This window comes from Prunus dulcis, chromosome 4, assembly GCF_902201215.1.
Source record: "Prunus dulcis chromosome 4, ALMONDv2, whole genome shotgun sequence".
In the NCBI taxonomy this organism is placed as follows: Eukaryota; Viridiplantae; Streptophyta; class Magnoliopsida; order Rosales; family Rosaceae; genus Prunus; species Prunus dulcis.
The window spans coordinates 6,529,582-6,790,541 of NC_047653.1; the positions used below are offsets into that span (position 1 = coordinate 6,529,582).

The 260,960-nt window shown below is 36.4% G+C and overlaps 30 protein-coding genes, 2 long non-coding RNA genes and 1 pseudogene across 56 annotated transcripts; 14 read left to right on the forward strand and 19 right to left on the reverse strand.

Moving 5' to 3' along the window:
* Positions 1–4,472: 4,472 nt before the first annotated feature.
* On the reverse strand, positions 4,473–6,010 carry LOC117626680. Its single transcript, XM_034358484.1, has one exon. The coding sequence runs from the start codon at positions 5,761–5,763 to the stop codon at positions 4,801–4,803; it is 963 nt and encodes a 320-aa protein (XP_034214375.1). The 5' UTR covers positions 5,764–6,010; the 3' UTR covers positions 4,473–4,800.
* Positions 6,011–12,914: 6,904 nt separating this feature from the next.
* LOC117626211 (protein ROOT HAIR DEFECTIVE 3 homolog 2-like) lies at positions 12,915–20,538 on the reverse strand. Of its 3 annotated transcripts, XM_034357868.1 has the most exons (23): positions 20,054–20,538; positions 19,900–19,966; positions 19,711–19,813; positions 19,462–19,532; positions 18,881–18,944; positions 18,731–18,796; positions 18,572–18,619; positions 18,429–18,491; positions 18,264–18,320; positions 17,822–17,980; positions 17,661–17,729; positions 17,476–17,567; positions 16,127–16,205; positions 15,466–15,631; positions 15,279–15,403; positions 14,900–15,162; positions 14,725–14,821; positions 14,464–14,634; positions 14,275–14,379; positions 13,798–13,892; positions 13,594–13,690; positions 13,225–13,512; positions 12,915–13,128 (listed from the first exon to the last, which is right to left on the reverse strand). In XM_034357868.1, exons 1-23 carry the CDS (start codon positions 20,199–20,201, stop codon positions 13,117–13,119), a joined length of 2,505 nt encoding a protein of 834 aa, XP_034213759.1. In that variant the 5' UTR covers positions 20,202–20,538; the 3' UTR covers positions 12,915–13,116. The 3 variants fall into 3 exon arrangements, with proteins under 3 accessions (XP_034213759.1, XP_034213757.1, XP_034213758.1); XM_034357866.1 differs by having other exon boundaries at positions 12,915–13,512; positions 20,054–20,537; XM_034357867.1 differs by having other exon boundaries at positions 12,915–13,509; positions 20,054–20,535.
* Positions 20,539–29,940: 9,402 nt separating this feature from the next.
* LOC117626717 (peroxisomal 2,4-dienoyl-CoA reductase-like) lies at positions 29,941–32,849 on the reverse strand. The gene is made up of 5 exons (XM_034358531.1): positions 32,522–32,849; positions 31,667–31,826; positions 31,336–31,505; positions 30,871–31,093; positions 29,941–30,339 (listed from the first exon to the last, which is right to left on the reverse strand). The coding sequence occupies exons 1-5, from the start codon at positions 32,705–32,707 to the stop codon at positions 30,185–30,187; spliced, it is 894 nt and encodes a 297-aa protein (XP_034214422.1). The 5' UTR covers positions 32,708–32,849; the 3' UTR covers positions 29,941–30,184.
* Positions 32,850–41,674: 8,825 nt separating this feature from the next.
* LOC117626025 (potassium transporter 11-like) lies at positions 41,675–48,025 on the forward strand. Of its 3 annotated transcripts, none has more exons than XM_034357651.1 (9): positions 41,675–42,019; positions 42,370–42,664; positions 43,052–43,277; positions 43,992–44,237; positions 44,700–44,750; positions 44,876–45,136; positions 45,243–45,416; positions 46,013–46,267; positions 46,786–48,025. In XM_034357651.1, exons 2-9 carry the CDS (start codon positions 42,506–42,508, stop codon positions 47,826–47,828), a joined length of 2,415 nt encoding a protein of 804 aa, XP_034213542.1. In that variant the 5' UTR covers positions 41,675–42,019; positions 42,370–42,505; the 3' UTR covers positions 47,829–48,025. The 3 variants fall into 3 exon arrangements, with proteins under 3 accessions (XP_034213542.1, XP_034213544.1, XP_034213543.1); XM_034357653.1 differs by having other exon boundaries at positions 43,055–43,277; XM_034357652.1 differs by having other exon boundaries at positions 42,502–42,664.
* Positions 48,026–49,399: 1,374 nt separating this feature from the next.
* LOC117626028 lies at positions 49,400–50,681 on the reverse strand. The gene is made up of 2 exons (XR_004585481.1): positions 50,343–50,681; positions 49,400–49,877 (listed from the first exon to the last, which is right to left on the reverse strand). It is a non-coding gene; the product is annotated as an uncharacterized LOC117626028 (long non-coding RNA).
* Positions 50,682–51,203: 522 nt separating this feature from the next.
* On the forward strand, positions 51,204–58,138 carry LOC117626027 (potassium transporter 10-like). 2 transcript variants are annotated; one of them, XM_034357654.1, is made up of 8 exons: positions 51,204–51,464; positions 51,853–52,078; positions 53,334–53,579; positions 55,027–55,077; positions 55,190–55,450; positions 55,553–55,720; positions 56,493–56,744; positions 57,009–58,138. In XM_034357654.1, the coding sequence occupies exons 1-8, from the start codon at positions 51,351–51,353 to the stop codon at positions 58,058–58,060; spliced, it is 2,370 nt and encodes a 789-aa protein (XP_034213545.1). In that variant the 5' UTR covers positions 51,204–51,350; the 3' UTR covers positions 58,061–58,138. The 2 variants fall into 2 exon arrangements, with proteins under 2 accessions (XP_034213545.1, XP_034213546.1); XM_034357655.1 differs by lacking the exon at positions 55,027–55,077.
* A 1,494-nt stretch (positions 58,139–59,632) lies between these two features.
* Positions 59,633–65,053, forward strand: LOC117624407 (potassium transporter 10-like). 5 transcript variants are annotated; one of them, XM_034355618.1, is made up of 9 exons: positions 59,633–59,944; positions 60,198–60,455; positions 60,858–61,083; positions 61,886–62,131; positions 62,573–62,623; positions 62,734–62,994; positions 63,104–63,271; positions 63,453–63,707; positions 63,822–65,053. In XM_034355618.1, the coding sequence occupies exons 2-9, from the start codon at positions 60,324–60,326 to the stop codon at positions 64,859–64,861; spliced, it is 2,379 nt and encodes a 792-aa protein (XP_034211509.1). In that variant the 5' UTR covers positions 59,633–59,944; positions 60,198–60,323; the 3' UTR covers positions 64,862–65,053. The 5 variants fall into 5 exon arrangements, with proteins under 5 accessions (XP_034211509.1, XP_034211512.1, XP_034211511.1 ...); XM_034355621.1 differs by having other exon boundaries at positions 60,202–60,455; XM_034355620.1 differs by having other exon boundaries at positions 59,633–59,783.
* Positions 65,054–66,867: 1,814 nt separating this feature from the next.
* Positions 66,868–70,137, forward strand: LOC117625193 (annotated as a pseudogene).
* An 865-nt stretch (positions 70,138–71,002) lies between these two features.
* Positions 71,003–74,734, reverse strand: LOC117626319 (APO protein 1, chloroplastic). Of its 2 annotated transcripts, none has more exons than XM_034357986.1 (5): positions 74,556–74,734; positions 73,886–73,973; positions 73,721–73,794; positions 72,205–72,569; positions 71,003–72,073 (listed from the first exon to the last, which is right to left on the reverse strand). In XM_034357986.1, exons 2-5 carry the CDS (start codon positions 73,938–73,940, stop codon positions 71,236–71,238), a joined length of 1,332 nt encoding a protein of 443 aa, XP_034213877.1. In that variant the 5' UTR covers positions 73,941–73,973; positions 74,556–74,734; the 3' UTR covers positions 71,003–71,235. The 2 variants fall into 2 exon arrangements, with proteins under 2 accessions (XP_034213877.1, XP_034213878.1); XM_034357987.1 differs by lacking the exon at positions 74,556–74,734 and adding an exon at positions 74,227–74,352.
* A 2,163-nt stretch (positions 74,735–76,897) lies between these two features.
* Positions 76,898–85,432, reverse strand: LOC117623895. Its single transcript, XM_034354914.1, has 9 exons — positions 85,276–85,432; positions 80,959–84,147; positions 80,791–80,868; positions 79,892–80,044; positions 79,387–79,550; positions 79,140–79,287; positions 78,848–78,970; positions 78,381–78,468; positions 76,898–77,419 (listed from the first exon to the last, which is right to left on the reverse strand). Exons 2-9 carry the CDS (start codon positions 84,070–84,072, stop codon positions 77,220–77,222), a joined length of 4,068 nt encoding a protein of 1,355 aa, XP_034210805.1. The 5' UTR covers positions 84,073–84,147; positions 85,276–85,432; the 3' UTR covers positions 76,898–77,219.
* A 1,224-nt stretch (positions 85,433–86,656) lies between these two features.
* Positions 86,657–94,708, reverse strand: LOC117626425. 3 transcript variants are annotated; one of them, XM_034358114.1, is made up of 10 exons: positions 94,186–94,673; positions 93,981–94,101; positions 93,705–93,793; positions 93,193–93,607; positions 92,996–93,096; positions 92,379–92,445; positions 91,869–92,096; positions 91,467–91,686; positions 87,169–87,388; positions 86,657–87,071 (listed from the first exon to the last, which is right to left on the reverse strand). In XM_034358114.1, exons 1-10 carry the CDS (start codon positions 94,590–94,592, stop codon positions 86,891–86,893), a joined length of 2,049 nt encoding a protein of 682 aa, XP_034214005.1. In that variant the 5' UTR covers positions 94,593–94,673; the 3' UTR covers positions 86,657–86,890. The 3 variants fall into 3 exon arrangements, with proteins under 3 accessions (XP_034214005.1, XP_034214004.1, XP_034214006.1); XM_034358113.1 differs by lacking the exons at positions 86,657–87,071; positions 87,169–87,388 and adding exons at positions 90,154–90,643; positions 91,055–91,127 and having other exon boundaries at positions 91,225–91,686; positions 94,186–94,708; XM_034358115.1 differs by lacking the exons at positions 86,657–87,071; positions 87,169–87,388 and adding an exon at positions 91,055–91,146 and having other exon boundaries at positions 91,225–91,686.
* Positions 94,709–97,024: 2,316 nt separating this feature from the next.
* On the forward strand, positions 97,025–109,684 carry LOC117623894 (protein CHROMATIN REMODELING 4). 2 transcript variants are annotated; one of them, XM_034354912.1, is made up of 11 exons: positions 97,025–97,358; positions 98,162–98,480; positions 100,252–100,353; positions 100,487–101,293; positions 101,518–101,625; positions 101,773–104,541; positions 105,256–105,410; positions 105,643–105,757; positions 106,127–106,209; positions 106,652–107,273; positions 107,359–109,684. In XM_034354912.1, exons 2-11 carry the CDS (start codon positions 98,259–98,261, stop codon positions 109,387–109,389), a joined length of 7,014 nt encoding a protein of 2,337 aa, XP_034210803.1. In that variant the 5' UTR covers positions 97,025–97,358; positions 98,162–98,258; the 3' UTR covers positions 109,390–109,684. The 2 variants fall into 2 exon arrangements, with proteins under 2 accessions (XP_034210803.1, XP_034210804.1); XM_034354913.1 differs by having other exon boundaries at positions 97,056–97,358; positions 98,243–98,480.
* Positions 109,685–117,735: 8,051 nt separating this feature from the next.
* Positions 117,736–122,785, forward strand: LOC117624855 (protein FAR-RED IMPAIRED RESPONSE 1-like). 5 transcript variants are annotated; one of them, XM_034356336.1, is made up of 9 exons: positions 117,736–117,844; positions 118,594–120,884; positions 120,985–121,041; positions 121,339–121,407; positions 121,527–121,592; positions 121,719–121,787; positions 122,010–122,078; positions 122,159–122,255; positions 122,467–122,785. In XM_034356336.1, the coding sequence occupies exons 2-8, from the start codon at positions 118,623–118,625 to the stop codon at positions 122,237–122,239; spliced, it is 2,673 nt and encodes an 890-aa protein (XP_034212227.1). In that variant the 5' UTR covers positions 117,736–117,844; positions 118,594–118,622; the 3' UTR covers positions 122,240–122,255; positions 122,467–122,785. The 5 variants fall into 5 exon arrangements, 4 of the variants coding, with proteins under 4 accessions (XP_034212227.1, XP_034212230.1, XP_034212229.1 ...); XM_034356339.1 differs by having other exon boundaries at positions 122,016–122,078; XM_034356338.1 differs by having other exon boundaries at positions 117,755–117,844; positions 118,589–120,884.
* LOC117624858 (50S ribosomal protein L7/L12) lies at positions 121,388–124,893 on the reverse strand. 3 transcript variants are annotated; one of them, XR_004585382.1, is made up of 2 exons: positions 124,678–124,893; positions 121,388–122,429 (listed from the first exon to the last, which is right to left on the reverse strand). XR_004585382.1 is itself a non-coding variant. In XM_034356345.1 (2 exons), exon 2 carries the CDS (start codon positions 123,821–123,823, stop codon positions 123,179–123,181), a length of 645 nt encoding a protein of 214 aa, XP_034212236.1. In that variant the 5' UTR covers positions 123,824–123,934; positions 124,678–124,804; the 3' UTR covers positions 122,905–123,178. The 3 variants fall into 3 exon arrangements, 2 of the variants coding, with proteins under 2 accessions (XP_034212236.1, XP_034212237.1); XM_034356345.1 differs by lacking the exon at positions 121,388–122,429 and adding an exon at positions 122,905–123,934 and having other exon boundaries at positions 124,678–124,804; XM_034356346.1 differs by lacking the exon at positions 121,388–122,429 and adding an exon at positions 122,905–123,872 and having other exon boundaries at positions 124,678–124,769.
* Positions 124,894–124,915: 22 nt separating this feature from the next.
* LOC117624857 (urease accessory protein D) lies at positions 124,916–127,884 on the forward strand. 4 transcript variants are annotated; one of them, XR_004585381.1, is made up of 9 exons: positions 124,916–125,051; positions 125,196–125,261; positions 125,430–125,504; positions 125,638–125,682; positions 125,843–126,076; positions 126,485–126,567; positions 126,712–126,880; positions 127,307–127,486; positions 127,643–127,884. XR_004585381.1 is itself a non-coding variant. In XM_034356342.1 (8 exons), the coding sequence occupies exons 1-8, from the start codon at positions 124,950–124,952 to the stop codon at positions 127,418–127,420; spliced, it is 888 nt and encodes a 295-aa protein (XP_034212233.1). In that variant the 5' UTR covers positions 124,916–124,949; the 3' UTR covers positions 127,421–127,612. The 4 variants fall into 4 exon arrangements, 3 of the variants coding, with proteins under 3 accessions (XP_034212233.1, XP_034212235.1, XP_034212234.1); XM_034356342.1 differs by lacking the exon at positions 127,643–127,884 and having other exon boundaries at positions 127,307–127,612; XM_034356344.1 differs by lacking the exons at positions 125,843–126,076; positions 127,643–127,884 and having other exon boundaries at positions 127,307–127,612.
* Positions 127,885–128,341: 457 nt separating this feature from the next.
* Positions 128,342–135,434, reverse strand: LOC117624856 (UDP-N-acetylglucosamine diphosphorylase 1). The gene is made up of 15 exons (XM_034356341.1): positions 135,113–135,434; positions 134,801–134,855; positions 134,575–134,726; positions 133,037–133,076; positions 132,750–132,842; positions 132,398–132,510; positions 132,231–132,305; positions 131,722–131,761; positions 131,535–131,617; positions 131,104–131,181; positions 130,710–130,853; positions 130,436–130,503; positions 129,502–129,616; positions 129,239–129,395; positions 128,342–128,658 (listed from the first exon to the last, which is right to left on the reverse strand). Exons 1-15 carry the CDS (start codon positions 135,260–135,262, stop codon positions 128,561–128,563), a joined length of 1,461 nt encoding a protein of 486 aa, XP_034212232.1. The 5' UTR covers positions 135,263–135,434; the 3' UTR covers positions 128,342–128,560.
* Positions 135,435–138,648: 3,214 nt separating this feature from the next.
* LOC117626461 (phenylalanine--tRNA ligase, chloroplastic/mitochondrial) lies at positions 138,649–144,864 on the forward strand. The gene is made up of 10 exons (XM_034358171.1): positions 138,649–138,969; positions 139,813–140,003; positions 141,366–141,572; positions 141,667–141,784; positions 142,017–142,093; positions 142,998–143,177; positions 143,341–143,385; positions 143,866–143,970; positions 144,470–144,583; positions 144,671–144,864. Exons 1-10 carry the CDS (start codon positions 138,759–138,761, stop codon positions 144,719–144,721), a joined length of 1,299 nt encoding a protein of 432 aa, XP_034214062.1. The 5' UTR covers positions 138,649–138,758; the 3' UTR covers positions 144,722–144,864.
* A 7,887-nt stretch (positions 144,865–152,751) lies between these two features.
* Positions 152,752–156,536, reverse strand: LOC117625055. Its single transcript, XM_034356624.1, has 4 exons — positions 155,852–156,536; positions 154,204–154,278; positions 153,890–154,033; positions 152,752–153,456 (listed from the first exon to the last, which is right to left on the reverse strand). The coding sequence occupies exons 1-4, from the start codon at positions 156,107–156,109 to the stop codon at positions 153,121–153,123; spliced, it is 813 nt and encodes a 270-aa protein (XP_034212515.1). The 5' UTR covers positions 156,110–156,536; the 3' UTR covers positions 152,752–153,120.
* Positions 156,537–160,380: 3,844 nt separating this feature from the next.
* Positions 160,381–161,515, reverse strand: LOC117623961. Its single transcript, XR_004585259.1, has 3 exons — positions 161,468–161,515; positions 160,843–160,914; positions 160,381–160,449 (listed from the first exon to the last, which is right to left on the reverse strand). It is a non-coding gene; the product is annotated as an uncharacterized LOC117623961 (long non-coding RNA).
* Positions 161,516–165,916: 4,401 nt separating this feature from the next.
* Positions 165,917–168,363, reverse strand: LOC117624767 (thioredoxin O2, mitochondrial-like). The gene is made up of 7 exons (XM_034356207.1): positions 168,010–168,363; positions 167,824–167,889; positions 167,677–167,727; positions 167,484–167,563; positions 167,245–167,289; positions 166,848–166,942; positions 165,917–166,130 (listed from the first exon to the last, which is right to left on the reverse strand). Exons 1-7 carry the CDS (start codon positions 168,248–168,250, stop codon positions 166,121–166,123), a joined length of 588 nt encoding a protein of 195 aa, XP_034212098.1. The 5' UTR covers positions 168,251–168,363; the 3' UTR covers positions 165,917–166,120.
* A 3,551-nt stretch (positions 168,364–171,914) lies between these two features.
* Positions 171,915–179,103, forward strand: LOC117624053 (copper-transporting ATPase RAN1). Its single transcript, XM_034355175.1, has 9 exons — positions 171,915–172,413; positions 173,843–174,457; positions 174,934–175,363; positions 175,555–175,880; positions 176,770–176,828; positions 176,939–177,281; positions 177,497–177,697; positions 177,784–178,041; positions 178,414–179,103. Exons 1-9 carry the CDS (start codon positions 172,108–172,110, stop codon positions 178,888–178,890), a joined length of 3,015 nt encoding a protein of 1,004 aa, XP_034211066.1. The 5' UTR covers positions 171,915–172,107; the 3' UTR covers positions 178,891–179,103.
* A 2,566-nt stretch (positions 179,104–181,669) lies between these two features.
* Positions 181,670–182,658, forward strand: LOC117625974 (VQ motif-containing protein 22-like). Its single transcript, XM_034357581.1, has one exon. The coding sequence runs from the start codon at positions 181,907–181,909 to the stop codon at positions 182,600–182,602; it is 696 nt and encodes a 231-aa protein (XP_034213472.1). The 5' UTR covers positions 181,670–181,906; the 3' UTR covers positions 182,603–182,658.
* A 5,534-nt stretch (positions 182,659–188,192) lies between these two features.
* LOC117624514 (organelle RRM domain-containing protein 6, chloroplastic) lies at positions 188,193–195,083 on the forward strand. Its single transcript, XM_034355807.1, has 4 exons — positions 188,193–188,433; positions 194,278–194,346; positions 194,473–194,579; positions 194,666–195,083. The coding sequence occupies exons 1-4, from the start codon at positions 188,274–188,276 to the stop codon at positions 194,801–194,803; spliced, it is 474 nt and encodes a 157-aa protein (XP_034211698.1). The 5' UTR covers positions 188,193–188,273; the 3' UTR covers positions 194,804–195,083.
* A 332-nt stretch (positions 195,084–195,415) lies between these two features.
* LOC117624512 (choline-phosphate cytidylyltransferase 1-like) lies at positions 195,416–199,849 on the forward strand. Its single transcript, XM_034355805.1, has 8 exons — positions 195,416–195,819; positions 196,202–196,315; positions 196,773–196,868; positions 197,324–197,366; positions 197,835–197,990; positions 198,088–198,168; positions 199,288–199,398; positions 199,521–199,849. The coding sequence occupies exons 1-8, from the start codon at positions 195,707–195,709 to the stop codon at positions 199,653–199,655; spliced, it is 849 nt and encodes a 282-aa protein (XP_034211696.1). The 5' UTR covers positions 195,416–195,706; the 3' UTR covers positions 199,656–199,849.
* Positions 199,850–200,964: 1,115 nt separating this feature from the next.
* Positions 200,965–201,775, reverse strand: LOC117624513 (RING-H2 finger protein ATL74-like). Its single transcript, XM_034355806.1, has one exon. The coding sequence runs from the start codon at positions 201,616–201,618 to the stop codon at positions 201,073–201,075; it is 546 nt and encodes a 181-aa protein (XP_034211697.1). The 5' UTR covers positions 201,619–201,775; the 3' UTR covers positions 200,965–201,072.
* A 1,295-nt stretch (positions 201,776–203,070) lies between these two features.
* LOC117625027 (polygalacturonase QRT3) lies at positions 203,071–205,352 on the reverse strand. The gene is given in 4 exon segments (XM_034356589.1): positions 203,071–203,241; positions 203,243–204,274; positions 204,764–204,988; positions 205,105–205,352. Coding segments are annotated over 4 exon segments (1,479 nt in total). The 5' UTR covers positions 205,258–205,352; the 3' UTR covers positions 203,071–203,172.
* Positions 205,353–220,233: 14,881 nt separating this feature from the next.
* Positions 220,234–222,750, reverse strand: LOC117623967 (polygalacturonase QRT3). The gene is made up of 3 exons (XM_034355036.1): positions 222,238–222,750; positions 221,842–222,078; positions 220,234–221,500 (listed from the first exon to the last, which is right to left on the reverse strand). Exons 1-3 carry the CDS (start codon positions 222,487–222,489, stop codon positions 220,442–220,444), a joined length of 1,548 nt encoding a protein of 515 aa, XP_034210927.1. The 5' UTR covers positions 222,490–222,750; the 3' UTR covers positions 220,234–220,441.
* A 5,337-nt stretch (positions 222,751–228,087) lies between these two features.
* LOC117623968 (allantoate deiminase 2) lies at positions 228,088–231,921 on the forward strand. Of its 3 annotated transcripts, XM_034355037.1 has the most exons (12): positions 228,088–228,587; positions 228,681–228,772; positions 229,076–229,179; positions 229,254–229,338; positions 229,476–229,592; positions 230,048–230,157; positions 230,238–230,343; positions 230,473–230,559; positions 230,923–231,165; positions 231,274–231,399; positions 231,472–231,636; positions 231,729–231,921. In XM_034355037.1, the coding sequence occupies exons 1-12, from the start codon at positions 228,425–228,427 to the stop codon at positions 231,849–231,851; spliced, it is 1,521 nt and encodes a 506-aa protein (XP_034210928.1). In that variant the 5' UTR covers positions 228,088–228,424; the 3' UTR covers positions 231,852–231,921. The 3 variants fall into 3 exon arrangements, with proteins under 3 accessions (XP_034210928.1, XP_034210929.1, XP_034210931.1); XM_034355038.1 differs by lacking the exon at positions 231,274–231,399; XM_034355040.1 differs by lacking the exon at positions 228,088–228,587 and having other exon boundaries at positions 228,850–229,179.
* Positions 231,922–232,885: 964 nt separating this feature from the next.
* On the reverse strand, positions 232,886–235,990 carry LOC117625194 (receptor-like protein EIX2). The gene has a single exon (XM_034356800.1). It carries the CDS (start codon positions 235,988–235,990, stop codon positions 232,886–232,888), a length of 3,105 nt encoding a protein of 1,034 aa, XP_034212691.1.
* A 2,588-nt stretch (positions 235,991–238,578) lies between these two features.
* Positions 238,579–240,618, forward strand: LOC117625195 (allantoate deiminase 2-like). Its single transcript, XM_034356801.1, has 7 exons — positions 238,579–238,608; positions 238,696–238,805; positions 238,886–238,991; positions 239,121–239,207; positions 239,574–239,924; positions 240,127–240,291; positions 240,384–240,618. The coding sequence occupies exons 1-5, from the start codon at positions 238,579–238,581 to the stop codon at positions 239,898–239,900; spliced, it is 660 nt and encodes a 219-aa protein (XP_034212692.1). The 3' UTR covers positions 239,901–239,924; positions 240,127–240,291; positions 240,384–240,618.
* Positions 240,619–242,651: 2,033 nt separating this feature from the next.
* LOC117625196 (receptor-like protein EIX2) lies at positions 242,652–245,213 on the reverse strand. Its single transcript, XM_034356802.1, has one exon. The coding sequence runs from the start codon at positions 245,211–245,213 to the stop codon at positions 242,652–242,654; it is 2,562 nt and encodes an 853-aa protein (XP_034212693.1).
* A 2,060-nt stretch (positions 245,214–247,273) lies between these two features.
* On the reverse strand, positions 247,274–250,336 carry LOC117625197 (receptor-like protein EIX2). Its single transcript, XM_034356804.1, has one exon. It carries the CDS (start codon positions 250,319–250,321, stop codon positions 247,274–247,276), a length of 3,048 nt encoding a protein of 1,015 aa, XP_034212695.1. The 5' UTR covers positions 250,322–250,336.
* Positions 250,337–260,012: 9,676 nt separating this feature from the next.
* On the reverse strand, positions 260,013–260,803 carry LOC117625198. Its single transcript, XM_034356805.1, has 2 exons — positions 260,530–260,803; positions 260,013–260,467 (listed from the first exon to the last, which is right to left on the reverse strand). The coding sequence occupies exons 1-2, from the start codon at positions 260,801–260,803 to the stop codon at positions 260,013–260,015; spliced, it is 729 nt and encodes a 242-aa protein (XP_034212696.1).
* Between the last annotated feature and the right edge of the window lie 157 nt (positions 260,804–260,960).

Below are 260,960 nucleotides of genomic sequence, written 5' to 3' on the forward strand. Positions count from 1 at the left end.
TGTGATGGTATGGTAAAGTTCCCCATAGCTTGACAACCATTGGTGGTCAACAACTCAACTTTCTTTTGTGTGTGAGCGTGCCACTGCTAACAGTTAAAAACCCTAGCAGACTTCTAAAAGATAGATAACTTGTGCTCCAATTTACTGATGCTTAAACAAGCAATTGTGAATTTAGGTGATGAATATTTCCCAAGTAAGGGTATGTTTATGTATCAATAATGAGTATGGGAGAAAAGTGAATGATTTCCATTCCTGACTTCCTTTGCGTTTACTTGCAATTAGGAATGAAAAAATAAGTGGGCCCTACCTAAAAATCCGTAATCACATCCCCTCAGAACTAGGTATTAGATCAACTAGATGGGAGTAGTTGATACGATTCTCTTTCCTGTTTTCTCTTAGTAACTTCCAAAAATATCATTACCACTTTATCATAATTTCAAAACACCCCAAACCCTAAATAAAAATAAAAACTCACGCCAAAAAGTTCCAAGATGCTCCAACCCTAAAAATAATAATAACTCATTTCCAAGAAGTTCCATGCATTTAATGTATGAAGGTTATGCAGGTTATTATTATTTGATTGTTTACTAGTTACGTAGGTGAAAGATATATATTTATTGGAGTTTATTTTTTCATTTGAAATTGGCTCTGGACAAAGATGTTATTAACATTATCATTGAACTGGGCTCTTGTTGTTCATCTTGTTCAGCATATTGATTCCTCGTGTTTGCATCGCCTTACTAGTTTGCTGCAGGATTAGTTTGGTCTCCTCAGCCAATTTGAGAATTATATATGTGTTGTGGTGAAAATGTGCAGGGCATTTTAGTAATCAAATTAATTTGGATTCTGATTCATGAAAATTAGTAAACAATAACAATAGGAATCAACCTCATTCATTTGTTAACTCCATATGTTTAGTAAACAGCTTAATGGGAATGATTCTTCCTAGTTCTCAGATTCCTAAATTCTCTAATTCCTTACTTTCTCCATTACTGATACGTAAACATGCCCTAAGTTCTTTTCTTTGCCTCCGACTGGTGAAGTCTTCATAATTTTTCACAGTACAAAATTGGTAGTTCTGACTAAAATAGATAAAAGAAGACAAACTGTTTTAGGCAAAACTGCCTATTACAGGACTCAAAAAGCAAAATGACAACTTCGAAAAAGACAATAGAACGTTGTACTTTGATTTCTGCCTGGGTAGCTGCTTGAACTGGGCTGGATTGGCTGTGTCTATACTGGATTGGGTTTTCAACACCTTCAACTGATAAGTTTTAGCTGGAAATCGATATCAACGCTTAAGTTTGGCAGAGCTTCAATTTATTTCGAGCCATGGAAGGTGTTGAACAGGTAGAATTGAGGCCCCTTTAGTCTGCAGAGGGCAGAAGTGGCTGGATTGATGGTCACTAAGCTGGAGCTGCGCTATGGTGCCTGTTCTCCTTGACCAAGGCTTTTTGTAAATTTGTTAAGGTTTTCATATTTGTAAAAACCCGGACTCTACTTGATTTGGCGTTGTGCTGAACCCAATTTGTAACGAGAGAAGTCTCGCTTTGTAAAACTGTTTCTCTGAACTTAGTTGAAACTAGATATTTGAATTCTAGCTGATTTGTTTCTTGTGGATCAAAGAGCTTTTGATTGGCCTAGGGCTGAAAGCTTTTGAGATCAGTTGATCTTTTTGAGTTTGTCAGTTGTGACTTTGATAGTTTTTTGTCTTGTTTGATTTTTTGGCTGTCTTTTTTATCTGTTCACCTCTTCTCATATTTATAGGAAATGCTAGAGTTGAGGTTTTTTAATCTTTAATAATGGGCGGCAAATCTTAAAAAAGATCTTTTCTTTTTTCAATGTCATAAAAGAAAGAAGCTACTATTTTGGCAAAGAAGGGCCATCAACCATCAGCTTTCATGGAGGTCTTTTCCTTGTATTTCCTGAAAGAAAACCAACTCTCTTTGTTTTCTTTTGTTCCTTGTAAAGAGAAAAAACATAATCTGCCATGATGGTCAGTTTGCTTTTCCTGTTGAACAACTCCCTTGCTCCCTACTTATCTCTTGAAATCGTAGTCTGCTTATCATTTGGTAAGGCCACCTGCTTTGGTGCAGAGTTTCTCTGTATATAAAAAAGGAATTTGATCTTCTTTCTTTGGCTGCAAAAATGGAAAAGTCCTCTTGTAGGATCTGCCTTTATTAACTTCCCTATCAACTCCTCTGTGATAGTTGAAATTTTTGACTTTTCAAAGTCAGGAAGTCACGTGGAGCCTTTTCAAGAAAACACATTTTCTTAGTAAGAAAATATATGTTTTACTTGCTTTTTGGAGTTGAGAGCAAGTGATAAGAATCTTTTAGAAGCTGGGTTTAATCTAATTTTTTATTTATCCATATTTCATAGAAGGATGTCTCATTAGTGAGGAAATCCATGTTCATATTGTTGATGCTTACATTACTGGTCCAACTTCCACTGGACACACTGGATTATTGGTTAATTGGAAAGTATCTGGTTGCCAATAATTTTTTTACAGATTGATGTGGATTACTTGGAAGCACTGTATCAAGTTGCAGACACCAAGTTAAGAGAAACTAAGAACAACTTTGTAATTCTATGCTTAAAAGGTTCCACTTCCCTTGCATTCTTATCAACTAAATCTTGATAAGCATTTGACATTGATTTTCTCAGTGGCAGCAAGTGATTCTCAAGTATATAGAACATCCACTACAAAGAAAATAAGTTTAGATACAAAACTTTGACCTGCCAGCAACAGTTCAAAACCAAATAATCACAGCGCTAAATGGACAATATTGCAGATCTCAAACACAAACTATGAAAGCCATTATAAAATTTTCAAATGAAATCAAAATCCACCTGATGATCCTATGGTTTTTAACCACCCTGGTTTAAGGCCAAGCTTGGACAGTGATGTCTTATCTCCAGGAGATGTGCCTTTTACCTAGACAATACTCCTCCCCTCAGCCCACAACTACCTTTTGGCAAATAATCAGATAACATAGGCCATTCAGAATCACTTGCACACAATGAGTTTCTTCCATCTAGAAGCTTAAGTTATGGCAATAAGACCAATGCATAACAAGCATAATGATCAGTACTTCTAATTCTGAGATTCACTACATGCAAGCCTGTAAAACAAATCTATATCAACCCTTCAGATATGCAAGGTTTTATGAACTGAACGAGCAATCCATCTTGAGCTCACCTAGAATAATATTTATGCACAAAACATCTTCTGAAAATCCAAATGTACTCAAACTCAGTAAGCACATGTGCCTGGGGCATTAGCTTTATGAAACAGTCCATAACACACCCTGTATAGAATATTCTTTAAACATGTGGTCCTGATCATTTTGAGACCATATCCAATTGTTACAAGTCATTTTGGTCAAAATGAAGCATATCATTTTTATACTATTTTAGACTTCCTTCACTCAGAACCCCAAAAATACAATGTCTTTCATTTCACATTAGTGTAACAGATAATAGTCAATGCGGTCACACACTCTTATAGGGTGTAATCTATAGTCTAGTGGCAATAGAGATGTTATCAGTTTAACTGTCTATACCCAGAGAATATTACTTCCCTGAGCCCACTACCTTTTGAAAAATAATCACAAAACATAGGCCATTCAGAATCACTTGCACAGAATGAGTTTCTTCCAGCTAGAAGCTTAAGTTAACAAGACTGATGCATCATAAGCATGCATGATGAATACCTAACTCTAAAAGATTTGGAGGTTCACTACATGCAAGCCTGTAAGACACCCTTACATGAACCCTTCAGACATGCAAGGTTTTATGAGCAATCCATCCTGCGTTAACATAGAAGGATATTTATGCACAAACCAACTTCTGAAAAACCAAATGTACAGAAACTCTTAAGCACATACGCATGGGGCATTAGCTTTGTGAAACAGTCCATGACACACCCTGTACAGAACATGTTCCAAACTTGCAGTCCTGATCATTTTTAGACCATATTCAATACGTTACAAGTCAGTTTTGTCATGAAGCATTCCATTTTTACTTTTAGTCAATCTGTTTGTTCCAGTACTATATGTACGTGTTTATTTATTTAGAAGTCCCACCAATTGACCTGGATTATTCGATTTTTTTTTAATTTATAGTCTAGTGACAATAAACTACTAAGACAACCGTCTATGTCCATACAATAAACAAAGAGATACAAAAGGAATTCAAACTACTAAGACAACTGGATTATTCGATTTTTTTTTTTTTTTTTTTTTTTTTGGTCAACAGAAGGTTTTTCAATCAGGTAAACCAACCTGACCCCAAGAATATGGCAAAGACCAAATACAAGATAAATAACATGACAATATGTTGATCCCAGGGACGACAAAAGAAAGACAATATTATAGCCATATGCATCCTTTTGTAAGCAAATTTCAGAATTGGAGACAACCTTGAAAAATGAAAATTTTAAACAGAGAATAAATTGACCAGTAACAGGCTTGGCTTTAACAACTGATTTTACTAATGGATGTTCATACTACTTTGAAACATTGAAGGTTGTAGAGTTATTACGATAAACACATGTACATTTCTTCGGTTGACAACTTGACAGTTAACAGTAATTCCCAGCAACGTAAATCAATTAGAAGCAACAGCTAGCTTAAATGTTTATTAGGAAAGAAACAAGGATCATGTATAGGTACAACCAAAAACTAAACTCAAAATCCACAAGCCTTTCCCAAAGTTTTGATTTTCCTTTTTTTCTCTTTCTTTTTTACAGCAAGTACACAGAAACTTACACATAAATCCAAGTATCTTCTTCCTTCCTCAGACATCCAAGTTTTCCATCTGAATGCTGCTTTTGAGAGGCACATATTCTCCAAGATATCCGCCAAGGTGATCATGCAAAGCACTCTTGTCAATCCCCTGATGATGGTAACTCTTGCAAACATAGTAAAACACACTCTGCAACAACAACCCAACCAAATTCACAATCACCAAAACACCCACCAAGAACCCACCCACCACAATCCTCACAAAAACCCCATAATCTTCCCCGCCATGGACCACCACCGTCCCAAAAACGCCTCCGATAACTCCACAAATGGACAAATACCCGAACACCAGCAAAAAAGCCATCCCAATCTTCCCCTTCAGCAGCTCATAGCTCTTCTTCATCGCAGCGAACCCGTAAACGGGCTCAAGCACAGAAACAACGCTGGCCAAATGCCAGACCACGGTTATATAAACATGTACAACCAAGAATAGAAGAAATAGTACAACGCCGGAGAAAAGAAGCAAAAGTGGGTTCTGGGTATCAATGGCGAGAATGAGAAGGATCAAAAAAGCCACGAAGACGAAATTGTAACAGACCATTAGGAGAGAGACCCAGAGGAAAGTGATGAAGAGGCGCTTGAAGACTTTGGGGATAGCGGAGAGGGTTGAGGAGAAAGAGACGGGCTTTGAGGTGTAGAGGGAAGCGACAGTGAAGACCACTGCGGCTGTGGAAAGGAGAGAGAAGGCGAAGAGGAAGATGAGGTAGCAGAACTGGAAGAGGAGGAGGACGGTCCATTTGTGGTGGAGTTGGGCCGGGTCGGTGGACGGGCCTTGAAGCTGGTTAAGGAGAGGGTGGGTGAAGAGGGAATGGGCTAGGATTGCGAAGGAGAGGGGGAAAATTAGGGTTAGGGTTATGAAGTAGAAGGTCTTAGGGGACTGTTTGGGGATGGAGGTTGATTCTCTGAGGATGTCTGGGATGGTGAGAAATTGAAGCTCCTCTGGGGCCAGATCCATGGGTCTGGTTGGAGGAAAAGAAAAGATAACAAAAATTAAATGGAAATTGTGAAGATCTGGTAAATGGGTTGTTTGAGTTTGAAAGAGATGGTGAGCTGGGAGGTATCAAGATCTTATTTTTAGGAGAGAGAGAGAGAGAGAGAGAGAGGGGATGAGGAGATTGGGGAAGAAAGGAATGAACGAAGAAGAAGGTGGCAAAAAAGCATTGATTTTTTATTTTTATTTTATTTTATAAATTATGATGCCTACGTGTAATGCAAAGAGCTTTAACACATGTGTTATTTACCGACAAAAATAAGGGCCCGTTCAGTACCTTAGAGTCGTTTGGTAACGTTTTCATTTTTTCCCAAAAATACGTTCGGTTTGTCGTTTTTATTTTCACTAGAATTGTTTTCTGAAAAGAGTTTAAACTCATGTACAAAAACTAAAAACACCAAATTACCGTTTTCATTTTCTACCCAATGTATTGGTCTAATTGCTTCTTCTTTTTTCATATTATTTAAACTAAAGAAAATATTATTTTATAATCTAAGTTTTTCTAAAATTAGAATTGTTTGTAATGATATTGGTCTTTAAAATATCATAATATTTTATAAAAAAAATTAGGACAAAAATTAGCAAAAAATATACTTAAAAAATAACTCTCAAATTATTATCTCAAATTGTCCTACTAGATATGTTTTCACTATTTTTATTTTCTGAATATGTTTTCCAATTAATCTACCATATGCATTTTTGAATCTTGAAAATGCAAATTCATTTTCTCATTTTCATTCGCATAAAATATTCTCAGAAAACATTTTCCGAAAATGTTAGGACCCGTTCAAACACTCATAATTATTTATTTATGTCTCCATATTTATGCGTCCATTTTTTTTCTTTCCTCATAACTTTATAGTTCTCTTTTTTGTTACTATGGCGGTTGTATAACTATATCTTTATATTTATGGAAGACATAAATATATAGACAAATGTAAAAAAAAAGAACTATGAAAAAAAGGAAACATAAAAACAAAGCAAAACATATAAGAAAAAAAAAAGAATTGACAGAAACAATCCATATAAATAAATAAAAGAAGACAAAAAGGCTCATTTAGGCTCGATGGATTTTCTAAGGCCTAGCCACAGGCCGACATGGGCTTTGAATTTTCTGAAAAAGCCCGACCGGCCCAGCCCATTATTTTCTCTTTCTTTCTTGAAGCCCGGCTTGGCGCGACCTAAGCCTATTAGATTTAGGTCAAGCTAGCCAGACCTAGCCTATTGATGAGGCCTACTCGACGATGAGGAGGTAGGAGCAAAGTTGAAGCTAAGGGACTTGAGTTCTCTTCGAATGAATATTCAAATGCCAATTGGTGTAACGTGGTGGGGAGTCTTAGCACAAGTTGTTGATAACATTCTTTATCTGTAGGGACTTGATCAAGATACAACCCCAACTTATGATTCTGTTCACTAGGGGTATCAATTGGTTTACAATACAATATTCCAGACTCTGCAAGTAAATCCAAATTATACTTTCTTTGGGATAGAAAGATACTATGTTTTGATATGGCAAATTCAATCTCAAGAAAGTACTTCAAATCACCCAATGACTTCTTCTCAAACTCGGAAGCTAGATGCTTCTGAAGACTTTGCGTTTCTGCCCGATCATCTCCAGTCACAATTATATCATCAACATAAATAAGCCGTCAATTTGCTTTTATGATGCTTTAGGAACAAAGTATGGTATGAATTACTCTGCACATACCTAAACTTCTTCATAGATGCTGCAAATCTTTTAAATCACGCTCTTAGAGACTGCTTTAATGATGGTCAGTCAGTAAGCAGTAAGCAGGAGTATATCAAGTAATTGATGTTGATTATTAGTAATTGGCTTCTTTTGTTTCTTTTTTGCAGGTTCAGTATTTTTCTGAATTTTTTAGTGTTTTCTTTGTGTTGACTATAAACCAAAGCTCCCTTTACAAAAACAGAAGAAGCAAAGTTTTACGGTTTGGGTTAACCTTGCTAAACTACGATAGAGCCCAATGCTAGCTCCTCAATGTAGTCCTTGCCTAATTCCCTTATTTGGTTGGGCATAACCCTTTTTCTTTTTTTCTTTTTTTTCTTCCCATCAACCCTTTAAAAAAAAAAAAAAAATCTTTTTATCACAAAACATCCCTGACATTTACAAAACTATCAGATTGCATCCTTAAAGTTTTTTTGTATCACTCATGGTCCCTAACGTTAATATAGGTGCTCTTAAATAGTACTTCTGTCAAAAAAACTGTTAAATCTAGAGAGGGAAAAACTGTTAATATGGGTGGAGAAAAAAAATGTTAACAAACTTTTCTAGCAGGTGCTCAAGCTCCACCGGATCCTTAAAGCGCACACGGCTCAGGTCCTCACCAGTGTAGCATTCATATATTCCTATACAGGTTTTGAACTTTTGAGTGCGCAACAATTAATTAATCCTGAGATTAAGTTTAAATTAAAATTCAGTACACAATGATTAATGAGGTGATGAGCTAAACTTATTCCGTGTCATTGCCTTGTGCTATTCTAGTCCCTCTAGCAACCTGCTACCTTTGAATCAGCTCCTCCATGCTAAACCATACAAAACATATGCAAGGAATAAGTTTATTTGGTGAAAAACCATGGAGTAGAATAATTAGAAAAATCCTATAAATTGGAGGGATGGTATTTAGAGTACTCATCCAATGGTCACATTTGAGTCTGCATGCCAAGTACATATATAGTGCATTGGTACTATTATGATATAGAATGTAATTTGCTAGGGTTTTGAAAATGATTCGAGTGTTAAATATTAGTAGTGAAAATGAAGGGTATGGTGTGACAGAAGGAAAGGTTTGAAAAAAAATTCAAGGGGAGGGTGGGGACAAATCAACAATAACATCAAAAGTTCTCTCTCTCTCTCTCTCGTGAGAGAGCCACAAAGTGACTGCAAACCGACTGTACATATATGTAGAGGTTGAAATAATTACAGTCAAGCCAAGCGGCGCATAAAGAGAAAATTGATCGTTGAAATTGAGTCTGCAAAGTCCATGTGATGATGTGATTGTGTGATTGATATATTCAATGAAGGAACTTAAAACTGAGTTCCAGCTTAGGCAAAACAAGCATATTCTTATTTTTCTCTTTTCTATTTATAGTCCTCATGCATTTGGAGGCTGCATGCGAAGAAGTAGTCCATGGCACTATTATAATATATAATATATATAGAATGTATGGCACTATAATAATATAGACAACATAATCATAGAATATAGTAATATGTTTAGCTGAAATTTGAAGGCTTAATGACCATAATCCAGTTCTCTTACAAAGACAACGTACTCATGAATATAGTAATAACTAAGTACATGGCGTCTTTCATTAATCATATATCAAAGATTACTCGGATCAGTTGAAGGGTGCAGATGCCGAACATGAGGCTGCCCACGATGAAGAAAGGTAAATATGACAGATACCCTCTCATGAATGCAACTGCAAGAGCAAGAACCATTACTGCTTCCACGAAGTTCCTCCTTGGATGGTTAAGTAGAATATACATCTGGGTAATGATGAGAAAGAAACCACATCCAAAAGATATTGCATCAATTGCGGTGGTATCAATACCTACAATAAACAAAGCACACTGTGATCAGACGATAGAGATTGTGGCGGGTAGACATCAGCCGGGGAGGTGGTGGATCATGAAAATGTAATAATTAATCAGGAATTTTTATTTTCTTTGTTTTAATCTGACATTGTAATCATGAAGTTGCCTCAGTCAGAGATTAACTTGCTATAGGAAAACCTTAGGTATGCAGATCTGGGAAGCTAGCAAGTAGATATAGTAATCTGCTCAGATCGTTTGAATTTGATGAGGCTAATGAGCCAAAACTCAAAACCAAACCATAGCACTGAAAAAAGTATGTTACTCAACAAAGGGTTTCTTATTTTAACATACTATTTTTGTTGGATGAAAATAAATGATGAGAGACTTATACCCAATAAAAATCTTAAATGAAGGAGTGCTCACTACAATATGTAAATATGTTAACATTTTGATAAACAAAACGTCAATTTCTTTATTAATAATTTCAATTCTGATAAATTACAGTTATGAAGAATGTAAAATCATTAATTAAAACTAAACCACACACTAGATAATCTAAAAAAAAATTACCAATTCAAGAAAATAAAGACAATGAATAACAATTAACATTCTTCAAAGTGTTATTGCCTATTCGCTATATTAATTAATTTACAGTGCTTACAACTAATTACAATATGAACATCCCAGACACATATATCAACCAATAATCCAATTAGCAAGAGCATATATATATAAAATATGGTCTGTGAAAATATGAGAGAGAGAGAGAGAGAGAGAGTAGAGTTTTGAAGCAAAATACCTAGAGGCATTGCTGCTTTACCTAGAGAGTGAGATATATATATATATATACACACACTAACAATTAGCTAAGTTAAACAAGAAGAAAATTCCTGATTCAGATCAAGACCCAAAAACCCAACAATTAGCTAAGTTCAAAAATAAATATACTTTGAACAACAAAGAGATATATATATATATATATATATATATACACACACACACATAATATGGTCTGTGAAAATATGAGAGAGAGAGAGAGAGAGAGAGAGAGAGAGAGAGAGAGAGAGAGAGTTGGAAAGCAAAATACCTAAAGGCATGGCTGCTTTCTCCCTTTGTTCGGTTTCAAGTTTGGAGTGCTACAATAAACAAAGAACTGTGATCAGAAGTACGTAGTTTTCTAAAAACCCTAATGATGACATATGTAAATATGTTAACATTTTGGTATATATGGTCTGTGAAAATATGAGAGAGAGAGAGAGAGAGAGAGAGAGAGAGAGAGAGAGAGAGAGAGAGAAGAGGTTGGAAGCAAAATACCTTGAAGGATTGCTGCTTTACCTCTGCTTTCTCAAGTTTGGAATGCTGAATGAACTTGAGCAACACTCTCTGTATTTATATAAACATAGCAGTAGAAAACTACAGATACATGGGGGTATTAGGTTAGCTGACTTCATTTGCAGCTGGCAACCAAGCTTTCCCTGAAGAGCAAAAAAATTCAACCTTCCAAATCCAAATGTAACAAGGCCAGAGCACATGGAGGGTTATATATGTAACTTCCGCGAGAGAGCCACAAAAGGGTTGCTGCAAGTGACTGCTAGCCTATGTCTACGTATACTACTTACGATAAACAGAAGAAATGAATTTCGCAGGTACAACTCTGTCTTTCTCTTTCTCTCTTTCCCTCTTTCCCTATCACACTGTAGAAACCGACATCGTAGTAGGCAGAAGAGATGTAGTTATACATACCCACCATTTTAAAACCGTAGCAGATTACATATATTCTCATGGAGGCTCAAAATGTGACCGTTGGATGAGTGCTATAAATACCCACCAATTATATTCCTGGCCAAATTTTGATAAGGAAAAAAACAAGAGAGGTAAATTAAGCAAATCAATACATATATGCATTGCCTGGTTTTGATGAGAGTAATTATATGTAGTTTATGTTAATTAGTGCAACAAATTACTAAAGATTTCAAGAAAATTTAATTAGAAAATTTGGCATAAGTCTAATTCTTAAGGGAGGTTTTGAGTGCAATCCACGTAGACGTTGTTGTTGATCCAAGTCCTTTAACTTTTGTGTCACATAAAATTACATATCTTTTTTTATTTATTTATGTTTATATTATATTATATTTATTTATTTATTATTTTGTTGTTCTAATTATGCCCCTAAAACATAAATAAGGTAAATTATGGATTTGTAGGACATTAAATATCATATTTGTTTTGAATTTAATTGCAAATCTATTTATTGAATTTTGAAATTTTGCCAAGGTATACCGACCTCAAAATTTATAATAAGAGTTCCTGAAAATTTCATACCTTAACAATAGGTAAGGTCAGGGCGGACCTTCGGGGTGGCGGGAAGGGCCATGACCATGGGCCTCCAATTAAGGGGCCCTAAATTTTCATATATATATATATACTAGTGTCCAACTTTAAAACAAAAAAGAAACTAGCCCCTTGTCAATTGGTTTCTTTTTTTATTTTTTATTTTAGAATTAAAAAAGGATAATATGAGTATATTCCATAAAAATATGACCTATTATCTTATTTTGTTTTTATTTTTATTTTTATTTTTACAATTAAGAAAAGATAACATGGAGACTTTGGAAAAACCCAAAGGAGAGAGAAATTTCTTAAAAGAAGTCAAAATGGACAAAATTGCCCATATTTATTTTTGGATTTCCTAAGGACTCCTTTATATTTACATGTCTTTAATTTGAAAGTTGAGAGTCAAAAGTGAAAGTTTTTTTGTGACTAAAACTTAAATTTACTAAGATAGAATATAGGCCGTTTTCTCTAAATTTAACCCAGGTGGCAATATGTGAGTTTCTTTATCTAAATTTTATGACACAAGGACAAAAAAGGAATTTCATGTATAAAATATTAATAAATACATAACAGGTGGCTAATTTTGATTTTTTTTTTCTTCTCCAGATTGGATTAATCAAGGTATCTTTATAATATTGATAGTAGAATTGGGTAATATTTATAAAAATATCCGAAAGAAAATGAATTTCGGCCACCATATATCCGTCTTGTTCCTTTCCCCACTATCATTTCCCACCATTTATCGGATGTGCTCTCACTCTGCAACTCGAATTTAAATATCTTTTTTCGTAGTTTAAATTAGATTGAAGTATGGTATCATATGAATAAAATAATATAAAGCCCTTTTGAAAATAATTTATATTTTTTTCCAAGAAATTTGGTTTATTTGTGTTACTCCAGCTTTTGGCCCAATTTTTCAACTGCATTTTATGTGCCTCAATTCAACTTGCCAAAGAAAAGAATATTATTTAAATCGAAAACCATTTAACAACACTTACTTGAAACATTGAGCTCGTCTACTTCATTTTATCACATAAAGATGTTCCAATGATTTTTGGAAACTTAATTACATTGGTAGCATGGGTAATGCAAACCTCAAACCTGTTTTCATTTCTCAAGTGCCGAGCTCGTTTGATAATCATTTCATTTTTCATTTTTTTACTATAATTTAGAGGCAAATGAGAATACGAATGGAGTGAAGATGAGATTTGAGAAGAGAATGTAGTAACAAAAGTGAACAATTTCAAATAGATTTCAGTTTTCTAGTTTTTGTTTTCAATTTTGTTACTCCTCCCTCACATCATCCCCTCTTATCTTCCCTCTTAATCTCATCTCCACCGTCATCTAATTTCTACCTTCACCTAGAAACAAAAATAACAGCTAAACTATTTTGTAAGACCACGGTATTTTCAGCAAGCCCCCATTTATTTCATCAACTGCGAACAAGAAAAAAAAAAATCAAAAAGAAAGAAAACTAACGCCACAACAGCTTTGTAATTCTAATCTGATACACACGGCACAAACACATTTACATCAACTTCTTGAACGTTTGTAGGTCGCCTTTGTCTCAAGGGAGGGCTTGAGTATTCGACGCCACCATCCGACGACGACATATTAGATGACACACTTGACTCAGGAATTGAGCTTGATATTGTGTTTGGCAGAGGTGTTTCATTTCTATCACTCTGGGAAGCAACAGAAATTGGTCGCCTGGGTGCTTCAGGTGCTGGATTACCCTGAGATTTTTCTGCAAGTTTTCTTAGAAGATCCATAACAGTTGGAAGAAACCTCGATACGATATGTAGTATTCCTGACAGCTGCTAGCACCAAACAAAGGAAACTAAAATTTGAACCCTGATTAAAATAAGGAAAATTCCAGTAAAACTCAATTTTATACTCACGATGCCATGTTGGAACACTCGCCCAATGTCCATCTGTACCCATAAGGCCGTTGAAATTAAATATCCAACAAATAGAACCACGAGGTAGGGAGGGTTCCTGTTTTATTTGAAGGGAAAAGCCACGTGATTAACAGATGGGACAGACTTTAGGGACATCCAAACAATTAACAAATGTGGAGAACCTAGTACTCTTAATAAACTTACTTTAAAAGGAAAACAATTTCGTCAAAACCAAGAATAAACATCGCCAAAATAGCCCATAGAGGAGGCCACCAGTTGTTACTCTGCTTGTGAGCCTCCTGAAAATACAAAAACAAACAGCAGCAAAAATAAAATTGCACGATTAGATTGAGCAAGCCTAAGCCGTTAAAAAGTCAAGATTAGGATTTCCATATGTTCTGGAACTTCATATATAAAATGTTTTGAATTAGGATAAATAAGAAAAAAGAAATGTCATCTGAAGACGATGCACATATCCTAATTCCAAGTTCCTACTACCAGTTGCCCATTACTTTAGCAAGAGCATACTCCAATTATCCAGATCTTCCTAATTCAAAATTTTGCAGAACATTTCATGAAAAAACAAAATCCATTTATTCTTCATGCAACACCGTTTAAATGATAATTAGAACAATTAAACTACTGAAGTTAGAGTTAAGATAAAAGAAACTAAAACTATACCTGGGCTGAAATAGCTTGAGTGACACTATACTCAGTCTCTGCCTTGAACTGTCTCCACAACGACTTGCACTGTACTGGAGTAATTAAAGTATCCTTTGATGAAACCTGGTTCAAAGTAACCTTAAATAAGAAACCAGTTTGATCATACAAACATTATACAGATAAACCAAAACACATTAAATGGTGTACCTCTTCCCAAGTGCTTGAGGCAAGAGGATATGTAGAAGCTGCTACTCTCCTATCTTGCGAAGATGAAACAGTAACAGTTCCATCCATCAAAGAAGAAAAGAGAAGTTTTTCAATATTATCTGGCTTCGACTCCATGCGGATGGCAGCCATGACCGACAAAAGCTTTAGAGACTGCAAGAAAGAGATCATAAAATACAATAATATCACTTTAACACAAATAGACAGATAAACTATACTTCCATAAAAGTTCCCAATGATTACCGCGGAGCGGGCATCCTTGGTAATACTTCTAATGTCTTCTTTCTCAGTCCAAACCCTAGGCATTGAATCACTGTCATAATTGAAGACTGTCGAGAACCTGAGAAATGTTAACAAAGGTGATAAGCAACCAATCTGACAATGAAAAAAGGAGAAAATTTGTTGATTAGTTCTCTACCGATCCTTCATGTGGATCATAATGTTTCCAGCCTCTTCTCGTGCTTTTTTCTCAACCACATTTCTTGCATAATCCCTTAAATTTTGAGTCATTTTGGTAGATGTATGTTTGTCCAACTCAAAACCAGCAACTGCAGCTGAGAACTCCAATACTGCAACTTCAGTTTCATGATTAAGAAGTTTTCTCATTGAAGTCCAAGTGTCTTTTCCACCAGTTTCAAGTAGTGCCTCTACAGGTCCAGTTAAAGATGCAGAAAGTTGTTTCTGCAAAATTAAAGGGTATTTGCATTGAGTATTTTGAATAACAAATAATATGAGCATAACTTTAATGGTATCATCCGGCGTATAACCAAGACTTTACTCCATCATCAGAAAACTACCTCATAATTGATTTTCAGTTCTGACAACTTTGCACTACGAATGGATGATGCATGAGCATCTATATCACGTTTAAGTTTTTCCCTGACTCTCGAACCATCCCAATCAGCTTGTTGTATGGCAGTATCTGAAAAGACATAAAAGATAAGTAATAACAAAGATTTTTTGGTTGACAAGCATGTTAATTACCTGCACATCCTTTGTCAAACTCAAGCATGGAAGACTGACTAGAGGTACGAACAGATGAAGCAAATTCTCCTCCTTTGTTTAACGATTGCTCCAGCCTCACTTTAAAATCTTCAAGTGCTTTAGAACGCAGGTGTCCCAGCATGGTCGTGTATGCAGGGTAAACAAACTGGAAAATTCATAGGAAAACAAGATTTAAGCTGAAATAAGCATGATAATTGGAATGAATTCTCAAAATTGACAATATGAAATCCATCCTGCACATTAATTAGTCTGGGTTTGAAGAGAATCTGAACTATAAAGATCGGGCAATGTTACTGTTTGAGTATTAATAACAAGCAAGCTCTATAGTCACTTTAAACTTCTCGTATGTAATTAGATGGAGTCAAGCTTCAGTAATGATGTTTGGCAGCTTATTTTAAACATAATTATTTGACAGGACTACCAGAAGGAGAAAATTTATGTTGCCAACACGCTTCATTATCATGCCCTTCATTTTGAGATTAGGGTCAACAGTAATGTGGTATTCAAATTAATTTGGAGGCTTCGAAAAATGAAAAAAAACACTACTAATCACGACTTCCCTATTTTCCAAGAATTGTCTAAGAAACTGAAAACCTAACTAAAATCTCTGTTAAATTAGAGAGACAGAGAGTAGCCATACATCCAATGCTTTTGACTCCAACAATTGTCGTTTTGAGTTCCTTACACCTTCATCAAAGTAGACGGCCTCCATGTCATATCTGTCATTCATAAGCAAGATCAAGACAGAAATAAAGCCAGTACTAAAAACAGTACAAGCCATACAACACCAACAATTAAACTTCCTATGCATAGTAAAAACACAAAATAAGCACACATATACACGTTAAGAATCCCTCAACACTGAGATGCTACTCGCTAGTTTTAGTAGTCAAGCCAAAACCAGTGGACAGAGTAACGTGTGAAAAATGCATCCAAATTTTTTTGAATAAGTGATCAATCCAATGACAACGTAAAACTACTGCAAATATAAGGTAATAGCAGGTACTCAGGCTCAAATAGGATCTGATTGATATTTACAGCATAAAATGGAGAAACACTATACTACCCAAAACTACACAGACAAAAAGAATTATTCTCTGAAAAGCAGTACGGCTACAGTGGTTGCTTTGTTATTATAGTGTGAAATAACCAACAGATTAATGTCTGGCCTATCAAATATTAAGAACTTTACATCATACTCATAGCATTTGGTTGCTTCCTTGCAAGCAGTTGAGGGATAATAAAAAATTTACTTATTGTCGTGCCATAAGTACTATCACCTAGGAGAAGTTTTATCTTTTTCAACGAACTTTAGGAGAAGTTTTATTTTTTGACAAAATTAACTTTCAGCTGGTGGAAATACAGAAGATGGAGCTCTTAAATAAGGCACATAAGCTTGGTTCTTCAGAACAAACAATCTAATATATACGGTTGGGAGTCAGAGTGTTGCAAGTCCAGCAATATAAACAGCCTGGCAGACTACTTTGTAGAGAGAGAAGGGGGATGACTGAAAACAAGCAAATATAATCAGATCACGTGAAGCTACTACAACCAGAGAAAATGATCTTAAGCATCTAACAGTGTATGTACTTCCTCATATCTTTCTCCACCAAAATATATTCAATTTTAACACATGTTTTTGAATAATAAGAAATTTTTAAATTAAGAGAGTAAAGGTAACAACACTTAAATGGTATTAGGTTTTCCAAGTCTCTATTTTTTTTCCAATGAAACAAATGAAGAACAATGCTTTATAAGTTAGAAACGAAATGGGTGCAGGGTATAAATGCTGTCTAAATGGAAAAGAAAGGAAACATAGTGTTTCTTCTCCTAATTAGATGTTCCACTAAATCCCTCTCCTTTCATCATTGAATTAAAAGAAAATCACAAACATAGACAGTTGCAACAAAATCACAAACATAGACAGTTGCAACCCCTTGTTCACCTTGGAATTTTAAACTAACATATTTAAACAAGAGTGAAACTTACTCAGAAAGATAGGTGCCTAGGATGGAGCTGAGCCTTATACCAAAACCTTGTACGGGACCAATTTGGACAGCTTCTTTCAATGCCAACCAATCCTAAATCATATTCATCCAATGAATGACCAATAAAACCTTATAGATCATATTAGAAGGCTAAGCTCTCAAAAATGGAGATAAATGAGTACATACCTCATCATAGACTAACTGATTAGATTTCTGGTTGGCAATCTCTTCACACCGAACAGTAGCAACCATAACCTAATTTAATCATTTACATGCACATGTCATAGGCATATGAGAAGTGAAGACCACAAATAATTTTCTAATGGGAAGAAAAGAAACTAAGAAACCTTGTGAGCGGGAAGATCCAGGTCCTTGTTCTCTTTGATTACTTTCCAAATCTGTTGTGCGCTAAAGGAAAATCCTGTGGCAGGGACAACACCCCGTCTATCACCAGCAAGCCCTCCTGGAGAAATAGAATGGAAAAAGCGCTGCCTCAGTTGAGCAACCTGCATGATACAGGCCATAACCAGTAAGGATCACAGTAAATTTACAATGAACTAATTTACTTAGGAACATAAGAAATGTTTCCCCTGACGTGAAGGAATTCAAAGGATTATGTTTCCCCTGATATGAAGGACATCAAGCAATTCTTCATATTTATAAATATACATATTCAACCAATAAGTAGATGATACAACATGCCCCAGAAATCAGAAACCAAAAAAAGAAAATATAATGGCCAATATGATTTTGGACATAATGAATTGCTCCTGATAGTAGAGGGGTTACCTCCTCCTTAAACTTCTCCTCCTTCTCTTCATAACTGGACAAAGCAACTACTTCTACCTTCACGTCAAAGAATGTTGTAATCAGCAACAATAAGCTTTGACTAATGAGGACATTAAATAGAACACAAGGCTGTCTGAGAGTAGAGAAGGATATAAGAGATCTCACACTAAAGAAATCACTGAAGGGGGTACTTTTATGGGCTTGGGGCTTCGGGACTCCATCCCATATCTGCAGAATTTAAAATATCTGAGGGATACAAAGAAAACAACTGAGGTATAAAAACAACATAACGTTGAAGACAAAATTACCTTCTGTATATCTTCCCTCAAAACCGGCTCCAGATATTCAAACGGGGTCTAAACAAACAGCCACAAACAAGAAAAAATTAATATGGAACATGAAAATATTTCACGAGGGCAACATAATTGAATAGATCCTGTTAATAAGCTGAAAAAGTATGCCCAAACCTTTGTTTTATCACGTATAACAAACAGTAACGTCGTTTTACGGGGGCTGAATAAGCGCATCATGACCTATATACATTCAAACCCAGAATTTCATTAACCGACATTAAATGCTGAATAGACAGTAGAGATATAGACATGGTTCAAGGGTACCTGAAAAACTGTTTTCAGTAAAGGTTTGTTTGCAGCTTGCTCGCGACCTATATCATGACACCACCTATATATTATCCAATCTCCAATTAATTTTAAATTACATGTATATGTGCAATCAAAAAATATGTATTGACATGACTTTCCAGATAAGAAGTCATGTAGACGGTATATGGTTGTCACTATGAGCCTACGTATATACTGTTATCTTCAAATGTCAAACAACTTCAGGACTCTGAATTAAAAGTTCCTAATGTGAATAACCCCTGTTTTCATGAAGGGCAAAGTCCTAATTAAACACTCACTGAGAATGAAATGATATCAGAAGCTTCTTTCCTAGGAATATAGATGTTCAAAACCAATTTGAAAATAACTTTGTCTTGCTAAAACAAACTGACACGAGATACCAATGCATGTGACAATCTTAAATAGACACGTCTGCTCATTTGACATAACACTTACCAGAACAAGTTACAACCCACTTACAAATTGGAGGTAACCACTACATATATGCCCATCAACTATGCAAAGTAATGTGCGTTATCAGCCAGGTAGTTCCAAGATAAACTAAAAAACAAGCTTACATATTTATCAGCACAATGTCTGAAACTGCCAGGGCAAATAGGGCGCTTTGCTTCTCGAATGTAGTATCATCCTGGAAAATAACAGAATTTCTGAGGAAGCATGAAGGGCGATTTAATCTGAGAACAACTACATTTTACATATAGAAGTTATGAGAAGTTTAAAATGTGAATAGAACTAGGCATTAATAGCTCTTATTATATCCCTCGCCAAAAAAAGAACAAATGGGGTTTTAACAGAAAGCTGATTACCTCGCCTCTCTCCCTACCATCGGTACCCTCCAAATCCATGGCAATCGTGCAAGGCTCAATGCCAACACACTTGGCTATCCAAATACCCTTAGTTGTTTGGCTCCTGAAGTAAATACATACATGTATACATTTGGCATCTATTCTAAAGCAAATTGAGTATATTACCAACTGAAAACCTCAGAAACTAACCTTCCACTGTATGCATCCATCTCTCTAAACTTAGTGTGGAACAGATGGTTCAATAAAGTGCTCTTCCCTGTGATTTCATAGGCAATTAATTACCCCAATGTTGCTCAAGCTCAATCAATTAAATTAAATAAAGTAAAAAAGCTTTTTTTTTTACCGCTGCTCTGAGGACCCATGATGGCAACAACAGCATAGGAGAGTCCACACTCAGCAAGCTTCACTTCCTTGACGAACCTGTCGAGCCCAGAAGAGTTAAACTCACCATCTCCGTAGATGAGTTGTGTGGCGCAGCAATCTTCCTCCATGAATACAATACTCTCAAAATCTCCAACTCTGAGAGCCCAAACCAGCCTTCGAGGCTCCAACTTTCAAGTGCCGACTTATATATACTTGGAGACCTTAGTAGGGTTATAGTAGGAAATACATGAACTCCCTTATTACACAAGATTCGTCCTAAAATATAAAGAAATAAAATCCTAATAAAATAGAAAATAAATCTCCTAATAGAATTAGGATCTCGAGTCTCTTCTTCTTTTTATTTCTTTTATTTCTTTTTCTTTTTTCTGGTTTCAAGAAAATTGGCGATGTGTCATTGAATTCGTTTGTATTATCGCTGGTGGCAGAATTGGATTCGCCACCTAACTCCTCTATCTCTCTCTCTCCCTCTCTCTCTCTCTCTCTCTCTCTCTACAATGAAAACTTCATGTTTATCGGTCACTTGTCAAATAAATTTACTTCGGTGACTTTTACCGCCATATAATTTATATTATTTGTTCAAAAAAATATAATTACATATTTTCACATTATTTTTGTTCATCCAAAATATAATTTATATTATTTTTTCAAAAAATAATAATTACTTTTGTGAAAAGGTACTGTATGCATGATTAAAAGAATTTAATAAATAAAGGTTTTGACATGCTAATATTAATGTAGCTACATTTTCTATTCTATGTTACCTAATTTAATATGTCAAGTCTGCTTAAGTAAATATGGGAAAAAATAAATTTGAATTTTAAAATTCAAAGTATATGTGACAAAAAAGGAAAAAGAATTTAAAGGCACGTTTGGTATCCTATCTAAGTAAGGAACTCAGAAATTATGATTTTTCTTAAAAACAAGGAGTTTTCTAATTCATTTTTAAAGATCCAAAAAGTTGTTTGGTATGCAACTTGAAAAATATTTTTGAATCTCTAAAATTTGAAAACTTGGTTGGTTGAATTCTTGAAAACAATTTTTTTTATAATTAATATATTTTAATAAAAATTATTAAATTTATTTTAACATCCATATTTTAGTACCATGCATATATGATGACGAAGAAGGCACATAAGAAAAGGCACCTAAAAATGAGCAATAAATCAAGAGGTACTGTGTGCTTCCAAATATTTCTTAGTAAGCAAGAGAAAGAGAGCATATCCACAAGATTTTCATGCATAATCATTGAACCTATTTAAAAGTTTTCACAACTCCAATCCAATCTCTCATTAATTACAAACCACAAGTTGAAAATCAGGACAAAGGGGTGTATTCAATTAAGATTTTAATAGATTGTAATTACAAAATTACAATGTAATGGATTTCAGTAGGATTTGTATTTACAAGATTTTAATAGATTGAAATTACATGATTTTATTTATGATTTTAATAGATGCAATTTCATTTACAGTGCATTTGGATGAGGAAATTTAAAAGTACAAAGGATTTCATAAATGACGGAATTTAAAATGATAGAAATTAATGTTCCAGAATTTGTAAAGTTTCTTGTTTGGGTGACTAATTTAAAACATGGAATTTAACCTTTATTTGTAAAGTTATCTTTTTTTTTTTAAACTCAATCTCTCTTGAGATTTAGAAATGACGACTTTTAGATAGAATTTAAACTTGGGATTTATGATCTCCAAATTCCATTTTTTTTCCACATATAATTTCTAAATTTCTATGTTTTTTTTATCCAAACACCGGAATTGGTTCATGTCAATTTAGAAATTATGAGTTTTGTTAAAATCCCAAGTTTATTTCCCTCATCTAAACGCACCATTAGAATTTTTTTTGCTGCTTGTGGCATAATCTCATATTTGGTTTGCTTGTAAATTTTTGGGCAACTGATACTTTCGGATCTGTACTCCTCCTTTATACTTCACCCTCATCTTTTCTCATATTTTTCCTTTTTCTCTCTTTCTTCCTCGTTTTCTATATTCTTTTCTTTCCTTTTTCCTTCTCTTCTTTTTCCATCATTTGTGTTTTTTTTTCCTTATTTGGCTTTGGTCAATTATTGACGTGCCCTTCACTGAAGGTAATGTGTTATACATATAGTGGCTGATTCTTCTTTCAATATTGTCATCTCTGCTAACTCTCTGACTCTCTCTCCTCCCTTGGCTTTCTTCTCCATCCATCAATTTCTCTATGGCCTCCTTCACCCTTTCCTTTCTCACCACCACCATAATCTTCTCATCGTCTACCCACTTCACTTGAAATTCCACACAAACTCTCACTGCAATATTTAGAATATGTTCAACAAGTTTTTCATTCATAACTTGGAGGTCTGAGCAGCTAGATGCCCAATTTTGTGGGTCTTTGTCCTTCAAAACAATGACTCCCATGCCCCCTAAGGAGTCAGTTTGCTGGGCTAGGTGATTTGACGTGCTTCCAATCTAAAGACATCCATTTGTTTTTTATGCCTAGTCTGGTGTAGGTTTTTTTTTTCTGTTATCTGCTCTGGTGTGTTGGTGGTTCTTTTCATTAGTTCTTGTTGAGGGCAGTGCGTGGGTTATAAGAATCAGGCATGTAAGCGTGAGGTTTGTTATGAGATTTGGTATTTATATACCCACTTAAAAGTCTCACACAATACACCACTTAATGAAATACTTTAAAATCGATAAGTTTTTGTATACTTTAGTAGGCTATTGAGCTCACACTATTCTTCATGGATCCGACATCTTCAAGAACACAGCTTCCTCCAATCCAAATAGTAAACTTATCCAAAGCTTTCACATGAGCATCATCATTCACTCCCTCCATGGCCTCTAATAATATATCCATACAATCCTCAATGGTGCTCAATTCTCTATATGGAGAGGATACTTCCTTCTCACTCTTATGCTTAAGCCTCGCCAATGAAACTTCAGTCTTGGCATTAGAAAATGCACACACATTGAAGGAAAACAAAAATAAAACAAAAACAGCAAATAAAAGAAACTCATTACCACTACTAAGAAAACATAACTAAACAAACACTATTGAGTTTATAAAATTGAGGAACTAAACAAAAGATCCAGCTCCTTAAGAATCCTACTTAGAAGAAACGATCGAGGAAGTTAAGCACGTATGAAATTCAGGAAAAACTCAGACCATTCATCTAACATAATTTTATCTTCTCGCTTTCACAAGCCTGTTATATTATCCTTTGTTTGATCATGATTAATATTCTAATCAGCATATAAGCTCCAGACAGATAAGTTTTCCTCTGTTCGGTTTAATTATTTTTCATTGACAACATTGGATCATGGTTAGAATTTCAAGATAAACAGACGAGATAAGAAAGATCAATGACATGCATCGTAACCATCTATATTTAAAAAAAAGAATACGTGTTAAGGTGAAAATAGAAAACCGAATTGTTCCATTGACCATTTACGTTACAAAATGAATTATGCAAAAATGTACAAAGCAATGATTTTGAAATCATAGACAGCTGACAGAGTAGATGCAAGATACTACTGCAAAATAAAAGAAAATTGGTAAAAACTACAAACAAGCCCATCACAGAATCTATAGCAATTAAACTAAACTTTTAGATTAAAAATACAAAAGCGACAACATCAAATAAAGAGTGACCCCTGCAGCAAGAAGTTGATGCCTTATTTTAGGAAAACCGAAAAGATTAATTGAATGATTAGTCTTAAAATCAATTAACAGGATAATAATCTATGTCATAACATCGTTGTGGTTGGTTGTTGAGAAACTTTGGTTTAACCCCTAATTAATAAATGAAAAACGCAAATGCAGTTGAATTCTGAATATAAAGGGGCATGATTAATTGACACAAATACAGTTGAATTTTAAATGATAAAGGGGAAGGACTAACTGACACTAACTCTTTGTACGATTTCTTTTTGGATCTTTGGATCCTCTAGAGTCTCCCCTCTTAGCTTCAACCCAAAGATTTATTTGTCTTTGTTCCTCTCAACCATGAAAGCCTTTGGTATCCGGAAGCGAGGCAACGTGGTTCTAAACAAAAGAAACCCATTGTCAAATTTAAACAAAAACTCACATTACCAACAAACAAGAGAGCTTCAAGTTTCTGCCCTGGAAGCTTGAAACTTGAGCCAGCTCGAGCGAACCAGCAATAGCAAACGGTGAGAGAAAAAGAATTCAAGAAAAACGCATTTGTTTTGTTTTCAATATATAATAGGGATCTTTTTGAGTTTGTTTTGGGTTTTGGTTTTTAAAAATGAGCCTACCAAACGAGTTTTTGGGCCTTTGAATTTAAAATATGTTTTTGAGTTTATAAAATTGGACTCAAGTCAAATACCAACATGCCCCTAATTTTATTAAAATCTCTAACAGTCTACAAGCTTCGATCTCAATTTCTTGATGTGCCTTGAGATCGAAATCAACAATGCGGTCTGTGCATTATTTCTATAAGGGACATGGGCATGGCTTATTTGATTTGGAACAAATACCATAATGGTCCAAAATTCTTATTATACGTATTCATGGAGGCAGCTTTCAGCCAAGCATGACATACGTAACCCTCAAGGAACCCATGAACCTAACCATAACATACGTTTTACAGCAATGAAGAACTAACATCTGAAACATCAGAATCAACCCTATTCGGTGTTGGAACAAGGCGTAGAAGCCCTTCTTCTTCTCTTCCTTCCTCAAAAAAGATGACATGGCCTTCACTATTTGAACCACCTCTAACGATACCACACGAAACAGAAACCGTGTTAACACTAATATCATTTTTTTTCAAACAAATGCAAACAAACAAGGACGACGATCAAGATTGGTGTCTTTAGTTTAGTTTAGGAAAAGAGGAAGGCTTGTAGCAAACTAATTTAGTTATATTATCTAAAATGCTAGATTTTGGGTATCTTCCTATCAATAATGGTAGATTTTCCGGTTTAGTTTCTCGTGTGATTATTTTTCCAACCCCTAATAGAAGAAGATGAAAAGGGTTAGTAAATTTTGGCAATGCTTAATTAAATCAAGCGTGTATGCTTAATTAAGCCGATGCACGCTTGCTTGTCATATATACATATATACACACGTGCATATATATATATATATATATATATATATCTTATAATTGAAAGACATTGATTTCTTCATCCTCTCCTTTCCTTGATTATTAAAATTGTTCAACCTTCTTTTCAACTTGAAAAAACATAATGTCGTTATCGTCGACAATAATTGTGTGCTACTGGATTCTGATAATATTGTTAGAGTCTGTTCTCATATACGCAGTCAATAAGTTTGCTGATCGGTCATCCTTACCTTGGATTAAGGTGGTGATGAGTGTCTTGGATGTCTTCTTTCATTCACAATTTTGGCCCGTTGTGGTGAAGATCCTTTTGCCACTCGAAGGCTTGGGGCAGTTGTTTACCATGATTGTGAAGACTATTCAGCATGGCTCTTACTCGGTGGTCTGTGGCAACGACACTATTATCTTATCTTCCATAGGTAACTTTAAAAATCAAATCAAATGAATTTACATACAATTTTAAATGAAGTTAATTCGAAGTCTTTATACTTACATACATGCCCCAATTTACCGTCTATAATTATTCAGAGTCAAAATTACTATAATTTAGTGGCATTATGGTTAGATTTTGTGTCTTGATTTTCATTACCCCTTACGTTTTCTTGACTTGTAGTAATTGTGTGGCTCCTGTATTTTGTGTTGGAGGCAAAATATTTGCACTTGTACGGCGATCGAAACGTAACCCAAGTCCTGGAAGATGACTAGGGGTGGGATCAATTCGGCCGAAATTGGTCGATCCAAATGGTAATTATCAGTTTAGTTTGGCTTTGATCAAGAAAAAGTCAAATGGTTTAAAAATCGAACCAGACCGTATATGTTTTGATTTGGTTTGGTTTTGAATTTTTGTAAACCGACTTAAACTAAACTGGACCGTTTGTGTGTACATCTATTTATATTATATTATACATATTTAGTACTCTAATTAGGTGATGACTATATACTTGAATTGAATTATATTAGTTATTGAAATTTGAAGTTTTGAGCTTTAAGATGGTTTCATACTCTAGCAAATGGTTTTCTAGCCTTTAGGTGATAGTCCAGCCACCCCAACTGAGGAGTGGGGTGCTCACAAATGAGTTTTGGAATTTGAAGATATATGGGAGGGTTGCTGGGTTGGGGAGGGGGACTCAACCAATTTTGGCATGTCAATAAATAAGTCCTTTGTTTGACAAAATTTGGAGGTGAATGAAAATTTAGTGGATCAGTCACTTGTGAAAGTTGAATCGTTCAAAATGTTGGGTTAAAACAAATTTGAATCATTATTATCTTGAATACAATGACTAATGACCAACACAAAAAATACAATATATCAGTTTTCAAACAAAATGAAATTGTGAACAGTGTAAATTAGGAAAAAAATGTATTTAGAATAATTAAGTAGAGAAATGGAACTTTCTTTTTGGTTAAGAACTTAAAAGGGAGCCAACCAAACCATGGCCCGAACACCAATACACAAAGAAACCCACAAAATCCTGAATAGGAACTGAGAAGCCTAAATCAAGAATAATCGTATCAATGTATGGATGAAATATATTAGCTAATAAAGTATTAATGTACGGATAATGAACGTCTACATTTATACACGATGTATTTATCTATATTTCGCAACATTTAAATAATTTCAATAATCTAACACACATTTCATTTTGAAAAGTATATGAACTTTTGAGTCAAAATTCAAAGCACTAAATATCTCATGCAATGCAAGCGCGTAAAAGATAGTTAATTAACATTGATTGTTGAATTTGAGTCTACCAAGTCCATGTGATTCTGTGTAAGACTGAAGCAATATATCAATGAAGGAGACGTAAAACTGACTTCCATTTTAGGCAGGCAAACAATCTTTTTTTTTCCCCTTCTCTTTTCATAGCACTCATCCAACGGTCACATTTCATGAGAATGTATGTAATATGCTAGGGTTTTGAAATGGTTGGAGTGTTGAGTATTGGTAGTGGTCCGATGAAATGAAGGTTTGGGGCCCCATAACTGAAGATAAATCATTATATTCTCATTGCAGTGTTGAAAAAATTTTAGGAGGAGGGTGGGGACCAATCAACAACAATTTTTCAACCTTTGTTCTTTATCCAATTTGGTTGTTCTTGGGGTAAATAATTAACTAGGGTTAATTTGCTACCATACAAGATGCAATAATTCAGTAATTCACTAAGAGAAAAAGCCTCACACACACAATTGAATTTACATGAAATCTTTAGTACTTTGTTGCCCTAATTAACATAATCTACATATAATTAGTCTCATCAAAACCAGGCAATGCATATGTATTGATTTGCTTAATTTACCCCTCTTGTTTTTTTCCTTATCAAAATTTGGCCAGGCATATAATTGGTGTACAAATAGTAGAAGTTGATGATGTAAATCAAAGTTTATGAGTCATTTGGACGTGCCTAAAAAAGTTGTGACTCATAAAGATCGTCAATTGCAGACTAATGACACTTTAACTAATTAGCAGAAATTCCACGATCATGCTTAATGACTAAGCCATGTTTACATAGATGATTAACACTTAATAATACACTTATCTAACGCCAACCCATAAGCCAACCCAAGTCGTCGTACATATATACATCAACCCAAGTCTTCGATTTGTTTGACATTTGGGGAAAGCCTAGTTGGCTCACTGCCTTAAAAAGTGTCTATAAATGGCAAAATCCATAAGGCTGGGTTTGCAGACGAAAGGGCAAAAGGGCAGGGGTGGTTAACAGTCGCTGCATGCAATAAGACACCAAAGTTTTGTAGTTCTCGACTGAAATTACCTATATACCCCATGTATCTGTAGCATGCATGAATGTGATCTTCTTCTGCGCACTAATTAGGGCATTGAGATTATTGACCATGGATGGACCACTTTGATACAACTGCAATTCCATGTGCTCCTTCTAGCTGCATTTTTAATTTACCATAATACAGAACTAGATGCAATCAAGTACTTCTACACCTGCTAGGATCCATCCTCACAAAAAATATGCACATGAATTTCACCGTTTTTAATTATTTTTCTCAAGAAAAAAAACATGTGAATAGGTATTAACGATATAGAAGATGAATATTTATACTTAGTGCATAATTAACTTTAGCTCAATTATATATTTTGTACATGGTGTGACGAAGCTGTATTAGCACTGTCTCTCTCTCTTTCTCTTCACTCATTAATCCGAAATCAAATGGTAGAGAGGCATTTTGGTAAATAGTGGGAAAATGATGGGCAATATTTGCCTACCTAAGTTTATCTAAATATAGAGAGTTGCTCAGTTCATTCAGCATTCCAAACTTGAAACCCAACAAGGCAAAGGGAGAAAGCAGAGGTAAAGCGCATAGAAATCTTGTTGGCTATAATTCTTCCACGACCGGGTTGGGTGTTTTGCTTCGCTATGGCTGCAAGGTACCAGTCACATAGTCATTTATTCAATACAAAAAATTGGTGTGTTATATGTTTAACATTTAATATTAATGCTATTTAATTATTACTAATCATGATTAATATTTAATGGTGCTTTAATTTTTGCGCATGTTTGTGGGTTATTTGTGAAATTGCAGGTGCAATTTTGGATCACCTTGTTGCTGACGCTGTTGGGTTATATACCAGGAATTATATTTGCAATTTATGTCTTAGTGAAAAAAAAAATTAACTAACAAGCTCGCTGCGAGCTATATAATTACTTTTGTCCGACTCAGTATGTAAATTAATTTTAATGTGTCTCATCCCTAACGCTAAACTACTACGTACACTAGGCCTAGCTAGACCTAGAACCAATCACCACAACCCTAGCCAACGGTTAAGGGACCCGAGCAAGAGCAAAACGGCGCCTCTTACTATGACCCTCACCTTTATCCTTGCGACCCACGCCTCAAACATCCTCTTGGCATAGTCCATGCCACAGTAGAGCACCAGAAAGCTAGCTAGGTGAGTCAAACCGTGCTGAGGGTTTCAAATCCTAGGCCCAAGTCGTACCAAATTCAAGAGCGGGCCAAGCAAAGCAGGCCTAAAGAACAGGTGGGGTAGAGCTTTGGCCCAGCGGACATCGGGCTACCCACTTCGACCCATGGGCTTAGGGGCAAATGAAGGTACAAGTGTCAAACAAACTAGGCCGATCCGAGTCATATCTTTGTGTAGGCCGGGATTATGTAATTTGGCCCAATGGGATCATTTAAAGCCCATTTATTAAATTATATTTGTTTTAGAGAAAGAAAAAATACATAATATTATTATATTTATATCTTAGTTCATTTTATTTCTCTAATAATATATATTAAAAATTAAATTTTTTAACTAAAATAATAATTTTGTTTCTCAAATTTCAATTTTTAAAATCCGAACAATAATCTAGTTATTTTCTATTTAAATGTACTTGAAATAAATTTTGTGGCCTCTTTTCCCAACAAATAATAATAAATCTTGTATATAAATCATTGTAAAAAATATCGAAATGAAGTTGTTAAAAAAATTACAACAACAACAACAAAAAAAAAAATGCAATACATAAGTCAAGCTTAGCGTGAGTCTATATCAGCTCGTTTAGTGGCCTGGCAAAAAATCCCCTTTAGTGGCCCATACAAAATTAACTTACTTGTGCCGGAAGCAAAGAAACATATTGCTAATAGAAAACTATACCAACCTTCCCTCCTAAATATACATCCATCTCCTTGAAAGATGGTGTGGAAAAGAGGGTTCATTAAAGTGCTCTTTCCTGTGATTGATCCATCAATTTCAAAGGCAATTAACCGACTCAAAATTAAACATAATCATAACCAAATTGAGTGATTGAAGTAATTAATACTAATTGATTTATTTGTCAAGATGGATATTACATATCCAATATCATCTCTTTGATCCGTTTGACTGGTTCTAGTAATCAATAATTTTACATTTAGAAGTTGAAGCTATGGATCTTTCCCAAAGTGGTCCGGAAGGAATTTACACTGGCAATGCATTCAATTTGATGTGGAACGAAAGAAAATACTTGAGTTGGTCATGATCATGATCATCAAATGGAATTATTAAAGCTTACTCTTAGGAATCCCAACTGGTTTATCTTTAGACCTTCGCTCTATGGCTCGGGACAGTTTCTTCACCGCCTCTTTTGGAAGATGGGAGGGTTTGCTCAGCCAGTCTCCCCCATCGACAACCAATGTTGTTCCGTTGATGTATTTTCCTAAAAGCACCATACGGATGAGAAATGAGGTATGGAAATCTTTAAAGCAATGTGGAAGTTTTAAGTTGCAAAGTGTTATCAATACTGTACTATCTCTCAAGTAGTAGTTGCAATTTGCGAAAGATCAGAAATCCATAAGATATTGCATAATTTGCATACAATAACAAAGCAGACATGAACCATTTCTACTATTCATATCATAAGAGAAAATTAATGGACTCATCTACAACTACTAGCACATATAGTCACTTGGTGACATTGCAATGACTGGTTAAAGAACTCGTTGCCTCACTGAATTTATAACATGAAAAAGAAAAAAAGATGAAGAAAAAGGCTGCTAGTAAATATTCCATTAGTGTTTTTATCAAAACTTAAGGTAATAAGGTGTTTAACTAAAAAAAAAAAAAAGAGTGAAAAAAACAGAAACTTTCTTGCAAGTCAAGGGACTGTCAAAACTATTTTGCAAATAGAAGGTAAGATGGTGGGCAATTTGGAATACTCATACTTCAAGGAGTGAATTAGATTGATAACCTGCATTGGATGCAAGATATAGTGCAGCCATAGCAATATCCCATTTCTGACCTACTTTAGATACAAGAGTCTGCTCTTTAAGTTTGCTCAAAATCTCCTGAGGTAAAAGTTTACTGAAGCCAGCAGTGTCTTCAATAGGTCCTGGTGCAATACCATTGACTCTAATATCATAGTCTGTGCCCCACTCCAATGCCAAGCTTCTTGTAAGGCTATCAACAGCAGCCTGGTATAAAGGACAGAATATAGATGAATTCGGTTCAGTCAGTATCATCAGTCCTTGTAGTCAAGTGCTACTTGCTACCTTTCCCAAGTTCAGGAGAGACTAGGCTGCATTTCATACGTTGTCCATAATTTTTTTTTTTTTTTTTTTTTGGGTTTTTAAAAAAAGGAAAAACAAAGAAAATAATGCATAATCGCACACGTACGAGCAAAGTTGTTTCAAAAGTTTCTACGAATTTAACAAACCTTTGCTGCAGATACATGAATTTGATACCAAGTAGCTGTATAATGCAAAGTTGCACTTATGTTTATGATTGTTCCACCAACAGACGAGTCTTTTCCTGACGCTCCTTTCTTGAGATACTTGAGTGCTTCGCGACACATTGTAAAAGTGCCAACAGCGTCTATATCTATAACTGCAGGAAACAATTACTTCAAAGAATTAGAATTCATTTTAAGAGTCTAAGAGCAATTTATCAAATTAAAGGCAATATGAAGAGATTAATAATGTGGGAGATCCTTCTATGAAATATGGATAAAACTGGCTATGCTTAGGTTGATACTTGTAAAGATAAACCTGTTCGAAATCCGTTGGGGGATAGATCCTCAGATGGCACAAGGAAGTTGCCAGCTGCAGCATTCACAAGGATGTCAAGCCTCCCAAAATGCTTCACAGTTGATTCCAGAACTCTAGCTGCATCATCTCTTTTTCTAACATCGCCCTCAAGTCCAATAGCCTGCAACAAATACAACAATCTAATTTCCATGATTTTTATTTTTCTTATGGACATTAAACTGGACTTCAATGCTTAAACTTAAACCATCAAACCAAATACTTCAACAATTGCATAGATCAGTCTAATGTAAGAATGTTAAATTCAGCACTGGCAGATAATATAAAAAAGGCAAATAGTTAGAACTTTTGAAGTAAAACAAATAAATTCAGCATTTTGGAAAACTCTCTGACAAGAGATTCCTGAAAATTTGGACAGGTACGTACAAGTTCTTTTAACTTGAAATTTGATAGACATAATCATCAAACATTCATTTATACATCAAATTTCTTGTTTAATGATGCATGTTCTCCCACAATGATGCATTTTTTTGGTCAGACTGGCAAAATAACTCGCAGCTGAACTTAATTATGCTTTTTTCATAAATTTCTCAGGAACCAAACACAAAACGAGCATAATTGAAAACCCATAAAATGAAATCAACTATAAATAAAAAAACACAAAAATAAGATACTGAAAGATACCCAGATGATCATATGACAATTAGAAAGCATAGAAATGACATTGAACATAAAAGAATGAAAAACACAAAAAAAAAAAAAAAAAAGAGAGGCACCCAGGTAACAATTTGACTAGAAAAGACCCGTAAACAACACAGAACACATCAACAAGATGGAATTAAAGCTTGAGAGAAGTACATGAATGCCTTGGGACTGAAAGACTTCAACAGCAGAGTCAATGACATGTTTGCGACGACCCATAACAGCAATGGAGGCTCCATGCTGGCCCAACTGAAGCGATATCTCATACCCGATTCCTGAGGCTCCTCCTGTCAACAGAGCCACCTTCCCCTTAAGTATATCCGCCTTGAATGGAGACTCCATTGCTCTCTCTCTCTCTCTCTCTCTCTCTCTCTCTCTTTCTAACTCTCCTAGTTTGGAGTTTTAACGGACAACGCCAGGATCGCATTCGACAAAAGAGAAGTACCAAATTACCAATCAGCCGTTCGTGTTTGTCTCTTCAACAGGCTGAGTAAGGTCGGCCCATAAACTCATATACTAATGTACCTTTTATTTTCAGCCCAATAAACGTTGAGAAATAAATACTTGGGAGAAATAGTTTCGCTTTCCATTACATCTTACTCATCTTTATAGTATGAGGCAAATCACAATTAGACACGTGTTTATGTTACATTGACAAAAATAAAAATAAAAACAAAAAGGTTTATTGACAAAAATATATCAATGTTGTGAGTTGTGAATGTTTCACACAAAACAAATTCTGCATGTCAATTCCAAGCCTACGTCAAATTACAGTTTGATTAAGTTAACCTCAGGATTACATTAGTTTATTAGTTTACTAAAACCTACTCATACTTAGTATAATATTGTATTAGTTCCCAAATAGTTAACGATGTATTGACAATGATCCTTATCCATCTTAGTATAATATTGTATTAGTTCCCAAATAGTTAACGATGTATTGACAATGATCCTTCTCCAACTTTGGTTGAAATGAAATCTCATTATTCTAATTATTAAAATAATTACAAATTCTAAATTGCAAAATTCAGTAGCCGTCAAATGTTTTTTCCCTAAAAATAATGTTACTCTTATCAAATTTGTATACTATATTCTCGTACCACCTTATGTAGAAGATGAGGTGGACAACGACATTAATTAAAATTAATTTAACATTTTCTTTTCTTTTATGATTTATTGAAACTTTTTAATCAATGTGAATGTGTACCTCACAATAAGAGTCTACTTTTTCCGTAATCTTGTACGGTTCAATTTAATAAATAAATAAAAACCTTTATTTAGAGAATGGGGGATGAATGGAACACTTTGATAAAGTCAAAGCCATCCAATAATTAGAAATATTTGTAAAAAAAGTGTTTTTTATCGGATCATTGATCTAAGATTCATAATTATGTCTAAATTAATTGTCCACGGTTTTCCCTCTACTATTAATTAAAAATATCTTAGTCTTCAAGCTCACAATTCTCAGATGAGAAATGATGTCAGCCCACCACATAAATCTGAAATCGAATGTGCTTATGGCATATTCGAACGTGTATTGGTCAACCTCCACCCATTGACCATGGGGTTTTTTTTTTTTCCCTTTTTTTCTGTATTTTTTATGAGGACCAAAAAGAGTGCTAACCAACCACGGAACCGTTGATAAATAAAGAGATATTTAGTGATATACCCATTTCTAGCACTAATATTATAAATAAACCCTACACAATTGAATTCTTATAAACAAACCCAAAAAAAACCCAAAAAATGATAGCTAGCCTTATTGAATTTAATATTGATTATTAAATTACTTTGATGCCTATTGAGTGCTTTGGGTATTTTTATGAGATTTTGGGGTTGGGTTTGTTTTAAGAAATTGATGGCAGTTTTGTAATTTATAAGAAGTTAAAAACTTTTTTGTTATATTGTAAATGGGCTTTGGGTGTGTTTCTAAAGTCCATTTTATATAGGGTATTTTTATAATTTGGGCCCTCATATTGGGTATAATAGTGAATCTCCCATAAATAAATCCAGCGGGAGAAGAAAATTGTGGTTTTTCTTTTCTTTTTTTTTCTTCCTCAGATGAATTCATCGTACCCTGGCTTAAATATAATAAATCATGTTATCATGCGTGATTATTTTAATCACCAATAATAGTGTTAAACATATTTTAAAGCATTTATTACTGTACTAATCTTCTTCTTAAAATATTTTCATTGTACTAATATCTTTTCAATTCGTATATACGTGTATAACTTTAGAGAGCATTCAAAGGTTTCATAGGATGTGTGTTTGTATTTCTAATTACGTATGGCCGTACGTATTTCTTTTTCTTCGAGAATCGTACATATGAATGTATTTCCAAGCTTGAATGAGAAGGATTTGTGCAAATATATGGTCCCCATATCTCCCGTGAAAAATGAGTTGATGATGGACCACAAAAATTCTCAAAACCCAGATCGCCATGGCTTTCTTGTCTTTGGTTTTGAATTGGTGCCATCTATATCTCATCATCCAACTCACAAGAATTGACCATAAAACAGCAGAAGATACTACTAGACAACAACAAAACGAAGGCAAAGGCAACTTTGCTATCTGAATGTTTTGATAAATGTAGCAATATTATTAGTTTATTTATGGCAATGTTAATTTAATACCTAAATTAGTTTGTATAAATTTAAAGCAAAATATGGTTTTTCATCCATTATGACTTGTTAATCTTTTGGCATATCCAATCCAACTGACATTGCGAGCATCCACAATCATGTTCATGCTCTCTATTTTTTAGTTAAATTTTAGCTAAAAACATATAAAAGTTATTTTAGAAGGTCTTTATAAAATTTAAACTCCAATCATACTCTCTAGTTTAGGGAGTCAAAAATGTTATAACTCTTTTTTAATTGATCTATCTCTATTTAAAAATAATATAAAAAATAGTTAGCGTTAATTAAAGGTTTGAAATACTCATTAAATAAAACAGCATTAAATTATAGGTAGCCTCTAGGAGTCCTTTCTCTCTCCTCATATTTAGGAGCTCTTAGATGTCTCCTTATTTTAAGAGGTGGATAGATAGCATGGTTGGAGTTGTATTTTTCTAAATCATCCTTGCAAAAAATCTGAAAAATTAAAAATTATTAAGGCATCTAATTGATTCAACAAAATAGATGAACATGATGCTTCAAGAAAAAACTATAATAACAATAATCTAATTGAGTTTTCAAATGGTTTCGGATTCAAATGATTTTTTGCAAATATGATCTTAGAGGAAATATCAAAAAATTAGACGGTTCGAATCATTGAAAAATAATGTCCCTCAAATAAGCTTATATATGTGTTATTTAACTTTTAAAATGTTCACTGATTTCTTACTAAATGAGTCCTAAACGTCGAAGCAAATAATTGTAGTTTAGATTAATACTGTTTGACTTTAAACTCGATGGAGTGTCATGTGAAGTTACCTAAGCCCAAATAATACAACCAATTATATTGAAACCAAAAATATAAATCCACATAGGCCAAAAAATGTCCAATAAAAACACGATACAAAGAAGAAACACTTAAAATTAGTAACACCATAAACTGCTTAACTAGAATTTGGTCTAATGCTATTTGTATCTAGTTCGTTAGAAGAGGTCTCAAATTCGATTTATATAGATAATGAGAATGATGTATATATATATATATATATATATATATATATATTTATGATGAGTTCAACACCTAGTTGTGGTGTAGCTTTGTTGTGGGTGTAATAACCCGTTATAAAAATATCTTGTATATATCATATGGTTAATTAACACAACATATTTTAGTCACTAACATGTCAATCCTCAGTGATCTGACCCAATCATACCAACCGGCCTAACAATTAAAATTGATTGACTTGTGACCTAAAACTAATATAGCATAAACCACTATTGATTACACTTGGAAAAGAGAATCAGTCTCATAAGCAAAAACGTGGGAGTTTTTCTAGTTACCAAAAAGGATCTTAAATTCCAGAAATGGCATGATTAATGCATGGTGAAATGTGAAGCATGTCAACGAACTTTCTTTAACTCATGCTGCTCTATAAAGTACAAATATGTTGATTCACATGAAAGATATGTAAGTATTAGTATATTTCATGCGTATATGACCGGGAAGAAAGCGTTATTCATATTTTATTAAGTTGATTTTTGTTTGAAGCGTTTGTTTGAAGCGTTGATTTTTGATTTTTGATTTTTTTTTTTGGTGAGGGATGTGTGTGTTAAACATAGGTAAATATGTATCATGTGTATCTAGATGGGTGTACACGTATAGAGTATTACAAGTTTTTATGAAACAAATCACAAAAATTTAGGAAATATTGATGTGGAGAAATGTATAGTAGCTTATATTTTAAAATAATTCATTTCCAAACACAGACAAAAACAGCGAAGAGAAAAGATGGAGTTTATCCCTAGTTTATTGTGGGACCAGGGCAATGCATAATTTTTAAAATATTGGTAGTTGGATAAACATATAGTTCTGGCAAAAAAAAAAAAAAAAAAAGATAAACATATAGTTAATAATAATGAAATAATTTTAATAGAAAATAATAATAGTGAAATAATATATATATATATAAAGCTTCTATTGAGGGATTTCTCAAATAAGTTTATTTAAAGGACATCCTTGTAGGGTCTACTCCACATCGTATTTTACTAATCCAAACCATCTATTTTTTAGATAATAATTCAAAAATCATCTATACAAAAAATTACTTGAATCCAATATTATTTGACCACTCATTTGAAATATTGAAATTTTAGTACTTTCTTGAAGTATCGTGTTCATTGATTTTGTAGGACACAATTAAATGTTGAAACAGTTTTCGATTTGTCTAAGTTTTTGCAAAGTTGATTTATGAATGTAGACTTAAAAAATAGATAATTTTGAATCATTAAAAGGTATCTTTCAAATAAAATTATTTAAAAGATCCCTCGATAAAAAGGAGTGATATACATATAATGTGCAAATCATAATATTGTGGTAATGATGAAGACACGCAGATGTAGGGACAATGATGAAACATGATTCATGATTGGAGTATGTATTGTGTATATATGCCAAAAACATGATAATTAGATTAGATTTTATATTCCTTTGATTAGATTGATGGTGGGTCAACATGCATGTTGTATTTTGTTTCCATTCAAATGCACATTTTTGTTTTATTTATTCTAATACATATAGGTTGATCAAAGACCAACTACCAGTTGTTTATAATCGGATATATATGGGAAGGATGAGTAGCCTAACTTTTTTTATAAGTTTAATACGAATTTCCTCAAATTTTCAATGTGTTATAAATACTATGAACAACTTCATTATGAGGAAATTGAAATTCGGGGGACAAATGTAAACAATCATATAGTTCAATCAATCAAAAGAAAATGGAAGAGAAAACCCATAATGAAGTTGTGAGGCCATGCTAATTTAATATATGATGAAAACACCTTACAAAATAATATAACTTCAAGCATAAAAACATAATCAACACATAATTGGTTTTAGAGTATGCTATTCATTTGGAAGGCCCAGTAGTCTCATGTCTTTCTATATCACTCAATATGAATTGTACACGTGTTAAGCACAAAAAAATATCGCACGTGAGAAGACATATTAAAAGATCTTAAAACTCTCCATTCATTATCTATTTTTTTTATTAAAAAAATTCAACCTTGCATTACGTCTCAACAATCATAATGGGACTCAATTGATATTGAAATTGAAACATCAAATTCCTCCACATAATATTTACACACTAAAGAAGAATTGATTGAAATATCTTGATTCAACAATTACCTTCTGACAATAAAATAATAATTCCAATTTGACTCTCTATCACTTCTTTTGTCCAACACGTCATTACAAACCATATAGGATTAATACAACAGATATACATAAGTTTAGTGATCTTATGTTTAGGATAATCTTGTTTAAGGAATTTTAACCATTTCTACTTCATTTGAGAAACCAAATATATGATAGCGATTGATAGATAGCTATGTGTGCTTATGTTAGGTATGACGCCATAACTCCACAACATTTGGCATGTGTAAAATGCCAAAAGCTGACGCGGACCGCACTCCAGTCCAGATACAAGTAACTGAAATAAATAGACCAAGTGAATAGCAACCTCCACGTATTAAAAATAAAATAAAAAATCAATCAAAAGAATACATTCTTCTTGCACTCATAATTAAGGAAGGTAAAACAAGAAGAATTTTTCGTATGCGCCATCATCGCATCCTTTGATAACATGATTCCTCATTTCACCATATAAATAAGTCATACAGCTTTTGAGTGGATTTGCTTTTTGTTTGTACTTTTTTTTTTAAAATTTTATCATTTCATAAATTTTTTCTCGTAAAGTTTAGATTTATTAACGAAGCGTTTAACGAAATTTGCTTTGTTAGTGTGTGAAATAGCATTTCGTTTTAAACCATATTGTATCCACATGGAAGAATCCCAAAATGATGCAGAAACAAAATTGACTTATCCAGTATAATTTGTTACATTCTGAAATATCAAGTTCCAAATTTGGTTGAACGTAAAAGGCCTAATGACATGAAAGTTTCCCAAATCGCATGGTTTGGATAAGTAAGTTTGCCCCTACAAGGATTAATGTGGAACCTTCAAAGAGATTTTAAATGGTTAACAAAACACCATGCTTAATTATATAATGCATCTGCGGGCATCTATCCTAATTACATATAAATAATTTCTTCTAGAATAAGTGATTGTAGGAATTTGTGCTTATCTCCAAAGTTGGAGGCTGCTTGGATCTGTCAACCCTTTAGTGTAACACGTTTCCTTTCTTCTTGGAATTTTTTGGAGGAAACACACGAGTCATGTCAGTCGTGTCAAATAATTTTAATTCGATTTATTTATTAAAATTGTAAAATTAATAAAATCCCTTGTTCTAAAACCAAATGTATCAAATATATGCTTCTCATAAAATAAAATAATTTATTGTGATAACATCTAAAAAAACCAACTTATAAATCAAACAAAAAAATAAACATGTAGGACTTGTATTTTCTTAATTAATCTTTTGTTTTAGCTAGAACGAGACATGGAGAGAAAGAAAAAGAAAGTTGACCACCTGTTCATGAGTTAAACATTGTTGGCACTTAATACTACCTTCGGAGCTACTGTTAGGGTTCACACACACTTAGAATTCTGAGAAATTTAGGGTTTCACTTTAAAGTCGAGTCTTGGTGAGTTTAGTACGTAGGCAAACAGTGTTACCATGCAAGAAGCCAAACCTGCAAGTCATCACAAGACATACTCAAATGCTTATTTTTCCCAACAGATTAATGAATTTTGTATAATTTTATCCGAATAAGTCCATAACACTAACACATAAGAGTTTGCATTAATTTGATCGATAGTCAAGTGATACGTTTTGTACTTATAATAAAAGCCAAAGCTACCAACTGGCCAAAGGCACACCTTTAAACTAGTTGATTATTTAGTTAATTGGTAGATTTAGATTATATATAATTTAATTGGTAGATTTAGGATTATATATAATATAATGGTCATTATTTAAATATACACGTGAGGGAGATAAATGTGTGTGTTACCATGGTAAACATGACTTTCTAAAGTAGTTTGTGGTTTACCAAAATTAAGGGCCTATTTAATAACCATTTTATTTTTTATTTTTTTGTTTTTGATTTTTGTGCTTGAGTATATAGGAAAATGAGAGGGGAGGGTCGGTGGAATGAAAGAGGAAGATTGGAGAGATGAGTAAAAAAAGTGAAAACAATTTCAAATATATTTCAGTTTTTAGTTTTTGTTCTCACTTTTGTTACTCATTCCCTCTCATTTTCCCTCTCAATTTCATATCCACTCACTTTCATCCTCTCTCTTTTCCTTCTATACTTGAGCATAAAAAATAAAAAATAAAAACTGAAACTGAAATGTTTATCAAACAGGGCCTAACTAAATGTATTACTTAATTTCATTCAAAGTTAAAGAAAAGAGAATGTGAGGCATGTGAGATGAAAATGCTAAAATGATGGGTTTGGAAGAAAGTAAGTTGACCCTAGCAATCTTTAGTTTCAAATTTAGTAATTAAACTAAGGCTTTGACTTTCCGTATGTACATGATTGACAACAAAAGATTCTTAATAATTTTATAAGACGATTAACACTCCTACCAAAGAAAAAAAAGAGAAGACAATTAGCAAAGAATCTTACCAATTTTGTTCTATTATTATTAATTCAAATTGGTACCTAAATTTCAACTCTAGGTTTTAGTAATTAAAAACTTTCACTGTTAAAAAAAATTTACATGCATGCATTAATAAAATAAAATAAACAGCCTTGAATGCAATTAATTCTTCATAAGTTAGAAAGAAATAAAACACTCAACTGATAATAGAAGAAATACCACTACATCAAATAAATAACTTTTTCTTACGACGAAAAAATATTTTATGATTCATTCTTTCATCGAGTACAAAATATTAAAATAAATATTGGATACATATACTATAACATTTCCAAGTACATTTAGATGTTTTTGCTTTTGTATTGTGACATCTGAATATTCACAGTCCATCATCCCATGTTCATTATTTTCTTCACTGGACCATTTATTTTCTTTTCCGGAAAATTGGTTTGATATTTCCTATTTACTTTTTATGATGATACATTAATTGGCTATAAATATATTGCTGGAAGAAAGGTGGCTCAAATTATTGCATACAATAGTATCCACACAAAGATGGAAGAAGTTCCATCGGATTTGACACTCCCATTCAACCAATCAGTTTTGGGGGCCCACTGCTAACATTAAAAAAAACTTTACACAATCGAATTTTACTGACAAGTGACAACCTGCCCACATCAGAAATTCATATTTGCATTGCATCTGAAAATAAATTCATATTATTAATTTTGTTTCACCCTTCTTAATATTTTCTTAAATTCTTCGTTATTTTGCTTTTTATTTAATAGCAGTAGATTATATACAAATTAACTGCTTAAAGTCTCAGACATCAGCTGATTAATTACCAAATGTGTTTGTGTCTCTTGGAAATGAATAACAAAATACAGTCCCGATCTCTTGAATCACAAGAGTTCAAGAGATTGTGGTCACCCACCGTTGGATATTAATTCAATAGTTCAAAATGATATATATAAATGCAATATGACATAAATGATTATTACTCGATTCAAGTCAACCGTTGAATTTACATTCAACGGTGAGTGACCATAAATCTCTTGGACTACAGGAATCCAAGAGATCAGGACTGTAACAAAATATATACATAAAAACCAAACAACTTCTCCTCTCTCTCTTCCTCCTCTGTCCGCCTCTTTCTATATTCTCTCTCATTGATTGGCAGAGAGATGCTTTATGTGTAAACTCTTTCATTAAAGCAGCTGAGAAAGTCCTTGTGTTTTTTTCTGTTATTTGTCTGAAACTTTGTGCTTTGAACAGATAAACAGCCAAAACGCCCTGTGAACCTGCACACAACTCTCTCTTTCTGTTACAGCCTTCGTTTTTTTCCCTGAAAACCGACTTGGGCTTCTGCTTATCTCTCTGCTTTAGTACAAAGGGATGCTTATTGATCATGTGGCTGAGCCTCAGCCTCTTCTCCAGTTGACCCCACTTGGGAATTCCAGTGACAAAGTAATAATTCTCACTTCTTTGTCTGTTCTGTCATTTCATTTTCTGTGTGAGGTGCTTTTGAGCTCTTCTGCCCTCAATTGGGTCTCTGTGTTTTAATGCTTTTTGTTCAATTCCTGTAATTGCTGGCACTGAGTTGAAGTATCAAGTTTTTAGCTTTAATTCATTTTCAGCTTGTACCAAGATTGAACTTTAGGTGGTGTCAATTTTTTAGCTCTGCCTGGCCACAGGACTGATGTCAATTTCTTGTTACTGTCTGTTAATTGTCTATTGTTGCTTTAAAAAGAGTTATTTTTGAACTGAACATATCACCCTAATCATGGGTTTGTGTTTTTTCCTTATTTGGTCTTCAGATTGTATTGCTGGGTTTCAATTCATAGTTCTATTGGGAATAGATTTCAAGTGAAGATCAAATTTTGAAGATCTGGTTCCAATCACTTTTAGTGATAGTTCATATTGGTTTTCTTTGAGTTTTTCTATTATAGCTTTATGAAAGCTGCAGAATCATTTGAAATTTCAATGGCTTCAAGAGTGGAGATTGATGAAGATAGTGATACCAACAAAGGCAGTATGTGGGTTTTGGATCAGAAGCTTGACCAACCCATGGATGAGGAGGCTGGCAGGCTTAGAAATATGTACAGGGAAAAGGTACCTCTCTCTCTCTCTCTCTCTCTCTCTCTCTCTCTCCTGTATATACAATGAAGTGAAACGGTATTTACTCCTTGTCAATGAATTTAAACCTTCTGGGGTTTAACTGTTTTTAAGTCAACAAGTTCCAATTTATATTTCCAATTCCCAAAGATTTTCAACTGGTAAAATGACTTCAGTCTGATAATAATGTTGTGCATATTTTAGGATGTTGGAAATGAATATATGGATTTCTTGTGTAGTTATTGTTGGAAATATTTCAATTGCTATGAAAACGACTGAAAAAGTGATATGCTATATGGTTTAAGTAATTGCCTGATATTAGTGGATTCTGAGGATAATGTATATTCTTGATTGTGTGTGCTGATCCAATTTTCAAATCTCCAGAAGTTCTCTGCACTATTGCTTATGCGGCTTGCATTCCAAAGTCTTGGAGTGGTTTTTGGAGATTTGGGTACTTCTCCCTTGTATGTTTTCTACAATACGTTTCCTCATGGAATTTCAGACCCGGAGGATGTGGTTGGAGCTCTTTCATTGATTATATACTCTCTTACTCTTATTCCGCTCCTCAAGTATGTGTTCGTTGTTTGTAGGGCGAATGACAGTGGTCAAGGTAAACCAAACTCTATATGTAGATTTGCTTCATCAATTGTTTGGTGTTTTATGGGATGATAAAAGGGATAAAGTACATATGTTCACTGTTACAGCTTACCATATGCAATGGTGATTATTCACATGTGTCTACCTGTAATGATAAACATAAGTGCAATATACTTGGTCAAATATGTGAATTGTTATGCATTTTTATTAGAACATTCTAGCCATACTTTCCCATCAGTAATTGTTATGAAAAATGTTAAAGAACAAATTAGCTTGTGTTTCCTTTTTCTTGTTTATCTTTAATAAAGTAGTCTCTGGCAGGAAAGTAATTAGCTTGACAGAATTATTTTGTAAAAGAAGTAGCATATACAAGTGTCTAGTGTTCGGCTTACATGCCCATATTATTTTTACTTACCAATTTGACCCCGAACTCATGTCATTGGTTATGATTTTACCGTATCACTCGTAGCAGTGTGAGTGAAGCCACATTTGTAAACGAACTGATTATTTAGGTAACACATTGGTACATATACTTCTTGATTTAGAACAGAGGAGGTGTTTAACAAATTTCCTTTATTAGTTATTTTCCTGAAATTAATTTAAACATGACATCGTGTATCTTGTGCTCATTGTTCTCAAACTGCATGCGTCCAAGAGTTGTATGGTACTGTTTGTTGCTCATGAGTCACCATAAAGTTCTACGGAATAAGTGGTTTCTGCGTTGCAGGTGGAACATTTGCTCTTTATTCATTGCTCTGCCGACATGCAAATGTAAAAACTATTCCTAACCAACACCGGACTGATGAAGAGCTAACAACGTATAGTCGTTCTACTTTCCATGAACAATCATATGCTGCAAAAACCAAGAAGTGGTTGGAGGGGCATGCATCAAGGAAGAATGCCCTTCTTCTTCTGGTCCTCGTTGGCACTTGTATGGTGATTGGTGATGGGATTCTTACTCCAGCTATATCTGGTACACATTTCTTGATACTAGAAGTCATATATCTTTTCCTAATAATCCATCTGTTTATCCTTTTTGTCTCTCTGCCATTATTTGTTCTTTGATAAGCAAAAGTTGTTTATTAGAAAGGGCCCAATGGGGGCACAACCCAGGTACACAAGAAGCGTAAGGAACTTTTTATTAAAAGGCCTAAATAGGTAAGTAAACAATATATATATATATAGAAAAAGATAATGGGATGTGGGGGTGAGTGTGGTTATCGACATGGATAACAATCTCTTCCCAGCTTACAATCCTAGAGTTTCATTCCAAAACAAAAGAAATATACTTTAATAGGGGCTGTAGAGTACTAAAGTTTCTTCCAAGAAAGGAATTAAAATGGGGAAAAATCAACGCTTGAAATGAGTGTGGTTAAAATTGTTTTGTTTCTCTCCATATCATTAGAAGATATCAACTATGCTTTGCTTTTGGCAGTTTTATCAGCTGCTGGTGGGATCAAAGTAAGCAGCCCTGGCATGAAAAATGGTACCGTCATATTCCTTGGAACTAAATGTTTTTATTTTTTAAATGTGGTTCCTTGCCTCTGTACCTTTCTCAGTCACTACTCCTGAATTATGTCTTTAACTGATACTTTGTTTGTTGTGGTGCAGATTATGTCATACTTGTTGCTGTTGTAATATTAGTAGGCTTGTTTAGCGTACAGCACTATGGTACAGATAAAGTTGGTTGGCTCTTTGCTCCCATTGTGCTTCTTTGGTTTCTCTTAATTGGAGGTATTGGCATATTCAACATCTGGAAACATGACAGTAGTGTTTTGAGAGCTTTTTCGCCCGTCTATATATATCGGTATTTTAAAAGGAATGGGAGAGATGGTTGGACTTCCCTTGGAGGTATCATGCTTAGTATAACAGGTAAAGTTTCTGTATCCTAATTTCACTTTTCAGCTCTTTAAGTTTCTGTATCCTAATACCACATCTGCTATTTTGGATTCTGATGACAAGTTAGTAATGATTACAGGGACTGAAGCACTCTTTGCCGACCTTGCCCATTTTCCAGTTTCAGCTGTACAGATTGCTTTCACTACGGTTGTGTTTCCTTGCCTTCTTTTAGCCTATTCTGGTCAAGCTGCGTACCTTATGAAAAATCATGACAACAAAACTGTGCTTCAAGCATTTTATCTTTCCATTCCAGGTTTGCCCTAATCTTTATTTTGCATACATGGGAGAACACATAAACGGGTTTCTCATAATTAAGCACACTAAAATTTTTAGTAATAGTATTTGATAGAATTTTAAAAATATAAAAATATTTACTCAAGTCTTTTTATTCTTTTAAATCTTAACTAATGTAGATTACTGGGTCTTTTTTTGGGTACGAAGGAGGTCAAAGGGGGATGGGTAGCTTCAAACTTTGACTTTGGTTGTGAGGGTAAAACTCTCTACAAAAATCCAAAGTTGGCTGAACTTTAATTTACTAAAACCTGCATTCAAATTCATGTAGAAAGTTGAGAGATTATAAAGGATAATTTCTAATTCATGGATTAAAATGATAAATTGTGAGATGAAACAGATACAAATTCCATAAAGTTCTTTTATGCTATGAGAATTAAGAAATCTTTCATCTCTATGAGCCCATACAATTTGGATTCTCTCAATTTTTTCACTGTGCCATTCTCTATTGAATCTCTAACGTAAACTACGATTATACAGGAAACGAGTAACATAATCTCTTAAACAATAAGTAGCATATTGTTGTTCCAAAGATGCTTATTGCTTCTCATACTGCAGAGAAAATATATTGGCCAGTCTTCATTGTTGCGACTCTAGCTGCAGTAGTTGCAAGTCAAGCAACTATATCGGCGACTTTTTCAATAATTAAGCAGGCTCTTGCACTTGGCTGTTTTCCTAGAGTCAAAGTTGTACACACATCAAAGAAGTTCCTCGGCCAAATATATATTCCAGATATTAATTGGATTCTTATGATTCTTTGCATTGCTGTGACTGCTGGATTCAAAAATCAAAGCCAAATTGGAAATGCGTATGGTAAGTTCATCCTTTGCTAAATGTCTTGAAGCTTATGTAAGCCATATTCTCTACTTTGTTGAACTAGGCTCAAATGCAATTGTGAAAAATTCTTGGAAAGAATGTTTGGAACTTCTTTAAATAAAGAAATATGAGAGGAAGAAGTGTTTGAGATAAATTAGGAGGTGAAGATGTATTTGGGATAAATTAGGAGGTGAAGAAGTAGGGAGGTGGTGAACTTTTTAAGGTGACAATACAGACCAATAGTTAACTGACTTGCTGCTGTGAGAAATCGTATAAAAACCTGTTCTGGTACCATGATAACAATCCAAAACAAAGAGAAGATAGAAGCTCTTACTTTATTGAATGATTAACAACCCAAACATTAATAAGAGATACAAGAGTATGTGTATACCTTTAATAATATTCAATTAGAATTTTGGTCATTGATTTTAAATAAGTTAATATTTATGGTAGCTCAGGGTCTTTCTTCCAAATCAAGCTTGCACTCAATTGCATTATGTTTTATGTTATAACAGGGACGGCAGTTGTCGTGGTCATGCTAGCAACCACACTGCTCATGACTCTAATCATGATATTAGTGTGGCGCTGTCATTGGATTCTTGTCCTGATATTCACTGGTTTGTCACTGGTTGTGGAATGCACTTACTTTTCCGCTGTCCTCTTCAAGGTTGATCAAGGTGGATGGGTTCCTCTTGTGATTGCAGCTGCCTTTCTTCTCATCATGTATGTTTGGCATTATGGTACATTGAAACGTTATGAGTTTGAGATGCACAGTAAGGTTTCAATGGCATGGCTTCTTGGACTTGGCCCCAGTTTAGGACTGGTTCGGGTCCCTGGGATAGGACTTGTGTACACCGAGCTTGCAAGTGGAGTGCCTCACATCTTTTCCCACTTCATCACCAACCTGCCTGCGATCCATTCGGTTGTCGTCTTTGTTTGTGTGAAGTATCTTCCTGTATACACTGTCCCAGAAGAAGAAAGATTCCTTGTAAAGCGGATTGGCCCCAAGAGTTTCCACATGTTCCGTTGTGTTGCAAGATACGGTTACAAAGACCTCCACAAGAAAGATGATGACTTTGAGAAAAAACTCTTCGACAACCTTTTCATGTTTGTCCGGCTTGAGTCCATGATGGAGGGGTGTTCAGACTCGGATGAGTACAGTATATATGGCCAGCAAACTGAGAGGTCAATGGAAGGCCTAATAAATAATAATGGCAACACAATTGGATCGACTGCAGACCTTACTATCTCATCAGTGGACTCAATTGTGCCTGCTAAATCTCCATTGCATGCAAACAATACTATGAGTTCATCCAGTCAACTGAGCATGCAGAATGAGATTGATGAGCTAGAATTTCTGAATAATTGTAGAGATGCTGGGGTGGTGCATATACTTGGGAACACGGTTGTGAGAGCAAGGAGGGATTCCAGGTTCTACAAAAAGATAGCTGTTGATTACATTTATGCATTTCTTAGAAAAGTTTGCAGGGAGCACAGTGTGATCTTCAATGTTCCTCATGAGAGTCTTTTGAATGTTGGACAGATTTTCTATGTGTAAATTTTCTGTCTATCGTCAATGAAACTTATATCATACTGTAAATGCCGATTGTTTCACTTTTGTTGCATTTTAAATCATATTGGGAATGCAATTAAAAAGTAAAGAAATGTTGAGAAAATCTTGACAAATGGGATATCTGTTTGTGCTACTCCTGTTGAACATGGGGAAATATATACGTTGTGGTAAATTTTCAATAATAATTTTGTTATTTACTTTATTATTATGAAATTTCCACCAAAAAACAAAAAAGAGACATTAATATAGTTTTCAATTATTCTTTAGCGACATGGGCTGCTAAAGCCTAAAGAACTACACTCCACTAGGGCTACTCATCTGGGCCTTCACCCTGTTGCAGGTCAGGCCCAATTTGGGTAAAAATCCGTAGCCATATTTTGGGAGAGTATTTACTTATTTATTCTTTTGCTTTAATTTGTTTTTTCTTGATTGAGAGATTTTATTGGCTCTCCATTATTTACTCTTTGCATCCCATACTAATTTTAAATATGAATAATTTATTTTACCCTTACACATAATTACCGTTAAGGACAAAAAAATTTAAAATTAAAATTAAAATTGCTCACTACACCCCACATATGTTCATGCAACCATAGTTTGACTTTTTTCTCAAATCATCATGTTCCTACGACTCTAACGAGATTTATACGTGTATATTGGTGAAAAAATATCTTGTATTTATTCATGAAGGGTGAGATTGAAGTTAGAAAGGCTTCGAATGAGGTATGAATTTATTTTTTGGCGTTTTGCAAGTTTGGTATTTCATGATGGGCGCTGGTTGCATTTAGCACATCAGTACCAAACGCTATAAGTAAATTCGGTGGGATGCCACCGAAACATTGCACCTATTTCGGTTGTGTTTGACCTTTCATGAAATTAATATGTGATAGAGATTCACCGTAACATGGAACGTTGTTTAGTGGTTTATTTCCGAAAATTTACCTGCGTTTTAGTGGCAACGAAAGGAAATTTATTTATTTTTCATTAACTTATTGTTGACCACAAATTTAATGCAAGCTATTTTGATCTTACTTCCATTGAAGGAACAAAAACAAGGTGACGCCCTACTGAAGGCAATAATGTGGGAACAGAATGTGTAATGGACTATAGTGATCAATTCACAACTTATTCGGTAATTATTTTGAATTTTTTTTGTCTGAAATCCTTTTAAGTATCATTAACGTGGCATTAATGTTTCAAATTTTATCTTTAAATAACACGAGTTTTATGTGTAGATATTCAAATGGTAGAGATGCATTACTTAGATGGGCTCGTGCACAAGAAAAAATGATAATTGTCTTCTTGGTGTTATTGTCACCGATCGAGAGTTATCACTCATGAATTCTATTACGTCTATATTTCCGAAAGCACGACATTTATTATGCAGATGACATATTAACAAAGGAGTGTTGGCAAACTGCAAGAAGTTATTTGAGACCTTAAAAAATTGGAAGCAATTTAATGAGGATTGGAATACTTTGGTTGGTTCATAAACGGAGGAGGAATAGATTGTTTGCGACAGATTGAGTCTAAGTTCAGTGAATTTCAAAAAGCTCTTGAATGCATACATGACAGTTGGTTAAATTCATTTAAGGATAGGTTTGTGGCTGCATGGACAGACACATATGCATCTTGGTTCGCCTCTCTTAACATGTGGGTCTCCAGATTGTCCCACATTTCCCCGACTTATATTATACCTTCTATTGTCACAATAAAACGACTTATTTGGTTATTCCAAATTGTAGCTACTATGTGAGTTTTAAAACTCGTAAGTAAAGATGGATCAATGGGACCTACTCGAGATGCTCAGTAGGCTCGGCATGTACTTCAACATTACTATCATGAGTAGCAGCTATATCTTCAACCTCTGCATCAACATTACTATCATGAGTAAGAGCTACATCTTCAACCTCTGTAGTATCCTCAAAGTCATCTTGGGGAGCCGTTCTTTGTCTCCTCGTTGAGGCTGTGGGACGCTGTTTATCAAGTTGAGATGATGAAGCCTCAATAGTACCTATGCGAGTCATCTTATATCTAAAAAAACAATATTAAGTACACACTAAGTAACAGATTCGGTAGATGATCACTGAAAAATGGAACAAATTCGGTGGACTATCATTGAAAAAGGAAAACATATTCGGTGAAGTACCATTGAAAAACCGAAATACATTTGGTAGGAATCTCCTGAAAAATGGAAATAAATTCGGTGAACTACTACCGAAACAAGGTAACGATTTCGGTGGTAACCCACCGAAACTAAAATTAATTTTAGTACAGATCAGGTTCAAATTTGGTGGACTACTACTGAAGCAATGTAACCATTTCGATGGTAATCCACCGAAACTAAAATTCAGTTTCGTAAAACAAGGTTCGAACCATACACCCACAAAGTTGAAATTAATAATTAAAATCAGACTTTGGCTTTTCAAAAGTGAAATCAAACATAGGCTTAATCAACACTTAGAAACGTAAATATAGAAATCAAAATTGAAATCAAACCATGGCTCTTCGAAGGATTTGTGAAAACTTGACAGATCGGTGATGGATGTTTGCGATGGCTGAGGCGATGGTGGTTTGCGACGGGGTGAGGCGTTTGGGGTTAGCTGTGGGGTGTGATGACTCTGTTTTAGAGATAGGTTCGGGTTTGCAAAGATGGGTTGTGAGATGGCTCTGTTTCAAAGAGGATGAGGTGTGCGGTGGAGCTTGTTGTAAATCTGATGGAGTGTGCGATGGGGTGTGTCTACATGAGGAGGGAATTTTCGATGGGGATGAGGCTTGATATGGCATGGGGTGAGGTTTGATATCAGATGGGGTATGTCTGAAAAGGAAGAGGGTTTTCGATGGGTGACATATGATATGAGATGAGATGTACACAGTAAGTTAGGGAATAGGGTTCATGAGAGCAATTTAGGAAGAAAAATTGGATATAGTAAGTAATTTGAAATTTTATTAAAGTTCAATGGGGTGTAAAGGGATTATGGAGTGCAAAGAGCAAATAGAATTTCCCTTCTTGATATCAAAACATTTCTATAGTACTTTTTTTTATTACACGTAAATCACAAGTTGGGCGGCGTTGGGGTGTACGGGTTCAATGGAGTTCTGGGTTGTTCTTCAGTTTTGGTGTAGCAGTCTGTTTCCACTGATTTGAGATTTGGCACAAAGTTACACACAAACAAGAGAAGACAAGCAAACGAGAGAGAAGCAACACTATGAAAATCTATAAATGGCACATGATATGCGCACCATAAATAGGCAAGGCATCAACCACCTTACTATTGCCCTCCCGAAAAACATGAGACTTACAAAAATTCCTGCCCCTCATCCTCCACAAACTGTTGTCCCAACCCACCAGCAAACACCAAGGAAAATCTGGGGTAAGAGAAGAAAGCTAAGAAGAAGAAGAAGAAAAAAACCCAACTGAGAAATTGGAAAAATGTTGCCAGAAAGGTGAATTCTTGCAGGGGAAGAAGAACCATTTGAATTATTGAGTTGCAAATTGCCACCAGAATGACAGAAAATGAAGACCCTGAGAAAAAAGGTGGTGTCTGGGCTTTGGATCAACAGCTGGACCAGCCCATGGATGAGGAGGCTAATAAGTTCAGTAACGTGTCCGAGGACAAGGTTCTCTGTCTCTCTCTGTCTCTCTGTCTCTCATCCCCTTCTCATTTTGCAGTAAACTGCTTCAAAGCCCAGTTCACCAAAATTGGGAATGTCATTTTTGAAGTCTTTAATTTTTGTATCTCGTACCCAATTGTTTTTTTTCCCTCTCTCTTTTGTTTTGCTAAGTTAAGATAGAGATAAGTGAATTGAAATTGTGAAAATGAATGCATTCAATTAGATGAAGTCAGACTTTTGTTATTGATTGTGACACTTTTATGCTATATGGTTGCACTGAATGTAGCCTGCCCATTCCAGGCATGACCTGAATGCAATTAACAGATATTTAAGATACTGTGGTATTTTAGGACTAACTTTTCTCCTGTTTCTGATTGCTTTTTGTTTCCTCCAGAAATGTTCATCAATAACGGTTCTGCAGCTTGCATTTCAAAGCCTTGGTGTGGTCTATGGAGATTTGGGCACATCTCCTTTGTATGTTTTCTATAATACATTTCCTTATGGAATTGACGAGCCAGATGATTTACTTGGAGCTTTATCGGTTGTTATATATTCCCTCACTCTTATTGCACTCGTGAAGTATGTTCTTATTGTCTGTAGAGCAAATGACAATGGTCAAGGTAATTGATCTTAGCCAATAAAGTTACTTTATTCTAATCATATAGGCTCCCCCTGCCCATCTTTCTACTAGTAATGCAGTTCCCAGATAATTAATTTTAGTTTATCTATATTGATTGTTTTCTAGCAGGTAGGATTACATTATGGATGGTTTTTTGAGCCTTTTGTTTCACGTATCGCCAACAGTGCAGTTCATTTATTTATCTCCCTCATTCTCTTAATTGATTGGTGGTTCTTATTTCGCTTTCCCTTTGGAAGAATTGATGGAAGGTTTTCTTCCTGATGATTCCATGAATTAGAAAAGGGGGAAGAATAAATTTTGTGAGGGAGAGGGGAACAGATGAAAATTTGGTGTAGAAACATTATGTAAACATGTACAAGACACCCACATCACAGATTTTTTTAAATTAAGTTCTCGCTTCTTTGAGAAGGTAAACATAATTTTGATTTATTATAGTCACCTTGGAAGCGACAAAGGTCTGTAACACTTTGTGTGGATCAATCATGAAGATGTACAGAATGAGTCTATGGTTGATAAAAACTTATGGAAAATTGTAAAGTGAGTGCAAGAATAAGTATTCTGAAATTAATTGATGCCAGAATTCTTTTAAAAATATTGGAGGGTTGTCTTAATGATTTACCATAAGACTGCATAAAATACAACTAGAGGGAGGGAAATACATGTTTGAAAGTATGAAGTCACACAAAAAGTGAATCTTTATTTAAAGGGAGTTTCATATAAACTGTAAAGTGTGAAAAATTGGGGTGAGTCATGATTGAACCGCAACATCTTGGGATGGCAGCGCACAAGTTTGAGCCTTGGAGGATTCCTTTATCAGAGTAGCTGTTTCTTGTGAAACTCTGGAAACCCACTTCCAGTTTTCAGGTCCTTAAAATACCTGGTCAATGTGGAAATAACACTGGGTGATGGCCTCGTATATATCAATATTGCTGCTTTACGCCACAATTTTTCCTGATTTATTTTCATCTCAGGTATAGCCTCAAAAAAAAAATCGTTGCTAAAGCAAATATTTACGTTAACATAAAAACTCATGAGATCAGATGCAAGGGGTGATTCAGACTCTTTTATGTATTCTTTTTTTAACTAATATCATGCATCCTTTGCTATATGTACTTCTGATGCTAGTATACCATGAGATACAGTATCCCAATATGTTCCCTCTGAATGAGGCAAATTTCCATGTTTGATTCCTCTGACACTTGGTTCCTGTAAGCTTATCCTCCTCATGGTTTCAGGTGGAACATTTGCTCTTTATTCATTACTCTGTCGACATGCAAAAATAAAGACTGTTCCTAACCAAGACCAAAGTGATGAGGAGCTAACAACATATAGCCGTTCTACATTTGGTGAGCAATCATTTGCTGCAAGCACTAAGAGATGGTTGGAGGGACATGTATTGATTCAGAACGTACTTCTTATTCTTGTCCTGATTGGCTCTTGCATGGTGATAGGGGATGGGATTCTGACGCCAGCCATATCAGGTATATATGTTCATGTCATAGGATCATTTTTCTGTCTATATGTTCATAAATAATCTTCTTACAGATGCTATTTCAACATATTGTATGTGAGTAGGTTACACAAAAAGGTAAATGAGATCAGCCAAATAGTATATGAGTTTAAACAAGTGCCTGGATAAGCCAGGTTTAGCAGTTACCTTTGTTAAATGAGAAAACCTTTAAACAAGAAAAGTTGTTAAACAGATTTCAGCATCTAGTACAATAATGTTGCACTGCCACTGTTGGAGATTGGGCAAGGTGATAGGGTCAAAGGAACCAACTGGTGACAATTATGGAGATGCTGCAAGGATTATAAAAATTATTTTTCGATATATTGGTTACTTCTTGGAATAGCTTTCTTACTTTTGGAATAGAAACATAATAACACTTGAAAAATAATATCTTTAGTAATTACACGACAAAAAGGAAGAGAACTTGTTGTCTCCAATGGTACTCATGTTGCCATTATATTGAGCATATGGATGCTATACTCTTAAGTTGAATATGTAGTCCACTTTCTGAACTATCTGCATGCATGCTGCTGTCACGTTTTCTTTACACGCGAGTTATTCATAACTCCAGAAATGTTACAAATTGATGCATTGATGCCTAAGGTTAAACCATGTCAAATGATTTACATCTCTTGGATAGGATCTTGTAATTTATGAAGTGAAATGTCTTTGGGTGGTGAGCTTTGAAAATTTTCTTCGGGCTTCGTTTGACCAAGAATGTATGTTTTTGACTTTCTGTCAGTTAGTGAAGAATTGTATAGTGGATAGAAACGTACATACGATCATGAAAATGCTTGGTGCAAGTGGGAGTGGAAGAGTGGTAATAAATTTTAACATTGCCCTTTGACAATGCAAATATGGGTTAATATTCGAATGTGTCTGGGGTGGTGTGGCTTTGCCTACGAACTGTTACTTGTCATTGGTGGAAGGTTATTCGGGTATTGGGGCCGATAAAAAGGACATTACCCTTTTGCAGTGTGTGGTATTGACTTCTTTGAGGATTATTTGGTTGGAAAAAAATAATAGGTCGTTTGATGGGATGCGGGTATACTTTGAGATAGAATTAGATTTCTAACTTCTCTATTGACATCTTCAGGGGTTTTTCTTTTAGTCTAATCCATCTTATATTATGATGTTCCTTTTGAAGCCTCCAATTAGGGGCTTGATTTTGGCTGTTCAGTTTGAACTGATTGTATAGTTTGGACTTATGTAATAGAGGACATTATTCTAGAAGGAAAATTGCCTATGATTCAAAGGATTTTACATACACCACATCTGAGAGCTCCTTTTGAAAATAATTAATGTTTCTTTAATGCTGATGCGGTGACAATGATTCTTTCTCAGTTCCATTGGAAGCTGCTTAGCCATGTTCTTTTCGATAAGTATAAGTAATACTTTAACCATACTATCTTTCGCAGTTCTGTCAGCAGTTGGTGGGATCAATTGTTGCCGGTTTCATACTAGTAATGGTATCTCCATGCTCCTGGATGTGAAGTTCTTTTATTTGCTTTGTCATTTCTGCAACTGAATCTATCAATTTTCTAAATCTTATCTAATTGTAGTTACACATTCTTTATACAGACATAGTCGTGGTTGTTGCTGTTGTTATACTGGTAATTTTGTTTATCATGCAACAATTTGGTACACAGAAATTCGGTTGGCTGTTTGCACCAATTGTGCTCCTTTGGTTTCTCTTAATTGGAGGAATTGGCATCTTCAACATTTGGAAATATGATACTAGCATTTTGAGAGCTTTTTCACCTGTGTATGTGGTAGCATTTTTTCGAAAGGGTGGTACACATGGGTGGGCATCTCTCGGAGGTATCATGCTTTGTATAAACGGTAAAATTTCTGTATGCTATTATTGAATTTGATCTCTTCTCTTGTTTCTGATCTGAATTTTGTGACTTTACTCTCTGAATACTGGTTGTGCACCATTTACAGGAACAGAAACTCTTTTTGCTGACGTATCCCATTTCCCAGTCCTGTCCGTACAGATTGCTTTCACATTAGTTGCATTTCCTTGCCTTCTTTTAGCCTACTCTGGTCAAGCTGCCTACCTTATGAAATATCCACATCATGTGTTCGGGGCGTTTTATTACTCTATTCCAGGTTTGTTTGATCTCTCAACTTTAAAATATAGCATAAACGTTTGGTAGTGCCAAAACTAATACAAAGTAAAATTTTAAATTAAAATACTTGTCGTCATCTGGGCATAATGCTGGTGTGTGTGTGTGCGCGCGCGCGCGCCATATGTGTGTGTGTGTGTGTGTGTGTGTGCGAAAACTAATACAAAGTAAAATTTTAAATTAAAATACTTATCGTCATCTGGTCATAATGCTGATATGTGTGTGTGTGTGTGTGTGTGTGTGTGTGTGTGTGTGTGTATTGTGAGGAATGTCCCTGTAAGGTATTTTCCCTGCAACATGTGTGGAACTTGTCAACAAGATATGAACATAACACATTTCTTGTCTGAGCATTAACTCAATATTTATGAGAGATATCATGATACTGAAACTGAAGCAGTTCAAAAATAAAATACTAGTACTTGGAAGGGTGATTTAATTATGGGTATAATGATCATCGTTAGCACTTTCCTAACAATGGAGTTGCTCTCATTCTTGAAGACCAGTTTGGACATCAAAAAGAAAAAAATGGCTTTTAGGAGTTGGTCTGTTACGTGAGTAAGAGTGTTGTAGGAACTAGGAATTTACACTTCAAGAAGAATTTCATAAATAACTAGGAAATTATACATGGCAATTTTCATTTGAATTCTGTTATTCAAGAAAATTCTCTTAAACTTTCATACATTTTCAGAGTAGAGTGAATGCCCCATGTTGATGGTAATTTGTTGCTGAAAGATGCCGATTAATCATTTTTGCAGAAAGCATATATTGGCCTGTGTTCAGTGTTGCAACTGCAGCTGCTATTGTTGCAAGTCAGGCCACCATAACTGCAACTTTTTCATTAATCAAGCAGGCCCTTGCACTTGGCTGTTTCCCAAGAGTCAAAGTTGTATATACATCAAGGAGCCATCACCAGATATATATTCCAGACATTAATTGGATTCTTATGATTCTATGCATTTCCGTGACAGCTGGATTTAAAAATCAAAGCCAAATTGGGAACGCTGCTGGTGAGTTTATCCTCCTGTTCCCCTCATATCACACCACCTGATTCTGCATAATATCCCTATAGTAACATGTCATGGAATAAGCTATAAACTTTTGAATGAGCCAATGAATTTCATCCCGAGTAGTGATTACTGGGTGAAATTTTAGACAAATCTTGTTCGCATTTCTCTTCTTAAACTTGCGCTCTGACTATTACTTATCGTATCCCTTTCCAAGCTCGCTGGTTGAACTTGCAACAACTAACACAATCGTACATGTTGCAACAGGGACGGCTGTTGTCATAGTCATGTTGGTAACCACATTTCTTATGATTTTAGTCATGATATTAGTGTGGCGCTGCCATTGGACTCTTGTACTCTTTTTCGCTTGCTTAACATTGGTAGTGGAGGGCACTTACTTTTCTGCTGTACTCCTTAAGGTCAATCAAGGTGGGTGGGTTCCTCTTGTGATTGCAGTAGCCTTCTTTATCGTTATGTATGGCTGGCATTACGGTACAGTAATACGCTTTGACATTGAGATGCACAGTAAGGTATCGATGGCATGGATTCTTGGACTCGGTCCCAGTTTAGGACTGGTTCGGGTACCTGGGATAGGACTTGTGTACTCTGAGATAGCCACTGGAGTGCCCCACATCTTCTCTCACTTTATCACCAACCTTCCCGCCATCCATTCTGTTGTAGTCTTTGTCTGCGTGAAGTACCTTCCTGTCTGCACAGTCCCAGAAGAAGAACGGTTCCTGGTAAAGCGGATTGGACCCAATAACTTCCACATGTTCCGTTGTGTTGTAAGATATGGCTACAAAGACGACCACAAAAAGGATGATGACTTTGAGGAGAAGCTCTTTGACAACCTTTTCACGTTTGTCCGGCTTGAGTCCCTGATGGAAGGATCTCCAGGCTCTGATGTATCCAGTATACTTAACCAGCAAACAATCCAATCAAAAGATGCCATGTGGAACAATAACAACAACAGAAGTATACCTTACTCCAGTGCAGACGTGTCAATTACATCAGTGGACTCAATTGAGCTTGCTGATTCTCCAATATACGTGAGCCAGCCTCTGACTTGCTCCATTCCTACAAGCAGCCAGCTGGTGGAGATCGACGAAATAGAATTCTTGAACAGGTGTAGAGATGCAGGGGTGGTGCACATACTGGGAAATACTGTAGTGAGAGCTAGGAGGGACTCAAATTGTTTTAAAAAGATGGCTGTTGATTACCTTTATGCATTTCTTAGGAAGATATGTAGAGGAAACAGTGTACTCTTCAATGTTCCTCATGAGAGTCTCTTGAGTGTTGGACAGATTTTCTATGTATAAACACTTTTTGGTAGCATAAACCAGCAATTGACTCAAATTACCAAAAAAGAAATTGTGACTCGGTTGGATCCAACAAAACTCCATGTTTTGACTTAACGTCCACCTATTGTTGGTATGCAGTCTTGTCCAAATCATAATGTCTCAGCTTGTGATATTTTCAAGCACTACTTTTCATTGGATTTTTTTCCTTCTATTTTTGGGTAAAGTGAGGGCCAAAAACCCAAAAACAAATATCACAAATGAGTCCTTTCATTCTTTTAGTTATTCATTTAAAAAATTAATTTAATCATTTATAACTATGTACCGGTACCACGGGTACGTTGAATGTACCACAGAATTACTGATCACAAAATATAGATTATTAATATAATTAGGACCTCCTCACATTCACAGTCGCCTTTTATTTTTGTTTTCCCAAACATGTGTGCTTGTCTTCACTCGATGCTTAATGAAAAGAATGTGCTTGCCCTTCATTTTGTATTAATTTTCTTCTACAAATATTCCCTTAACTATGTGGACGCAACGCAAATCCTTATCGGATTTCGTACCTAAGAAACGCGAGCTCTAAATCTTAGAGCAACTCCAGCGGTTTCACCGAGTCTCGAGTTGGGCGAAAATTTTGCCAAAATCTGTTTCCAGTGAGGAGCCCAAGCCCGAGCTGGGAGTGGGTCCCAGCAACTTGGGCTGGTCGGAGGGCAAGGTTGGCCCGAGCTCTAGCCCTCGTTTTGGTGATGATGTCAGCGCTACAATGCTCACGTGCTACAGTGCCGCTAAAGTCCACGTGTTGCGCTCTGGGCTTTCCGATCAGATTTTTTTTCTCCAATCCAACGGCAGCCAATTTTTGTGCAATAAAAAAATGAAAAAAAAATCAATTTTTTTTAAACAAAAACCAAAAAATTAATGATTTTTTTTCTTCTATAAATACCAAAATTTTATACGATTGAGATATGAATTTTATAATAAATATTGACACATACGAACCAAAAAATCTTATCCGAAAATATTATCCAAATTAATTGTTTCGGTAAACAAATTTTTGGAAAAAACAAAAAAATGAATAGTAATTGCCTTTTGCCATGACAACAGGTGGTAACACACAATACTATTTGCAAAGGCAACCACTATTCACATGAATAGTGGCCGCCCTAGCTTCCCCCCTTGCCATGGCAATGGGCAAATGGGTGAAGTTGTTTTTAGGCAATGGGTATTTTTTGGTATTTTCTACATTAAGAACCTTGCATATTAACACAAAGAAACCCATAAACATTACTTGCTAACAGCAAGACGCATTTTTACCAAATCAGAAAGGAAAAAAAAAACACAATTTAAATTTCTTCCAGTTTTTAAAGCAATATACTTTTTTGTCCAATTTTTATTCAACTGTTTTACTTTTCATCTTTTCAAGCTAGATTGTTTGCTTTTACAGTTGTAGTTTTAACAAAGATCGTATTTGGGTTGTCGCCAAAACACAAGCTTACTGATAAGTACGTGGATATTTAACCAGAAAAGGTTGGGGGGAAACAATATTTATTATTTACCGTGTACTATAATTTAACTAGGATAAGGAATGGCTAAATGAACTAGGAGCACCGCCCTCTCTCTGTTACTCCTTTTGCTCTGAAGAATGGCGTTTGTTCATCTCTGTCACTCTTGTGGTATGCTTTGATGGGTACCTGAAGTCTTCAAGGCTAAACCCACGTGGGAATATCACTCTTACAACTGAGTAAAGACACTGAAAGTTTTGATTTTGTTTTGTTTTTCCTTTTTCCTTTTACATTCTTCTATGTAAATCATTTGCTGGTGTGTTGTTGGATTGTCACGGCTTCAATGGAGTGCCCTGGTTTTGTTCATTTTTTGTTAGCAGTTTATCTCCGTTCAATTGAGGTACTAAAATGCATGCTCTGGGTTTTGTTGACCGTTCAACTTGTTCATTTTCTGTGTTGGATTTCTGGGTAGTGGATTTGATTCACTTGAATGATCTTTTAATGTTTCATACTTGAGAAAGCTTCTTAATTGGGGAAGTAATGTTGATTTTTAGTTGTTGCTGAGATTTTTTTTCTTGGTAATTTGCTAGCAATTCAAAAGCAGAAGAATTTTCAGATTGTAAACACTGATATCTGTTTTGGTTTTGGTTCAGTCAGGACTAAAGCATATGGGGTTGCAGCTTTCAATTTAGAGGGAGAGTAAGAAAGAACAACTGGGGGATTGAAAAAATTATACTGGAGAGGTGAATTGGTGAAGGAGAATCATTTGAATTATTGAGATGCAGATGGCTAGAAGAATGTCTGCTGATGAAAACACTGATAACAAAGGTAGCGTCTGGGCTTTGGATCAGCAGCTTGATCAGCCCATGGATGAGGAGGCTAAGAGGCTTAGAAATATGTACAAGGAAAAGGTATTATTTTTCTACCCTCTCTCTCTCTCTCTCTCTCTCCCCTCCATTCTGTAGTGAACTGTTTCAAAGCCTAAAATACCCATATAATTAGTAATGGCAATGCTGAAGGCTTTGAGTTTTTAAAATCTGGCAGTCATTTGAAGTTTTGCTTTTGTTTTTTTATGATCAGTTTATTTGGAGAAAAGAGAAGGAAAATGAATTGTGCAAAGGAATGCATTCCTTTGGATGTAGTCTGGCATTGTTTATTGATTGCAACTCTTTATACTATATGGTTGAAATAATTGCATGATATATATATACAACGAATGTAGCCTGCCTATACCTGGCATGGATTTGACACATATTTTCAGATATTGTGCTATTTCTAAAATAGCTTTGCTCTTGTTGCTGATTTCCTTGCAGAAATATTCGACATTAATGCTTCTGCAGCTTGCATTTCAAAGCCTTGGTGTGGTGTATGGAGATTTAGGCACATCTCCTTTGTATGTTTTCTACAATACATTTCCTGATGGAATTGGTGACCCAGAGGATTTAATTGGAGCTTTATCTGTTATTATATATTCCCTCACTCTTATTCCACTCCTCAAGTACGTTTTTATTGTCTGTAGAGCAAATGACAATGGTCAAGGTAATTGATCTTAACCAATGATGTTACTTTATTCTAGTTCTATATGATCCGTATATAAGCTTCTTTTTCTCTCTCTCCACCTTTGTAATATTAGGCATTACCTTGAATTCTGTGCTCAGATAATTAATCTAATGTATCTGTGTTTTATTTCTCAATAAGAGACAATTACATCGAAAATATGGACGCTGTTATGGCCTTTTTCTGATGTAGTTCCAGTAGTGCAATTCATTTGTTCTTCCCTTTTCATTCTTTTAAGGTTGATTGATGACTGTCCTTATTTCTGCTTTGCTATGGGAAAGTTGATGACAGAGTTTCTTCCTGATGATTCCGTCTGATGATAGAAAACTATTAAAGGGGAAAGAACAAAATTGGTAAGGGACAGGACACATATGAAATGATAGTGGATAACAATAGGTGAACATGTACAAGGTATCCACATAATAAAAACAGTTTGGATTAGCTTCCAGCTTTGTTGAGAAGGTAAACACGATTGTGATCTTACACACACCCCTTCAAAGCGAGAGGTTTGTAGTGCTTTATACTCATCAATCATGCAGATGTACACAATGAGTTTATGGTTGATAGTGATTTATGGAAGATCGTAAATTAAGTGAAAGAGTGACATTTTAAAAGTAATGAATGTCAGAATTCTTTGCTATATATTAAATGATTTTCGTTATGTATTCTAATGCTAGTATACAGTAGCATGCATTATGGCTGTATCTTCCCTCTCAATGAGGCAAATTTCCCTATCTGATTTTGTCCACACGTTCCTGCAAACTTATCCTCCTAATGGCTGCAGGTGGAACATTTGCTCTTTATTCACTACTCTGTCGACATGCAAAGATAAAGGCTATTCCTAACCAAGACCAAACAGATGAGGCACTAACAACATATAGTCGTTCTACTTTTGGTGAGCAATCATTTGCTGCAAGAACCAAGAGATGGTTGGAGGGACATGCATTAATGCAGAGCACACTTCTTATTCTTGTCCTCGTTGGCTCTTGCATGGTGATTGGGGATGGGATTCTGACTCCAGCCATATCAGGTACGCATCTTCATGGTTGATATTGTAGAATAGTTCTTCTGTCTGCTATCTTCATAACTAATCTGCTTATTGTGTAACTTTGTATTACACATACCCACAAACGCTCTTTTCCACTATCTCCTCTTTCTTCTCCATCTATTACCGAAACCCTAACACATTCAACATGTGTAAATTGTTCCTATGGAAGTAAATAATAAGGGAAGCTATTGAATGCCCTTGCACCCAGACCAATCTTTATGAAATCCATTCTTTTTTTCATTTCTAAATGCTAAAGGTACTTCCTTGAAACATTTTACTAAGTGAGTGTTGTAATTTTCTACAAATATTCTCTGATAACTCCTGCTGAGGTGAGTATGATCCTTTATCAGTTTTATTGGAAGCTGCCTAGCCATATTCTATTCAATACATATACGCAATACCTAACGATACTATATTTTGCAGTTCTGTCAGCAGTTGGTGGGATCAATGTGGGCCACCCTAAGATTAGTAATGGTATCTCCATGCTTTTGATATAAAGATATCGTTTCATTTGCTTTGTCAAGTTTGTGACTCAATGTATCAATCTTTCCAAATCTAATTATAACCACACTTTGGGTATACAGGGGTAGTCGTGCTTGTTGCTGTTGTTATACTGGTACTTTTGTTTACCATGCAACGCCATGGTACAGATAAAGTGGGTTGGCTGTTTGCACCAGTTGTACTCCTTTGGTTTCTCGTAATTGGAGGAATTGGCATGTTTAACATTTGGAAGTATGATCGTAGCATTTTAAAAGCTTTTTCACCTGTATATGTATATCGATTTTTTAAGAGGGGAGGAAAAGATGGGTGGGCATCTCTCGGAGGTATTATGCTTAGTATAACAGGTAAAGTTCTATGCATGTCTAATCTTTTTTTATGATCTTAACTTTTCATTTATGAAAGTCAAGTGATTTTGTGACTTGCTCCCTGAAGATTGGGTGTGAACATTTCCAGGAACAGAAGCACTTTTTGCTGACCTATCCCATTTCCCAGTCCCGTCAATACAGATTGCTTTCACGTCAGTTGTATTTCCATGCCTTCTATTAGCCTACTGTGGTCAAGCTGCATACCTCATGAAAAATTCAAATAACGTGATTGGTGCTTTTTATCATTCCATTCCAGGTTTGTTTGATCTCTTAAATACAACATAAACATTTATGCTTAGGTGTTTTTTGTTTATGTAAGTAGAAGCCTGTTATTCAAGAAAACTCTTTAAACTTTACATATCTTTTCAGATTGGCATGAATACCCCACATTTATGGTAATTTATTGCTGAAATATACCAATTAATCTTTTTTTGCAGACAGCATATATTGGCCTGTGTTTATTGTTGCTACTGCAGCTGCTGTTGTTGCAAGTCAGGCCACCATAACTGCAACTTTTTCATTAATCAAGCAGGCCCTTGCATTAGGCTGTTTCCCAAGAGTCAAAGTCGTGCATACATCAAGGAAGTACCGTCACCAGATATATATTCCAGAAATTAATTGGATTGTTATGATTCTCTGCATTGCCGTGACAGCTGGGTTTAAAAATCAAAACCAAATTGGCAATGCCTCTGGTAAGTTTAACCAATGTAGCTTATCTTATTTAAACACATATCTTCCTGTGTTAATATGTGTCTAGGTTGAAATAGTTATTTCACCAACTAACATAATCTTACGTGTTGCAACAGGGACGGCAGTTTGTATAGTAATGTTGGTAACCACATTGCTTATGATTTTAGTCATGATATTAGTGTGGCGCTGCCACTGGATTCTGGTCCTGATTTTCACTGGCTTATCATTGGTTGTGGAGGGCACTTACTTTTCTGCTGTGCTGCTCAAGGTCAATCAAGGTGGCTGGGTTCCTCTTGTGATCGCAGCAGCCTTTTTTGTCATCATGTATGTTTGGCATTACGGAACAGTAAAACGCTTTGAGATTGAGATGCATAGTAAGGTTTCAATGGCATGGATTCTCGGACTTGGTCCCAGTTTAGGACTGGTTCGTGTACCTGGGATAGGCCTTGTGTACAGTGAGCTAGCAAACGGAGTGCCCCGTATCTTCTCTCACTTTATCACCAACCTGCCCGCCATCCATTCTGTTGTCATCTTTGTCTGCGTGAAGTACCTTCCTGTCTGCACAGTCCCGGAAGAAGAGAGGTTCCTTGTAAAGCGAATCGGACCCAAGAATTTCCACATGTTCCGTTGTGTTGCAAGGTATGGCTATAAAGACGACCATAAAAAGGATGATGATTTTGAGAAAAAGCTCTTTCAAAGCCTTTTCATGTTTGTCCGGCTTGAGTCCTTGATGGAAGCGTCTTCAGACTCTGATGTATCTAGCTTGCTTGAGCAACAAACTAAGGAATCAGAAGATGGCCTGTTTTGTAATAGCAGCAATATACTTCACTCTGATGTAGACCTGTCAATTGCGTCAGTGGACGCGATTGTGCCTGATGATTCTCCCTTGCATTCAAACAACATGACCTCCTTCGTTCCGGCAAGCAGCAAGGTGGAGACTGATGAGATAGAATTCCTGAACAACTGTAGAGATGCAGGGGTGGTGCACATGTTGGGAAATACCGTAGTAAAAGCTAGGAGAGAATCAAAGTTTTGGAAGAAGATAGCTATTGATTACCTATATGCATTTCTTAGGAAGATATGTAGGGAAAATAGTGTAATGTTCAACGTTCCTCATGAGAGCCTCTTGAATGTTGGACAAGTTTTCTATGTATAGCATTCACATCTTGTAATGACTGAGGTATGTTTTATCATGTTCTTAGCAAGGAGAGATTATTAGGTAGCACTGTATTATCAGGTGGCATTTTCCGGATTGCAGTACAGACGAATAATGGGACGACATTTGGGCATCAAGAACTTTTTCAACCATGTTTCTTTAATTTTGTTTATGTATCAGTATTCATTACTCCCTGCCTTTGTCATCTAGGATTTCATTGAAAAAGCACCCAAAAAAACCGTATTTCAAAGCAACAATTCAGCAATGCTAGTTTTGCTCAAGCGAAAATTCAAGGGGTAGTTTATGCCAAGTTTTGCTCAAGAATCACTATGATTGAGACCAGAAGAACATAAAGTTAACTTGATCGAGACAAGTTACCACAAGTGTGGAAACATTCAAGATGATCACAAGTCACGACCACAAGTGTGGTTGGGTATGTTGTGAGGATGTAAAGAATTGTCACATTAAGTTAAGAAAGCTTATAAGAGCGTAAAAGAAGATTAGTCTCGTAATTGCTGATTTGTTTTGCGAATGTCAACTTCCACATTTAACTTTCACATAATATTAAATAAAAATACTACTTTATAATGGCTGAATTTTTCACCCTTAAATTTATTAAATTATACACGCGCATATTTTTCACCGTATTTCATTTGTACTTCTATCGTAATCTATTTTACTAAGGTTAGTATGCAGTCTTGTCCAAATCATATTGCGTCAGCTTTAATATATTTTCAAGCGCATGGATTTTTTTTCTTTTCTTTTTTGTCCTTTTTTTGTGTGAAGTGGGGACCAAAAGCCCAGAAACAAAAAAAACTTAAGCTAAATCATGGGATTCATAATTTAAAGAGATTGAAAATCACAGAAATATTATTATAATTAAGACCCCCTCACTGTCAAAGATACCTTAAATTTTCCCAAACATGTCTTGTCTTCGGACTATAATAAAAAAGAATGACTTCCCCTTCTTTTTAAAATTATCTTCTACTTGCTCTGACTATTCTATTTTATGCTCGTTTGATCTATTTGTACAAATTCTCACGTGAATTTTTTGAGGAATTGGAAATGACTAAATCCCCTCAGAAACCAAAACTTAATAAACATATGTGTCTGTCATGTTTTTATATTCTGATAATTCTGTGAACAGTCCCTGTTTTTAACTATGCGGGCGCCAATCCTTATTGGAATCCGTGTACAAAAAAAATGCGCGCTCTAAATCTTATGCATATTTGCTGTGTATATTTGGCATTTTCTTGTACATTTAGAATCTTTGCATGCATAACCGTTACTTGCTAAGAGTAAGAGGCACTTTTACCAAATGGAAAAAAATAAAAACAATTGCAACTGAAATTTCTTTCAGGATTGAAATGAATAAATATATATTTATATAATAACCTTCAACGAGTTATATCACGGTGATCATACTCTAACGTCACACTATAATTTAAAAAAAGGAAAGAAACAATATTTGCACTGTATTATATATAACGAGAAGGGCCCCAACTGGAATAAAGAATTACTCTTTGCTCTAAAGAATGGCCTCTGTTCATCGTTGTCACCCTTGTGGTATGCTTGATGGGTACTTGGAAGTCTTCAAGACTAAACCCACCTTGGGAATATCACTTACAGCAAAGTAAGAAAGCCACTAAAGGTTTCGTCTTTTCTTCTTTTCCTTTCATATTTTACATTTTTTTTTTAATGTGGATTGTATATGCTGGGTGTTCTTGAGTTGTCATGGCTTCAAGGGAGTTCTGGATTTTTGTTCATTTTTTGTGTACTGCTTAGATGTTTTGCATTAGGTTACCGCTGAGATGTTTTCCTGGTAATTTGGTAGCAATTCAAAAGCAGAAGAATCTTCAAATTTTCAACACTGATATCTGTTTTGCATTAGGTTCAGTCAGCTTTCAATATAGAGGGAGGCCAAAAGAGCAACTGGGGCATTGAAAAAACTTGGAGAGGTGAATTGGTGGAAGGGAGAGAGAATCATTTGAATTATGGAGATGCAAATGGCTAGAAGAACGCCTGCTGATGAAAACACTGATAATAATAATAATAAAGGTAGCGTCTGGGTTTTGGATCAGCAGCTTGATCAGCCCATGGATGAGGAGGCTAAAAGGCTTAGAAATATGTACACGGAAAAGGTATTATCTTTCTCTCTCTCCCCCATTCTGCAGTGAACTGTTTCAAAGCCTAACTTGCCCATATCATTAGAAATGTCAAATCTGAAGGCTTTGAATTTTAAAAATCTGGCAGTCAATTGAAGTTTGTGTGTTTAGGATCAGTTAAGTAGCTTTTCCCTTGTTGCTGATTTCCTTGCAGAAATATTCGACATTAATGCTTCTGCAGCTTGCATTTTAAAGCCTTGGTGTGGTGTATGGAGATTTAGGCACATCTCCTTTGTATGTTTTCTACAATACATTTCCTGATGGAATTGGTGACCCAGAGGATTTAATTAGAGCTTTATCTGTTATTATCTATACTCGCCAAATATATTAGAATATTTTAAACGTATAGCCGGTTGGCTATACTTTCTAAATACATTCGAATATTTTAAAAGTATAGCCATTCGGCTATACGCTTGAAATGTTAATATATTCGAATATTTTAAGAGTATAGCCGAATATATTCGAATATTTTAAGAGTATAGCCGCGCGGCTATACTCTTTAAATATATTCGAAACGAACATGAAGCTTGCACTCGCAGAGGACGGAGGTTGCAGTCGAAGTTTCGCTTCTCTATCAACTCAAGCTTCGTCCTCGGGGTTTGGCACCGAAAAAAGACCCAACCTGCCTAGGAGGCCTGCCCAGCCGCCTAGCACCCGCCTAGCCGTAGAGGACGGAGGTTGCAGTCGAAGTTTCGCTTCTCTATCAACTCAAACTTCGATTTGTTTTCTTCGGTTTTGGCTGTTTCGTCCTCGGGGTTCGACAACGAAAAAAGACCCAACTCGCCTAGGAGGCCCTCCCAGCCGCCTAGCGCCCGCCTAGCCACAGAGGACGGAGGTTGCAGTCGAAGTTTCGCTTCTCTATCAACTCAAGCTTCGATTTGTTTTCTTCGGTTTCGGCTGCTTCGTCCTCCGGGTTCGGCACCCAAAAAAGACCCAACCCGCCTAGGACGCCCGCCCAGCTGCGTAGCGCCCGCCTAGCCCCCTAGCGCTTGCCTAGGCCGATTTTTTAGACTCTAAAGCACAAGATGCCGAGGATAGACTCAGAACGGTTACCTCTCAGTCTCAAAAGGTCATGCACTGATGTACTCAATCCATCTTTGGTCTATGGCTATGAGTGTGTGATGTTGCTAGTGTGGTGTTCATTTTTCCATTGGCTTCTTTCTCTTTGCTTTCAGATGGCTGACATTGTTACAGAACAATGGATTCAAATTCAGCGGCTTGAGCAGGCTCTTCATATTACACAAGTAAGTTTTTTCTGCTTGAAACTGACTTCAGGTTCTTTATTTGCTAAATTCATAAGTTTTGCTGTTCACTAATATTTGCTAGTTTCTTTTTGGTTGGACTGCTTTTCATTCTTTGGATATTGCATTTCTGTTATAGATTTTGACATTTGATCATGCCCTCTTGTTTGCTGAGAGGAAAAAAAAAAAAGAAAAAAAAAGAAATATTACACCACCTCAAGTGAAAAATCTAATTCATTTAAGCTTTTATATTTGTTCTTGTATCAGCATCTGTGTTTCTGTTGTGTGAACTCCACCTCAACTCCAAAGAAAACAAATATTAAAAAAATTAGAGGGTGCATTTGCTAACGCATGGGTTGGAATCTCTTCATTATATTTAACTTTTCAAACTAACTTCAAAAGCACCAGATTAACATACCAACATGATATATCGTTTATCGAGCCTCCCTTAGTGTAAAAGGACTGTGATTTGCTTATTTATGTTATTTTGTTTTACACAGTACCCACATAAGGTTGAACGCTTTTTTCCCCTCTGTCCTCTATCTTCTCCGTCTGTTACAGAAACCCGAACACATTCAACCTGCGTAATGTTCTTAGAGAATTAAATCATAAGGGAAGTTATTGCAATACCCTTGCACATGGAGTAATCTTTATCGTGATTTCTGAAAAATAAAAGGTACTTCCTTGATCATATTCTATTCGGTAAGCATGCATAATACTTAATCGATTCATACTATCTTTTGCAGTTCTGTCAGCAGTTAGTGGGATCAACGTGGGCCACTCTTAAGATTAGTAATGGTATCTCCATGCTTTTGGATATGAAGATTTCTTTTCATTTATTTTGTCAAGTTTGTGACTCAATGTATCATTTTTTTCCAAATCTAGTTATAACTACACTCTGGTGTACAGAGGTGGTTGTGCTTGTTGCTGTTGTTATACTGGTACTTTTGTTTAGCATGCAACACCATGGCACAGATAAAGTTGGTTGGCTGTTTGCACTCATTGTACTCCTTTGGTTTCTCTTAATTGGAGGAATTGGCATGTTCAACATTTGGAAGTATGAAAGTAGCATTTTAAAAGCTTTTTCACCTGTATATATGTATATCGATTTTTTAAGAGGGGAGGAAAAGGTGGGTGGACATCTCTCGGAGGTATTATGCTTCGTATAACAGGTAAATATTCTATAGGCATGCATTGTCCTTTTTTATGATCTTTCATTTTCATTTATGAAATCCAAGTGAGTCTGTGACTTTTCCCTGAAGACTGGTTGTGAACATTTACAGGAACAGAAGCACTTTTTGTTGACCTATCCCATTTCCCAGTCTCGTCCCTACAGATTGCTTTCACGTTAGTTGTATTTCCATGCCTTATATTGGCCTACTGTGGTCAAGCTGCATACCTCGTGAAAAATTCAAATAACGTGATCGGTGCTTTTTATCATTCCATTCCAGGTTTGTTTGATCTCTTAAATCTAACATAAACATTTACGCTTAGGTGTTTATTGTTTATGTAAGTAGAAGCCTGTTATTCAAGAAAACTCTTTAAACTTTACATATATTTTCAGAGTGGCATGAATACTCCATGTTTATCGTAATCTATTGCTGAAAGATGCTGATTAATCTTTTTTGCAGACAACATATATTGGCCTGTGTTTATTGTTGCAACTGCAGCTGCTGTTGTTGCAAGTCAGGCCACCATAACTGCAACTTTTTCATTAATCAAGCAGGGCCTTGCACTAGGCTGTTTCCCAAGAGTCAAAGTCGTACATACATCTAGGAAGTACCGTCACCAGATTTGTATTCCAATAGCAGCAATATGCTTCATTCCAATGTGAACCGGTCAATTGCGTCAGGGGACTCGATCGTGCCTGACGATTCTCCATTGCATGCAAACAACATTACCTCCTCCATTCCGGCAAGCAACCAGGTTGGGACCGATGATGAGGTAGAATTCTTGAACAACTGTAGAGATGCAGGGATGGCGCACATACTGGGAAACACTGTAATTGAAGCTAGGAGGGAATCAAAGTTTTGGAAGAAGATAGCTATTGATTACCTATATGCATTTCTTAGGAAGATGTGTAGGGAAAACAGTGTAATGTTCAACGTTCCTCACGAGAGCCTCTTGAATGTCGGGCAGGTATTCTAAGTGTAGCATTCGCATCCACCTTGTAAACAGTGAAGGCATGCTAGCAATGCAAATTTGATTATGCACTTTAAATTTAACATGTCATCCATTTCAATGAAGTTCAGTTCATCATTGCCATTGGGTTTATGTGTTATCATGTTCTTAGCAAGGAGAGGGAGATTATTATGTTGTACCGTATTACCACGTGGCATTTGCCAGGTGGGTGGTAATACGCACGAATGATAGGACACCACCTTTCCTAGACATCAACTACTAAGGAGAGAAGAATTTCTCCAACCATGTTTCTAAAAATTAATCTCCCCTCTGGCAATAACTTGTAACTAATCAAGAAATGAAAATGAAGATCATCTTTTTTTTAATTACCCAAAGAAACATGGAAAATAAGATCATCAACCTATCAGCTACTTCAATTTGTGATAAATAAATAAAAAATTGGTGGAAAACGAACTAAAGAACCAATTCATTATTTGGTCAAAATCAAGGAAGTCCAACTCCAATTTCAAAATTCATTAGTTGACACGCCTTGATCAGGGTTTGACAGTCGGAATTTAACACAATTTCTTCAAAATTCTCATTTCTCTACAAGGTGATTAAATTGGAGGTCATGATTAATTCATGGGCACGCTTGAGCTAAAATGTTTGGAATGGCAGCTATTAACCTGACTTAGTAGTGGCCAGAGTGCCATTTTCTTCTGATGAAGTGATGATGATGATGCCACAGTTTGCACACAAGCCTCAAAGATTTACAGTAAAGATTCAGAGTTTGCACAAAATAATATACAATCTTCACAGTATGCTGCACAAAAACAAAGTCATATCGTCAAGCAACTAACTGTGCCTCCTCACTGTCAGGGACTACAATGTCAAGCCTCATCATGGGTTTGTATTTCTCAGGGATCTGTGCACCTGCCTGCAAGCATACCTCTACCACGGCAGGAGCCTTCCCATAGAACTTCTTGAGTGCACCCCCTTTCATTGGAGGCCCTTTAGGGTCTTTGACATGCCATACATAGTTTGGTGGGAAAACTTCATCCACGGTAGCGTCCTGCCAACCATGCTTCCCATCCCTCCATTGGTGCTTGAATTCCCCACAAAGCTTTGCGTTGTGACCCCAAGGTCCAACATGAACCTCTGTGCAATACCCACATGCCTTCACAGTGTATTTCTTCATCAGCTTCGTGACCCCGAACCTCACAGTTTCATATGCATCCATTGTCTCCTGTGCAATCTTGGGAATGTCTGATGGCAGGGGAGGTGGAAACCGCTCACAAGCCCCATGTGTATCGAGATCAACAAGTGAAGATGGATTCGCAGCGCGCCATGGCTGTGGCTCCTCAACCAATCCACCACGATCAATTACTTTCCTTCCAATCATTCGGATGGGTTTGGTTCTTCGACGTGAAGGGTACTCCGGTATTTCCACACCAGCTTGGATGCACAGCTCCACGATAGCTGGAATCCTGTCATATTGAAATCTAGTTTCATGTTTAATGCGCCGACCAAAAGGATCATACAGATGATATGCCTCGATGGGTACAAGTATGTCATTGATAGAACCCTTAATCCAGGAATGGAAGCTTCGGCGCTTGGAATTGGTTGGGCCAAGACAGTCCTGCATGTGATGACCAGAGTGGCTCACATGAACCTCAGAGCATTCACTGCAAAAGAGCTAAAACAATTCAACGTTCCAATTTTTAACCTAGATTGTTAAAAGATTAGTACATAACTATATAAAGCCGCATCAGAAGTTTTGAAAAATGGATACAGAACATAAAAAAAACATACTTACTTGCAGCTGTATACAGGAATAACATACAACAGCTGGCCAAGGCCTTTAATTAAAACTTTCCACGCATCTAGTACTTTGTAAGCAACAGGAATTAAATCAGGGGCAAGTAATCCATTTTTCGGAGGGTCGAGGGGCTTCTCTATACCCATTTCTGCAAGTTTTTTGTCCTCCTTTGCAACCTGCTTGATCTTCTTGAAGGGAATAGGATAGGGTTTCTTCTTTTGCTTAGGTAGTACGGGTGGAAGATCCACATTTTGGGGATATGCTTCTCGCTTCCTTAAGGTTGGTTCTACCCTGGGCTTCCTACTGGCAGAAAAAATAGTTCCCAAAATACTTCCTCCTTTATGAAGCTTTCCATGCTCAAACTGCATTTTGAATAAAACTTGAGCGTCCAGTTCCAGGATGAAAGTCAAACTCACAACTACATGCATGAATATACAAATTAAGGAGGAAGATATTCTCAAAGCACCAGTACTGTCACAAATCACAATAACAGTAGCCTCAGGGTGCAACACCGCTAGGAACACATGTAAGAAACTAATTAAATAGTTGTGAGAAGCACAGTGCTTCTCAACCAGCTACTCCACGAGGAATTTTTTTTATACTTTTTCATCCCTTATTTCTTGTATTTTTTTTTATTGTCAATTTCATTTGCAGACTCACATGGAAACAATCAACTCTGCCTTAGATTTGAGGAACCAATTTTGTTTTTTAGAAAAGGAAACAAATTTTATTGCAAGGTGGCCACACAAAAACAGAAACAAAGAAAGAGCAGCTAGACTGAACAAAACCCTAAGCTACTAGCAAAAGAACCCCAGTAGCACACACACAACCTATAGCTAGGAAATGGCTGCTTTCCAATCCAACCAAATAACCCCAAAGGGCATATCTCTAAATTTGAGGAACCAATTATTATGGATGAAAATAAAAAAGTTGGAGCACTTGTCAAAACCAACGCACTGTTCTCATTAAAACCAGAAGAAAATTTCCATAACAAGTTTAGGGTACTCAGATATTTCTAACCATTTCTGGAGACAGACATCTACCACGACTCCAGGTATTGATGCAATGCACCACATCATGGTGGATGATATATGGTAAATACCTTTGATGCTCAAATCCTATGTCAAGGCATTTCCATAGCCCCATATGATATCAAGTCCTCAAAGAAATTAAAAGATCTTATAGATGAATTTACTCAATGAAATCCTGCAGATGGAAACTGACAGGTGCTCACTACCTCTTAACAGCCCAGAAATTGGAACCAACATTGGTTGGGTCTGGTAATGGATATTAGCATTCAATATTCCATGATATACTTAGGAATTATTTGGCTCTAATATGAGCTTGTATGCTACAAGCTCTGCTAAAAAGGCAACAGCAACTGCTGAGAAAATGGATAGGGTGCTTGTAAAAATAATTAACCAAATCAATCAACTACGATGCATGTTTGTAATATACAAATAGTTAACAAACAATAAGGATAGAAGGGATAATGAAAGGGAGAGAATAAAACCTTGAACCCGACACTATATGAACTCGCAGCTGATAGTTGAGTTCGCTTGAACTCAATGGTACAGAGGCAAGCACCTGCAGAATTAAGCAAAATCAATACATGTTCATTGTAAAATTGCTTCTAAAAGTACAAGCTTGAAGATAGAAAATGAAAGGACTAGATCACCTTTCTGATATGGTTCCCACAAAGCAGAGGATACTGTTGGAGGCTTATGGAACATCTATCTATGTTTTTATCCCCAGAGCCCAGTCTCCTGGTTATAAAAATAAATTTAAAAAATTAAAATTAAAATTTTAAAAAACAAGTACAACAAACAACATAGTGTGAAAAGAAAACCAATGAATAAAATGTTTCAATCCTTTGGCTAATGGTGTATCTTTTATGTGCAGAACCAGTCAGTGAATAACCATGATGTCATTTCAAAGCCAATATGTAATAGCTGAGCAGTATTGCGAATGAATGAACAATAATATAAATCAGAAATAGAAAGAACATGGGTATTCAACCAAAAAGGAAATCTTTTCCAGCACGGCACATCATCCCCACCCAAATGCAATACTTTTTCTTTTCTTTGTTAGAGGCCAAAGCTAATGTAAAATGTTGTTGCTTTGCTTCCACACCCAAATGGCCAAATTCAGGTGAAGCTCACTTAATGGTAGATTGCTTTTGAACTGTTTTTAGAGGAACCATCAAATTAATATTGGATGGGTCCTGTGAGGCTTTTCCTCAAACATATTGTATACCCTACGAAAACGAGGGCTGCCTAACCACAACCCAGTTCCCAATTATCAATTATGGTAGACAGTTTTATGCATACTTGAGAAAAAGAGCTTACCTTTGAGAGTTGAGAGTTCGTTAACACCGATTGAAGAGCACCGTTATATAATACGCAACTGGTACTGTAAGAGACTGAGACTATTATCAGAGCAAACAGCTTCCTCATCATCTCTTATGGAAGGACATGGTTGTCAATATCAATTTATAAGAGGGCATAATATCTATAAGTAGCCGAAGCACATGGTTGGCAATATCAATTTATAAGAGGCCATATCACATGCCACATAGGTTGGTAAATAAAAGATGGTAATCAAGTCGCCACAGAAACCGAATTTCATAATAAATAAATAAGGAAAATGTTAGGCTTATCAAATTTTTCGTACCACATTATGTACCACCTCTCTAATAGAAGTGGGCTCTACTTTTATTAGAAATGTGGTATACAATATAGTATAAAAATATAGTAAGCCTACGCAAATAATAGGTATCATTTTATCTAATTATTTGTAGTATCTAACTTCCAATAAATCCTTCTCACATCAATTTAATAAGCCTAAGTTATAACACAGGTTATTATCATTTTATCTACTTATTTGGTCGTCTTAATTTGTCAAGTTGGTTCGGTTACTGGAGTTTTCAATCATTTTTCCTATTATTATTAGGGGTGGGCATGGTAAGGGATGACACGGGATGGAGGTCATTTCAGTGTCAATTTCTTATAGGAGAATTGGGATGGGATGACACGGGATGAGAGTTTTTGAGAACACGTTCAAACTATACCGGACCCAAACAGAACCTGTATGATTCGGTATCAATGTTGATATCGTAAAAAATCCTGTAAAAATTCAGAAATCTTGCAATTTTTATAAATCAATCCTGATACAAAGTTAACAAACAATCAAGATTCAAGAGTCTTGTTCAAGACCTGCCGAATTATATGATACATAGAATACATTTATATTTGCTTTCACGAATCAAGCCTAATACAACAAAACAAACAATCAAGTCTTCATTCAAGACCAACCAAGAATACGATCTTCGTCCCCTGATTTTTCTACACAAAAACTCGAAGAGACTTTGGGAATTTCCTTTTCCACCAATTTTATACACTTTGGAGAAGAACAGAGAGAGAGAGAGAGAGAGAGAGAGAGAGAGAGAGAGAGAGAGAGGAGGAGGAGGAGGAGAAGAAGAAAATAGAAGAAAAGAGGGAAGGAAAGGAGAAGAGAAGGGAGACGGAGGAAACAAAGCTGGAAGAGTCGAAAGATTCTTGGGAGAGGAGGAATATGAAATTGGGATTTATTATTTACCTGGTACTGTTCATTACGGTATGGCACCAAACGGGATCACAAATTTGGAACCGGTGTCGTGCCAAACAGTAGCAGGATGACACGGTATCATCCCGTTTACACTTTAATTCCAAATGGGATGGCACGAGATTGGCATGGTTTGGCACGATTTCGATATATTCCGATTTTGATGCCCACCCCTAATTATTATTGTTATTATGGAAACATGTTTTTACACATTATTATTACTAGTCTCTGCATACGTGCCTCCGCGCGTGTGAGAGGCTTTTTTTTTTTTTTTTTGAATTTATTTTAGAATTAAAAAAGATAATGGGTTGTTGTATTCCATAAAAATAGGATCCATTATCTGATTTTTCTTTTAATTTTAATTTTTTTAATATGAAAAATTGTGAATTTACCATATTATTCTCATTTCATTAATAATTTCAATTCTTAATGTTTGCATTAATTAAGGCCATTTTGAATGTTTCACCATTATCTGCCTTTTGCTTTATATATATATATATATATATATTATTGTTACTAGCCTCTTCGCACGTGCTTCCACACTTACGAGAGGTTTTTTTTTAATAAAATTTTTAAATTTTCTTTAGAATTAAAAAAAGATAATGGGTAATTGTGTTCCATAAAAATAGGATCCATTATCTGATTTTTCTTTTCATTTAAATTTTTTTTAATATGAAAAAGTGTGAATTTACTATATTATCTTCATTTAATTAATAATTTCAATTCTTAATGTTTGTATAAACCAAATGCATTTTCTGACATTTTGAATATTTCCCCATTCTCTGCATTTTGCTATATATATATATATTATTACACATTATTAACTAACTAGCATGCAAAATGTAGTAAGCATAAGGTATATGCTTTGACCTCCCCTCTAGTTTAGACTATCGTTTGTACTTCAAAAAAAAAATAGATATATGCTTTAGCACCATGTTTCTACTCTTCTTCTTTTCTTTTCTTTTTTCTTTTTTATAAATTTCTTGAAGTAGATAAAACTCCTTTCAGTTGATTGGATAATGCATGGCGTCAAATGAATCAAGAGACCATTTCTGAATGGGAAATGCGGCGTATGGCTTCAAACGAATAATTAGCAAGGCCTTTAAACCAAAGCCACTTCTCTTTCAACGAAGAGTAAAATTTGTATTTACTATGAACACAGAAATAAGATTTACATATAAACCAATTCTTACCATTTATGCACCAATACACAACACAATCATTCCGTCGTCCAGTAAGGTTTTAGACCCAAACCCTATAGTTCCACCCAAACCCTATAGTTCCACCATTACAACGGAAGCCCTTCTCCCTTCTCATATAATACACACAACCTATATGGAGTATAAAGAAATTCTTATGCTCAACTCATGCTAAGCTAAGATTGCATGAGTGAATCATATCAAACCCTGCTACTTGGGTACCTGGCTGTGTCCTTGAACTTGTGGTTTAGTTCGGCAAGCTGCAGACATCACCCGCAGGCGTCTGGTTATTTCTGTAAATGATGGGCGAGCAATGGGATCAGCAGCCCAGCATTGCTCCATTAGCAACTTCCACTCGGAATCACAATAGCCTGGCACAAGTGGCCTCAATGTGTTATTCACAATGCCTCCTGCAAACAAAGAAGGGGCATCCAAGTTAAGTACAATTTCTAGCCTTTCTTTCTCTCTGTTCTCTTGACTCTCCATACATGAAAAATCAGCAGGTGAGCAATGAACATGTGCAAAACCAGTAGGACTAATCAATGTCATAGTTAAGAACGGGACAAATGCTCTTTGTTGATCAATAAGTTTTAACTCCCTGTGCAATCAGATTGTCTAATGGTCCCAGTGAGGAGCAGCCCTCAGTGCACATAAAGTCCAAAACCAATTTCAGTCAAGGATGAACTTGAGAAAAGAAAGATAAATCCTACACTACATTTGTTGGTGAAACACATTGTTTCATATTTTATGTTTTATTACTTAAATTGAAGTATAATCAGTAAAATTCTAAATATATTATTCCTTAAAAGGAATCTAACTAATGTAATGTAAACACTGGTTAAAGTTGCTTTCAACATCATTCCATTAATTATATAAAGGCTAAATGATAGCTCCTTTTTAGCCGTCCAATAGATCATAAAGTTTAAAATTAATCTACAATACCTTTTACTTCATTCATGATTCATCAGCCTATTCTAGTTCAATGGTTAGATTCCTTTTGTTCTATGCAAAACCAGACCATATAGAATTTCAAGATCCAACTTTATCATTAATGACTGGTTTTGTAGTGCTTAAGGTTAGCAATCTATGACAAAATTGAATATCTGTTTTCTGAAAAGATTCATTACATGAATGAACTGAAATCCCTAAACTCAACCAAATCTGACAATATGCTACTTAAAAGTAACTTTAAATAAAATAAGTAAATAAATGAAATCAACAAGGGAAGGACTTGAGCATCAACTTCTTGAGAGAGTTAATTTTACGGATGCTGGTTCATTATGTTATGCAAAAATTAACAAGATACTAAATGTGCTTGAACATTGGACTGAAGCCGAGTGAGACATCATGAAGAGAGAGCCTAGTACTCACCTATGATTGCTCCATAATGCATATTGGCATAAGGCTCCTCACCAGTTAGTATCTCCCATAAGACAATACCAAAGGAGAATACATCAACCTGCCAACAGGCAAAAAGTGGCTCAATGACATGCATCAATGTACGGAAAAAGAAATTGGCTGAATGACATCAGGAATGAAAACCACAAGAATCTCTAACTTTCATGTATTCGAATACTGAATAATTTTTTTCTCCTTTTGGCCTCAGTTATTTTTATTGCTTAAACTATTTTGAACAAACACGCACACAAGTACTGTATCTGCCTAAAAGGCAGACAAGAACAGATTTAAGTCATCCTCCATTGGATTTTAAACTGCATATTATCCACTTAAGTTAGTGTTTCCCGTAGAGTATATAAGTTCAACAAATAGCTGAACTATGCATTAGTAATATTCTTTTTCTACCAGTAAGCATTTAGAAATGAACTGCAGTATCCTACCTTTTCAGAAACCTTACTACTGCTACCATTAAGAAGCTCTGGAGCCATCCAGGGTAGGGTTCCCCTCACACCACCAGTAACTAAGGTGTTTCTTTTGATTTTTGACAAGCCAAAATCTCCAACCTGCAAAATTCAAGAATTTTCTGCTAAATACTTGTTTGATTTAGAACATAATTACTGTTCGGAAAAGAAGAAAAAACGACGATAATCACCCATTTAATAAGCAAGATTCCATCTTGAATTCCTAATCAACTACAGAATCTTACAAAGACAGCAAGAATTGTACAAATACCTTGCAAATGGGTCGTAAAGGGTCTTTCAAGTTCACAAGCAAATTGTCACATTTCAAATCAAAGTGTACTATGTTTTTTGAATGCAGATATTCCATTCCAAATGCTGCATCCATAGCAATGATGAGCCGCTTACGACGATCAAGATGTCTGGACATTCACAAAACCAAAGTAAGATTAAGAAGATTGGAGAGTCTGGTACACTGCAAAGGATTGCATCTTTGACATAACTAAAGAAATAAATATTACCTCTCCTTGCTAAGTAAAACATGCCTCAGTGAGCCATTCACCATGAACTCAGTCACGGTGGCTAGTGTTCCTCCTGGTCCATTCTGGACAACGCCATAAAAGGCAACCACATTTGGATGGTGAAGCTTCGAAAGAATTTCGGCTTCACGCCAGAACTCAACAGTCTGGAAACAAAGAAAAAATAGAAGAAAGAAAAAGAGGATCAACAGTTATTGTTATTGGTATGTCACATGATTACTGGTTAATGAGCACAACGCTGTAGGGGAAGGCTGCCCTCCAACAGCCAGCACCCAGAGGTTATCATAAATATCTGAAACAAGGACAACTCTCAGACTAGACAATGGGGCGATCACAGCCAACTAGAATTAAATTTATGGATTCTTTATTGCCTTCATTATGCATAAGATGATATTGGAGATATTCATCACCATAGACTGAAAAAATGACTCACTCCAACTCTAGCTTAGTGAATTACTGAACAAGAAAACTATCTGTTCCGACTCACCAGTCTTTCTTGCTCTGATGAGCGCCCTGTGAAACAGCTCTTTTTTATACGCTTAATGGCAACATCTGTTCCCCTCCATTTTCCATGATAAACCGTCCCAAATGTGCCAGAACCCAATTCCTTAAGCTCTTCAAGATCTTCATTCTCTATGATCTGCTTGGAAATTCATAGATGACCAACAAGATAATTAACAGATTTCACAATTTCCATTTGCATCAACTGAACAGAGGACAGATGATAATCAGAAGGAAAAAAATGTATGTCTGATGCAATATGATGAATGCATTGCAAAGATGTTTCATCAATCACTTCTGATGTGCAAAAGTTTAGATCATTTCGAGACTAGTATGACAATGAAACTTGTAATGGACAAAACAAAGCCAAAATATATGACAAAGGGCACAAGTTATATTTGATATATTCTTTTAGACAGCGATTTAGATTCAAACAATTGTTAACCTAGATTTGGCAGGGTGCAAACAACGGTATGAAGAAGTTCAAAGCTAAGTTAGTAATGGCAGTGCCATTGTAGTAGAGGAATATTATACAATACATGTGATGTTTGAGGGATTGGTGGTTTCCAGATTGGGGGTTCCTATGACAACAGAACCACTAAAGAGGAACATGGGGGGACTGTCAACACGTCTAATAGGCAATCCGAAGCGGCATAATTCTATGGTGGAAAGGCAAAAAAATTGCTCCCAAATGCAACCCAAGTACTACTAAGCTTTAGTCAAACATTGCCTTGGCTTTAATTGAACAAGGATATGGGAAAAATTTATACCCAGGAAAAGAAAATAAATGAAAAATGAATCTGTATAGTTCATGGATAGGTTCCAGAGAAGAGCATTACTTTTAACTTTCCCATATTGCAAATAGAAAAAAACTGACTGTCATACCTGCAAGGTACTAATATCAAATTCTCCCCGAGAAAGATCAACAAGAGAACCTGTGTTCTGAGTATTTAGCTCGCCATCCTATAAGAAAGTGCAAATGAAAATTGGTCAGAGGCAATCAAGATGGTAATAGTGTGATTTACTAGTAAAATATGGAGCAGATAGAGATACCTCATACTCTGATTCTCGTATTCCATGATTTACCCCATCCAGCTGCTCACTCTCAATTCCCTTGGGTGGAGAGGGATTGTATTCTGAAGCTAAATTCATGGTGTTGGGACTGGCTATACCAGATGATTCTTGACGAATATCCTCATCAAAATTTATATGGGAGTCAGTGTGACCGAAAACAACTCCATCAGGCTTCAAAGGTGGATAGCTGTAGTCTACTGCAACTCCTTCTCGAAGATTGGTCAGTGGGGATGGGAAACCCAGATGGTCCTGATCCATAAGGGAAACATCTTTTCTAACAAATTCATTCTGAGCCAAATTTCGGAAATATGACCAATGCTTAGGCTCATGATTCTCCATGTTCAAGCTCAAGCCAGTTCCATCCCCAGGAAGTGGACTCATGCCAGAAAGGTCCCCTGAGATTCTAGCCTTGGAAAATATATCAGACAGGAAATCACGAGGAAATCGGTCATTAATATCAATGAGAATATCTCCCTGCTCTGGGTTGCCAACCCCAGCAGTAGACTGAACATGAGCAACACCTTTAGCTGGGTTCTCTGTCCAAGACAATGGATGCGCATGACCCTCGGCATTATTCCCTTGGTCCTTATTGGCGGCAACCTCAGTCCATTCAAATTCTGATGGAACTGAAGCAGAATCTTTAAGCTTACCAGAAGTTTCTTGACCAGCAGTTAGTTGAGTCCGCGCAGCCACTTCTTTATCATTGATAGTTGGGTCTTTGTAGTTATCTTTTAGCCGGCCCATTTCATGGCCATCCACAGAATTAACAGCTACATGTCTCAAGTCAGGAGTTTGTACCTTTGGCTCAAGCCCCTCAGGATAAGCATCAGAATTCATTTTGTTAATATTTTCAGCAAATTCCTTATACTTTTCAAATTGTGCCAGTCCATCTTCAACATGCAGTAGTTTTGAAGGTAAGCCAGACTGCTCAGACTGCAAAGGAACATTTTCATCACGCAATTTATCAACAGAGTCTGCAATTGGTTGTGAGTGATCAGAACGTGCCTGACCTATCATAAACTGAGAACCAAAAGAATCACCAGATTTTGACAAACGGTTCAATTCTGCTTGTTCCCTGGGGATCCGCTCAGAATGATAGACACGCTGGGGAGCCACAGGCGGTTCAAGGTAGCTAAAGTCCATAGAATCAACCTCAGAGCCACCATATCTGGAATCAACCTCAGAGCCACCATATCCAGGATTAGACGGTCCACTCGATGTGTGGAATTGGTCATCTTCATTGTTCCTTTTCCCGTCATTTACATCTTCAGAGGTAATTGGATTTTGTCGAGGTTCCTGGAGCTTTTTGTTGCTTCTTGTAGCCATCAGAGATGATCCTGTCTCTGCCGCTGAATTGGCAACTGAAACTTCATCCCTAGAAATATAATTTGGAATTGAACCATCATATGGAGGTAGAGAAACAGCGTTCTCATTTTCTAAATTCCTAAGTTTATCACTTTCATTTATCTTATGGAGAGAGCTCTCTCTCTTCATTCTTGCTTCCTTTAGTGGAGCTTCCTTCTCTAAAGATTGAATTTTCTCAGGTTCATTTATCTTTTGTGCTGAGCTATCTCTTTTCAATTTCACCTCTTTTCTGGGCAATTCTGAATCTTGCCCGTGTATGCCACCATATAGCTGCTCTTCAATCAAACCCCCTTGTTGAGTGGATTGTCCATATATAGCCATTGAATCTATGTTCCCTCCAGGCGTTGCATAGTGAGAAGGGTGAGAACCAAAATCATATTGCAATGGGGCAGAAGAGGGCACAGTAGTCTGTCCATCTTTCCCAGGGAAGCTCTCCACAGCGTGGAAAGTTGTCAGTGGATGCTGTCTCGCTTCTCCACTGTGCATCTTCTGTCCCTGGTATGGGTGTGAATTGGATTCATAAGCACCTGAAGATCCTGGAAGTACTGATTGAGAAGATTGATTAGTTGAGGAAGGCACATTTGCTGCTGACGGTGCTGTGCTCACACCAGCTGTATCAGGCACTGCTCGAGTGTTCTCCCTTGCAACATTTAGACTGAGTAACTCTTCCAAATTGTTACCAGATGAACTTGCCAAAGCAATAGAATTTTTTCTTGAACCTAGGTCCATACCATTTACAGCAACTACATATTGAATCTCAGGATCACCATCTATGCTTTCTACACCAAACTGAGAATCCTCCAAATCAAGACTAGAAAACAGGAACATCCTAGGTTTCTGTGATCCCCCATCTTGTAGCACAGTGCATTCCTCCATCATGTTTTGCAGATCTTCATCACAAGAAACAGAAACAAGTGCATCAAGATCCTCACCGGGAAGCTGATACTTTATTGCACGAGTTTGTTCATAAATTGCCAACATTTTCTGCATAAGATCCTGCCAAAAGATATCCCTGTTTACCCGGATAATACGTGTTTCACCTCCAACATATCTAAGCCTTCCATCACTAGGACGAGGCAAAATTTTACCACCAAAGCTACAGAGAAACTTCAGTTTTCTCACTGAGCTATCAGATAGTCCTGAAGAGACATGACTGAGTCCTCGATTGATGTCATTCCTTGATGAGGTTTGTGGTAACCGTACCGAATCATAGTAACTCTTATCTTCATGTGCATAAGATGCCTTTCTTTCAAATTCCTGGCCACGACTTTTTTCTACTGAGTTCAGCAAAGAAATATCAGACCCACTTTCTGAACCTGTATGGCTAATTCCCAGTATGCCTTTTAGATCCATAAAGTTAGGAGAGCTATTAGGATCCCCTGAAGCATGTGGAACTAAATGCTGCCTTGGGTTCACCCTCTCCCGCATAAATTCAAGAGCAAATTCCTCGCCGGTCTGAATGGAGTAATTCAACACAGGCCTGGCTCCAACAGCAACATTGTAATCTGGAGGTCGCATGTTAGTGTTAATATTACTTGATGGATCCGGGAAAAACCTTTGATTGGCAGACCCATGTCCCTCATTTCTAGTTTCAACAGTACTGTATCGAACTTGCTCGTAGTTTTTCTGTTGATCCATTGTACCTTTACCCAAATTTCTATCCATATGGTCTAACTTCACCTGGATAAACAGCCACGCCACAAAGCAGTAAATATGATACATGAGCATGCTCCCATGGGTAGCCAACTGCAATCTTTGCTATCAGAATACATTCTTCCAATGAAGCAGTCCTTAATTAGGAACCTAAGGGAGTAAATGAGGTATCACTAGATCAGTCAACCAGAAGGATAATCTCTAAGCATGAGCAATGTATAAGAAAACAACCTTCTCCAACAAGACAGAAGCCAAAAGACTTGAAGCACCTTGAACAAATTATTCAATTTGAGTTCAAAACTCATCAATGATTTGAGAAACAAACCAGTGAATCCATATATAGATAATCAAGTCTAAAGAACAAACTACAGACTCAAACATTTTAACCTAACAACCTCTCATAATTATCTAATTTCAGAAATGCACTGATATTCACATATATACTTGAAGCACCTTGATAAACTTTGAAACAGGCTTGTCTAAACAATGAAAATGTTGTAAAAAAGAGTCACTTTAGAGGAGATTTCAACTTTTTCGAGATGATTTAAAGCAATACAGATACAAGCTTTGAAATATCATGTCCTTTTTCCTTCTTTATTTTCAGTGACCAAACAGACGATAAATCAACCCAATTGGAATCCAAAAGATATTCCACAATTCACATTGTTTGGATCAACTTACGACTGCATCAACAACTATAAATATGACTTCCATTGTACCCATTTGTATCCATATCATCTTTTTCATTCATTTTCTCAGCATGCAAACCGTTTCAACGAGTATACAGCTCGGTTTCCCCATAATAATATTGAAGAATAATAATAACTGCTAGTAACACTGTCTCAATAAAATTGGAGAATTTCATGAATTTACTTGTGAAATTGACTCAATCAAAAAATCGGTAGACTAGAAAGACTAAGAAGACTTGAGCTAGATTTTGAGTCACCGACATGCAACTCAGAATCAAGATCCAAAACCCACAGAATCAAACCCAAAAAAAATATAAAAAATATAAAAAAAACCCCTTTCGAGTTGACATAAACATAAAAACAAAAAAAATTCACAGCAATCAGGCAAGATTTTCAGCATATGAACTCCGACCCATTCAAATTCACACAAAATCAGCTCAAAATTGAACATCAAAATCCCAAAGTAACAAAAAAGACCATAGCTTGTAAGAGATCCAGCTGAAATTAGTACAATAATACAATAATGGGTGAAACGAACACAAAACTGATCGCAAAAAACAATAATGAAGAAGATTAACATAATAATTACCTTCGAAGACAATAACATAGATCAGTGAAGAACACAAACACTGACTGTGAATACCCCCACCCTCTCTCTCTCTGTTGCTCTCTGTTTATGCGTCTTATAGTTGAAACTTTCTGTGAGCTCAAAGACTCTTTTTTTTTTTACATTTCTTTTCTTTGTTTTTTAAAGAAGATTTTGGAGATTTACGGCTTTCTCAGAACTGTAACGATTTTTTTTTATTTTCCACAGCTAAAAAAGATAAAATTGATCTTGTTAATTTTCTATTTTTGTTTATGGAGAGCCCACGCGCTGTAGGGGTTCGTGCACAACACTGTCCACTTGGAGGGGGATATTCCTTGGCAGGCTTTGGATGTGCTGTAACAGTACTTGGTTACTGTGTGAAGAACTTAGAATGAATATGTGTACATATGACCCAAGGTCTAGTTGGATTTTCTAATAGAATTGGGTGTGCTTTTTCTACTAGATGCACCTGCTGAAGTGTTATACGCACCTCATTTTACCCTAATTGGAAATTTTGTACAACTTATATGTTAATCTTGTAAATTTAACACTCACCAAGTTTGTGGGAGTTTTAGCTCTTTGGGGTAAGAATATCTGTCTCTATCAAAAAGAAGTTGATAATCTAACTAAAAGCTTGCATGCCAATTATTGAATCATATATATATATATATATATCAACGATTGAGATGCACTTTAGTCACTCTCACACGCATCTCAGCCGTCCATAAGAGATTTTTTCTTTTCTTTGTTGAGACTATCTATATTGTGATAATGTAAAAAAATAGAATAGCACTGGGTTTTTTCAAATTTTTTTCAAAAGAAATCGTATAGCCGAGTGGTTATACTTGGTTTTTTCTAAGTTTTTTTAAAAGAAAGCTATACTGAGTTTTTTCAGTTTTATTTTTTTTAAAATAGTATAGCCGGGCGGCTATACTCGATTTTTTAATTTTTTATGAAGAAATCGTATAGCCGCGCGGCTATACTCGGTGTTTTCTGATTTTTTTTTTAACAAAAAGCTATACTGGTTTTGTACATGTCTTAAAAACTCGATAAAATTCACTTTTTTTAAAAAAGTAAATATACAATACTCATATTGAACATATACGTACATATTTTTCATGTTTAATACACGTATTATCACATAATTATCACATATTATTGAATACAAATAACATATATTAAAAAATTTAAATATATTATATTAAAATATTATATAGTGGCCGTCGATTAGGGTGCCGCACCTTGAGCGATAGTAGATGTGAAACCTCATGAAGGCCTCCCCACTTTTCTAATGCACGCGCAATGTCGTAGCGCCCTGTAAAATGTTGAAAACAGAATTGGTTTTATAGGAAGATAGAAAGAATAGTATTTACTTAGTAAGGTGAAACAACCTAGGTTCCTAGTAAACAAATTGTAGCAGAAACAAAAAGACAAGGAAAAACTAGGTCTGGCTGGCTGCGGACTGTTATGTCCCTCTCAAACATGCAATGGCTATGCCACAGTAAACCATCTAACCAAATATGAGATCATAATCTCCTTCTATCAAGTCCTAGGCCTTGCCTCAAGGGTAAAGTGACTTGGTGGTTTGAGGTAAGTCTTAGGTTCAAATCTTGTCCAGTTACATGAAATTTAAAAAAAAAATAAGAATAAGGAAATCAAACAAAAGGAGTAACAAATCAGTAGTATATACAATACAATAATCTTCATGTTGTTGGTCATTTCTTACCTGCACGCTCAAATGACTTTCTACTGGGCATGAATGAAGGGTCCATTCCCCAGCTCCTCTGAAATCGATTAATCTGTATGTAAAATGGAATTCTGTTAAACCAGGGAGTTTGAGCTCTTTTCCTTTTTTCTATAACAAGAGATTTAGCACACGTTATGATTACAGCCTACCTCTTCCTGTAGCCCTTTGGTTTTCGATGTTTATAAGCAAGAGAGAGGCTCATCAATGTTGCAATCCTCCGGAATCCACCCATGTGTGTGATTGCTTTCTCGATATCTACCCTCCCATGTAAACGAAGTTGCTTTCTCATGGGCATAAATCCTTCCTGCCCATGCTCTGAAATAAATTTCAGGAGCTCACTTTTCAACACTTCAATATCCCTCTGCAAGCCTGGTACTCCCTATATATACTGTCATCGCATGCTTTCATTGAGTGTGCCGCCTCCCTCTGTGCTAGAAAGAGATGGTTAATGATTGCACAAATAACACAAACCTCTTCCATGATGGCTTCAGAAAGAAAAGTATCCTTGCGCATTTTCGATTCCACAGAGTACTTGATGACTTACATTGCAGGAAAAGTAAGTTAACTTGTGTATGACTTTAAGATGATTGGCACTCTCACATCACTTAAGAGTATTACAATGACATATCTTTAGCACCAGGAAAAGTAAGCCATACTATTTTTTAAATGCAAAAAAGGAGTATAGCCCACGGCTATACTATTTTTTTAAAATTCAAATAAATAGTATAGCCGTGCGGCTATAATATTATATGTATAAAAAGGCCGGCCCAAGGCCTAAGCCCACGTGTCAAAGAGGCCTAAGCCCACTTTTTTAAAATGCATAAAAGGAATATAGCCGAACGGCTATACTATTTTTTTTAAATTCAAATAAATAGTATAGCCGTGCGGCTATACTATTATATGTATAAAAACTCCGGCCCAAGGCCTAAGCCCACGTGTCAAAGAGGCCTAAGCCATACTATTTTTTTAAATGCGAAAAAGGAGTATAGCCGAACGGCTATACTATTTTTTTAAAATTCAAGTAAATAGTATAGTCGTGCGGCTATACTATTATATATATAAAAAGGCCGGCCCAAGGCCTAAGCCCACGTGTCAAAGAGTCCTAAGCCCACGTGTCAAAGAGGGCTCAGCCATACTATTTTTTAAATGCAAAAAAGGGGTATAGCCGAACGGCTATACTATTGAAAGGTAGCATAATATGTTTTCTCATACTAATCATAGTTCTACAAGCACTCCAGAAAGGTCATCATATGCTCTTCCCTTGCGAGGTGCAAGATGATTTTTATTTGAATTTTAAAAAAATAGTATAGCCGTTCGGCTATACTCCTTTTTTGCATTTAAAAAATAGTATGGCAGAGGCCTCTTTGACACGTGGGCTTAGGCCTTGGCATTTAAAATATAGTATTTCTTAGGCCTCTTTGACACGTGGGCTTAGACCTCTTTGACACGTGCGCTTAGGCCTTGGGCCGGCCTTTTTATATATATAATAGTATAGCCGCACGGCTATACTATTTGTTTCAATTTAAAAAAACATAGTTTAGCCGTTCGGCTATACTCCTTTTTAGCATTTAAAAAATAGTATGGCTTAGGCCTCTTTGACACGTGGCCGCACGGCTGTACTTCGTCTTTTTAATTTATTCAAGAAATAAAATTGTGTTGACACGTGGCGACAAATAGGCGGGGTTCCTTTTTTTAATATTAATACTAGTATAGCCGAACGGCTATACTCCTCTTTTAAAATTCTTTTGAACTGCTCTGTTTTATTCTTTGGCAAATAGTATAGCCGCGCGGCTATACCCAATTTTTGTCTAGTTTTTTAAAAGATAGTGTAGCCGGACGGATTTACCCTTTTTTTAATAATTATTTTAAAAAATTATCTTTAATAAATAGTATAGACGAGCGGCTATACTCTTTTGCATATACACAAACACACACACACACACACATATAGATATATACATATATATATATATGTACGTACGTATTTAAACAGTAAAGCCAGGAGGCTATACTACGAATTTTTTTAATTCAAAACAGTATTGCCGGGCGACTATACTTATTTTATGTCACGTGGTGCATTAGAGAAAGAAGGTCGTCCATTTTTTAATTTTTTTTAAAAATATTACAGCCGCACGGCTGTACTCCGTCCTTTTAATTTATTAAAAAATAAAAATGTGTTGACACGTGCCGACAAATGGGTGGGTTTCTTTTTTTAATATTAAAAAAAGTATAGCCACACGGCTATACTCATTTTGTAAAATTCTTTTTAACAGCTCTGTTTTATTCTTTAGTAAATAGTATAGCCGCCCGGCTATACTCAATTTTTGTCTAATTTCTTTTAAAAATTGTATAGCTGGGCGGATTTACTGTTTTTTTTTTTTAAAAAAAAATTGTCTTTAATAAAAAGTATAGACGAGCGGCTATAGTCTTTTACATATGTACACACACATATATATACAGATATATATATATATGTACGTACTACGTATTTTTCAATAATGCATTCGTGTTCTATACACATCTCACGTTTTTTAAAAAGCAAACATACAATAGTCGTGCTGTACTTGTACGTATGTATTTGTAATGTTTTATACACATTATTTTCAAATAATTCTCACATATGTTATAAAAATTACATTAAAATATCATATAGTGGAAGATTAATATCTACTTTGGATATGTTGAAACTAGCAAATTAAAATTTATAAGGGACAAACTAATGCCGGGCGGTTTTACCATTTTTTTTAAAAATTTTAAATTGTCTTTAATAAATTGTTTTTTAAAAAAAAAACAAACAAACAAACATAGAATACTCATATTGAACATGTACGTACATATTTTTCATGTTTAATACACGTATTATCACATATTATTGAATACGAATAATATATATTAAAAAAATTAAATATATTATATAAAAATATTATATTGATAAGGTATTTCTCTTAGGTAGCTGATAGCATGAGGGAGAAGAAGGAAAAATTTTCCTTCAAAACATGTAGTTTTAATTAATATGAAATTATGAACTTTTAATTTAGACTTCTTTATATAATTTTTTTTTAAAACATTAATGAGGATGAGCTCCCCATCAACCAAGCAACTAGAATTAGATAAATGCTTGAAGGACAGCTAGATGTATCATCCCTCAAATTTGTTACATCTTTTTTCCACAACTTTCCGCAGAATTTGTACCCAACAGATGCATGAATATCCTGCTCCTAGTGAAACTAGAACTTTACTGGTAAAGTCCAGGATGAATAGAAAGAACATGCTCAGTTGACTCATCCACTGAATACTGGAGGATCTACATTCTTTCATCTGATGAATGACAAATCAAAGGTTTTGTGAACAAGAGAGACAGAAAAATGAAATGCTTTTTCTATTCAACCCAATTAATATCCAAATGTTTTAGTTCTGAGATCCACTTTTGTGTATCTTGAGATACACAGGGATTAGATGGTGCCACTTTCTCTCCCTCTACATCAGTTGATACTACATAATCAAGTTTTACATCCCTGGCAAGGTTCGGCTGTCGATTAGGGTGCCGCACCTTGAGCGACAGTAGACGTGAAACCTCATGAAGGCCTCCCCACTTTTCTAATGCACGTGCAATGTCGTAGCGCCCTGTAAAATGTTGAAAACAGAATTGGTTTTATAGGAAGATACAAAGAATAGTATTTACTTAGTAAGGTGAAACAACCTAGGTTCCTAGTAAACAAATTGTAGCAGAAACAAAAAGACAAGGAAAAACTAGGTCTGGCTGGCTGCGGACTGTTATGTCCCTCTCAAACATGCAATGGCTATGCCACAGTAAACCATCTAACCAAATATGAGATCATAATCTCCTTCTATCAAGTCCTAGGCCTTGCCTCAAGGGTAAAGTGACTTGGTGGTTTGAGGTAAGTCTTAGGTTCAAATCTTGTCCAGTTACATGAAATTTAAAAAAAAAATAAGAATAAGGAAATCAAACAAAAGGAGTAACAAATCAGTAGTATATACAATACAATAATCTTCATGTTGTTGGTCATTTCTTACCTGCACGCTCAAATGACTTTCTACTGGGCATGAATGAAGGGTCCATTCCCCAGCTCCTCTGAAATCGATTAATCTGTATGTAAAATGGAATTCTGTTAAACCAGGGAGTTTGAGCTCTTTTCCCTTTTTCTATAACAAGAGATTTAGCACACGTTATGATTACAGACTACCTCTTCCTGCAAATTATCAAGGTTGTCCCAATAGCCCTTTGGTTTTCGATGTTTATAAGCAAGAGAGAGGTTCATCAATGTTGCAATCCTCCGGAATCCACCCATGTGTGTGATTGCTTTCTCGATATCTACCCTCCCATGTAAACGAAGTTGCTTTCTCATGGGCATAAATCCTTCCTGCCCATGCTCTGAAATAAATTTCAGGAGCTCACTTTTCAACACTTCAATATCCCTCTGCAAGCCTGGTACTCTCGGCCTTTGCCTAGATGAACTTTGAGCATTGGTATCAGAAAGCCGATCAACTGTTATACAACTTTCATCATCACGGTCTGTACTAGATGAAGCGGTTTGTTCCTCCCTATATATACTTTCATCGCATGCTTTCATTGAGTGTGCCGCCTCCCTCTTTTCTACGTAATCTCGTATGGTACATAAATTTGAAGGGAGATCTTCATATATAACCTACGATGACATGACATGACAAATAGATATCAATAGATTGTCCTTTTCAAGGCTCAACATGTAATTTTAGATCAAACATGGAATGCGGACTGATTTCGTATTTACAAGTTGGGTTTAATGTGGATAAATTATTAAAGTTAATATAGAAAGAGATGGTTAATGATTGCACAAATAACACAAACCTCTTCCATGATGGCTTCAGAAAGAAAAGTATCCCTGCGCATTTTCGATTCCACAGAGTACTTTAACAGTGTGTGATGACTTCCTAGCTGCTCAAAAACCCATTTACCTCTAAATGAGTCAAAGTCCCCTTCAACCTGTTCAAAACTTATCTCCTGTTCAAGCTGTTCACACAAGTCTAGGACAACACGCGCATGAAGCACCATATAAAGTAAGCCCTTGCATCCTTCCTGCACATTACAGGAAAAGTGAGTTAGCTTGTGTATGACTTTTAAAATGATTGGCACTCTCAGATCACTTAAGAGTATTACAATGACATATCTTTGGCACCATTTTTTAAGGATCAGAGAGTGCCTATTTATACAGCTAGAGCTATAGATTGTCCTCTTTATTAACTAATAAGATCCACAAAATGTACATTTAGAGATGAGACACATTATCTGATCCCAAAATTAAAAAAGACTGTAGAAAAAGTATGGTCAGTTTACAGTTAATGGAAAGACTGCTAGTACCTGAAGAATGCGGACTTTGTTGTTTTCTCTTGACAATATCCTACTGATTGCCAAATTTGGGACTATCCTGAAAAAGTTTAATTTCACATGCAAAAAGAATCAGGTAGATGAAAGCAATCGTAAAACAAACTTGCAGAAACTAATAGAATACCTTTGTTTCATTACTTCTCATTTATGTTATATATGAATACTTTTTCAATGAACATATGATTTTACTACAGGAGACAAGACACGAAGCAAAGGCAAAGTACAATCTTATAATCAACTTACCACTATGGTTGGGGAACTACAGCCTATCATTGGTATATAAGCATATCAGAGACAATTCTAACTAATATCCCATTAACTCCAACAAACTTGAACACCCTTGTACCCTATGCTAAGTCGCTGCTTAGCTGATTAAAGCTTGTGATATATCTACACATTTCTCTAAATCATTTTAATTCCTTTTTTATTTACTTATGATTTGATCTTTCTACCAACCTCTTCATTTGGCTTTCCAAAAGATTACCTGTCTAACTATAAGCAGTCTAGAAACTAGACAGAGTGGGAACTGCTTATATCAACTATGTATATAGATGCATAACTCAACACAAAAACGAGTTGATATTACTTACTCAGGAAGACTTTCATAAGCAGTCAAAACATTCCATACTTCACGAACAGGAGCTTTTACTGTTATGCTAGCAACAACACAGCGATGAACACCTCCATTTTCCTTCAGCCAAAATCATTTTATCATTAATGGCTACACAGAAGAGACTCTCTCTAGGACAAAAAGGCTAGGTTGAATAGTCCAGGGTCAATTTTTTACCAATAGACCATCAAATCTACGAAGATGAACCTCATCCACCAAGCAAGGCCTATCAAGTCTGCATACTTTTCCAAAAACACCCCAGTTACTGTTCAACTCAGTAGAAGATGGGGGCAATGAACCAGAATTGGAGCCAGCAACATTTTCTTTAAACTCATTAAGTGGATAATCCTTTTCACACAAAGAACCATCGATGTTTTTGGGGGGTGAACTAGTAACAGCCATGGATGTGCTAGGCAGGGAACTTTCTGTTATTGTTATCTTCTGATCCCCTAAAAAAGTCTTTTCAGATCTACAGGCCAAGGCCCGAAGATTCACAGGAAGATCTGATCTGATTATTCTCTCCAAGAAAATGGCTGGGAAGTTGAATCGTGGTATCACATTAAGTTCATATGATAAAATTGCTGATGATGACCTGCAATCATCAGTGAGAAATGAGAAAATGAGAAAATACAACACAACTTCAATAGCCGATACAACGTTATCTTACAAACTGAGTACTTCTATCCCACCTTGTCCCGCATCTAACAGACCATTTGCCTTCAAACTTCTTGAAGTCCCCATCAACCATGGAAAAGTGGAGCTCACGATCATTATCACTCTAAAAAAATCAACAACGGCAAATTACAAAGAAGCAAGCATAAGAACTTCAAAGTAACCCACTTGCATATTAGACAATAGCATCAAACCCACATACATATAGGAAATGAATTTGTTCCCTATCCACCATATTTAACTAAATTTTAAGCATTAAGAAACAACAATTGGGTTTTAATTTAGACACTCACTAAGTTAGGAAATTCTTGAAGGTCCAAAACAACCCGAGCTTCAATATGCCAATACAGTGCCCTCTGCAACCCTCTCTGCTCCAACCATATACGCCCTGGATGTGGACATGGAATTCTCCCACTACAACCACAAGCATTAAACAAAAGGATCACTTGATAAACTGATAAAAATTAAACCTTTACATAAAAGCACTGAAGGCAGTACCTGGAAACAAGATTGGGAATGAAGTCAGCGAGACGCTCATAATCAGTGAGAGCGTTCCAAACCGAATCGATATCGGCATTCACCGAAATTTCGGCCTTGATTCGGCGCTCCCTCCATGAAATCATGTCCACTTCACAATCGACCTTTCTCTCTCCTTCTGCCTCTGCCTCTTCTGGGTTTCTGGGTTTCTTGTAAACAGTGCTGCTGCCATTCTTATTGTTGTTGCCTGTGAAATGGCGGTACTGATTCCATCTGGGTCCATCTGCTAAGGAAGAAAAGACCATGCACTTCTTGTTGTGCGGAGTGTGGCATGTCCTGTAAAATTGTACATGTTTAAGGCCTCTTTTGAAAGTGTAGAGTGGAGAGGGAGCTCCATGGTTGAACTTTGAAGCTTTGCAGGTGATCATGGAGGTGTGAGAGGAAGGGGGTTTGTGACTGAAGAGCCAGAGAGTGAGAGATAGTGATGAAGACTGAAGTGTTTTTGGAATTTCGACCGTTAATTGGTAACCACCAGTTTTGTTTGGGTGTTGTGGCTCAAGTGGACTTGAAATTGTGTGGTGGGAAATGGGGCAGACTTTGCCTGCACTTTCCAAGCATTGGCGGGTTGGGCTTTATAGCGCCAACTACAAAACCCACACGGCTTTGATGCATTTTGTTTATTTGTTGTTTTTATTTCGAAGTACGAAAAATAATAACAAAATTGCAAACACTTGTCTTCTGGTTTTAATTTTTGGTTAAATTTTTTTCATTAAAAAAGAAGAAGTTATAAGTATGTGGATATTACCAGACAAGTAGAAAAAGATAAAAACGAAAATAAAATGAAAAATTAAGTGAAAGAAATAAAATGATGTTGTTAAAGAGGATTCCCACAAGGCCTTTTTATAGTTACATTGAAACGGATTAAACATTTTACTTATTCTTATTCTCATCTCTGGCTAGGACTAACCTTAAAGAATAAATGCACAAGTTTCTTCAAATCGCATAAACTTAAACTTACAACTGAAATGAAGATAGATTTCGTTGTTTTTCCTTGCTTGGTGGTGTAAACATGAACACAACTTTAGTGACAACTGGGGGGTGGGCATCGAGACCGGGAAATCGGAATATCAAGCCGCACTGGATGAAAAAACCGAAAAAAAAAAAAAAACCGTGTTGACTACAAAGTTAACAAAGTGGCACCTAAATGGATCTGACAAGTTCAAACCAGTTCTTGTGCCGATTTTACACCTTACAAAATCGGAACGGACTGGATTGACGGTATATTTAAGTCTAATGTTAAATTTCTAATCCCATAACTAATATTTCCCCAAGCCCAACTTTAAAACACCTTCTTTTCTATGGCCAATAATCTCTCTTGGCATGAATTTGAATCATTTATAAATTTTCAAGCCCAAAAAATAAAATTTTAGTTGGGATTTATGAAAAAAAAATGAAAAATATATATTAAAAAATATATCCGGTCCTAAACCAGAAAAATTGAAAACCGCACCGAAATTGGTTTAAACCGGATTGGTTGATTTCATAAAAAAAAAAAAAAAAATCACCAAAATAAGACTGAATCGCATTTATTGAATAGTCCTAGTTCTGATGTGAGTTGAAAATCGTCATTGAATTTTCCTGTAATGAATTGGAACAGTTAAAATTTAGAAAATGAGAGGGAAAATGTTTTAAGAGGTAAGATAAATTGGCTGTGGTTTAAGAAAAGGTAGAGAAATGCAAATTTAGTAAGTACTTGTTCTACATGTCACGTGTGTCATTTACGTAGTAACGACAACTCTCGTTATTATAGAAAAGAAAAAAAGAAAAAAAACTCTCGTTGGATAACAATAATGACAAGTCTCGTTTACTTTAAGTTTTGGATCATCTGTGTTCCATTAGTACTCCAGCACTTTGAGATAGAGCATAGACGCAGTTCGTCACGGTCAACGCATATTTTAAACACCACATCCACATCGAAACTCGGAAAACTATTAACAAGTGTATCGTGCACATTTTATTTGTTGGCTATAATTAAAAAGAACAAAAAAAAAAGGGAAAGAATCTATAATTAAATTTGTATCCAAATACAGCAAACAACCACCTGCATATTGCATGTATATTTGAAATTCCAATTCCATGCTCAAAATATTCAACCCTAAAACAAAAACTTGTCCTTTTTTTGGGTTGACATACTTAAACTTGTTTTTACCTCCTCAAACAAATAAAGCCAAATCCTAATTATAAAGATTCGTGATCTATTCCCCCACATAATTAACTATTTCTGAACTGTTTATCTGTCTCACGATGGGATTTCATACCCTTTTTGAGGATTTCCTCCAAAACTATATACTAACAAGTCAGTCCTCATTAGATCTCATTCTTTTTTTCCTTTTTATTTATTTATAATTTTTATAAAATAGTAAGTAAAAGCTGAGCAAAAAAGAAAAAAGCAAGAAAGAGAAGGCTGCAAGTGAAGATAAAAGTTCGAGAAACAAAAAAAAAACAGACACTCCATTCGAAAACCAGCTAGCAATTGAGTGATCGTGAGAATATAGAAAGAGGGAAAGACGTCCTTCTCCCTCCTTCCATCTCTCTAAGCACCTTCTCTCTCTAAATGTGTACATCTATAGCAGAAGAGTTTTGTGGCGGAAGAGAGAAAAAGCAAAGCAAAGCAAAGAGACACAGAACGAGGAAAAGAAAGAAAAAGGGAGAATATGGGCAGTGAGAGAAAGTGAGGAAGAGTCTCTGGGGTTGCCACGTGGCAAGTTTTGAATGGTGTTGAGCTTCAACTACAAGAACAACAACAACATCAACCAAAACAAGAACAAGAGCACCACTTCCTCTCTCCTCTCTCTCTCTCTCTCTCTCCTGCCATGTCAGAGTGTAACCCCGTCCCTATGACCCCGGCGAATCCGTATTTGTATGCTTCTCTCTCTAAAAGTCTCACACTTTCTCTCTCTAAAAAAATTAAAAAGGAAAATTAATTAGATTGGAAAAACAAAAACTATCTCTTTCCTCTCTATTTATTTCATTTGTCTCCCTTCGCTTTCTCTCTCTTTCTCGTATCTCTCACAGCCTGCCTTCCATGCCCTAAACCTCTCCCACCTCCCCCCTACCTCTTCAGCTCTTTATCTCAATCTAGCTATCTTGCTCTTTTGCTCCGTATATTGGGTTTTTGATCCATTACTTGATTGGTAAGCTTCTTAATTCATCTGGGCACTCTTTGTTTCTTTGGTTCTTGCTCATTTCCTGGTTGGTATATTTTGGGTTTGTGAATTCGTGTGACTTCGAACTCACCCATGTGTGCTTTCTTGCTCATTCTGATGTGGGTTTTGTTTGATTCTTGAAAGATTGTGTTTTTAAGCTTTGATTGATGTGGAATGGTTGGTGTTCTTGTATAGTGGCGTATTGGTTTTCGAAATTGCGTTAGAAGTCATGAATAGGTGGTGAAATGGGGTTTTGTGTTTGGCAGTAGTTGAATGTGTTTGCATGATTAAGTTCTTTTGTTTGATTGTTAATTCTATCACTACTTTGGTAGATTGCATTGGGCATTTGATAAGTGATAGTTTGGAAAAGATGGTTCAATCGTTCAATTGTTGGGTCCATAATATGTCGGATTTAGCACTAATGTTACAGTACATAAACTAGTTCTGTTTGCCGTTTGTAGGTTACTAGATTGTCTTGTTAGCTGATGATGCTCCAAAGTTGGCATTCGGCAATGTACCTTATAACTGTTAATCTCATCTGAGATTTGAGTGATTAGCACTTTTGTAGCAGATCTTAAGGCTGAGTTAGTGAGGAGCCTTCACTGTGACCCTTGGTAGCAGTTAAATAATTCGTTTTTATTTGTCCCAAAATATTGATCGAATTTGCTTAGCCCTACTGAATCTAAATATTAGTCCGCTCAGTCACCTGCATTTCCTTGACAAACTTGCTGTAGTTTGTATAAAGTTGTTCTCTTTATGTTAACATTAACTGTTAATGTAAAAATTTGCAGTGGCTGAATATGTGTGTGGAAGCTCTGATGCCTTGACTAATTCATCGACGTGCTTGCTGTCACTGTTGACCACATATGTAGGACCGAAGACTAAAAGATGAAGGAAGGCAGTTCTTCACCGAGTAAAATGATTAACAGAAATTGGGTCTTGAAACGAAAACGTAGAAAGCTTCCTCATGGACCTGATATATCTAATGGCAAAGAAGACGGTTCAGCAGCCTCAGAATCTCCAAGGAAGACTTCCTCTTCAGCTAAGCGCAGGCTGAATAATGAAATAGTTTCTGATCGATTTTCATCCAAGAAGAAAGGAAATGACGGGGTTAGTTTTTATATACTTGATTAATTGGTCGACCGTTTTTATTTAACCTGAAGAATTCATAAAGCAAATCCTCACTGGAATAACTTTATCATAGGGTGGTAATTTGCTTTCCAGTTAGTTTTTTGATATTATTCTTCAGTCACTCTAGTATGATCTTTGTTTATGGTGGTGGTGTTTTAATTCAAACATTTACAACATGTGGTTTCCAATTCTCCATAGGAAAGTTATTCAGCAGCCTACCTACTTAAGTCATCTCTCAGGCGCATGCATGTTTTTGTGATTTGAAATACTATACAAAGCTCTTTAAGGAACAGCAGCTCAGTGTTTTGAATAGCCATGAAAATGGAACCAATCTAGTTTGCCTAAAGTTAAATTTATTCCTGGGTCACGTGATATGTGGATGATAAACGTCAGAGGTTTGATCAATGGAAGGCGAAGACACCTCCGAAAATTCAATTTTTCATGTAGCTGGCAGCAAATGGCAAGAGTAATACTTGCGATAGCATTCAAAGGAGGCAACCAATGATGTGCTTATCCCCTTCTTGGTGTGTTCTTTGCAAAGAGAATGCAGAAAACATTGATCACTTGTTCATTCATTGTTTGTATTCCCTAAAATTATGGTGGAGGATGTTGGGTGCTCTCGGACCGGAGTGGGTGATTCTTAAAGGATGTTTTGAGCTCCTTAGTATCAATTTGAGGGTTTCGGGGAAGGGGAAGAGAGCTGGAATCCTTCGAGATTGTCCAGTGCATGCGATATTCTGGAATATCTGGATGGAGTGCAATCGAAGAATTTTTCAGGGTCATATAGGAGTAAGGGTTGAGGAATTATGGGATAGAATTAAATTTTGGACATCTCTTTGGGCTTCGGTTTCGAGGCAGTTCAAGGATTATCACTACTCTATCATCATGAGAGACACGATGGCAGTCCTAAGATGATTCTACTGAAGTTTTTGTTTTTTGTGTTTATTAAAGAATTTTTTTCAATCTTAGTAGGTCAGACACTCTTTTTTTAGGTTTTGTTGTTTGATCGAGGATTTTTTCCTCTTGATTATCAATACAATGTTTCTCTTAAAAAAAATTAATAATGGAAGAGTCCAAGTGACAGAAATGGGAACTATTATTTTAGAACATGTTATTGAGAATACAATTTAGTTTCGAACTGAGGGTTTCTGGTCTGCTGAAGGTTTAGAGAAACACAAAAGTGGGCTCGTGATTTTTTAGGTTTTGCATTTCTGTTGAGTCTTTTGACACAATACGTGGTGGTAATACATATTAGTTTATAAGACTGACGGCAAGGTCTCCCAAATACAGTAACATCATATGTAGTGCAGCTTACACTGCCTACGGGGTACAAAATATTATGCGTATTAGCAGTCACATGTTTGCTTTAGGGTGATGATTGTTCTATGCTTTTTAAGTTGGACTTTAGGTCAGGTTGTGACATTATTTTTCTATTTACTTTTTGGTCTTTGGTTGTAATCAAACTTCTTTACAATTTTTTGAAGTTGTGTTCCAATTTGGCCAGCACTGAACTCTATATGCCACATTCCACCTTGTTACATTTAGGTTTATGCAAATTTTGGCAGTACTCTTCCCTGCTAATTCAGCGGGATAGTTGTGCATGTAATCTTTTTATGAGGGCACTGCAGTTTGAGAACAAGTGAAAACATTCATCCTGTTAAATATCTTATTTTGCTCGTTTTGTCTCTTCTGTAACATTAATTCTTCTTAAACATGCTCTGACTTCATGCAATATTTTGTCTAATCCCAGTATTTCTATGAATGCGTGATCTGTGACCTTGGTGGTAACTTGTTGTGTTGTGATAGCTGCCCCCGAACCTATCATCTCCAGTGTCTTAATCCACCTCTAAAGGTATATTTATTTTAACTGCACTGTGCTAGCTTGTTTTTTCATGATCCATTTTCTTTGGTTTAGCTGTACTAATATCCCATTCTTGTTTTTCTCTTTGTTGTAAATTCTTTATTGTGAAATTCATCACCTGAAGCGCATTCCGAATGGGAAGTGGCAATGCCCAACTTGCTGTCAGAAAAGTGATCTGCTTGAGCCCATAAACTATTTAGCGGATACCATTTCAAAACGAGCAAGAACAAAGAGTGTCACTGCTAAGTCCAAAACTGGAGTTACGTCATCTGAAAGGGAAAAAGTATCACAGATTTTCGGAAACTCCATTGTTGCAAAGAAAAGATCCTCAAGCAAAGGAAAAACTATTTTAACTCATGGAATCAAATTCTTTGAAAAGAAACCATTTTCCCAGATAGATATACCTTGTAGCACCAAGCCGAGTCATTCAACAGTTGGTGGTTCTGTGGACGGTATTTCATCATGTGAGAATGTTGACGATAAAAAAAGATCTAACTTTTCCCCAGAAGATGATTCCGCAGACAGAAAGTTGAGCTCTCCTGCTAAAGAAGTTTCATCTCATTCTAAAGTTACAGCTTCGGAGACAAATGAAGAAGCTCCTGAGGAATTTGCCTCTCCTGAGGTGAAGCCTGTCCTGTCTTGTACTGATGCATCTCCACGTAAGACCATAGTTCTTGCGATCAGTGCTACCACTGGCAAGGCCAGAAAAAGGAAACACAAAGGCAATAACGATAAGAGTAAAAAGAAGAAGAAGACCGATAAGGGAAAATCTGTTAGTACTTCTAAACAGTCTGGATCTAAAGCAAGTACTGCAAGCCTGAGGATTGGTAAAGCACTTCGTAAGCATAAATCTGTCAACCACGGGGTTTCTGCAACCTTGTCAAGAGAGGATGTTGAAATCAAGAATTCAGATGTCCAAAACAAAGACGAGGTATCTTTCAATTTTCTGATTCTATATTGAACCCTTGTTTATATGTAGGGATCATCATTGGTTGTTGATGACTTCTTAGTAGTTTTCATAATCATGCTGGCTTATTGTTATTGTTTATTATGGTTAATTTAGGAAATGTATGTTCCTGCTGTAGTTGTTAATGCTGGGATTTTGTCCTTCTTTATAGTTATATGTAGTAAATATCATTGTTTTTTTTTTTTCAGGAGCTTCCTGAGGGAGAAAAGGTCCCGTCACATAATGTAGATAAAGCTGGAAGTCATGTAGTCGAAACACTAATTTGTAATGATAGTTTTCCTGCTGAACCTCTGCAGGTAAATGTGTTTCCTAGAATGTTGTGTAAAAAAATGAATTTTATTGAATGTTTTTATTCTGGTTTATATATAGACAATATGCTCCTTGTTTTGGTTACTTAATATCACCATACAGATTATTTTGTTTCTTGCATGCCCGTGTCACAGGTTGATCGAGTTTTGGGATGTCGAGTTCAAGGTGATAATGCTGACTCTCGTCACTTATCTGTGGCAGCTGCTCATGATCTGTGTTCTGCTGATTTGCAAGTCTCAGATACTCAAACCAGATTATCAGATGGGAATTCTGCTTGTGATAATGACATGGAAGTCGGAGCTGCTGAAAATCTTACTGAGGGTTGTGAAAATGTTGTCAAGGGTGCTGATGGGGATGAAAGCATGAAGGATGATGTTAGAGTGGACAAAATGAATGTGTACAGAAGATCCATGAACAAGGAAGGTAAAAAAGCTAACTCCATGGATGCGCCGAGGATGGGTAATAAGGATTTGGGTAACATAAATGGTAAGGATCAAGATGAATCTGCTGTAACTGCAGATGATTCGGGAAAAATACATGAAAGAATAGTGACTGCGGAGACTACCAAAGTTAGTTTGAAAAGTCATGATGAGGATGAGGTTCCAGAAATTGAAACACATGTCTCTCCTGACGCCAAAGACAAAAAAGATGTAGATACAGAAACTGGAATTAATAGCAGCGCTCAAAACAAAAGTCAGGGGCCATCCTCACTGGCTGAACCTTCAGGTGGTAGCTGTGAGACGGTATTGTATGAATTTTTAGTTAAGTGGGCGGGTAAGTCTAACATTCATAATAGTTGGGTTTCTGAATCTGAGCTAAAAGTCTTGGCCAAGAGAAAACTAGAAAATTACAAGGCCAAGTATGGAACTGCTGTTCTAAATATCTGTGAGGAACGATGGAAGCAACCACAGCGGGTGATTGGTCTCCGTGGTTTAAAAGATGGCTCAGGTGAAGCTTTCGTAAAATGGAATGGTCTTTCTTACATCGAATGCACTTGGGAAAGATTGGATGAACCTGTCATTCAAAATTCTCAGAATCTGGTCGATCTATTTAATCAATTTGAGCACCAAACACTGGAAAAAGATGCTTCTAAGGATGATTCAAGAGGGAGGGATAGTTGTCAGCAAAATGAAATAGTTACTCTGACAGAGCAGCCTAAGGAACTGAAGGGAGGGTCATTGTTTCCCCATCAGCTTGAAGCACTCAATTGGTTGCGGAAGTGCTGGCATAAATCCAAGAATGTAATACTAGCTGATGAGATGGGGCTTGGTAAAACTGTGTCAGCTTGTGCTTTTCTTTCGTCATTATATTATGAGTTCAAAGCCACTCTGCCTTGTTTAGTCTTGGTTCCACTTTCCACAATGCCTAATTGGCTTTCTGAGTTCGCATTATGGGCTCCTGAGTTGAACGTCGTGGAATATCATGGGTGTGCTAAAGCAAGAGCCATTATTCGCCAGTATGAATGGCATGCTAGTGATCTGAACGCGTTGAATAAAAAAACATCTGCTTATAAATTTAATGTTCTTTTAACTACATATGAAATGGTTCTTGCTGATTCCTCACATCTCCGTGGGGTTCCCTGGGAAGTTCTCATAGTTGACGAGGGTCATCGTTTGAAAAATTCAGGAAGTAAGCTTTTCAGCTTGCTTAATTCCTTGTCTTTCCAACATCGTGTACTGTTGACTGGTACCCCTCTTCAGAACAACATTGGTGAAATGTATAACTTGCTTAATTTCTTGCAGCCGGCTTCATTCCCTTCGCTATCTTCATTTGAGGATAGGTTTAATGATCTTACAACTGCAGAAAAAGTGGATGAATTGAAAAAACTTGTTGCTCCACATATGCTTCGGAGGCTTAAAAAGGATGCTATGCAGAATATCCCTCCCAAGACTGAACGGATGGTTCCTGTTGAGCTGTCCTCTATCCAAGCTGAATACTACCGCGCAATGCTCACAAAGAATTATCAGATATTACGGAATATTGGGAAAGGGGTGGCACAGCAGTCAATGTTGAACATTGTAATGCAATTAAGGAAAGTCTGCAATCATCCGTATCTCATACCAGGCACTGAACCTGACTCTGGGTCTGTAGAGTTCCTTCATGAAATGCGGATAAAAGCTTCAGCCAAGTTGACTCTGTTGCATTCTATGCTTAAGATTTTGCACAAAGAAGGTAACAGAGTCCTAATCTTTTCACAGATGACCAAGCTACTAGATATCCTTGAGGATTATTTGGCCATAGAATTTGGACCTAAAACATATGAGAGAGTAGATGGCTCTGTTTCAGTCACTGATCGTCAATCTGCAATTGCGCGTTTTAACCAAGATAGAAGCCGATTTGTCTTTTTGTTATCAACACGCTCTTGTGGCCTTGGTATCAATTTGGCAACAGCTGACACTGTCATTATCTATGATTCTGATTTCAACCCGCATGCTGATATCCAAGCTATGAATCGAGCACATCGAATTGGACAGTCAAAACGACTATTGGTATATAGGCTTGTAGTTCGTGCTAGTGTTGAAGAGCGCATTTTGCAGCTTGCAAAGAAGAAACTTATGCTTGATCAGCTTTTTGTGAATAAGTCGGGATCCCAAAAAGAAGTGGAAGATATTATAAAATGGGGAACAGAGGAGCTTTTTAATGATTCTCCTAGCGCTGATGGAAAAGATACAGATGAAAATAATAGTAACAAGGATGAGGCAGTGACAGATGTAGAACATAAGCATAGGAAGCGAACTGGTGGCCTGGGGGATGTGTATAAGGATAAATGTACAGATAGCAGCAACAAGATTGTGTGGGATGAAAGTGCAATTTTAAAGTTGCTAGACCGTTCAAACCTTCAGTCTGGATCAACTGATATCGCTGAAGGAGATTTGGAAAATGATATGCTTGGCTCAGTAAAGGTAAAGTATTAAACTTTCTAATGCATTTGTTGTTTATTTATGCATTGATAATAAGTTTTATGGTGATTTTATATCAGTTACCACTTGAAATCATTACTGTTTGAGCGTTTTTTCCCGTTTGAATCTGGGGTTGCCATGAATTTTTTTTTTTGGTGACATATTAAGACATGGTGGTTTATTACAAAATTATTTTTGTTGCCTAAGGCAACTTGTATTCCCATAACATCAGCTTTGGATCTGCTCTTGATTATACTTTAAACTGAACTTGCATGCAAAATTTTACAAAATTTGCATTTCTGTGTTCTGCATCATTATCTTCTCATATATGACATATGACTTGTAAAACTGAATTGCTTTATGATCCATCAATTGGGGTAAGGGCTGAGTCAAGTTAGTTGTAGGTTCAGTCCCTTTCACTATGTCAGCTTGTTTATAACCTTGTCCTGAGACATGCATCTCCGTCGGTGAGAGTTATTGGTAAATAATTGAGTTCGTGAGTTAACTAGTTATGCTTTTCCCATGTTTTAAATTGGGTAATATGCTTTTCCCATGTTATATGCATTTTTAGTTGCATGCATATTGATCCTGTTATCCTACTTTAAGCTGTTTTTATCTTGCATGAAATTTGCCTATAAGGACTAATAGTCAACAAAATTAAAAAACAAATTTCTTCTATGTTGTTGTTTATCTCATACTAACTTATCGCTTTACCAGTCCATTGAATGGAATGAGGAACCAGCTGAAGAGCAGGGAGTTGAATCACCTGTAGGCGCAAGTGATGATATTTGTGTACAAAATACTGAAAGGAAAGAGGATAACATGGTTGCTGTTACTGAAGAAAATGAATGGGACAGACTATTGCGTCTTAGGTAACAAACTATTCTATTGTCACCTATGTTCAGTGTTTTCATGTGTTATTACTGCTACTCTACTAATCTGCTAATAGGATTAATGCATCTGTATTCAAATGTATATATAAAGTGGATCTAAATGTGTTGTACATTAAAAGGAGTAAAATGAAATGAAAGATTTTAGAGACCAATTACTGACTTGAGATTTAAATGCCTCTGAATTGTCATTTGCAATTTTTCGGGCTTGTAGGTGGGAGAGATATCAAAGTGAGGAGGAAGCAGCTCTTGGTCGGGGGAAGCGCCTGCGGAAAGCTGTTTCTTACAGGGAAGCATATGCTGCACACCCAACTGAAACATTGAGTGAGGTACTTCAGTTAGACATATGCTTAAATGAAGCATAATCCTTTTTCTAGTCTACCTTTCATTTGTATTTGCAGTTTCACGCTGCTGCTGAAAATATCACTAAGAAAAATTTTCATTCTCTTTTTCAACTGTATATACACTTTCTTAAAATATAAAACCCCCTCTATGACTGAATTTTATGTTGTAAATTGGCTTAGCTTGTTTCAGGCCTTCCACTTCTAACTTTTCTTTTGACTTGCATGGATTCATTTATGGTGCAAAGAATTTTTTTACTCAGCGACCTGGACCATCTGGGCAAGAGTTTGTTGCATAATTTCATTGGGTTAAGTTGCTTATCCATAGTGCTTCTAATAGTTTGCTTGTATAAGCAGAGTGGTGCGGAAGAGGAACGTGAGCCTGAACCAGAGCCAGAGCGGGAGTACACACCTGCTGGACGAGCTCTAAAAGCAAAGTTGTAAGTTCAGAATCTCTTCAAGTAATACTACCGTAATTGCTTTAGTTCAGGAGTTGAGATTGATTTTATTGTGTAGAAAGCTGCAGCACAATTGTCAAGCAGTTTTCCTAAGTACCTAGTTGTGTTTGGTAATAGGGATATACATGTCTAACTTTCACATTTTTGAGGTATGTGCGATTCATTTGAGTCGAGCTTTATTTAAATTTTAAGATTTTAGAACTGGAGTCTCAACATATGGACTTTATCAAATTTGAACTTGATGGGGAGAGTACTACACATCAAGGGGAAAAACAAGTATTTTATTTTGATGGGGAAATTATTTCAGATTTTAATGGTCACCAAATTATTGAGTTGTAGGCATTTAGACTGGTTCAAGTATAATAGTAGTAAGTTTTCATGCATTGTTTGACATTGGATTACTTTTTTATTTATTATTCAACAGTGCTAAGCTCCGAGCTAGACAAAAAGAACGGCTCGCTCAGAGGAATGCAATTGAGGAATCTCATCCTAGTGAGGGACTGCCTGTTGAGTCACTTCCTCCATGTCCCACCAATACTGCCAAAGATGGGGATCAAGCGACTGGACTAGTTCAATTTTTCAGAGAGAGGCCTTCAGTAATTGACTTGGAGGATAACAAGTTAGATGCTCCTCCCAAGGCCAAGACTGACTCTCCCTTACGGTTGGGCAGACTATCAAAGCATAAAAACAGCCGCCTTGATCTTTCTGTTAATCCTCTTGACTACCTGTCTCCTGACATTTTCTTTCCAAGTCACCAATCTCAGGGAACCAGCATGACCAACTCAGTGCCCCCAAATAATTTGTTACCTGTTCTGGGACTCTGTGCTCCCAATGCTAGTCAAATAGAATCGTCAAATAAGAACTTTTCAAGGTCAAATTGCAGACAGAAAGGAGCTCGGCCAGAGTTTCCATTTAGTCTAGCTCCTCAGTCTGGGACTTTGTCTGAGACAGACATAAATGGTGATGAAGTGAAATTATCAGGTGCATCAGCGGAAGTATCACGTCTGAAGAATAACATTCCAAATGGTGGTTTGCCATTTAGGCCGGTATGAGTTTTGTTGATACATGTGTGTTGGTTTATAAGTTTTGTTGATACATGAATCATGATCATAATGCTTGGTCTGTTTGCAGTTTCCTCCGGCTATTCAGGGAAACAGTTATGATCGTCCAGAAAGTTCTGGTGCTGCTTTTTCAGATTTCCAGGAGAGGATGGCACTGCCTAACTTACCATTTGATGACAAATTGTTACCAAGATTCCCGCTTTCAACTAAGAGCGTGCCAAGTCCACATTTTGACTTCTTGCCTAGCTTGTCATTGGGTAGCAGAATTGAACCTTCCAATGGCTCCTTGCAAGAACTTCCAACAATGCCATTGTTCCCCAATTTAAAATTACCCCCACAAGATGCACCCAGATATAATCAACAAGACAGAGAAGTGCCTCCCACCTTGGGTTTGGGACACATGCCAACTACATTTCCATCATTACCTGATAACCACAGGAAGGTGCTTGAAAACATAATGATGAGGACTGGTCCTGGATCAAGCAACTTGTTTAAAAAGAAATCAAAAGCAGATATATGGACGGAAGATGAACTTGATTTCCTCTGGATTGGTGTTCGTAGGCATGGAAGGGGCAATTGGGATGCAATGCTAAGAGACCCGAGGTTGAAGTTCTCGAAGTTTAAAACTTCGGAAGATTTGTCAGCTAGATGGGAGGAGGAGCAACTCAAGATTTTGGATGGGCCATCTTTCCCAGTGTCCAAATCAACCAAACGGACTACCAAATCCTCACAGTTTCCCTGCATATCTGATGGGATGATGGCACGGGCACTGCATGGAAGTAGACTTGTCACACCGCCAAAATTTCAACCCCATTTGACAGACATGAAGCTGGGTTTTAGTGATCTTACATCTGGCTTTCCGCATCTTGAAGCATCAGATAGACTTGGTTTGCACAATGAGCAATTTCCCCCCATTCCAACCTGGTTTCATGAAAAATTCCGGGCAAATTTTTCCGGAGATTCTTCTGCTGGAGTTTCTGACAGACCAGGGACGTCTTCCAATGTTCCCATTGAGGAGCCATTTGTTGTCACTTCTTTTGGAACCAGTTGCTTGGGTTTGAATTCCTCAAGCAGCTATGATGTACATAAGAAGGAAGATGAACAGGGTGCCTATAAGTATGGGAAGTTGCCTTGTCTTCTTGATAGATCACTGAATGTTCTACGTGATATGAATAATAATTTGGGAAGGGGTGAACCCACCAGTTCAGGATTTCTACCTGATCCCAAGAGGGGGCTTTTAAAGGGGAAAGATCTTGCTGGAAGTAGTTCTTCAAAGGACAAGCTACCCCATTGGCTACGGGAAGCTGTAAGTGCTCCTGCTAAACCCCCAGCACCTGACCTGCCACCCACAGTGTCAGCAATAGCTCAATCTGTTCGGTTGTTATATGGGGAGGATAAGCGAACTATTCCTCCCTTTGTGATTCCAGGCCCACCTCCTTCGCTACCAAAGGATCCAAGACGGAGTCTAAAGAAGAAAAGAAAGCAGAAATCACGTCTGTTTAGGCGGATTCCACCAGAAATTGCTGGAAGCAGCCAGGACTTCCAGAGCACACACTTTGGTGACAATGCTTCAAGCTCCATTCCTATGGCCCCATCATTTCCATTGCTTCCACAATCAATGGTTGCAACTCCAGGCCTTTCACGGATTGAATCTGACCTCAGTGCGCCTCTCAGTTTAAATGTGGCGAACCCGTCATCCTCATTGCCGCATCTGAATCATCAGAAGAAAACAATCATGGGAATGTCCCCTTCACCTGAAGTGCTTCAATTGGTAGCATCCTGTGTTGCTCCTGGCCCACATCTGTCAGCAGCTTCTGGCATGGCAAGCTCAAGCTTTCATGACACAAAGCCCTCGTTGCCAAACTCAGTTGACCAAGTAGGACTTTTGGACTCCCAAACTGCATTTGGAAGCAAGGAGGCTAAGCAGGGCTCACCTCTTAAGGTGTGTGATTCACTTGGGAAAGATAGAACATGTGATACTGAAAGTGGGGATTCCAGCAAGACTCAATCAGATCCCTCTAGGACAGAACGGCCCGATGTAGAGGAAATTTCTTCTGAGGGCACTGTCTCGGATCATCCTCTGAGTGATCGGGAACCGTAGCTGTAATATGGGATTAGAACATAGTTATTCTTTCATGTTATTCAAGTCTCCAATGTGCTTGAATTTTTGTAGGTTTTTGTAGTGCATGATAAACTAGCCAATATAGGGTTATTTAGGATATATAATGTTGTGTAAAGCTTATGTAAGAGAATGAAAAATATAGTGCTGCCTGCTCATTTAACCATGGACCTTGCGTCCCCCTTGTGTCTCATCAATGAGACAATATCTGAATAGTGATGCCCAATCAGTTGGCTTACTTCAGACCCAAAAAAAATCTGTTGGTTTACTTTTTCAATTTTTTTTAAAGACTAGTTTTGGATTTATAATTTTCTGGTGGCCGTCTTCCATATGGTGGTCTTGTGGAATTGCTGCTTTGTTTATAATGAGAGAGTTGTTTAACAGTCTGAATTGCTGCGTCGAGCAACCTTTATTCTCCATTAGTTTTTTTTTTAAAATTTTAAACATTTGGTTGGTTAAGTGACTTAAGAATCATTCATACAGATTAGAAGTGGTGTGAAGCCAAAAAAACAAAAAAAACCAATTTTTAATTTAAAGTTAAAACAACTAATGATTCTCTTCATTTTGTTTTTTTTTTATTCTCTCCTTGTATCAGGACTCATATAATCTACTAAACTGGATGGGCAGCAAATAAAAATTTTCTTTTTTGTCCCCTCTTCTCTCTCATCAAACCAGAACAACCAAATTTGTCTTTTGCTTTGTTTGGCATCCCTTAAAAATTTCATGTGGCCTGTTTACTTGCAATTTTTCTGCCTCACAGACAGTGCAGATGCAGAACCCTACCAATAGGAATTCAGGGGATGCCTAGGGACTTGGATAAGTGACCATTAACTTTGGGACTCTGCTGATCGTAAACTATACTTGACATCAACAAGATCAGGAGAACAACAAATCTGAAATCGAAGAAAATAAAACATAAAAGTAAAGAAGATGAAGAAGAAGATGATTAATCGAACTGTATCCACTAGTCAGCCAGTACAAAAATGTATAAGCCAAAGTACCCATCAAGGGAGAAGCTAGAACAACCTCTCTCTCTCTCTCTCTCTCTCTCTCTCTCTCTCTCTCTCTCAATCTTAGATGCCAAACCCTCTAACAATATACAAAATACCCATTACATCCAAGCCAAAGATACAAAGCTCAAGATCATTAGAATTGATATATATATTTCTAGTGAGGAGTGGTGATCAGTTTTGGACCAGCTGAGGTTCTGATTGGTTGGCCACAAACCTGGAGGAGAAGGCATAGAACTTGAAGTAATCTAGATCATCTAACAAGTTTCCACATCCAGTTGCATCAAAGTTGAGAGAATAGCTCAATGGATCATAATGGCACTGGAATGAGCTTTGTCTACTAGCAGCCCCTATCCTTCTCCTATGTTTCTTTAGCTTCCTCACCAGTTTGGCCAGACAGGTACAGTGGGATGATGAACTACTAAGACAATTAGCGGCCACGGCAGTACCCGCGGTTGCGGTGGTGCCGCCTTTATGACCACCAGCTTTGGTGGTGCATGTATTCTTGGGCCAAGAAATAAGCCACATTGTGTACAAAATATATATTTATATATGTAGCTTCTCTAGTTATGTGTTGAATATAGATGTGTTTCTACTCTTTTGGAAATTGGAAGTGAGTGAATTGAAATGGAGAAAGTGATGTGGTACTGCAAGTGAGTTTGAGGGTGTATTTATAGGAAGTGAGGGGGTGCTGAGGGAGGTGTTATCTCACTTTTCTTAAAGTTAAATTGTTAAACAACATAGGTTATACCAGTAGGTTGCATGCAAAGCCAAAGTTTGAAACTTTGAATGGTTTCGTTGTACTTTTGAATGTATAAAAAATGTGTCATCCACATGGCGGAAAGCCAATGTGAACCTTTTTAATTGAGTTCAAATGGAGAAAGTATACACTATTTCTCGAGCAATACACCATCTGATCAAAGATCCACAATCATCACATATTTCATATATAAGATATAAGAATTATTGGTACAATCATCACATTCATTAAAGAATAAGAATTATCACCCCGGTGCATTTTAAGTACAAAAATTCACGTTTAATGAAAACACAATTCGATTGGATGTATAAAAACAGTATTATCCTTGTGATATACAAATTCTTTTCCAATAGAAGATAGGAATTAATGAACTCGTCAATTTAACAGCTACATACTCATTCCAATTAAACGGAAATTGACATTATAGGAAAACCCTATTAGTGTTAATGATGAGATTTGTTGCAACTGAGGCTCCAACCGACATTTGAACGTAAAAGCAAGGTTAAGATGGTGAGTAATGACTATGATTAAGAGGAAAATGATTAAAGGTGGTGTAGGCAGTGATGCAGTGAGGCAGTGGCATCCCAATCTAATCCAAGTCTTTGTCAGAGAGGCAGAGAAATAATTTGACTGAGATGACCCAAGTGGGCAGCCTCGGTTGGTATAATATTCTTCACGTGGGTCCCATATATCAACGAAACTGTCAACTCTAAGATCTGTGAATCCAATCACCAGAATTTTGTAATTTTAATCTTTAGCAGATAAGAAAAATAAATACAAAGTTATTATCAGAATTATATAATTGTTGTTTTTAAAGCCACACATTTGAGAACTATCCTTTATCAAGCAACTTAATACAAGAAAATGTTAAACATGCATAATCAATTTCATCATCATATATTTGATAACTGTACGTTGTCATTTTCTTCTTTTAATCAATCTCATCATCGTGTTAGTATTTTTTATTTTTCTTATATAACTTTCAACACGTAAACACATATATATTTCATAAGTGAAATCCGTATAATATTTAAATGGTATATTTCATGCATATCGTAGTTAACCGTTGTGTTTGGAAACAATTTTTATTGTAGATGACTAGACATTAAAGTGATTGACTCGAAAACCTTCGTTTGCTGGTTTACAATAACATTTGAGATTCTCTTACTCAAGTATCCTTTGACTAGAAGTAATTAAACAAAGAAAAAAAATACTTTAGAGTTATATGACTATATCTAACGTTTGATTAATAATACATACAAGCAAGGATATTCTTATTCCCTATCTCATAATCACCCCGTTATGATTCTTATCATTCTCTATCTAATGCAACAATGGAATAATTTGTTTTCGCTTCTCTTTTCCTTTTTGGGTAATTGTTTTCCCAGTTGACGCTAAAACTCCAGAGTCTTAAGAATAAGTAACCACCAAGTTGAAAGTTGATAACACGAAAAATCAAAGTACCAAAGTCCAATGTGTCAGAAAAACAAAGTTTTGTGAGTGTCTTGAAGAAAACATGCAAGAAGGCACAAGTCAATGGGGTGTGAGGCCCTGAGGCCTGAGGGCATCGATCACGTGGGTGGCTTTGATTAACTATCGGTTTTTATACTGAAAAAGAAATAGAAAAAAGTCGAAGAGTAGCCTCAGCTGCTGCTGCTGCTGCAGCACATGGCCCCCTACCCTTCTTTCATGGTTTTATTTGGAGATCTATTATATAAATTATGATACGGGAATTTGTATATTACGAAAATAACACTATTTTGTTATTTTGAATTGATTATATCTTATTTAATATGATAATTGATTAAGAATAGTAAAATAGTGTTATTATGTGAGATACAAGTTCATCTCGCTTCTCCAACTCTATGCGTCCTCTTCTATGCCAAAGACTTTCACTGGCTCGGTCACATTGATTGAAGTAAAGAGGCCAAAAGCCAGAGATCTATCACTTACTTTTTTTCTAACACCGAAAGCAAAAGAAGACCTATTGCCTATACTATTAGTTCTTTAACACATTTTTCTGCTTCTGGTTTCATTACATATACGGATATAATGAGGAGATCTTAGAGAAGTCTGGTCAGTGGTCACTAGGTCACTTGGCCACTTGGGCGCGGTAAGATGTGATTGAGCATAAAATCTAAGTGCACTTTTGAAGTTCTGTTTGGACCTTTCGTAACCGGTTAGATCATTGTGGTGTGCTGGTAAAAGAGCAGGATATTGAGATGTGAGGAGGTTAATTAGAGTTCATAGAGATAAAGCATTTTGTTCTTCAATTTCCTCCAATAAAAAAAATTAAAAACAAAAAGTAAAAGACATGATGAAATATACTATATGTATATATGTGGTTGATAGAAGGAAATCGAACTTGAGACTTCCTCTAATAAGAGAAGTATCATTAGACCTACAACTAGTTGATATTGTTATCTACAAAAGTCTTTTTTTTTTTTATGTTTATAAATCGCATAATTTTTTAGAGTTATATGGTATGTTTACTTATCCGTAATAGAGTTATTCTACAATGGAATAACCTTATTACTAATCTTGTGCTCATAATTCGATAAAAAATTGATTAAATGTATATCAATTCCCTTTTTGTCAAGCATTTTGTATATTAAAATGAAATGTGAAAAAACAATACTATTAAATTGACCATCAACAATATAATAAGAACTAGCGTTGCACATTCTTACAACATGTGAGAGCATGAATATCATATTCATATATGTGATGAGTTCAGGATTCATGATGAGATCAAAAGTGCATGTATATTTTCTATATATATATATATATATATGTGTTATATGCTTAGGATCCTATGACAAATACTTTTATAGGTTTATAATGTTTATAAGTTCTTCAAGCTGAGGCAGGGTTTTATTTTGCTAATGATTTTGGAATGACATAAAATTAAAATAAACAGTAAAGAAGAATAACAAAAGCAAAAAAAGAAAAAGGAGAGAGGCATGGGCTTCCATTCTTCCTTTGCCGCTGTACTCTTCTGCCATGGTCATTTCCATCAATCCATATGCAGGAAAACATCAAAGATAGACAATGTGCTCTAGACACTAAAAAGAACAAAATAATTTTGATGGAGATATGAACATGGGTATGCCTTCATTTTGGCGAGAGATGAGATTCTCAGATGGCCCAAATTTGCAAGAGAAAATATATATATATGATGAACAGATTTTCAGGCAATTAATTTGAGACAGAAGAAAGTGGGACAAAAATGCATGGAATGCAGATGAATTGAAATGTAAAGATTTCTATCTTACACTTCTCACGTACACATTTTCCTAGAGTCGCATAATTGTCTCGGTTTGTAGACATCATACTCTTAAGAGTTTTACTTAAAGGGTGGATTTTGGTTCCACTTTTTCTAGTAAAAAAATTAAAGTGATGATCATGAAATTAAGGTTTAAATGTTAAAAATATGATAATATAATAGCATTGACTGGTGATCTGCTGCAAGATTCTTCTCTCTCTCTCTCTCTCTCTCTGTCTCTGTGTCTCTGCATGTGGCTAGAACATGCTCTTTACAAGCATAAAATATACAAATATACTTATGGATCGATACATTGTACTTTTTACATTGGTAATGAGCCTGGTGGCTATGTCAAAGGGATTTTCAAAGTCTATGTATATGGCTGCATTGATCTTCTCCCCTCACTTTTAGCATTCTTTATAAGGCTAGCTAGCTAAGGGATCATATTCAAATTGGGGTCTGTGAACTTGGTGGTGCATAAATATAAGTAGGGTTAAATTTAAACCCACATTCCAAGTCAACCGACCACTATTGTGTAGGGTAACTGACCCAGATTATAGGGTAGGTGCATATGCCACAATGGCTCTTCCCAAGATAGTATTTTCTTTTGCAATCCATTAATTGGTTTCTGGAAGAAATTAGCACATTGTAAAAGTATTTCCAAAGAAATAGGCAAAAGAGTAGGCGAATTTCATTTACCTTACTACATTAGCATTTTCATGCTCCAAATATTGAAATTGAAACCTAATATGAATGAAAACTGTTAAATAATTTGATTGATGCATCATGAAAGGATTTGCCGCAATTGAAAGGAATATAGATTCACATGTGAAGCCCCTTAATCAACAGACAAACTATTTTTGTTTTTATTATTTATTACTTTATAAACATGAATGATTAACAACAAAACACAAATAGTTAAAATGTGATATGTTTTGGAAAAGCATGACATGAAAATCAGCAGGCGATACCATTTAAGAGCCTAGACCATGGTATTTAGGTTCAAATGCTGACAAGGCAAAAGAATGGGAGAATAATTTATTTGTACTCCTTGTATGAAACAGGCATTTCACTTGTAACTTGAAATGCCACTGACATTATATAGTTAAATGTGAGACATAGTCGTAAGACATCCATTTCATAAAATACGACATGCAAGTTTTTTTTTATAAAAAAAAAAATAATGTGAAGTGAGACATACACATTCTTAAACCTAAAAATCTTACTACTTGTGAAACTGTATATGAAAGAACACAATGCATCTAGGCACTAGCAATATATGCATCGAGTCTATTACAAAGATTATTAAAAGAAACAATGTAATTATAATAGCAGGATTTAATGGGTCATTTCTAGGGTTTGCCACTTTACGTTGCCCTCTTTCTCGATTTGCATTCATTTAGCAAAGAACCTGAGACAACTTGAGATTCTAACCATGTTTATTAAATGATCACCTCTCAATTAACGGTTACTTTAACTCGTTAAAAATATTGGAGGCCGGTGGAATTTTTTTTTAACTCAAATATAAATGTCTTGGTTAATTGAAACTAGTTGAAAAGTAACACTTTAATTATAATTTATTTTGGGTTCAATTCACTTGGAAGTGGGAACCATTCTAGAAACATCAAAAGAATAGCAAATGTAATGAAACTATGTAGTGCATTCGATTAGGGGTTTATTTAGGATTGATTTTGGGTGGGCCAATGATCACTTTTAAGTGATTTTACGAACGTGCTTCTCTATAAATGGCTCATTTGGAAGTGATTCTGAATAGACCAAAAATCACTTGTCCATATAACTACTTTAGGTGATTTTAAGTGATTTTATAGAGAATCACATAGCAGTACTTCTCTCCATAATCACTTTAAATAATTATATAGAGAAACACGTGACCTAGTGATTCTGATCAATCTATAATCACTTCCAAATGAGCTATAAATTAAATAACAACATTCCAATTAAACGGATTGCTTAATATGATCATCAAAACTTAATGAATTAGTCCCAATCAAAGCAAAACAGCTTCGCTTATCACCGAATTTTACCTTCTTTTTTTTTCCTGTGGTTACCTTGGACATTGTGATTTTAACTACATGAGTCATCCTGTAAAAAGCTTTCTTTTTTAAGAATAAAAAATATTTTAAAAATTGCATGAGTCATCCATACATCTATTTTAATAGGTATGTGATTGTAAGCTTAAATTATATAAGTTATTTAACAAATATTGCCATTCTATAAAAAAATATATATAAATAATATTGCCATCTTGGGCCTGCAATTTAAGTCCATTGGAGCATCTCCTTATTACTGGGCCAATACGGATCCCCAACCCAAAAAAAAAGACGACACAACTTCTAATCTTCACTTATTACAAAGACAAACTTGAAAACAAATAGGTTCAATATCAATGGAAAGCGGAGATTATGAGGCAAATTCAGAATGGTAATTTATTTCGTCTTTCTTTTGTTTAATTAGTGAGCAAGTGTTTTTTTCCTTAATTTCCACTTTCCTTTTTCATTGATGCATCATTAAAAAAACAGAACACGAAAGATACACAATGGGAGAAACAAGAGAGAGAACACATTATTATCTAACTTAACAATTAGTCAAATTTTTTTACTTGCTACTTCCTCTATTCAATAAATTATTATCGTATTTTCTTAAAAGGAAAAAAAAAATTCATGAAGGTTAATAAAATTAAAGCTAAAAACACAACGAATAGAGTTACAAATTGAGCTTATAAAATGATTTTTACACAAATATTTTATAATCGGGCTACTTTTAAAGGGAAAAAAAATTATCATTTACTTTATCTATATATATAAAGCAAAAGGTAGAGGATGGTAAAACATTCAAAATACCTCAAAATGCCATCGATTAATGCAAACATTAAATTATTAATTAAATGAGGATAATATAGTAAATTCAAACTTTTCATATTTAAAAAAATTAAAATTAAAAGAAAAATCAGATAATGAATCCAATTTTTTTGGAACACGACTAATCATTATCTTTTTTAATTCTAAAATAAATTAAATTTTTTTTAAAAAACCCTCTTGCAGGCAGAAGCACATGCGCAAAGGCTAATATTTAATAAAATTGAAACTAATTGATCAAACAAAATGAAAAATTAAACTAATGTTCATAAATTATACAACCTTTTTTATCAAGGGGTAATTAAAGATAAAGTTACTAATTTAGGGGATGATCAAAATCAGGTTTGGGAGATTTTTTTTTTGGCGGGTCCCACATGAAAGGGCATGGCGAGTATAGCAAAATGGAAATGCGAGTGCGGGAGTCGCAACTGAAGCCCTAACCTCCAAATCCATAGTCCAAAGCTCTTTTTACTCGCGGCCCCCAATTGCGCTCTCTTACTCTCTGGAACCTGGTGATTCAGTTCATGTAACTTCAAATCTCTTTCCGTTATTATTAAACCCAATTTTTCAACTTTAATTCTTTGTTTTTTTTCTTTTTGTGATTGTTTATTTTCATTACTTATTAGCTACGTAGTTCAGTGATTGTAGCTTTATTTTCCTAATTTGCTTCAAAGTATTTGCATTTTTATTGTATTTTCCCTTGTTTAGCTGCTGTGAACCCTTTGGTACTCTTTCTGGGTTTTTTGTGTGTTTGTTTTTATGGTTAATGGGAAATTTCTATTCTAATTAATGCTCAGTAGTATTTTGCTCTCTTGCTTACTTACATGTAGGATTTTGTGTGAAAGTTTTCATTTTGAACAGTCATTTGTTTGATGTTCAAATGGGTGTTTGATGTTATGGTTCTCTGTTTTGCTTTTGGATATTCCATTTCCATGTTTTCTTTTGCAGAATTTTTTTTTTTTTTTTTTTTTGGGGTGTGAAAATCTTCTGTCTTGAGTTTATATGAAATTGTAAGTGGATAAGTAGTAATTAATCAATTCTTCTCTGTACTAGTTTTTTTTTGGGTAATCTTGGTATTTAATGTTGTTTTATATAATTAGAAGATTTTAGCGGGATTAATGTGTATTAATATAGCTATGAAGTAATTTTTGGCATTTCATTCTCCTGGGGTATTTTTTAACTTGTAATCTTGTAACTTTAGCACTGCAGTGAAATGCTGTTTCAGTTTCTGCATGTACTAAATTTACCCAGTTTTTGCTGTCCATGTCAGAACAGATTGCTTTAAACGAAATTAGATTCTTTCCATGGGGATAGATCTTGAGCAGCCTTCAGGAGAATGCCATAAGGAAGATAATAGACCTAGTGTGAATAATATAGTTGATGGCAGAGGTGAAGAGAATCATAGAGCTATCGTCAGTGTAACTAATGGTCCTGTAAATGATAAAGAGAATGCAGGACAGAATGTCAATGGAAGAGTGTCAGATACTAGAAACAAGACAGTTACTAGAGATGAAATTAATTTGAATTCTTCAAGAGATTCTGAACCTCATGATGGAATGGAGTTTGAATCAAAGGAAGAAGCATTTTCGTTCTATAGAGAATATGCCAAGTCTGTGGGGTTTGCTGCTGTAATAAAGGCCAGTCGTCGATCGAGAGTATCTGGAAAGTTTATAGATGCAAAATTTGCATGCACTAGATATGGGAGCAAACGAGAATCTAGCACAGCTGAAGTACCAGAGTCTGTTTCAAACTCCAGAGAATCTAGTATCTGCAGCTCTGTTAAGAGAAAACGTGGTCGTGCTAGCCGATCTTGGGAAAAAACAGATTGTAAAGCCTGCATGCATGTTAAGAGGCAAGATGGTAGATGGATTATTCGTAGTTTCATTAAAGAGCATAATCATGAAATTTTTCCTGATCAAGCCTATTATTTTCGGGGCCACAGGAATTTAGATTTAGGTACTGGTGATGCTGATGGCTTACATGCTATCCGGAGAAGAACAAAGAAGATGTATGTTAATATGGCCAGACAGTCTGGTGGCTACAAGCAGTCAGATAATCAAAAAAGTGGTGGGACCAATCAATCACTGAGTGGAAAGCATTTATCTCTAGAGGAAGGTGATGCTCAAGTTATGCTTGACCATTTTCTGTATATGCAAGATGAAAATCCTAACTTCTTTTATGCAATCGATCTGAATGAAGAGCAGCGTTTGAGAAATGTTTTCTGGGTTGATGCCAAAGGTAAACTTGATTATGGAAATTTTTGCGATGTAGTATTTCTTGATACCACGTATATCAAGAATGAATATAAATTGCCATTTGTTCCCTTTATTGGTGTGAACCACCATTTTCAGTTCATTTTGCTTGGATGTGCTTTACTTGCAAATGAGAGTAAATCAACCTATGTCTGGCTGATGCGGGCATGGCTAAAAGCAATGGGTGGACTTGCTCCAAAAATAATACTCAGTGACCAGGACAAAGTCTTGAAAGAAGCTATTGCAGAGGTCCTTCCTGATTCTCGTCATTGTTTATGTTTGTGGCACATATTGGGCAAGATTCCTGAGAAGCTTGGTTATGTGATTAGGCAGCATGATAAATTTATGGTTAAATTTAACAAATGCATTTTCAAGTCTTGGACCAATGAACAGTTTGAAAAAAGATGGTGGAAAATGGTTGAGAGATTCAATTTAAGAGATGATGTATGGTTCCAATCTTTGTATGAAGATCGTGAACAATGGATACCAACATATATGAGAGGCATTTTCCTGGCAGGGATGTCTACAACCCAGAGATCAGAAAGTATAAATTCTTTCTTTGACAAATACATGCAGAGGAAAACTACATTGAAAGAGTTTTTAGAACAATACAAAACAATCCTTCGAGAGAAGTATGAAGAGGAAGTAAAAGCTGATTTTGAAACATGGCATAAACAACCAGCATTGAGGTCTCCATCACCTTTTGGTAAACAAATGGCAACTATGTATACTCATGCAATATTTAAGAAATTCCAAGTTGAAGTTTTGGGAGTAGTTGCTTGTCACCCAAAGAAAGAAACTGAAGACGGAGCAATCAAAACTTTCAGAGTTCAAGATTTTGAAGAGGATCAAGATTTCGTTGTGGCATGGAACGAAATGACATCAGATATATCCTGTTTCTGCCATTCGTTCGAGTTCAATGGTTTTCTTTGTAGACATGTGATGATTGTACTGCAAATGTCTGGTGTACACAGTATTCCATCTCAGTATATATTAAAGCGTTGGACAAAAGATGCAAAGAATAGGCAAACACTGAGAGAAGGGTCTGCTTCTGTTGTCTGTAGAGTAAAACGTTACAATGATCTATGCGAACGAGCCTTTAAATTGAGTGATGAAGGTTCTTTATCCCAAGAAAGTTACAATATTGCATTTAATGCATTGGAAGAAGCTCTGAGAAGTTGTGAGAGTACAAATAACTCAATCCAGAGTGTAATAGAACCAATCTCAGGAGAGACTCATGGCTCTGAAGGAGTAAACCAAGGTAACAGCAAAAACAAGACAAACAAAAGAAATGGTGCATCCAAGAAAGGACAGGTTAGTTGAGTTTGTGGTGATTATTATGCTTATATTCCTGGTTCTTTTTAGAAATTTTTGAATAGGCATTTAGTTCGGTATGTCTTTCGATTTCTTTTAGGTACAGTCAGAGCCAGAGGTCATAACCATTGGGGTGCAGGAAAGCTGGCATCAAGTGGTTAGTCATGTTATGTTATTGTTTAAACCTACACTACACATTCTAAAGCATATACTACAACAGGAAAATATGAAAAGAATTTCTTGATGTGGGTTCCGCTTTTGTTGTCGGGCACTTAAATTTATGACCACCCCCTTAATTGTTCTTATAAATCGCAATAGAGCATACAAGGGATGGTATAGTTTTGTGGCAACCATAATGTTTTGAAAAGGAAATCATTGTTGCTTACTCGCAATGTTGTTTATTCACAATTCACAATTTCCTGAAATTTTGGAGTTACTTGTGTGTTTGTTGTAGGAACAACTTGTCTCAAGAGCTCCAACCCTTGATGGTTATTTTGGCAGTCAACAAATTGTTCAAGGAACTGTAAGAGATTTTTCTCATTACAAAAATACAATTTTGGAATTCTGTTGAAGGACTTGGACGAAATTTATCGTATGCTTATTAAAGTTGATTTGACCTGTGTCCCTTAAATCTTCTTGTAGGGGCAGCCAAGCACCATAGCCTCAAGCCGTGATCATTATTATAGCAATCAGCATATGCAAGGGCTGGTAGTGCATATTTCATATTCGGCTAATTTTTTTTGTATATTTTCATTTAGTGTTGATTATAACTTTCTAATTATTTATCAAATGTGTAGTACAACTTCTTAACTGGAGCCTTTGTTTTTGCCACAGGGGCAACTAAACTCGATAGCTCCCATCCATGATGCTCATTATATAACTCAGCAAAGACTGCACGGGGTGGTACAAAATTCTGTTGTTTTTCAATCTGACTTTGTGGAATTATTATTTGTTTTTATCATTAAAGAAAGGAGAGTCCATTCTCTTGGGGTAATTTTGTCTTATAGTCTAGACATACTCCAAGGGTTCCTTTGAGTTTGAGGGTTGATATAATCTGTTCCTGTTAGTGCTATTGCTGTTTATATGTCTTGGTATAGTAAATCATATCGTGTTGCTTGCTTGTAGGGGCAGTTGCATTTCAGACCCCAATCTATTCCGAGTTGTTTTGACATTCCGGATGGTTTGCAAGATACCGTAAGCAAATCCTTACCTAGATTTTCTGGCTTTTTGCTTGGCATGATCATGTACATATTGAGTTTTCACTCTTGTTCTAGGACCAGTCTACTGTGGGACCCACACAGCTGCACGGCTTGGCATCAAGACATTTGCATTCGAAAGACCTGTCTCGTCAATAGCAATGCAGTTCCAAAAGTGAGTTATAAGGGATTTTTGCTGCTTATTTTCTGTAGGGAAATTCCCCAACGTCTTGGAAACCAACCTCGGTTGACCTAATCGTATGCCACACTGTTTCTATGTTTTGGTGTGCCAAGAACATGCTTCTTCTCCGGCCCTTGTTTTTATCTTCATATTTCTTATTTTCCGTAACTGTAAAATTATAACGTAGCAATTTGTTATTTCACAGGTGGAGAGTCTGGAGATGAAATATATATATACACACATCAACAGGAGAATTCAAATAGAAGGAATCCGTGCCCTTTTTAGTTTGGTGAATAGGGAGATATACACAGATCTTGATCATAAAGACGGAATATATTTGGTACTTGTCCCAGGATCCCGAGCTACTTCAGAAGTCCAAGAATTAATATAATCCGGTTCTCTTTTTAGTCTACACCTAATTTGTAACGGGGCTTGGCTCGTTTGTGTCAAATACACAAAATTTTAGTTGATTCAAATTGCAAGTTCTACTAATTAGCAAGTAAATAGGTATCTCATTCTTATCACTTGGAGCTTTCCACCCCTTAGCATTAGAAAGGCAAGAAGGCTACCCGTCGCAACTTATTTTTACAAGGTCCTGCTCTGTACAGAATTACAACACACTACGAAGACATGACATCAAACATACTCAAAAACTTCCCCCTTCAATTATGGAAAGCCTTGCATGTCGATGGCCCATTCTTAATCAAAATCTCACCTTTACCAGCTTAGATATCAATACAAAAAGAAATCAATCATCAGAAAATATCTCAACTTCAAAACAATTGGAGAAAATCTGAGATGTGTTTTATATGGATTGCTAAAATTTCAGAAAAGCTGGTGACCTGGTGTTCCGCAAGAAACATTAACTAATCTCACAACCTCTCGAAGTGGAGTACACATGCATCGTCGTAATGATTTCATTCAAGAACAACTTTTGCCCCAAGAGCTTTGAGCTTCTCTATTAGTTGCTCTCCTTCTTCCTTTGATAATCCTTTCTTTAGCACAGATGGTGCCTTCTCCACTAAATCCTTTGCTTCCTTGAGGCCTAAGTCAGTGAAGCTCCTTACCTCCTTGATCAGTTTTATTTTAGAAGCTGCCTCAAATGACTCCAATTTCAATTCAAAGACAGTCTTTTCTGGTTTCTTCTCCTCCTTAGCTGCTGCTGGTCCCTTCATTGCCAATCCTAATCCAGCAGCTCCTGGCTTCATGACTCCTACAATTGGTGGTTCCTTCATTCCCTTTTTTCTCATCATAATGGAACCCAGCTCAGCAACTTCGGCCAGTGTGAGTGATGATATTTCATCTACGAGCCTAAAAACACGATCAGTTGGAGGACTGCGATGCTCTGTTGGATCAAATGTTGCAGGATCGTAATCAGCAGGTAGTCTCCTTTGGTCAATCTCCACTTCTTCCTCCTCTTCCTCTTCTTTCCTTGCAGGTTGACTAAAGTTTTGACAAAACCCATTTAAGCTACCAGGATTCAGTGCTGCGAGGGGAGAAATAAGGGGTCTTCTGTAAAACCCATTAGGCAAATGCTGCCTTAATCTTAAGACCAAGCTCATTTTTTCAAGGTTGCCACAAGAGTCCGTTCTCTAACAAGTGGAAATCGACCTATGAGGAACACATTTGCCACTCACTTTAGCAATTATCTGAGGCTGGAATCCACACACAACCTGTTTGATGTATTTGTTATAGTTAATTCGTAGGCATTTTAGTGCTAAACGATTGAAGTTTGACAGAATGAAAGAGTGGATATCTAAAAAATAAAACGAAAAGATTACTACGCTAACAAAAAGAAAGCTTGACTAAATACACTCTTTGAAATAAATAAATAAAACTAGCATTCCTCAACTATCAGTTCGTTTCCTATCAAAATACATTATCGATATCAAGTGAAGTAAATTTCTATCATTCCTCGACCATCAAATCATTTTATATTTATATCAAAAGAAATTATCAAATCATTAAAATTGAAGAAAAAAAATGTTTGGTTTCTGACTTCTGAGAGTAGGGGGCGAAATTTTGAATCCCAGAATCCCGTCATTTGGATTCTGAGATAGAAAACGCTTCAGCTTTGTGTTTTTCTGGTATCTTTTAATAACAAGATTGAGACTTTGTCTTCAACTAAGCCTCGTCTTCAGCAATAAAAAACAGAATAGACAGGAAGCAAGGGATCATTTGAAGTTTCGGTTAAAATTTTCTGATTCCATTTTCTGAGCAATCAAACAGAAGGTAAAGAAAACTAATAAACAAAGAAGAGCCCACTTTCGGAGCTCGATGTAAACTCCATTAAAAATAGACACTTTGATATTAAAACACAAAAGCTACCATTTCTGATTCACACGTCCAAAATCAAACATGATAGATTGTATATAACATAAAATATATATACACAGAGAAAGAGAGAGAGTGTTACCTTGGAGAAGACGAGTATGAGTTCTGAGCTGGTGATAGCTGAGTTAGAACCCTAGAGACTGGAGCGACTGAGGAAGAGGGGGTTTTGTTTTGGGTTTTTTAAAAGAAGAAAAAAATTCCTAAAAATAACGAGGAAAAAGTTTGAACCCGGATAAAGATAACGGGTTTAAACCGATACGTCGGACCCGACCCAATTTTTTGACACGTGCTCCCCATTTGGCCTCGCTTGTATACACCATACAGCTCTAGAGAGAGAGAGAGAGAGAGAGAGAGATGGAAAAACAGGGAAGGGTGGTGGTTGATAAAGTGGGAGGAAGGTCAACAGTGACAAGATGCTTCTCAAAGTATCCTCTCAAGTTTATAATTCCCAGAAAGGTCTCATTTTTGGCTTTGTTCATATTTTCTCTTTTGGCAGTCTTAGCTCACATATCATATCATATGGACATATGGGTACCTGTGTTTTGATGACAATAATATGAATTGATCAGTTTGGGATGCTAATTATGATTTTTTCCTCAGGTGGGTTCCTCTGAAACTGATGCTGTTTGGGTTTACACCCTCACCTATGGTGGTGGCATTGTCTCTGTATGTGCTCTCCTTGTCTTGTTCTTTTTCCCCTCTTCCCATCTATTGTGTGTATTTTTGCTTTGTTCATGATTGTTTATTTGCCTGTGGGTTGTAATCTGTTTTTTTTTTTTTTTTTTTTTTTTTTTTTTTTGGGGTTAATTTATTTAACTTTGTTCTATTGTTTAGGGAGATTCTGTTTCATGTGAATTTACCATTGGAGATGGTTGCACCACTGTCTTAACAACCCAAGCTTCCACTAAGGTTACTTACAGAAGATATATTTCATTCTCAGATTTAATAATTTTCCCTTTTTCCCATTAGATGGTTTGGAGAATTGGCTTCATTGAAATGCCTTGTGTCTAGATTTCTTAATTCGATTTATGTTCTCGCGTAGGTCTACAAGTCTGTGGGATCAAAGTGCTGTGAGCAAGTCTTGGAGGTAACAATCTGGCCTAACCAAACATAGAACAATTTAATGCCGCACATTTTCGGGACGTTATCAATACACAGTTATTCTAATTATGTGTTCTGATTAGTTAATGCTTCTGTCAATGGCTACATTACCTGTGAATCTTGGAAATCACATTTCTATACAGTAGGCAAGAGTTGGGAACGATGCCCTTTTGGCTGTCATTCCAGATCCGGTGACATGTTTCTCCACGGCAAGGTACTCTCAGAAACAAGTCTTTAGGGTAGCCTCTAACTCAAGTTTGGTCATTGTTGATTGGATTACCAGTGGGCGTCATGAAAGTGGAGAAAAATGGGATTTTGATCTTTATAAGAGTGCCAACCACATATTTATAGAAGATGATGAGCCCTTGTTTCTTGACATGGTAATCATTTTCTTTTTATTTCATTTTGTATTTGTTGCCGTCTAAAGAGGCGAATGCTTAGTTCTTAGTGGTGGTACTTCTGCCAATAAGTTTTTTTTCCACCAGAGGGAATTTGGTAACTGCTTGACTATATTATGGGTTGGTTATATGTTATCAACCTAGTAAAACTTTAATCACCTTAATATACCCATCTCTCTCTCTCTCTCTCTCTCTCTCTCTCTCTCTCTCTCTCTCTCTCTCTCTCTCTCTCCCTCTACATATATACATATATGTATGTATTTCCTGTTCCATTTTTATTAGAAACAAACTTTGTTTTTATACTTGCGCTAAAATTCTGTGAAATGAGCTTGCATGTCGAAATCCTGTTGTCTTCCCTTGCTCTTCTACTCAGATGGTTCAGTGTTACAGGTGCACCTGGAGCGTGGAAGTATTTCTTCGATTGCAGAACGCATGCAGGACTACCAAGTCATTGCAATGGTTGTACTCTTGGGGTTAGTACTTTATTATGCATAGATCCTTTGCATCTTCTCGTGTACCGTTATTGAATTTAATCACTGACATTCATTACTTTACTCGTTAGGATGTACAGAATTAACGAAATAAATCAATGTTAACTTGTGGCTGCTTCATTGTAGGCCAAGGATCAAGCACATTCAAAACCTAGTTCAAGAAAACGTGAAGAGGATGATGTCTGAGCAATTACACATTCCTTCCACTGCCTCTGGTCTCCAATTAAAACCAAATTCTGATAATCGCTTCACCAAACCAAGCTTTATTGCTTCTTCAAGTGTTTTTGGTCCTAAGGTATATTGATCAGGTCATGCTGCTAAGCGCCTGTTAATGTTCTGGTGTTAAACCAAGGCTTGCCAAATGTTCTTTATCCTTGAATGAGAGAGCTGTAGAAGCTCTTAATAAACTAATTTTGCAAGTAGTAATGAATTTTCCATTAAATCATTAAACCTTCCTGTCAATACCACTGACCACCTCAGTAACTTGTGAAATCCCCTCTACGAGCTCTGTTTCCTGTTAACCTCTAATTGCATGTATAAACTTGATCAATCTTAGTCATAATCTCTACTTGTATTAATTCATATAAAGGTAGATTTGATATGTGATTTTGATTGATGAAATTTGACTTCTACATTTCATTTTTCCTCAATATGTCTAATCATTATTATTGCACGGCACAACTCATTGTTAATTCACGCCAACGGTTCATTATGTCTTCAGGGAATAGGGGTGGTTGTTCGTATAGCTGCCACAACAACTGAATCAGTTTACGAGTTCCTGCAGCATCAATTGGCGGGCTTGGAGCCACTACTTGGGATATCACCATATCATTGAACCTACATGGAGAATGTTTATTCTAATGATAGAAACTGATACTATGGCCTAAGCTGTGGATTTATTGTAAGTGCGTGATGCCTTCCATTCCAAAAGTGCTTTGCATAATTAGTTAGTCATTGTTGGCTGATGTATTTGATATATGTTCGAACTATAGTCATTATCTCATGTTATTGGCCCTTTTTTTTCTTAGTGCTTGGTGTCATTCGTGTTACTTCTCAGGTTCCCACATTACAGCCCTATGTGACTCCTCATTTTCTCTGGCAATTTGTGGAACTTTTCTGCCCGGAGCCTGAAACCCCTTTTTGCTTTTTTTAGTTCTTTTTCCTTCTGTGGTTGCAATGGAGCATTGTGGTTTGTGTTTGTCTTGTGACTGGCATGCTCTCTGATATGCTTGTATTGGCTGGAAACTTATTTTACTACTTTGAGTGGGACAACAAAATAAAGATTTAATGTTTTGTATATAGAGAATCACACACTGACAGTAGCTTTCAAGTGAGGTCAGTATTTATAGTTAACTTCACCATTTCCTTGGCCCTCATAAAATCCTCTTTTTCTACCTTCATCCCTCATTCTCCTACATAGGTTCCCTTTCGTCTATAACAAAACTGTAAAAACTAAAAATCTAAAATGAAAATATTAGCAGCCATGCCCTTAGTTTTCATCTTATTGGACATATGGTATCATTCTTTGTAGTCGCACACCTAGTACAGAATAAGAATCGAAGTATGTCATTGTGATGACCAGTTCAACCATGGTTTTGACAAACACAAGTTTCAAATCTGATACGAGGTTGTTTTACAACATTTTTGTTGTTATTTTGATTGAAAGCTCAAGAAACAGAACTGAAAACGAATAACACTCACAAAACAGGGAGGAGAAGCATCAATGGGGCTCATAATAAATCAAGGAGGACAATAATAGCCAAAGAAGAAAATTGCAAAACATATATTGATAGAATTGGATCATGACCAAATTATCCCAAGACCCTCATTTTATATTTATACAACGCAAATCACCCACTAAACTTATCACAACACCTCAGAGAAAGAGAGACCTAACTCACTCTAGTTTCAGGTAAAATACAGCCGCACAAATTAAGATAAAATAAAATAAAAAAGAAACGATTCTTTCAACTCATTAGAATGTAATCTCGCAAGGGGCGTGGAAGGTTCTTCCGCGGCATATAGCTTCTAGGTTTTCTCCGACATAAGAACAAAGAGGTGACACCTCTACACCTGAGAATTTGATCAACATCAATTGTGTCAGAGAACTGAGAATTACATTAAGGGCACAAAGACTAGAAATGGGCTAAAAAGATAAATGCAGGAAAACGAACGTTTTATTCTTCTAAATATTTTCATTCATATAGTACAACCGTTCACTTTTCACACGTTTTTTAAAATAGAGATATGAACTTCACCACTACTATTTTAATCTCGATGTTTAAGATCCATATTCAGGAGAAATTCTTTGGTGAGGCTGCCCAATTGGGATGCTCTCTGACAATGTTGTGGGACCTGCATCAAGGCTCCACACCATTGTCAGAGAGCTGCCAAGACTTTCTCCAGGGAAATGGACACAGTACAGTCGTATCTACATTAATGTAAATTGAGGGTCTATGGTAGTCACACTTGACCCTGCCCATGGCTTTTCCAAAGGTAGAATTTTACTCGGTTAACAGACCAGAGTACGAGACCACCTATTCAGGACTCCAGGTCAAAATCATGCGCAATCATTCATTTTCTTTGGTTTTATTTCCTTCCCCTCGTTTATGCACATACTAGAATGTGAATGAAAACAAAGTGCATGAATTACCAGTTGCATATAAAGGCACTGAATGCGTTAAGAATCCACCAGCGGCAACTACCCAACGAGTGTGAAGTCGGAGAACAAGAAGCCGAGCACTATCTGGAGTATCAAAATTTGACCCGTTTGCATTCTTTACTGGTGCAAACTCTTCTTCACGCAATACCTGAATATTTGGCAAACAAATGCAACCCTTAGCACCACGAAGTCAAGAAAGGAAAGTATTGGTGTTAGTGTAAAAAAAGAGAGGGGAGGGGGGAATATGAAGTCACCTCAAAAAGTGCAGTTGAAGGTGCATATGGAAACGCATCAAATATGAACTGCTCTAGTTTTAATCCCATTGTAAGTCCATGGATAGAAGGAATTTTCTTCTCAGCAAGATGGTAACTGCATTCACAACAGCATGTTTGCAACAATATCATTAGAATAATCATGGATGAGAAACTCCAAATGCAAGGTGCTAATGATGTATAAACTAAAAAACAAAAGTAAAATTAACATCTGCATTTTACTTTGTAACGACACCATGTGGTATGTACTTAGACAAAAGCTAGCTCAAGTTGAAGGAGAGAGTAGATATTTAGAAGCTAGATCCTCTCCTTGCATAATTTAGAGAAGTCCATGGAACCTCTGCCATACAGAACAGAGCCATGACAGTAATCTCAACAATATGGTTCACTTGTCTTATCCATTTCTAACAAGCTAGACATGATAATCACTATTGATATAATCATTTTTAATTTGAAGCGGAAAATCAGAAAGGAAAAAGCTCAGACAAGAAAGCTAATAATCCATTGCTGTGTCATAGATATGTTACAAGATATGTAAAAAAACACGATGATATGACAAATATAAAAGACTAGCAGATACAGGGATAAGACAATAAAGAAATATATAGTTAAATATTAATTGTTTATTTTTTCTTTAACATTTGAAACTTGCACTCAGATCTCGCTTTTATAGAAACAATTCCAAACAACCCATTTTTTTTCTAGAAACAATTACCCTCACCCTTTTGTTCTTGAAAAAGAAAATACAAAATAACCCCTCCTGTATCCCTTGCATATCCATCATGTAACCATGTAGTCAACCAGATACGAATTCAGAGTATCTGATGCATTTTGAGACATACTGTGGATCAAGAAAGAGAACCAAAAACAAAAAACAGAGAGAGAGAGAGAGAGAGAGAGAGAGAGAGAGACTGACATGCTGTCCTTCTCAAGGCCATTTGCCACTTGGTTTAGAAAGTCCAGAGTAAACATGTGCAAGCACACCTGGAAAACACAATATGTCAAGAGTTGCTGAAGCATAATTTAAAAAGAACCAAATGTCATAATTGAAATATTAACCTAAAAGGAAATGACAACTGAAAGTATAATAACAACGGTCTCTAGCTTTAACCTATCCATGTCAATGTTTGGGGGAAAGAAAAATACAATAAATAAATAAAAAGTGACAGGTTAAAAGTTGTAGACATTACATTACTCCAACAAAAACGAAGGCGTCCAGTTTCTTGGTTGATTGCAGAAGCCAGAGATGAATCCATCTCACTGTATTCTACCACAGTAAGAGGTCCACCTTTTCCTCGACGTACAAACACGCCAACCTTTTCTTGTGGGTATGCCTGTAACCCAAAACCCAAGTAACTTGAAATGTAAGAGGAAATGCTTGTGCGTGTGTCAGATAAAGAAAGAAAGAGAGAGTAAGCGAGTTAAATTCTTAAGAGGGAACCTTTGGATTCAAATGGATTATATAAAGCAATGAAAGATATACGTCAATCCAAATCAGTTATTTTATCAAGATTAAAATTTAATAAGACAATGGATGGAAATAATTGAGGTAATAACAGGGTTTCATGCGTGCATATTAGTTACCTTACGAACAACTTTTGCAGCAGCCGAAACACCTTTGTCAATGAAATAACCCAAGAAAGTTGGATCAGCTACACGAACCTGCTTTCAAGAACCTAATCACTATGCCTCTAAAATAAGAAAAATTTCCAATACTTCAATAAATAAAAGAATAATTTAACACTCCAGTTGAATTAAAATTTCAAATTCTAAAAGTAAAAGGAAAAGCAGAGGAAATTGTATCTCTCCAATATGTAAGTTTGGTTCCTTCTACTGAACTTCCCACTATGCATCACCTATTTTTAGTTGATATTTTTTGGTGGACCTGAGAGGACAATGAAAATGGCAATTTTCTTCCTCAACCAACTTAATATTGGAAGAAAAGGAATCTTGGTCCCCTTCTTTTTTCCCTTCTGGCAAACCATACACGTTATTCAGGGAGAAAGAAATCTCACCAGTGCATTGTCAACTCCATAGCAATCCACATACTTAATTCCTCTCGTAGCCATATCTTCTAATAATCTTGAAGATTTTAAAGCTGATAAAAAGAATATATGAGTCCACTACTGAATATTTTCTCGATAGTTAAGGAAAATTGATGAAATTAATAGACATGTTGGGCCAAATATTATAGAAACATACCTGAATATACTCCTCCATTACCATCCGGAGCCTTAGCTACCTGGCTTAAAAAAAATAAACTAATGTTAATCAAAGTCATTTCTAATGGGTGGCAGTAAACTACCATCTTTATAGACTAGTGAATATAGAGTAATATAAGAAACATTAGGTACCCTTAATTAACAAATTTTCAGAATTCAATGTTTGAATATATATATATATATATGTATATATATAGATCCCATGTTTCACTGCCTCGGTCCTTTTACAATTGCCATTTTCCTTTTCTTAATGTTTTTTTTAAAGGAAAGTAGAGTTCTGTATTCAGACTCATATACACTTAATTTCAAAAGTGGCATTTTTAAATAATACAACCCTTTAAGCTCTGCGTACTTATCCTTAACTTGTAAAACAATAAATTATCCTTTGGCTATAGCTCTATGGCAAGTAAGAGATTATGCAAAGCCTTAACAAGGGGTTCAAACAAAAAGAATTTTCTGAATAAGATCAAGTACAAATAGAAACCATACCCCGTATGGAGTTTCCATAATAAATCTACCATCCTTAGAGACACAAGGTATGGTGCCTTGCTGAAAGAAGGTGACCTGCATCAAGGAAGTGCGAAGTAAGCAAAATCATCCCAGAACTAAAGCCTTATTCACAAAGTTTAAGAAAAAATAATCTGAAAACTTCTTACCTGGTCAGCTTCAAGACCAAAGTATTTATGACTTTCAAAAAATTTTCGTGTGGCTTCATCAGTAAATGGACTGGTCATAATATACCAATGTATTTGCAGTGCAGTGGTAGAACCTGAATAATACAGTAATTAGTACGAAATTTCAAATCACTTATGGCCATACAGAACCTCTTGCAATGAACCATAAAAATGCCAGCTCAGCTGCTAGTAGCCTTGTCATACAAAAGAACTGGCTCAAATTTCAGCTTCACCAAGACTTATAAGTTTATCTGTAGTGGGAGGATACCTTGATTTATAGCCTAGCCTCTGGACTGGAAAGAGAGGAAAGGAAAAGACAAGAAATAAACCATACCCTCAGTTGTAGCTTGAGCAGCTAGTCGCTGAACACACAAAATCCGCTCTGCTTGGAGTTGAAAGAGTGACTTTCCAGATGGAAGCCCAATGTCTATAAAAAAGTACAAATAAGATAACCACTTTGGGTAAAACTAAACATAAAGGTATGATTTTATAGAGAGCAAAAGGGAGAAGGAGGAGGGGAGAGAGAGAGAGAGAGAGAGAGAGAGAGAGAGAGAGAGAGGTTGATAAGAAAATGCTTCAAAATCAGGTGAAGAATGAAAAAAGGGAAGGGTTACTACTCACTGAAACATCCCTTCGGATCTGAACTTCCGAGCCGAGTTCCCTGTGAAATCAACCAAGCTCACACTTGAGAATATGCCGGATAGTTGACCAAAAAGAAAAAGAGAATATGCTGGATATCTTAATAAAGTATTGAGAAAATGTGCAGAAGCAATCCAAGCCCGAAGGATTGCATCAAATATATTTTTTGCTTTGTTGCTAAACCCATAAACAGTTTGGAGGACCAATCCACATAAATTTATATGCCTCAAACCTGAAGCATGATCACACAGGTATTCTATACAATGGGGATTAAGGGGAATCTTCCTATTTTTGTGAATGTTTACCTATGCATGCATGTATAACTTATTACCTGCCCAAAATCCATGGTATATGTAAGTTCTGTTCACAATCAATCAAAAGTACCTTATTTGAATACCTAAAATAACCTAATACAATTTTTCATAAATCTTTCTGGATTTTAAGTAGTAAAAAAGTTCGAAACAACAAAAAGCAAAACTCTGCAACAGTAAGGAAAGGCCATTTCCTTTGGTATGTGCTGAAGTATTATATGTTTAATCAATTCATTCCTAAACAAAATTTCTACTGGTTTGCATTACCATAATTAGTATTATCCACAGAATTACGAAGCTTGAGTAGTTTACTATCACTATGAGTTGTGCACACAACTTTCAAAATGCGATTGTCTGAGTCAGGAAGTTGACAAAGATGGGCCCCTGAAATGATCTTCATATGCTTTGAAAGCATTTACAGAAGTATCGGCAAATATGGGCCCTTGTTTTTTATTGTTAATGAACAGTTCTGTTTATAATAAATAAAAAAGATATGGAACCCAAATCTGTTTACATTTCACATCTGGTGATGCTCAAGCAGATAGGATTACTCCATTATCATGTTCCAATTGTTACTAGAGAATGAGCTACAGTGTAGAACATTTTCCCTTTGCATAATGCATCCCCTCACCCCCCAAGAAAAAAGAATAAAGAAGTTTGGAATCCTATAAAGCAACTTTGTTGTAATTACATGCTTACTCAAGGGACAAACCAAATTGCATGCTTTTTCTATCACCAAGTGCCATTAACAATTGTCCCAAATGGACATTAAGAAAAAGAACATCATAACAACCAGAGAGAGAGATTATTCGTAGAGAAATCCATAATTCCATAATGTACATGATCGCAAAATAATAGTTAGAGAGAGAAGGAGCGGGTGATTAAGTCCATTATAAACTTATAAAATTTGCTTTATGCATCATTAATAAGTGACCAAACCCTATCTATTATCAAGTTGTCTTCATGTACACATAACCCCAAAAAAGCAACACCATACCAAAAGTTACAGTCTTAGGTGGGCAGAGAGAGAGAGAGAGAGGGTTGCAAACGTAACAGCCGACTAAAACAGGATTATAAAACTAATAATTATCTTTTGATGTAGTGTAAAGTTGAACATTAAGCAAAAGCGACGAGTACTAAGCAAAGCCACGTTAAGCAAACATATCCTAAAAGTTACAAAACAAAACATAATTGAAAATAGGACCTTACCTGTCCACCAGATAAAAGTAGCACAGCCAACTTTCCCTCATAGATGGCTTTCAATCCCATCTTCCACCATCTCTCTCTGTCCTCAAGCGTTCGCTCCTCCACCGACGATACACTACTCTCCGGCACCGGCTCAATCGCCGCCGTCGGTAGCCCTTCAAAACAAACCAAAATCCATCAGAACTACACTATAATTATAATGCGTGCGTGTAGATGCCAAGATACTAACCGTGAGATCGAAGCGAACACCGTATGATCCGATCGATTCTCGAAAGATCCAAACTCTACACATAACATAAACCTCAATCGCATCAATCTCATGATTCACAAGCAAAATTAACCATGCAATCAATTCGTTTGTATCATATAAGAATTCAAATATAAAAAATTTATGAAAATTCAGCTGAATTATCGTGATTGGTATTGGTCCCGAGTTAGATTGCCAAGCTCTGTTCAAGAATCTTAACTCCAGTGTTTGGTTCCCAAGAAAACTGAAAACCAAAAACAGAGAAAAGAGAGATCCAAAGGGAATTGAAATGACCTCGATTTCCTTGACTAGAAGCTGACGTTCGTCGGGAGAGAGCTCGTCCCAGAGCGCAAAGGCGTCTTCTTGGCCGTAATCCTTGAGCCGCTCCAGCAAAGCCTGAGGCGGCGGTGGCGCGGACGACTCGTCGTTCAGTGGCTCCCTCATTTTCTCTCTCTAAAATTCTGAATCTCTCTCTTTCTCTCTCTGGAAAAATGGCGAGATCTCTCTGAGCTTATAGACAGAGAGAGCATCCACAAGACAGACAGCCAACAGTAGCAGTGGCGAGGAAGACAAGAATCAATTATCAGTGTAACAACTTCCTATAAATGACGCAAGTGCCCTCGATTCGGGAAGTACCGGGTGGGGCCAGGGCCCATGGGTACTTTAGACCGTGTGCCGATTTGGGGTAGCGGGCGTGGGTTGCTGGGTCCCGCTAGGTATATGTTTGCTCTTCTGTTGGAAATATAGGGACGAGGTTGAGCCTAGACATGAAGCTTCAACCACCTGTTTGGCAACTCTGCCGATTTTGCCCTCCCTCATTGAGCGGGTGGGGCCCGGTTATGATCCGAGCCCATTGGAAATGGGTCGGTCTAAAAAACAAAAATTAGAATAAACATTTTATATGATAAGAAATCAAATAAAAAATGGATGGAATAGAGATTTGAGATTTGTTTAAAGGATGGTTGGAAAAAAAAAAATATTTAGTTTTTGATATCCAATGAATGTGCATGATGATGGATGGATTGAAATTTTTGCCCATAGATATTCAATTAGGGGCACAACAAGACATAGGTCTCAAAGACAAGTTGGATCCAATCTCATCTAGTGCTTTTTTTCTTTTTCTTTTTTTTTTTTGGGGGCTTTTCTTTTAATTTCTAACTTGTGCAAAGTGTCTTTGACTCTCAACCTCAAAGTCTTTGTGAATCAAAATTATGAGCCTTGTTGACTAGAGAATTTAGCATTACCACCCACCTCTATGAGTTGCTTTAAGCTGCCCAAAGTTTATTTTAGAAGTTTGCTTACCAAACTTTGCAAACTTTGCCTAATTTCAGTGGAAAAATTGGGGCTACACAAAAAAGATTTCATTGGCTATAAAGGCAGGTGAATGAATGGAAAATGGGATTTGGAAATTGGGTTTTCGTGACATGGAAGCATTTCATCATGCATTGTTTGTCAAAAGGGTGGAGAATTTTTCACAACCCCAACTCCTTATAATAAGATTTTCACACCATATTTTTTTCATTAAATTTCGTTCCCAAAATGATATGTAATATAATTCGTCACTTATTTAAATTTGGACTCGCATAAACAAATTTACTAAAATACATTTGTGTCTCTAATACTATTGCATAAACATCTAAACTAGTAAATGTGGATTAGGCCAATTGAACAGATCTGTGAGTTTGCCCCCCTCAACAAGACCATGTACCACCAAATCATTATTGGGGTGGGGAATCCCCTAGTGAATATCTCTCCTCTTTTCTTTTTTGTTTTTGTATTTTGCCAACTTTTGGTTCGACTTTTAAAACTATACAAGTATATCATTTACCTAAGCCATTGAGAACATTAGAAAGAAAAAAAAAGAAAAAAAAGAAGACATGATATGATAATAAGTAGGATCATCTCCATCTCAATGGCCCATGATTTGAGCCACATGCAAATTTACAATCATCTACTACTAATCCAAACCGTAGATATACTTTTCAACCCCAAAAGAAAATGAAAATAGAAATGATTATGTTTTTTTTTTTGGGTACTCTCATTATCTAATCATACCTAATAATATATAATACTAAATTACTAGTAATAATAAACAAACATAGCAATGATAGATTTTCTAATTTTGTGTCCCATGCAGGTGACTAGGTGGTTGGGAAAAATACACTTTACTGAACATCATCACCAATCAACCTCAAAGATATTTTATTAATGTAGTATAATTTTTCTTTTAACTGAAATTTTTTTTCTTCATATTTTTAGTTTTTAAGCCAGAGGAGAATTGATAAAATCATTGTTTTGTAATTGGTTGGAACAGGTTTTCTTCCTAATGGTTTTTATACGCAATGAAATAAAATGACATCGTACCAAATTTTAATCAATGATATGAGCCTAATCCAATCTAACCTCAACTTTATTCTTTTTTTAATATTGTAAATGAAGCGTCATTCAACATGGAATTCTATGTGGCCATACGATAACAAGGATGCATCTATGTGGTCTATTTATTATTTAGTCTTCAAAAGTAAGCTGCTTTAGGACCACGCAGGATATTAACGATGCCTAATCCACCTCCATTGTCTCAATAATGCGTATGAGGTCATTGTGAGTCAGCATGAGAATCTCTAAGTCCTTTTACAATATGAGCTATAGCCTATAGTAAGGGGCCAGCCAGCCTACTAGTCTTCAAATCGATCTTGGCTTGGGGATGCACAAGTAAGGACGGATTCAGGAATCTTGACTCGTAGGGTAATAGTGTAAAAGTTCAGAAAATTGGGGTTTTGGGTTTGTGTGGGGTGGAGATTGGGGATTTAGGTTTTGGGGTTTAGGAAATGGGGGTTTTGGAGTTTTTAACTTGGGAGGGAGGGTCTGTTTCAATTATACAATATGTTCTTTTTTTTTTTTTTAAAGACCTGGACCAAAACGACGTCGTTTTGGCCAGGTCTTTAAAAAAATAATTCTATGGGCTAGTCCAAAACGACGCCTTTTTGACCAGCCTGTTTTAAAAATTAATAAATAAATAAATTAGAAGTTGGGCCAAAACGACGGCGTTTGGCCAGCATGTTTTTTAAAAATTCGCTGTGCCTTTAAAAAAAATAAAATAGAAGCTGGGCCAAAACGACGCTGTTTTGGCCATCTTGTTTTATAAATAAAAAAACAGAATTGCTGTTCAGCTTCTTATTCCTCAGATCTGCAACCTCCTCCTTCAACCATTCATAGAGTCACACAGCCATTCAAGGAAACCTTCTACCTTACTTTCATGGAGTCCATAGGGTCGTTTGACCCCACTTATGGGTCCGCCCCTGTGCATGAGGGATGTTGTTTTCTAACCAAACCAAGAAAGCGTACTAAGAGAAAAACTATCATGTATGCATATTGGTTTCATGCAACGAATGTAGGAAAGTTGTTCTCGTATATTAGAGTAGTTCATGCATTTGCCTCGTACCTTAAAGTTGCTCTAAGAAGAGAAAGTATGAGTTATATAGCATGAAATTCCTTCGAGTATAATTGACACATTTTGATAGAGAGTGGCATACTATCTATACATCATGTATTCTAATGTGGCCAATTACAAATTGTCGCAGACTCATGGTTTAATGTTCGAATCATCCTTTCCCCTAAATATCACTTGTATTAAAGAAAATAACAATTTCTTACTTACACCAATTAATCAAATTTGTGTGACCATGATAATATTTGACCAAGAAAAAAATACCATAATAATATAGATGGCCTTTAGGCCCACTATGATATTGGGCATTTTCAGTTCTACTACTGTTAGTTTTTTATTTTGGGCCAATCAAACCCAAACGCACCAAATCAGGGAGAATTTTTTTTGGAAAAAGAAGAGAGAGAGAACCAGAGAACCAAAGAAAAGAAAAGCCCCAAATCATCGATAAGACTAGAGAGACTGCCACGCACAGCACTTTCAGTCTCAACGAGAATGGCAACGGCCTTCTCATTTGCGCAGACCATTCTCTTCTCCAAGACCTCACTCTCTATCCGCACAAATGGCCTAAGAAGCTTCTCTTTTTGCCTACCTTTCTCTTCTTCATCAGCTGCATCTCTTTCGTCTGATAAGCTTCAAAGCAAGAAATGGAGACAGCCAGTGGCTTCAGTGCTGGAACTTGGTGGCGTCAAGATTGCTAAAGATGGTAACTTTGACCATTTCCCAAATACGGGTTGCTCTTAGTTTTGAGCTTTTTGCTGTTATGCTGTGCTGGGTATGCTGTGGTAGTGAGATTTTTGTACTTGGCTTGCATTTCCACAACCTGAGTTGGCCCAAAGCTGTTACTTTATTTGTTCAATATGTTGTGGCATTCTGCAAACTTGTGATATATGAGATGGTTTGACGTATTTTAGAACCTGGGTCAGTTCATGTTTTATTGTCATCCATTAACTGCTGCACTGTACTTTGTTTGGTATGTAATTTAGTTGGTTGAAAACTTTTGCATTTTGTTTCGTATACCCTTTTGGGTATTAGGTGAAATGAAGGGTCATTCTCTGGGAGCTTTGAAGCTCATTTATTGATTAGATGTACGAAATTGGGTACTGGTTTCGGAGGATGAATTAACATCACTGAATTGCTTAGCGGGGGGAAAAGAAACCAACAACACTGAATTGTTAAATCATAGAACGCAAACCTGAAAATTTTATTGTCGTGCTGGTCTTCATTGTGTGGACAGAGTTCCTTATTTTGGTTTCTTCACTTGCCTAAGTGATGGAATTTTTGTTGCAAAGTTGTTTGTGATACAACTTCTTAGAAAGTTGCATCTCACTTCAATCATTGCATTCTGGTATTATACTGTTCTTGGTTTGGCACATTTCGACGTCCATATCTCTTTGACAGCCTAAGCCTAACAACCATCTTGAAGCATGCTAGAAATCTCATATGTTGCTTCCTTACTGTATCAGATATATATGGAATTGGAAAACTGCAGACCTGCTTTTCTGAAAAATTGTTAGTGGCTTAATATGTTTGGATTATGGGTTTGTAGATGTGTTGAGGGATGACCCCACAAACAATGTTCCGGATACCATTTTTGCAAAGCTTGGAATGCAACTCCACAGAAGAGATCAGCACCCAATTGGGATTTTGAAGAATGCTATATACGAGTATTTCGACACCAATTACTCAAATCAGTTCGATAAGTTTGATAATCTTTGTCCAATTGTGTCTGTGAAAGAGGTATGACCTTGAATTTGTTAAATTGTGGATCATGAAATACCCAATTATGATGAATATGACTCGTTCACCGGTTTCCAGAAATATCCATTTATGTGTCAAATTGTTGATGCATGTTTTATACTTTTCAAGCCTATGTTGCGTATATCTTTATCTCCGGTTTGTTCTAGTATTTGTGCCTATGCGACAAATGAGTTGAGGCATTCCTAGTAAAGGAAAAATAATAATACAGTGGCGGCACTGCATCCACACTTGTACATAGATTTTCAAATAGAGACAGACACACAAATGCACATTTGTGGGTGTGATATTTAAGCAACTCCATTCATTATCTTCTGTTATTGGTAAAGGATTTGGGTTCCACTGTCTCATGGGCTTCATTTTGGATATTAGCTGTATAGAAATCATCACGGGCAATGACTTCTGCTAGGCCTTTTCCTTTTCTAGAAAATGTTTTTTTTAATGTATATCTCCAATTTGTAATTTCATTAGTGATGCTAATAATTTCATGGCAAATTATTTGTTGGGAGCCAGACATGGTGAGCCAACATCCTTTTAAACAAGTTTCCCTTGTTGAATAAACTATGAATGTATGTAAATTCGTGCTTTTTGGGTTTGAATACCATAGCCATGCTGTTTACCCTCCATCTCCTTGAGGCATTGATCATGCGATGATAATGAGAATCAATCGTACCAACCATTGAGTTTTTCATCGCTGTGCACCCACTTTAGAGTAATGTTTGCCACTAAATTTCGTTTACTAGCTTAGTTTTATTACAAACTTGATCCTGGATTATGTGTAAACAATCTGTCAATTGCCCCAGTAATAGGAGGCATTTTTAAAAGGGAAACCTTCTTTTTTTACTAAAAACAAAAAAATGGGCTCTCTCTCTCTCTCTCTCTCTCTCTCTCTCTCTCTCTCTCTCTGTGAGGATTAGATGCTAAGGGCTTCACAATTATATTTTAGCATTTCTAGAGTGTGACATGATTTTAGGTGCATTCACATGGTAAGTTGATTAACTGTTATATTCAGCATTTTGGATAATATCAACATCATATCATGTTGAATGAGTAATTATTTTTCCAGGTGTCATCACCCTAGGTCACTGAGTTAGGAAGCCAACTGAAACGCATGGCCGGCCAAAAAAACCCAACACAAACATGCACCAAATGATGGAAAAAAATAATATTTAGCATTCATGTTTACTGTGTTTGATTCCAGATTGTTAACCTCATTAAATAAGTCATGATTTTTTCGTAAAAGCAGGGTTGTAGATGTGTGTTGTTGCAATGCTCTTTTATCCTTGTAAAATTCTAAAACCTTGTGACTTCTTGACAATGACTCTATGTTTTCATCTCTTTCAGAATTTTGATGATGTATTGGTTCCTGCTGATCATGTAAGTCGAAGTTATAATGACACATATTATGTGGACGCTCAAACAGTTTTGAGGTGTCATACAAGTGCACATCAAGCAGAACTACTGAGAAGAGGACATACTCATTTCCTTGTAACAGGAGATGTTTACCGTAGGGATTCCATTGACTCAACTCATTACCCTGTGTTCCATCAGGTTTCCCATCTCTAGTGCTTACAATAAGACTTCTGTGATGATTATCTTCTTTTAATCATGCCTTATCTGATGGAATTGTTTCCTGCCTGTATAGATGGAAGGTGTGCGTGTCTTTTCTCCATCTGATTGGGAGGCATCTGGCACAGATGGCACAACTTATGTTGCTGGGGATTTAAAGAAATGTCTTGAGGGTTTGGCACGCCACTTATTTGGTAAATTAAGAGTGACTGCTATCTTGAACCATTGTACTCATTATCTCATGGACATAGCTGTGATTTGGGTATGCCATTTGAGTGTTTTACTATCCAAAAATAAGGCATCAAGGATATGGAGTTTTATTTGGTACAAAAATTCTTCAAGTGTTTTCTTAGTACTTTTTTTCGGTTATTTGTCGTGTGCTACAGTCTTTTGGAACCTCTAAATTGATTCAATTGAAACTTTCAGGTGCTGTGGAGATGCGCTGGGTTGATACATATTTCCCATTTACCAACCCATCATTTGAACTTGAGATCTTTTTTCAGGTATTCTGATCATTTTGAAAAGGAAAAAAAGCATCGTGTGTTTGTTTTTAGATTGTGGATTTGCCGACATGCTATTTCTAAATATATATGTACACATGTAGATACTTAATTTTGGAACTCTGCTTCTCTCTGCCTCTCTCTTGTTGCGTCATTCTGTTAGAGATTCTTTTTGTTCCATGGACAGGTGACTGAAATTTATACATTATGCAGAAGCATGTCTTATTTCCTTAAACAAGTAACAACTTACAAGAATGGTACTTACACAAGGTGATAGCAACTCATGATAGTATTAGTTGCCTGTATAAGTAAGTTCTCTTATCTGCTGGCTATGATATCTAGGAATGCTAGTGTAGTCTTCAACAATTTGGTGATGAAGCTAGTGAACTTGATGCCTGTCCTAAATTAACCTTGAGACCCTTAGAAACCAAAACACAAAGCGTTAAATGCATGAAGATGAAAAAGTATAAAACTTATAAGAAAAGATATCTTAGACTCTTGTCCAAATGTACCTTCCACAGAATATGGTGAAGATTATCCATGAAATCTCTCACATTGTGTGTGTTTTTTTTTCAGTCGGTCAAATTCTAGTTGGTTCCGGATCCTTTGAGATTTCTTTCTATTCTGTCTGTTTCAATTGTTATTGCTACTATTCATGTTCAACTAGTGCTTTTTTTACTTGTTTTCAACTAGGACACCATTTGATAATCAAATCGCATATTGAACTTGTGGTCGTTGATATAAATGTTGCCAGTTAATAAGTTGTGCTTATTAAATGTTAAGGCAAGTTTTTTTTCTTCATTTTTTTTGAAAACCCTGGTCTTTTTGTATTTTGAGCTACTGCATGCATGTGTGAATTTTTTAGCATTAAATCAACTTTATCAGCTGATGTTGAATACAATTCCAGGAAAAGTGGTTGGAGGTTTTAGGTTGTGGGGTGACAGAACAAGAAATATTAAGGAGAAGTGGCAAAACAGACAATGTTGCTTGGGCTTTTGGACTCGGGTTGGAACGGCTGGCAATGGTTTTATTTGACATCCCTGATATTCGGCTTTTCTGGTCAAATGATGAGAGGTTCACCTCCCAGGTGGTTCCTGAATCTGTTAATCATGATTTTGTTCCTATCGTTTTCACATATATTCCTTTTGTTCAAATTCAAGTCTTGAAAAGTGAAATAATAGTGTTAAGAATCGATATAGTTCTGTAATCCAGTAAGACCTAATTATCTAATTTTGGATTTTTGGTTATAGTTTTCAAGTGGCCAGCTGGGAGTCAAATTCAAGCCATTTTCAAAGGTATTGTTGCAACACACACACACATACAGAGGAAATTAATATCTTTTTGTGGTGCAAGTGTGTGCATGTCCTCTAGTGACACTTGAAATTTTGGATTTAAAGTTTTTCATATAGGTTTCTGATTTTTTTGGTCGCTTATTATTATTCGCAAGACAAATTTTAGTTAGAGCTTTGATCTCTCTGTGTGTGTGTAAAGGAACTGGTGCTAGAGCTTGTGGCGTCCTTTTGTTATGTCTGGTTCATTTCTATGCAACTCTTGCGTTAAATCAAAAGATAGAAAGGAAAATTTAAACCATGAAAAGAGAAAGAATGAAGTTCTGATCTTACAGCAGTTGATATGTGATTGGAATTTTTTTGATACTCTTTATAAAACAGCTTCTTAAGATTTTGTTATTTATGAGTTTAACTACTGATTTTCAGGATAGATTACTGCTTCCAGACATTTCTTATAAAGCTACTTTTTTCCCCTTTTCTTTTCAGTATCCTCCTTGTTACAAAGATGTTAGTTTTTGGATCAATGAAGCTTTCACGGAAAACAATTTATGTGAAGTTGTTAGAGAAGTTGCTGGAGATCTTGCTGAAGAGGTATGTCTTATTTTCAATTTTATAAATTTTCTGGAGGTGTAGACGTTAATTTTTTATTTTTTATATTTATTTTTTATTTTGATGAACAGACGTTAAAAGTTATTGATTGATGGGATACATTGATGTTTATCAGAAATGAAAGGAAGCTCTTATTTGACGTAATTCAGTGTAGTTAATTTTCTGAAATGATATCCGTGCTGAAGTCGATTAAGGTTGGAAGATACAAAGTACAATTTATTAACTATCAACTTTGTTCATGGATATCTTACTCCAAGAAACTATATTGGTTCTTGTGGAATAATCCCGGCACTTAAATTTTTGGTAATCCAAGTTTGGAAGTTTTACTTTACAGTACTTGGAAATATCTCTTCTATGATTGCCACTGTGGAACCAATATATTTGTATTTCTTTCAAGTTTGTTCATCAAATATTTTGCAATCCATCCATATTGGAAGTCTTAATATCCAGTTTACTGAAATATCTCTTCCATGATTGCCAGGTGCAATTGATAGACAATTTCACAAACAAGAAAGGAATGACCAGTCACTGTTATAGGATTGCATATCGATCGATGGAACGCTCACTCACTGATGAAGAAATCAATAAGTTGCAGGTAACTCATATAAAAAGAGGATACACTCCTTTTTTTCCTTCATAGCAGCACTCGTAACCTCCAGAACTGTTTCAATTTCTTATGCAGTGGAATGTAAGAGAGTTGGTGCAGAGCAAGTTGAACGTCGTGCTAAGATGAAAGGTCCCACTGCGGCAGCCTATTTTGGCAGCTCAAACTCTGTAAATTTTTCATGTAATTTATTGGTGTTGAATTTTTGCCTACACAACAGAATTGTTCCTTTTTTTTTTTTCCTTCTATTTTTTCGTTTGGCTGGGTGTGAATACAGTTTTTAGCCCGCCTTGACAAGAGAGAGAGAGAGATCAACCCTCCAAGGATTCATGGGGGAGACACTGGAAACTAAAAATAAAGGTGGTTTTTAGTGAAAAAAAAACAAACAAACAAAACAAAGTTGGAAGACTAGCGATTTGGGCAGCAAACAAACACAATTATTTCACAAGTCTTGATTGGTTTCACAAGTCCTTCATATGATTATATCACATCTGTTTCCATTAGCGGCACACAACAAAAAGCCTATTAGTATGTTACAGGCCGTGGCATGAAGAACTTCATGAAAACGCAGATGCAAATATGGACAATTCATCATCACAGCCATTGATGGGTTGAAATTTCCTTGCTTTCTATATATGCTAATGGGCTTCATATAATCCAAATGCGAAACATTAGCATTTGAGAAGTTGCATGAGTCTTGATTTACCAAGCCTATGGTGCTCATATCAAATTCAGAAGCAATGTGTGACCTGACCTGTAAAATGTTTTGTTTACGTTATATTAAGACAATAATGTAATCTTTTACAGATGAATCTGATTATATATATGTGCTATGTTTTGCCGACAATAAATACTGTAGCTAGAAGGCAAAACTTTTCAGGAGGGCAACAGGCCTATAACGGGTAGGGCAGAGTCTACGGTCAAGGGAGGACAGCAGCAGGAGTGACATGAGTCAAACAAATGGGACAATGATAGGCTATGGAATATGTGATGTTGGGTCCATTTCCACCTTCACCTTGTCTGCCTGCTCTTTTCTCAAGGACTTGGAGGAGATGACAAGGATGCCCATCTGTTTCAATTTATCTCCCAACAAATCTATGTCAAGCTCAAGAGTAAATGGGACTTCGAGGAGATGAAAAATGTTAAGAATTAGTTGCGCAAGAGGTGATTGATTCTCTTCGAGTCTCGCACATGCACTAATAGGATCGATTTATGTGCGTGTGAGCGATTGTAGTTAATATTAGTGAAATGACAAAGTTACTGCAGTTTACAACACATCTAAAGAAGAACTTATATATCACAAATAAGATTATTTTGCTATCTTTAATTGATTTTGTTAAAAAATTATCGCATTTTTGTACGTAATTAGTTAAGAATAACAAAATCGTATTTTTTTCAGTGATACTTTTTCTCCAGCTAGAGATCCTATACCATACCAGCTGTAGAGCTTGTGAAGTCAAAACTGAATTTTCACATCAGAAAGAGCGTAGTGGCTTTAGCAAAGTCACCCAGCTGGTCAGATGGAAGGGACGTAATAAGCCGCCGAGAGAGAGAGAGAGAGAGAGAGAGAGAGAGAGAGAGAGAGAGAGCCAGCTGCAAGTTGGAAAGGCTGACAAGTGTGTAGAATTATGATAAGGATGTGTAAAAATATAGGAAAATGGCATAAGACTCTTCTCTCTCTCTTACATGGACGTGTCTCCCAAAGTCCTACATAAACCCCAACTACTTCACAGATTCTGCAGGGTTCAAATGGTTCATGACCTCATCTTTATAATTATTATTATCTTTGTGTACTATAACAAATCTATCATTGCAAACTTGAACTCATCTTCGATCCAAAATAATAAATAAATAAATTTTTTTTGAACTCATCCACAACATGAACATGCTTTTGTGGGAGTTTTTACCTACAAACGCAATTATTGGATTTGGACATACATTATAATTTCAACCTTGCTATTAAAAATGAAATCAAAAACAGAAACCTCCAAGAACAATCCCAGAGACTCAAACTCACAATTGATAACTAAATTCAAAATTTCCCCTCTTCAAAAAATCTATCATTTTATGCTAGAACTTTACAAGTTTGCTGTATAAATGCACCACCAGACAGCCATTGAGGTCATTTTCACTTTCACTGCCAGTGACAAACACAATGATGATGAAGTTTGAATGGGAATTTTAGTCAACGTATGGATAGTCACTTCATGTGGGGTTCCAGTCAAAAGCATTTCTTTCGCTAGGAGGTGACAATCAATCAATGCTTACAATTTCATGTTTGTTTTTCTTCTGCAATAATCTTAGAGAGTTGAAGACAGATTCAAAGAACTTACAGACAAAGAAACAAAACCAACAATCCCAAAACACACACACATACATACATACGTGTGAGTTTTTTAGTGTTGTTCTTGTTCTTAATCAACTCAAGCTCCTCAAATATGCATGAATTCAAAACAATTTTTTTTCTGCTTTATTTGGCTGCTCTGGTTTTCTCAAAATCTGTTGGTCATTAAAATTTGGGAAATCTAGGGTAGCATATTTTGAGAGGTTGCCATGATGGCCACTATCTCCCATTGGTCAATTAACAGTATTGAAAAGACATTTTTTTTTTCCCATTGAATTGAATGTGACATTGTGCAGAGAAAAGTCCAGAGCCACTGCCAAGCCAAGTGTCAAAGCTGATTGATCACTTCAAAGTGAAAATTTCATTTAATTAAAGTTGATCTGACCACTTCAAAAGAGAGGAGGACCCGAGGCCCCCCCAACTATGTTTGTGATTGGGTACTGTCAGCTGCATCGTGGCTCACGAGCCAATGCCACATACCTCAACATTTCTTCTTATCCTACATTTTCACCCCCCTTAGTTAACATGCTATCATCGCGTTAAAGCATTTTTCATTTCAATCATGTGATTATTACATTGAGTTTTACTATATTTTCAATGTAATAATGTTGTGTGCATATCGTTGGACTTTTATGAATTTATACCATTACGAACATGTCATTATTATATTGGGTTCTGCTTTCAATATAATAATGTAGTGTGTATATAAGTGTCTCATAAGTTGAAAAATGAAAAAAAGTGAGTTTTTAAGCATTTCTCGTTTCAACTATGTTATTATCACATTAGATATCTACAATTGATTCTATTTGCAACGTAATGGTGTAGTGTGCATGTCAAGTATCTCGTATATTGAAAAGAAAAAATTTGAATTTTGAAGCATTTTCCATGTCGACAATGTCATTGTAACATTATATTTTGCCCATGATAATATTTGTAATGTAATGGTATAGTGTGTGTATTAAGTGTCTCGTAAACTAATAAGAAATTTCCTTTTTAATTATAACATTAGTACAGAGTTTATGAGCCTTTTTTGATTTTTTGTGCATGTCAAGTATCTCGTACGTTGAAAAGAAAAAACTCGAGTTTTAAAGCATTTTTCATGTCAACAATGTCATTGTAACATAAGATTCTGCCTGTAATAATATTTATAAGATAATGATATAGTGTGCATATCAAATGCCTAGTAAATTAATAAGAAATTTCCTTTTCAAGTGTAACATTACTACTGAGTTTATAAACCTTTTTCCGTTCTTGTTTGAGAGGGTGACATAACCATAACCAGAACCACAACCCAACAACAACTCTAATCAAATCAACCTCAATTATGTTGTTTAGATTTCCTCGAATTTGTTCCTCCTTGGAAACCCCACAAACCCCCTCTTCCATCCCTCTCTCTCTCTCTCTCTCTCTCTCTCTCTCTCTCTCTCCAAAACCTCTCCCTTTCTCTCTCCAAAACTTGTGTATACACACATTTTCATTGGAATGCTCGTTCAAGCCCATAATACTTACTTTCTACAACTGCAGGCTGCATGGTAGCCCATGACTCAGGCCCATGGGCTCTGTTCCTTTTCCTCTTTCTTTATTGGGGATGAAACAGAAAAAAATAAAATAAAAAAATAAACCCTTTTAGTAAGACAAGAAGAACAACTTATGACATGGAAGGAAGCAGATTATCAACAGGAAAACTATCTTCTGCATTCTTTAATCCAGATTTCTTTGATAAAATTGTGTGTGCAGAAAAAGAAAGGTTAGAAAAAGGTCCAATACTGTGGAAAGTATATATACAGACAGTGTACTTGTTGAGAGTTCTAATACTCCAAGAACTCTTTATTTTTATTTTTTTATTATTAAGAAAATAATGAAAAAAGGTAAGTCGACAGAGCCACAGACTTTACAAAGATCAGTTTTCTTTCTCTTCCATATCCATGAATTGGAGGCAGACTAGATTCTTGATTAAACTTTCACTTTGTACCCTTGTTTTTTACCCCCACCCCAAAACCTTACCCTTATGTAAAACAATCTGGAAAATTTTAAAAACAGAAAAAAAAAGAAGATATACCTATGAATTCTCACATGAGGAGAAATTTATCAGAAATCCTACATGCAAATCTCAGAATTTAAACTTTTTTTTTTTTTAAAAAAAGAGACTGTGTGTATGCTGTGAACAGTGAATCGATCTGTGCACTGCTGCTGAGAATAGTTGGAGAGTTAAAAATAATGTTCTGCATGGGAGTATTGACACGTGTAACAACCCCAAGAATGCCAAGTAAGATACCCAGTGTGCTGCCTAGGTTGGCAGGTCCCTACAATGGAACCCGAAAATAGAATGTGACATACCCATGTGATCCACCTGACTCCACCTATCTAATAATGCGATTATTCTGATCACATCCCAAAAGCCATACACTAGTAGTAGTAGCTGCTTTATTGAATTCAATATATATACTTTGACTGCAAAATCAGATTTTTCTTCTACCCACGTTTCGTGTGTGCCCGCACACAGAGGAAAATTATATATTATGAGATAACACTATTTTGTTATTTTTTATTAATTTTTTTTTAATTACGTATAATAAGAATTTTACATGACATAGTATGCACATGAGGTGACACCGCAGTGGAAAAGTGGGTCAAACTCTCCCCCTATCCCCCAAGTATACTCAGGTTCGATTCATATAGGAGATAATTTTAAGGTAACCAAATATAATACTTTCCCTCCCTAGCGAATAACAAAAATATATCATATAAACCATACTAGTTACATTGACTGAAGTTATCAGTCATCAAATTCTATTTTGATACATATTATTTAACATCTTCATTGGAGATGCTCTTAAGTGAGCAAATGAATTAAATATAAGATGATTATAAGCCTATAGGTTGAGGGGACAATGGGGGTTACTACTAGGCTACAAGAAACCAGAAAGAAATGTAAGAAAAGAACAAAAGTCGTACGAATTCACAATAACTACGTGAATAGGAACTAAAAAATAGATATTTGGATGGACTACTAATCTTTTATAGAGTGAAATCACATTTAAATACATATAATATTTTTAAATATTTTTTAAAAGCTACCCGTGCTAGAATCCATGGTAGTCTTGTTGCTTGTTCCACCCATTATAACATGATTGGATGAAGATAGCATGCAAGGCCATCTCCCACACACTTTGGCTCACATATTACCTCAAAAGAGTTGTCAATTCACAGGCATAAGCCTTAACACCTATACTCATACAATAACTTCTTGGTCCTAAATATATTTGCATGTGTATATAAATGTTATGTTGTTAGACAATTTGAAATTGGATGGAGTACACACCCTCTTATTCTTGTAAAACTTGTCCCAAAGCTTGGTGATTATTGGAGTGCTATAATAACAAGGAAAAATATACACTCGTTACATGTAAGTTTTCCTCCCGAAAAAAGAAAAAAATAGCAGTGAAAAGGAAGTAAAGAAAAATAGATATTAAACTAGAAGGCAAGCATCTCATGAGGGTGGAATGTAATAATGTAAAAATGAAAAGGCTGACAGGATTTTGTTGCTAGAACTAAAAAAGATTCCAAGGGGCTCAATTGTAGTGCAGCAGCAGCAGCAGCATGTGGTGGGAAGCTCAGCAAAGCCTCGGGCTTATCATTGTCATCTTGTGCTGCAAAACCAGGCTACACTAGTACACTGTTGTAGTTGTGTCCAAATTTTTAAGACCCCAAACTCTGTGGCTCTTGCTAATCCCAGCCCTTAAATCCTATCCAAGATCCTTCTGTCGTTTAAAATCTTGCCTACCCTAATCTTTAGGGTAGTACCTTTGTGGTAGGACTAGCAGCTAGCCTCAATCACTCCCTTATGAACCTTAAGATAACAAGATCCTTCTTCAATTATATGCACAGATTTGTTCAACTTCAAATCATGATTTCCTTCTTCCATCTTTTCCACCTCATAAAATTATGTGCATGCGGGACCTTGGAGAAAATGATAGAGGTACGAAAGAGATAAGATCAATGCATAGGATGTATACAATAATTAAGGGGGCATTTGATAATTATTTTAATTTTTGTTTTTCGTGCTAGAGTATAAAAAAAAAAAAGGAGAATGAAAGTGAAGATGAGATGGAGATGAAATTAAGAGGAAAGATGAGGGGAGAATATGAGAGGGAGTAGTAATAAAAGTGAAAATCAAAACTAAAAACTAAAATCTATTTGAAATTGTTTTCACTTTCAAGTTTATATTTACACTTTTGTTACTCATCCCTCATATCCTCCCCTCTCATCCTTTCTCAATCTCATCCTCATTCTCATTTTCTTATATACTCTTAACACCAAAAATGAAAATTAAAAACTAAAATTAAAATGATTATTAAACAGGCCCTAAGAATCCAAAACTGAATTTTCACTCTTGAATTATATAACAAAAAGTGTTATCAAACATGCATGATTTTACTTATTTCAAAGGAAAAACAAATTGAGCTTACAAACTTACACGAGCAATGATGATAAAAGAGCGAGAATCGGAGCATGAAATGAATTGCAAACAACATAACTATATAACGTCAAATTTATCTTAAATTTATACCCGACTAAAAAACAACTAGAGTGACCTATGTACATCAAAGTGTACACTTACGTGCTCTTATTACACTCATCACGCGACCAATTTCATACTCACAAAAGAATAACGAGAATAACTCACACAAAGGAATGAGTATATACCTCATGACAACGAAGTTTTACTTTTACCCAAACAGTAATAAAAATTTGAGGAGCTTATTACACCACTACGTTGTTGGGTGAAGTAGGGCCTACAGAACCACGCATCCGAGAAAAAGAGCTGCTCTGTGCCTCTACATCGGGCCTAGGCTGTGCTCCCACGTGGACTCACAGGAGACGTAGATGAAGTGTCATAGGTCATAGCACAAATGCTTTTATAATGATTTTATGTTGGGTCAAACCATTGCCAAAAACGAAAAGAGCTACTAGCCTATCAGATATCTAGAAAATATCAAACTTACCCAATTTGGATCGACCCTTTTTTCCCGTGAACTTTCCTGCTTCCCAACCAAACAACTTCATTTTGTGGGTTGTTTTATATTCAACAGAGGACACGAGTTTTACCATTATCACAAAAATTATATCACAGATTTTGCTTCGTTTCTCAAGATTGGAGCATCAAACCCTATCCGTTGGATATATATAAGTTACCTCTCATTGTCATGCATGAACTTGTTCATTTCATATTGCCATATTGACAAAGGTTGCGCCTTATAATAAGGGGTGGAATCGGGAATCAAAATTTTTCTCGGCAACTGCAAACTTACTAACAATGGGCGGTATTGCAATATTTGAGACCGGTCACAGTCTGACAATAATCAGTTAACCGTGAATTGGTTGGATCAACGAAGTAGTCGTTGTCAACCAAAATCATCGGTATTTGGTTTGAGGAACCGCCTCGACAACCAGAGGTGTTGGTCGGTACCAAAAAACCGACATTCTCATTCGGTTTTCGTGGCTTGTCAGCTTGTTTGCGATAAATATCAATCGACATTTCGGTATTTCAGAACCAAATGCCAACCCTATCTCATAATGTCGTTTCATTTTGTAGAACTTACCTATCTCATATTTCATACCCCTTTCTCCATGTAGTTACAGAAGATAGGAAGAAAGAGATATGAAACATGTTAAGTTCTAATTTTACTCCAAAAATAGGTCCCACAAAAACAAAAATGAGAATCAAGCACACCAGTCAAGAACAAGAACTAAATGCCAAATTCAAGTATACTAAATAGTATTGAAATATTTGGCTCCGAGAAGAACATTAATCTTAAATCAAAGAAAATATATAGTATATACCCGCAAGCTCCATTACTTTAGATACAAAATTGGTGGAGATGAGAGTCTAACCGTTAGATCAGTGATCAGTCTCTCTTCAGCCACCTAAACTCAGTAATGGAAATGCCCCATGCAAATCCCAGTTAGAAAGAAAATAAAGCACCCCACAATTAACAACACTCAAATACAGACAATAACCATATGCTAGAACATTACACAGATTAAATTAATTAATCTATATTAACCGTGGACCGACTAACCTTATAGTATTATGGTACCTAATAACATATTTCATATGATGCCAATAATTTAAGCCCTCTAATTATTATTCATATTATTATTATTTTTAAAGTCTCTCTGCCTAAGAAAGAGGAGCTCTCTGAGGAGCACCCTTTCTCCGGCTGCTAAGGGAGAGGACAATCCCCGGGAGAAATCCACTGCCTTTCTTCTTCTTCTTCTTGATGACCTCCGGTTCTTGCGACATTACTGAATCACTTGTGGCCTCATTGGAGCATGATGAAGCTCTATATTGCAAAGGCTCCTCTATGATGGAGCTAGGAATCATGTGGCCATCATCATCTATCACCTCCGAACCATCCATGCGTAAACCCTCAAATTGAGAAATTGTGAAGTCGGACTCATCAAAACGGTAGAGTATGCCAGATAAATCTTCCCCTTGGTACACCAGGTGATCAACCTGCCACATATAGATTTGTTACATGTCTGTCACATTAGTTTTTTTTATCAATGGGAGGGGGGAGATTTGAACGTAAGACTTCTTCCAAAAGAAAAAAACAAGAGCATGGCTAATGCATATATCAAGGCCTAGTTTGGCAGCAAAGATTCTAATAGCAAAGTTTGAAAGTCTGAGGTGCAGGGAAAAAAACAAGCAGTATGAGCATTAAAACACAGTTTTTGTCCTCTACATAAACTGAATAAGTGTATGTGGAATGGGACTTTTTTCTTCCTTTTATCTTTAAGCCAAAAAGCAAAGATGCTTCCAAGATTGCAAATGAAGTTGAAAAATATTGGCTGGTGTGTCAGAAAATAAGTAAAAACCCTTCATTCAAACAGGCAATTGGACAATGAGAGACTGAAAGGGTAGAGAGACATGATGAAATGAAATGGACCTTGCATGAGAGAGAACAAAAGTGGAAAGGCTCTTGAAGAATCCTGTCACAAGTGAGGCAGATATTGGCAGAGCCCTGCTTGCAAGTCCTAGACTGGGGCCTCTGATTCAAGAATATCACTTTGGCACCGTTGATTGTATAGGGCTGCCACCAAATAAGGAACACAGTTGTTAACAGAATTGAAAAACCCTATGCTCTCAGTTCTTTCACCATCATCATCATCATCAAACTCAAACAAAAAAACACAGAAAAGATTTAAGTATTTTTCTTTTCTTTAATTTGGTTTTGTTTTATTTTAAGTCAAAATTGAATACCTGAATATAGGAACAGTCAATGAGCTTTTCAAGATCACCCAATCGAACCACATCGTGGTATACATATCGCCTAACCTGTCACATGGAGCCAAAAAAAAAAACCCAATTGGACTTGTTTATAGCCACAACAAATGGTGATTTACCCTATAATTAAATTACCCTTAACATTAACAATTTTACTTGAGGTAATTTTTCTGCAATGTATGACACAAAGTAATTAAGTTTATCACCATAATCCAACATGTTTTGTAACTTCTAAGTTAAAAAATCTTCCTTCCCACATACATATAGTAACTTGTTGAGCAAAGGATCCACTAGTATAGTGGTTTAGTATCCGTGTAGTGTGTGTGAGTTTAGTATGCTATCAGCCCTCTCAGTAGGAAATGTCCTTAAAGGAAATAGTAACATGTTGAAAAACAACTTATTATCTCACCAGGCAATAACCACTTGGACTTGGAAATTTAGGTGAAATGGGTAGACAACCAACCTCTCTCTCATGAAGGAAAAATAAATGAACTGAGCTCAATTGAATTGAATTAAAGGAGTGGGATCCTTTGGGAATGAAACACTAGAAAAAGAGATAGGGAAAATGTGGTCAAAGTTTCGCTTTCATTGAAAGCAACAGCTGAGGAACCTTTGCAGGGTGGAAATGGATGAAAAAGAAATCTTCTATTAATAGGAAACAAACCAAATCTAAAAGGTGGGACTCAAAGAAGGCATCATCAAACCTTTTTGGCATACCATATACATATATATAAAATAAAATACAATTGCATGAATAAGACAATTTTGACGAGATTCAAACATTCAACAAGAATTATCTTCTCTTATTTTCTTTTTCGTTTATGTGGCCAGAATCAAGATCATTATTATGTTTTTAAAAAAGAAAAAAGAAAATCAAAGGGAGAAATTCACCAAAAATTGGGAAAACGCTAGAATTGCTTCTGAACAATGAATTACAACATTTCAGCAAGAGGTTGTTTTAAGACAGTAGTTTCCATAGAGAAACACAAAACACTAAGAGACTAAGACAGAAATTAGGAGGATCATAAATCATCCAATTCTTAGAGATTAAGAAAGGTACACCTTTAAAATTCATAAGCAATGAGCTCTTCACTGAAAGAATTTCTTAATTTTGCAAATAAAGAACCAAAGAAAAACCAAACCCAGATAAAGAAAAAAGTTAACAAAATTCCAAGGTACATGTGAGTGGAAATTGAGAAAATTGTACAGATAAATAACAAAAATTGAAGCCACAGTACATAGCTGCACCTGAATTCACTGTAGCAGACAGAATTCTACAGTAAAATTTTCAACAGGATTCCGAATAACCAGAAAATTCCAACCAAAAAATAATTAAAAAAATCCAAAAACACTAAGGATTGAGGGTGACAAGCTTAAAAACTGAAAAGGAAAGCTCAAACAAGCTAGAAGCCAATGAAAGAGAGAAACTTTGGTCCAAAAATGATGAAAATTCAAAAGGGTAGAAACAAAAATTTTGAGGAAAACAAGGTAGCTGTGTGCAAGGGTTTGGTGATGGATGGATGGTGTGTGCACTGTCGCAGTGTGGTGGGCTTGGTGAGCAAATTTGGTGAGTGATAGCAGCAGAATCAGCAGTGGCAGTGGGTGAGAATAGTAGAAAAAGTACCTGGAGGAGAGGGTGAGAACGGTGAGAATGGAGGCAGTGGGGGCAAATACTAAGGCAACAGTGCAAACAGAAAATGTTCTTCTCGTTCTTCCTGCGGTTCTCGTGGACCCCACACCCACCAAAGAATGTCTCAGCCATCAAACCCTCCAGCCATGCAGGCTTCATATTACTCATCACACCCCCATCACCGCCACCTCCACTCATTTCCATATTACTAGCTGCAGTTGTTGAACCGTATGCATATGCCTCTCTCACCATCTTTTCTATCTTTAATTTCTCTCTCTTTCTCCAAGAATATGAAATATATGTCTGTTTTCTCTGAAGAGGAGAAGTGGGATGATAGAAAGAGAGGAACTTTAATTAGCTATACTATATAATATATAGCTACCCAATTGATGTTGATCTAGCTCTTTTTTTTTTCTTTAAATTCTTCTCTCTCTCTCTTATTTTTTTTCCCAAGTGGGTTTCTAAAACCCTAACCAAACTTGCTCTTTTATAGCAGGGGAGGTTCCAGAATTGTTGTCGTTTTTAAGACACACAGAAACACAGAGGGAGGGAGAGAGAGAGAGAGAGAGAGAGAGAGAGAGAGAGAGAGTTTTATTTATAATAATCAAGAAAAAATGAAGAAAACCCAGAAAAAGAAAAGCTTTAGAGAGAGAGAGAGAGAGAGAGAGAGAGATTGGTTTGTGAGGTGAGGTGAGGAGGATGTGGTGTGGTGTGGTGTAGGATGGGGGAGTGGAGTTAATGGCGGGAAGACAGCCCACAAATGTGTACTTTCTCTGCGCTGCATACTACACAATTCCTTTTTCTACTGTGATCTGAGCGCCCCATTTAACCCCTTTTGCTTTGTATTTTGACTGACTTGTCTAAACAACTGCGCTTAGTTTTGATCACAACATTTACCAAAACAATGTTTATTAATCAGGTCAAACTTAGGTTAAGCGTCATATTATAGAGCTGCAAATTTTCCACAATACAAAATCAACTCATACTTGTATAGTATACAAACGATATTCTATCTTAACCTAATCTAAACTACGGAAAAATGGATTTGAACTTGGATGAAGAGTATAGTATAATTATTGGCAAGCTAAAAATATTGATATTTGTTAAATTGTTTATCGTTCAAGTGAATTTTTATTAGTAATCAATTAGCAAGTACATTGCAGTTTTGTATTTTCTTGATTTGTTTTATAATCCTATTTGTTACATATAGCAATAATAATATGGATCAATTCTCACCTCAAATGTAAAGAGACTACTTGGTGATCAGAATCTGTCTTTTAAAAAAATAAAATAAAAAAATTCATTTTCTTTCTCTGACAATTTCAAACTTTGGAACTATGAAGTTTGTTCCATAGGTATTGATCAGGTTCCATTATTCATTGATGGGTTCCATTCTTTCTGCCACAGGGAAAAGCTTTCCCTGCCCCAAAAAGGAAAAAAAAAGAACACAACATTAATTCAAGAATATCATTGGAAAATAGCATCTGGTTTAACCCTACTGTTTTAATTAATTATGAACTAAATCAGGAAATTAACAACATAGTTAGAAGAAGAAAGCAAAGCTTAATTCGGAGGAGCGCCCAGATTGTACAGGTTTTCTTCTAATGCAGAAACAAGAAAATAGTACTACTTTCTGCATATTAATTTATAACACAGAAAAAATATGATGAACATCGGGTTGTTTTGTCTCTTTTAGCTGTAGGCACAATCGCACTACCTCGGTTAAAAAGCTATGTCATATGACCTACAGGTCCTTTACTTGTATTTATGCATACTTGGTGTGTCCTTTTTTTTTTTTCCTTCTCTTTTTCAGTTTTTGTTTTTATATATAAATACACATACTTTTCTCAGGGTTAGGGATATATATACTTGGTCTGTCTATTTTATGATTTTAAAAATTCATCGAATTACTCAAAAAATTATTTTGTTATGTATTGAATGACTCAAAAACACCTAATTGTAGTCATGTTTGTCTACTAATTTTGGGAGGTGTGTCCCATTTGGAACTTACCCATATGCTCTTAATCAGGTGGAGGAGGGTCTGATTAAGGGAGAAATTTTTTTAATTTAATTTAATTTCAGGTCAATTAGCACTGCAAACACTTCACACCGAATATGGACCGAATTGTCTCACGACATTCTAAACCCAACTCACGTACCGATTTAATGGGTAAGGATTGAGCAATTTACAGTTGGTGTTTAGGGTTTTTTTTTTTTTTCTTCATGTGTTTATAATTGTGATTGGTTGTTGTTATATCATGCAACAAAACAAAGGGACTGGAGAAAGAAAAAAAAAGACAAGAAAGAAATGGCTGCATTCTGCAAATTCACCGGCTCTCCATCAAACAATTTTAATTTTGGGTGTAAAATTAGGCAGAGGGTGCACGTGGAAATGCAACGGACAACTAGCTTTCCAAAATATTCCCTAAAATAGTTAAACCTAAGAATAACACTGTTAGGTATTGTTTAATATTTTGAATGAACGAGGTTCATTCTCCTTCAATTTAGAGGGATACCTTGGTGGCTTAGGATTCCAAATTCTTTTTTTCATGTTAGAACTCAACTTAGATGCTAGGGGTGGGATGATTATGACAGCTATATGGAGTATTGGCCTTCCCAAGGATTGTCTTGTTCGTGTTAAATGCGCGTTGAACTCTAGAAATAATATCATTTTAGACAACTTGTTTAGCATGTTTGCATCTCAGTGGTATCCATATGTTGTTGATATATATTGACTATAGACTCAATATAGTCTATTTAAGCGGGTTTTTTTAATTTAAGAGGAGGGGAATTTAAATTCAGGTAAAACAAAGAGAGCTCACGGTCTTAACCAACTAGCCTAATTCACGTTGCCTATATAAGAGGTATTTAAATAGTGCCAACATTTCACTTGCATTTTAGTGCTAATTTTGCTCATAAACTTGTGATGGTGCTATTTTTGCTCATGATAGTTATAACAACGATATTTGTAGGAACAATTTCCACAATGAAGACGAGTTCTATTTTCAATTTCCATATCTCCATTATAATTAAATGTAACTAAAGAGTATTGTGAGCGAAATGGTTTTCCCTACACGTTGTAGCCCCCAAATATGATTTGAGTCAACGGCCACCCAGCTATATGGACTTGTTTTAGCTGCCCAAGTATTTGAGCCCGACGGTACAATTCTGTTATGTGGTTTTTTTTTTGGGGGGTCGAAATTCTATTATGGTTAATTTTCTGGTTCTACAAAGGTATAGCCGGGCGGCTATACTCTTTAAAATAAAAAATAAAAAAATAAAAAAAGTATAGCTGAGCGACTATACTTATTAAACAAACAATTTAAAACAGCCGTGCGGCTTTTAAAAGAGTATAGCCGCAGCTGTACTATTTAAATATTTACAAATTCTTTAAATATATTCGAATAAGCTCGCATCTAGTGTGAACATAAGGCTACACAAGCATAATATAATAAACTAAATGATGATATAATCAATGAGGCAAAATCGTGCTTCAACTACATTCATTTCAAGATCAAAATCCCCTCAAGAAAATGTAAACAGACAACGGGTAACACCAAATATAAAAAGCATTCAGGACAACTACCTCAAGCTCCCCGTTTAGGTTCATTGGAAACATGCAATGCAACCTCATAAAAAACTGGCAGAAGACATAGTGACCAGCTTATCATAAATAGTCAATTTTATAATTCTTACACATTACGAATGAAGCATTAGAAATTAATATAACATGAGACCTTAACAAAATCAAAGAAATTGCTAATCATGCATCAAGTGCATATGAACCCAATTACACTGTCACACTTCGAGAGAGAGATGAAACTTGTTCCGTGTGAAGTGGCCGACAACTGTGCCACAGATTACAAGGGATACAGAAACATAGCAAACCACAAGCGAAAGAGGGATAGGGATTAAAAGAAGCATGAACCTGAAGAAATGGGGAAAGAATATCTCTGTTGTAAGGTAGCTCGTCCAGAATTATCTCCACCACAGGAGTTCTGCACCAAATCCAAAAAGTGCATGTATTTTCAACAAATAGAATATGGTACATGAGAGAGAGAGAGAGAGAGAGAGAGAGATACCTGACACCATCAGCTCTGGTAGTAAAACCTTGCATATCTGCACTCGTCTTGGAACACATCGAGCTCCATTATCTGACTGAAATCAGTGCCAGTGCATAAACTGAATCTACAAATATTAAAACATTGCTAAGGGGCTCACCATTATTAGAAACTCCTGCATGGCTTGCAGGTATGCTCTCCTACCTCAAGTAAAGATATTAAAGCAGCAGTATCAAAATCTTCAGCTGGTTGTGCCGCAGAATTCTTTGAACATATCAATTAATCGGTGCATCCAGCATAGGTTTGATACAGTTTACACATAATGGTTGAAAGCAATCCTTCATCAAGCTTTAGTATTTTACTTTTCTCTACACCTTCAAAAGGTACTTAAATTTGAGGGCAAGAGTCGTGGTATAAAAATCACTTAATAACCAGTGGAAAACAGGCTCTTCAGTATTCATGGTTTGACAGAGAAGGGGATACCAGCAGCATGTTGAATAAAGACTCTCAGAACTACCCAGTTCATGGTATCTGCATACAATAACGAGCAAATTAAAACTTACAGAAAGTTAAGAGGCATAAATCAACATATACTTAGATATCAATTTAACTTCATAGACACTGTTGTGTGTTCGAAAATCTCATTTAAAAACATTAACTAGGTATTGAAACCATAACACATTTCCTAAGGACCAACAAAAGAAGATCAAGACAGACAAAAAAAATATGGGGAAATTCCGCTTATCTAATGAAGCAGGAAAAGTAGGTTAAGTAATTCTACGGCATAAAACTACCAGAAACTACACAATCTGTCAAAACTCATAACCATGAATTGAATGAAAGCTTGTTTACAATACAGCAATGAGATTAGTTAGGACGAATTGGATGAAACCTTTTCTATTCTCTTACTGCGAGTCAACTAACCTTTGTTTCTGATGCTCGGAAGTTTCCTTCTCCGGTTGCATCAGCAAGGTCTTGTATCAAAAGTTGGAAAGCCTGCAGTTGGCAAGAGAACACTTTAAGCAAGGTGAAACTGCAACAGATGAGCTACTGAAAATCAAGTTCCATTTAGAGCTTCAACAAAAATAAAAAATGAGCTGGAAATTTCATCAATCGATAGGATCTTAAACATAATGATCCAAGTAGCTCGCCACCCTACAATGTCTCAAGCTGTGATCAATTACCTTTGTCTATGCACCATGACTCTTTCCGGATAGAAATAGAAAAGATAAATTAAACAAACTAATTACAGTTATACTAATGGTAATGAACTCCAAAATAAAGTCCACATCAAATCCAACTCACACGAGTGAACTGGTCCCTTGGAGTTATTAGCAGCTCCCCTCTCACTGCTATCATTTTCAGAGCTGAAAACGAATGGAAAACAAACCTAGCAAGCACACAGAAATGGAGATCATTCTGATACAATATGAGCCAGTTACAACGGATATATATATCCACATCAGAAAAATTTACCAGAGGGAAATGCTAAAAGATAAGGCGAAAAGAACTAGTGAGAAATTGAAGTTGTATAGGAGCGATTTGATACCTTATCTAACTCATTCAAAAGCTGAAAACTTGCCATAGTCAATTCTAGAGACTTTCCAACAAAATTGACATGAACAGATGGTTATTAGGGAAGACATACTGTCAAGAAAATGGGCACCAACCATTTTTTGGTTAAAAATAAGGGGTGCCTAACTTAGGCAATTATCAATGGAGATGCATAAATAAGGGGTGCCTAACTTAGGCAACCCATGTTTTTTGAAGCCTATATAAATCCCGTAGCTCTCATTTGTAGTGCATCCCCAGAATTAGAGAATTAGAGAGAGTTTGAGAGAAAAGCTTAAGAGAAAAAGCTTGTGAAAGAATTAAAATTCTTAGTATAATTCGGGGTGGGTTGAGAGTTGTGAGTGTTGTAAACACTTTGTATATTTTCTCCCTTTAGTAAAATGATCTGCAGCAGGTCCGGAGACGTAGGCACAATTGGCTGAACTCCGTTATCAAATTTGTGTGTCTTATTTCCTCTGTTATTTCGCATTTTCACTAATCTGGTTTATAGGGAAATCTGCGTTATTTCCTAACACATACAATGTAAATATCAATTTACGGTATGCCTATAACAGAGAGAGAGACAGAGACAGAGAGAAAGAGAGACAGAGAGATCAAGCCAGGTTATTAACATATCATCATGTGCTGTGGAAAAACAAAACGCATTTTGGCATTTCATATAGATAGAACTATCATTGAAAATTAATCTGGGGGGCGGATAACACGTCTCTCATCTTTCTTTGCCTCCATAATCTCCTCTTGCGCGCCCTTGAAATAAGGTGAGCCCCGCAGCAGCTACAAAGAAAAGAAGAAAAATTCAAAGATACCTCTGACGAGAAGAGAAGAAGCCGTCGCCGCCATTGGTTGTGATGTAGAACAGATGGAAGATTTTATCGCGGTTGAGCTAGAAAAAGGACGTAGTGGGAATTTGCAGATTTGTTGTCCGAGCTCCGATTAGGACGCAAAATACCATTTCGGAAAGGGAACGACGCCACGCAAAATACGATAGATTTTGGCATTCTAAGGTCGTTTGGCCTTCCAAAACTGAATTCAAGTAGTTAATTTTCCCAATAAATTCTGTTTTGGACAGTTTCGGAGTTACGTAGTTAAGTCTCCGAATTAATTCTGTTTTTTCAGTTTTATGTAATAACTCCCCTAGCAGTTCAAGGGTTGAGAGTTGTTGAGAGTTGTGTATTTAGACAGGTTTGTCTAACGTTTCTGAATAACTCCGTTTTTAATAACATTATTCCAAGAGAATTTCTCTTAATTTCTGGTGGAATCCAGTTTTCTTGTTACTCAAGGTTTCGCTTGAGACCTTTGTTGCTTGTGCTGCGTGTTGCTTGTGCTGCGTCAGGTTGGGTCGAGAAGAGTAGAGAAGCAGTCACCCAACCCGCCCACGCTGCCTAGGTGGGCGCCCAAGTGTCTCCGTACACCCTGACACCTACCCCTAACGTTTAGGGTGAACTCGCAGCGGTGTTCTCCCTGTTAATGTGTAAATGGTGAACTGATTTAGTATTATAATCGTTTTGTTTAGTGTTAAGTCTTAGCTCATAGGCTAAGTTAGTTTGTTAAGTCTCATAGGACTTGACTTGGATAGGTGTCTTAATCGTGTTGATAGTGTAGTTGGATGGTTGAGATTGAAGCTAGGAGCTGTCTAGCTCTCTCTCTCCTCTAACGGTAATATGAGTGTGAATTGGTTACCTCACACGATAGATGAATACAAGTGTTTTACAGAACAATTTTGTTCATCTCTCTCTCTTCTTCATTATTCTTAATACTCAATTTTCTCATTAGCTCAGATTAACTCATAAACTCTAACATGGCCTCAGAGCCAGGTTTGATCTAAATTTTCTGGGCGTTGTGACTGTGAGGTTGGGATCAAATCTGTAGGCAAAAGCTCATTGTGTGATTCTTGAGCTCAAATCAGTAATCTAGACTAACATGTCTGGATCTGGAGGAGGAGAACTCAGAGCGCCAATCTTCAATGGCGAAAACTTTGATTTCTGGCAGATCAAGATCAAAACCATCTTTCGATCACACGAGCTATGGGAAATGGTTGAGAATGGGTATAAGATTCCAGTGAAGGAGGATGCACTCACGAAGGCGGAAAAGAAGCTGTTGCGTGAGTATACGGTGAAAGATGCCAGAGCATTAGGCATTATTCAAGGAGCTGTGTCCGATCATATTTTTCCAAGGATTGCAACTCAAGAAAGTACAAAAGTTGCGTGGGACATTTTAAAACAAGAATTTGTGGGTGACAAACAAGTAAGATTTGTGAAACTCCAGGGTCTTCGTAGAGATTTTGAGTATACACGTATGAATGATAGTGAGACAATTTCTGGGTATATTGCTAAACTGTTTGATTTATTTAATCAAATGAGAAGCTATGGTGAGGATTTGAGTAATCAACGAATTGTCCAGAAATTGTTGATTAGCTTACCTAAATCCTATGATAGCATTGCAGCTATGATAGAGAATACTAAAGATTTGGACACCATTGATGCACAAGATGTAGTTGCTATTTTGAAAGGGTATGAGCATAGGCTTGATAAGCATGGTGAGAATGGTACAGAGAAGGCATTTACGAGTTTGAATATTGGATTGAAATCTAATCGGTCCAATAGTCAAAACAACCAGAATAAGTCTCAGAAATCTAAATGGAAACCATGGAGTAACAAGGCTGAAGGGAGCAATAAGGTTGGTTCTTATGAAGGAACAATAAGGCTAATTCTTATGTGAAGAATGAGGCAACAAACACTGGAGACAAGTGTAAGTTTTGTGATAAACTTCACTATGGTGAATGCTGGGTTAAAAAACGAAGTCAAATGTCACAAGTGCAATAAAATTGGACATATTGCACGATATTGCAATACAAACAAGACTGTTCAACAAGGGCATTTTGCAAATCAGGTTGAAGAAACTGGAAATTTGTTCTATGCAAATCACACTGAGACAGAGAAAAGGGTAAGTGATGAGTGGTATATAGACAGTGGATGTAGTAACCACATGACAGCTCGAGAAGATTTGCTTGTTGATATTGATAGGAGAGTGAAACCCGAGTATAGCCGCGCCGCTATACTATTTATAAATAAAAAAAGGGACCAGCCTGGCGTCTACTCGTCCTCATGTAAAACACGTATAGCCACCCGGCTATACTATTTATAGGGATAAAAGACCAGCCTTAATATTAGCTGCTCACGTGTCAAAACAAGTATGGCCGTGCGGCTATACCACTTTAAAAAAATTTACCGTAGTAAAGCCGCATGGCTACACTCCTAGTTAAAAATAAAAAATACCCGAGTATAGCCATGCGGCTATACGATTTTGAAAAATACTAACCTTTTCAAAACCTCTCCTCTCAATCATTTGTCTCGAATAGTGCGCTCTGTGGTGCAGCCTGACTCCATGTTCCACCATGCAAAAATAATACACATAAACCAAATTCAAGGAAAGCTAGTTCACCCAACCTGAAGTATCTTATTCCGGGGATCATATCAGCAATACTCCTGGTGGCCTCTGTATCAATGTTCATTCTTGGCCGGAAAAGGAAAGTGGAAGTTGCAACAGAGACTGCCTTGTTACCTCAACTTCTTTGGAGAAGAGTTTCACACCTAGAACTTCTAAGGGCAACGGATGGATTTCATGAAAGCAACTTACTTGGTACTGGGGGTTTTGGCTCAGTATACAAAGGTACAATTTCAGATGGGATAGATGTTGCTGTAATGGTTTTCAATTAACAGATTGAAGGGGCTTTCGAGAGTTTTGATTGTGAATGTGATGTGCTGAGCAATATTGTCACTGAAATCTTATCAAAATCATCAGTTGTTGCAGTCAACCTGATTTCAAAGCCTTGGTACTACAATACGTGCCTAATGGAAGCCTTGAGAAGTGGTTGTACTCTCAAAATCAAAACTCTCCATTGAATGTCCTTTAAAGGTTGAATATAATGACATATGCATCCGCATTGGAGTACCTTCATCATGGTCATGGTCCAAATCATGTTGTCCATTGCAATGTGAAGCCAAGCAACATAATACTTGATGATTTTATGGTTGCACATGTTGCTGATTTTGGCATTGCAAGACTCTTAGGTGAAGGAGATTCGATTACCCAAACCATGACCCTTGCCACAACAGGGTATATGGTTCCAGGTGATGTACTGTTACTAGTTTACTTTACAATTTTATATATGTTGTCCCTCATTATGAACAAGGTGACCTTATGATTTTCTTTTAATCATATATAACTAACATATATAATATTGCAGAGTTTGGAATGGAAGGGATCATTTCAACCAAAGTAGATGTGTATAGTTTCGGTATTGTACCAATGGAGACATTCACAAGAAGGAAGCCAACTGATGAAATGTTTGTTGGGAGATTTCAACTCTAGAAAGTTTAGTTCGTATTTGAAATTAAAATACTTGAGTGCTTGAAGGCTGTAGATATTATTAACTAATTATCATAAAACTGGTGAAAATTTGATAAGAGCTTCAAAAACCAGACTTATCGAAGAAGTTAAACTGTTAATAGTAGAAAAGAAAGTTTTACAATCATCTTGTTCGCATAAATAGAATCTTAGAATCTCTTTATACAAGTGTATCTGGATTAATCATCCTCTTTTATTCCGGTCTCGGATGAATCATCCTCAATCATTCCTGCCTGGAACACAAACAAATTACTCAGCCATAATTCCAAGTCATACAACAGAAAACTATAAACTATGCATAAATGTGCCTTTGTCTTCTATTAACATGCTAGAGCAATTCAAGCGGATATGGATGGACTATAGATTCACAAACATGCCCAAGAATCTGAATTTTAAGACTATAGATTCACAAACATGCCCAAGAATCTGAATTTTAAGCATCCCTTTGGAAACTACTTAAACAAGTTGAACAGATAAAACATGAGTAATCCAAATATTTCAACATACCGATCCCAACAATTGCTACACCATCAAAATGTTTTCCTTTCTATTATTTTTTATTTTTGAAAATATTTCTTAATACACATTCAAGTAGACAATAAACTACAATTACAAAGATCTCTAGTCTCAACCTCTCAACTATGAGCCTCAGAACCCGCATAGTTTTTGGTTGTTTGCTTCTCAATTGATACACTATTTGGTCCACTAATAAGATCTAAAGACAAAAGCAAATATCAATTATGCAGTTATAAGGTATGTAACTGGGACTTTTTTATATTGGCTAAGCATCATCAACACCAATTGTTTAAGATACATACCCCCATGAAATGAAAATCCTACGATAGTTGGCGAAAACTTGAACGATAAAAAATTAATAGGCATCAATATAATGACCGTATTCATAAATACAAGGAAGCACACAGGTGAAATGCAATGTAGTAAAGAATTACTTGTAGAGTTTTCCAAAAGTGTCCCTCAGGCGTGCAACATCAGCACCAATAATTTCAGCTACCTTCTTCCCATCTTGAAAGAATTGGAATGTTGGCTGCAGCAAAATGCACACATGAGCAAAGTATCTAATTTTTAAAAGCTTCAGACCACGAACCAAATGGAACTTGTTTTAACACTATCCAAGATGAAACATAAAGAATGCACTAAGAAGCCACAGTAGTTATTATAACCCATTCAAAGTGCATGCTAAAACGAACAGCCCACGGGTGCCAATAAAAGAAGCTATAGATGACCAACATTCTAAAAACCAAAGGTCATACACATGAGCAGTTAGATCCGTAAAGCTAAATAGGGGACAATTACATTCAAACAAAAGAAAGGGAGCAAATCGTTTACCACAGAGGAAATATTCAGCTGGCCCAGAGTGTTTGCAAGGCCTTCCTATAGTTAGAATAAACAATGTCAGGTTTAACAATAAAAACAATTGACAAGATACTAGGTTTCATTATCTTGCACAATTGACAACAATTGAGTTCTTTTGACCTTAAGATGGGATTCAAACAGGCTACAAAAGAACTAAACTGGTTCCCAGCAAAATTATCTCAGTTTGCAGAAAACTAAATTCCAATGCGAACCTCGTCAATGTCAATCTTATATGTTGTCACATGTGGGTATTGCTCACTCAACTCTCCAATGACTGGAGATATGAACCTGCCTGCACAAGAAGAGCAATACCAAAGTACCAAACATAAGTAAAAAATGCATTAACAAGGTTCTGTTTGCTGTAAACGACTTCATTAATGAAAGCAAAAGTCTTCAGAAACTTACAAGGCCCGCACCAGACTGCAGTGAAGTAGAAGAGTGCTGGCAAAGCTTTATCTATCTCATTGAAATTCAATAAATAAGTAAAAATTTATGAAAATGACGAATTTTCTTAAAACTAAGCAACTACAGAGAAAACCCAAGTAAATATACCTTGAACTATGTTAACTGCGCTATCATATTCATTCTCTGACCTAATGGGGACAATTTTTGAGGGCCCTGAAATTCAATAATCAACTCAAGTTAATGAGCTATTACAAAACCCAAAAAATGGAAACTTTGTGAAAAGAAAACAACGGAAACACCAAAAACAAAAAATATAAACAGAAATAGGAGTGCCTGAGGGTGAGGAGAGGGGTCGGTGTTGCAGAAAATGAGGGTTCGAGAAGTGATGAACGGACTTGGAGAAGGGTTTGGAATTGGAAGGGGTTGTGTGTGAAGAAGATGGGGTGGTCGAGATTGAAGCTAGAGTTTGGAAAGAATTAGAAGGAAGCTTGTGGTGATGATTGAGAAGAGCTGCGCAGAGCTTGTTGCGATTGCCAAGCAATTGTCGCGCTAGAACCCCAGAATTCCTCGCCATTTTTGTGTCTCGCTTCGTTACTTTGCGTGGGGGTTTAAGACAGAGAATCAAAACTGGTCTTCAAAGAACATAAAAGATCAATAAGAGGTAGATGGGCTATGAGCCATCACAATTGGAGGCCCACAGCTAACAATGATTATTGTTCTGCGGACGATTGGGCTGGCATCTCCAGACCCAGGCAGGCTTGCTTTTGGGTCCATGGTCCAGATATATTTTGAGTCGAAATCTAAATCTTGAAACCTAATCAAAGCTCGGATAATTATATATTCTAAATAATCAACCATGTCAATAAATGAGAACAAAGTTAAATAAAATTTGAGCAAAAGTAAGATTTCCTCGACACTTTCATTTTTCAAGAAATACCGGACATCATGTAGGAAGATTTTCTCAACACTGCATCTTTTAAAACTTGCACACTTTTTGTGTAAGTGCAATAGGCTTTTTTTTTTTTTTTTGAAAAAAATAAAATTGTTGTAACCAAATTCAGCAACCACACTTGCATTCACAATGTGATATATGCCTAGTGAAGAAGTTAAGAAATAAGAGGACCAAATGAAATGTAAAATATTTCCCTTCCATGTTTAGTAAATCATAAATGAATTTTGAGTTAGTGTTGGGTCAATATCAATCCATCCATAACACAAGAAGCATTATCTAAACATATATAGTTATAGTATCTTATAGAATTCTTTAAAAATTGTGGCAAACCCTAACTTAGATTTGTTAATGGACCAATTAGTCTAAATCACAAGTCACAAGTTCATAACTAATTTTGGTCGTAGACGTTGCACCAACTTCTTGCTCTAGATCACCTGCCATTCACCAAGAACACCATACTTCAAATTAAAATTAAAACCCTTTTGATTAGGACATTCCATGGAGGGAGGGAGATGGCATAGACTTAAAGCAATTGGGTTGGGTTGGGGTGGGGTGGATGGATTTTGATAGATTTAGTAGTTTATAAAGACTAGGTAGGAGATCACCTAATTATACTGGCTGAAATTACTATAATACCCTTGTCCATGGAGTACATGTGTTTGTTGGTATTCCAAACTTGCCACGTTGGATGGGCATGGGAGATTGAGGTGCCACCTCAGCCAGATTTGCCATTTGTTGACGTGGGTCGACAAGGATATGAGCTTTGGTGGAAGGATGAGGAGACCCATTGTTGTTTGCATTTGCATGAGCCATGAGCCATGAGCCATGACCTGTCTTATTCTACTGGTTAATTTCGTGCCTCAGTGGAATCTTGCTCACACTTTTGTTTCTCCTTTCTGGTAAGTGGAAGCATGTCATCTTTCCAACAAACACTTTATCCCTCACAAAATGCTTTGAATGGCATGCCCTCTAAAATAAAACATTCACATTATACGTGACATTCGATGTAAGTTAAGTCAATTGGTTAGATCAACATGTTTAATCTTTTTTATTATAATTCGAATCTTTCTCCTCGCATATTAGAGGTTCAGAATATTCGATTCTCGAAAAACCCAAAAATAAATAATTCACATAAGGACTTGATATAATATACACCCCATCCTACATTTGTCGTGATAATTATGATTTTTGTTGTTGTTGGGGTTTTCACAACAATATAAAGAAAATTTCTCATCGGCAATTATGCCTTTTTCTTTTGGGTCTGACATCAGCAATTAGGTGCGATGAGAAAGTCATCTGCGTAAGCACTAGCTTACCGTGGACATCAAGACTGGTCAAAGCATCCGACGGCTGCCGTAGCCGGTGCAAGGTACGCAAAACAAACGCCTCGCTCTTTCGTTATACCCAACACAGCCTCCCAATAAATTCAGTCGTAGAATTGTAGTTCCAAAACTACCCTTCTACAAGTCCAACACTTCTTTTTCTTTTCCCTATTGAAATTGAGAGGTCAGGCGAGCTTTACATTGGGACCAACTGGGCATTAAATTACACGTTTCTGATAACTCTTGATAAGGAAAACACGTTTTGTTTTTTTATGACAAAATCAATTTTCATTTCCACATTTCTCACTCATTCTCAGGAAAAAAAAAATTCATATAAAAGAAGAAGAAGAAGAAGAATAATTGATCTAAAAAAACAAAAACAAAATGAGATAAAAAAGCACATGGCACATGGCCAGCTGACCAAACTAATATTGTGGTACCCGATATTCTATTTTAATATATGAGTTTGATTTTCTTTTCTTGGTGATTTTATTTTTTTTAAAGGAAAGAATGGCGATGGTATATTATTGAAATTGGATAAGTAATTAGTACAAAAATTAAACTATATTGTCGGAGATTAGTGATTCTATTTAAACCTTGAGAGATCTATAAATCCCTATATTTAGCCTCGTGTGGAAAGATATTCAAGCCAAACTTACCCAAAAAAACTATTTGGTCCCCCATGACATTTTAATGTTGAAAGGAAGATATATGGCCAAATTAGAAATAGAAAGTTTGACAATGTGAGCTTTCAATTTAATATCTTATGTAAATATGCACACTTTAGAGGACAAAAACGATTTAACATATCTAATCTACCTTCAAATTGATAATGGGCACAAATTAGTTCAAACACATTGTTTCATTGAAACAAATCAAATTTATAATATTCTTATTAGATTTATATAACACTTTTAGGAGTGCACGATAACTTTTGTAGAGTGCCAATAATAGGTCTCAAAGAAAATTATGTTAGACTACCTAATCACCTGTGTTTATATGGAGCGTAATTTTGTTACTAATGTAGCTTATTTGGGGCATACTTGTCATGATCCAATGTGTTTGGAATTATGACTTCCCATCTGCTTATGCTTATGCTCCTGCTCTTGAGTTTGATAGTTTAGGCGTAGGGTGCACATGATATATCCAAGTATTATGGGAAAGATAGATTGGATTGCAAAATTATATAAAATTGTCGTGAAAGTAATGAAAGTAAACTTTTTTTTTTCTTGAGAAGTTTAATATTTTTATCCATAAGTTAAATGATTACTGTTCTTTTTGGCTGATAAAGGTTGAATAATTACTAATAAAAGGGTTGAGAAAGCATAATTCATTATCACTAAAAAGGATATTTCATTATTAGCAAACAAAAGATATATAATGTTTGACTATCAAAAAACCAGAAGATATACAATCATGAAATTCCTTCAACTATATAATGTTTTGACTATCAATTTCAACCTTTAAGATATATACACAAGTAATATTAAAAGAAGGGAATCTAAACATAAGATCTCGAGTGTAAGAATAATTACTCTTAATCATTTAATTTATAAATAATTTATATTTTATCTTATCATATTAATAATTCATAATCTGATAACATAACAATAATCTAACAACAATACAAGGTTACATGCACAACACATGCACGTAATCAACATTTAGCACTGAATTAAGGAGAGAATTTAGTTGCCGTATAAATTGTCACGCGAAAAGAAAGATAGACACACAGTTCTATAAAACCAGACGGAAAACTTTTTCTATGGGCTTCCGACACGTTTTCTAGTTTTTAGACTGCTTCATTGGTCTCCACCATTGCAATTTACACACGCCAAATTGCCGCGAAGCCATCTCCTTCGTGCTTGTGCAGTACAAAACCACCAAGGAGAAGTACAACTCCAGTAGGTCCAGTACCTAGCCCCATTAGTCATTACCAAAAATCTCCGTGGGCAAAATTGTAAAAACGCCACCCTTCTATCCCACCAGCTCCCAAAACTCTAGTTAAAAAATTGCTGTCTCACCATCTCCCTCGGAAAAGTCTCCTCCTCCCTTCTCTATCTACAAAAGCTCTCGTTTTCTCTCTCTAGAGAGGAAAGCAATTCGCTCCATTTTTGTATAAATTACTCTGCTTTTTTATCGGCTCGGTACCTTCCAATGGCGCCGAGTCCCAGGGGCCTCCAGCTGACACAAGTCTCCCCCCGAGAACGGAAGCTGCCGGAGATGGTTGCCGGCGGCGACTTCGGCGATTTGGAGGACGTGAGGCTCTTGGATTCTTATGATAATTCAGAGGGAGTTGAACAGGGAACGCAGAGGGTTCAAGTCAGAGTCTCTGGCATGACCTGTGCTGCTTGCTCTAATTCTGTTGAAGGTGCTCTCAAAAGCGTCAATGGGGTTCTCACGGCCTCCGTGGCCTTGCTTCAGAACAGGGCCGATGTTGTTTTTGATCCGAGATTGGTCAAGGTTGGTCAATTTTAGGGGTTTTGGTTGAGTTTGTTTATGTGGTGGGGTTGTGGTTTTGGTTTTTGATGTTTATCCCTGAATTGGACAATGAGTTTGTGTTGGTTTTTGAAAATTTTGAGCTTTGTTAGTTGTTTCGGGTGTTTTGAAATATGGTCTAGTCCTAGTTGCTTTTATTTTTAGTTGCTTTTATTTTTTGGGCGAACGAACTTAGGATTATTATGGCAAGCAATTTGGTTTCTGTTGTATTTGAGTGTTCATTTTAAGGTGGATTGGATCATGGGTCAGTGTTTGAGCTTTCATTAGTTTTGGTGTTTTAAAACTGCGAGTTACAAATAGTTGCTAAGTATTACTATGGCATACGTTTAATCGTGTTTTGGTTTATCATGTTTGTTTTTAATTTATAATGTATATTGACCGCATTATGATAAGGATTAATCATTTGGTAATTCAGGTTTTGTATGGTTTTATAAATTTGACAGTTTAATCATGTCTAAATTCTGCATTACAGTTTTGCTTTATATACTTGGAGAGCTGCAATCATGATAGGAATTAGGCTAAAGTGACAGATTAGTCCTCCCCACCTCTCTTTAATGATGGGGTAGTTGATTTGGATCTCTCTCTCTCTCTCTCTCTCTAATTGTCTTTTGGTTCGACCCAAAATGATACATCTGAGCATGTGCATTATGACCATAAATTGAGATAATCTAGGTGGTATTTTTTTTTTTTTCTCTTAGGCTACTTGGATCTAACATATTCCCAATTTGGGAAGCAGCCATACACAACTGGATCAGATAGCTTGAAGTAGGTGTGGGTTAGCAGTTTTAGAAAATAAGAATAATGTACGGGTGTTATTAATCCAGATAATGTAAGAAACCTGCATTTCAAACCGCTAGTATTGAAAGTAGTGAAGCTGCTGTATCATGCCATCAGTACTGTATAATGTGCGAACTTTCTCTTGGAAAATCTCCTTGATCTTATGTAACTTTTACTTAAATAATTCAGGTGCCTTTCATATTTCTACTTTTACTAATACATGCTTTGGCATGAATATTGGGTGTCTGGGGCACCAAAGGACAGATTTTGGCTTTTCTGATTTGATGAAAACACTTCTCTGCTCTAAGAAGTTGGAAATTATCCTTTGCTTGACATTTTCCTGCATGGTATCTGTACTTTTTGTTTGAATTGGTTATTTTCGACCGTGTTCTCTTCCATGAACTACACAGAAAAGGTCAAACTACAGTTCTAAGGTTTCTGTTGCTTTGCCTGGAAATTTCTTGAGTAAAGTTATGTTCAACTTTCTTAATCCTTCATCTTCCTTCTGTGTTCTTCAATTGATTGCTTGAGGGTATAACCTTGAATGTAGAGTGGTAACATTGAGAAGTAGGGTGCTTTTGTAGTTTCTGAGATAATTTTAGCTCTGTTAATTCAGGATGAAGACATCAAGAATGCAATTGAAGATGCCGGGTTTGAGGCAGAGGTTATACCTGAGCAGAGTACAAATGGAATAAAGCAACATGGAACTCTGTTGGGTCAGTTCTCAATAGGTGGTATGACATGTGCAGCCTGTGTGAACTCTGTGGAAGGTATTCTGAAAGGACTTCCTGGGGTCAAAAGAGCAGTAGTAGCCTTGGCTACTTCATTAGGGGAAGTGGAGTATGATCCTACTGTAATTAGCAAAGATGATATAGTCAATGCCATTGAAGATGCTGGTTTTGAAGCATCACTTGTACAGAGTAGTCAGCAGGATAAAATAATACTGGGAGTTGCTGGTGTATTCAGTGAGACAGATGCCCAGACTTTAGAAGCCATAATTAGCAACTTGAAAGGGGTGAGACATTTTCGTTTCGACAGGATTTCAAGAGAACTCGAAATCCTATTTGATCCTGAAGTTGTCACTTCTAGATCCGTGGTTGATGGAATTGAGGGGGCAAGCAATGAGAAATTTAAACTACAAGTGGCCAACCCTTATACAAGAATGACTTCTAAAGATGTCGAAGAAGCCGCAAATATGTTTCGGCTTTTCATTTCCAGTCTGTTTCTCAGTGTGAGTACTTTTTCTTCTCAGCATGCACATGGTTTTTTTCCATTAAAAAAATAATAATAAAGCACATGGATATGCTATATGTCATACCCTTAACCTTGGTTCTTGTTGTTTCTCTTCCCTTCATTTTTCTTTCTTATCTTTATTTCATATTTCGTGATAGCAGTGCAAGATTGAACAAACATGATAATTGAACAGACAATTCCTGTCATAAGAGACAATGCAGCAATGCCCATAATGAGTTTATTGATTATAAAGTTCAAATTTTCAATAAAATACATATTGTTTCTTTTATAATTCGTTCAGAATGCATCTAGACACCCATAATTTGGAGCTTTTTAACAACGTAGTCGTAATATTTTCATATATATATATATATATATACATATATATATATATATATATTTTTTTTTTCTCATGATTGTGTTTGTATATGTTACTTTTGAAATTTATTACTGACATCAGTGAATTGTCTCCAGATTCCTGTCTTTCTCATTCGAGTTGTTTGTCCTCACATTCCACTTCTGTATTCATTATTGCTCTGGAGATGTGGGCCCTTTGAAATGGGTGATTGGTTGAAGTGGGCATTGGTGAGTGTTGTTCAATTTGTTGTCGGGAAGCGCTTCTACATTGCAGCTGCCAGAGCTCTACGAAATGGTTCGACTAATATGGATGTTTTGGTTGCATTGGGTACTTCAGCCTCTTATTTCTATTCTGTATGTGCACTTCTATACGGTGCAGTTACTGGGTTCTGGTCTGCAACATACTTTGAAACAAGTGCCATGCTAATAACATTTGTACTGTTGGGTAAGTATCTGGAGTGTCTTGCAAAAGGAAAAACATCAGATGCCATCAAAAAGTTGATAGAACTTGCTCCAGCTACGGCATTGTTGCTTGTCAAAGATAAAGGTCCGTTCTGTTTATTTTTTTCGTTTTTCTAAACCTTGCGAATCAAGATTTCCTTTTTGCATATTTTAATATTTTAATATTTTAATATCTTATATAGTAATCTTTTTTCTTTGTCCAAAATTAAAGTTGATGGTGGAATTGAAATATAAACTTTAGATAACTGGCTGATCTTGGTTATATTGTTTTATTAGATGGGAGATGTATTGGAGAAAGGGAAATTGACGCCTTGCTAATTCAGCCTGGAGATGTGTTAAAAGTTCTTCCTGGTACAAAAGTTCCTGCTGATGGTATGGTTTTGTGGGGTTCAAGTTATGTCAATGAGAGTATGGTGACTGGTGAAGCTATACCTGTTTCAAAGGAAGTCAATTCATTAGTTATCGGAGGAACGATAAATTTGCATGGTGCTCTTAATGTACAAGTTACAAAAGTTGGATCTGATACAGTTTTAAATCAGATAATAAATTTGGTCGAGACTGCTCAGATGTCCAAAGCTCCTATTCAGAAATTTGCCGATTTTGTAAGTGCCAGAAATGTAGTTTTTCAATAAGTTTGTCTCTGTTCTGTTTCTATGCTATATATGAATATCATGAGTTCTGAGCATTATTCAACTCAGCAGACAGTATTATAGTATCTTAACCCTAAACCCGAAAATGTTGTCACTGCTTTCGTTCCTCAAATTTCGGAATTGTCTACCTAACTTATTGCTTTTGTTGTGGCATACTAGAATTCAAGTTATATTTTAGTGGGTCTAATGAGTACACAATTTAAAACTTTTTCTTTCTGTAAGAACCTTTAGAAGTATATATGGGCTTTATATTGGAATAAGAAAAACTTGATTTTGTATCTAGTTTAGGCTGCCTATATTTGCTTGTTTATAATTGTTGGTTGCACTTAGTGGTATTTTATATCTGGGTTTTTGTTTGACTGTATTTAAGCAGATAATTTTAACTGGATAACACGTTGTTTGGTGCATGCTGTTATGTTAACAAACTTGACTCAGAAGAAAGGAATATGATCATCAATAAGTCAGTAGCTGTGTTTCTGTGAACATTGTCAAGCTCTCTTGTTATCCTTTGCCCTTCAGTTATGCTTATGTTATGGCGAACAACTCTAGCTTAAAGATGCTCTTAAAATTGGTAGATAAAAAGACAAATAGTACATTTTAACTTCAACTACTTAAAAAAGTTTCATACGGTCAGCTTCATGCTGTTGAGGTTAAAAATTCTGAAGGAAGAGATAGGCAATTTCAGTGACGTTGAAAAATTTCGAAGTCCCCCTATATATTTAGCCCCTCCTTATTTCCTCTCAAGCTAATTCAGTAGCAGTTCCTAAATTTATGAACTGCTAACTTCTGTAAAATTTAAAATTAAGTTCATCGAATATCTTACATTTCTTCATGACTGCAGGTTGCTAGCATTTTTGTCCCTACTGTAGTTGCAATGGCATTGTTGACATTATTGGGTTGGTAAGTTCATAGTATTTATTATCATTTTTTCTCATAATTATTGAATTTGTAAGTTGCTAGAATGCTTATGCTTGCTGTTGATTGCGTTACCTTTCATTGATTTGCTGTAGGTACATTGCTGGAGCCTTTGGAGCTTACCCAGAAAAGTGGCTCCCTGAAAATGGAAATCACTTTGTTTTTGCCCTTATGTTTTCCATATCAGTTGTGGTAATTGCATGTCCTTGTGCGCTGGGCTTGGCAACACCAACTGCTGTCATGGTTGCGACAGGGGTTGGGGCTAATAATGGTGTGCTGATAAAAGGAGGAGATGCTTTGGAAAGAGCTCAGAAGGTTAAGTATGTAATATTTGACAAAACGGGTACCCTAACCCAAGGAAAAGCTACAGTTACTACTGTAAAAGTTTTCACAGGAATGGATCGTGGAGAGTTTCTTAAATTGGTAGCTTCTGCAGAGGTAATTCTACTTACTGACTGGCTTCCACATTTTTCTTCCAGTCTTGTTTCTATGTTGCCTTGTCCTTGGATTTGAACTTTGGTGCTGAAAAAATGACATCTCTTTTTGTATTCCATTATTTTTTGTTATGCTTGATTAATTATTAAGCTACAGAAACATTTGCATGTCCGCTACATAATTTTAAAATTTCCATGCTGCCCTTTGCATTTTCTCAGGCTAGCAGTGAACACCCGCTGGCAAAAGCAATAGTACAATATGCACGCCATTTTCACTTCTTTGATGATCCCTCTGTAACTAACGATGCACCGAACAATAACAAAGAGACTACAATCTCTGAATGGCTTTTTGATGTCTCAGAGTTCTCTGCTTTGCCAGGAAGAGGTATCCAGTGCTTTATAGATGGAAAACTTATTCTGGTGAGTTCCAAATTTCCATATGGCTTCCATCCTGATATGCTTCACCTGTCTAAGTTTGCTTATTGGAGGTATTGTATCCTCAACAGGTTGGCAATAGGAAGTTGATGACTGAAAGTGGAATCGATATTCCTACCCATGTAGAGAACTTTCTAGTAGAGCTGGAGGAAAGTGCAAAAACAGGCATACTTGTTGCATATGAAGGCAATTTAATTGGTGTGTTGGGGGTTGCGGACCCACTGAAAAGAGAAGCTGCCATAGTAATAGAGGGACTCCGTAAGATGGGTGTCATACCAGTCATGGTTACCGGGGATAATTGGAGGACAGCACAGGCTGTTGCTAAGGAGGTTCGTATATTTCTGTTTATGAATTAGTCAACCTCAATGCTGGTAATCTTGACAGAGAAATGACATGCAACATTGACTTTCATTTTGAGTTAGTTTTCTATTCATTTGGTTTTGGCCTGAATAACATTTGACCTATATAAAATTTGGGGTCTTCATATAAATTGAAAATTGGAGAATACATTTTGACAGCATGTATGAATATCTTTAAATTTTTTTTTTAAATAATGATTTGGTAACTTCAAGTCGTATATATGGTTTCTGGTCTCTTCTGCTACCTTTAGTGGCACCTTATGGTTCATCCACATATGATAATAGTATAATAAGTTTTAGTTGCATACAAAATTGACATTCATTTGAAAAAATATTTTGCAGGTTGGCATTCCAGATGTGAGGGCAGAGGTAATGCCCGCTGGAAAAGCTGATGTCATCCGATCATTCCAAAAGGATGGAAGTACAGTTGCAATGGTTGGTGATGGAATCAATGACTCTCCTGCTCTAGCTGCTGCTGATATTGGCATGGCAATTGGGGCGGGAACGGATATTGCAATTGAAGCAGCCGACTACGTGTTGATGAGAAATAACCTGGAAGATGTAATCACAGCCATTGATCTTTCAAGAAAGACCTTTTCTCGGATTCGATTGAATTATGTGTTTGCCATGGCGTACAATGTGATCGCAATACCTATTGCCGCAGGGGTTTTCTTTCCATCACTGGGGATCTTGTTGCCGCCATGGGCAGCTGGGGCATGCATGGCTATGTCATCTGTTAGTGTTGTATGCTCTTCTTTGCTCCTTAGGAGATACAGAAAGCCCAGACTTACGGCCATACTGGAAATAGTTGTAGAGTAGAAAGAGAAAAAAGAAAAGGAAAATTCTAGTTTTCATCTGTGTATGAAGGAAACTAAAGTAGGATAGGAGTTCGAATGGAACCTTATCCCAATTTTGTTAATTCTGTTTTCTCCTTGTTTTGCATTTTTTCCTGTCTTTGATGAGGTGAAATTTATCTCCTCATTCCTTGTAAATGTCACTTGTATAATAAATTTTCTCGTCCTTTCGTTTCTCTTTGTTTTGACTTTTATATTAAACGAAAAAGGATTAAATGGGATTGAGAATCATATTATGCACAAGGGAGAACTGGCTCCAGAAATTATTGGTTACACCATGGCCTTGTTGGCAACAGATACATAGCTGAGAAAGAGAGAAAGGAAGCCAGAACACTGAAAAAATTGCACATGTTTGCTCAATTATTTGATGCATACAGGAGCTCAAATTTCCGAAGTTCTGTTGTCTTTATGTCAGTTGGTAGGCATTTATATATCCTCCTTTTTCCATTGATCACCAAGGAAAGTGGCAGGAATGTTTGAACTTTGACCCCCAAGATGGTTAGGGGTTTACACTTTGCACAGAAACTTTGGTTTTTAAGGCTTAGCTAAGAAAAAGAGCAGAAATGCTTTTGCAAACATTCAAATCAGTTTAGCTGCTTCTTCTGGCAGGTTAATCTACAAAATTCCCAGCTCAGTGGTGACGCAAAGACCTGGTCAAAACCAAGAAAAAAACAGATGTGGCTGGTCAAAAGAAATCCTTGATCAGCAGCATATGGCTTTGAAAGTATACATAAAGATTATAATTATTTTCTTTAGGTTAATTATTGCTTGAATTCAAATTGTCCATCTTTGAGACTTTGACCCAATTTAATCAACCTTGTCATTATCACCCCCTTGTACATGTACATCTCAGTGAGCAGGTGATCATACTTGTATTTCTTTCACATACGTCCAGTTTTGCAACATCAGAAAAAAGACAAAGCATACAAAAAAACATTTTAAATGAAACAAAGACTGGTACGGTTTCTATCCAGTTTATGTTACAAAATATATACATATAAAACCTTTTCTTCCAACTTATCCCATCCTTTTTATATATAGTGGCTCATATCACTGCAGCATATACACCGGAACAGTGTTTTTGATTCACTTGCTTAGCTTTAATTTATGTTCCTCAAAGACAGATAGCTTCATGAGTTTTCTACCACTAAGCCAAGGCCAAGACCTGCAATTGCTAGCTAGCTGTAACAGTTTAGCTTTATGGATTAATTACCTCTTCACCCAACAAAAAACCAAAAGAAAAAAGCAGAAGAAATGGCCATTGGGATAGCAGATTGTTAAAAAAACTTGAGGGCAAACACAAATGGTGGCCTCTTTTAACATCTTCTTAACAAGTGACAATGATGTATTTGTTTTCAACAAAAGAAAAGACATAAGACATGTTCAAAGGATCTGGTGTGTAATCTTGTTGGTCAAACACCACATGTCACAAAAAAAAGAAAAAGAAAAAAAAAAGAAAAAAAAAAAGAAACAATCTTGCTCTTCAAGCCAATCCTAGTGGAAGAAGGGCCCACTTGGCGTTCCAGATAATGTATAATTTCCCTAAGTAACTGATTATATTAATCTGTGGATAAATATTTTTCTATCTTACCAAGAAAAAGAAAAAGTAATGCCCTATATGAGTGATATTAATTGGATTCCAGAAGCTAATTCATTTTGCGGAGGAAAACTTCAAATGCTTCATCAGCAAGAAAGAAAAATCAAAAGTGCGTTCACATTGGATTTACCCTTTTGGGAGCATCACCTTCCTTGCTGTTTCAGACAAGAAACAATGTGGGGGAGCTCATGAGAGGGACATTGTTGGTAAAATATACTTAAAGGTTGCAGCAAATAACCTCGTATAATTTATAGGTGACGTTTGCTTGTAGATCATTGTTTCTCAACTTTGAGAGTGATTGTATGTTACCATGTTCAATTAATTAATTAATTGCAAGGGCATAATCTCACTATTTTTATTTTTATTTTTTATCAATAGAAAATTTTATTAACCTTTAAAATGAAGGCACAAACAGCCAGTACAACGTTACGTAACATGAGGGCATAAAGAATGGCTTTGTTAAAACCTTGCCATTAAAAACCCCCAAAAAGAGGAAAATCTGGTCAAGAAAATTAATTCAGCACATATATAAGTAGAAAATTACTGCTGACAAGATCAATGAGTTGTATTTATAAACATATCAATATGATGACTTGCAAGCTATGTGGAAATATTAGAGGTGGTCATGGATCCGTTGTTAATTCAAGTCTTAATGGTGAACTTCATCAGTCTCTTTCTTTCAATGAACACATACACACATGCATGCGATTCCCCACAGAATACTTTGAGCATATTAATATAATATCTCCTTATCTGAAGCTTTAATTAATTAGAACAAGGATTTGTTGTGTGGTGTGGGAAGCAGCTAGAATATCAAACTAAGCAAGAAAAAACTTCAATTAAATAAATTAGTCTTTTTTAACCGGGGTTGGTTGCTTTTTAACAATTTTCTGACCAAGGAAGCATAGACCATCTCAAAAGGCTCCACAAAAACAATTAATGGCAGTCCCAAAGTGATGTGGATATGGTGACCTCATTGATACTAACAGATGTAATTTCCAGGAAGCCTCTGCATGCTTTGCCCAAAAGCATCCCCTCTCTCTCGCTCTCAAACGAAAGGTCAATAGAAGACTTGTCTTCATTTTTGACCAAAACTTACTATAAATACAATAGAGATATAAGCTTGCTTAATTCCCTCACAAAAAAAGTGACATACCACCCACCACTGAAAAAAGCCATGTGAGTAGCAGTATTAGAAACTCTGTTACTATTTCTCTAAAAACTTACTTTCTTAATTATCGGAGGATTTTTGGTCTGTATTGTTCATTGTTTTGCTGGATTTTGGCGACATCTAATCACTCCAAGTAAGTAAAAATCTATGCAATTACCGTTGTGAGCCGTTTGACTACTGTCGATCCAATTTCAGGAATCAACAAGTAGAACTATGCCTGGTTCTACTGAGTGGGGGCAATACTACCAACAAGCCTTCATGGATAATGGGCAGGCAACACCCACTAATGGAGGATTTTCAGATGCAACTATTGTCACAACAAGTACCACTTTAGTGACAGAGAGCAACGGCAGCCCCAGCAGTTCACATACAGGAGGAGGAGGTCAGCTAACTCCAACAAGAAGTGTATCCAAACCAATCAGAAGGAGGTCTAGAGTTTCAAAGAAGACACCGATCACTCTCCTCAATGCCAACGCCAACAACTTTCGAGCTTTGGTGCAACAATTCACAGGATGTGCTACTTCTAGCTCACCCATTTCCTTTGGGAACCAAAGGGGTCCTATCAACTTGAGTTTTGGATCCAACAATAACGTGACTAGTTCTGTTATGGCACCTTTTGGCAATCACAACTACAGCTACCAATATCAACAACAATTGCAGCGGGGGGTGCAGCCGCCACCGCAAGTGCAACAACACCAACAACGACGACAGCCGCTGCTGCAATTGCAAGAAAATCAACAAGTTCATCAAGTGCAACCGATTGACAATAATATTAGTGGTAGTCATGAATTGTTTCAATATTCATTGGGTGGTGGTGGTTATAATCCTATACCAAATCTGGAGACTCTGGATGAATTTTCCATGGATCAAGAAGATATAGCTTTGCATGACTTTTCTATTGATCTCTAGTAAGTTTAGGAATATTATGATGCTCATGTTACTCCATATTGACTAGGAAAAAGAAGAAGAAAAAAAAAAAAAGGTATCTAGATTTTTCTTTAATTGTAATTTCATTAACCCGTATGTTGTAATATTAGAACAATAAATACTCATGTGTGATAACTTTTTCACCGTAAATTATTATTGGGTAAAAGAATCTCATATAGCATCTTATATACAGTATTTATATGCTTTTTTTTCTTCTCTCTTAGTATGTTACATTCAATATTTACCATCAAATTATCAATACTTGTCCTGAAATCATGAGATAATAATATTAGTACATAATTAGAAAAGGTGAGTTTTGATAGCTAGCCTTGGAAGTTTCACAGTTGAAGTTTCATAATAATAGTGTACTAGTCATGAGTATTATTGACCAGTCTAGAGAGAGTAGAGAGTGAGAGAGCCATTTAATTTGCATCAGAAATTTTATCCCTCTTTGGGTTTATCTTTAAGTCGACTCTCACTTGGTTGACCGATGACTGAGTATCTCATCACCTTGCTTTTTGACTTGGTAGTCGGTGCGTATATATTCGTCAATAATATTCTGCTCCACCTTCTAAAAACATAATTAAGTAGCTGCTTAATAAGTTAATAATGTAACTTAGACTCGAAGTATATACGGTTGGCACGAGATAAAATACTCTATCACTAAAGTTATAAGTCCTCACAGCTTAACAAGATGCTTTATCTCAGAAATTATTGTTATCGGAAATTTAGAGAATTCAAATAATCATGTAACTATATAATGCCATATTTGAAAAATTGCTAGTAACCTTCCCATTATTGGCATCTTGAATTTCAAGTTTGTGTTGTACTCATATGAATGAATTGAATTTGCCTTTGTTTCTTCTTTTTGTTGGTTCAAACTTCGAATTTATAAGTTTTCGTTATATGCAAGCACCAAGCAACCAACAATACCAATGACAACACAATAGTAAAACTATAAGAAAAGAAACAACCTCACAAGGCAACACAAGAGGCAACAACATGAGTGAATAATACTTCTTCTTACATGGGTGGCAAGAGAGTGCATGGGCTCAAACATATACTCTTATACAAATGAGCTAGCCCAACATTTCTCCGACTAGTGAGCTAGCTCAAGTGTCTGATTCAAATCCAATGTTTTAAATCACATGCCAATATATTGTAAGTTGTCTTTTCCATTTCAAATTTTGGAGGATGGTAGTGAGAAAGATGCTCCTTTTTTTTTTTTTTTTTTTTTTTTTTTTTGGGGTCAACGAAAGAAAATTAAATCAGATTTTGGGATTGAGAATCGGTTGGCTGATTTATCATTTATGTGGTTTAGGTTTTTTATTCAAGTCCAACTTATAAAGTTGACTTTTCCATTGCAAAATCGTCCTGACGTAATTTAGGGCACTTAAATCCCCCCAATTCCACAATCTATGGAATTTGATTGATTGAAACGAAATGAATTTCACATTTGATTGAGAATTAGAGAAGAGATGACTGCCTCATTTTTTTGACCAGCCAAAGACTGCAGACTAAAATCATGATATTAATTATATGTGAAATATCTAACACGTGAGCTAGCCCGACATTTCTCAATATATATATGAGCAGTGATGAGATGAGCAGAACGAACCCACATACCAAATTAGTATCTATAGCTAGACCTAGACCTAAAACGACCAACCTATAAACTTTCATCACCTCCCCAACCGAGGACGGAACCATGAATTTTTTTAAAGATTGATTCATATTTTTTATATAATGAGATATCTATTATAAGCTTATTTTTCTTAATATATATATATATATATATATATATAAACATCAAAATAAACACATATTGTCAAACATCCAACAAATATTACATTACAAAAATAATAATAAACGAGCTGACCTAGTAGGTTCTTCCGGAATTGAAGTATCATTACCACTTTTTTTGAAGAATGAATCAATTGTGAAATTGGTACTTAGGAGAAAAGGGTAAATTTAAACTATAACCAAAGTGTCAAAGGATAGAATGAAATCAATGTTCCTAAACAATGTATGAATAGTCAACAACTAGTCACAGACCTGAGATTACAATTCACAAACCATCCACATACAACAAACGATTTTCAAACTCCTGCATTGTCACACTGTTAATGTGGACAACACATTCAAACAAAACTTACCGAATCAATTGTATGGAATGTTAGTACATAACATACGCAAGACTTTCCCATATTTAAGTATCCATAATACTTGTATCAGCCGATCGAGGATCTATCCCCCAATGGATTTCGAATAGCTTGGGTGTCGTAACTGTCTTTATCATATTTAGTAGTATTATTTACATTATTCTTTTCATTTCTCGGCATAAAAAAATTCTGCTTGTGTAAGAATGGGCTAAAAGTTTTTCTAGCATAGGTCGATTGGCTGATAAGATCGATGAGAATGCATATAAGATCGATCCTATGATTCTCCCATTCTATTTGTATATGTATGCTCCTGCCTTAAAGGCTTTGAGTCTTGTATGTGCAATTTTGTAGCATTATCATCTTCATCTTCCAAGGCTTTCACTGGTTTCTTTAAAATGTGACGTTTTTCGTCCACCGGCACCTGATAGAGGTAGATGAAAACCAGTGCAAAGCCAGTGCAAAGCCAGCAACTCAAAGTAAACACCACTTACAAGTAAATAGAACCCAAACCTTACGCTAAGTTGCCGACTTGCAGGACTTGAGTTAGCTCTCTATTTTGTGTTGGAGGCAATTTATATGCGCTTGAGCAGTGATCAAAATAGAACCCAAACCCTGGAAGATGACAATGCTACATTGCAAACAAGCCTCAAAGAAGAATAGTCTTTTCCTTTTTATTGTTGAGGGAGGATGATTCGAACTTGGAATAATATGAACATATAAGAAACCGGTTGAAATAATTTTTCGATTTTATGTTTAGTTTCAATTTGGTTTGAGTTAAAAAGGTTCATTCTTTGAGTGCGACTGTTTTTTTTATTCCGCATTTCTGTTCTCTTGTATTTTTATTTTATCTTGCTTTTTGTGATTGGAGTTGATCCAATTTTATTACTTGTAATTTTACAATAATTAAATTGTAGTAATTGTGAGTAATTTTGCGGCTATCTTGAAGCCCTTGGGGGGTTGTGGCCAAAAGCATTTCCTCTCTCTCTCTCTCAAACTTCAGCTCCAAAACTTGAGATAATCTCAAACAAGTAAGGGTCTAGGGAGATATCAACCTAGCTACCATATAAGGAAATTCGTAAACTCACGACATATTCTAATATGGAAAATCTTCTCTCATAGTATCATCCTATATTTTTGTAAGGTCCTCCGTGAATAATACGATTGTCCAAAATAAATCACAACACCAGAAACTGCTAAATAGAATTGGGAACTTGTTCAATATAACATCTTACTTTTTTGTTTGGATTAAGTGAACAAGTTTACTTTGTCGCTAATACAAGGTGTAAGATGTAAGTTACAAAAATTGCTATATTAAAAGGACAAAATAGTAAAATAAGAGACTCATTGTCCATTTCTCCCTAGCTGACCCCACTACTCATTGTCCATTCCTCCACATTCCACCAAAATTTCATTAGAATTTGTGCTTCGAAACTTTATATCTTCATCATGCATATATATATATATATTCACAAAAAGGGAAATACCACTAAACCACAACATCATTGCTTCTGTGCTTAGTTTAATGAGTTGTAACCTCGATGAGTTGGCTAACTAGTTGGGTTTCCTCTTGAAAAAGATGACAACACATATATTTAAGCAAGTAATCATTTGTTCTAAAAAGTACCCATTATACCATATAAATTCTTTTATAAGATTATAGACTGGTGTCCAATAATCATATCCAGTGATACATTATACGCCCACTAAATAATGGCTAGAGATCATGTCTATTTTAATTGAAAAAATCTTATTCATTCCAGCCCACCAAACATAGCTTAAGTATATAATGGGCAAAGATTGGGCTAAAATCTCAAAGTTTAGGTATATCATGGGCCATGTGGGGTGGGGGTTAAAAACCTTGAAGAAGCCAAAACATTAAGGTCATTAACTGGGTCCTCTAGTGGTTCAGCTGTCAATGGATTGGATTTTGATCCGAATCAAATGTAATTAATAGGAGATGGATCTAGTGGCATAATTTGATAATCCGATTATGTTCGAAATCTGTTAACTCGTTAAGTTAACAAGACAAATATGGATTTGACCTAATCCAATCCAATAATGATCCGATCCGATTGATATACTATTTATTTAATTTTTAATATATATATATATGCACTTTTCATTGATACTAGCCTCTCCGCAAGCGCTTCCGCCCATGCGAGAGGCTTTTTAAAAAAAATAATTTAAAATTTCTTTTAGAATTAAAAAAGATAATGGGTAGTTGTGTTCTATAAAAATAGGATTCATGATTTGATTTTTCTTTTAATTTTAATTTTTTTAATATGAAAAAGTGTGAATTTACCATATTGTCCTCATTAATTAAATAATTTCAATTCTTAATATTTGCATTAACCAAGGGCATTTTATGGTATTTTGAATGTTTCACCATTCTTTACCTTTTGCTTTATATATGTAGATAAATAATTTATTTATTTTTTATATTTTAAGCCCAATTATATTCAAATCCATTAAGCCCAATTTTACATCCAACTAACCTAACTTCACATCTAAGGCTAAAGCTAACTAATAACCCTACCTCTTTTTTTGGGCAAATTAATCCTATCTCTCTCTCACTCAAAACTAGGGGTGGGCATGGATTGGGTTGGGTCGGTTTTAGTCCCAACCCGATATATACCGATTTATGATTCTTTGGACTCAAGACTCTCTTATTATTAGGCCAACCCAACCCAACTCAACCCAAACTTTTGTGATCGGGTTGAACAGTTTGGTCGGATTTACTCAAAATTAAGTTTACTTTTAAGTTTTGGTTCCAAACCGTATCCCAACCCATACATAGTGGTTTATGATTTTTTGAACCCAAAACCTGCTCATTTTTAGGCCAATCCCAACAAAACCAAACCTACTATGATCGAGTTAGACGGACCGATCGAGTTTGTGAAGCTAAAATAGTAAAGTAGGATATGCCTACAACTAAAATTATGAAGAGCAAAATAGTTTGTGAAGCTATATTTTCTATGAGAGACATTTTTAGTAGTTCCTTCTCCTCAATAGTAAATATTAGTAAACATAATGAGGTAGGAATAAAATGATTGTTTTTTACTATAAGCGACAATTTAAACTATTTAAATTTTTTTTAATTTACGGGTGAACGGGATTGATATATGGTTTAAAAGGGACATACACCCTACCTTGACCAACAAAGCCTAATCCACACCTGCCAAATAGAATGAAAAATTTAGAGAAAGATGATTGAAAATGAATATGGGAAGAAAAAAAAAAAAAGAAAAAAAAAAGAAGAGAGGAAAGTTCCCTATAAAAATTTGAAAGAAGAGTGGGTCATTTTGACTCAGGGCCAAACCTTGATTTTGATGGATCCACTAAGAAGCCTGGATCTGTCAATGGCCCACCGGTTCGGGTTAACCCATTCGGGAATGTGGGTCGCGGACTTTTTGCTGCAAACTGAAAACGAAGCCGCGAAGAGATGAGAGGAGAGAATTTGTTTCTGCAGAAAACCAAAAGATTGAGAAGGCATGTGGGCGGCAGGAATCTCTCTCTCTTCCCCATTTTACGCATACCCGAAACCCATTAACAGTCTCCGTAGCTCTGTTTCAAACCGTACGGGCTCCAAGTCTTTGAAGCTCAGAGCTTCCTTCTTCGACTATCCGCTGGCAAGCAAAATATTGGTTAAAAGTATGTATGCCTTTGATTCTAAAAGCTCAGAACTTTCTTCTTCTTTCTATGTGTGTTTTAAAAGGTAATTGTATGCCTTTTATTTATTCTTTCTTTGTTTTTTTTAAGGGTAATTTGACTGATATCACCTGGGTCTTGTTCAATTTGTGTAATTTATCAAGTGGTCTGGCTCTTGTTCTGGGTCTGCTGAAATTTTGTGGTTGTGATATAATTTATGAAGTTAATCAGTTCGTCTTTACTGAGCTTTGTTGGTTTATTATCTGGGTGTTCTTGCTAGTGAAAGTTTTGATATAGTTTATGCTGGAGTTTAGCTCTTGATTGTTTAATTTTGATTGATTTAAACATCTTACCTCATCTCAATTGTAACTTTCTGGACTCTTTTTGTTTCGTTCTCCTGTGAGTGTACAAGTATTGGTAAACTTATTTTAACTACAAATAACTTGGATAAAGTGTTAACAAGTACCCCAGTTTTGCTTAGATGTTAAAAATTGAATCAGTATAGGGAAGTAGAGGAAGTAATTAATGAAATTTGGTACACGGGAGCAAGAGAAATGCAAGTGATATGAAAATAAAAATAGATTTAGAAGAAGTTATTGATTACAAGATGAAGCGAAGAAGTTATTGATTACAAGATGAAGCGAAGAAATCAATTTTGCCTAGACCTGTACATGAGAAGTAGTTAAAGGGATCAATCTGATCTGTATCTGAGACCGATGATGACACTAGTGTTGGAGGAATGATCACAAAACTGAAGTGTATGATGGAAATATAAAGTGAGGCAGAGAGTGTTTCTAAAATAGGGAATTAGACAAACTGATTTTTATTAACTTCTCTGATATATAACAGCAGCCTATATCATTGGCTATATATAATAACACTCAGACCCTTTCATATACAGACATAACTCTTAACTTCTAAAGAGATACAACTCTTCCTAAACATAACTTTTCATTAAGAGACACAACTCTACTTTAACAACTAATACAAATGTATTACGTTTAACACTCCCTCTTAATGCATTTGTCCTGCGACATTTAGCCTTTCTCTGAAATAGTAGAACTTCTCTCTTGGAAGTGCTTTTGTAAAAACATCTGCAATCTGCTCATCAGTACCACAAAATTTCAGTTCAATCTCTCCGTCTTCAACCAATTTTCTGATAAAATGATGACGAAGTTCTATGTGCTTTGACCTGCTATGAAAGACTGGGTTCTTTGTCATGGCAATTGTGGACATGTTATCACAGTACAATTTTGTTGGAGTGTTTTGTTCTTGACGAAGATCTGCTAATATTCTTCTAATCCAAACTGCTTCACATGCTGCACTTGTGGCTGAAATATACTCTGCTTCGGTTGTTGATAATGCCACAGTACTTTGCTTCTTCGACGACCATGATATAACTTTACTTCCCAAGAAAAACACATGTCCAGAGGTGCTCTTTCTATCATCAATTGCACCTGCCCAATCACTGTCTGTGTAGCCAACTAAGTGTGCTTTCTTCTCTTGTGTGTATCTAATACCATATCCCTTGGTTCCTTGTATGTATCTGAGTATTCTTTTTACTGCAGCAAAATGGTGATTACTTGGATCACTCATGAATCTAGATACCACACTTACAGCATGAACAATATCGGGCCTTGTATTTGTAAGATAAATTAATGAACCAACCACACTTTTATATATGGATGCATCAAACTTAGGTGCTCCATCGTTACTTGTAAGCTTCAAATTAATTGCCATTGGAGTATCCATTGGCTTGCTCTTCAACATATTGAATTTTTTCAACAGATTTTCAGCATACTTCCCTTGAGAAATAAATATTCCCTCATCTGATTGTTGAACTTGTATACCAAGAAAATATCTCATAGTGCCTAAATCTGTCATCTCATATTCCTTCATCATGTTCTTCTTGAAAACTTCTGCCATCCTTGGATTTGTGCTTGTATAAATCAAATCATCAACATAGAGGCACAAAATCAGAAAATCATGTGTACCTTCTTTCTTGAGATAAAGTGATGGCTCACTTAAGCTTCTTGTAAATCCATTTTGCTGAAAATAGTGATCAATTTTGTTGTTCCAGGCTCTTGGCGCTTGCTTTAAGCCATATAAGGCTTTACGGAGGCGATAAACTTTATCTTCCCTCCCTTTCTCAACATAACCTTGAGGTTGCTCCACATAAACCTCTTCTTCAAGTTCTCCATTTAAAAATGCAGATTTGACATCCAATTGATAAACCTTTGTCTTCAGTTGTGCAGCCAAAGCCAAAACAGTTCTTATAGTCTCCATTCGAACTACCGGAGCAAACGTCTCATTAAAATCAATTCCTGGTTGTTGAGAATATCCTTTTGCAACCAAACGAGCCTTATGCTTTTGGATTGAGCCATCTTCATTAAACTTTGTCTTGTAGACCCATTTAAGTCCAATGATATCTTTTGATTTGGGTCGATCAACAAGTTCCCATGTTCTATTTTTCTTGATAACTCTTATTTCCTCATCCATTGCATCTTGCCAAATATTTTCTTTTACAGCTTCCTCGAATTTTTGAGGCTCCAAAGCACTCAAAGCAAGATCACATGACTCATATATATCTGCCAATGAACGCGTTCTTGCGTTTAGTCTAGGAGTTGAATCTGGTGAACTAGGATCAGCTGTCCCTGCACTTGGAATTGGACTTTGAAGGAACTGAGTTTCTTCTGAATGTGATGAATCTGGTTCCTCAAAAAATCTTGGCACTTCAATATTTTAATTCTCCCATTTCCAAGCTTTGAGTTCATCAAAAATAACATCTCTAGAAATTACCAAACTTTTGGTTCTTGGATCAATTAATCTGTAAGCTTTGGACTGATCACTATATCCCACAAAAATATATTTCTCACCTTTCTCATCAAATTTTTCTCTCTTTTGAGAAGGGATATGTGCATATGCAGTGCACCCAAAAATCTTGAAGAAATCCACCTTTGGTTTAAAACGATGCCATGCTTCAAAAGGAGTCTTATCTTTGACTGCTTTGGTTGGAGACCGATTAAGAATAAAAACTGCTGTATGAATTGCTTCAGCCCAAAATGTATTTGGCAGACTCTTTGCTTTCAACATGCTTCTTGCCATCTCGACAATGGTTCGATTTCTTCGTTCGGCAACTCCATTTTGCTGTGGGGTGTACCTTGCTGTCAACTCTCTTTTAATACCATTGCTTTTGCAATATTCAGAAAATTCATTTGATGTAAACTCTCCACCACGATCTGTTCTTAACACCTTCAAATTGTGACCACTTTGATTTTCTCCAAAAGCTTTGAATTGCTTGAAAACAGAAAATGCTTCTGACTTTTGTTCTAAGAAATATACCCACATCATCCTTGAGAAATCATCTACGAATAGAATGAAGTACCTTTTGTTATTGAAGGATGGTGTACGAGTTGGTCCGCAAATATCTGCATGTACCAATTCAAGAGGGGCTTTTGCTCTCCAAGATGATTGTGAGAATGGTAATCGATGGAATTTTCCAAAGATACAGCCCTCACATATTTCCTTTTCAGAGTGAATGGAGGGAAGTCCAACCACCATACTTTTCTGGTGTAACAGCTGCAAGCTTCTTTGATTCAAATGCCCATATCTTAAATGCCATAACAATGACCCATCAACTTTTTCTGCTTCTAAAGCCAAATTTTCCTTTGATGTCATCAGCAGCGGAAAAACTTTGTTTGCTGTCATTTTTATCTTTGCCATCAGAGTGTTATTCTTTTTATCAGAAATAACACAATAATCATCTTCAAATTTCACCAAGAATCCTCTTTGCAAAAGTTGTCCAACACTTAGTAAATTTTGAGCCAAATTAGGAACATACAGCACATCATAGACAAGTTTTGGAATACCTCCTTTTGTTTGCACAGAAATGATACCCTTGCCTTCCACGTTGTGTAGTTTTCCATCACCAAGCTTGACTTGTGAGTTCACTTTTTCTTCTAACTTGACAAAGCATTGCTTATTTCCTGTCATATGATTACTACATCCGCTATCCACGTACCAAACATCTTGGGAATCTTTATGAGAACTGAAACATGTATAAAATAATTGCTCTTGAGAGTCATTGTTCTCCGTAAAATTTGCTTCATTGTTTTTCTGATATCTGCAGTCTCTTTGTGAATGATTGGGTATCCTGCATCGGGTACATTTGTATCGGCAATCTGCACTTTTATGCCCATATTTGTTGCAAACATAGCATTGAATGGATGATCTTCCATTTTGATTATTTGAATTGCTGCTTCCTTGTTGATTATTGGAACTGTTGCTTCCTTCTTGATGATTGAGACTGCTGCCTTGTTGTTGATTATTGAAACTATTGCCTCCTTTGTTGTAGTTTCTACGCCCAAAATTTTTGTTTCTCCCATTTTGAGATTTCTGGAATTGTCCTCCTTTTTGTTTGTCTTCTTTCTCTTTCGAATTCACCTTGGACTGGAAAGCTTGCTCCACAGATTGTTCTGTGGATCTGTTGATTCTTTTTTCATGTGCTTCCAATGAACCAATTAATTCATGTAAAGAAAGTGTAGATAAATCTTTTGATTCTTCTATTGCAGCAGCGACATGATCATATTTTGGCGGAAGACTTCGTAAAGTTTTCTCTACGATTTTCTTGTCTGGAATAGTGTCCCCATAACATTTGATTTGGTTCACAATCCCAGAAACCTTTGTGAAGAATACTTGAATGGATTCAGTGTCTTTCATAAGTAAGTTATCAAATTCCCGCCATAAGGATTGCAGTTTGATTGAGATAACTTTTTCTGAACCTTTGAACTCAATTTTGAGAATTTCCCAAGCCTGCTTTGATGTTGTTGCTGGAAGTAATCTTGGAAAAAGATTTTTGCTTACTCCTTGTTGAATTAGAAACAACGCCTTGGCATCTTTTTTCTTATTTTCCTTGTAAGTCTGCTGCTTTTCTTGCGTTTCCTTTCCTGCTTTTGATATTTCTTGCTCCTCATACCCATCTTCAACAATATCCCAAAGATCCTGGGAGATGAACAGAGTCTTCATTTGAACACTCCAATACTCATAATTCTCACCATAAAAAATAGGCATTAGATTCTGGATATTCCCAATGGTAGAGGAATTTGAACTTGATGCCATTGCTAATCACAGCGGTAGCGATAAGATCAAATACTGCTCTGGTACCAAATTTGTTGGAGGAATGATCACAAAACTGAAGTGTATGATGGAAATATAAAGTGAGGCAGAGAGTGTTTCTAAAATAGGGAATTAGACAAACTGATTTTTATTAACTTCTCTGATATATAACAGCAGCCTATATTATTGGCTATATATAATAACAACTAGAGGGTAACAATGAAGGCAATGAAAGATGTATTAAGATATGGAGAAGAGATCCATTAGCTAGGCTGAATGCAATGAAAGATGATAACACCAGCTGGGCTGATAGTTGAATGCAACTGTTGAACTAGCCAGGAAGGGGTTGTTCTACCATGTTTTCACAAAGAGATGGTAGATGTCACAACAGCAAGTTCTCCACCAGCGAATGGATCCTTAATTCTAATCATAGACGTTCGTTTTAGAGCCTGTTCTGTACCATATGGTATAGGTTGGTAGCAGCTATAGCAACTGCACCATAATCACCAGTTACGAGTTCTAGGGTGTTTCTTTCTTTTTCTGTTTTGTTTTACAGATGTGCTAAGGAATGAATAATTGTTATTTGTTCATTGCATAGTCACATTCCTGGTCCCCTAACTCATTCCTCTTACCAATCATCCCATCTACTCCGCCTCTCTGCAAAAAGTAAACTTTCAGAAACTATCATTGTCTCTAGTTATTCAATTTCTAACTGTATTATTTGAGCTGCAGATATACCGTATTCCACCAGTGAGAATAGTTTGCAGGAGAAATTTTCGAATTTCGGCCAGATAGCTGAAGGTAAATATCTTGTGATCCAATACATTTGTTCAAAAGGCATTAGTTATGCCTTATAGTCTGCTCCACAATTTGTTCCAATACATTTCTCCAAGTCATATAACTGTATTTACTTTGTCTGTCTGGCAGTTAAACTAGTCAAGGATGAAACCTCAAGGAGGTCCAAGGGGTATGCGTATATTCAATATACCAGTCAAGATGATGCTATGCTTGCCCTGGAAAATATGGATCACCAGGTTCTACCTTGTCATTTCTCTTCTGCATTTTTTTCTCAGAAAATATCACCGTCGACTCATTTGCTTTTATTTTTATTTTTTATCAGAATCTCGATGGCAGGATTATCTACGTTGAGGTTGCAAGACCTGGGAAAGATGCTTATGGAGAATACCCGAAAACCTCTGGTCCCCCAAAGAAGCTGAACTTGCAGCAGCAAGAGGAAGTTTCGGACTGCTGGTACTGAGATCTTGATTGGAAACAACAGTACACGCTTGATCTGTTAAAATTTGATGAGGAGGCGGGATGCAAAGGTAGATTTCACCCCTGCAACCCAATGGGGCACAAAGCATTAACATTGTGGAGCTATTAGCCCAAGGGCTGTGATTCTGTGAATGTCATCACTGTATAACTGTATGTTTGGAACAACTTGGCTGTGGTTGTAAACTCCCATCCAACTTTGTCAAAAATACACCAATTAAGATCCAACATAGGATCTGAAACCAATTAACCGCTGTTAATCACAAGCGCACTCTCGTAAACGGTGGACACTAGTATTTCTTCTAAACTGCTGATTTTGGTTTAACCTAAGTCGAACGTAACTCATAACAGAAGAAAATGTTCTACTGACTGGGCTGGCAGGGCTTCTCTACGTATTTTATTGGATTGAAGAAGAATTTGAGTTTTCTTGCCGTTGACTTTCCTGTCAAATTTGGCTAGTTTGACTAACCTAAAGAATCAATTCAACGTTTGTCTGGTTATAAAATACATTTTCCCTAAGGTAGCAGGTGAAACACACAGGTGCCATTTATTTTTTGTAGCAAATATATGTAGAAGAATTTTAAATACTAATTATTAATTAAAAAGATGACAAAAAAATGAAAAATAAATTTTAAAAGTAAAAATAACTGTTCTTTTGGCTGTTGGGACATAAAACTAATAACCGTTTTTAATGAAATTAAAACAACAACGTTAACGAAGGAATAATCGAACTCTTGAAGAGAAATCTCTGAGTAGGAGGGTATTGTACGTTGACGTACAAGACTGCAACACAAGTGGTCCTTGACAGAGAGGGAGCGAGAGGCTTTGATGCTCTGTGTTTTCTCTGAAACCCAAAACCAAACAACTTGCAATTGAGGGTGTGTGAATAATGGAGGATCAGAAGCAGAATAGTGAGGAGCGACCAGTGAGAGTATATGCAGATGGCATATATGATCTCTTTCACTTTGGGCATGCTGGTTCTCTCGAGCAAGCCAAGAAGCTGTAACGCATTCTTTCTTTCTTCTTTTTCTTTTTTTCAGTCAAATTCCTTGTTTATTTCTTGAAAGCCAAGCAATTTTCTTTCAAGACTTGAAATTGTTTATGGGTTTTGGTCATTGTAATTAGATGCGTAGTTTCTTGAAGATTGGTTTCGTGATGTTATTGAGTTCATGATGATCTTGCTTTCCTTCTTCGTGTATCCATGTATGTCTGTCTTGGAATTGGAATTTGAGTTCAAATAGTTTATTCTTTGTTCTTGTTTCTGCTTTTAGTAGTAAACTTGATATGTGAACCCTTGCTTATGCTTCTTTTGGTTTCTAGGGTAATATATACTTAATGCAGCTTGATTTAGTTTTTAAGTGTTCCATTTATGTCTCAATTATAGGTTCCCAAACACGTACCTGCTTGTTGGCTGCTGCAATGATGAAACTACCCACAATTATAAGGGCAAAACTGTTATGACCGAGAAGGAGCGCTATGAGTCACTCCGCCATTGCAGGTTGGTTATTGCATGAGCCTAAATTTTCAATCCAGTAGTTTTATTTTTCCTACTCTCTATTAGGTTGCAACTTGCAACTAACACACAGAAGGGACGGATAAAAAGTATTTGTTAATCTTATGCTTATTTCTAGTCTTGTGTGGACTTAGAATTCATTGTTATGAACACTTCTGTTGTTAGGCTTAAGCTTGCGTTGGATCTAATGAAAATTGTTTAATTTGTAGAAATTAGCTTTCCTTTTAAAACATCCTGACGTTTCCCCTCTTTTGCTAATTTTTTCACGATCCACGGATAGTGGAATTAATTAGAAAAGCATCATCTTTTAGTCCATGGGATGGTAAAATTATTGAATACTGTATTTTTGCATTATCACTCCCAGTTGGCTACTCTTACAATTTTTTTTATTTTATATAAATATGTGTTCCTAAATCATTGTCTTGTAATATATTTGCTACAGATGGGTGGATGAAGTTATTCCTGATGCACCATGGGTGCTCTCGCAAGAGTTTCTTGACAAGCATCAGATTGACTATGTGGCACATGACTCTCTTCCGTAAAGTTAACCAACCCCAAATAAATTACTTTCATGTACTAGATCAAGTTTTGACATGCTTGAAATTGTTTTATGCTTGTTTTGCTTTCTCTTCACTGCATTATAAGGGGATAAAGGATTATCATGGACGTGGATAGAGAGGGGTATGTGCATTTTGATTTGGGGCAGATCGCGCTATAATGTTTTTGGGGAACTTGTGGTGTCCTAATTGTGTTTAGGTTGTTCATGACAAGACCTTGTCAGACGACTGAATTCATTTGCACATTTGTAATGTTTTTATTTGGTTCTCGATTTTGTCTCCATATAGTATGACTACTGGAGATAAAATCGTTTTCTTCCATGTGGTTTTCAATTCATCTTATTCTTTTCCATGGAAGTTTATCTTTTTATACCTGTTAAAGATAATCGTATATCCTTAATGTGCTAATTGCTTCTTCTTTGTCCTAAAATTGTAGCTATGCTGATGCAAGTGGGTCTGGAAAGGATGTCTATGACTTTGTAAGTGTTAGTGATAGCTGAACGTATATGACTGTTTTCTATTACGGATATTGTTAGGCCTCCTCTACTCCTTTGTGTCTGTCAAGGGTGTTTATTTTCTTTCTTCTTTTGTTCTTTGTAGACCATGAAATAAGTTATAACCACCCTTTGAATGTTGACTGCACTAGATTCTCGGTGGCAATAGAATATTTCTAACTTTTTAAGGCCAAATTTGCTTCTAATTCTCTTGAGATTGGGTTTTTGTTATCCATTTTAACCTTCTTCTTTCCCACACTGAATCTTACTTTTCATCTTGCTCTGTTTCAACCAATTATTGAAGGGTTGTGTATCTGTGGCTCTCTAGTGTGAATACTTCCAGCCTATTAACTTTTGTAGTGGTTCTTACTTTGTTGAATTTTTTCCCATCATTATTTGACTATAATGCAGGGCTTGTTTCATTTTTATGTACTTACATAAACTTCCAAACAGGTTAAGTCCGTTGGAAAGTTTAAGGAAACAAAACGGACTGATGGGATTTCTACATCAGATATCATAATGAGGATTGTTAAAGATTACAACCAGTATGTGATGCGTAATTTGGACCGTGGGTACACAAGAAAGGAGCTAGGTGTTAGCTATGTGAGGGTATGTTCTTGTTTATATCAATATCTTATGTTCAAGTGGTCATTTTCTTTTCTAGTGCAAGTAGTGATCTATATCATCCTCATTTCTTACTATTTAGGAAAAGCGACTGAGAGTGAACATGGGACTGAAAAGACTGCGTGAGAGGGTGAAGGAGCACCAAGAAAAAGTAGGAGAGAAGGTATGTATATCATGATGCTTAATCATTTTTGGTCTATGTATCATTGATTATGAGTATCTGAGACTTTAATCCAGGTGTGTTATTCTACTGCATAAAATCTGTTCTTTGATATATTGAATAGATGGTTACAATCTCAAAATTGTGCATAAATAGGCGTGCACAATAAACATTTGGTACCCCTTTGGCTACGCATCATAAGATGTAACCTGGATTGTGTTTTGCTTGGGTTGTAGTGAAAAATGTGATAACTTTGCACAATGATGTTGAGATTAATCATGGAAGCAGAAGAAAATAATATTAATGAGCACAGAAGTGTCTACGGATAAGCGAAGGTATTTGAAAAATGGCCCAAGTTGATGTCTGTTATCGTGCCCATTTAATGGCTTATTTATTTATTTTATTTTTATAATTTTCAAAGAAAGAAATACGAATAGTTTTTCCCAGGGTAAACATGGTATTTTAGCAGACATGGGCTTAGTCAAGTTAGTTAGTTGGAAGTTCCTTTCATAACCCATATAATTGGTGTTTAATATAATCTTAAACATTAATAGTTTTAAATGTATGCACGTCCTGGTGGAGCTTCACAATGAATAGATTAGTTGCATAAATCTGAAAACAGTGCATATTTATTATGACTGATGATAGTCCAAAAAGAACTGGAAATGTGTATTGCCTTTGGTCTACTCTTCCAAGGGTATTATCCCTTCCCTCACGTCCATCTTTTCAAAGGTCTCATTCTGTTTGCAATATATTCTGCATATTTCTGCAATTAAAGCATATTTTTATCTTTCTAACACTATTGGACTTAGTATGTCCAAATGATATATGTGCTTTGGCATTTTGGTGTTTTTTTTTTCTTCATAAATTTGTTTACAATGCAAAGTGCTTCTCACATATTACTGATTGCTTGAGAATAGAAAGTGATTTGGACTCCGCTAGAGTGAACTTTCAATATCAGAAAATATTTTGGCCTCAGTAAGACTGTCACAATATACTTGCTCACATTTAGTTCCCTGACAATGTGACAATCTTGTTGGTTTTGCTAAGCCCATGTTATTTCCTAACAGAAGATGACTAATAAGTAGTTGATTGGTTTTTTCCTCTGTTGTTACTGTGCAGATACAGATAGTAACAAAGACTGCTACAATGCGTCGTAATGAATGGGTGGAGAATGCTGATCGATTGGTTGCTGGATTTCTTGAGAGGTTTGAAGAAGGTTTCCACAAAATGGTTGGCTCTCTCTCAGTTTTGTTATTTGACTTACGTTTGTATGCAGAAGCTAATTTAAATATATTTAGGGAAGATATATTTCATTTGCCTTTACTTCTGTAAAACTTGTCGTGGTCTTCTAGGGAACAGCCATAAGGGACCAAATTCAAGAGCGAATAAAGAAGCGGCAGTTCGGAGGCCTTTTATATGAAGAAGATGATGATGATGAGTTCTATGACGACTCTGAAGACGAACGCAATGATGAAGACGAAAAATAAATTTGTTCTTGTTGATGTCCATTTGTTAGGCTGAAATACTTATTTATGGTATTAATGTAGAAGTAATCTAAGATGAATTCCAAAGGCTAAGTCTGTGTAACAGCCTAAAGTAAGGCTTGGATCTTCAAATACAATTATTAGTAATCTCTTCTCTTCAAATACAATTATTAGAAAAATCTCACATTGTGCAAAAATCCTACAAGTCGTTTTTGGCGTTATCCATGGATGTGTGCTAGAGATGTGATGTGGTGGGTGGTTTTTTTCTAAAGGATCTCATTCGAGTTTCCACAAATTATTGATTTGTTGTTTCCGAATCTCTCACATCACATGAGGGTGATACCACCATCAGGAGATGTTATTGAGCATTATGGATTATCCTACTTTGCTAGCATGTGTGCATAGGTTTCCTTGCAAGTGTAACAAAACGAAACTCATCCCTACTTTTTTCTTCTTCTTTTCCATCATTTGACATAATGTGATCCCTCTCACACCTCTACACATAGTGAAGTGGCTTGTCCGAGAGAGAGAGAGAGAGAGAGAGAGAGAGAGAGAGAGAGAGTAGTGCTAGTGACTTCCATGACAGCATGTTATTGAGCATTTTGGATTATCCTACTTTGCTGCAAGAAGTTCAAGAGGGGTGTTTTAACTTCGCCACCTTCTTCTTCAGTTGGTGAAAATTTAAATTCATCGATTAACAATTAATATGGTGGCAATCCTACGCCTGATGGACATAAACTTACACAACTTTTGTTCGGTTTTCTAATTTTTCGTCTACATAGATGTTCGATCTTCTGAGTATTGGGATCCCTAAGGATTTCCTTTTTATTTGATAAAGGGGGAGGGAGAAAGAAATTCAGATTGAGATCAGAGCACATCAAAGTAAATGACAAAAACAGAGACTAAACATCTTTCACATTTTCAGAAATTACACTTGTTTTTCCTATATAGAGGATATTAGTTGTACAGTACTAAAGCTACCAGTGTAGGACTTTAGTATAAGTTGAAGCTAGAAATCTCAATTTTATAATAAATCTTGATGGCAGTATTGGCTGCAATATTATTAATATTCATCTACCTGGGAAACTTTAACTTTGTTGAACAAAGATTTAAAGGTCCCAAAAGTAGCTTTGGTTAAGTGTGAATATAATTTTAATTTCATGTCAAAGAAAAAGTATGGAAACAATAAGAGAGCTGCCATAGTTTCATTATTAAAGGTGAATTATTCTACCCAAACACATACAAAATTCTTTCATTCTGAACTCCGTAAGGAAAGAATGACTCACAAAATCTAAGAAGACAGGAAGAGGAAATAGTAAAACCAAATACTAATATGAAGCTCAAAAAAAGTCCATGAGTTTCTGCAGAACAGATCCCATCTGTGATTTTGAATTAAGCTGAACATGAGCTCCTATGTCTCTTAGGTTGTGACAATTTCAGCAAGAGAGGGCATGGAGCCACTGGACTTGAGCCTATGCCTGCAAGTAGGGCAAGAAGAGTGGTGGAGCAACCATTTGTCAATGCATGCAACATGAAACCAATGGTTGCATTTGGGCAGGACCCTTATCTTGTCCCCATCAGAAAAGTCCACCAAACAAATAGCACAACCGGAAGAAGAAGAAGAAGATGATGATGATGGAGAAGTGTTCAAATTGGCACTATAAGTTGTAGTGGGCAAAGCTACCATTTCCTCCTTCTTAAGCCCTGAATTAAGCCTGCGCGAAGCTACCCATTGGACAGGTTCGGTGAGGGCACGGTTGGCACACTGAAAAACACATTGTAACATGGAGTTGAGACCAAGAGCACATACAAAAGCACAGAAAATGGCTGCCAAGATGACCATAGAATTGAGATGGTTTGGGGGTTGGAGTTGATCATGATGAGGGTCTTGATCACAGAGTGTTCTGATTGATGTTGGACTAGGAATTGGAGGAATTGGAGGAATTGGAGGGGGTGTTTGAGCCATGGAGATAGAGATAAAGTGGTGGAGATAATTGAGAACTTTTGATAGTGTAGTGGTGGAGAAGATAGAGATGAGAATTAATTAGTGGAGAGGAGGGTTATACAATGCACATAGTTGATTTTCCATGCTGAAAGGGAGCTTGCATTTGAGGGAGACAAAAGCAAGTCGAGACTAAGGATGAGTTAATGGATGGAGGGTGTGCAGAGTAAAATATATAGAGGAATATTTCGGGATTATGCCATGTGTTGTTACAATTCATTTGTGTCATATCATGTGTAATTTCATCGATTACACATATTATGACACTAGAAATAGTAACATCACATAAAGTTGTTATTATCACACCTTAATTATTTTTTCCATGATATATGGGAAGAATGGTCCTCAAGTAATGGAAGGTGTGGAGAGTAAAATGATAGATGAGGAAAATGGTGGCATGTTTGGATATGCTTGCTTGGCAATCCACTGTCTTCTTTCTCTTTTGTTTATGCGCTTCAAAGATATGCCAAGGTATCTCTATATATCTCCCTGTGATCTATCTAAAGAAACCTGACCAATTCTTATTGGTTCTTTCTTTCTTTCCATCAATCAACTTGCACTAGACATCAAGGTTTTTTGAAAAAGTAAACCAACTCTACTAAGACCTTTCCTGTTTGTGAATCTTTTATCCTATTTCTTGATTGGAATTTCAATATTTCAAATGGGCTTCACTAAGGCTCTGGTCTCTTAGAAGGTTTATCTTTTCAGGGCCTGGCTAGTCCTGAAAATTCAATGGCATTAGAGCATTAGGTTGAGTCTTAGGTTGAGTCGGACTTGAAATAGAATGCTAGGCCCTGCCCATTTTGTAATAAGTTGTGCTAGCAATGGTTAACCACGTGTGCGGACCGCGATAACTGCCAATAAGTTATGAGTTCGATTATTATCAACAGTTTACAATTACTCACGATTCATCACAAGTAAACTCGTATTATATACAAACATTATCCAAATAAGCTCCGGGATTATTAAAATAGCACTCGCGTGCAAAGAGCATCATCAACCGCATGTATGTAAAAGCATATGCTTCAGTTGTTTTCTGATTCATGCCTAATCTTTGTTTCTTTTAGATAGTTTTGGACCTCCCAAAGTCCTTTTCCCAACTCCGACAACCTTCTTCCAACGTAGAGTGCCTGTCTTTTATTTGGTAGTATTCTAATTAGAGTAGTTGCCTTGGGCAATTCAACCAAGCTTTGACAATTCACTGGTCAAGGAGCTAAAATCCAAGAAAGGAACATCACAGTGACCACCAACATAAACTAATGCTAAAGAAATTAAAATAAAAACTTAACCACCTTAACGAGTATGAAATTTTATTACAAGCGATCTCGGTGTTATTCGTTGTAAAATCATTTATTATACGTTGTATATTATTTTGTCAAGTTTTCGAACTTACATTCTTCAACCATGTTATTTGGATAGTAGAGAAAGTTTGGTATTTCATTTCTTTCTTATAATCACATTCTCAGGCCAGTATCATAACAAGCAATAAATAAATAAATGCATCCAACTTCTCATCTGTTACATACATTTTGGGAAATCTACCTCCAACCATATATATGAATTAGGTCTACTGGTGAACAACCAGAGAAACCACACCATTTACCACCTTCTCACTCTCCACAACCACCACATTGTTTGACACATTTGTCACAGCATGAGCTGTGAACTTGTCCTCCCCTTTTGTATAAAATGAGTACTGGAAATTATTAATCCTGTTGGGAAACACCAAAACAGATGAAAAATCAGCCACCCATTTGGTCCCATTGCCCTCCACATTCAATCTCCCCACCGTTGATTTCAACCCCATCCCAACCACATTGTTCTGATCAATCACCACTTGATCAATATCCCCAAACTGCCCCTCTAGTTGGACTATTGGAACCTGTGAGCTCCCTGTAAACATGTTGTTCACAATATTTAGCCCAAAAACCTTGCCATTGACAGATTTTAAGACTATATTTGCATCACCTAAGAAGAACCCATTTGTCACATGAACTTGAACTGGGTCTTCCAAGACTATGGCATTGAAATCCAAGTAGCAATTATCCAATCTGGTTTGAGAGTTTCCTGCCAATTTTACCAAAATGCCTATGCCACCAAACCCTGTGGCCTTATTATAGCAATGTACCCCAGTGACCACGTTTGCCTGGCCCCTCAGCATAATACCAATAGCAGCCGAGAATATTACAACGTCAGTAATGGCATTGTCATTGCTGGCAAGGTCAATGGCAGTGCCTGTAAAATCCCTCTCACCTTTGTCTCCTCCAACCGTTGAGTGCTGCCCCAAGAAGGTGTTTGATATGAAGGTCTCGTGGCCTTTTTGGACTAAAATGCCTTCGGTTGTGAAGTGGAGGAAGAAGCAGTTGGTTATTCGAATTCGGGCCGAATCCACGACGAAAATGCCTCCTCCTCTGAAGCTTGAATCGAAGAGAATGTCTCTGAATGTGATGTCCTCATAGTAGATGCCTACATTATTATTGTTTTGGGCTTTGTCAAAGAAGAAGGCATTGCTGGCGATGGTGGCTTTTTGTTTGAGTTTTTGGGAACTTGGTGACCATAGTTCAATGAGATGGCGGTCCCCTGGAAATGTGGATGAGCCTCGTAGAGATCCTCCTTGTACCTAAATAATGAAAATTACAATAATTTAATTAATTAAAAATTATTGGGAAAAAGGAAAAGGTTAATTTGTCTATGAAAAAGTAATAGTAAAAAGTATTATGTACCATAAAATAAAATAAAGAAATGACTGTCTGACTCTGACATGAAAAGAAAGCTCTAAAAGTCGGTGCACAAACTACAAAATGGCGACGTGGCACAAACCCATTTCGTCAAAAGCTTATATTTTTTTTTCTTTATTTAGGGGTTAATTTCTATATATTTTATTTCTCAAAAGACAATTGTAATTTCCATTAGTAATTATAAATATTTCATTTTTTGACCTTTGACACGGTTTAGTTTTGACGGCCAAAGACTGTAAATATATATTATAATTTTTATATCTAAATTTATTGGCCGTATCCGAGAGAGAGTTGATTCTTACTGTTGTCCAACAACACCATGACGCAGACAATGAGGGAGAGAGAGGAGAGAGAGAGAGAGAGAGACTGACCACAACATTGCCAGCACCTGATGGGAACCTTAGAGGTTGGCTGATTTTGTAATTTCCACCTTGAAGATCAATAACAACGCCTCCCAGGTCAGTGATTCCAGGCAGCAATTCAAGCCCGGATTTCAGTTGAAAAGCCTCCTCCACCGCTTTGAGTAGGGCAGCTGTGCTGTCCTCTGCTCCAGTCGGATCTGCCCCGTACCCGATTGGGTAAAACACCCTCCCATTCTAATTAACAATACATAACACCACACATTAAGTAACTAATTAAACTTAATTTTAAAACCAAGTTAAATAAATAAATAAAACAAGTGAAATGAACAATATCTATATATATCTCATACCCTTGTGACATTTGAAGCTTGAGCCAGTGAAAAGGGCAGCTTGGAATGATTGAATGCTGACAGCATTTGTTGCCTGTAAGAAGAACATTTAGCTTCTTCTACCAAGAAGAAGAAGAAGAAGAAACACAATGCTGCTGATGGGATGGGCCTCATGCTCTTTCAACTGCACAATACAGAGAGAGCTGCTGTATATGCTGCTCTCCCCTGTTTCTTTGGCCTCCTTTCACACAGAGAGAGAGAGAGAGAGAGAATATAAAATTTGGTTGGGGGTGTTTTGGGGTCTTGATATTTATATAGTTTTGAGCCTAACAAAAGAATTATACAAAAAATAAAAGGTATATTTTAGAAAAAAGAATAAGGGGAAAAGAAGAAAGGAAAGGAACAAAATTTCGGTCTCCCTTTCGGTTATTAGTTTTATGGTTGTTAATTATCTGTCGTCGAATTTATTTATTATATAATATTGTTGTTGTCGTTCAAATTTATGTTGTGTTATTATTACTATTATCACCATTTGTTTGGTTGGTTAAATTGCTAGCAACCTTTGAAAGCAAGAAATATGATGGAACTTTCATTAACCAAAAAATATCAATAAATGATACTTTATTATCAATGGATGAATGGAAGAAAGAAGAGAAGTTAGGAATTTAAAATGGAGAATTACCCAGTAAATAAAGGTCTAGCACATGGTAGCACCACCGTGGAAAAGTGAATTCACATAGAAAACAATCTTAAGGCAACTCAATATATGAAAAGAGACAAACTAATAACCCTGCCCTGGAAAAGTGAATTCACATAGAAGACAATCTTAAGGCAACTCCCATTTAACCTCCTTATAGAGAATGACAAAAAAAAACTATAAATGTCTATTTTCCGAATGTAAAATCTGTATATTTCATCAGATTTAGTACTAGTAAAACAAAACATATTTCATCAAATCTAGAAAGTTTAATTACAGTTTTATAATTGAGATTTCATAAATTTGAAGTGTCTTTTGATGAATTCTTCTATCCAAATGATACATTATAGTGTAATTAGAATGTTTATTTGGCGTTGCAACAACTCAAAATCCAACCAATCTAGTTACTGTTTCATAGGGTGTTCGAAGGGAAGGTTAATTAAGTTCTTTAACAATTTCTTCTTTGGGTTACATCGGAGGAAATCAAACCTTAAACCTATTACAATCCTAACATCCCACTCTCCCTCACAAATTTATTGTATATTATAATTTGAATATTTTCTAAATCGTTTGAAAATCTAAATCCTTTTATTTCTTAATCCTTATATTCCACAATCTTAAAGCACATATGCAGACAGCCATGCTTAGCTTTTTAGGAAAGTGATGATCAGAATCCTTTAGAAAACCTTTGGTTGAGTTTTGCTTTTCCCTTCTTTCTCGTTTTTTTTTTTTCCTGCAAACGAAGCATGCACTAAAGAGACTTCTTTTACAGTTTTGTTCCACAGAAAAACATACAAAAAGTTAGATTGGATTTAATTACAACAATTATGGAGGTGGTTGAGACTTGAAATACGTCTATATCTTTGCTGCTACCTCTTGCAGTCTTGGGCATGGAGGATCTGGTTGTGACGTACTAACTCACATTAATGGAATTATGACTTCCACGTCTCCTTCAAAACTTGTTATGATAAAAAGTTGTGTGTTAGAATGATCTCAATAAGTAATATTCTTATTCTTCTTATAACAAAATTTGACATATTAATTTATGTCTGCTAAATTGACAAATATGACCATTGATTAGGTCTTTTAGTATATGTATATAAATTTTATGAAAATTCGATGGGACGAGAGTGGATTTATTAAAAGGTTAAAGAAGTACCCTCATTTTATTTAGTATATAATACTCTTTTTTTAATTTTTTATAAAAGGCAATTGAAGTTTATTAGATCAAGGATAAAAAGAGTACAAAGAAAAAATTGTAAATGGAGTCATTCTAATAGGAGTACGGATGCAGAGCCACTCCTAGACCTGGAGTGGCCCTGACCCCCCCATATTTTTTAAGAAAAATTAGGTTTTAGACATAATTAACTTTATTAATTAGTTTGTAAGATATTGGATATTTTGATTTCAGTTTTAGTACCTAAGAAAAAACTACTATTTTGGATTAGCCCAAAGAGAGGCCCAGATTCGTTGGGCCAGGTAAAAAATAATAACTGATAAGACAATTCTACCCTTAAATAAACTGTATTTGACAGTTAAGCACAATGACACATGTAGTAATTTTAGGGTTGTTGGATGTCCTTTTGGTAAAATTAGGTAGCTTTGGTTTTATATCAATTAAGCAAAATTAATTATCTTTCTTCCAAATTAGTTAAGTTTTTTATGGGTTAAAACTAAAGAGCCCTATTTTTTATCACTTCTTTATTATATTAAATATGATATATAGAATTTGTAATAAACAATTTATAATTTAAGTTAAAATTTCCTCTAAAACAAATTAGACATGACTCAATCAGAAATATTTAGCTCTAAACATGTAAATATTGAATACTTAGGTGTTTTATATACTTGTATTTTCTACTTCGGCCCTCCCATTTTTACAATTCTAGCTCCGCCCCTGAGTACGGTGGACATGTGCAAAATTTTCCTCAGGGACATAAGTCAACCAAAAAGTTGAAACAATCTGAATCACTCGAATCAAATCATTACAGTCCAACTCGGTATTAAGTTGTTTGATCTTTTTTATTGATCAAAACTAAAAAAACCGAGCATTATAATTAATTCATCACAACACAAACTATGTGCATCCGTTAATCCGGAGTCTTCCCTTTGAAAAATTAATTCATCACAACTATGAATTCGTTAATTCAGAGTCTTTGGAGTATTATATATGTAGAAACACCATATACTCTTCCTATATATTTATGTATGTATATTATGGATTGAGGATAGTTTAATGTTATAGCTTATACACATGCGATTTTCATAGCAACAAGCTATATATTCAATTTGTTGGCGGACATCATATCATATCATGAAGATCACTGAAATCCTTAATTAGCATAAATATATATATATTTGGCATTATTACAATTATCTGCTCTAATCATTTTTTCAAATTATATAATTGGCCTTAATTAGCCATAACACTATATATATATCATATTTGTGAAGTCAATTATACATGTGTGGGTAGCGCTAGCGCATGTGGGTATTTCCTTAGAATTAATTAATCACAACTCAATTATATATGTTTGTGTGGCGCAGGTGGCTATTCACTTAGAATTAATTAATCACAACACAAACTATGTGCACCCCTAATCCATAGTCTGCCATTTGAAGAATTAATCATTAACTGGGTCTGCTGTTGGTTGAGGTGTCAATAGATCGGATTTTGATTCGAATTAGATGTAATTAATAGGAGATAGATCTAGTGGCATAATTCAATAATTCGATTATGTTTCGAATTGGTTAACCTATTAAGTTAATAGGAAAAATCTGAAATTGGCCTAATCCAATTAGATAATGATCCGATCTGATTGATATAATATGTATTTTATTTTTACTTACATTATACTTGAATAGATGAAGCCCTAAGTACAAAGTAGGAAGTTACCTCTGCTTTCATGGAAGGCCACAGAGAATGAACCAAATTTAGAAACATTTCTGCTATCCCAAGGAGGGGCAAACTTATCGTTGATTTCCATTTGATCGACCTTTGCATTGTCGTTGTCGTTCATCGGCTTCGACTTGTCTTCCTACTGCTCAATGACATCGTTCTCGTTCTTGTCCATGGTCTCTGTTGTTTTTTTTTCGAGTTTTGAAACCCTGGCTATGAAACCACACGGCAAAATCAGAAAACCGTTCCACATACAGAATTGGCGCAGACTTTCCCATTTTTGTTCTGGGGGTAAAATGGGCATTAAAAAAAGTCAAATTATCCACCGTCCGTTGAGCTCTTCCACCTTACTCCATGTGGATGGAGATTCAAAACCCCCAAACACCTAAAAAAAAAAGTCAAATTATCTAGTAGGCTGACTCAGTATCACCAAAATAATGAAATTTTTTAATGTGTAATAATACGCATGAGCTTAAAACTGAGGAAAAAAGCACCTATGTTAAATTAATAATATGGTAATACAATCACGTGATATAGTTTGTACATGTATTATAATATAGGTGGACAATAAAGTTAATATATTTTTGACTTATATATTATTTTAATTTTGTTAAACCTTCGATTATGGTATTTTTATATTATTCCATGTACGGATTGTGCAGAATGGTGCATCCTTTTTATATTATCCATCCCTACATGTATGTGCGTTGGTGCATCCTTTTTTACGTTGTTCAACCTATTATGAATAGGTAGAATTAAGGAGTTAGACTAGTTTGCAAAAGCTTAAATCTGAACCGAAATCAAACTATTGCAGTCCAATTCGGTATTAAACCATTTAATTTTTTTGTTTTAAAATTATTAATCGAAACCAGAAAAAACGGACCATTATGATTTGGATCGATCAATTTGATCGATTCCGCTGAATTGATGCGCAAATAGAATGGTCTTTAGTGTTGGTGAATCTTGAATACCCAATTATTTCCATTGGTGGATTCATCGAAGCATACATAATGTACAATCATTCAATGAGACGTGACAAATCATACTTTCATTCAATGTTCTTATAATCAAACATAAACTTCATTAGATGAGTACAATTAAAGACATCGAAAATACTAATTTCCACAGCGCAACAAACTAACATGTTAAAAATAAACTACCGTTCAGTGTTGATAATACAGACAATAACAATACTAACGAAGAAGTCTCCCTAATATTTGCAACGTCACCATAGTACAGTTCTGTTTTGATAAGTACTTTATATATAATAATTCAGAAACGCCAAGCCACAACACCATCAATCACTGGATTCATCATAAACTTCTTGAACTGAAATGCAGGATGAACTCTATGGACAATGCAGTCTGTCACAATCTTCCTGGCTAACCTCATTCCTTCGATCGGAGCCGGAGCAGCAATAGAACAGCTCAGCTGGCAAACAGATTTCATAACCATGTAACAAATATAATGATGTATCTATCTATTCTGTTATTATTCTATTGAGTGCAAGATCAGTGAAACATGATTTAGATCACTTTATGCACCTCTAGAGGAGAGCCGATGAGACGTTTCCGCAGTTTTTCGTATTGCTCCTGCACACAATACTAGAGATTAGTTTAGTCGGGGAGATGAGGTTTTTGCATCTCTCCAACAAAATGCTCGGGCACAGGCACAGCACCCAGAGATGATAAAGGAGGAGGGGGAAGGAAATAGGATCGTGTCACCTTATTGATGCCAAATTTTGTGCAAAGCCCAATAGGTCCATGTCTAATATAAGAGAGTTGAAATTTTTTTGGCATTGAGCACGCTACCTTAATATCGGAAATTTTATAAACTTCGCAAAATAGTTTACTCATAATGGAAATTTTCATGTAAGGTGAAAAAAATTTGGCATTGAGCACGCACCTTTTTTTTTTTTAATAATGAAAATTGAGCATGCCTTTTTATGTTGTCTTTATACTTTAACGAGGTAATTTTTTTAGTGAAAACATGCAGAGACATGGCTGCTGCTGCCTTTGAATTCCAAACCACACTTAGATATTAGCTATAAATTGTAATGAATAGAGGTGGACGGAAAAAAATCAAGCTGGGGAGATAAAGTAGTTGAATTCAAAGAGACGGGCCTGTCGACCGATATTGTTACCAACTCAATCACCTACAAAGTCCAGTAAGTGTGGGATTTTATCACAAAATGTCTCGATTTTATTAGGAGTGGAACCACTTTTATAAGTTGTGATTTATTTGGTGAACTTTCCGATGTGGTACTTATATTCTTCAACAAAAGTTGGGTATGGAATACAATCATACCAAAATTGGAGAAAGCAAATGGCTAAACATTGTCAACCCTGCCATCAAATTTTAATTACATAATGCCACGTTCTTGAAAGGCTAGGTTAAGGTTAGTTTGGGAGAAGATCTGAGTTCCTGTAGACAATATGGGCAGTAAATATGGTACAAATATCAACTCTCATTTCAGAAACACAATGCCCCAACACCATCTATCACTTGATTCATCCTTTTAATCTTCCTAATCTGAGTTGCAGGATGAACTCTATGGACAATGCAATCTGTCATAAACTTCTTGGCTAACTTTATTCCTTCGTTCGAACCATGGCAGCAATAAAGTAGTCTTCCTATTCATTTACAAGTTAAATTAAGAATCATTAAAAATTCACAATATTCTAACTTCACATATAGAGTGTGAAGACCAGAAGAACAAATATGCCATCAAATCATAGAGGAATGAATAGTAACACCTACGTGGAGACAAAGATCACAGCCTGTCAATCGTGAAAGTTCCGGCATCTCAATTATAGTGTCAAAAATTAGATGAACAGGTAGCAACAGATTGCATAACCATGTTCCTAACATAATGATTTATCTCTTTATTTATTCTGTTGTTATTCTTCTGAGTGGAAAGATCAGTGAAACAGGATTTAGATCACTTCATGCACCTGTAGAGGGGAGCCGAGGAGAAGTTTCCGCCGTTTTTCGTATTGCTCCTGCACGCAATACCAGAGATTAGAGAAGGCCTGAAAGATGAGTGTTTGCATATCTCTAACCACTAATGCTCTTGCATAACACCCAGAGGCTCATGTATCAATCCACTAATGCTCTAACCACTAATTCTTGATCCCAAATTGTGAGCAAAGCCCATTAGCTCGATTCCCAATCATCAGGATCTGTGGATACGCCTTCAGTGTTCTTGCTGCCTGAATTCAAAATGATGTGCACCTCAAATACTAAAACAAATAGCTCACAAAAGAAAAGAAAAAAAACAGTTCCATGGAAAAAGAAATACTTGGAGTTTTCAAGTAAAAGAGAAAATCAGCTCACATTTTTATATTTATTAAAGGTAATAATGTATGGACGTATGCATATGAGAAAATATATATATATATATATATATCTGTTATTCTCTCATCCAAGTGTCCTGGCTTTGTTACTGTGCACGACTAAGGCATTCCTATTTACAATAGCATACGCACGGAAATACCGTCCCAAATAGGAGAAAGTATGTGATTACCGTTCAACCTGCAACCATTCCGATTGAGATGTTGTTGCCTTAAAAGAGAAAAGGAATTGAATTGTAAGAACAAAAGTGAATAAGTTGTTTAACGAAAAAAATAAAAACAAATTAATTAAAGGATCTGTAAGACCTTATATGCAGGAATTTTTCCTATTTTCGCAATTGCAGAGGAGGAAGTTACCTCTGTTTTCAGGGACAGAGTTCCCCTCCCTATAAACATGATTAGGCCTAATCCTTCCAATTTGAGTCATTAGCCCCTTGCAGTTGCTAACCAAACCAGCTTGTCCATCTCAGTATTATGCATAAGCTTCACAACAGTTGCTTAGCTATTTTTTCATAATAGGTAAAAGGTATGCTTGGTACACCGTATTAGACATTGGATATGAGTAAATAGTCAATATCAATTGTTTGGTGTCAACTTGTATTATTTAATTATCTGACTATATTAAACGGATTGGGCTTTTAATACTCTCCTTACCTGATTAACTAATACAACTCACATACCTCGGTTTAAATAATACACGGCGGAGCTAGAATTGTAAAGTTTTTTTGGGGAAATAGAAAATACAAGTATATAAAAAGTATTCAATAATTCCATGTTTAGAGCTAAATATTTCTAATTGAGTCATATCTAATTTGTTTTAGAGGAAATCTTAACTTAAATTTTAAGTTATTTATTACAAATTATATATGTTATATATAATATAATAGAGGAAAAATAAAAATATAAGGGAGCCAAGGCCACTCCAGGCCTAGGAGTGCCTCCTTCACGTAGGGAAAAAGAAAACATGCTTTCTGAAAATCATATGCTCTTTTCATCTTCTTCTTCCTAGAGTTCTTCTTCACTCTCTTCTCCACAAGTCACTTTTCCGGTTATCCATCTCTCTCTTGTTTACCCAATGGTTAGAGTTGGTTAGAGCTATTAGAATTGTTAGGAGGTTGGTTTGCTTAGCTGTCAGCTGTTAGCATGGTTATTTACTCATTAAGCAAAGAGACTAAGTAGATGTACATATATATATATATATACTGTACTGTGCAACGATTCAGTAAGAAATACATCATTCAGTTTTCTCATATGCTCTTAGAAACTTCTAGTAAACTCTTTTCTTCTCTGTCTCTACTACCATGGTTAGCATGGTATCAGAGCCCTTCGTGGTTCTGCGGGCCTGATCTTTTGCTTCCGCTACCCTATTCTTCCCTCTGATTTCTGCACCTATTGTACCGTCCGTGATTTTGCCATTCTTTCACCTTTGTTGATTATGCAATTCGATTCTGTCTTCATTTTCTTCGAGTTTGCAATTTTCTTCACCCTCTCGCTTCTGCAATTTCTTTGTTTTTTCTTCGTGTCTGACCTAAAATCCTGTAATTTCTTCGGTTTCTTCGTTTCTGCAATTTCTTCAATTTTTCGATCTGCGATTTCTGTGCTTCCTCTCTCTCCTGTTTTCATGGCGACTTCACATCTTAAGATTGACGGTATTCTCGATCTTATCAAGATCCGGTTGAAAGATGATAACTTCTTGAAGTGGCGATATCAACTTGAGTCTGTTTTGGACGACTACGATCTCTTTGGCCATTTTGATGGCTCGAACATTGCTCCTTTGAAAATTCGCAATTTTGGATGAGGAAGGTGTCACCTCTGAACTCACTGCAGCCTACAAGGACTGGGTGCAGGTTGACAAAGCACTTCTTAGCTTGTTGATCGTTGATCGCCACGCTTTCTGATGATGCGCTCGAATATGTCATCGGTTGCAAGACGGCGCATTATGCATGGATGAATTCGACGGATCGATATGCCACAGTCTCTTGTGCTCGTATCAATCATCTCAAAACCGAGCTTTAGACTGCACAGAAAGGCTCTGACTCAATTGAGAAGTCCTTGCTTCGCCTCAAGCACATCCGCGATCACCTCGCTATAGCTAGTGTTTCGGTGTCCGACGATGATATGATGATTGCAGCCTTGAATGGCCTTCCTTTTGAGTATGATATGATTACCACAATCCTGGTTGCTCGTGACACTTCGCTTTCCTTTAAAGACTTTCGCAATCAATTGCTTGCGGCTGAACAAGCTGCAGAGGCACCTGTGCTTTCTTCTCATGCGCCTATGGTTAGCATGATAAGTCAATCCTCTCCTTCTATTTCCTTCCATGCCTTCTCTGGTTCTGGTCATGGTGATGGTCTCCTTCCAATTCCTCCAACTCCTCCAATGCCTCCTACTGCCTATATGAGTTCGCAGCATTTTGGTCGATCTTCTTCTCATGCTCCTGGTGGCCGAGGCAAATTCTCTGGCTCTAGACCTTTTGGTCGTGGTTTTCAAGGCAGGTTTCAAGGTCCTCCTAAGTTTGGTGGTGGTGTTGTTCTTGAGTGTCAGATCTACAGCAAGTGAGGTCACACCGCAGTCAATTGCTATTTTCACAATTTGAATACCAATTCTCACGGGTCCTCTTCCACAATTGAATGTCATATTTGTGGTAAAAAGGGCCATGGGGCTCTAGATTGTTACTATCGCTCCAACTATGTTTATCAAGGTTCTCCACCACCTGCCTTCCTCACTGCCATGGCTGCTCAGGCTTCTTTCCTCCTGATGCTGTCTGGATTGCAGATAGCTGGGCAAGTCATCACATGGTGCCTCATATGACAACCATGGACTCTGCTTCCCCTTGCACCTCTTTCGATCAAGTCAGAGTAGGAAATTGGGAAGGTTTGCGCATTGATCATATTGGCTCAGCTCGTATTCCCAATACAACTTCCTCTCTGTCTTTATCTTCTGTTTTTCATGTGCCTCAGCTTACGGCCAATCTTTTGTCTGTGTATCACTTGTGCTGGGATAATAATTGCCGTATGATTTTTGATCAATTTGGGTTTTCTATACAAGACAAAGTCACTAACAGGGTTCTGTTCCACGGCCAGAGTGACCGTGGCCTGTATCCCATCCCATGCTCTATCCCTTCTTCAACTCATGTAGATAATAGGCAGCCAAATATGGCTTTCCTTGGACAACAAATTCATTCCTCGTTGTGGCATAGGCGATTGGGTCATCCTACTAATGAGGTTGTTCAACTCATGCTTAGGAAAGCACAACTCCCAGTAGTTTCAGATTCCATATCTCAGATGTGTTCTTACTGCTTGAATGGTAAAATGCATCATTTACGTTTCTCTGCAAGGCATGATAAGGCACTTTTTCCTTTTTATAGGATTCATAGTGATGTATGGGGGCCTGCACATTGTAAATCAGTTGATGGTTATTGATATGTCGTCAGCTTCATTGATGAATATACTGGTTTTTTGTGGCTATATCCTCTTTGTGTCAAATCTGAGGTGTTCTCTCTGTTTCGCAAATTTTTTGCCTTTATTATCAATCACTTTCATGCCTCAGTAAAGTACTTTCAAAGTGATGGAGGGGGAGAATATATGAGTCATCAGTTTTAGGATTTTTTTTATCTACTCATGGCATTGTTCATCAAGTCTCATGCCCTTAAACACCTCAGCAAAATGGACTTGCTAAAAGAAAAAATAGGCATTTTGTAGAGACTGCCATTACTCTCTTGACTGAAGCTTCTATGCCTGACAAATTTTGGTTTCATGTAATGGCACATTCAGCTTATCTCATTAATCAGATGCCTAGTAAGGTTCTTGCCAATAAATCTCCTTATTTTCGGCTTATGCAAAAATTACCTGATATCAGATATTTGCGTGTGTTTGGGACTGCTGTTTATCCGTGCTTAAGAGAGACCAATTCTCATAAATTGCAACCTAGTACTGCTGCTTGTGTGTTCATGGGATATCTTATGGGCTATAAGGGTGTTTTGTGCTATAATTGTTCTACTCATAGATTTGTCATCTCTCGCCATGTCATCCATGATGAGTCTGTTTATCCCTTCAAGCATCCCAGCACTTTACACTCCAATATTATGTCCTCTGTGTCTCCATCCCTTTCCATTAATCTACCTTCCACTCTTGTCCTTTCATCTGAGAATCTTGTTTCCCATGCCTATCATCCCTCCTCCTCTCCCTGTCATAGCGAGTTTTCTCCTGCTGCACCATCACATCTCGTTCCTCCAGATGCATCTTCTTCTTCGGTTCAGACTCTGGCGGATTCTTTTCCAGTTTCGTCAGATGAGCATATGCCTCCTATTGATCATGTCAATTCTGGTTCTTCTTCTAGTCTCTCTTCTTCTCGGAAAATACATCCAATGACTACCAGGTCCAAATCTGGTCTGTGTCAACAGAAGTCTTTCGAGGATTATCAGTGCTTTACTTCTATGCATGATTCTACTACTCTTGATGAGCCTTCTACATTTCGTGTGGCTTCTTTCTCCCATGCCTAGATTAAGGCTATGGAGGAAGTGATTTCTGCCTTAACCATGCAGGGTACATGGTGTTTGGTACCTCGCCCTGCAAATACAAATATTGTTGGCTCTAAGTGGATTTACAAGATCAAAAGAAATTAGGATGGGATAGTTTCTCGCTATAAAGCTCGGCTAGTGGCACATGGGTTTAGTCAAGAGTCCGGCTTTGACTATAATGAAACTTTCAGTCCAGTGGTACGTCATACCACAGTTCGTCTTATTCTCAGTTTGGCTTATACTAATGGCTGGTCTTTGCGTCAGCTCGATGTCAAGAACGCCTTCTCCATGGCGATCTTGACGAAGAGGTTTACATGAAACAACTGCAGGGGTTTGAAGATTCTTCTCATCCTGACTATGTGTGTAAATTACAAATTTTTTTTATAAGGTTTGAAACAGGCTCCAAGGGCCTGGAATGCCAAGTTCACAGGCTACTTACCTTCTCTTGGTTTCAAAATGTCACATAGTGATCCAAGTCTATTTGTGAAGATTTCATATTCAGCTATTGTTGTATTGTTGCTCTATGTCGATGATATTATTCTCACAGGTTCAAACTCTCACGTTATTCAAGAGGTTATTACAACTCTTGGTTCAGTGTTTGATCTCAAGGACTTGGGTCCCTTTACCTTCTTTCTTGGCTTACAGATTTCATATAAGTCGAATGGTGATCTGTTTATCAGTCAACAGAAGTATGACAGTCAAGGCTGGGATGGAATCATGTCGGTCCTGCCCAACTCCCTTTAAACCTCACACACAGGTTCTTCCTACAAATGGTGAACCTTTAAAGGAACCATCAATATACCGCAGTATAGTGGGTGCTCTTCAGTACCTAACTTTTACAAGACCAGACCTTGCTTATTCTGTTAATACTGTCTGCCAATTTATGAACAATCCCACAGAGGTTCACTTTCAGTTGATTAAAAGGATTTTGCGCTACATTCAAGGGACTTTGCACTATGGTCTTACTTACTCTTCTTCTGTTCCAGTTTCTTTGTCTGCATATAGTGATGCAGATTGGGCTGGGGACATTACCACTCGACTATCAACCACAGGTTTTGTTGTCTTCTTGGGTTCCAATCCAATTTCATGGCAGTCTAAGAAGCAGGGGTCTATCTCCCGTAGCTCCACTGAAGCTGAATACCGTTCTCTTGCTAATGCCTCAGCAGAAATAGCTTGGATTCGTCAGATACTTGCAGATCTTCATGTCTTTCTCTCAGAACCTCCACTGTTGTTTTGTGATAACATGTCTGTGTTAGCTCTCAGCTCTAATCCCGTGTTCCATTCTCGTATCAAACATTTGGATGTCGACTTCCATTTTGTTCGAGAACGTGTACAATGCAAAGACTTCTTAGTTCAATACATTCCTACTGGTGATCGGGTTGCAGATATTCTTACTAAGGGGCTTCATAGTCCAATATTTGTTAAGCATTGTACCAATCTCAGTTTAGGCACCCTAACTGAGATTGAGGGGAGGTGTTTACCCAATGGTTAGAGTTGGTTAGAGCTGTTAGAATTGTTAGGAGGTTGGTTTGCTTAGTTGTCAGCTGTTAGCACAGTTATGTACTCATTAAGCAAAGAGACTAAGTAGATATATATATATATATATACTGTACTGTACAACGATTCAGTAAGAAATACATCATTCAGTTTTCTCATCTGCTCTTAGAAACTTCCAGTAAACTCTTTTCTTCCTCTGTCTCTACTACCATGGTTAGCATCTCTCTTCCTCACTCTCTCATCTGTAATTTGTCGGAGCCCCTCTGAATTAGTGATACCAGTTAGAGTTTCAGTCTGATACCTGTCAGATTTTATGCCATTTTGTTCGTCATGCATTTTTTGTCATGCGTGTCTGTGTTTCTTTATCATGAGAGTGATCAGATGATTATTCAGTGAAATGGGTTATTAACAATTCTTGAATTTTCTCTTTTTCAATTGGGTTTTATTTATGTTTGTGTGCTGTTGTTCTTATTTGCCTGAATCGAAAATGTCAATTCTGCGGAACCAGCAGCCATTGGCTGGTCGTACCGAGGAATTTATTTGGTGTTGAACGGAGGCCTCTGGAATTTAAAATCGAACTTCAGTTCCTCGCTGTGTATTTTACTCAAGAAAACTGACCATGAATCTAGTTGAGTTCTAATAATGGCATTGCAAAGTGCTTACTTAAAGTCAAACAAAGGTGGTTCCTACAGTAATTATATAAAAAAAATGACTATCTGGTTAGAACTACTATAATTTTGATAATCTTGAAAAGTCCAATCCGTTGTTATCTGACGTAACTTAGTACTATCCGGGACAGATAAATGTTATCCAAAAGAAATTAGTCAGTACAGTCCGACGTACCAAACAAGCCAATTTTTGTAGTGACATTGTTCACACAAAAACACATGTACATTAGAGACATTTTTTTTGGCCTAGGGTTCTTTAGATTGATCGCCATGGAACCGCATGCCAGAACATTTTCACCCACAAAGAAATTGGTGGAACAGAGCATATATGTGTGGAATTGGGACTTTGAAATTGAGCTAAATTAATGAGCCTAGCTACTTTTATTTCTTGCCATGTTCTATAAGCCTACATTGACCCCTAAGGCTATATAATATGTTACTCAGTTGTATTAAATTTATAATCGAAAGCATTACATTTCTATGAAGTCAACAAAGAAGATAACTTGCTAATGGGGTCTAATCTAGTGAGAAATAGCTTTAATTTTCATGATCATACTTCACCACTTATGCCTCTTCTTCACCATTGTCTCATGACAATATATGAAGAAGAGGTCGAATTGGGGCGGGATTACCATGACAAAAGTGAACAAGAGATGGAAGTGGTGGATGATGATCATGACATGAAGATAAACAAGGGCTGCATCCTCATGCCAATGATGACCATGATTGGCCTCTATATGATTTCATTAGCTACAACTGGAGTTGGGACTACAAGAACCGCTTGCACCACTTCGTCCCCACGTCTAGCAGTTCCTCTATCAATGTTTTTGATAAGAACAATGACTGAAAATGGAGTTGCTGGACTTGAGGACGAAGTGGCGGCAGCAGGGTAGTTCTAGCTGATGAACTGCATATAGAGGCCAATCATCATCATACTATCTCCAATCTCTAATATATTTGGCTTGCTTTGGATTTCTAATACTATAAACGATGATATTGGGTAGGTAGGATTTACCAACTCTAACCACAAGAATAATGACCGATGTTCAACTACCATGTTGTTTTTTTTTTTTTTGGTCGAAATGCTCAACTACCTTCAATAGCCAAGATTTAGCCACGCTTTCAAGTTTCAATTTCAAAACCTTGGACTTTTGATCATTGCTGTTCCTACTCCATGAAACCTCTGCCCAAATCTTGTCCTGATTCTATGTCATGTTTCTTAGACTATAAACAAATATCAGACCCAGAGTGTTTTACTTCCTCACCTTTTTTTTTTTTTTTTTTTTTTTTTTTCTCAAGGCACCCAATGACCCTCTAGATCGTTTCTGAATGATGTTCAAACACGGCATAGTTCAGGTCAATTAAGGTTGTTGACTTCTGTTAAAATGTGATTGTAAATTGAAATTGCAGTAATAGAGGAAGCCTCTCTTATAAGAATGTGCCCTTGAGACTGAGATTCCCAAAGTTGACCAACTGGTGATTTTCTAGTGCACAACTTTCAGCAAATCAACAAGACATTTGGGCTAAGTTTTGCAGATGTATTGTATTTGATTTATTGTACTTCCAACTACTATTACAAGTGTAAAACGTATTATGGTCCAATTTTGTCTATAATAATAATATTTTTGGCTAAAGTAGAGTGGTTGATCAAAAAGAAAATGTATCCATCTCCCGACCTATTCACAACTGTCCTGTCAATCTCGACACAAATTCAGGTCATGAGCTTCAGTTTGCCACTCCTTGATCCACTGTCACAAAAACAGAAGCAGGAACAGCCACATTCGACTCAATCACAACACGATTATTCGACACATTCCTCAGGGCATGGTTAGGGAACGCATTGCCGCCGGTGCTTAACGTGTACTGCACATGCTTAATAAAGTTAGGAAATAGAAGAACTGGGTTAAAGTCTATGGTCCAGGAGGTGCCATTGCCTTGCACAGACCTCCTTCCAACTGTGCTCTTTATGTTCATCCCCCTCGCATTGTTCCTGTCCACAACAATTTGTCCAATGTCCTTGAAAGGCCCCTTTGATTGGTCCAATTGAACAATTCCAACCCCTTTATTGGACCCACTAAACATGTTGTTAACAATATTGACCCCATTAGCAACTCCCTTCATTGATTTTAGCACAATGTAAGCATCACCAAGGAAGAAAGTGTTTGAGATATCAAGCTGCACTGGATCTTCAGCAACTATACCAGTGTAGTCCAAGTAAGAATTCACAATTCGGGTTTGCGTCAACCCGGGAAGTCTCAAATAAATTCCAGTGCCCCCAAATCCAGTGGCCTTGTTGTAGCAATGTACTCCAGAAAGTATGTTGGCTGGACCCGAAATCATTATACCTACAGAAGCAGAAAAAATCACCACATCTGTCACAGCATTATCATTGCCCATTAGGTTGATTGCCGTGCCTGAAAAGTTCCTTTCGCCATGATCACCACCGGCGGTGATGTGCTGGCCTAGGAAGGAATTTCGGATGTAGGTTTCATGTCCACTTTGGACTAAGATCCCATTGGTGGTGAAATGAGTTATGTAACAATTGTCTATGCTGGTCCTAAGTGAGTTTATGACTGAAATGCCCCCACCCCTGTAGTTAGAGTCTAACATGAGGTCCCTTAGGGTTATGTACTCATAGCTGTAGGATGAGGATGAAGAAAGCTGTGCAGAAATTGAGCTCTCATAAGTTTTTTCATTCTCGTTAGGTGATGATGAAGCAGATAAATCAATCAGGTACCCATTAGTTGGAAAATCATCCGAGGCTCGTAATGTTCCTCCATGTATCTGTTTCATCAAAATAAATAAATAAAACTCAAATGAAACATCAAATCACATAAACCTAATACATAATGAAAATTGAAAGTCATCATGTTGCCATGTATTTGATTAGCAATTTGAAAACACTTGTTAGACTATATGATCATTGGTGACTCCTTTGTTGTGCCAATGCCGAACCCGGTCTAGCCACGTGGGTGAGCCGTTGAATAACATGTGGCATAACCATGTGTACTAGAAATTATATGATAGATTATAATCAATAATATTCACGCCTACCAATTTACTAATCTTTGCTAGCACACTCCCAAGAAATTGGAAATTTTAAAATTTTATTGACTGGGGCATACCATAAGGTTTCCGACTCCAGCTGCAGGCAATCTGAGTGGTCTGCTGATGCGATAATAGCCACCTTCGAGACTGATCTGGGCACCTCCAAGATTGGCAATTCCGTCAATCAAGAACCCTTCAGTTGGTCCTCTAAATGCATCTGCTATTGCCTCAGCAAGTGCATCAGTGCTGTCTCTTTCCCCCGTTGGATCAGCACCGTACGATGTCACGTGATACACACGTGCACTATTTCTCCCCTGCATCACCATCATAACAACCACCATCATTTTCCAACAAAATAGACTAATCAAACATAAATAATTTCAAGAACAAAAACTACTCACACATTTTAACCAAGAACTAAAGAACCAAATTCAAGAACAAGATAATGATTTGTACACAAGGCCATTAATTACCGGTGGAGGATCAACATAGCTAGGAGAAGGAGAGGGCGAGACTGAAGGTGGTGGTGCAGCAGAAATTGAATCATGGCGGATAAGCGAGGCCTTGAACTCTTGCATTTTGCGCATATCGTCACGAAAACGACCTCCACCGGAGAAATGATGACCTCCACCAGAGTTTTCTGCATATGCATGAATTATGATGAAGCTGGCAAACCCCATGAGCATCGACCATGTTAGAGCCTTTCTTGGCATTGTTGACTCCATATCTGTTTTCCCCTGTTTTGCTCTGTTTCTCTCTGTTCTAGCTCTGTTAGAACAAGTTGTTGGGGGCAAAGTGCTAATGTGATGAGTTTATATTTGTGTGGGAGAAAGAGAAAGAGAGAGAGAAAGAGAGAAAAAGGTAGAGTAAAGGGACATGGAAAGAGAAGGGTCTAACTAAGATTTGCTAAGAAAATGGGAAGAAATGTTTTGTTATGGATCATACACAAGACACCACCCTCCTCCATGCCTGTTTTTTGGTCTATGTATTAATTGGTATTTATACTAATGATATGATGAGAGTTTAAATTAATTGCGTATTGTCTTTCTTCTTCTTCTTCTTCTTTTTTTGGGTGAAATTGAATACGTTTGGTTAATTTAATCTAATTTCTGTTCTCTAACAGAAAAGTAAGCAGTTACCAACTTCTTACTTTAGGGACCCATCAAGTTTGACATTGTGATGAAAGGTATTTTTAAAGAGCAAGGCAACCTGCTACCTGCAGGCTAAGCTTGTGGAGGATGAGGTCCAATATTGAGGTGTGGTTTGGTTGATCAATTTATTGGTCTGATTCTCCATCAACATTTTTAATCAATTCAATTTATATTGGGTTGAGAAAAGGTGCTTAAATAAACCAATTAGGGTTACAGTGGTTACATTTTTTTGGAAAGAATCATGTTTCTTTGGTGCGTAGTTTTAGAAGTAAGACGACAAAGAGTGCCTATTGCGCTCTCTCTCTCTCTCTCTCTCTCTCTCTCTCTCTCTACTTTTGGATATGAAAAGAAAGTCTATGTAATCTGCCATCTGCTTACAGATTGGACACAAGCAAAAAGTAAGAAATTTGAGGGCAAACTTTACTCATGTTAAGGTAAATTTGGGTTAAATTTGTTTAGTTTTTTTTACACTAAATATGTTTTTTCTTTATGAAAATAAAAGGGTTTGGTCAAATTCTATTAGATTGATGTAAGGTGCTAAGATATTAGATGTTATGGGATCACCCTGCGTTAGAGCCCTAGATTTCTTTTGGACACCTACTTCTAAAAAGTTGAATAGATTTGTAAGTTTGGGATGGACAAAACTAGACAGCCAAACTTTTTTCCAAACTTTTCATTTCCAACTTACTTGGCACGCTTGTACACCACTCCTTTCTTAATTCATGCAATATGTAAGAGGAAAACAAAGGTTAGACTATACAAACATTCTCCATTTTGGACATGGAAAAATTGCTTGTATCGTTTTTTCTTAGCAAAATCAAACTAAACAAACAGATGAAGTTGGGTGGTAAATACCGAATATGTCTATCTCGCTTCCTGTGATATTGCTAGCTACAAAAAAGATCTATCGAAAATGTGTATACAACTGTGACATGTAAGTTTTACGAATTCATATGCTCAAAATTGAACCCTTCTATGGAAGCTATTGGGTGTTGTCCCCATTGCCTCAAATTATGATAGCTAGCATTTGGCCAAGCATAGAACAAACCCCAATTAAGACCAATTTCACTACACAACTTAATCTAATCAATGAAATATTTGACCACTCTGTGTCCCTCTGCAAAACCCACCAAAACAATATGATTGAAGAACAAAGCAGAAGGTCACGAGCATGCATGAGTACATATTCACTGTGTGGACGGACACCAAGATGTATCCAAAACAAAGAGTACTTTTACTCCATTTAGGTAAATATATGAATCTAATTCTTTGGTCCATGCTTTGTCGATTCCTAACGTCACCAAATATCAATTGCATCACGAAAATCAAAGTAGGGAGGCAATTAGGTGAATTTAGATGTCCTAACCCTCAAATTAATATTCTTATTTTCTTTTTCCTCCAACATTAATCTCTAGATATTTTTCATGACACATTAATCTCTAGAAATTAATATAATCTCTTTTTGGGTTTTTTTTTGGGATGGAAAGTTTTCTACTGCTTGAAAATTAGGGCTATTTATATGATGAAATGATTGACTAATATTTATATGAGACGATGATGTGTGGAGTAATTGATTGAGGAAGGTGAGATGAGGAGAGGAAAAGAATTCCATGGTGGTGGTGGCTGCTTTCATTGATGCTGTTGGGTGAGGTTACCTCAAATTCCTCCTTCATCTTGAAGAAATTAATTATAGGGAGAACAATAAAACTAGAAAAACTTTCATTGCTTCTGGCTTACACCAACCCCACCTAATGAGTTCATAATAATATATACAGAAAAGCACCAACTGTATACTTTAAGCATTGGCATAGGGGATTTTGAGCATGTGTGATTCTTTTTCATCCAAACAGTGCACATGCAACTCCAGTTTGGTTGCAAACTTTGTGGGGCACATTATAAGATGATTATGAGTGGTGTTAAATGATAGTTATCTTATAGTTTCAATTGAAAAATAGTTATCAAACAGACCCGTAGTTTTTAACTTTGACGATGTTCCGTTTTAAACAGGAAAATAAAATTGTAGAGGATACTAATTGGTAGATTTTTCGTCATATATATATCATACAGTGGTTGAAGAAAAGTGACGAGGCTCCTTTACATTGTTGGCTGCTTGTTGTGGATAACAGTTGAATAAGTTGGCTTGGGTTTCACATTCCATACAATCTAGAGACAAATTTGACATGTTTGTTGGCGGGCCTCAAAGTTTCCTTCTTTATTATTGTTTTTCAAAATCTATGAGTCAAAACTTTTACTTGTTTATTTTTGTTTTTCAAAACATATATGTAAGTCCATGGACTATACAACTTAAAATTATTAACCCTTTGAACTCATAAATAAAGCCAATCAATGGGATTTATCATCAGGTAATTAAATCAATAACACAAGATCACTCGCATAAATTTTTCACGAGATAGGGGAAGTTCAAACTTAATTAGCACCTTTGAATTTTTTAGTGGCTGAAATTGTGGAGAAAATGATTGTATATTCCAACATCTCTTCCTTGCTTATGGCATGACTTTTTTCTGTTTGAAATATCGTGCGTGCAACAACCATCCTCATCGATTGTAAATTGTAATTTATTACCAATTAAGCTGCATAATCTTGACCTAGTTGGAAGCTCAGGGCAAGAATTTATCAAAAGTGGCCTTAAACTTCACTGAGGTCTTTTGAGATGCACACAACTTGTGTGAAATAATGTGTTATTTTGCATAATTTAAAGAAAAAGGTTATAGAAGAGGTTAGCTAGCCATATAACGTGATAGTTGATACGTACTTATTACATCAATTATGGATACGTACATGCAAAGTCCGTTCGACAAAGATCGAATCCGTTACAAGGCATGTTTTCAGGAACATGTGGGACATACATAGATATATCCCTTTACTGAAAATGAAATGCAGGCATCATCTCCCAGAGTGAACATTGAAGATTCTTTTCTTGGATAAGAAACAAGATAAACGAACGAGAGACTGCGCACCATGAAATAAAGAGCAAGTAGTTGTTGGTTGTTGAGCCCATTACATGCCGGCTCCCACATTTCAAAGTGGGCTCACGGATTGACTCGAAGACCGAGAGTGAGAGCTATTTCAAAATGGGCCTTTCTTCCCCTAAGCCTAAAAGTTCATTGTTTAAGTTGATCGATCCCTTCTTTAAGCTTAAGTTTGCCCTCAAAATATAATTTGTTTTTGACAGGAAACATGCAGCTTTGCAGTCAAAATTTAATTTAATTAGTTTTCTTCCACTATCCTTCCCCACTTTCAATGGTGCATGCATTAAAGAATCTCAAGGAATATTTTGTAGGTCCACTACTCCAGGATCAGGTGGAATCTCTAGGAATGTTATTATGTTAGTGCAGGATATTTAAAACAAATTATACATTATTGATAGAGGAATACTCGTCACAACGCACATAATTAAAAATACAACTGCTGCATGCATGCTCTTCAGGGAATCTACAGAAGAAACTGGGAGAAAAAGGCAAAATGTAATTTATTTATTTTTCGAGTCTCAGCAGTGGCAATATTTGGTGGTTAGCGACAGGCTCTGTTCTTCGAGTGGGGATTAATCGAGGTGCGCATAAACTGGCTCCGACACCTCATGATATTTACCTTAAAAAAAAACAAAAATAAGTGGCGACGGAGAGAAAATGTCGGTGCTTCAACATATATAGTACCCATACAATTGTTGTGTAGGAGAATGAAACTGGATTTGTTTCATTCACAAATATTGTAGAATTGGAATTTTTCCTAATCAACCTCATTATTAAATTATTCGCAAAGTGTTTTGAAAGACCCTTATCACGGTCATTTGGCATTTTATGATGGAAACATAGGTTATTTTAGAAATAGCAAGAGTCTAGTCCACTAAAAGATGACATTGATTTGCAGTAATCAAACCCTAATGACACTGTAATGTGTTTGTGTGAGAATTCTTCTCCGGTGTAGTTTATACTATAATTTATACTAAAAATAATAACATAACAATTAAATGATGTGTAATTAAAAATCCCTTGTTAACACCCATATAGTTAGCAATATTTCGTGTACACTAAAATTAACAAAAATAGTTCTGTGGCGATATATAGTCAACAAAATTCAATAGAAAAAAGTTCTTAAAGGAAAAAAAAAAGAAGAAAAAGAAATGGATTTTGAAGCTTCCATATTGGTTCAAATTTGTAGCTCTTTCTCTCTTGGTTAAAACAAGACCTTGCTTGTGATGATAAACTAGTTAACTTGATGGGCTAATATATGACAGATAGACCATGAGAACTTTGGTTTTACGTGATGACTATTTTATTTCCAAACTCAGGGAGAAGAAGCCGCTCACGTAACTTCAACCTGTCCATTATTTTGACAATAACATCTCTATTATTATTATAAATTCATAAAATATATGATTTTGTTTTCAAGGCAAACATGTGAATCATTGTGTGGTTGTCTCGGTGTGATATTGATCGAAAATAGTAAAACAGTGTTATTCTTGTGAAATGTAATATATATATTTTTTTAAACTTTGTGTGGCCTCTTAGCATAAATGAGCATATATTAAGATACAGATTAATCAGGAATATTCATTATATTGCGTTCCTATCAAATAGAACTTTGTGAAAAGATGCACCCATAAATCATACTAGAGAAATTACATAGTTGTTACGACATCGCACTAAAATCATGCTAGGGTATAATGTGATGTGTGACAATGCAGCCACCCAACTCACTCTTGTTTCCTTTTTGTTAAGTAAAATTCAATATCAATCACTTCCACTTAATTCGTTTTCAACATGAAATTTGTTTATTCATCTGTATTTGTTTTGAAAGCGACGCAATGTCTCTTTCAATCCTCATAAAATAATTAGGGTTCTCTCATTCTCTCTTGTTATAAAACACAAAGAAAGTAATGGTAATAACTCTCTTGTTAACTATTAACATTTGTAGTACTCTTTCGTATTCCGGGGTTTGTCTCTCAGAAAGGTTTTAACGAGGCCACTTTTTTATATCGTTCTATATACGCTACTTTGATTCTATGAATGAGTTCTATTTCTTAAAAATAAAAAAATAAAAAATTTATGAGTGTATAAAGTTCACGTCCCTTTAATTTATAAATTTTGGTACAAAAAATTATTGATGTGATCATGTGAGTCTAAAACAGTTTAAATGAAAATTCATGACAGAATCCCAATTGGATTGCAAAACTGTAACGCATCATAAAATCTTAATTTTTGACAGCGCCCGTGCAGTGAGACCCTGATCCGAATATTTATTACTTTACAATTTACTCGCATCTGCATCTTGCATGGCTGCTCTCCACATATTAAAACCAAGATCCTGCCACGTCACATGGGTCCCACATGAATAGTGGGTCCACATCAACCCCCACCAGTCATCACGGCCACCATCACCACAACAATCAATTAGACAGAGGAGAAATTAAAGGTGCTCAAGTTGCAGAAAGCTAAGCATCAGTTGAGTTGCGTGGCTGCCTCTCTTGGTTAGATTGGTTTTGGCTCAGATGGCAGCCATGGCAACTGTTACACATGTCACCAAGATAACCCATCATTCAGCCATTAATCCCAGCTCCATTTTCACCAGCTGTTTCCGTAATTCATTGGTCTTGGTTTGCTATTTGGTGCTTTTGCTTTCTTCAACCATTTCTCCCTCTTTTGGGCTCTCTGGTAATTAATGGCATGTTCCCCTCAATATGAATATTATTAAATATATAGAATCTGATTAATATATGAATTTGTCATTGATAATGATACGAATAGGTGTTGGAGAAGAAGATGAAAACAGAGGGAGCGATTTGTACCCAGAAATTTTGAGGGATGAAGTTGTGGCAAGACTCCATCAGCTTGGAGTGGTATGCCATATTTGGACTTCATGCTCTTTATTATTTTACTAATTTATTACCTGCATCTTTTTATTAATGTCTGTCAGGTGTACATTCAATCGCAAGCAGAGCAGGGTTCTTGCAATTGTTACAACTTCTGCAACAGTATCAGGCTCAAACTATAATTACCATGATTTTTACGTTTTATTTAAATTAAGATCATTGAAAAACTGTTAATTTTTACAGAACCTAAAGTTGTTTTGCATTATTGTTACTCACTTCACTTGATTAATTTAAAATTTTAAATACCGCTATTATTGCCTAAATCAACAGGTAAGTGATGGTGATGGATATCTTGAGAGGACATTCATGAGCCCAGCGGCTGTGAGGGCAGGAAATCTTATCCGGGAATGGATGGAAGATGCGGGTTTGAGAACGTCAGCTTCTATCTTTCTTTGCATCCTAACAGTGTTTCAGGAATTCTGGTCTTATGTTTTATCTTGATTTCCAGGTGGGTTGATTCCTTGGGAAACGTACATGGTCGAGTTGAGGGAAGGAATGCTAGTGCTGAAGCTCTGTTAATGGGTTCCCATTTGGTAATTCTTTTTCTCTCCTTCATATTTCCTAATTGAATATAAATTGGACACATGTCATACAGCATGATGAAAAGGAGTATAATGTTCTTGGATGCCAGTAATTTACAGTTCCATAGCCCCCTTTTTTCTTATAACAGGATACCGTTGTTGATGCTGGGAAATTTGATGGTTCACTAGGCATCATATCTGTGTTAGCTGCATTGAAGGTTTTGAGTATCAATGGGAAGTTGGGAGAACTAAGCCGGCCAGTTGAGGTCAGTGAATGATGGAGGCTTTAATGGAAAGATACCACTGCATTATTGAAACATTTTTTAGAAGTTTCTTGTGAAACTTTTTCTGCTATGTGATTATATTGCTTGAACAGAGGTTTCTTTGAAAATATGCCATTTCTCATTTGAGCAAATGTTAATACGATTGTGATTAGGAAAAAACATGTTTAAGACATCTTTGGATGGAATTTCAGTGGAAGGTCTATTATGAAGTTTCAGTTAACTTTCATCATTAACTCTGTTTTCCAATTTGCGGCCATTCTTCTCAAAATAAAGTAAAGAGAAACATAATTGAACTCTAAGGGTGGTATAGTCTTACTATTATGCAAGGGAACCTTTATGTTTTACACTACGTCTGAGGAGTAGAAATTTCTTCCATTTGTGGTAGCTATGCCTTCTACTTATATATTTAATGTTATTTCTGTTTTCCAACATTGCAGGTAATAGCATTTAGTGATGAAGAAGGAGTAAGGTTTCAGTCTACATTCTTAGGCAGTGCTGCTGTAGCCGGAATTTTGCCAGTTTCAGCACTTAAAATAACCGATAAAAGGTTTCCTTGGACAAATCCCATCATACATCTGTTTGCAATACTACTCATTAGCAATGTATTTATGTGTAATCCTTGTACAGTGATGTAACAATTCAAGATGCTCTTAAGAAGAACTCCATAGAAATTACAGAGGAGAACTTGTTGCAGCTCAAATATGACCCGAAGTCAGTCTGGGGTTATGTTGAGGTATGATGGCCTATAGACAAACCTGTATTAGAGTATCCTATCTGAAAACAACAATAAAACTCAGCACCATGAACTTGTAAGTTGTTTTAAATTTCTGACTTCATGCCTTGCAATTGGTTCATGTTGCAGATTCATATTGAACAAGGACCTGTACTAGAATGGGTTGGCTTTCCTCTAGCAGTGGTTAAAGGCATAGCTGGACAGACACGACTAAAGGTATATGAAGTGTTTCAGCTTGCATAGTTGCATGTCTAAATTATGGTTCATTTGATTCACAAAAAGATGAAATTGTTTCATTGTTCAGAATTTTATTTTGCAGCTGCAGATTATTTTCTTCATTTGTAAAATATTCAAAATGGGGATAATAATAAGATAAATAGCATAAGTCTCATGAGCCACATGTATTTCCATAACTCACATAAGGGTAAAATTTATAGCAGATCCCTGTCAGTACACGATCTATACGATGGCTCTTTACATGTAATTTTTGGACTCTTTCATCATGGATACCTTACTGTCTGAGCTAGCACTTTAGCTTCTTATCTTGATTGAGCAATCCCATGTGCATCAATATTGTAGGTTACAATGAGAGGCTCTCAGGGGCATGCTGGAACAGTGCCAATGTCTATGCGACATGACCCTATGGCCGCTGCCGCTGAAGCGATTGTGTTATTAGAAAGTTTATGTAAACATCCTCAAGATTTTCTGCCTTTTGATGGCCATTGTAAAAGTTTCTCAATGAAATCACTTTCAACTTCACTAGTTTGTACTGTTGGAGAGATATCAACTTGGCCAAGTGCAAGCAATGTCATTCCAGGCCAGGCAAGAAGTTCATCTCTTGACACTGCTAAAGTCGCCAGCCTGCTCAAATGGGGTTTATTGTCATTCAATTGTCAAAATATGTAACGAAAATGAACTTCTTGATTTCAGGTAACGTTCACCGTAGATTTGCGCACTATAGATGATATGGGACGTGAAGCTGTTGTTTATGAATTTTCTAACCGAATGTATCAAATATGTGATAAACGTTCAGTTTCTTGTACAATTGATCGTAAGGTGAGGGACTTTCGTATCCTAGTCCCATCATTTTGCAGGCTGCTTAACCCGATATGCCTTGTATTTTTGCAGCATGATGCAGATGCAGTCATTTGTGATTCTGAGTTGAGTTCAAAGCTAAAGTCTGCAACTTATATTGGACTCAAGAGAATGACAGGTGGTGCCATTCAGGATGAAATTCCTGTTGTGATGAGCGGAGCAGGACATGATGCAATGGCTCTGTCTCATTTAACCAAGGTTTGTTTTCACTTTCCAGATGAATCATAAACCATGTTATTGTTTGTGTTGATCACCGTGTGAAAAATTCTGGCCTGCAAAATTGGGAGCAGGTGGGAATGCTTTTTGTGCGCTGTCGAGGAGGCATAAGTCACTCCCCTGAAGAGCATGTATTGGATGTTGATGTTTGGGCGTCTGGTTTGGCAATTTTGGCCTTCATAGAGACTCAGATGTGAAGTGGAAAATTAGTTGACATTAGTGTACAGTAGTAGAACATCTTAATAATGTAGTATATGATGATATTTGCCATTTTGTCTATAGTTTTTTTCCATTTTGTCTGTAGTTTTTTTCCTGCTATTATGGGATCATATGCTCTGCAATTTGAAGCCCCTGCAACCATGATTTTCACTTGCCACTTCACTATAGAAATGAGGATAAATATTTCCTTTCAAATATATTATATAAAAGTTGGATAATTAAACACTCTCAGATTTGGATAATTAAAAGCAACCAGAAATTGCAAAGAACGTGAAAGAATAAGGACATACATAAAAGCTCCTCGTCTGATCTTAAAGCATTTCCAATTTTTGAAAATTCAAAACAAACAGACTTAAATTGCATTTGCTGAACCTAGAATGAGAACTACATTTGCTTTTTGAGCTGTGGGATTCTTAATTAAAAACCAAAAGAAAAAAATGTAGACCACAGATCAGCATTAGCTCTCACAAATCAGCAAAAAATCAGCATGTATCATGCGGCTTAAGCAAACTGTGAATGAGATGGGATAGAAATTAGGTGGTGAGAGACTATAAAATTTGATGAGGTAAACGCACCAATAGTTTCATAAATAGAAGTCTCTCTTTTTAACTTCATTTCTTATAAGATAGACAAGAGTGAAAAAGAGAAAAAACAAAAGAAACATACCATCCTAGTTCTTTTGATTTATTTTATCGACCACAAGTGCATATTACATTTGTTACGACAGAAAGAAGCACAAATGCATCTTTTTTTTTTTCTTTGTTTTGTCAATCTCGACGGCACAAGAGAAATTTATTGAAAAAATAAAAGGGTAACACCTAGAAGGGACAACAAGAACCAAAGCCCCATACTAATACAAAACAAGCCAAACCAAATAAAAAACTAGGAAAAGCAACAATTTAAAAGCTAAGACAAGTTCCAAAAGTAAGCTTCAGCAGCAACAGGAGGACCAGTAGCCCACCAGAACATGCATGCACATTTTTATTTTCTCTTCGTATCACAATCTCCCTTGTCAACGAGCTACTTTCAATGTAATTGTTAATGCTACCTTCTCTTTGACGTTGTCAAGGAAATTAAAATAGGCATACCTCCATGACTTTTTAAGGACCAATGTTCCACAAACAACCCAAAAGCCTATGATGAAACCAAGTGCCATGCTGATGTAAAACCAAAACCTTTCCTTTTCATCTTTACTGTGATCTTCTATATAAAAAGTTTGTCCTGTTTTTGTGTCATCTGTAGGGCATACAGATGAAAGAGGAGCCCCACACAGTGACGGATTGTGTTCATAAATGGATGGATCATCGAGGGTTTGGAGTTGGTTTCCTGAAGGTATTTTTCCAATCAAGTTGTTGTAAGATAAGTTCAAGTGAGATAAGAAGGTTAAAGAAGAAAAGTTTTGAGGGATATGTCCTGAAAGCAGGTTGTGTGAGAGATCAAGAGTTTCAAGAAGACATAATTTTCCGATGCTTGAAGGAATCTCTCCAGTTAATTGATTCATTGACAAGTTCAACGTACTCAATTCAACCATACTGCCTATTTGTTCAGGGATTTCACCTTCAAAATTGTTTGACGAAAAATCAATCAAGTTTCCCCACGAGGCTAACTGGTCATCTCCATATTCGAGCTCTTTCCCTTTTGACGTTATTGTTGTTTTTCCTTGGATTGAGAAACCCACGCCTTCAGCCTCAACTTCAACAAGAGCACGCATATTTTTCAAACACTTGGGAATGGTCCCTGAAAAGTTGTTGTGAGAAAGGTCTAGGACGCGAAGGCTGACAAGATTGCAGAAATGGTGAGGGATATGCCCACTTAAAAGGTTGGATCGCAGTTGTAACACTATCAATCCTGATACTTTTGATCCAAGCCATAAAGGTATGTTTCCAGTGAATTTGTTGTCTCCAAGATTAAGCATGATCAAATCAGTGCAATTTTGCAAGGAAAAAGGAATCTCACCACCAAAATTATTATTATTCACCTTAAAATATTGAATAGAACTTGGGATACCCATTGAACTCGGAATATTGCCAGAAAGATTGTTGTGTGAGACATCAATAGTATATATTCTGCTCCACAAACTCCACCTTTGAGGGAACTCTCCAAATAGTTGATTGTTTCTTAGCGAAATGACTTCCATACCCTTCAGGTTGCAAATAGAGAGTGGAATAGTACCATTCAAATGATTCTCAGAAACATCAAGTTGAGTCAATTTGGGCATAAATTGATCTAAATTGGAGGGAATTTGCCCGGAAAATAAATTGCTTTGAAGATCTAAGACGGAGGCATTCGTGGGCCAAATTGGAAGTGGGCCCTCCAATTGATTATAACCCAAATTGATATGAAATAGGTTTGGAAACTTCAATTGTAATGGAAGCCTTCCACTGAAGTTGTTGTAAGATAAATCCAAAAGTTTGACTTGAGAAGATATCTCCGACAACCATTCCTCTGATATGGAACCCGAGATGAAAGTATTATGAAGGCTGACATATACTAGTTCAGTTTGAGATTGAAGCAATCCCCAAAAACCATGACCTACTCTGCAGTCTCTAATGTAAAGTGCGTGGAGCTTGAAAGGAGGGACCCAATCATAAGCCACATTTAAAACGAGGGACATGGGCTTTTTTTCCAACTCACTGGATATTGAAATAGCTTTTAAACCGGTGAGATTTATGAAATGGGCTTCCGTTAGAATGCCTTCCCATGAATTATTAGATAGATCCAGTTCAACTAGTTGGGAGAGTTTTCCCAAACTTTTTGGAATGGAGCCGTTCAAATTGCTACTATGGAGGTCCAGTGTTTTCAAGGATGACAAGTTTCCAATAGATTCTGGAATTGAACCCCAAAGAAAGAGATTGTAGAGGTTGAGATGCTGCAAACTTGTTAACATTCCTAAGGAGTCCGGCAGTTGGCCTTCGAGCCCACAATAAGACAAATCTAGGGATTCTAATGCTATTGTATTATTTGGACAATTTGACAAACTCCTCCAAAACTCTTCAATTTTCTCACCATAAAAATCGTTCCCACTAAGACTTAAAAACTTTAGCTTGCACATATTTCCAATGACTCTGGGAATTCGACCTTTGAGGCCCAACTCAGTTAAATCTAGGCATTCCAGAGATTTGAGGCTTGCAAGTTCATCGGGAAAAGGACCACCGAAAGAATTCCCGCTTAAATCAAGTTTTCTGAGGTTGGTAAGATTGAAAAGCCAGCTGGGAAATGAAGAAGTATTGAACGAATTATACGAAAAATCAAGGACCGAAAGTGAGGTGAAGTTAATCTTCTGTAGTGATAGTGGAAGGCTTTCAAACAAGCAACCAGATAAGTGTAACTCCAGTAAGGAAGGAAGCAAGTTAACATGATGCAACACATTTGGAACTCCTGTGCTGCTAAGATTCACTCCATTGAGATTGAGGTATTTTAGGGAAGCGAGATGAGAAAGCCAATTCAAGCTTTTGGAATGCATTGTGGTAGCATAATCAGAAGAGGACATATCAATATCAAGATAGTTCAATTTTGATAAGTTACCGAGAGAAGGGGGAATCTCTCCCGAAAATGATGCGTGGGATATATTGAGATACCTCAGACTTTTAAGCTCCCCAAAGAACTTAGGAATGTGAATCCCATTAAAATCATTGCAGCTTAGATCCAGATAATTTAAATATTTCAAGCTAAGCAAAGAAGGATTTATCTTACCCCACAAATAAGACTCCTCATAATAAGCCAACTCGTCCCACCTTTCATCATACCTCCAAACATATGAATGTGGATCCTGGATGTTGAGATCTTCAGTATTCCAGCCATATGGATATGGATTTCGGAGGTTCAGCTTGGCCACATGACCATTGCGGTTACACGAAATCCCTTGCCATTGACAGCAATCGCGACCCGCCCAAGAAGAAAGCCTTCCAGAGGGATCCTTGAGATCCTGTTTAAAACTGAGAAGCGCACTTCTCTCTTCCTCGATGCATGATCTCACACTACCAGTGCTTGGAACTCCATCAACCAAACAGAAACAGAAGTGACTGCTAGTGTGCAGACATGAAGATGCCAAAAACAAAAGGAACAAAAAGTGAGAAATATAGAGAGGGTTGAATGAGTTTGAATACGAAGTATCCATTATGCAAATAAAGTTTCTCTCAATTTGTTTGTTGCAGACGGCTACTCAATGAGTGAACTCATATATAGGCAAGGAACGTCTTCTACAAGTTTGCAAGCATTTTTCCTTATCATCTTTGCTGTTAGACCTGCAAAGAACGTGAAAGAAGGGCAAGACTTCTCCAATGTGTCCCACCCAGCAATTGCAAAGAACTTTAATCTAGGTTCTTATTCATCGTCTGATCCTTCTCTTTTTTTTTTTTTTTGGTCTACATTATATACTAGTCTCTCCGCACGCTCTTTCGTGCCTGCGAGAGGTATATTTTTTTAAAAAATTTAAAATTATTTTAGAATTAAAAAAAGATAATGGGTAGTTGTGTTCCATAAAAATAGAATCCATTATTTGATTTTTCTTTTAATTTTAATTTTTTTAATATCAAGAAGTGTGAATTTACCATATTATCTCATTTAATTAATAATTTCAATTCTTAATGTTTGCATTGACCAAAGACATCTTCTGTTATTTTGAATGTTTTACCATTCTCTGCTTTTTGCTTTATATAAATAGATATATGTTTTTGTTTGTGTTATTGGCCCAATCAAAACCTAAACCAACTTTGGAAGTCCACAAGTTGAGAGCTCATTCCATAGAGCTTCTCCTTCTCACTTGGTCCATCATTTTATCTTACATATACTCTTCTCTCTCCAAAGACGTTCAAGCCTCTTTAAAATGTACCTCTCATTATTATAGTGAAGGGGAGTGCTAGCATGTGTCATTCCTTAATTAACTTTGTCATGGGGAATGCTAGCATGTGACAATAAAAGTATTTTGGACCACCAAATTAGCATTATATCTCTCACATCATCTTTTCTTAGCTTGGTGTTGTGTATCAACTAGTCCAATTTAGTGGTATTTCTCTTTCGAACGTTAAAGAAATCTCAAATTCGAATCCCCAATCCTCCATTAATAAAATAGAAGAGAATCGTGTCTTTTGATATGCTAGGAAAAGTTGAGTTATTTATCAACAAGCAATATGTTTAAGCAAAATGTGAATGAGATGAAAAGGAAATTAGGTAGTGAAAGACTCATCAAAGTTTGATGAGGCAACTGAAAGTTCATGTTTGAGTTACCAAAAAACAAGGTCAACCAAAAAAAAAAAAAAAAAAAAAAAAAAAACAACTGAAATCATACCTAGGAGGCAAGTCAAGGCAAGGAGCGTGTAAAAATTTATCTGTAGGTCTTCTACAAGGTTGCAAGTCAATGGTTATTTTACTGGAGAACATTAACCAACCCATTCTACAAGTTTGCAAGCATTTTTCCTTAACCCATCACTATCATTATCATCTTTGCTATTAGACCTGCAAAGAACGGGAAAGAAGGGCAAGACTCTCCATCACGTGGTGGAAGACCTTGACCTTATTGCTTATTTATTTTCTTTTTGATAGTGTACGTTCATTGCATTATCTTTAAGGACGCGTTTGGTATTTATGAGTTGTCGATGCTAATTTCCAGAATTTTTTTCCCAATGCGTTCCACCCAGCAATTGCAAAGAACGTTAATCGATGACGTTCTTATTCAATCTGATCCACATGCATTTCCAATTTTTGAAAATTCCAAATCGTTCTTATATCCACTTTGAAGCCCACAAGTCTTGCAATATGTTTTTGTTTGTGTTACTTTCCAATCAAACCTAAACCAACTTTGGAAGCCCAAATTGAGAGTGTTGGTTTATAAGTGTGATTGCTAAATGTAATTAGAACAAAGAAGTTTCTATTCTTAGTTTAAAAGGCAGCTTTGGATCACAGTCCAAGTATGCAAATGAATGTAATAGTCTTAACTTTTTTTATTTATCTCATAATTACAAATATTTTGAAAAGAATTTGATGTTAAGGAATATTCCATTCCTAACGGTTTTGTCAGAGCACAATATATGCATGTCATATTGGAGCTGAGCTAGCTAGCTTCTTCTCCAATCTCTCTCTCTGAAATTCTCTCCTCTTTCATCTAGCCAATCTCTCTGCATTTCTATAAGCCTTATTACACTGATGATTGAATAAATATATAAGATAATGGTCTGTACATGTTAACAGAGAGCTCATTCCATGGATCTTCTTCCCATTTGGTTCATCATTTTATCTCACATCTCTCTCTCTCTCTCTCTCTCTCTCTCTCTCTCTCTCTCTCTCTCTCTCTCTCATTATTATAGTGAAGGGGAATGCTAGCATGTGTCATTCCTTAACTTTGTCAAGAGGAATGCGAGCATGTGACAATAAGACAAATTAGCATTATCTCTCACATCATCCCTTCTTAACTTGATTGTGTCTCAACTAGTCCAGTTTAGTGGTACTTCTTTTTTCTGCTATGTGATTATATTGCTTGAATAGAGGTTACTTTGAAAAGATGCCATTTCTCATTTCAGCATATGTTTATGATTGTAATTGGAAAAAACATGTTTAAGATCTATTTTGATGGAATTTCAGTGGGAGGTCTATTATGCAGTTTCAGTTAACTTTCATCATTAACTCTGTTTTACAATTTGTGGCCATTGTTTTCAAAATAAAGTAAAGAGAAACATAATTGAACTCTAAGGGTGGTATAGTCTTACTATTATGCAAGGGAACCTTTATGTTTTACACTACGTCTGAGGAGTAGAAATTTCTTCCATTTGTGGTAGCTATGCCGTCTACTTATATATTTAATGTTATTTCTGTTTTCCAACATTGCAGATAATAGCATTTAGTGATGAAGAAGGAGTAAGGTTTCAGTCTACATTCTTAGGCAGTGCTGCTGTAGCCGGAATTTTGCCAGTTTCCGCACTTAAAATAACCGATAAAAGGTTTCCTTGGACAAATCCCATCATATATCTGTTTGCAATACTACTCATTAGCAATGTATTTATGTGTAATCCTTGTACAGTGATGTAACAATTCAAGATGCTCTTAAGAAGAACTCCATAGAAATTACAGAGGAGAACTTGTTGCAGCTCAAATATGACCCGAAGTCAGTCTGGGGTTATGTTGAGGTATGATGGCCTATAGACAAACCTGTATTAGAGTATCCTATCCGAAAACAACAATAAAACTCAGCACCATGAACTTGTAAGTTGTTTTAAATTTCTGACTTCATGCCTTGCAATTGGTTCATGTTGCAGATTCATATTGAACAAGGACCTGTACTAGAATGGGTTGGCTTTCCTCTAGCAGTGGTTAAAGGCATAGCTGGACAGACACGACTAAAGGTATATGAAGTGTTTCAGCTTGCATAGTTGCATGTCTAAATTATGGTTCATTTGATTCACAAAAAGATGAAATTGTTTCATTGTTCAGAATTTTATTTTGCAGCTGCAGATTATTTTCTTCATTTGTAAAATATTCAAAATGGGGATAATAATAAGATAAATAGCATAAGTCTCATGAGCCACATGTATTTCCATAACTCACATAAGGGTAAAATTTATAGCAGATCCCTGTCGTCAGTACACGATCTATACGACGGCTCTTTACATGTAATTTTTGGACTCTTTCATCATGGATACCTTGCTGTCTGAGCTAGCACTTTAGCTTCTTATCTTGATTGAGCAATCCCATGTGCATCAATATTGTAGGTTACAATGAGAGGCTCTCAGGGGCATGCTGGAACAGTGCCAATGTCTATGCGACATGACCCTATGGCCGCTGCCGCTGAAGCGATTGTGTTATTAGAAAGTTTATGTAAACATCCTCAAGATTTTCTGTCTTTTGATGGCCATTGTAAAAGTTTCTCAATGAAATCACTTTCAACTTCACTAGTTTGTACCGTTGGAGAGATATCAACTTGGCCAAGTGCAAGCAATGTCATTCCAGGCCAGGCAAGAAGTTCATCTCTTGACACTGCTAAAGTCGCCAGCCTGCTCAAATGGGGTTTATTGTCATTCAATTGTCAAAATATGTAACGAAAATGAACTTCTTGATTTCAGGTAACGTTCACCGTAGATTTGCGCACTATAGATGATATGGGACGTGAAGCTGTGGTTTATGAATTTTCTAACCGAATGTATCAAATATGTGATAAACGTTCAGTTTTTGTACAATGAATCGTAAGGTGAGGGACTTTTGTTTCCTAGTCCATCATTTTGCAGGCTGCTTAACCTTATACTTATATGCGTTGTATTTTTTCAGCATGATGCAGATGCAGTCATTTGTGATTCTGAGTTGAGTTCAAAGCTAAAGTCTGCAACTTATATTGGACTGAAGAGAATGACAGGTGCCGAAATTCAGGATGAAGTTCCTGTTTTGATGAGCGGAGCAGGACATGATGCAATGGCTCTGTCTCATTTAACTAAGGTTTGTTTTCACTTTCCAGAGGAATCATAAACCCCGTTATTGTTTGTGTTGATCACCTTGTGAAAAATTCTGGCCTGCAAAATTTGGAGCAGGTGGGAATGCTTTTCGTGCGCTGTCGAGGAGGCATAAGTCACTCCCCTGAAGAGCATGTATTGGACGATGATGTTTGGGCGTCTGGTTTGGCAATTTTGGCATTCATAGAGACTCAGATGTAAATTGGAAAATTTGTTGAGATTACTGTACAGTAGTAGTAGAACATCTCAATAATGTAGTATATGATGATATTTCCCATTTTGTGTATAGTTTTTGCCTGCTGTTAAGGGATCATATGCTCTGCAATGTGAAGCCCCTGCAATTATGATTTTCTCTTAATAAAAAACAAAAGCAAAAGCTAAAACAAATGTAGACCATAAATCAGAATTAGCTCTCGCATGAGCGCTTCCTTAATTTGATGCAGCATGTATCACGCAGCTTAAGCAAATCGTGAGTGAGATGGGATGGAAATTATTAGGTGGTGAGACTATTTGTTTAATAAATAGAAGCATCTCTATTTAAGCCAACTCGTCAAACCCATACTGGTATGTCAATTTGGATATGGATTCCAGCGGCGTGTGCAAGTTGCAACAACTGGTGATGGTTTATAATTTCTGGGTCAATCAAGTATTAATCACTATCATTATCATCTTTGCTGTTAGAGCTGCAAAGAACGTGAAAGAAGGGCAAGACTTCTCCATCACATGGTGGAAGGACAAGGATATAAAAGCTCCTTATAAGTGTCACCGTTATTGTTTTTTGACTTACTCTTGTTTGTTGTAGATAGTGTACGTTCATAGCCATATATCTTTAAGGACACCTTTGGTGCTTGTGATTAGATATTGGATTTGATCACTCATTATATTCAAAACTTAATTATTTCCACAATAAAATTACTCAATGCATTATTTATATACGTCTAGAAATTGGAATACATTTAGCATGTTCATATTACAATACACTTGTGGGCAGATTGAGTTGTCAGGCGAGTCTCTCAACTTGTTATTATTATTACGAGATGCATGCATCCACTAAGCGCCCATGAGTGTGGAGTGTAGCATCAACAACTTACATTCACCATGCACAAACGCAAAAGCAGAACCTAGAATGAGAACTACATTTGCCTTTTTAGCTTTGGGCTTCTAATTCAAAAAACTAAAGCAAAAAAATGTAGAAAAAAAATCAGCATTAGTTCTCGCATGAGTGCTTTATTAACTTGATATACACCATGTACCATGTGGCTTACGCAAACTGTAAATGAGATGGGATTAGGTGGTGAGAGACTCTTCAAAATTTGATGAGGTAAATGCACCAATAGTTTCGTAAATAGAATCATTCTTTTTATTAACTTCATTTCTTATAAGATAGACAAGAGTGAAAAGAGAAAAAACAAATGTCAAAATACCATCCTAGATCCTTTGATATATTTTATTGTTGTATTGATGCCAAGTGCATATAACATTAGTTACGATAGAAAGAAGCACACATGCATATCGTTATTGTTTTTTTTTTCTTTTTTCTTGTTTCTTTGTTTTGACAATCTCAACGGCACGAGAGAAATTTATTGAAGAAATAAAAGAGTAACACTTAAAAGGGACGACAAGAACCAAAGCCCGCATGAGAGATCCAAAAGACAAAGTGAGGAAAGTACTAATACAAAACACGCCAAACCAAATTAAAAAAAAAAAAAAACTAGCAAAAACAACAATTTAAAGCCAAGACAAGTTCCAAAAATAAGCTTCAACATCAACAGACGGACCAATAGCACACCAGAACTCGCATGCACATTTTTATTTTCTCTTCGTATCATAATCTCCCTTGCCAACGAGCGACTTTCAATGCAATTGTTAATGCTACCTTCTCTTTGATGTTGTCAAAGAAATTAAAATAGGCATACCTCCATGACTTCTTTAGGACCAACGTTCCACAAACAGCCCAAAAGCCTATAATGAAACCAAGTGCCATGCTAACGTAAAACCACAACATTTCGTTATCATCTTTACCGTGATCTTCTAAAGGAAAAGTCTGCCTTGAACGTGCATCATCTCCAGGGCAAACAATTGAAAGAGGAGCCCCACACAATAACGGATTACCTTCATAAATAGATGTGTCATTGAAGGTTTCGAGTTGGTTGCCTGAAGGTATTCTTCCGATTAAGTTGTTGTAGGACAAGTTCAAGTGAGATAGAGAGGTTAAAGAAGAAAAGTTTTGAGGGATATCACCTGAAAGGTGGTTGTGTGAGAGATCAAGAGTTTCAAGCCAACGTAATTTTCCGATGCTTGAAGGAATCTTTCCAGTTAATCGATTCATCGACAAGTTCAAGGTACTCAATTCAACGAGACTGCCTCAGGGATTTCACCTTCAAAATTGTTTGACGAAAGATCAATGATGTTTCCCCAATAGGCTAATTGGATAGCTTCATATTCGAGTTCTTTGCCTTTGGAGGTTATTGTTGTTTGTCCATAATATGTATCATAGAAAACCAAATCAAGGTGTACAGCATTAGCATCGACTAGACAAATCATATTTTTCAGGCACTTGGGAATGGTCCCTGAAAAGTTGTTGTGAGCAAGGTCTAGGACGCGAAGGTATATAAGATTGCAGAAATGGTGAGGGATATGCCCACTTAACAGGTTGGATCGCAGTTGTAACAGTTGCAATGTGGACACGTTTGATCCAATCCATAAAGGTAGGTTTCCAGTGAATTTGTTGTGTTCAAGATTAAGTATGCCCAAATTAGTGCAATTTTGCAAGGAAAAAGGAATCTCACCACCAAAATTATTATTATTCACCTTGAATTGTTGAAGAGCACTTGGGATACCCATTGAACTTGGAATATTACCAGAAAGATTGTTGTGTGAGACATCAATAACGGATATGCTGCTCCACAAACTCCATTGTTGAGGGAATTCTCCAAACAGCTGATTGTTTCTAAGTGAAATGATTTCCATATCCTTCATGTTGCAAATTGAGGGTGGAATAGTACCATTCAAATGATTCTCAGAAACATCCAAATGACTCAATTTGGGCATCAATTGGTCTAAATTAGAGGGAATTGGCCCGGAAAATAAATTGCTTTGAAGATCAAGGAAGTTGACATTAGTGGGCCAAAGTGGAAGTGGGCCTTCCAATTGATTATGACCCAAATTGATACTCTGTAGCTTTGGAAACTTCAATTGTAATGGAAGCCTTCCACTGAAGTTGTTGTAAGATAAATCCAAATCTGTGACTTGGGAAGATATCTTCGATAACCATTCCTCTGGTATGGAATCCGAGATGAAAGTATTACGAAGACTAACATACACTAGTTCAGTCTGAGATTGAAGCAATACCCAAAAACCATGACCTACTCTGCAATATCCAATGTGAAGCGTGTGGAGCTTGAAAGGAGGAACCCAATCATAAGCCACGTTTAAAACGAGGGACATGGGCTTTGCTTCTATCTCATTGAATATTGAAATAGCTTTTAATTTTGTGAGATTAATGAAATGGGCTTCCGTTAGAATGCCTTCCCATGAATTATAAGACAGATCCAGTTCAACTAGCTGGGAGAGTTTTCCCAAACTTTCTGGAATGGAGCCGTTCATATTATTATAAGACAAGTCCAGTGTTTTCAAGGATGACAAGTTTCCAATAGATTCTGGAATTGAACCCCAAAGTAAGAGCACCCCAAGGTTGAGATGCTGCAAACTTTTTAACTTTCCTACGGAGGCCGGCAGTTGGCCTTCCAGCCGAGAACCAGACAAATCTAGCGATTCTAATGCTATTGTATTATTTGGACAATTTGACAAACTCCTCCAAAACTCTTCAATTTTCTCACCATAAAAATCGTTCCTACTAAGACTTAAAAACTTTAGCTTGCACATATTTCCAATGACTCTGGGAATTCGACCTTTGAGGCCCAACTCAGTTAAATCTAGGTATTCCAGAGATTTGAGGCTTGCAAGTTCACCGGGAAAAGGACCACCCAAATAATTCCCACTTAGATCAAGTTTTCTGAGGCTGGTAAGATTGAAAAGCCAGATGGGAAACGAAGAAGTATTGAAGTAATTATATGACACATCAAGGACCGAAAGTGAGGTGAAGTTAATTTTCTGTAGTGATAGTGGAAGGCTTTCAATGAAGCAATTAGATAAGTGTAACTCCAGTAAGGAAGGAAGCATGTTAACATGATGCAGCCAATTTGTAACTCCTGTGCTGCTAAGATTCACTCCATTGAGATTGAGGTATTTTAGGGAAGAGAGATGAGAAAGCCAATTCAAGTTTTTGGAATGCATTTCTAATGAGGGAACATAATTAGAAAAGGAGAGCTCAATATCAAGATAGTTCAATTCTGATAAGTTACCCAGAGAATGGGGAATCTCTCCTGAAAATGATGTAGAGGATATATTGAGATACCTCAGACTCTTAAGCTCCCCAAAGAACTTAGGAATGTGAATCCCATCAAAATCATTGTAGCTTAGATCCATATAATTTAAATATTTCAAGCTAAGCAAAGAAGGATTTATCTTACCCCCCAAGCAAGACTGCTTGTAAGCCAACTCGTCCCACTCTTCATCATACCTGACATATGGATATGGATTTCGGAGGTTCAGCTTGGCCACATGACCGTTGCGGTTGTTGCATGAAATCCCTTGCCATTGACAGCAATCGCTACCCACCCAAGAAGAAAGCCTTCTAGAGGGATCCTTAAGATCCTGTTTAAAACTGAGAAGTGCACTTCTCTCTTCCTCGATGCATGATCTCACACTACCAGTGCTTGGAACTCCATCAACTAAACAGAAACAGAAGTTACTGCTAGTGTGCAGATATGAAGATGCCAAAAACAAAAGGAGCAAAAAGTGAGAAATATAGGGAGGGTTGAATAAGTTTGAACACAAAGTATCCATTATGCAAATAAAGTTTCTCTCAATTTGTTTGTTGCAGATGGCTACTCAATGAGTGAACTCATATATAGGAGGCAAGGCAAGGCAGTAAAAATTTATCTTGCAAGTCAATGGTTGTGGTTCTACAAGTCAATGGTTATTTTACTAGAGAACATTAACCAACGCGTTCTACAAGTTTGCAAGCATTTTTCCTTATCATCACTTTAACCTGCAAAGAACGTGAAAGAAGGGCAAGACTTCTCCATCAGAAGGTGGAAGAACAAGGATATAGAAGCTCCTAGACCTTGACCTAAGTGTCACCGTTCTTATTCATTGTCTGACCCTTATTCTTGACAATTCAAAATTGCTAGATTTGCATCCACTTTGGAAGCCCACAAGAAAATTAGCATTGACATTGACAAGTCATGCTTCCAAATTTCCAAACCGTGTCTTGAAAAAAGTTGGAGAATTCTTTGGAGACATAATTAAATTGATTGTCACATTCAACTAGTTACTGCAGAAAATAAAAAAGCCATCCCTATCTTTTCCTTTGTATGACCAAAATAAAATAAAATTCCTTTGTATATTGTATGGGAATTCTTTATTTAAATATATATATATATATATATTTAAAAATCATAAATTAATGAAACAGAATTTTGCAGTGAATCCAATTGCAGCTGTTGTAGATTTTGGAGTACTTCTTGGCCAACACCAAAAAGACAACACAGTAGATCACCCAATCGCAGCTTCCATTTCAACACTCACAGAGAAGATCACCGAATGCTTGCTTTTATGCTCGTTACTGCACTTGTCATTGAAACTTTCCTTTTTAAATATTAAAATAAATTAAAATTTTTTTTTTAAAAAAGTGACCAAAATGCAAAGATACTATAAGCAAATACATACAAGTGATATTAGGAGAGGGGGATTCGAACACGACCTTAAGTGGAGGGGTAACTGCGTTTAACCACTTAAGTTACAAGCCCCTTGTGCAAGTATATTTTGTTTGGTGACAATACAAATTTAACAAACATTTGCATTTGGATTTGGATGTAATTGTTTTTTTCTCAGTCGTTTGACACTTTCCAAGTTGTCTTGAACAAGATTGAGGCCTTACCTTAGCTAGCTGAGAAGTGATAAGAAAACAAGGCATGGAATAACGGAATATGTTTTGTCGTATGTCACAGATTCATTAACAAACAAAACCATGGAAAAGATAATTAGATTTCGGACTTTGGATGCAATATACAATCTTAAAGTTAAACCCACATCACGGGTTTTTACAATTTTCTTTTCAAAAACCATGTGTTTGCAGCTAAAGGCAAAGCATTGATCTTCACAAGTCATGCTTCTAAAATTCCAAAACGTGTATTGCAAGAAATAGAAAAAAGTTGGCTTCTGGGAAATTGGTTGGTTGTCACATTCAACTATTTATTGCGGAAAATAAAAAGCCATCCCTATCTTTTCATTTGTATGGAGTATGGATATGGACCACATTATTTATATATTTTTTAAATAAAAAATTTATGATGGAACCGAATTTTTATAGTGAATCCAATTGCAGCTTCTGTTGTAGATTTTGGATACTTCTTGGCCAAACACCCAAAAAAAAGAAAAAAAAAAAGAAAAAGAAAAGAGAGACAAAATACAGTAGTCGCACTTCTTTCTTTTCATTTTCAGCAACATCAAGGATATAAAGTAAAGAACAAGGATGTACATAAAAAGTTCACAGTTTTTGTGTTTTCCCGTAAGCATTTCCAATTCAAGAAGCATACATGTAGTGTTATTGTTTTCTTTTTCTTTTTCCTTTCTTTTAACAATCTCGACGGTACGAGAGAAATTTATTGAAGAAATAAAAGAGTAACACTTGGAAGGGACAAAAAGACCCAAAGCCCCTCGTGAGAGACCTCAAAACACAAAGTGAGGAAAGCACACTAATACAAAACACGCCAAACCAAATTAAAAACTAGCAAAAGCAACAATTTAAAAGCTAAGACAAGTTTCGAAAGTAAGCTTCAGTAGCAACAGTCAGACGAGTAGCCCACCAAAACACACATTCACATTTTTGTTTTCTCTTTGTATCATAATCTCCCTTGCCAACGAGCTACTTTCAATGCAATTATTAAGGCTACTTTCTCTTTCATGTTGTCAAAGAATTTAAAATATGCATACCTCCATGACTTCTTTAGGACCAACGTTCCACAAACAGCCCAAAAGCCTATAATGAAACCAAGTGCCATGCCAACATAAAACCAAAACATTTCGCTTTCATCTTTACTGTGATGTTCTGAAGTAAAATTCTGCCTTGAATGTGTATCATCTCCAGGGCAAACAGTTGAAAGAGGAGCCCCACACAATAACGGATTGCCTTCATAAATAGATGGATCATCGAGGGTTTGGAGTTGGTTTCCCGAAGGTATATTTCCAATCAAGTTGTTGTAAGATAAGTTCAAGTGAGATAGGGAGGTTAAAGAAGAAAAGTTTTGAGGGATATGTCCTGAAAGCTGGTTGTGTGAGAGATCAAGAGTTTCAAGCCAACATAATTTTCCGATGCTTGAAGGAATCTCTCCAGTTAATCGATTCATCGACAAGTTCAATGTATTCAATTCAACCGTACTGCCTACTTGTTCAGGGATTTCACCTTCAAAATTGTTTGACGAAAGATCAATCATGTTTCCCCATGAGATTAACTGGTCATCTCTATATTCGAGCTCTTTCCCTTTTGACTCTATTGTCGTTTGTCCATTATATGTATCAAAGATCAGGACATCTATGCTGAAAGAAGTAGTATTTTTCAGACACTTGGGAATGGTCCCTGAAAAGTTGTTGTGAGAAAGGTCTAGGACGCGAAGGTAGAAAAGATTGCAGAAATGGTGAGGGATATGCCCACTTAAAAGGTTGGATCGCAGTTGTAACACTATCAATCCGGATAGTTTTGATCCAAGCCATAAAGGTATGTTTCCAGTGAATTTGTTGTGTCCAAGATTAAGTATGATCAAATCAGTACAATTTTGCAAGGAAAAAATAATCTCGCCATCAAAATTATTATTATTCACCTTAAAATTTCCAAGAGAACTTGGGATACCCATTGAACTCGGAATATTACCAGAAAGATTGTTGTGTGAGACATCAATACTGAATATTCTGCTCCACAAACTCCACCTTTGAGGGAACTCTCCAAATAGTTGATTGTTTCTTAGCGAAATAACTTCCATACCTTTCACGTTGCAAATAGAGAGTGGAATAGTACCATTCAAATGATTCTCAGAAACATCAAGATGAGCCAATTTAGGCATCAATTGGTCTAAATTGGAGGGAATTGGCCCGGAAAATAAATTTCTTTGAAGATCTAAGAATGAGGCATTAGTGGGCCAAATTGGAAGTGGGCCCTCCAATTGATTATGACCCAAATTGATGCGAGATAGCTTTGGAAACTTCAATTGTAATGGAAGCCTTCCACTGAAGTTGTTGTAAGATAAATCCAAAAGTTTGACTTGAGAAGATATCTTTGACAACCATTCCTCTGATATGGAACCCGAGATGAAAGTATTACGAAGGCTGACATATACTAGTTCAGTTTGAGATTGAAGCAATACCCAAAAACCATGACCTACTCTGCAGTCTCCAATGTTAAGTGCGTGGAGCTTGAAAGGAGGAACCCAATCATAAGCCACATTTAAAACGAGGGACATGGGCTTTTCTTCTAACTCACTGGATATTGAAATGGTAGGCCTTTCTTCTAACTCACTGGATATTGAAATGGCTTTTAATCTGGTGAGATTTATGAAATGGGCTTCCGTTAGATTGCCTTCCCATGAATTCCAAGAAAGATCTAGTTTAACTAGCTCGGAGAGTTTTCCCAAACTTTCTGGAATGGAGCCGTTCATATAATTATCAGACAAGTCCAGTGTTTTCAAGGATGACAAGTTTCCAATAGATTCTGGAATTGAACCCCAAAGTAAGAGATTCTCGAGGTTGAGATGCTGCAAACTTGTTAACATTCCTAAGGAGTCCGGCAGTTGGCCTTCGAGCCCACAATCAGACAAATCTAGTGATTCTAATGCTATTGTATTATTTGGACAGTTTGACAAACTCCTCCAAAACTCTTCAATTTTCTCACCATAAAATTCGTTCCCACTAAGACTTAAAAACTTCAGTTTGCACATATTTCCAATGACTCTTGGAATTCGACCACGGAAAGAATTCCGGCTTAAATCAAGTTTTCTGAGGCTGGTAAGATTGAAAAGCCAGCTGGGAAATGAAGAAGTATTGAAGGAATTATTTGACAGATCAAGGACCGATACTGGATTGCTATCAATCAAGCAATTAGATAAGTGTAACTCCAGTAAGGAAGGAAGCAAGTTAACATGATGCAGCACATTTGGAACTCCTGTGCTGCTAAGATTTACTCCATTGAGATTTAGGTATTTTAGGGAAGCGAGATGAGAAAGCCAATTCAAGCTTTTGGAATGCATTGTGGTAGCATAATCAGAAGAGGACATATCAATATCAAGATAGTTCAATTTTGATAAGTTACCGAGAGAAGGGGGAATCTCTCCCGAAAATGATGCGTGGGATATATTGAGATACCTCAGACTTTTAAGCTCCCCAAAGAACTTAGGAATGTGAATCCCATTAAAATCATTGCAGCTTAGATCCAGATAATTTAAATATTTCAAGCTAAGCAAAGAAGGATTTATCTTACCCCACAAATAAGACTCCTCATAATAAGCCAACTCGTCCCACCTTTCATCATACCTCCAAACATATGAATGTGGATCCTGGATGTTGAGATCTTCAGTATTCCAGCCATATGGATATGGATTTCGGAGGTTCAGCTTGGCCACATGACCATTGCGGTTACACGAAATCCCTTGCCATTGACAGCAATCGCGACCCGCCCAAGAAGAAAGCCTTCCAGAGGGATCCTTGAGATCCTGTTTAAAACTGAGAAGCGCACTTCTCTCTTCCTCGATGCATGATCTCACACTACCAGTGCTTGGAACTCCATCAACCAAACAGAAACAGAAGTGACTGCTAGTGTGCAGACATGAAGATGCCAAAAACAAAAGGAACAAAAAGTGAGAAATATAGAGAGGGTTGAATGAGTTTGAATACGAAGTATCCATTATGCAAATAAAGTTTCTCTCAATTTGTTTGTTGCAGACGGCTACTCAATGAGTGAACTCATATATAGGCAATGAACGTCTTCTACAAGTTTGCAAGCATTTTTCCTTATCATCTTTGCTGTTAGACCTGCAAAGAACGTGAAAGAAGGGCAAGACTTCTCCAATGTGTCCCACCCAGCAATTGCAAAGAACTTTAATCTAGGTTCTTATTCATCGTCTGATCCTTCTTTTTTTTTTTTTTTTGGTCTACATTATATACTAGTCTCTCCGTACGCTCTTTTGTGCCTGCGAGAGGTATATTTTTTTAAAAAATTTTAAAATTATTTTAGAATTAAAAAAAGATAATTGGTAGTTGTGTTCTATAAAAATAGAATCCATTATTTGATTTTTCTTTTAATTTTAATTTTTTTAATATCAAGAAGTGTGAATTTACCATATTATCTTCATTTAATTAATAATTTCAATTCTTAATATTTGCATTGACCAAAGACATCTTCTGTTATTTTGAATGTTTTACCATTCTCTGCCTTTTGCTTTATATAAATAGATATATGTTTTTGTTTGTGTTATTGGTCCAATCAAAACCTAAACCAACTTTGGAAGTCCACAAGTTGAGAGCTCATTCCATAGAGCTTCTCCTTCTCACTTGGTCCATCATTTTATCTTACATATACTCTTTCTCTCGCCAAAGACGTTTAAGCCTATTTAAAATCTACCTCTCATTATTATAGTGAAGGGGAGTGCTAGCATGTGTCATTCCTTAATTAACTTTGTCATGGGGAATGCTAGCATGTGACAATAAAAGTATTTTGGACCACCAAATTAGCATTATATCTCTCACATCATCTTTTCTTAGCTTGGTGTTGTGTATTAACTAGTCCAATTTAGTGGTATTTCTCTTTCGAACGTTAAAAGAAATCTTAAATTCGAATCCCCAATCCTCCATTAATAAAATAGAAGAGAATCGTGTCTTTTGATATGCTAGGAAAAATTGAGTTATTTATCAACAAGCAATATGTTTAAGCAAAATGTGAATGAGATGAAAAGGAAATTAGGTAGTGAAAGACTCATCAAAGTTTGATGAGGCAACTGAAAATTCATGTTTGAGTTACCAAAAAACCAAGGTCAACCCAAAAAAAAAAAAAAGTGTTCATCTCCATATTCGAGTTCTTTCTTCTTCCCATGATATACAATGGTGAAGTTCGGATGTGATTCAAACAGTTCCTTGATCATCATCCCCTTTTACTTTCTTCTTCTTCCGATTTTAGCATCTTCAGCCTGCACATGTGAAAAGCAAGGCAAAGACCATCTGTTTGCTAACAGCAAAGCATTGACCTTCACAAGTCATGCTTCCAAATTTCCAAAACGTTCACTCATTGGTTGTCACATTCAACTATTTACTGCAGAAAATAAAAAGCCATCCCTTTCTTTTCCTTTGTACGGAGTACGGATATGGACCACATTATTTATATATTTTTTAAATAAAAAATTTCTAATGGAATAGATTTTGGATACTTCTTGGCCAAACACCAAAAAAAAAAAAAAAAAAGACAAAATACAGTAGTCTCTGTTACAATTGAAATAACACAAGCACTTCTCTCTTTTCATTTTCAGCAACATCAAGCATATAACGTGAAAGAACAAGGATGTATATAAAAAGTTCACAGTTTTGGTGTTTTCCCGTAAGCATTTCCAATTCTTGAAAATTCAAAATGGCTAGACTTGTATCTACAATACTTTGGCATGCATTTGACATGTTACTACTCATTAGAATACATTGTATCCTTAATTGTGGAGAATTTATTAGTTGTCAAGGGTCGCATGATACAACATGTGAGATTCTCAACTTTTTATTACCATTAGGATGCATCATCGGATATATAGTCATTAAGCGCACATGTTGAGTCTATCAAAGCAATAATACCAATAAAAATTTATCTGAACGTTTTCTACAAGTTTGCAAGTCCATTCATACTCTGGTAGTAGGTACCGGCATTGATGCATTCTCATGACTTTGGCTACCAAAGCAATAATACCAATAGTAGGATTTTTATATATATATTTGCCTGCATATGAAAGCACTCAGCAATTTATTTAAGCAAAATGTTAATAAGATGCAATGAAAATAAGGTGGCGGGAGGCTCATCAAAATTCTATGATATAAACTAAAAAGAAAGAGATTTTTATGCATTAGCTTGATCACATCGGGGATTTATTTTCATAGCTCTTAGTTTAGGGATACGCGTTAGATTTCAATAATAAACTAAAATAAAGAAAGAGAATTAAAAAAACCTTAATGCAGGATGTATTTGTGCCTTTTTTATATATTAGGAAAAGTCGAATTTTATATCAGCAAGCAATATGTTTAAACAAAATGTGAGCGAGACGGAATATAAATTACGTGATGAGAGGTGCATTAAAATTACAATGAGCAAGAGCGGAACTATGTTAACCGCTAAACTGGGCTGTAGCCCAGTGAGCCTTTTGAGGGTTAAATATTGCTTAGTATATTAAAGTCTAAAAAATTTAATTCACTATCAATGTCATTATCATCTTTAATGTTAGACCTGCAAAGAACGTGAAAGAAGGGCAAGACTTACTCCATCACGTGGTTTTGCTTTTTGACTTACTGTCACTGTATTGCTTTTTGACTTACCTTTTGATAATTGGCCAAAACCCTGGTCTACGTTCATTGCATTATCTTTAAGGACGTGTTTGGTATTTACGAGTGGATTGACCGTCACATTAAAGATACGTTGACGGAATTACATGGATTAGTCAAGGTGGAACTAGGAATTTTTCAGTGAGGTGGGTTAGTTCAAATTTTTTAACTTAACATTTAATGATTTTTTTTCCTAAAAAAACCTCTTACCTTTGTACTTTGAATCTGTTTAAATTTATTGGCACCAACTAATCAAGCTTCCAAAATGAAAAATGCAAAAATATAAATAATAAAGTTTTACGTATATATTAATTGTAAACACAAGAACAATAGAATTTGGTTAATATATTATTCCGTTCTTGAACAAGAAGACATATGAACTTGAGAAAATAATATTTCTCTAATGTGTTTTAGTTGATGGTGAGCCATATAGGTTTTTTTTTCTTCATCAAAAATCTTTTGCCAAAGCCAACGTATAATTTCACCCCAAAAAAAAAAGTCTGCAAATTTAGCGAAGGAAAAAACCAAAAGGCTGTAAACTTGTTGCGGTGGGCCATGTAGATATGGGTGGCTGTGGTTCCACCCATATACCAACTTGTCTCTAGAAATCAGTTTGTAAGAGCAAGCCCAACTGAGGGCTCTTATCTGCCGCAAGGGTGCAGATGGTACAGCCCCAACTCAAAAAAGCAACACCAATGATGATAAATAGTGGGCTCTAAATGGCTTGGCCCACTGGAGGGTTGCAACCACATTTATATATAGAGCGCTAAGTTAAAAACTTTTTTAAAGCATTTCAAATAAAAATAAAACAACATTCACATTTTTATTTTCTCTTCGTATTATAATCTCCAACGAGCTACTTTCAATGCAATTATCAAGGCTACTTTCTCTTTCATGTTGTCAAAGAATTTAAAATATGCATACTGTTTGTGCAAATAATCTCACGGGAGAATATTCGCTTCTGGATCTTTCAACCTTCGATCTTCCTTCTCTCTATTCCTCGATTCCTGTAAAAAAGATTGGAGTAAATAGACCACACCGGGGGGTGTTAACCAAAGGCCCTCCGATGCCTAAGTTAGTTCGAGTGTTTGTAGGAAAACAATAGCTAAGCAAAGGGTACGAAGTTGTATGTATGGTGTAAACCGGGTGGCCGGAGCCGTGTGTGGTGGCCGGAGCAGTGTGGAGAAAATATGGAGAGTGGAGAGGGAGAGAGAGCTTCAAGTGTTTTTCTCGGGTATAAGGAGTAGGTTTTCTGAAGTACCTTGAATGATGAATGAAGTCGTCTATTTATAGGAGCCTCAGGACTAGGGTTTCATAGGGATCGAGTCGGCTTTGATAATATCCGAATTAAATATATTATCTCTTAAGAAGATAATATATGAATTAAATGATATTATCTTCTCTTTATTAGGATAATATCTTAATTAATGATATTATCTCTTTAAATAAAGATAATATCATATTAATTAAGATATTTATCCCAATTAAATAACTAGCCAGATAAACTGGTTTAATTAATTAATTTAAGAGATAATCTTCTTTTCCACATGGCGTGCACTGATTGGAGACGAAAATATATGCTCCCACAAATGCCCCCCAGCTTCTGCGTGGCGCTTGTGTGGCAGGTAGGAGATGAAATTATTTTTTTCGGACTCTCCAACTGTGTTTGGGCTTTCTTCTATGAGTTGGACTCCTTTTGCAGATCGAATTCCCAATTGGTGTAGGCTTCTGACTATTGTTGGAGTTGGATTCCTAGTAGGAATGAGCTTGCGATTCCTTCTTGACCTGGGTTGTCCAACTTGTATAAATACAGGGCTTCTCTTCACTTTGTGTCACATCGCAGAAAGATCTTGGAGAATTTGTATTGCTTGTCGAAGAGGGGAGTTGCCGTGCATCCCAAGATAAGTTGAGCACGTATATATTTTCTTCGTCTTCTCTTTTTTGCGGTGAGGACCAGCTAGGTGGGACTAGGCTGGTTGACGATGTGACTGGCGGCCGAAGACGGTTGGAGCGGCGGTGGCAGCTGGTTGCTACTGAGCGAGTATTGGAAAAAAGTTGGTGGTCTGCCCCCTGCCCAAGGTGTTGAGAGATGGAAGCAGAATGGTCCAGTCTCTGATGATCTGCCAGCTGGGTAGAAGGAGTGTTCTGGCGGACCCCCATAAAGAAGGAAGGCTGATGTCAAGTCTTCAATAAATGAAGCTGCGACTTCGCGGGCGAAGGATGTGTCACCATTAAGGAAGAACCCAAGGATCCTTTCTGTTGAGAAGAGTCAAGTAGGAGATGTTCCCCCGTCGTCAGCTAGGGTTAAACATCTCGTTGGTGCAGATAGCAAGCAGATTGGCGATATGCACAATATTTGGGACGTTCCACTCAAGCCTCCTGCAGACAAGCTTGGAGATCGTGATCTGCTCTGTAAAGTAGTCCGTGTGTGATCTAGTTCACCTACTATGAGGCAATGAGATGCAGATATTATTCTTCGAATTCGGTCGTCTGCACCAGTCAAAGGATGGAGGTCGAATTGGGAGGTCTTCTCATCTACCCAATCATCATGATCCAGCAGTTAAGTCATGAGATGTCAAGCGTGAAGTAGATTCAGCGTCGTTGACTCATTTGGAGGTGAGGATGGCGGCGACCAAGAAGACGAGAGAGTCATAGGCTCGAGCCGAGGGCTCTTCTGCAACATCAGCGACTAATCCCAAGGTGAACAAGTCCACCCCTGCAGGGGATACAGGCATGTTTAGCTTACGTCTGGAGACGTGTCGATGAGAGTGGCCTGTTTGGCCTACGTCCGGAGGCGTGTCAATGAGTATGACCCGTTTGGCCTACGTCCGGGGACGTGTCGATGGTAGTAGCCCTTTTGGCATACGTCCGAAGACGTGTCGATATGTATGACCCGTTTGGCCTACGTCCGGAGACGTGTCGATGATAGTGGCCCATTTGGCCTACATCCGGAGATGTGTCGATGAGAGTAGCCCGTTTGGCCTACGTCCGGAGACGTGTCGATGTGTATGACCCGTTTGGCCTACGTCCGGAGACGTGTCGAAAATAGTGGCCCATTTGGCCTACATCCGGAGATTTGTCGATGAGAGTAGCCCGTTTGGCATAGTAATAACCCAAACCAAAATATCTAAAAAGAAAGAAAATATCTAAAAAGTAAGGAAAATATCTTTTAGCAAAAAGACAAGTTTGCCCTCGCATATTTTAATGGGGAAAAATTTGACTTTTTAATCGAAAAAGAATTTGAAAATTTCGCTTACGCCATTGCGTAGAGCGCGGTGAAACGAAGAAGACCCGAATCGGAGTTGTAACGAAGAAGATATGGTCTAAATATCGCGAAGGGCAAAATGGTAATTTGGTCAAAAATTCAGATTTTTATTTCCCTCTCTCTCCTCTCCCCCATCAGTTCTTCTCCCTCTCCTCTCTTCCTCTCCCGTCGCACTCAGCAGTGCGACTGTTCGACTTCTAGGCGACTGCCCGGCCACCACAGGCCGAGCCGATCTCCAGCGAGGGTACCATCGGCTCCGCCTCCCTCTCGCCGTCAAGACCTGACCGACCTCCACCCCGGGGCCGCCCTGAGCTGGTCGGAAAATCACAATCTCTGACGGATGTTCACCGATTCCAGTTTAAACGTCCAGCTCGATTTTCTCCTTCAATTCTTCACCAACTCGATCGAGTAAGGTATGGTTTCTCAGCTATTTTTCGTGTTCTAGCTGATGGGTGTATGGGTTTCGATCGATTTTAGCTCTAAAGCGATCAATTTTCGACTTGAAATCTGGCTGAAACTTCGGCCGCCAAAAACTACTATTTTCGGTGACTTTTTGGGGTCTGTCCAAGAACAAAAGTGACTCCAAATAGGGTGTTTTACCTAGGATAGGAGTTTGGAGTCTTGGGTCCGAGATTTTTCGGCCACCCGAAATCGCTTAAGACACCCAAATCTGACCGCGCTTGCTGGGGCGAGTGGGAAAGGGTGGTGAAGTAATTCTGTGCATTTTTGTGATCCTCGTGTCGTCACGAGCGCGTAGGATTTCGCGGATCTCGATTCGGAGTCCGTTTGAGCCCCGAACGGATTTTCCATATCGCGCGATCCGCGGTTGCAGTGTAGTCAAATAGTCGGATCGCGCTGAATTTCGGATATGTCGGTCTACATGATTTCAGGATCGTGTAGGATTCGACGGATTGCGAATCGGAGTCCCGGATACTCCGAAATCGCGAACCCTGGGGCTAGGATTTGGATTTTGGCCAATCCGACCGTCCGTTTCGGACCAAATTCGCGGAACATGGTTCCTTCTCTGTAAGGAACCTTCAGAGAAGCCCAGATTGGCCATCGGAGACCATGGACCACGGGGTCCCGGATCGGCCGATCTGGCAGCTTATCGCTTAAGTGAGGCTTCGGGTCTCTTAAGACCATTCTAACTATCTAAAAAGCTAAGGCGAGCATATGAATAACTTTAAGATGAGTGCACGTATTTCTAGGAGCCGGGGGCAGAGTGTTTAATTTAATTTTTTTATTTCAGCAGACTATTGATTTATTATTCCTGGATAATCAGGCACCAAAGGTACAGTCGACCTGCAGGGGGGACCTTCGAAGGGTCCATTAAGCTCGGACCATCTGTGAGTGGACTTTCTTTCACGAATTATTTTATATAAATGAGTTATATAAAGGATTTCTATAAATAAGATTTCATAAGTGATTTTCTATTGATTTTATATTAATGAGTTTTATAAATGAGTTTATTTGAATAAATTTCTTTATTTGATCTTGAGTAAGCTTTATTGTGGTTCCGAACATGATTAGTACAGAAATAGTTCTATAAGTCTGTGCTGCTTATTTACCAGTTATAGAAACAGAGTTTGAGGTTGGAATCAGTTGAGACCGCAGCACAACTTGAGCTTTACAGTTATTACTCAGATATTTTTTTCTAAAGGAATTTATTTTAAAACCACCTCGTACCCATTTTCTTTGGTGATTACCTAGAGTTGGACCGATGTCTACGGACATCCAGTCCGATTTCAGTTATGTCAGTGCACTTGACTTTGCCTCACGAGTTACGGGGACGCTCGGACCGTGAGTGCCAGGATTTGCGGCTCGGCAGATTTGGTGTCCCGAGACCTGCCAGGATTGCGGCTCGGCTGACTCTGTGTCCCCGAGACCTGCCAGGATTGCGGATCAGGCTGACTACGGTCCCCTGCATCCTGCCAGAGCGACTTGAGCTGACTTGGTGTCCTCGAGGAATCTGCCGGCAGATCAGGCTGATCATAGTCCCCTGATTTCGCCAGTTTGCGGCTCGGGTGGACTGCGTGGCGCCCGAGACCTGCCAGGAGAATTGACGGATATGACAGGGGTACAAATATGTGGTATTTTCAAAGGATTTCAGCTCTTTTATTCAGTTATGATTTTCAGGTATTTCAAACCAGTTTCTTTGATATTTGCGCATTCTATATTTTTATATATTTGTTCAGTTATGCAAGGTTTGAGTACAGAGCTTTTATACAAGTTTGATTTCAGTGTTTTATGCAAGCTTTGATTTCAGTGCTTTTGTGCGAAACTTTTCGAGCTTGAATATGATTTATATAGAATGCCTTGAGTTTAGTATGCTTTCAATGGAGAGTACGTATTCAGCTTTATTTAACTACTTTTACAATGGGGGTTATTATGGTTATAAAGTTGTTTCTAAGAACCTTATTTTTGTCCACTCACATTTTTCAACCTGTTTTTCGCCCCCAGGCCGTAGAAGTGCACGGGATCCACCACCGGGCCATGCAAAATTTCCGCTTCACCACGTAAGGTAGAGTTTCGTAGAAAACCCTTGAAACCCTGAAAAATTTAGAAAAAAAAATGCTCTGATATCTAGTTGAAACTGAGAAACTAGAGTTAAGATTGGTTATTTGAGATATTCTGGCAGTTGGTGTGAAATTATTGATTGTTTAACAGGTGGAAAATTTTGGGAGTGGTCAAAATACAGGGGAGACTCTGCCGAAATTTCGGCAGAAGTCTAAGGGAAGTTAAAAAGAATTTAAATTAAGAAGGGTAAAAAGGTCCTTGGTGCCCGACATTCGCCAGGTGTCGGACACGCACAGGACTTGGCTCGAATTCCAAAGTGAAAATTGGGTCGGGTCCTATCAGCATACGTCCGGAGACATGTCGATGATAGTGGCCCGTTTGGCCTACATCCGGAGACGTGTCGATGAGAGTAGCCCGTTTGCCTACGTCCGGAGACGTGTCGATGATAGTGGCCCGTTTGGCCTACATCCGGAGACGTGTCGATGAGAGTAGCCCGTTTGACCTACGTCCGGAGACGTGTCGATGATAGTGGCCCGTTTGGCATACGTCCGGAGACGTGTCGATGATAGTGGCCCGTTTGGCCTATATCCGGAGACATGTCTATGAAAGTAGCCCGTTTGGCATACGTCCGGAGACGTCTCGATGATAGTGGCCCGTTTGGCCTACATCCGGAGACGTGTCGATGAGAGTAGCCCGTTTGGCCAACGTCCGGAGACGTGTCGATGAGTGTGGCCCGTTTGGCCTACGTCCGGAGACGTGTCGATGATGGTGGCCCGTTCAGCCTACATCCGGAGGCGTGTCGATGAGTGTGACCCGTTTGGCCTACGTCCGGAGATGTGTCGATGTGTATGACCCGTTTGGCCTACGTTCGGAGACGTGTCGATTGCTTTTGTGAACACTCCATTGGAAAAAAAAAGCTTGAACTTGTATTGATGTCTGTGTGATTACATTGCTTTATTGAACAAAAAGATAAGCTTGCATGAGTAACATCAAAAGTAACTTGTCGTCAATGGAGGTGAGGGAGGCTTGCGTGCCTGCTTAGGGCCCAGCTGATAGGTGAAGAGTTTCATGGATAGCCCTCCTGGAGGTGATGGGCATTCCATTGCCTTGGAACTTCCTTCCATTGAAAGATGATGAAAGGTTTGTCTTCCATAACTTGGTAGCTAGTGACGGCTTGGAAGATGAAAGTCGCGTGCTTGATCTTTCTCTTCTGCCCCCTGGTGGTCAGCCCGGGCTCTTAGAGTGAGCTAGGATCGTGTTGATCCATATGGCTTTTTTCGTGGAGGCTCATTGTTAGTTGCGTCACAATCCTTGATTTGTTGAATGGCCCCCCTTGAGATGAATTCTGTGCAATGGCCGTCTCTGACTAGATCTTCGAGGTACCTTTTCCAGGCGAAGCAGTCGTTTGTATAATGACCATACCCTTCATGGAATGTGCAGTATCTACTGGTATCCTTTTTTGTTAGGTTTCCCTTTAAAGGTGATGGTTTTTTCAACCAAGGCATGTCATTTACTTGAGCTAGGATCTGGTGTATCGGGATAGTGAACTTGGTGTACTTCTCTATTGCTGGAGCACCTTCCTGAGGCTGTGATCTGCGCTTGCCGTTCTCTTTGCTTGCCTGCTTAGCTGCTTGATCAGCCTTCTTCGCGGCAATCTGGTCGTCGTCCCATAGTGCGTAGCGCTCTGTTGTAGCAAAGACTTCTATCAATGTTTGGCGGGGAGAGATGGTCAGCTCACGATACAGCTCACATTCAATTGGCAACCCCTCTTGAAGGCGGAGGATGCAATTTGGTCATCACATCCTACAATGTTTGCCCTCTCTGCTTTGAACCTCTTGATGTAGTCTCGGAGGGATTCATCGGACTTCTTTTTCACGTTGAACAGATGGTCAGGGTTCTTCTTGATCGTCCGATAAGAAGTGTACTCTTTGGTGAAGACATAAGCAAGCTCCATGAAGCTGCTGATCGACCCGGATGGCAGGGTGTGGAACCAGTCCTGAGCTGCTCCTCTTAAAGTCATTGCAAAGACCTTGCACATTAACGCGTTTTCGGCTTTGTAGAGGATCATAAGGCTCTTGAAATGCTTCAGATGACTTTCGGGGTCGGAATCGCCTTTGAAGCATGTAAAAGAGGGCGTTGAGAATCGTTTCGGAGGGGCAGCCTGCTCAATTTTGACTGTGAAAGGTGAGGAGTTT

Excerpts from the sequence above, each read along its gene's own strand:
- LOC117626680 (XM_034358484.1), bottom strand. The coding sequence starts at position 5,763 with ATGGATCTGGCCCCAGAGGAGCTTCAATTTCTCACCATCCCAGACATC.
- LOC117626211 (XM_034357866.1), bottom strand. The coding sequence starts at position 20,201 with ATGGAGGAAGATTGCTGCGCCACACAACTCATCTACGGAGATGGTGAG. Across the intron at positions 17,981-18,263 it reads AGGAGAAGTTTAAGGAGGAG|GTTGCTCAACTGAGGCAGCG; the intron begins GTAACCCCTCTA and ends TGTATCATGCAG. Across the intron at positions 15,404-15,465 it reads GTTTGACAAAGGATGTGCAG|ATACTGCCATACAACAAGCT; the intron begins GTAATTAACATG and ends ATGTCTTTTCAG.
- LOC117626717 (XM_034358531.1), bottom strand. The coding sequence starts at position 32,707 with ATGGAGTCTCCATTCAAGGCGGATATACTTAAGGGGAAGGTGGCTCTG. Across the intron at positions 31,094-31,335 it reads TTCATGTATCTGCAGCAAAG|GCTGCTGTTGATAGCCTTAC; the intron begins GTTTGTTAAATT and ends CCTTTATACCAG. Across the intron at positions 30,340-30,870 it reads ATATCTTGCATCCAATGCAG|GAAAATACATCAACGGAACA; the intron begins GTTATCAATCTA and ends TGGTGCTTTTAG.
- LOC117626025 (XM_034357651.1), top strand. The coding sequence starts at position 42,506 with ATGAAAGCTGCAGAATCATTTGAAATTTCAATGGCTTCAAGAGTGGAG. Across the intron at positions 42,665-43,051 it reads GAAATATGTACAGGGAAAAG|AAGTTCTCTGCACTATTGCT; the intron begins GTACCTCTCTCT and ends TCAAATCTCCAG. Across the intron at positions 43,278-43,991 it reads GGCGAATGACAGTGGTCAAG|GTGGAACATTTGCTCTTTAT; the intron begins GTAAACCAAACT and ends TCTGCGTTGCAG.
- LOC117626027 (XM_034357654.1), top strand. The coding sequence starts at position 51,351 with ATGACAGAAAATGAAGACCCTGAGAAAAAAGGTGGTGTCTGGGCTTTG. Across the intron at positions 51,465-51,852 it reads GTAACGTGTCCGAGGACAAG|AAATGTTCATCAATAACGGT; the intron begins GTTCTCTGTCTC and ends TGTTTCCTCCAG. Across the intron at positions 53,580-55,026 it reads TCTGACGCCAGCCATATCAG|TTCTGTCAGCAGTTGGTGGG; the intron begins GTATATATGTTC and ends TATCTTTCGCAG.
- LOC117624407 (XM_034355618.1), top strand. The coding sequence starts at position 60,324 with ATGCAGATGGCTAGAAGAATGTCTGCTGATGAAAACACTGATAACAAA. Across the intron at positions 60,456-60,857 it reads GAAATATGTACAAGGAAAAG|AAATATTCGACATTAATGCT; the intron begins GTATTATTTTTC and ends ATTTCCTTGCAG. Across the intron at positions 62,995-63,103 it reads TATTATGCTTAGTATAACAG|GAACAGAAGCACTTTTTGCT; the intron begins GTAAAGTTCTAT and ends GAACATTTCCAG.
- LOC117626319 (XM_034357986.1), bottom strand. The coding sequence starts at position 73,940 with ATGTTCCATAAGCCTCCAACAGTATCCTCTGCTTTGTGGGAACCATAT. Across the intron at positions 73,795-73,885 it reads GTGGGAACCATATCAGAAAG|GTGCTTGCCTCTGTACCATT; the intron begins GTGATCTAGTCC and ends TTAATTCTGCAG. Across the intron at positions 72,570-73,720 it reads CATATAGTGTCGGGTTCAAG|TTTGAGCATGGAAAGCTTCA; the intron begins GTTTTATTCTCT and ends TTCAAAATGCAG.
- LOC117623895 (XM_034354914.1), bottom strand. The coding sequence starts at position 84,072 with ATGCTCATGTATCATATTTACTGCTTTGTGGCGTGGCTGTTTATCCAG. Across the intron at positions 80,045-80,790 it reads TTGATATTAGTACCTTGCAG|ATCATAGAGAATGAAGATCT; the intron begins GTATGACAGTCA and ends ATTTCCAAGCAG. Across the intron at positions 79,288-79,386 it reads GTTTTACTTAGCAAGGAGAG|ACATCTTGATCGTCGTAAGC; the intron begins GTAATATTTATT and ends GTGAATGTCCAG.
- LOC117626425 (XM_034358113.1), bottom strand. The coding sequence starts at position 94,592 with ATGATCACCTGCAAAGCTTCAAAGTTCAACCATGGAGCTCCCTCTCCA. Across the intron at positions 92,446-92,995 it reads GCTTATGAAAGTCTTCCTGA|GATAGTCCCAAATTTGGCAA; the intron begins GTAAGTAATATC and ends AAACTTTTTCAG. Across the intron at positions 91,128-91,224 it reads TTGATAATTTGCAGGAAGAG|ATTAATCGATTTCAGAGGAG; the intron begins GTAGTCTGTAAT and ends TTTTACATACAG.
- LOC117623894 (XM_034354912.1), top strand. The coding sequence starts at position 98,259 with ATGAAGGAAGGCAGTTCTTCACCGAGTAAAATGATTAACAGAAATTGG. Across the intron at positions 101,294-101,517 it reads ATGTCCAAAACAAAGACGAG|GAGCTTCCTGAGGGAGAAAA; the intron begins GTATCTTTCAAT and ends TTTTTTTTTCAG. Across the intron at positions 107,274-107,358 it reads GTGGTTTGCCATTTAGGCCG|TTTCCTCCGGCTATTCAGGG; the intron begins GTATGAGTTTTG and ends GTCTGTTTGCAG.
- LOC117624855 (XM_034356336.1), top strand. The coding sequence starts at position 118,623 with ATGGGGATAGATCTTGAGCAGCCTTCAGGAGAATGCCATAAGGAAGAT. Across the intron at positions 121,042-121,338 it reads AGGAAAGCTGGCATCAAGTG|GAACAACTTGTCTCAAGAGC; the intron begins GTTAGTCATGTT and ends TGTTTGTTGTAG. Across the intron at positions 122,079-122,158 it reads CGGATGGTTTGCAAGATACC|GACCAGTCTACTGTGGGACC; the intron begins GTAAGCAAATCC and ends CTCTTGTTCTAG.
- LOC117624858 (XM_034356345.1), bottom strand. The coding sequence starts at position 123,823 with ATGAGCTTGGTCTTAAGATTAAGGCAGCATTTGCCTAATGGGTTTTAC.
- LOC117624857 (XM_034356342.1), top strand. The coding sequence starts at position 124,950 with ATGGAAAAACAGGGAAGGGTGGTGGTTGATAAAGTGGGAGGAAGGTCA. Across the intron at positions 125,505-125,637 it reads CAACCCAAGCTTCCACTAAG|GTCTACAAGTCTGTGGGATC; the intron begins GTTACTTACAGA and ends GTTCTCGCGTAG. Across the intron at positions 125,683-125,842 it reads GCTGTGAGCAAGTCTTGGAG|GCAAGAGTTGGGAACGATGC; the intron begins GTAACAATCTGG and ends TCTATACAGTAG.
- LOC117624856 (XM_034356341.1), bottom strand. The coding sequence starts at position 135,262 with ATGAGGGAGCCACTGAACGACGAGTCGTCCGCGCCACCGCCGCCTCAG. Across the intron at positions 133,077-134,574 it reads TACTTTTATCTGGTGGACAG|GGAACTCGGCTCGGAAGTTC; the intron begins GTAAGGTCCTAT and ends TTGATTTCACAG. Across the intron at positions 130,854-131,103 it reads CTGCAAAAGTTGTTCGTAAG|GCATACCCACAAGAAAAGGT; the intron begins GTAACTAATATG and ends TTTGGGTTACAG.
- LOC117626461 (XM_034358171.1), top strand. The coding sequence starts at position 138,759 with ATGGCAACGGCCTTCTCATTTGCGCAGACCATTCTCTTCTCCAAGACC. Across the intron at positions 140,004-141,365 it reads CAATTGTGTCTGTGAAAGAG|AATTTTGATGATGTATTGGT; the intron begins GTATGACCTTGA and ends CATCTCTTTCAG. Across the intron at positions 143,386-143,865 it reads AATTCAAGCCATTTTCAAAG|TATCCTCCTTGTTACAAAGA; the intron begins GTATTGTTGCAA and ends TTTTCTTTTCAG.
- LOC117625055 (XM_034356624.1), bottom strand. The coding sequence starts at position 156,109 with ATGGTGAGAGAGGCATATGCATACGGTTCAACAACTGCAGCTAGTAAT. Across the intron at positions 154,034-154,203 it reads TTGACTGTTCCTATATTCAG|CCCTATACAATCAACGGTGC; the intron begins GTATTCAATTTT and ends ATTTGGTGGCAG. Across the intron at positions 153,457-153,889 it reads TTTGTTCTCTCTCATGCAAG|GTTGATCACCTGGTGTACCA; the intron begins GTCCATTTCATT and ends TATATGTGGCAG.
- LOC117624767 (XM_034356207.1), bottom strand. The coding sequence starts at position 168,250 with ATGGCGAGGAATTCTGGGGTTCTAGCGCGACAATTGCTTGGCAATCGC. Across the intron at positions 167,890-168,009 it reads ACCCCTCTCCTCACCCTCAG|GGCCCTCAAAAATTGTCCCC; the intron begins GCACTCCTATTT and ends ATTGAATTTCAG. Across the intron at positions 167,728-167,823 it reads CGCAGTTAACATAGTTCAAG|ATAAAGCTTTGCCAGCACTC; the intron begins GTATATTTACTT and ends TCAATGAGATAG.
- LOC117624053 (XM_034355175.1), top strand. The coding sequence starts at position 172,108 with ATGGCGCCGAGTCCCAGGGGCCTCCAGCTGACACAAGTCTCCCCCCGA. Across the intron at positions 175,881-176,769 it reads TTCAGAAATTTGCCGATTTT|GTTGCTAGCATTTTTGTCCC; the intron begins GTAAGTGCCAGA and ends TCATGACTGCAG. Across the intron at positions 178,042-178,413 it reads CACAGGCTGTTGCTAAGGAG|GTTGGCATTCCAGATGTGAG; the intron begins GTTCGTATATTT and ends AATATTTTGCAG.
- LOC117625974 (XM_034357581.1), top strand. The coding sequence starts at position 181,907 with ATGCCTGGTTCTACTGAGTGGGGGCAATACTACCAACAAGCCTTCATG.
- LOC117624514 (XM_034355807.1), top strand. The coding sequence starts at position 188,274 with ATGTGGGCGGCAGGAATCTCTCTCTCTTCCCCATTTTACGCATACCCG. Across the intron at positions 188,434-194,277 it reads AAGCAAAATATTGGTTAAAA|ATATACCGTATTCCACCAGT; the intron begins GTATGTATGCCT and ends TTTGAGCTGCAG. Across the intron at positions 194,580-194,665 it reads TGGAAAATATGGATCACCAG|AATCTCGATGGCAGGATTAT; the intron begins GTTCTACCTTGT and ends ATTTTTTATCAG.
- LOC117624512 (XM_034355805.1), top strand. The coding sequence starts at position 195,707 with ATGGAGGATCAGAAGCAGAATAGTGAGGAGCGACCAGTGAGAGTATAT. Across the intron at positions 195,820-196,201 it reads CTCGAGCAAGCCAAGAAGCT|GTTCCCAAACACGTACCTGC; the intron begins GTAACGCATTCT and ends TCTCAATTATAG. Across the intron at positions 197,991-198,087 it reads TAGGTGTTAGCTATGTGAGG|GAAAAGCGACTGAGAGTGAA; the intron begins GTATGTTCTTGT and ends CTTACTATTTAG.
- LOC117624513 (XM_034355806.1), bottom strand. The coding sequence starts at position 201,618 with ATGGCTCAAACACCCCCTCCAATTCCTCCAATTCCTCCAATTCCTAGT.
- LOC117623967 (XM_034355036.1), bottom strand. The coding sequence starts at position 222,489 with ATGGAGTCAACAATGCCAAGAAAGGCTCTAACATGGTCGATGCTCATG. Across the intron at positions 222,079-222,237 it reads GCTATGTTGATCCTCCACCG|GGGAGAAATAGTGCACGTGT; the intron begins GTAATTAATGGC and ends ATGGTGATGCAG. Across the intron at positions 221,501-221,841 it reads CTGGAGTCGGAAACCTTATG|ATACATGGAGGAACATTACG; the intron begins GTATGCCCCAGT and ends TTGATGAAACAG.
- LOC117623968 (XM_034355037.1), top strand. The coding sequence starts at position 228,425 with ATGGCAGCCATGGCAACTGTTACACATGTCACCAAGATAACCCATCAT. Across the intron at positions 230,158-230,237 it reads CTTAAAATAACCGATAAAAG|TGATGTAACAATTCAAGATG; the intron begins GTTTCCTTGGAC and ends ATCCTTGTACAG. Across the intron at positions 230,560-230,922 it reads CTGGACAGACACGACTAAAG|GTTACAATGAGAGGCTCTCA; the intron begins GTATATGAAGTG and ends TCAATATTGTAG.
- LOC117625194 (XM_034356800.1), bottom strand. The coding sequence starts at position 235,990 with ATGGATACTTCGTATTCAAACTCATTCAACCCTCTCTATATTTCTCAC.
- LOC117625195 (XM_034356801.1), top strand. The coding sequence starts at position 238,579 with ATGCAAGGGAACCTTTATGTTTTACACTAC. Across the intron at positions 238,609-238,695 it reads ACCTTTATGTTTTACACTAC|ATAATAGCATTTAGTGATGA; the intron begins GTCTGAGGAGTA and ends CCAACATTGCAG. Across the intron at positions 239,208-239,573 it reads CTGGACAGACACGACTAAAG|GTTACAATGAGAGGCTCTCA; the intron begins GTATATGAAGTG and ends TCAATATTGTAG.
- LOC117625196 (XM_034356802.1), bottom strand. The coding sequence starts at position 245,213 with ATGGATACTTTGTGTTCAAACTTATTCAACCCTCCCTATATTTCTCAC.
- LOC117625197 (XM_034356804.1), bottom strand. The coding sequence starts at position 250,321 with ATGGATACTTCGTATTCAAACTCATTCAACCCTCTCTATATTTCTCAC.
- LOC117625198 (XM_034356805.1), bottom strand. The coding sequence starts at position 260,803 with ATGTGCAAGGTCTTTGCAATGACTTTAAGAGGAGCAGCTCAGGACTGG. Across the intron at positions 260,468-260,529 it reads ATCCTCCGCCTTCAAGAGGG|AAGTCTTTGCTACAACAGAG; the intron begins GTTGCCAATTGA and ends AAACATTGATAG.